The sequence below is a fragment of the Equus asinus genome, chromosome 16 (assembly GCF_041296235.1).
Source record: "Equus asinus isolate D_3611 breed Donkey chromosome 16, EquAss-T2T_v2, whole genome shotgun sequence".
NCBI lineage: Eukaryota > Metazoa > Chordata > Mammalia > Perissodactyla > Equidae > Equus > Equus asinus.
The window spans coordinates 36,013,776-36,302,133 of NC_091805.1; the positions used below are offsets into that span (position 1 = coordinate 36,013,776).

The 288,358-nt window shown below is 35.8% G+C and overlaps 1 protein-coding gene across 2 annotated transcripts; it reads right to left on the reverse strand.

The window, feature by feature from the left end:
• Positions 1 to 19,228: 19,228 nt before the first annotated feature.
• Positions 19,229 to 201,431, reverse strand: OLFM3 (olfactomedin 3). Of its 2 annotated transcripts, none has more exons than XM_014865266.3 (6): positions 200,946 to 201,431; positions 51,247 to 51,393; positions 44,714 to 44,869; positions 39,861 to 40,080; positions 21,882 to 21,988; positions 19,229 to 20,768 (listed from the first exon to the last, which is right to left on the reverse strand). In XM_014865266.3, the coding sequence occupies exons 1-6, from the start codon at positions 201,012 to 201,014 to the stop codon at positions 20,091 to 20,093; spliced, it is 1,377 nt and encodes a 458-aa protein (XP_014720752.1). In that variant the 5' UTR covers positions 201,015 to 201,431; the 3' UTR covers positions 19,229 to 20,090. The 2 variants fall into 2 exon arrangements, with proteins under 2 accessions (XP_014720752.1, XP_014720751.1); XM_014865265.3 differs by lacking the exon at positions 200,946 to 201,431 and adding an exon at positions 60,742 to 60,936.
• Between the last annotated feature and the right edge of the window lie 86,927 nt (positions 201,432 to 288,358).

Below are 288,358 nucleotides of genomic sequence, written 5' to 3' on the forward strand. Positions count from 1 at the left end.
GGAATATTTATTGGTTATATATACTATGTCCATATCACTATGTTAAGTGCTGCTGAAGATAGTAAACCAGATTATTAGCTCTTGAATATCTATGGTGATGTCTGACAAAGGGATACTTATGATGCAGAATAAACATTGGCAGTTTTCAAAGGATCTTTGCAATTTGTTTTAACTGAATCAGTCAAGGAAGCAAGCAAAACACGTATAGCAATTGATGCTATATTGAAGTCATCAGCAAGGCATTCGAAGGTCAAAGAAATAAATTAAGAGTGCCTTTGGGTTGACTGAAGCATGCTGAATTTTAGCGTCTCATCTCTGTGCATTTAGGTTTAACACGAGAACAGCACCTGGTCTGTAAGACAGTGTGTGACACACGGTAAATATTTGTTGAATAACTGTCCTTTTAATTTATGAAGCAGTTTCACATATGCCATCTCATCCAGTTTTCAAGCTCAGCACTGTTGACTATTTTGGTCAGACAATTGTTATGGAGGACTGTTCTGTGAATGCAGGGTGTTTAGCAGCATCCCTGATCTCTATCCACTAGGTCTACAACCCAGCCCCCCCACCCAGTTATGAGAGCCAAAAATGTCTGCAGACATTGTCAAACGTACTCTGGGGATCAAACTTATCTCCATTTGGGAACCACTGATTCTCATTTTATCCTCCGACTTCCTCACGGGCAGGATGACAATATCAGGTTTGCAACTGAGAGAACTAAATCTCAGTGACTAAGTGTCTTATGCAGTGTCCTCTGGCTAGTGACTGGTAGAACTAACATATAAACTTGGCAGGGCTTTTGACTGAATCCTATCGCCTACTGACTGAAATGACTGCAGATGGCATAAAGGTAAATGTGACGGAAGCGGGCAGAGTTTACACAGCTAAGTAGTGTGCAAGGGCAGCCTGGATGATTCAGCTGGGTTTGCTGGAGTCATGACCACACAGCAACTCTTCAGCTATGCTTCTGTTCTCGGGGTCACCTTTGGAAAGAATGAAAAATAGCCACAGTGATAGTTTCTGGGGATACTCCCAAAGGGAGCATGCTGTCTACTTTATTTATATAATAGGGCAACAAATTGTCTATCTTATTTAAAGAGATGAAAAGAGGAGCTTGCTTAAGTTTTCCTAGTGATAGGCACAGTGTCTTGATATGGAAGGACATTCTGATTTTGTTTATATTTGCGATAGTCTAATTTAATTTCCTTTTCTTTCTCTTAGTAAAATATTCAAATCTTTCCTAGAAGTGGGCTGTAAAGGTAAGGAAAAGAGTGCCTGATGTCTCGAGTCTGGTCTAAATCATTTGTACAGACCAGCCTGTGAAATGCAGTTGCTGCTGCTTCCAGGTGGTTTTCCAGATATACAAGACCTAAATTTCACGTAACTGTGAAAATAAATTAGGGCCTCCTCCAGATGATGCTCCCTCAACTGTAAATCTCCTTCGCAGTTTCAAATTCTATCTAAACAACTTGGCATTAAAATTCATTCACTAAGGTAAGCTGGGCTAGAGCAGGTGTAAGCAATGATCACGATTAATGTAAAGAAGCCAGAGAGAAAGAGAGAAAATGGAAACAACAGAAGCAGAATGAGGAAGCTGGAGAGAGTTAGAGGACAACATTGAAAATGATGCATGAGAATGATTTATATGAAGAATTTGGTCAAAAAAAAATGAGAACTCACGATTTTAAATCAGATCTCTTTATATGCATCACAGTGAGCATAAAGGCACCTAAAACATATTTTGGCTAAGAAAGTAGGCACTGACAGAAGAGAGTTTGACAGAAGGTTTAGCATTATTTCCAAAATTATTATTAACATCATCAGTAAACACTCATTTGGGCCAGCCCTGTGGCATAGTTCTTGAGTTTGGCACGCTCGGCTTCGGCAGCCCAGGTTCACAGTTTAGATCCTGGGCGTGGACCTACACCACTCGTCAGCCATGCTGTGGCAGTGACCCAAATGTAAAGTGGAGGAAGATTGGCACAGATGTTAGCTCAGGGCTAATCTTCCTCAGCGAAAAAAAAAAAAAAAGAAAGAAAGAAAGCAAGCAAACACGCACTTATTGCATCAAGACCAAAATCAAGGTGCTTGAAGTAAAGATGGGACACAAAGCATTGAAACCAAGGCTTTACCATCTAGCTCTCTGAGCTTAGACTAGTAGTTTTCAGAGTTTAGCCTAAATTGAATCATATGGAAGACTTTAGGAACACAGATTACCAGGCCTCAGCCTGGAGTTTCTGATTCAGTAGTTTGGGTGAGGGCATAGGATTTGCCTTCGTGACAAGTTCCCATATGATACTGAAGACTAGAGGCCATGCTTTGTGAACCATGGGCTTAGGTCATCGTTAGGACCTACGTGAACCTCATTTTTCTCAGGCATAGAATGTAACTGAAGACTACCTACCACCATAGTATTTATGTGTGAGAGGTCTTTTAAAAGTATAAATTTATTTTAAAATATTTCTTTCAGCTACAATCTAGGATAATTCCACTGATTTGGCCTACTTTATTGGGAACATAATCAGATTATTCTAGCACACCAAGACTGTCAGTGGTAAATTCTTGTGTCTTCCTTATATTTTGTATTATCAAAAAATGGACACAAATTTTATTTATTTTTTGAGGGCAGAATATTAGCTCTTATGCCTTTTCGGATGGTCCATCACTGGCTATGCTTTCCTCTTGCTTTCTGATAGTTTTGACAGTTAGGAAAATGGAAAACAGTAACTTTTGTAACAGACAAATTCTGGAAATCACACTTCCACAGATCATTGATAATATACTTTTCAACTTCTCAGAATTCCGGGTCACCAACGAGTAAGTACTACCTCTCTCTATAGTGTTATGTTTTATATTCAAATACTAATTTATAAGCCCAAGCACTTTACACATGACCCATGGAGACCCCTAATTTAGAGAGTGGCAAACCTGAATTATGTGGAGTGCTAAAGGGCAGAAATGTTATCGATTAAAAGTAGTGGCGATTTGATGATTTTATAACCCACTCCTCAGTCTTCTACGTAGTTACATAAATAAGAAGAGATACTTGAGACATCTGGGGAAACCAAATTATTATTTGCCATTTTGGAAGAATCTCCTACATGTTTAAACAAACATTTTGAGTCATACTATGTTCTAGGTACTACGCCAATTGCTGGGGAAACACATTTAAATGAAGAATTGATCCTAATTTTTTTAGGATCTTACAGTATGTGTGGAAGACAATTTACAAATAACTAATTTTGTATAACACACTATGAAATCTGCTGCAATGAGAGTATGTACAAAATATTATGACAACAGATAAAAGGAAATAAAAAATACAGTGTAGGGGCTGGCCCGGTGGCATAGTGGTTAAGTTTGTGCACTCTGCTTCGGCAGCTCAGGGTTTGCAGGTTCGAATCCCATGTGCAGACCTACACACTGCTCATTGAGTCATGCTGTGGTGGCATCCCATGTATTAAAAAACAGGGGAAGATTGGCACAGATGTTAGCTCAGGGACAATCCTCCTCAAGCGAAAAGAAGAAGCTTGGCAACAAATGTTAACTCAGGGCCAATCTTCCTCACAAAGAAAAAAAACCAATATAAATGGGAAATAATTTCTAGAAAGAAATACCTCACAAGTTACCAAATAAGCCTCTAAAATTATTTAGGCTATTCACAGCCATGAAGAGTATTAGCTTTGGTGGGGCTAACCAGCAGAAACAAGAAAACGTCAGAGGACGGCTCAGTGGTGCAGCGGTTAAGTGCACACGATCTGCTTCGGTGTCCCAGGGTTCCCCAGTTCGGATCCCAGGTGCGGACATGGCACCACTTGGCATGCCATGCTGTGGTAGGCATCCCACATATGAAGTAGAGGAAGATGGGCATGATGTTAGCTCAGGGCCAGTCTTCCTCAGCAAAAAGAGGAGGATTGGCAGCAGTTAGCTCAGAGCTGATCTTCCTCAAAAAAGAAAAAAGAAAATGTCAGAAATTTCTAAGGGATTCTTATTTTGCATATTATGGGGCCTAAATAAGGATACTCAGACTTTGATTACCGTGTCTTTCTATCCATCCTCCCATCCTTCTAAATAGTTCTAATGATTCACTGTATTTTAAATACATGCCCATTTGCTGACTAGTAAAAGAAGGATATCTCGATGTTGACTATAATTTACCATTATAATTTACCACTGCTCCTTAAATACATGTATCAAAGTGCTCATAATCTTTTAATCACAGATATTTTTGAACCTGGATTTAATAATAAAAGTTGAACCTCGAGAGGAAAGTGGCTAAATGTATTTCTTTACATTATATATAGTGTCATTGAATATCAGAGCTAAAAACTAAATTTCAAATCTTTTGATTATAGTAGGAATGAAATTTCTGCTACATGATATTGCTTCCTTTTGAAAGCTGAAACAGAGCTGTGTTTAGAACATAACTCAAAGAGGAGTGGACTTCAAATGAGGAGTTTCCAAGGCCTGGAGTGACACTGGTGTTGGTGAATGGGTCTGGGTGGGAGAGTAAATTGAAAAGTAGAACTTGAATTGAAGTTTAGCAGTGAGCCATGGGATTAGCCTCCTTTTAAGGAAATAAAGACATTTTTGATTTTAAATTTATATATATTTTTGGAATGTTATGTTATATATCCTTCCTGATCAGGGTCATTCTTGCGTGTGTGGGTTCCTGGACATAAAGACTGGATCCTTTTCTTCTACTTCATTGACTAAAATGGATATTACTTGTTATAGACCGAATCGTGTTTCCTTAAAATTCGTATGTTGAAACCTTAACCTCCAATGTGACTGTATTTGGTGATGAGGTCTTTAAGGTTAAATAAGGTCATAAGGGTGGGGCCTTAATCTGATAAGACTGGCATCCTCATAAGAAGAGGAAGAGACACCAGAAATCTCTCTCTTTCTGTGTGTGCACAGAGAAAAGATCACGTGAGGACACAGCAAGAAGGCAGCCACCTGCAAGCCAAGGACAGAGGCATCACCAGAAGCCAACCCTGCTGGTACCGTGATCTTGGACTTCTAGCTTCTAGAACTGTGAGAAAATAAATTTCTATTGTTTAAGCCCCCTAGCCTGTGGGATTCCATTTACGGCAGCCTGAGCTGCCTAACATTACTTAACAGTAAGAAATAGCGCAATCTTGATTCTATCCACTTGACCTTATTGGTCTCAACATTTATACATTACGTGATTAGATGAGACTGGAAGTTACTTTTTCTGAATGGATTTTTCTAAAAATATTATTTTTTTAAAGGATTTATAGGTCCCTTGTTTGAAAGATTAGAAGGCAATTATAAGAAACTGACTTATGGCAAACATAGGATGATTCTATATAGCAATTTAATATGTTAATGAACTTTTTGCCCTTGAAAATGTCTAAATAATCATCCTCTGGATAATGACTACTTCCTGGTATATTTTAACTTTGTTTGCTCAGTACACTTCTTAAATTCATGTGCGGCATGTACTGTGCCTAATGCAAACAGAGCAGCCATCAGATCCATTTCATTAAGAAAAGATTAAGTGGAGATTCTGAAAATTTCCCATGAAACTTTGATGCGCAATTCATTCCTTAATTAAAAGCAAACAGTCTTGCTTTCCGGGATTAGGCCACCTAATTATGTAAAAACAGAGAGAATATGTTGATAAAGAGTCTTTGAATAAAAAGGGAAGAAAATATCACCAGAATTTGCCCCAAATGAATGTCATCCCAGAAAGTAGGAGATAAGAATGAAAATCAGAAGCATTTTTGAATAATCTATACTTCAAATGACTCCAACTCATGAAGAATTAAAATCGCTGATGTTCCAGGGACGAGCAGGTGTGGAGCCGATGAGACTTTGGGAAAAAGTGCAGATACTGAGAGATTGTTGATCCAGACTATAGAGAACAATCTGCCTGAGATTTCAGAGTTTGTGCTGACCTCCGCTACTAACTCGATGTATAACTACAGGAAAGTGAGTTAATCTTTCTGTGACTCATTCATGCCTTTGTCAGATGGAAATAATAACACCTGCTTCATGAGAGTATTTGAAGGTTTAATTAAATTAGTGTGTTGAACTTCTTAGATGAAAGTTGCTACAATAATGCAAAGGGCAATTATTGAGCTCATTTTTCCTTTTCCTGTACAGAATATGATGATTGAAACACGTTTATTTTAATTGGAAAATTGACTAATTGCCTAAAGAAACCCTTCCTCATGGCATATGATACATGTGACAATAGGTCAAATCTCTTTATAATAAAGAGGATCATAATCTAATTCTTAATTTAACAACAGAAAATCTAATCTGTGGCAAAAGAGTTCTTTCAAGAATCATTCAATATGTAAAATTCTAATACCTTATGGTCATAGCAGTGGAATCTGGTTTATAGTCTCATCCAGAAATGTGGTGTCTCTCATACAACCATTTATAGGTTTGACTCAGTTCTTTTTCTGATGAATTGATTACTTTTTCTCTTTTTGGCAAAAAGGGCAGTGGTTTTTAAGTGAGGAAGATGCCAACTTTCTAAAGAGAGGAAGTTTCCATGAGGAAAACAGTTTGTGTATATATACTGTTGTCTGGGGTATGACCATGTGAGCAACTGGCTCAGGATAAGGTCACTGTTAGAAAGACCAAGGAATTGAGAGGCTCCAGTGTTGGAAGATCATCTAGAGTAGTAGTGTTGGAGAGAATGATAGTGAGCCGGGATGCAAAATTTTGAAAAAAAGGAGGGGGACCTGAGAATCTCTAGATGATTCCACAAAGAGTTGTAATGAGTTGAGAAACCTGATGACAACAGATTCAAAGCTGAGCTGTGGCACTATTAGGATGAATGGACAATAAGTGGCAACGAAGAGCAGAGATGACCCACACTGACCTCTACACCCAGATGTATGAGGGCTGTTGGGAGAGGAAATAGTACTCTTTTGAGAGGGGAAGTCATGTCCTTCAGGGAGAATAAGGTTTCCATTAGACTCAGCAGAGATTCTCAGCACTGACTGTACTAGGATCTCCTCAGAAACTTTCCAAGCAACACTGTTCGTGGGTCTCACTTCAGACCAATTAAATAAGGATCTGTGGCGGTGGATCCCAGAGAACAGAACGAAAAAGCAAACAAAAAACCAACAAATCTCTCTCCAAGAAATTGAGCTAGGTTTAAAAACTGGTATAAAGGCAGTTTTCAGAAGATAAGAAGGTGAAGGGAACATTGAAAACAGAGGTTAGAAAGGTAGATTTTGCTTCTGACAGATTGTGAGTTCTAGAGGATACTCTGAGTGGGAGTCAGAAGTCTGAAAGCGGATGTGCAACGCCATAATGGATTAGAGTGACCAATGGTTCTAGGCTTCTTGGATCATAAAGAGGCTTGACTTGATGACCTCAGGCTGTGAACTTTGGAGAGTGGGTTGGGGAGGCAGGGAGTTCTTGCTATGAGCACATAGAATTCTCTGGCTTCCCTTTTAGTCTTACCATTAGACTCAAGGAGAATAGGGGAGGGGAAAACTTTATTCTTAGCAAACAAGGCCCCCTTTTGACTCATGCTGATGGGAGTAGTGATCAGTATAAACCACAATCCAGATTACATTTTTTGTTCACTTTATTTCTCATTTTTTGGATAGATACCCAAACTATCAGCCTTGTTGTGTATCACTGTTTTTAAAAATATCATTGATTAATATACCTTATAAAGAATTGTGAGGGGCCATCCCGTGGACAAATGGTTAAGTTCGCACGCTCCACTTTGGGAGCCTGGGCTTCGTGTTCGGATCCTGGGTGCAGACCTACTCACTGCTCATCAAGCCAGGCTGTGGCAGCATCCCACATAGAAGAACTAGAATGCCCACAACTACAATATACAACTAAGTACTGGGGCTTTGGGGTGTAAAAAAAGGAGGAAGATTGGCAACAGATGTTAGCTTACAGCCCATCTTCAACAAAAGAACTCAAGAAGTGATTGTACACATAGAAAATCCAACAGAATCTGCACAAATGCTACTACAACCAAAAAAAAAAGAGAAAGAAAGAAAAAAGAATTGTGAATTCTTGTTTTGTGGTCATTTCTTATGCTTAGAAAATCTGTATCTCACGTGGGTGAACACTTTTGGATTTGACCAATGAGGATTCAGTAACAGCTAGTTTATAGATAGCATTCAATAAAAGTGAAATCATCTTGACCCAGCCTGCCTGTTTACAAAAGGAAAGGTAGAAGCAGTTCTCTCTGCTGGGGACTAAAACTCAGCATCATTCTTCTGAGGATTAAATTCTGCAGACTGGCCACTTGAATATCTGTAAGTTGCTGGTAAAATGAGACTTTACAACTCCTGTGGCTCTGAGAGTCTGCTATAGAAAAAAAAGGATCTGCAGCATCAGCATAAACTGAAGACTCTATGGTTTGATTTGAGAATTTGGAAGTCAATAAAGTGAAGATAGCATTTGTATGTAGAGGATAACTTTTTGAAACTTAGCTTGTCTTTTCTTATCCTCTTTTTATACTATAATACTCCTGTGGCGTTTAGAGAAAACAGAACTTACATGGAATGGAAACGTCGACAAATCGCCCAACACATCTAATTTAATCAGAATCAATGCTTATGTCGTTTACAGCACTGCAAGCTTGATGCCTTCTTTACTCAACTGTATTCTGTTCCTTAGAACATTACATCACTCTCACAGGCATTTATTCTGTTTTTCTGATCGAGGCAGTGGGTGTAGACAAAGTTCTGCAGGATGTTCCGGTGAGACTCTAAAGGCAGGTTCCTTATGACTGCAACAGATGTTGAGGATTTTTAGGGAAATGCTGACTTTATATTGTGAATCCCTCTCTCTTAGGGAAAAATAAGGTATTTCCAATTGCCTGCTAGCTATAAAAGCAGAAGGGCTAAATAGCCTAGCTATAAAAGTGGAACACTGAAATTCTTACGAGGTACAAAAATAATGAAGACTTCTCAGTTCTTATTAAGAAGCAAACTTCTCTCTCAATAGTTCATTATTTGGTTATGGCTCCACAGATATGATTAAAGGAAGAGATAAAAAATTTAACTGTAAATTCCAAAAATATTTGGCTCTGTAATCTGATTTAGGAAAAACAAAAGGCTAGACACACAAGTGCAAACAGATACTATTAATTCATCTTTCCTACCGTTAGCCTAGCATTGTTATTAGTAGTAGTAGTAGTTATAATAGATGTAGTTATAGAAAGTTTTATAATAAACATACTGTTCCACTGTTAGCTCTTGACAGGTAAAAAATTGAGATATTTAGCTTGTGTTATTTTAAGTAGACTCAAAACTTAAAATTTCCCTTAACCAGTTACTTAATCACTGTGTTTAAACAAATATTTAATGCTATTAGGAATATAAATGTAAAAAATTCCAAAGCAATTCAAAAGCTAATGAGGAAATAAGCAAGTAAACAACATTAGACATTGAGATGTATGATCTGCAGTTCCAACTGAGATGATTGTTGATTTTTTTAACAAGTGATTGCTTCCTTCATTGAAAAGTTATTTACTGGGATAGCACTATGTTCCAGGAACTAATTTAGGCACTGCAGATAAAATCATGAGTAAGACAACTGTGATCCCTGACATGATGGAGCTTACTTGCTGTTTTTCAGTTTATTAAAATTAGAGAAAATATGCAGAGTGCATGACATGAAATCGAATCTTTTGGCTGAGTCTGATCAAAAAGCATTTAACAACATGCGCAATGTCTGCCTCCTGCTCTCGTGCAACTCAAGGAACCGAGTCAAGTACTGTTGACTGTGAAGTTCATAAAAATAGTCCCTAAGTCTGTCTTTAATAAATTTGTGTCCACAGAAACTAGCGCCTAGTTTATTTAGTAGATAAACCTGGTATTTCATTAATACACCATAAATATTTGCTGAATGAAGGAATGGATTTTCTCAGAATCAACTTGTTTCTCAGAACCAAACTTCTTGTTTGCTTACTGAAATCTTTATCTTCTTGTATTGCCTGGTTTCTTTCCTTCCTTTCTTTATTACACATTCTGGTCCAAACTGGCTCCCTTGTTTTGGGGGAACTGAAATATTAGGGTTTCAAGAAGCTTTCGTTGGACATAAGAAGTTTCAAAATCAGGCTAAAGAAAGCCCCAGAGAGGTTAAAGGCCCCAAGGAGAAATTTTAGTGTAGTCCACACCTGTTTATACTATAATAAATACTCCAATTTCCTTTGGGTATTTATTAGAGGAGGTTCTTTTTCTTGGAACCACTAGAAAATGTATCATTCCTCCAGAGTAACATACCCAATGTGAATTGCAGTGAAATGTTGGTTCAAATATGGGGTTTATTTGAGGAGATTTTATAGCATTATTGGTCAGCTTCTGACAGAAGTTGGTCTAACAAAACAGCTCACACATGCTTGGGAAAGTAATTAGTTGGACTGTAGGGTCAAGGGCAAGATTTTATGTCTGTTGATTTTGTAAGTGTGTGACCTGGTCCTTCTCTGAAAATCATTTCACCAAAGTCACTATATACTCCTGTGGAGACAGACGACACGTTTCCTTGCAAATTTGTCTGACTCCTGTTGTCCCTTACTTTTGTCCCTTGATGGAATTATTTGGACTGAGTGGACTTTACTTTGGGCCCAGAAGCATAAGCAAAGATTCTGATAATAAGAGAGGAATGAGAACATTCAGAATGTGGATATAAGCTAGAGGAAGGAAGGCTTGTATTATGCATGTGGACTTTATGATTAGACTAAACGAATTGTGTTGGATAATAATGGAAAATAAAGTTGTAAATCTCGGGTGGGTTCAGTCAGAGAAGCCTGAAATTGATGTGTTGGGAAGCTATGGTTTGTTAATGAACAGGAAGTGTTATACTGCTTTATTGAGATGAACCTGATGGAGGAATGTAGGTTAGATTTTATGAGAAGATACTGGAGACAGAGATACCTACCAGCAGTATTTTGCAATACATTTTGCAAGTAGAAGATAGTGAGACCTGGTGTCACTTGTAGCAATAGGATAAGTCAGTAAGATTCAAGAAAAAAATCTTTTGAAAGAAGAAACAACAGATTTTTGGATTTTAGTGGGAGTCTGAATGTAGGGAATGAAGGTGATGGAAGAGTTAAATATATCTAGAAGAGCAGTGATATTATTGATGAAATACAGTGGTTTGGCTGATCAAGCCAGCAACATAGAGAACTTACAGTTTACCAGGGAACACTATGCTATCATAATGCCTCCAGGAGACTCATTGTCCAAAGTGGGACACAGACAAGTAAACAGATACTTACTTGTGGTAAAAGTAGTATGTTTGACACAAGTACAAGGTAGTATGACAGCCCAAAAAGCCGCAAATAGCGTAGCTGAGGGAATAGTTGGGAAATCTTTCCAGAAGTAAAATCTAAGCTCATCTTTGAAACTTGGACAAGAATTAACCAAATAAGAAGGATACTACAGATAGTGCTACAGGTAGAAAGAATAGCAGGGGGAGGATGATAAAGAGTGAAACCTAAGTATTTATTTCTTGCGGATGATGGAGAGTTGTGTATATCTTGTTAAGGAGATTTGACTTTATCCCCTAGGGAAGCTAATATAAGAAAGATCAGTTCATTTATGGATATGGTGCCTTTAAATTGATGGATCCTTCCTATATAGATATCGCTTGGATAGCTGGAAATTCTGAATTTGAAGACATGAAATGGATTTGAAAGCTGTACAGTAATAGTTGAAGCCATGTGAGAGGATGAGTTCTTAAAAGAGTGTAGAGAGAAAAGGACCATGGATTTTGAACTGAGCTGTTGGGGAGAGTATCCCTAGTTAGGTAGCAAATTTTAGTCAAGTAATAGAGAACAATATGAAATGTTTGTCTTAGTTTTAACATAATATAGGTAACTCTCTAGAAACTACTTGAAAACTTCTGGAAACTGAATTAGTAAGTTTCATTTTTATTTCCTTTCCTTCTGGTATTTTCCCTTTCAGTCTGAGCTATACAAGCATCTGAGTCCCAGTTGATGCACAGCCTCTATTGATCTTTTAGAACAACAGATTAGGAGAAGGTTAGAACGGAAAGAAACCTTGGGGACCATCTAGTTAACTGGTTTTTATACTTCCTTTTTTTTAAACAACAAAAGTTTTCTGACAATAAAAGCTTAACATAGAAGCATTTAATAAGTGGATGAAAGTGAGATTGCTCTTGTTGGCGGTGGTGGGGGAGAGTTCGTGATTCATTGTCCCACCTCTGTTAAGTTCCTCTATTCATTTTTAGTATTCTCTGAGGGATCCTGACAGAAACCTCAAGCTCTAAAGGGTGGTTTTTGAAAAGTACTGATAGAGCCCAATGCTTTCATTTTCAGAAACCAAGAAACTTGTTCAAAGACATATAGTTAGATCTAATTTTAGAACAAATATTCTGCCTCTGGAAGAGTTGCTTGCACTATATGAAGAAGTGATCTTCACTAATGTTACTTAGAAGCTGTTACCAGTTGCATTTACTTAGAATCACTGACGGATTAATGGACATCAGATTTCCTGTTGGTGCACCCCTTGAAAACAGAGGATAAGGAAGGAGAGTAACACGTGAGACGGGGAAAAATGGCTTCTTTATTTTTCCCTGGTCTGGTAGCACATGCCCCTTTGATAAAACCCTGTCTGTTCGGCCAAAGACAAAGTACATTTCTAAGAGAAGTCTTTACTTACAGCAGAAAAAATGCAAACTAGGGAACCAAAAGTTGAATGGGTTAAAATTTAAACGCTTTTTCCTTTTTAAAACATAGGCTTTAAGGAAGAAATAGAGCAAATTGCTATCGTAGCTCGTCAAATAAAATTTATTGTGGAATAATTCTGAAATAAAATTTACTCTGTCATAGAGAGACCAATTTACCCAAGAGAGCAAAGTAAGCCCAATTTTATCTGCTTGACATTTCCTATATTTAATATCTAACCTTAGTAAGAAATTTATTTACAATAAAATAAACTTGAAAATGTTAATTTCTCATGAAGTTTTCAGAATGGAACAGTTTTTAGTGTTTTTGGTATGGAAAGGTGCTTCCTTTTCCACTCAGTCTTACATTTCTTTGGTTATTAATGTTTACTGTGGGATTATTCTGTCTCAGACACTGTGCCAGGAAATATAAGGAAAATAACTTATTGCCCCTACTCTTGAGGAATCCACACTAACTTGGAGAAAACAAATGATTTTGACAATACAAGATCAATACTTTGGAGAACACAAAAGAACGACTTTTTTATAGGCTTCGGAAATAAGGTGATAATTTAAGTGAGCTTTGAATGATGAATAGGAATTTAATGAAAAAGAGTAAGAGGTCAATCTTGAATGTGAATTTTGAATCCCATCATTTAATCTGACTTGGAAAGCAGGGGGCTTCTTTGGTCAGGGAACGTTCCAGAAGCCCATAGCTGATGGAAGTGGCCCTTGGCCAAAGCAAAAGGCAAAGCTAATTATTTAGGAGACAAACCAGAGGTCAGTAAACAAAAAAAGCATTTCCAAATAAGACACCCAATTCTGACCATAGAGATGGAGATTAGAGGGTTGCTGGAATAAAGCAGGAAGCAGGGAGTGAACTGAACAAATTGGAAGATAATTGTTGAGAACAAATATCTGGACTAGGCGTCGATTTAGATGTTAGACATGATAAGATTTTATTTGTTATAGAAATCTGGTAATGGGTGAGGCTGGTACATTTAAAGAGCCAAAGCTGTGGCAGAAAGCAAGACTGAGGATGGGATGGTATTTTTGCTAACTGAGATAGGAAGGAAAAGTAGATTGGGGGACAGGTGAGGGAAAGATAAGGATTTTGCTTAGGGATGTACTGAGTGTAAGGTGCCTGTGGAATATCTATGGAGAAATATAAACAGTGAAACGTAAATGTTCTGTTTCCTTATTTATCAAACGGGGATGACAACATTTGCCCTCCCTATTCCATAGGACTGTTGAAAGGCCTTACATGAAAGAGCAGAAATGAAATAGGCTTGAAAAATAGAAAACAATGTACAATGAAAAGAGTTGTTTTAGTTATGTTTGTTTAGCGCACATTTTCTAAGGAAGAATGGCAAGAAAAGCTAACCATAAATTGATTATGCATCTTTTCCATTTTTCTGGACCAAACTTTACCAGAGGGGCAAGAATGTCGTTTGAATATAAGAACTTTTTACTCATATAAAGACATGTTCAACTTCTTTTTCAATGCATACTTCATCTTCCAAGAGTAGTTTCTAATGGAGTTTAATGAAGACACTGGAGAAAGAATGAAAATACTTATTTCTGTTTTTGTTTCACATTGGAGTGGAAGCTAATGAGTATCATCTCAAGTCCTTTGGGGAAAAAAAATCCAAGACAACATCACTGACAGAAGCAGCCTCAATTCTCTACTCAGCATGACGTTATCTGCATAAATGTGACCAGTTAATTTTTAACAAAAAATCTTTTTATTTATTTTCTGCAGCTATAGATTACAGGAATATCAACTAGAATAGGTTCTAAGCCAAGGCAAGTGTTATAACCTTCCTTTTTGCTATTTGTGTGTTGCCGCGGTAGCTAATTTCAGAAGAGGAGTTTGCAGTTAAATTTGATGGAGCACACCACATCTGCTCAATTCCAGTCAGATTCTAATGGTGCTGCCAAAAGGCTGTGTTAGAATTATAAGAGAATCTTCTCCAGACTCAAATAGATGGAGGACAGGCCTCGTAATAGAGACTCTTGGGTCACCGAATCTGGCAAGAACGTACCCTAAAGGTTGGATCACAGAAAAATAGTTGGACTTGGTACAAATAGAAAAAAAGTCCCTTTAGAGTTTTTTATAGGAAATAATTTAATCTTGAGTTCTTCTGAAGAAAAAAATTTCTGATAATACTAGGATGTTAATTTCCTTCCTCTCTGAAGCAAGCTGAAATTCTTGAAGATTTCAAGACAGAAGACAGATGTTCTGTGCTGGTCATAAAGATGTTTAATAAATTTGGGATTAAATTAGATTGCATTGACTTAGTGGTGATCTTTTGGGTCATGGCTTTCCTTAAAATGTGTTAAAAGCTGTAAATCCCCTACATGAAAGAACGTACAGCCATGTATACGCACTAAATTTAGCATATATTTTCAGGGAGTTCAGCCATCCTTGGAAGTGTATTCTTGAACTCCAAGTTAAAAAAAATATTTCTACAATACAGAAATATTGAGAGATATTTGACCCACGGATTTCTAGGAATAGAAAGTAAGAGGTCAAATTTTTTATGTGTATCAGATGGTGGCATTGCATTCCTTGACTGAATTTACCACGGCAGGCTACTTCTTAAAGAGACCTCCTTTGACTTCCTCTCTAAACATCACTTTTTACCCCACCCTACCCCTTGCAAACACCCAGTCACTCTTTATAAAGCTTGTTTATTTCCTTCACAACAATTAATACAATCAGAATTTATTTTTCATTAAAATTTTTGTTGCAGACTGTTCTCACTAGAATGTAAGCACATGAAAACCTTATTTATCTGTTGACAGCTATATCCTTAGCATCCAGAAATCATCTGGCACATAGTATTGCTCAGGGATTATGTTTTGAGTAAATGAATAAACAATGCATTATTATCTACTTTGGAAGCCCATACACTATCTGTTGGTAACACACATGAATTCATATGAAGTTAAGGATGGTATAGACAGAGTTGGCTGGATATGTATTACCAAGGTCAGCAGTATGATACATTTCTATAACATGCTTAACTTAAAATGGCTAATGCTTCTTCTAGTCAGCTTGTTTCTTGTGCCATTTTCAAGACCTTTGTCACATAATATTTATTTTCTAGAAATGTCTGCTGTTATGCAATATTTCCAAATCTGAATTGTAGTAGGGAATGATATATTACGGCAGTATTTTAGTTATTTTTTTAAAAAAATGGGTGCAAGCTCTCTGGGCAGACTATATAGCTTTGGTAGGGTCGCAACTTGGTACTACATATGTGTGTATAGTTTACCAGCAAACTTCTTGCAGCACTAAAATATTCCTGAGAACTCTTCCATATTCACCAGATTGTCTCACACCCCTAACTAGGAGTAATATTGTAAGATGTTTATAGTTATGAAAGGTACTCAAGGTACAACTTTTTGTCCTTTTTAATGTTATTTTTAAGTTATATTCAATAATAAATATTTGTAAACTTAGCAATCGATGACCCGAGCTGCAAAGCAGATAAGTATTCTGCCAACTAGTTTGACATTTGGAGACAAGGCAGGCTCCAAACAGGATTAAAATTCCACTAAGCCTGACAGAATAGTTCAACCAAAAGGGATAAACTATAACATAGTTTTAAGATGTGAGTCAGCTTTCTTTCTGATTGGGTAACAGTAGAGCAAACAGTTTTCTATTCTTTATTCAAGAGATTGTCATCAATTGAATTCATTATTTCATAGAAACATAATTAAAGAGTTTAGTGAAGTTGATTTTTCTTCCATAAGCTAATTTTTTCATTGTATTTATTCTAGTACAAGTTCAACAATTCAGAAGACATATTTTAAGTCCAAGATATTTTCTGAAGAGTCACTGATTATAATAAATTATTAGCTAAGAGATTTATACTGAGCTTACTTAGTTTTAGAAACAGGAAACCATTCCATGATCTTGATTTCGGTATGGATACAACCTACTGAACTGAATGATATTTAGTGCCACTGAGTCTTTCTAGAAGCAACTGTTTCTAGCTATGAGCAGAGACTAAGGCTTTGTATCCTCTTATAACATCTACATTTGAATTGATGCTCCCTGCCTATAGTGCTAATAGGCCGATTTACAGTAGTTCTTCTCATGGTCCACTTACTACGTGATGATGGAGAAAGCGGAGTACTCTTTGTCTATAATGCCCATTCTTTTATGATGTTGTAGGAACTCTTGTTGTACCTTTAGTAGAGGATATAATCATACCTACCTCATCAAGTCAGCAAGATGCTGTTATTGGTTTTGTTTCGGAAAGTATCCAGATTTCTAGAAGGCCTGGCTCTTAGACACTCTGCAAATTGTATAATTTTTCATGTTTGCTGTAACTTGAAGGGATCCTTTTAATTTTGCTGTCAATTGAATTCAAATTTAGCATTAGCAGAAAAAGTTTGGTAATCTTGAGTGGTAAGGAGAGCCAGATGGGTTTTTTTTTTTTGAAAATCTATTCTTTAAGGAGAATAAAACTAAAGGATCATTATATGTAAAACTTACCTTAGTAAGAAAACAACTGGTTTTATTTTTAGTTTGAACAGAAGTACAATTTTGTATAGTTACGTTTTAAAAGTAATTCTTCTCTGTGAAAAATTTGTACTTGTAAGTTTTGTAGTGATTTTCAGATATAAAGACCATTTTCTTATTAAGGCTAAGAATCAATTTTCTGAAGATAAGATTTTATCAGAGAGAATACTATGGTTTGTAAAGTTGAAATGACTTTATGAGTATAGTAATAGGAACCAAAGATTATTAGTTTATGGTAAATCTTATCTAATCACTTGTAATGTTTCATGTAGACATCTGCCATTATTTTCTCTCTTATCTCTATGTATTGGTAATGCGCTGAAATATTATCGTTTTATAAACTCACAGATATAAGTGTAAGTGTAAGTAATAAATATTGTGATTCAAGAGCCACAAATACAAATGTCACACAAACACAATCAGACTATGATCATACTATTATGTGAATGACATGGAAGTTTGTTAATGATCTGGTTAATTCTCAAAATACCAGTTATACAGTTCCACTTAGGATTAAGACTTTGTGAGTTTGGATTTCTTCACTGATTGGATTGCGTGGATGATTTTGAAATAGCTGTTGTTTCCCTCATAAAATTTATTTGTTTGAGATTTAAACAAAAACAGTTTTTAGACTAAGTTCTTATTTATTTCAGGCACAAAACTGATAATTTATTAAGAAAAATGCTTTTAAACTATAAATGCTTAATGCAAATCACATGTTTAAACTCATGTTACCCCCACTTCTAGTGACAATAATAAAATCTGTGCTTGCTCTAGCAGCACATACACTATAAATTAGATACGGTGATGAAACCTTACATAGAAAACAATGAAGTGCTTTACAGGCTGCATATCTCACAAAAAAGCTGTGACCATCCAGGTTTTGAATGTATGTGATGATACCACATTACATCATTTTTCTAAATAACAAGTAATGAAGATCCAGATATCCATTCGAGGCCATCTACTAAAAATTCGTTCATTTCTGAAATTGACTTTCTTTCTTCATAGAAACTCTTGATATACAAAGTGTTGGCCGATTATTTTTGTGGTGTGTGTGCAATGCCAAGTGAATCCCCTACATTTTCTAACCCTCAAAAGCAGAGGAGAACTTATACAAATGTGTTAAAAGGGAAGACAACATTGCAGAGGGACCCAGAGTGGTCATTAAATCATGCTAACTTTTTGTAGACAGACAAAGAAATCTTTGTTCAACTTTAACACTTTCAAGATTGGATTATTGAATTCTACAATTTTGACAGTGAGATATTTGAGAATGATGTTTTACTTGTGACTATTAGAAATGAATTACTCTGATGTATTAGTATTTCTTTACACAATGCTTTATCTGAGTTATTATATTCTTACTTTACAAAGGAAATTATGATATTATGTATGTGTGAAAGTCAACATTTATAACAATTTAAGTTGTATAATATTTATTATAGAATATACTTTTTAAATTGCAAAACCGACCCATTCTAGTTTCTGTAAAACTGCCTTAGGTAGGTATTTTTAATATATGGAAAGTACATCCAAACCCAATGATATGTTTGATATATATTGATTATATGGTTTTGGGTTTATTAACATAAAAAATTATTAAAGCTTTATTTTTTTCGTTACATTACTTCTGCACACACAATGAATCAGGGTATCAAGGGGTTGCCTTCCCATCTTGTTTTCTGAATTGGTTATTTGCCCATTTAAACCACATAGACAACTCCCAAGTTTTCCCATCATTTTCTTTAGCACAATTCTTGCCAATAACTCTCCAGAGTTTATAATATAAATCTAGATGACATTACGGAAATTTTCTTTTTAAGACTTTTTATATGTGTTTCCTGTACTTTTAGAGTCCTGACACAAGGAATTACATTACTGCAAGTTGTGTGTAAAATAAAAGCTAGAACACTAATATATTAAATTATGAAGAACAAAATTTGTTTGGTTCTGTAATAAATAAGTAGAGTGAATTGAAGTTCATTTTTTGTGACCCAGCTACATCTTTGCAAGCAACTATTTGGTTTTATTTTTTTTCAGTAGACTGAGCAGAGTAATGTATCCATATGAGTAAGTTTAAGTTTTAGCATTCAGTGTCAGTGGTCTAGTAAACTTGGGGTAAAATAAAGATTATACGTAAGGGATCTGGCTTGATTTTCTTTTTAGTTGTAATGCTTGTGTCAAGGGGTAAGCCTAGAAGATACTTCCTTCTTGATCACACTTGAAAATTGACTCGTAGTAATTACTGAGATTAAACTGCAGTGTATTTTATAAAAAATATTACTTACTTTCCCAGAAGTGAAGAGATACAATTGTACAATGGTGGTTACAATGGTAGAAATACATATTGCCAAGAAAATGTTAGCAAGAGATTTAAAAATGACTGTACAGCACCGCATCAGAGAATTGTATAACAGCAAAATGATTAATTTTATTGTTTTATATTAATAAAATCCTTAAATCTTTTTTAGAAATAAATGAGGGGAAAGTGCTTTTTTTCCCTCTAATTCCTACCAAAATATTTCCTGATGTGGAGCAGAAGACAGTAAAAAATGACAGATTAAAAAAAAAAAAAGACATTCATGCATTTAAGCCACCATTAGTCTCTGACTCTAATATAAGGCAGATCATTAATCTTTTGCAAAACTATGACTTTAGCCACTTAAGCTCTATTTAGTGCTTTTCATGACAAGGACATGATAGGCCTTGTAAATTTAGGAGTTAAGATGTGTTTCCAACAGGTTAATTTAGACAGGCTCAGCTGTTTTTTGAAACACCAACTTTATAATAAAAAATGCTTTGGAGAAATGATGAAAGTTATAATAAATAAAAACCAGAAAGGATTCTATAGAGTTTATCACAAATGACACTGTTTAGATCAATGAAAACAAATTACATTTGCTTATGTGTCATCCTCAGTCTTAATGATGTGGAAAAGGGTGACATTGAACAGGACCTGGTGACCATTGTTCCAGGCATAAAGTGCTCTATCTCTTGCATTGTAGTCAAGCATGGATATGTGAAAGTATTGATTATGAAAGGGAATGTCTGTGTACTCATATGTTGAGGTTTTGGTGGAATAGGAATAATACACCTTGGCTCCAGTTAAGTGAGAGTTGGTAACATACAGTGTCCCACAGATCATGAAAGATTCCCCTGCACTTCTCTTGGGATAGCCAGTGCTCCAGCTCTTCATCACCTCCAAGGTATCTTGGTTAAGTTGGCTGATGACTATGTTGCCTGCATTCTGGTTAGTTGCATACACAGCCCACAGCCCAATTTCATCAGCCATTAGGTCGATGTCGGAGAATCCACCCCAGGTGTAGGGGTAAACATTGTGAAAACCAGCATACTCCAGGCTTCGTTGGGCAAGCACTCTCCCCATATCAAAGCTGTATTTGATGATGATGTTACTCTGATATTTGTTAAAATAGAGTGAGCCATTGTAGACAACGTGGTTAGTTCCCGCCCATTTGAAAGGGAGGTTGTATGTCCTTGACTCAGCCCCACTGACGAAGTCTGCAATTGATTTGTATTCACGGACAATTTTGTTGTTAGTATAACTGTCCATGTACCAGACCTGGGAAGAAGGAAAAAAACATGGAGTGACAAAATGCTGTACCTTTCTGAGAATTCCAAAATAAAGACAATGAGACGCAGCACCTATTAATATCACCATTCTTGGGCTCTGGAAGCCACATTACTTACAGCTGACCTGCTGCAATGTGATAGCAATGCAGGCTTTTGCAAAAGTAGAATCATGGTCTATATAGAAGGGAAACAACTGAATTTACTGCTTTGAAGTTGATTCTCTTTTTGTCTTTTCTTTTTTAGTGTTATATTTTTGACCATTCAGTGCATATCACTGAGTGAACCAAACATGTATCAATGCAAATCACATCATTTTGTTTAGTTACCTGATAGACGCAATCAGTAATAACTGCGGAAAATATCACCTTCAGTAAATTTATTTATTCTATTCCTTGCTCTGAAAAATGTATGGTCTATTTTACACTTTCAACTTGTGGTATCCTTTATGGATACCACAGAACCTTTTAGTAACACTTATTCATTAGACCAGCTGAGAGGTACAACTACCTTTCCATGAAACCATTTTACTAATTTGGCTACTAATGTCATGTAGATTTAACCTTTGAGAATCTTAATGTGTACTGAATTCTGTAATAGAACATAGAGCTATGGTAAGTTTGCAGGATACTGACTTATATAATATAGGCATTACTAACTTATGAAAATACCTCCCCAAAATTTCAGTACTATTTCTTTTAAAATTACTTCTTGTCTCCAGTGATATTTTAGCTTGTTTAGTGAATTGGTTAGCTCTTAACTTTTTCACTTATTTGGTGTTGCTTTTTTTTTCACCCTAAGGAGCAAGTTTTAGAAGGAGTATACAGAGAATTTTGTACACCTGTAATAGCCCGTTTCAAGCATCAAACAACATTAAAACCACTAAAAACTAGACTCACTGGTAAATTATAGGATGGAACATTTTACTAAAATAAATTTGCCATATATCAGTAGATATGTTAATATTATCAAACAAAATATTTGCAAATGGTGTAACACCTTTCAAGTTGAGATTAATATTCCTGAAAAGAAATGAATAGCTCTGTAGACATAAAGTGTAAATAAAACATAATTCTAAATAAAGGCATTTATGGAAGGAACATACTCTGTTATTTTTTTCAGATGCTAAAGGGTCTGTCATCCAAGCGCCAAATCGGGTTCCAGATGTCTTGACTGTAATTGGACCTGTGATTTTCATCAATTTGCCACATGCTGAAATTAGAGAGACATAAACATGTTGGGTGGACATGGCCAGTGATTCCAGCATACATACTCATACCAAGAGCAAAGAAAGGTATCCTAAAACAAAGCAAATCCATGGGACTGATATCACATACTCCGAATGAATGATCATTCATGTTGGGTACCACATGTTGAACTATAATTTGAACCATGAATAGTTGCTTTTTCAGTACTCTAAATCTAAAGTGTAGAATTTTAAATTGGGAAGTGATTTGTACAATCTGGAAAGAAATAAGTGAGGAAAGTCATTATCATTATACCTATTCAGCACCTGCTTCTTCTAAGTAAAGGAGTCAAAAAAATCAAACAAATTGTCCATGGGCCTGTTTACCTGATCACCGGCTCCCCCTCCCCGCCCCTTCCCTGCCCCTATGCTTCGAGGCTGTGGACAACTTATGGAAGCCAGAAAGAGCTCTATAAGCTAATTTTCAGTTTGCATTTGTGAATGAGTAGCTCCTGTGAAAGATATCTTTATAGAATACAACAATAGGAGTAAAAACATATGTCCACAGAAATACTTAAATATATCTGATAGATTATTCATCAAAAGCATAAACATAAGCAAATTTCCAGCTATGAAGGGAAGGGTAATCAATCTTTTCTCCCTGGCCTTAGACCCGACGGCCACTGATTTGCATTCTGTTGCTTGAGTTTTGCCATTTTTAGATTTTCATATAAATGGAGTCATGCTATAAAAAAATGAATTTCAACACAGTCTACTTGAAAGAGGTAGAGTTTTGAATGGAAAATACTTTGTGCAGGTAGTAAGCCTGATACAGTAGCCATGAAGATGCGAAGGAAAGAAAGCCCAAAAGGTAAGCCCTTAGACCCCGTCGTCAAATGAAGTGAAAGATGTGGAGTAGCATGATGAAAAATTAATGACTTCCTTGAAAAATTGTAATATTTTTTATCACTTTAGCTGTGAATAAGATCTTAGGAAAAGCCTAGACGTCATAAATGCCAAAACCTAAACTAAAAGGAAACCCATCATTTTGTGAAATTCTTAAACAGCAAAATTTAAAAGCTATTTATAATACACATTGTGAAAGACAATATGAGTGCCTATAAATACTGACCTTTTGTCTAAACAAAGGAATTTTTTTTTCTTATCCATTTATCCTCTATTTTACTTTCTGTTCTTTTTTTACATTTTAAAAGAAATTTTGTCTTATGTGTTCCATGTTTCTTAGCTCCTCCTCTGACTATCCCTAGGATTGATACATTTCTATTTAGTTTCTATTGGTTCCTGTGTGTTTGTAAGAGAAAGAAGACATCCACAAAGCAAATGCAAAACTAATTCTAACTTGAAACTTATTTTGGCTCATTTTTATCTATAGATGTTCCTCATAAGAATAATTGGTAACTGGCAGAGTACTAAGCCGTGCCGTTAGGAAGATGATGAATGCTAATATTCTATTTTGTACTATTACTTTAGTGATAATTATGTGTTTAGTAATTTCTAGCATTTCATGAAACATGAATTGTATACATGTTTTTTCTCCTTTTGTGAAGGAAATTAGATGAGATGGCATCCTTATATACTTTAAATAAAAGAATTACCTTATAATTTCCTCAAGCCTGATAAACTGGGCATATAATTCAGAAGACTTTACGGCATTTTCTATATTGAATAGCAAGACCTTGGGTTAAACTTATTTAGAATGTATCAGCTCAACTTGTATAAACACATGAACAATATATGAGTAAAGTAATATCAACTTGAACTAGAAAAAGCAAATGTATTCTGAATGAATCTAGTTGAGTATATTCTCTGAATGTGCAAGTGAAAGTAATATAATCCTTAATTATGTCCTATGTAAGTATATCTACATTCACAGATGGTAAGTGCATGAAAATTTCAAGTCTAAGTATATTGAAATAAATAGAAAAACATCTCTCCCTCTGAAAAACACCACAAAACAAAATGATACTTTTTCTTAGGCGTGGATAATAAATTCTTTTTTGAACAAAATATAAATGGCAAAATTAGGTAAACTGTGAAAAGTAATTGGTGTAAGATGATGGACTAATATGTGCTTTTATCTTCTTTATTTCCCAAGATCTCATTGAAATGATAATCAAGGAGTAAAACATGAGGGAAAAAAAACCAAAGCAAAGAGAAAGGTATAAGAGTCATTAGTGGAGAAGAAACTAACAAATTTCTAGAAGGCAGAAGGTGATGGAGAGTGGTAATTAAAGATGTAGGAGGATATAAGATGCCTCAGTGTCTGTGTAGAGAAGGCAAGAGCTGAGGTGGGGGCTGCTCTGCCTTGAGAAAGAGAAGTAAGGGACTCAGGTATAAAGGATGTTGGGAAGGAGGTAGGTTGCTGAAAACAGGAAAACCACTGAAAACATGCCGTAAGAGCAATTGATCCCATCTTCACTCCTAGATTCAGGATCCTAGAAGTCACATAAAAAAAAAAATCTACGAAACTCTGTTAATTACCTGAAAAGACGTAGGGCAACTAATGTAGGCATTGGAGCTCTAGAACAAAGGCTCTTGCATTCTGCATTTGATAGTCTCTTTGCATACTCACCATGGAATGAAGTGTCATGCCCTGCCTAAATACACAGAGTTTCCAAGCAGATTGATTGTTAAATCTTTAAAAATGACTGGGTAACCAAGAATTAGCAGAGATTTTGAAAAAGTTTAGAATAAGAATGACCAAAGTAAATCTGCAGAAAAACCAGACTACCATAAAAAGAGAGAAAATTCAGAGAGCAGAGGGAATCTTAGTGTCTTTAGAGAGATTTGCATATTATAGTCTGTGTACTGTGAAAGGAAAACAAAAAGAGCTATTTGAAATTTAAAATATGATTACTTTTTTAAAATTAATAAATTGGAAGATAAAAAGAGTTATTCAGAAAATTAAAAAAGTAAAAATGAAAATAAGAGAAAATACATGGATCCATATAGGATCGATCCAGAAGCTCCAACATCTGAAGAGCAAGTCTCTAGAACGAGAGGAGAAAGAAAAAGAGTAGAGAAAATTATCAAAGAAATTATGCACAAAATTTTCCCAGTTACAAAACCTATATATTCAAATTAAAAGGGCACACATTATAATGAACAAAAACAGATTTACTCCTAAAGAAATTTACTGTGAAATTTCAGAAGATTAAGAATAAAGAGAAAAATTGGATCTTTGCAGAGAAAGTGTGAGGTGGTCACATGCAAACGGATAAGAATTAGACTGTCACTGGGTTTCTCATCATCAGTACTGGATGCTGGAAGACAATGATCAGTGTCTTTATATTTAGGAAGAAAAATCAGAGGAAGATAGAATAAGGATATTTTCTGACATGCAGACTTTCCAAAGTTTACCTACAATGCACCCTTTCTTAAGAGTTTACTCGAGGATAAATTGCAGCAAAATAAGCAAGTAAACCAAAACAAGGGAAGACGAGATCAGGAAAACTGACTTCTTGTCCCAGAATGACAACTGTGCAGTACGCCTTGAGAGCAGCTAGTCCAGAATGGACAGACATCTCCAGGAGGAAGGTGTCAGAAATAAGAGAAGTTGATCTATAGAAATACTGTATGAAGGGGCCGGCCTGGTGGCACAGCAGTTAAGTGGGCACGTTCTGCTTCGGTGGCCCCGGGTTCACCAGTTCGGATCCCACGTGTGGACATGGCACCGCTGGGCAAGCGATGCTGTGGTAGGCATCCCACATATAGAGTAGAGGAAGACAGGCATGGATGTGAGCTCAGGGCCAGTCTTCTTCAGAAAAAAGAGGAGGATTGGCAGATGTTAGCTCAGGGCTAATCTTCCTCCAAAAAAAAAAAAAAGAAATACTGTATGAGACCCTCTAGAAAAAACTGGGTATAGTGAAGTTGGTTTTTGAAATACATAAAAGGAGAATTCATTTGAACTTAACTCTAGTAATATTCTCCTTTGAATGGCACAGATGTTGTGACATTGGACTTACAGAGGAAAGGAATACATACTTAGCGCCCAAATAACAATATAAGCATTGTCATAATAACTTTTAATTTGTAGAATCAGCCCATGAACTAATTACAGAATACTTAAAAGACATTTTATCTGCTGTGTGATTATAGAAACGACAAAATGTTTCCAACTGTGATAAGATAGAAGAATAGATAAAGTTCACACTGTGAGAGAATTAAAAATTAGGAGAAGAGGTGAAAGAAAGATGAGGTTCAAACTGTCCTCATATTTAAAAACATGGTATTAAGAGAGTTTTCCTATAATTAATGAAAAAATCATAAAGATTTAAATATGGGGTTTGAAGTTACAAAGTTGGTAAGGGTCGAATTGTGAATAGTTGTAAAAGTGTATTATGAGGAGATGAGAAAGAAAGTGGCTTTAGCTAAATGATCTAAATCCTCCTTTTTGCAGAGCGGAAAGTCAGTAAAGTGTCCAAAATTGATAAACCAAATAAAAAATGGTGGAAAAACAAGCGTATTATTACAAAGATGGATTTAACCACCAGAAGCACTAAAATTAAACTTAAATGTGGTTGCCTCTGGAGAGCAGAACTACAGGAGGAGACATGCTTTTTATTCTAAGTCTTTTTATTCTAAACATATAATTTTCTAGCCATGTGCAGAACATATTTAAATTATAATTTTAAAATTAAAATACCTGCAAAACATTATGAGTCATTAAATTTAAAAAGCAAACATCACATTTATATATTGCCTATTGAAAAATCATTTCCAGGGTTTTTTATGCCATGCTTCCTTGCAGGTCTAGGAAGGAGGTGGAAATTGAAGCTGTAAATAGTCTCCAGCAATGAAAGTTGTGAATATTCTGCATTTTAATTTGGTTTCAGTCCTGGAAGGATGAGATTAAAATTATGTTCTTTATACTTCAAGATCTGTCTTAAAATTGACATGGCAATCTCTCTTTCTTTAATTCTTTCAACCTTAAAAGAATTAGAATTCTTACTATGAATGATGGCATTTATCATTACTTCATAGGGGTGTTAAGAAAAGCTAATAGGCGATTGCATCAGTTAGTACATGTGTAGGAGCTGTATTAAAGACATTGTGCATGTGATTCAAGTAGAAATGGCGTGCATTTTATTTCAAAGTAGCAAGTGATTATGACCTTGGAGAAATATGCTCCTGTTGAAGACCCGCTTTCCATAGAAGGAAAAATTAGTTTAAACTTTCTTGAAAAATATCTTTTAAAGATGAATGATATTTCTTGATTACTTGAAAAGAAAGCTGCGTGGAATTTTAGAAGTCACTTTAAATTTGTTCTAGGTATAGATCAATATCATGTCCCAAATATGAAACATAAACATAATGGAATTTTCATCCCCACTAAACTTTATACTCAGAGGAAAGTGCCAAATGGAAATACAGTCAGTAAGAAATTATGGCGACCTCAAGTTGTTTGGATGCTGAGAGTGAATAGAGATTTTGTAGTTGTGGAGTTTGACTTAACATTTTAGTTGGTTAAACTGTATAATTAAACCTCAAAATGAGTTTTTTAACCTGCCTCATCAGCACAATTGGCCCCTTTTGCCATAGGTAGCCTCTATTGCCTGAAGACCGAATCACAGTTTAGACACAAGAAGACGTAAAGCTCGTGCTTCCCTCAGACGTATGCGTATTTCAGATGTTGATTCATCTTCTGGGTCTAAAGGATCTTCTTGATTTGGTTCATGTAGACATAACTTCAATATGAATTGAGTTGGATGGATAAATTAAAACCTGCATAAGAACTATCTTTGGGACAAAGAATGACGCCATGAATCTTTTGTAAACAACATTGCCAAAAACTAACAGCACATCGTGGCTTGGGTGTGTTGGCTTTTGTGGTGTTTGGATCGAACTCATCATTGTATCCGTGTGGCAGAGGGATACTGCTGAGCCTTCGATTGTTTAGACCAGGAATTAAGACAGAAATAATACCAGGGCTTAAAAGCTTCTGATACCTAAACTAAAAATGATTTTGCTCTCTTCTTGTAGCAATGGGCATTTTCTCTGAAACAAATTAGAGGGCAAAACCAATAGTTACTATTTAAATATAAAATAATTAATTTACATATTCATTTAACAATGATTCACTGAGAACTTCTTATGTACCAGCACTATGTTAGGTGCTGGGAATATAAGGTGAACAGAGACAAAATAGGTCCATATGTTGTAGCTTCTCAAAATACCATTGCTTGTGCTTATCCTTTCCGTTTCTTTTTTTATTCTACTTCTTTTTCTTTTTTCGAATCAACTGACAAGAAAGTTAAATGAAGAAGTTATTTAGGACCAAATCTATATTGAGAATAAAAGGAGGTCGTACTGAGTGCACTGAATATCTGTTGATATTAAGTAAAAATTACAGAAATTTAGCCCTAGATACTGTAATATATAATAGCACCTCTTCCGTTAAGACAGCTTCCTTTGATAACCTGCAATTTATCTTATTTTAAGCCACATTTTACCTCTACTCTTCTACAAAACATATCCATAAACTGTCAAACATAGACAGAAACAAGCAAATTCAACTAATTTCCCATGTTTAGTTTTCTATAAAAAATGAATGTGATGATCTAGAAAGCACAAATTCATGCAGTTATATTTCTTATTAGGTCTCACTGATTTGGTCCTGCATATATATCTTAATGGTAGTCGCCCGTCTGTGTGAGGGAAACATATCTATAATCTAGTAAATCAATATAATTTTGCAAACTTTAACTCTGTGATATTTCAGTGAATGGGCTTTTAAGTTAGATGTAAACCATTTTCAAAATATGCACGTGAAACTATGTGAGTTCTGGTTGCAAATAAAAACATTTTCTATCTAGTCTCTGGCCAGAGAAGATCTTGTGAACATTTATGAACTTTGCGTTTTGCATTCTTTGATTCTCCTATGTGTATTCCTCTCTCCATTATTTTCCTCCATGTCTGTCACCCATCGGCTGTCTCCCAACTGCCCAGTGACTCACAATGTGCAATGCTAGCCTTTTTCTTAATGGCACCACTCTGGATTTGACCTCATTCCACCACTTTTCATCCCAGAGTAACATCCTTAGAATAAATCAATCTTTGTAGTAGTAATCTAAGAAGCACATTTGAAGTGAAGAACTAGTGACCCAAAGTATTGACAATTTAAATAATATCTATACCTGAAATGAATCCCTTGGTTTCTTAGTCTGAAATAGTGAGTGCATTGAGGATTTTGGACTCCATGGCAATAAACTTGATTAAAACTCAAAATAGCTCTATGATAATTGTGTATGGAAATGTCTTTTACTCTTCACTGAGTTGTGCATAAGTTGTTTTCCATAAAGCTCCTCCACATAGGCTGATCATGGTGGGGTGGTCTATGGACTAATGGACTCTTTTTACCATCTACTTTGTTTGATGGCAGTAATTGATTCTTATTCCAGTCAATTCTACCTCAGAAAACAGACACTTAGGTGCTAAAAGAAGGGCTTCTGGATCTGAGACAGGGGTATTTCATTCACTCATTCATTTGTTCATTCATCCAGCATCAATTTAGTTTAACGAGCATCAAACCCTGTTCTTGGTACTAGAATTACAATGGTGCGGAAGACACGACACTTCTGGTGAATCTTAATAGGAAGAGAGAAGGAAAAAATAAGCAAAAAAGCAAACAAGCTCAATATATCAGGTAAGAATAACTTTAATGCAGATATGTGAAGAGTGAAGTTTGATAAGTGACTCGGGAGCTGCATTAGATTGGGTGAGTAGGGAAGACCTCTCAGAGAGGATGATATTTAATCGAATTGACAAGGAGTCAGCCATGGACCCATAAATTGAAATGAAGGACATTCAGGCAGTGGATCAGCCAGGGGAAGGCAGCATTTTAAAGTCATTGAAGTCATGGGTTAAGGAGTCTGACTGCCTGGATTTGGATCCTGATTCTATCACTCACCCCCTGGGAGACTTGAACAATATTTAACTTTTCAGTATCTCATGGGTAACAACAGTAATAATACCTATATCACAGTGTTATTGGGAAGATTAAAAAAGAGATATATGCTAAGAGTGTAGAATAGTATGACATAGTTTGGTACACAGTTCAGTATTAATAAATGTTAGTTATCATTATTCTGGATGTGCTTGATGAGTTAATAGAAACAGACATAAAAATAAAGAAAGGCAGTGTGTCTAGAGCACACCTGGAAAAGTAGAAGATGAGGTTTGAGAAGTGAATGGTATAGATAAATGAAACTTTGTAAAATCAGAGCGAGTATTTGGATTTTATTCTAGGTATGACAGAAAGCTACCGGAGGATTTTAAGAAGATGGGGGAGTGCCAGCATGTAAGCTACAGTTTAAAAAGATTACTTTAGCTACTATGTGAAAGTTAATTGTAGAGGAGTAGGCAGAGAGAGACCAGCAGCAGACACCAGTTGAAAGGTCATGACATTGGTCCAGGTGAGAGAGGATGGAGCAGTGATAGAGATGGAGAAAAGCAGATGGATTTGGGTTATGTTTCTTTTTGGATAAAGTTGATAGGACTAGGCTTTAGATTAGATCTTAGGATGGAAAGTAAGAGGAATTAGAGGAATATTACCAGTTAAAAATAATCTAGGATAACATCCAGATTTTTAGCTTGCTCAGCTGGGCAGATTGTAGTGTCACATACTCAGATGAAATGATGAAGGAATAGGTTTGGGAAGAAAAATCAAGAATTCAGTCTGAGTTATTTTAAGTTGTTCATGACTATTGTACATGGCAGAGGAGATGTAGTGAAGATAGTATACAAATCTAGGTAGAAAACACCCTTTTGAGACAAAGCTTGGACAATCTTCAACACAATGATGATAGTGAAAGCCAGAGCCTAAATATTGCCTTAGAGAAGAGCATACCCAGAGAAGAGAAAGACATCTAGAAGAGAACTCTGGGACATCACAATGTTTACAGGATTCAGCAAAAGAACCCAGTAAGAAGCTATAAATGGGATAGAAAAATAGTGCAATATTAAGAAATTCAAAAGAAAAGGCATTTTAGGAAGGATGAAGTAATGACCTGTGGAGAATATTACTGAGCTGTCTAGATAAAACAGATAAAAGATAAATCAAATAAATGACCATGGAATTTAGAAGCAAGAAGCCATGATCACAAGAATCAAATGAAGAGAATGTTGAAATCAGAAGCTATATTGGAGCAGGTTTTGAGAATACTGTAGACCAAAGCAGCAGCTGTAGAAGATTCTTTCAAGGGAGAAGCAGCAGGGAGATGGGGGTGGAGAAACATGGGGTTACAGGAAATCTTTATTGTTGTGCTGATGTTATTGTTGTTTAAGAAAAGTTTGTTTGCCTTTAAGAGTAATCCAGTAGAGAGGGAGAAACTGATGATTTGAAAGAGAGAATAATTAAGCAAATGAACCCATGAGCAGATGGTAGTTTAATCTGTTTAGTAGCCATGACTCTGTCCTTTTATATGATTTTTGTCTCTCTATTCTTCCACAATTTCCCAGGAGTTGTTCTTTGTGTGGTATATTCCATCCAGGTTAGAATGCTGAGGTGGGTGTCAGGAGATCTGGTTTCCAAGCCACAATGTTAGATCATCATATAATATCAGATAATGTACTTACTCTCTGGGATGGAATTTCCTCACCTATAAAATGGAAGTTCTGAAGCTTGACACTTTGTTATTATAACTAAGAGAACATTGAGTGGATAGGGGATCAATAAACTTTTATATGGTGATGGAGAGAAAGTGGTGTTTGAGGTTGTGGTGAAACACACACACACCATCAGTGTGATCATGATCATGGTGATCATCACCATCTACTCTTATTCTTGGGAAGAAAAAACAGACAGAAAGGTCTCTCAATGTCAACTTCTTCTCACTAGAAATTTCTCTTACAAATTGTTATTGAATTCCAAAGCTAAAATTCATCTTGTCAAGTAAAATTAGTAAAATTAAAGTTGCAGGAATTTATAAAACTGACTGCTTTTTTAGTTACAATTTTGTGGATCTTAGTGTTCAGTAAACAAAGGCATTAGATTCTGATGGAGCACAAAAATTATAAAAATAAAGTAAAATAAAATAAGCAATAAAAGTTATTTCTATTTCTTGGCTCCCCAAAACTAGCTTTTTGTTCAAATAAATGATTATCTTTTTCACTTCACTCTCATTTTCCATGAGGACAAAGGAAGTCAGACAGAAAGGAAAATTTCCCCAAATGCCTGAAAGACAAATGTTCCTGCAAAAGTGGATGGCAAAGAAGGAAGTTGAGTCTTGCTTCACTGATTTTCTCCTGCTACGCTCTTCTGTCTGCAGGGAGACACATGAAAACATTAGCATTTTATAATATATTGTATGTGTATGGCTCTGTATATTCAGAAAATATACTGAGTAGGTCGTTGAGGAATGTAATCATTTTATTTCTCTGATGACTTTCAGACATTAAATTTTTTATGATTAGTTACAATCCATATTTATCAATCAATAGCTCAGGAAGATATCATTTGGAATTCAGTAGAAAGATCAGTTGTTTGGATCAACGAAGCATAAAAACCATCTGTCTTCTCTTTTGTTTATTTCTTTAATATATAATTGTACCTTGCAACATCCTGGAGAGACAGCTTCTAGATTTGAATCCTAAGGCCATGCCCATATAAGTAAATTAAATGGTATAGTGAATATGTTTATGACAGAATGTTATTTCTTTTTACCTAAGGGCGTTGGAGAACTCATGTAGCAAGAAGTAGATATAATTTGATCTTTAAAATCTATCTATTGAAGCTATTTAAAATAAGTTTGTCTCTACCATACATTTGATAGTAAAATCTGTTTCTGTTATTTAACCTTTTATTTGCAGGTCTAATCTTACCAACTATACTGCTGAGGGACAGGTGACAATAAGGATGGACATAATAGATGCCATATTCGATAGGCACAAGAATGAGTTTTCAGTGGATGTTTAGTAAATGAAATCATGAATAATATGTGTCTAAACACATGTATTTTCCAAAATTAATGCAACCTGACCCTTACATTATTTAAAAAACTGCCTCAACTTTTTATGGGATAAAGCTTACACATGAACATATTTTTAGGGAAAAACCTATTTAACATCCAAAGTGAATGGAGCAGAATTGTATTGTGAAATCTCAAATAATTTGGCAGTCCATACTTGCCTCTGAAAATTCAGGTTTTATATCCTTAAAAGGCTTATGACTTAGTTGTAATCTAGGAAAAGGTAGGACATAAAAGAAAGATAAATGATAAATTAATTTATGTTAAACTATACCAATTCCCAAAAATGTGATAAAATCACTAAGGTTCTAGGCTTCTGGAAGAATTAATCTTCGTGAAGTGCCTGGACACTGTAGAAATTAAATTTTCTATTACAATCTGGCATTTTAGGGAGAGTAGGACTGTCTTTGGTAAATGAAGATCTCCTCCATTTAGTTTGAGCGGGTGTTCTTAAAAGTCTCCCCTATTATATTTCCAAGTTAAATCTGACTCCTCTCCCTCCCAGGCACACAGTTTGACTTTTCTGCTAGTTCCTGCTTTCAATGAGATTTTCAGTGTCTCCCACTTTAAATGCTAAGTAGAGCCAAATATCAGGTGTTTTGGAATGAAATACTGCATTACCATTGAAGAAAGAACAGATGGCAACAAAAACAAAGGTGAAAAAAGAGTGTGCCGTTGTCTTTTTTCCCCAAAATATTTTAGGTTTTGTAAAAGATATAGATATTTTATATTTGACATACACTGATTCATTTCTTGAAAGCAACACAAAGCTTTTTATTTTAAAAATAAAGATTTTCTTTCAAAGGCTCTATAGACACTCATTTTTAACTATTATATTTCAGATGTTTTATGATAGTCTACAAAGATTCTACTGGAGCAAGACACAGTTGGTCCCTGACCTCTCAGAGCAAGGACAACTTGTCTATAACGGGGTAAAGATTAAAAAAGAAAAAAAAAGCAAATAGGCATTTTCTGTAAAATGTGCTAAGTGTCATGGGGGAGTGGGTGGGAGGCTATGGGAGAGCATGCCAGGAAAGTCCAACCATGTTTAGGAGGTCAGAGAAAGCTCATGAAGTAGTCAGTATCTGGTGTGTAAAATGAAAAATCATTGGAATTCGGATACATAAGGTGGGGAGGAAGACTGTTCCGTGAAACGGGAGAGGAAGCTCGGTGTCCAGGAGGAGAAGAAAGCAAGCGTGATTGAGGAAGTGAAAGATTAAAATGGCTAAAGCTCAGAGTGAGTGCATGGGGAGAACTTGAGAGAAAGGGCTATAGAATTAGGCAGAATCCATATCATCGAGGCAAATCATGCAAAGCTTTTGAGATCTAATTTTAAAGGAAAAATCGTTTAAACACAGATGTAATATAATTAGATTTGCATTTGGAAAAGACTACCCTGAATACCTAGTGTGGCGGAGAGGGAATGACTTCAGGAAAGGGGTCGTTGCAGTAATCCAGCTGAGAGATGATAATGATGCTCTGGATTTGGGTGGTGGAAGTAAGGATGCAGAAAGGAGGTCGTTTTGAGTGATCGGTTTGGAGTGGGGGGGAGATGTGGTTACAAGTGAGAGAGTTCAGGGAAGGATCAAAAATGACTCTGGCTTTTTTCTTTCTGCAGCAGTTGGGTTCTATTCACTGAATTAAACTTACTGAGGGATCCAGGTCATTTCTCTATTACTGTATGTACCCAACAAGAGACATCATGTGGGGGGAAGAAATCTCAGTCTTTGAACTCAGCACTTGAGTTTAAAGTTGTTACCTCCAACGTGTACCTTCGGCAAATGAATTTAAACTGTCTGAACTTCTGTTTACAATAAATTGCTGATAATGCCTAATCCAGAGTTGTTGCAGTAATTAGAACGAATGCATGTAAACAAGCTGGCACAGTGCCTCTCAAGCAGCGGCTCTCGGCATTGCTGTGGTTATATACTTAGAAGCTTGCTGGCCCCACTAAAGCGCAAGCTTCTTGACAATTAGAGGGAGACTGTCTGCTACTCAGCCTTATCCCAAATACCTGGCAAGTGCCAGCACATACTGGGGAGTCAATAAGTATTTGCTGAAGGTGCAAAAAAGACTATTACCACAGAGACAATTTGATTTCCCTTTTAAAACTTATTTGACACAAACCTGGTAAAAGCAATAACCTCAGTTTCACAACTTGTGACCTTAAGTTTCAAATGCTACTGATACTTTTGTTAAATATGAAGCCTCAAAACTGTGTTAATAAAAAGCTGCATCCTGTACTTCACTAGATGGCACCAAACCATTGCCCTAAAATAGAACTAACAAGAGGGAGTGAGGGGGGAAGGACCGGAAAGCTGGAAAGCGGGGTTATAATATACATTAAATATCTATGGGGGGGTCTCAGGGGGTGTGCAAGAGCTTTGACTGTGCTCTGTCAGTCAAATTCTCACATGCATATAATTATATTTTGCATATCTAGGAATGTGACATGATTTAATTAAGCACAGGGGACTTTGTTCAGTCTCTCACAGGAGAAAATTAAGCACTTAGGAAAGAGCATTATGTACCTCATTCGGGCCACTAGGGTGCATTGGTGTTGAAGCATTTCTTCTCATTTCTGTTTTATCCAAAACTTTAATTATCCAATAGAAATAAGCCAAATGGTGCCCTACTGGTCTCAATGACTTGTGGTTCCTTCAGTGCCTTATTTATTATTTGGGAGTAGATCTTGCAGGCAATGAAGCTACTTTGTTTTTTTGGTGTCTTGAACTTCATGTAATCTTCAACTATAGTTTTTTCTCTTAAAGCAAATCTACTGGAAATGTGAGGGGAAATGCATTCATCATTGTTATAATTGTGTTCTTTTTTCTCTATCCATTTCTATCCTCTGCTAATGGACTGTGTATGTTGAGAGGCTTTTGTGAAGAGTGAAGATGCCATTGATGGATGAGCCTTCTTGCTCCCACTACTACATTGTCGATACCATAATTATCTAATGTCACACTGTAGATCCGAGCAGCAGAGCAACTGGATTTTAGACTCCTTTGGAACACTGAACCCTTGATATGTTTTTTTCTCTACATTTCCTGTTAATGATCCTGATATTGATTAACATCTGTTTTCTGAGTCCATGTGTTCTGGTGTCTTGATATTCAGGACTTGCTTTTGAGATAATACTAGGTATGGAGTTAAAATCATTCAGAGAGAGAGTTTGGTCCAATATATACCAATTCTCAGAAAGTGTAAACACTAAGTAAGGTATTAATGAAGCTATAACTTAGTGCTACACTCAAATTTATATGTTTGCGTTTTCTTCTGCAAATATATATATCTTATCAGAGATCCTATTTTCAAATGGGAGTAATTCTTTTTTTAATAGAAAATATAAAGATTCATTTATCTATTTTTTGAGGGACCATGTGGCTTCATACTTTATGGTATTAAGGCTGTCTGTCTCTACCTGGACATGTTTTCTACATTGTAATTAAGGGTTGTGATCCAGTTGATAAATATCTTCTCTGCTCAGAAGGCTCTCAGTAAGTGGTTTTGATTAATTGACATAAACATGGTGTGATGGAGAAAAGTACTCAGTTCTTGGGACAAGAAGCATAAATGAGTTAAAGTCATTGTTTGTGTGGCACTCGTCACACACAGGGATGTACAAAAGTACATAGGGATCTGAAGGCCACTAACAATGTAAAAGGAGTTTATGACATGTGAAAACTATTTTCGGTATCTCATGAGGTCCTATCAACTCGAATAGCAGCCATCTCATTAAATAAGAAAGTTGAATACTAGTTTTATTGCTGTTTTATATCTGTATTGGTGCTAGATTTTATGTTGTTTTGCTTTTTGTTTTTTGAGGAAGACCGGCCCTGAGCTAACATCCATGCCCATCTTCTTCTACTTTCTATGTGGGACGCCTGCCACAGCACGGCTTGCTGAGCGGTGCCAGGTCCACACCCAGGATCCGAACTGGTGAACCCAGGGCCGCCCAAGCAGAACGCGTGCACTTAACCACTGCACCACCAGGCCAGCCCTTAGATTTTATGTTTTTGATTAGATAAAATAAAAATAAATCTTAACTAATTATTTCAGTTTTACAGTCACATTCTTTCAAACTTTGTGGTCCCTGGGGGGAAATTAATAAAAAGAGCCTTTGATAATATTGCAGATCATAGTCCTGAGGCTTAAGGACACCATAGAGATATTATCTGTGGTTCAGTAAGAAGGAATAAGATGAATTTGTGTCCACTGAGATTAACCCTCTTTGTCTCAAATATCATTTTCAATATTGGAGGAGATTGTGTGTGGGGAGTTACATGTGGATTAGAAAAAAAAAATAGGCAATCATGAAAGAGCTGAGAGGAGTGTAGAGTTGCCTAACTGCAGTAGACGTTATTTCCGGATTAGTAAACTCAGAGAGAATATATGTTGTAAGTGAAGTTCATTTCTAAAGTTGAGCAAATCCCGAGTTTTCCATGTTGACCCCTCAAAAACATACCTGGCACATTTTAAGCCTCCAGGTGTTTACAAGGCAGAACCTTTCTCTGGACTGCCCTTGCTTTCGTAGAGTCCATTTGTACCTAGTAGACACCTGGTCTCAGCATACAAAGCCTATGGCTTGGGTTTATTGCAAGATGCTAGGAGTGACAGAGTAAATTGATTCTCAGAGTCTGGAGTGGTTCAACTGTAACATACAGACGTCTTCCAATGCAAGTCAGAACCCTACACAAACCAGAGCCATGTACTGCCATTTACAGAAAATCTTTAACCAGATGTTTTATGGACTAATAAAATATTCATATAGATACTTCTTTGTAAGCCCCAAAGTAACTTAGATATTGAGGGTACTCAAACAATTCTTGACTTGAGATTTTCTTCTTAGCTTATTTGGTGGATACATCGTCTGGCAAGCTACGTAACTAACATGTGAACCAACTAAAGGTATCCCTTGATTAAAAAAGTGTAAAATATGGCAGCAAAATTGCTTTATGTTGGTAATGTTTACCTATTTTATATTGACAATAAGCTCCATAACTTGAATTATAAAAGCAAAAGGATATAAAGGAGTTATTTAACTGCTATATCAAATAAATAACTTTTCCCTTGCTTTGTCTTAATCAATCTTTTGCCGTCCTAACTCAAATATGTGGCTAAAAGAGATCTTTTTTTTTTAACAAGTAAAATAGATTGTTTTCTGACACTTGAAATAGCTAATATTTACTGTATTTAGTAAACAAAAATTAGTACTCTATTTCCAAAGTTTAGAAATTGTTCTTATGACTCCCTATAGAATCAATTTATTCAGGAAATATTCATTAAGTAATTTTTCCTTGTCAGACAATTTTCTAGGCATTGGGAGGTACAAGATTTAGAGTGAATATCATAGACATTCTTCTTGTTCTTATGAAATGAAAGTCTAGCAAGAAAGACATCCAATTACACATGCAGTGATAATGAAACAGGAAAAGTCCAATCAGTGGTAAAAGATCAGGGTTTGAGAGCACCTAGCAGGGACACACGGGACACATAGGGAGGGCAAGAAAGGATTTTGGCAAGACACAACGTTTAAACTGAGACCTGAAGAATGAATAGGAGTTTGTCACATGTGGCAGGTGAAAGTGTATTGGTAGAGAAGGAGTAAACAGGGGAAAGAGTGTTTCAGAAGGAACAAACAGCGTCTCACAGCATCCTGTGCTGGAGAGTGTAGAGCAATGTGACTGGGACATAGCTTGTAAGGGGAGAAGGGGCAGGACCTAAAACGGGAGATGTAGGGAGTGCCACGCATGAAGGGCCTCATAAGCCGTGGACTGTATCCTAGGACATAAAGGATTCTTAGGATACTTGAAGTAGAGTGAAATAATATTGGATTTATTGTATTTCAAAAAATCCCTTTGTCAATAATGTGGAAAATTGGTGGAGAGGAGCAAGAGTTGGAGGCATGGAATTTAAATTATATTTGTAAAACGAGTAATCTTTAAAATGTTCTTGTAAGCCATTCAAACTTTATTTTAAACATTGACATTTATTCTCTGAACTTTTCTTTACTGGGAATTGATTATTTTTTCCAAATTCTTTACTCCTTTTCCCAGTTTATTTCCTATTCCAGGGAAGCTTTTCTTTAGCTGAGAGAACAATTTTCTATGCTTATTGCATTGCCCTCCCTGTCGTGTCACATCATGTCAACAACTAAAATATTGTTACTAAATGGATGTACAACCCCTCTTATTCAATTCATGACCACTTATTTACTTCACGTTAAGTTACAGACTAGTCCCGTGATGACTTCAATTGAATAATTAGCTCCTGGATGCAATGGGAGAGTGTGCAAACTCAGACCAGGTTGAACTAGACATTTTATGACTCAAGAAATAGCGTCCTTAACCCATGTCACACATTTGACTCCTTGCAGAATAGAGAATATCTATTTGAGTAGGTGCCCTTTTTTATTTCTTCTTTGGATCAGAGCAGCTGACGGCAAGTCTGCATAATAGAGGAATTGTGTTGGTTTGCTTTAATCATTGTTGTTTCACATTTGGTCCCAGATAATCTTCCTTTTCCCCAGCCCTCTAACTTTCTCCACTAGCAGAAATGCCTCCCTGCTTCCTCTAGCCAAGCAGTGATTGACCATCACATATTATCTGTGTGTAATAAAACTTATTTCCATTAGTGTAGACAATAGAATTGACTGTATTTTCCAGACTACTTATTTCAAGCCATCAAATGGTAACAGGGTGCTCTGAAAATCAGGCAACTTTTAATAGAATAATGCTGAGTACCCAGGCATGCTTAAGCCATTAGGGAACACTTACGTTACACTTAGAAAGCAGTCACTCGTTTCCCTATAATTAGGTATTTACGGATATTTGCAAAATGTAAGAATGCAGTTTTCACTGAAACTACTTAAAAACACAGCTTAGACAAATGGAATTATTGTACTCACTTAGTTTTTTCATGCAGTCACGAAGTCTGGTTTCCAAGCTAAGCACCCTTTGATGTAATTCCTCGTAGTCATAGGCACCAATTTCCTCCTGAATCCCAGTGAGGACAGCAGACAGATTCCGGATTTCTTCCTTGAACTGGGTGATTAACTTGGCGTCTGTTTTGTACTGTTCCAGCACGGGGATCAAGGGCAGGAGCTCATCCATCTTCTCTTTCAACTCCTGTGGAAAGCAGCCAGTTGTTCGTGAGAGTCGTGTAAACAGATCAAGCAGCTACCTTCTTTTTAATATGATACTTAAAGGAGGTTATTAAAACAGATTCAAATTCCTTTTTAAAAAAACTTTTTAATTTATTTTTCATTGAGATGTAATTGACATATAACGTATTAGTTTCAGGTGTACAACATAATGATTTGATATTTGTGTATCAAAATTCCTTACTGATTTTTGGTTGAAATTAGGTATTTTGTGAAAATGTTGGTGGGCACATGATCATTAAGAGTAAATCTATTTGTCTCAGCCTTTCAAGCAAGAACCTCTCTTTAAATGCTTTTCTATAAAACAAATTGATCCTTGTCATAATTACAAAAACTTCCTATGATAGCAATTATTGTAGGAAAGGTTTGTGTATTATCTCACTTTCTGGTAGCATTTTATAAAGTGGGTAATGCATTATTTAGTTAGGAAATGGAAGCAGGGTCCATTTTCTAATTATGAATTATTGGAAATAGGTCAAATAGCTTATGCCTGTTAAGTCTAATTAACCCAGTTACTGATTATCTATGTTACTAAGTACTGAGGGTATTTACAGAAAACTTTGGATCCTGGAACAGCTATTCCCTAACACTTAGAATTTTTCTAATTATGGCCTAACATCACTCTGTCCTTCCATTGTGCTTGAGTATTCCTCTTTTTAATATCCATCTTAGCACAGCATCATTAGGAAGGTAAGTTCAGCAAGCATAATAAATCAAGCAAAGCCTCTCAAAGCTCAAAGAAATGTATGTTGCTGTTTACCACTTTGAATTATTACCCATCCTCTGACTCCACTTGCCTTAGCATAGATAATTTAGGGCTCTTTATGTAAAGCGGAGTAGCTCGCACATGTAGTGAATTAACTCTTTCAGGGACAAACATGCTCATAGCTTCTGTAACAAAAGAGCCAGTTGCACAGAGCTGTTCGGAACTGAAAAGTTGATTTTCATTTGGAGATCAAGAAGTGTATGTTGCCAACGTAATGTCCTTCACTCCAAGCGTCACAGAACTGAGCCACACGTGCAGTTTCACTTTCAATTTCTAGACATGCCACCTTTTCTTCTTTCCCTTCAACTTCGTGTTGATGGTCAATGAAAATATTTCATGAGTTTGATTCAGTTGGAGTTTATTGCAGATGATATAATTGTGGAAAGAGCTGTCACTGTTTTGATAGTTTGAGAATAATCCATAGGTGCTGTCAGAAACCATGCTGTACACTAATTTAAGGAGCCAAAAATTGCATTTTAAAATTACATTTAGAAGATGTTATTACTATAAATGCATTAAAATAGCAGGAACTCCCATTGCTACCCTGATTGATGGGTTTATGTTCCTTGTGGGGAAATTTCCACTTGCTGTGTAAGCTCAGTATTCTTTGAATTCGTCTATATGTCCATGTTGAACGGGAGGGTAAAGAGAGTCTTAATAATGAGAAGGATTCATAAATAACCCAGTCAAAAGGCAGAATTGCAGAGCTTTGCTCATTTTGGTGGCTAATTTTGAAATAAACTTATTAGTTTGAGCATCTCTTGGCATCCCTAAAGGAAGACACAATTGCTTCATTAGGATTTTAACGAGAAGAGTTCTATCGGTACTGTTCGTTGCATATTATAGCAACTGTTGTGCTGGAGAGTTTTACATTTTTGTACGTGAATATCAAAGAGCAGTAAATGTCACAATTCTGGTGGCATTTTTTCCCCATGAATTAAAAAAAATAGGTCTTTGTATTTTTGGATCTTTTCAAAAATTCATTGTTTGATTATTGGCAGTCAGTTTTGAAACTCCGGAAACTTGTCAAAGAACAGTGGGAAGTCCAGCCAATATATATATATATCAAATACTTAAAAGATTAAAGCAGAATAGCACAGATTTGTGCTTGCTAATCCCTTTTAGAATTTCGCTTTCTACAGTGTTGCTCTTACAGCAGAGGTTGTATTAGCATTTATGTATAGACTATCTTCCCCAATAATGGTCTCTTCATATAAAAATGATAGTCTCCACTATGATGACTAGAAAAGCTTTTCATCTTAAAGAATGGAGAAGACAAGAACTGCTTAGGGCTTTTTGTAAGTTGAAATGGTATGCCAGAGGAAGATTTTCTTCGGATTTAAAAGTAGCCTTCGATGTTAAACTTATTTTGGAATGCTCCATTTCTTCTCAAACATGGCTGCTCAACACCTAGCACAAAATCTGACTCGTGGTAGGACTCAGTGAATAAATAAATTCAGCAAATATATATTGAACATCTAATTTTTATTATTATTTTATATCAGAGAGCTGTAGTCTACTCAGAGAGACAACGTGTCATTGGTATTAGGGAGCTGGACTTTACGATTCTGATACATATTAGATATATGACCCTGAGAAAATTGCTTAACCCTTTTTGTGCATCAGTTTGCTCATCTGAATGATGGGGATAAAAATGGTGCCTACCTCATAGGATTGTTGTGAGGATGTTTAAAGTACTCAGAAGTGTGCTAAATAAGAGTAATTCTTCAGAAAAATAGTCATTATCATTACTGCTATTTGGATTTTGACATATAATTTCAGTATCTACTTGGCTTACATGAACTGGGAAAATCAAAATCATTAGATCCTATGATGCTGCCTGAAAATTAAGTTTTTTTATCGGTAGCCGGGCTACTGCTGGGCAAGCATGGAATAGGCAAATTACATCTTTGTGTTTCTCTCAGCTTTGTGTCTTTTTGTTTCTTTGTTTCCTGTCTTCTCCCAAGAGTTCCCATAGACGCATATTTGTTGTCATGTGTCCCTGGTCCTGCCAGCCTTGGCACCCTCAAGCTGTCCCTCAAGCTGTCCACCTGAGTTTGAGTGATTTTCCCTCCATGCCAGATGCCCTGAGCTCCTCTCCTTCTGTCCCTCTTCCTTTCTGGGAATGCTCCCCCTGTGCCCTAAGTGCCAGCTTACTATTGCCTATTTTGTTGATGGCTTCAGCATCAGGCTCAAGTATCACATTATTGCTCTACAGTTTATGCCCTAACTTTGAACATTGAAAACTGACATTGAAAACCTTTTGGTTTCTTTATCTCCTCTGTGATTTAATACTTTTTGGGGGGGGGGGTTGGGGGTAGGCACCAGTCCAAAAATGCTTTCTCGAATATTGCCAAATCTTGAAACTCTTCCCCTGATCTTCTCTAAACAAAATTTAACAAAATTAATCACTCTTCTCTTTGTGCTGTTAAGTAATGCTTATGCCTCTACTTACTATCAATTTTACCTGCCTGCTTGTTAGTTGTCTTTCATAGAAGAGAGATTATATATTATATATCTAGCAGTGGGCTCAACATTGCGCTGCACACAGTACATGCTCAATAAATATTGGTTAAAATTAATTCATTTATTCCTCAACCTTATATTCTTCTTTATTTACCATTGCCCCATAAATTCTCTATTGTCCAGTTCACTCATTCTCACATTTCCAATAATATTTAAATTAATTGTGTCTTCTAGGCCTTGCTCTAATTTGTTCTAATTTCTTAATCTTCTGGCTTTGTTTACGTCTCTCTTCAACTTAAACTTCCTGATTCATCACTTCAGCCCCTTCTATTATCCTTACCCTCAACTTTCTCACCCTCTGTTCCTTGTGTTGCGCCTTTTTTGGTAGAACTTTAACGTTGGTTAAGAACTGTTTTCTGCGCTTCTTTACTCAGGCTCTTGAGCACCATTGAAGAAAATTACAAAACTATGAAAATTTCTGCCACATTAAAATGAGCTGTGCAGAGATCCTGTTGCATGTTACTGACTAGCTCTCTGCCCTTCACCACTATGTGTGAAAAGCACTTCTAATGCTTGACCAAGAGCTTGAATTCAGACCCACTCCCTCATCATTAGCAGTCAATCTCACTAAGCGGCAGGGAAAACAGAGGCTATTATGTTTATAAAACCAGTGTGTCTTGTAAACTACATGATAAGCCTCTTTAAGGCAGGTTATTTGGCTTTAATAGAGGCTCAAATGGCATTGTCATAGTCAGGTTTTTTTTAAATCTATGACACTGTCATACATAGTTAACAAAAGTCCACACAGCAGGCTTAAAAGCACTATTTTCAGTGTTTCTAGATAATTGCCAATAAACAGCTTAAAGTCTACACACTTGATCTTAGCCAAAAGACCAAGAAGTGATAAACTTAAAAGTCTAAAAAAATGACTTCATTTGTGTCAAATTATGAAACAACTCTCTTTTCTACATGTTATTAATGATGGTATTATTGCTTCTTCTAATAATTTATATTCTCTATATTTCTCCTTATATTAGCAGACCATAAAATCATCAGAAAACGTTGAAAATTTTAATTATTAATTTTCCTTGAGATTTCCCCTTGTCATAGATGTCGAAGTGTCTGTAAATCTATCTAGAAACTCCACTAAATTCTAGGAGGATGAGGCTATTTTTGTAGCAAATCTTCTAGGCATTCCTACCAGCTAATGGTCAGTTTCAGTAGAGAGATGATTGACGTCCCCAGTGAGTCTTTAATCTTGCATGTATGGGCCAATGCACAGTTATTTCTAGCTGAGTGCCATGTTGGCTGTCCATCACACTCAGTATCTCATTTGGATTGACAAGACTGCAGAAGTCAAACCTACTTGAAAATGCTTGGTCATTAGTGTCTTCCGATCATCTTCAATCTGCCGAAACTTGGCCTTCAGCCCTTTCATTTGGGTTTCCATTTTAAGAACATATTGGAAATCTCTCTGAGTTCTCAAGTTTAAGACTTCAATAGACTGGGACATGTTCTGAACCTGTTAAAGAAGAACATTGGCTGTACATTATTGTCTGTTTACAGGTATATGCAATCACAACCAAAGTAGCAAAAATGACATTAACATAAAGAACTGGAAGTCCCAACTTCATAGTTGCATTTCCGCATAACATATTTTCAGAAGGACAATTCTTCATGGTAAACATTCAAAAAATTCAGCAAGAGAAAATTAAACCTAGGCAGGAAATAATAAAATGGACATTCTAGCATTAGAGATGACTAAATATAAATAAGAATTTAATATATCAGAAAAATAAATTTTAAAAATAGAATTTTCATTCCAGGGCTTTGTACGCTTATAATGCCTTAGTCTGTTAAATGTTAAAATGAGTTGTTTCTGTAAGTACTAACTCTGACTTCTTCAAGATCTGGGATACTTAGCAATTGTGGATGACAGTGAAGTGTCCAACAGACCTAGAATGCGTTCATTGCAGTACAGTTACTTCAAGCTGCATCTTAAGTACTCCCAGGGGTGAGACTGACTTGAGCAAGGTAAGTGGTTGTAGTGCTGGGGCACCTCCTCATTGGGAGCATACTGTTTAAGAGACCTGGAAAATGGCAACTTTTATCAACTGTTGGGTAGATAGGCAATGAGCGTGTGTTAAGCTCGTGGCACCATCCCAGGTTCATTGAGCCCCATGCTCTTTAGAAGTAGGAAAGAGGTGACTTATGAAACATGTAGAAATGAGGAAAGAAACGGTACTTCAATTTTTTTTGGCAGTAAAAACCTGAAAACAACATGAAGGAAAGCTGTTAAATGAATTGAGGAACGGAATACAAAGAAACTCGTTTAAAGAATAAGATAGATCTCTTATACTTTGGTGCTCAAAAGTATTGTCTACAGAGCGACAACCTTCGCATCTCCTGCAAGCTTGCCAGAAATGCAAAATCTTGGGGCCCATCCCAGAGCTACTGAGTTAGAATCTGCATTTTATCAAGGTCCCCAAGTGATTTCACTATTTATTAAATATAAATAGACCAGTGAGAAACACTGGTCAAAATAGAGGAATTTCCACAAGAAAAGCGAGTGAGAAAAGCAAATGTAAAGATCTTCATATGATTTGATTCTTTTATTTTAAATAAAATTCTCTCTGTCTTTTTCTCTCTCTTCTACCCACCCCCACACACATACATGCACACATATGTAAAAGAAAATGGAGTATATAAGCAAAAAATTGTGGAGAAAGGTATGGAAGGATTAGAAGAATACATATTAGAGTGTTAACATTACTTTTCTGTGAGAGGTGTGATGTGTGTAAGATGAGAAGTAACAAAATAAACATTGCAGAAAGGGGTCCCTGGTAAATACTATATATAGTTGTAAATCTATCTGCATATAATTATATTTTATTTGCATAAATGAATACATAAAAGCATAGCCACCAAAAAAAATGGTGATGGGATTTCAGGTGAATTTTACTTTGTTTCATATGTTTTTGTGCGTTATTTCATTTATTTTTTAATAAACATGTATTATTTATGTTATAAGTAAAAAGTTATTTTCATCGCAAAAATTGTGAGTTACGAATAAGAAAGGGATGATTTGTTCAGAGACAGATTTTTGTAATCAGGTAAAGTTACAAAGCTTAGTGGACCAGCTACTTACAAAGAGCCAGTTGCTGAGACATTCCTCAGGACTGGAGCACTCAGAAAGGGCAGTGAATTCGGCTGCCTTGGCTTGCCTCAGTTCCTCCACTTTTCTTGTCAGAGAAGGTCACATTTTCTTGTTCTTTTTCTGCTGTCTTGATCCATAGTCCTACCCTTTACAAATCCCGTGTGTTTTCAGGACATATTACAGTCAAACATATTTTAAAAGTAATTATGTAATATGTGTGTTGGAGGGAACAGAAAAGGGGCTATCCTTCTGCGAGCTCCATGAGGTTAGAAACTGTGTCTTATTCATATCTTTTATTTCCAAGGACTTACGTAGAACCAGTCACAGAATAATTGCTCAATAAATATCTGTTAGATGAAATTATCTTAGACTTCCAATAGTAGTAATAGGTAATTAGTATTTTAATCTTTTAAAGAAAGTTTCCTCCTCCTGTCACTAGTTAGGCTATAGCATTACATGACTCCGAAATAGTTCTTAATTTGCTATCATCCCTACATTCAGAAAGCTTCATTTTTTGTTTTAATCTTTAGTGCAGCATAAAATTACTAAGACAACATTGAAAGCATGGTAATTGCAACTTGGATAAATGCAATGCTTTCAAAACAATTTTCAACTCCATTATGGTTAAGCAAGAGTAAAGAAAAGCCATTAGTGTTTCTATGCATTTGAATATGACATTTGTCTATGAAGACACCCATCTCTGGTATGGCCAATATTCTTCTAGGAATTCTGTGTACCTAGGTAGAGTCTGTACAATTAGAAAATGATAGGCAAGTGAGATATTCTAAATAAAATTAAAAAGCCCCTCTTTATTTTGTCTCTAACTTACCCTATCAAGTTAATTTTCAGCTTTATTTGTGTTGTGGAAAAATGCACTGAGAGGATTTTTGCTGAGACTTGATTGTGACTTTCTATATTGAAGAATCATATATAATTATAAGAACTACCTTTAGGGTAATGGCTCAGGATAATGGGAACTAATTGGGAAGAATTTGGCTCTGGGCTCCCTTTTGCTTTTCCTGCTGGCTGTACCTAGGGCTGCTTAGTTTCCCACTGGTTACAGAGACCCACTGAACATCAGTGTCCTGATGATACCTGAGACTGGATCTCCGTGACTTCACTTGAAGGAAGGAGACACATCTATTGTGGTTCCTCTTTCAGTTTGCTTGTCTCTTATCTTCTGCGGTTCATCTTTCCATGCATGTCCCTGCACTTTAGATCCTCTCTACATAGCTTGGCAAGCTCATTGTCCCCCGTCATTGATAATTTTTTTGAACTCTTTATTTATCTTGGTTCTTTGTATAAGTGAAATGTCTGAGAACTTTTTGAATTTAAACACTAATTAACTTACATTTTCACTCTCATTCATAATTAGTGTGGAAGCTACTTGGAAACAAAATATCTTATGGTTCAATATCTTTGGACAGCCTTAGAGTTAACAAAAATAAAGATTTCTTTACTGTAGGTTTTCACAAAACCTTTAGTATTAAACCGTGTGATGGAAATCTTCAAGAGTGAAGTATGATGTATAGTGTTTCTTAAAATTATTTTATTGGGAGGATGTCACTGGCATGGTATTCCAAAAATAATGCTTTAGGAAATATTGACCTAGTCAATGCAGGACATCTTCAACTGTACAGAGAAGCTACATAGCTAACAAGCAAACTTTTTTTTAAGTCAACAATTTTAGTTTGGGCATACTGAGACCTGAAATATTGTGGAACCAATTGTAATCTTTCTAATGTTCAGTAATATAAACACTTGTTAAAAATTTTTGACAGAGCATTGCTGAAATAAGTGTGGCATTCTGGATGACACTGGCATGGTGTTGAGAAAATGCAAAACTGATCTGGAAAGGCTCCACACTCTACTGATTGGTGACATTGGTAGAGTTTTTAACCTCAAAAAGCACCAGTTGCCTTTTGTGTAAACTAAGGACAACTACCTCTGATGTGAGGATTGAATGGGCTGGATACAGACAGATGAGAACTATTGTTATTAATATTATTATTACTAAAATATTCCCTTTTTATATGACTAAATCAATCCTTTGGTTAATGGTGAATGAGCTGCTTAAAGGTCATGCTCTTATTTGCCATCTGGTACCTTGGACTTATGTGGAATTGTAGAGAAGTCAGAAAGGAACTGGCTCAGACTGCATAAGGAATGCTTGTTTTGGATGTCCTTTCTTTGGGTCAGGGCAGCAAATCAGTGCTGTTTTCTTCCTTTTGGCCACTCTACATCATGCACACAATTTACTATTCCTCTGTTGGCATAACAATACCAAGTGGTAAAACTAATAAATCTAACTTGTAGTGACTTTGATTTTGTCAATAAATTTTATTTCTTTTTTGTCATATAGGTATCAAAGAATTTTTAAAGATGTGATTTTCCAGAATTTCTTTAAAATATTAAGCAAACTGCATATTGGATAGAGTGATTGTATAAATGTCAATGATTGCTTTCTTTTATTTTTTAACGATCGGCCCTGAGCTAACATCCGTTGCCAATCTTTCATTTTTTTTCCTTCTTCTCCCCAAAGCCCCCCAGTACATAGTTGTATAATCTAGTTGTAGGTCCTTCTGGCTCTGCTATGTGGGATGCAGCCTCAGCATGGCTTGATGAGCAGCGCTAGGTCCAGGTCCAGGATCCAAACGGGCAAACCCCCGGGCCACCAAAGTGGGGCATAGAGGGCATGTGAACTTAACCACTCTGCCACAGGGCCAGCCCCTCAATGATTGTTTTCAATCAACCCCCTTGGTGGTACTTTTTTGCCTTATTCATCCTTCACTAAGTCCTGGTTTTATCATAGCTCTGGAACACGTTTTGCTTTGGACCTGTGGAGCATATTCTCTACTTCCTGGTATTCATAGTTTGTTTGAATTTTTTTTTTTTAATTTTTATTTCTTGGAGGAAGACCAGCCCTGAGCTAACATCTGCCCCATCCTCTTCTACTTTATACATGGGACACCTGCCACAGCATGGCTTGACAAGCAGTGTGTAGGTTCTCACCGGGATCCGAACAGGCGAACCCTGGGCCACCAAAACCAAACGTGCAAACTTAACTACTGTACCACCGGGCTGGCCCCCTTTGAATTTTTTCAACTGGCTTTTGAAGAAATGTCTGAGTCTATGTCTGGGTTCGTGTATGCAATGCTATACTGAAAAATAGTAACACAAATAAGGTTATGATGTCTACGAAACCGTTTTTCATCATAGTTGATGTAGAAAAAAAGATAGCTTTACATAGAAAAGAAGATTGGAGGAGAAAGTCAGTAATCTGAGGGGAAATACAATTCATTAGAAAAGGAAACTTGGATTTAAAAGATTGTCTTTTTGCCAATATAATTAATTTCCCTAGTAACCAAACAATATTAAACTATATATATGATTTTTTAATAAAAATAAAGACAATCAAGATTGGAAAACAATACCTAAGACTAATTAGAGTTCATATGCCTGATTTCTAACAGTTGAGGGGCACACTAGCTAGAGTCATTAACTTGATTGAAAATCACATTTGCTCTTGTCTGGGGAACAGGTATTGAAGGAGTGGGGAAGATGGGATCTTTAAAAGAAAAAAACTTAAGAAGAGAGAGCCAATAGATGATGGCAGCTCCACCGAGAGGAAGAGGAGAAACAGATTCATCTTTGTATAAAAACATGAAAATATCTTCCTAAAATCTTAGAACATCAATAGACTTCCAAATAATGTGCACAGAAGAACTTTATTTCTATTATATGGCAGTGGAAGAAAGTTATTGTGGTTAGGCTTGAAATTGCATAAACTATGAATGCCTGTTTTAACAAGTCTGATGCTTTCATTTTTCTGGTTTCTCTTAATTTTGTGTAAAAGTTCCTATTCAATGCCATAACTGTGTGGATGATCATGGAAATGATATTGCACAGAGTGAATTGTTGAGGCTGATATCATCTCAAAGCACATACTACCTAATTTATCTTATTATCCCTGAAGGTACTTAAAATTCAAACATGTTGTCATCCTTCCATCAGTCTGGCCATCCCAGCTGTCCTACTATATTCAGAGCTCAACACAGTGAAAGTCTGAATGAGAATAATTGAAAGAACCATTCATTGGTTTTTTTTCTCCCCAAACTAAACATAAATAACCTTTCATGAGCTGACTTTTATCTGTAAAAGAGAATAAATCAAGAACATTCTGCATTTGATTGTTATAGATCCGGCTTAAGTAAATTATATGGAGAGAATGCTATTGAATGAAATTGAAGAGCTTAATGTTCAAAGGAATGACTTAGAGAATGATGATAAATACATGGAATTATTCATTATCTGTTCAGATAGCTTGCATATTGCATGCCATTATTTTAATTTCCTTGCAAGGTTGTTAATGGGATCCAAAACCATGAGCTCAAAGAGCCTAGTGTGAATCTGAGAGTTGAGGCTAAATTTCTGGCATCGGAATAAGACGTCTTGCTTTTTTTTTTTTTTTCTTAAGGAGAGACCAACTAGATTTTACGATATAATATATAGTAGGGAGCCAGTCTTAAGAAGGCAAGGTTGGGAAAAGTAAAAAGTCATATAAATAGAACAATAGAGTAGGAAGATTGAGGTTCTCCTTTCAAGGAAGGGGAAAAAATTTATTTGAGGAGGGGAACAAAAATTGGAAGGCCCCTCCTCACCATTACCTACGTGCTTTCCCATATCTTTTATTCAAATGTAGTTTTCAACAAAACTATGGACAGGGGACACAGGATACCTACCTTCTCGAGAAGTTGGCGAAGCTGCCTGCTTTTGGCATCCCGGGAACACAGGTTTTGTTCTGGAGCAACCACTGTGCAGATGCATCGTCCATCAGGATCCTGAGCTGAGCTGTACACTTGCCACCCTTCTTTGGGACTAATCTGAGTCTGAGGAAGCCAACGGCAAACACACAAAACACAGACCCCCATTATAGGATAAAGAGAATTTGGGTTTGTAGTATTTTAAGCAAAACATCTTTTTTGATAAAGTTTGTGTTTTTATTCTTTAAAGTCAAAGAGAAAGAGATTAAACAATTTACATCGGCAGCACAGTTTCATTGTCATGCGTTCCTTATCAATGCCCAGAAGGAGAATCTTTCTCTTTCTTTAGGTTCCATATTATTAACAATGTATTGATCTTACAGCATTTTCTAGTGCCTTTTGTCATATTCGGACATTTTAATGCAACTTTAGAAGCATCTGATAACCATTTAGTCACATATCACCACTCTTTCTACATAAGATCTGTTAGATTGTCTTTCTCAACACTAAATAGTAATTAGTAGTATATTTTTTCTGATTATTATTCATGTGTGATATTTGGAAGCAAAGCCCTATCTCAAGAAACTTCCCATGTACTGAAGGGCTAATTATTAATAAAGCCGGAAAGGTATCATGTGAGAATATAGGGTAATAATAATTAGATCAGATTGTTCTGCAAAGGATGCAGAGTCCCAGAGGAGTTAAAGAAAGCATTTTGGCATAGTCTGCCAAATTGATCTTCCCAAATTACTTTTTTGCACTTGTCACCCTACCTCCCTAGAACCCTAGCTTAAAGGGGCATTCTGGTTCCACTGCCGTCTGCCTCCTATTTGTGTGTCTAATTTTACCTCCTGTGTCTTCCTACAGGAAACTTCTCTCCAGCCAAATTGGTCTATGTGTATCCTGAAAGCATGCTGCCTTGATTCACATCTTCGTATGTTACTCATTTTTCTTCTCCTGCTTGGAATACCTCCTTTATAAACCTTCCATTCATTCAGCCCTCATGGTTTCTACCTGTTCTTGAGGACTGTCTGTACTATTCATTAGTCATTTAATGTATATTCTCTAGTATTGTTGTCTTTCATATGTCTTATTTCAACACTTAGTTTATACGCAGCTACTAGATATATTGGATCTTTCCTATCTGCCATATTGAGTACATTCTATCAGGTACAAAGATAAGTATCCCCATTTTTCTGTCTACTTATTTTTCAGGAAGAACTGTACTTTGAACATGCACTCTCCATTGTACAAACAGAAGCTGTTGTGGATGCCATGCTGCGCTGCCCATAGAGACATTCATTCGTTTCTCCAGCTGCTGGGAGTGTCAGTAGCTTGACTCCCAGTTGAGCTTCTCTTTGGGGATTGCCTAGGCAAGAACACTGCCTGCTCGAAGTCTGGCTCTTTTCCAAGGGACAGCTCACATCCATTGAGTTGCTGATGCAAGAGTAGAAAGAAGCACTCTGAAGAAGCAGGAATTAGTATTATTCTCATTTTACAGAGGAGAAAATTAGTTAACTTGACTGAGAACACACAGCTTGTATGTAGTAGAGCTATGTATGAGGCCAGACAGTATGCTCCAGAGCAGAACTGCCCAGCAGAAATATAATGCAAGCCTCTCGTGTAACTTTAAATTTTCTAGAAGCTAAGTTTAAAAAAGTAAAAAGAAACAAGTGAAACTAATTTTAATAATACATTTGATTACATATTGTATATTTATTATAAAATATATTTTATTTCATTCAAGATGTCCAAAATATTATCATTTCAACATGTAATCACTATAGAAATTATTCGTGAGATACTTTACATTCTGTTTTTTTTCTCCTTTTTTTGGTACTGTCTTTGAAATTGAGTGCATTTTACACTTATGGCACACATCAACTTGGGCTAGCCCTATCTCAAGGGCTCAATGGCCTCACGTGGCCTCCTTGTTGGACAGTACAGCTCCAGAGTCCTACTTTTAATTCCAATTCTATAGCTATATCAATATGATGCTGAATATCTAGATAATTCTTTGTAAAGCTCAATCATATAAATATTGAAAAAACTACCTAACAGATTTACATAGACACACCTACAATTTGCATCTGAATTTGTTTTTCCTGTGGAAATATCACATAAATCGATGGGCTTCCTTCTAGCTAAGCTGTGGCTTACTTCTACAGCTGAAATCTGAAATACTTCGGCCTTCCTCTATCTTGCCTTCTATGGTTTCCAGGGATTCAGCAGAGGAGGAGGTATTTCTTGTATGATCAGAAGAGAGAGATGAATTTAGCCTAGAAAAGAAGGTATTTATTGAATCAGGCTGGAGAGGCTAGGCCAAGGAAGTAAATAAGAGAAGGGCTGAGGGTCAGAGATTGAGATGGGGTTAGGAACAAGGAGGTGACTGGAGGCCAGCAGAGAACGATCTTGCAAAATGCCTAGGTTACTGGGCTGGTCTGTTTGCCTGTGGACTGGAGTGCTTTGCCAGGCTGGAAGCAAATTATTAAAAGGACTAAACCAGCCTGACTTCTCTTTGCACGTGTCTGCCATATTCTGGAGGTTCTTCTGTCTCTGGAATTCACAACAGAACAGAGGTAATCTCCTCCTTATTCTGTCCCAGGCTCCTCATACCATGAACCAACACAGTTCTTTTTCTTTTAGGGCTTTAGCAATAATTATACAGAGTGCTGATAGGCATTCCAACAATCAAGAACCAATACTGGGGAAGCTATAAATTATAAACTCAAGAAACTCATAAAGAAATCATAGTCCTTATCCTTGATCTATAATGAAAGGTGAATGGTGCCAAACCTATCTTTCTAGTCTCCTTTTTCAGATAGTTCATGGAAGTGTCCTAGGCTGCTTTTATTTCTGGGGCATTGGATTCTTTATCATTCCTTTTGGTTTCATTCCCCTCACCCCTTCTTTCTAGCATTTATGCCTCAACACTTAGTTAGGATAGAAAGATGTACTTAGAATTATGTATTATTAGAATCAGATAGGCTCTTAAAGATTATTGTGTTATCTTTTTTGTATTAAAGAAGAAAAATGCAGAGATTATCTACAGAATGGAGATAGGAACAGTTTAGCACAGTAGTTTCAATGCTATAATTAAAAGTTTAAGCTGAGTAACAGTATGGGATGAATGTTGCTAGACAGAGGTTCTGAAGTTTCAGCTAGGCTTCTCCTCACCTTGGACACAAATCTCAGATCTGTCAGAAAATTAAGGCTTGTCACTAGAACAAATTTAGCTTTTGGATAAAGGAGCAGGGGCCACCCAATTATAATATGAAAATATCTTTAATAGCAGTGCAAACGCTGATTATTAAATCTGGCAGCATTAATATTGATGTTCACTTGTCGAGTGTTTGGCTATCTAGCGAGGAGCTTATCATGACAGGGCAAGGTGTCGGTTGCTCTCTGGAATGAGGGAAGTGGGAAAAGTGAATAAGGTTTGCTGTTCATTTAGCATTCTCCCTGAAGTGTCAGCTTAATAAAACTAGACTCCAGCCTTGTTTGTACTTCCAATTGTCTTCTTGGAAGAATCACTGAAAAGAGCCATGACCTTATCTACCACAGAGTTACTTTGAATGATCTCAACTATAACAAGTTACCTCTTTGGCAAGAAAAACGTAACTTGAATGGGAAAAAAGCCAATATAAAAGAAGAGAGCCTGACAGTCCAGAGGGTTTTGATAGAGACCTCTGTGTCAGGGTCAGTGATAAATAGAGGAAGCTTTATGAGTGTCTCTCGTGTTCTCTTTTAGGGCACCCATACTGGCATTGAAAAGAGAATCAAAATAAAACCAACCAAGATCTCAAATAGAAGGAAATATTTAGATGGTTTTTGGATACCAATGAAAAAAGGCTTGCTCCTACCTTAACCTATAAGAGCAATTATTCAGGTGTCAATAAACCTCATGTATTAGTAATAGGAAACACTTATGGAGCTCTAGCCATTACTTGGCAGTTCACATGTGTTATTGCCTTTGAATATCACAGTAACCCTATAGAGTAGGGGATGTTATTCTGCCCATTTTATAGGTGAGGAAACTAAGAGACAGTAAGGAACTTGCTCAAAGTCAGGCAGGGGGTAATGAGAGCTGGGATTTGTACTTGCACAGTCTGATTTCAGAGCCTGAGAGTTTAACCACCACACTGTACCATCAGTTGTCTGAAATTCCCTTTTATGTATGATGAAAATAACCCTGATAGCATTTTCTGAACTACTTTGAAGCCCAATAGCTGGACCTGGAGGGTGCACATGGTTTATTACTATCCGAAGCATTGTTAAATACAGGAGTTACAGATGCAGTTCTCGAACCTTTTGAGTTAATTAGAGCTAAATGAACTATTTAGCAGCTTTTAATATTACAAAACTTATGAAATATTTAAGAATGCTCTAAATAGAAAAATTAAAATGATAATTTTAACAATTGGATTTCAAGTCTGGATTCTTTGCTTATAATTTAATTACAAAGCTATGTTTTATAAATATAAAGCTACTGTGTGAGAATTCTCCCAGCACTGCAGAGGCTAGGTACCAGAAGAGAAAGATCCTGAGGACTGAGGTAAAAGTAAAAGTAAATAAAAATATCTTGCATTTCATTATGTTTTCTGTTTATAAAATCCCTTTTCTGTATTAGTCTCACTTCTTTTGAACCAACTACCCTTAGAAATAGATATTACCTTGTTTTATTTATGAGAAAGCTGAAACTCAAAGAACTTAAGCAATTTTTTCTAAGTCACCCATGCAGTAAATGTTATACATTAGACTTAGACCAATTTTCTCCAACTTTCAGTACAGAGCTCTTTACTATCATCCTCTGCAAATAAATGCCAATGGTCTATGTCCATTCACCAATAGCCAAAAATTGTGCTTCAGAGGAGATGCACCCAGGCAGGTGGAAGGCATTATCCAAACAGTATGGAAATAAGTAGCAATTGGCACCCCAGAGGGGTGGTTAGCAGTAAAAGTTTAGCAAGATACAACTGCGTATTTCTGAGGAAGGTCCTCCAATCATTTATCAGGGCCCAGGTGAAAGGGCAGGCAAGGGGACAAATTTCCGCTCCTTAGAAGAGAATAAAATCAGCTGGCTGAACATTGTCATGTCTTATGTTTTATGTTGGGTTTCTGGGCATTTCAAAAAAGTGCAGACTGAGGCAAAAAGGAATAAAGGATCTAGCTACTGAAAGTGGTATACAAGGTAAGAAAATAAAGCAGGAAAAACCCATTTATTAAAACCTATTGGATTTAGATTTGAGATCCCTAAGTGATGAAAACCCCTTACAAATTTTCTGAGGATAGGTTTTGTCTCAGAGAGTGAAATGTGGTTGAGCATGCTAATGGCTTCAGTTGTGAAGAGAGGAGAAATGTGAGGACAAGAGTTAGAGAGATGTTGACAGACCAGCTAAAAGAAGCTGTGTTCAGGAGATGTATTAATAAAGATGTCACTGCATAGCAGATTTCTTTCTGTTTCTTATGAGACTAGTTGGAACTGAAATAAGAAATGCATATTCTTCACTCAAGAAAACCTCAGTGCTCTAAAAAAAACAACTCTAAAAACAAGAAAACAAAGACATCATCAAATTTAGGTTGATTGGTCACCTCTGCTCATATTCTGGAAATCACAATGACTTAGAGTTGGCAAGGACTTCGAAGTCATATGGGTCCTATGTCTTCCGTTCAACGACACTTGTCCTATATGTTCTCCTTGTCTTTCCACTTGAACTGTGCATGATGGGAATTGCTTCATACGCTGCCCCTTCCATTGGTGGAAAGCTGAGGGGCTGGATCTGAACTTCTCTCTTTGTACTCTTCCCTCTTTGGTCCTACTTCTGCTTTAAATCTCCTCTCTTATTCATGTCACAATTCTACTTTAAAAAGCCAATTATCACATTCTCTGTGCCTCTCCAGATATGCCATTCTATTCTCTCATCCATCTCCCACTCCTTAATTTGTTTAGTTGCTATTCTATAAAATGGACATTGTCTAAGGATTTTTGGAAGAAAAAGTGTCATACAGAACAGAGAAGTCAGATATCTTCATCCAGGACTAAAAAAATTGGTGAGTTGAGGATAAGAAACTTAGAGAGTATTGAGAGTTTGTATCAGGGTATTCTCATTTTACAGAGCTTAAAACTGACTAACTCACTGAAGTAGTTATGAGGAGAAGCCAGTGAGATGTTTGAAAATGTAGCAAAACAAATCACTTATGCCCACAGGTCCCTTCAAGGCTTCTTCCCACCATTGCGGCAGCTGTTGGGCTGACTGAGAACAGCTGGTGTCTCCGGAATGTCCTCTGCTCGTTTAATGACTCTTTTCCAGGTTTTTCCTAGTGTAGAGTTCACAGCATGGGGGATTTCTCAGAAGCTCAGCCTCAAGGGGAAGCTACTCTGTGTCAGAGAGAAGTACCAGAGGCAGCCTGAGCTTTCTCAGAGCTGAGGCATCCCTCTGCTGACACCAGTTCCCCAGAGTCTTATGGGCCCAGTGATGGATTAGAAGGAAAAAAAAAAAAATGGAAAAAAAGACAGAAAACAGGGGCCAGAGAGGAGGATAAAGCAATGTTTCAAGATTCTAAGAAAAAGAAGAGAGAGATCATTCCTCCCATAAGGAGATGTATTTAACTACTGACTAACAAAAATATCCTAGAAATTTAAAAACCACTTGGAGCTTTTGAGATAATCAAATGCGCACTGCCTATTTCAGAGACCCTGCCATAAATAGATTTAATTACCATTTAATGATCAAAACCTTATCTTTCTTATTTTAGTTTTGTGTTTTTAGGTCATTTGAAACTACCCTTCTAAAGAGAGACTGTATTCATATTTGTGTAAATCTGCACTTTGGGTCTTTTGCATATCCTGCAATCAGTTATAAAACAAATTTTCAGAGCTAATTTTGTGGTGTGTGTGGTATCTACACAAGTGCAGGCTCATCCCACTCATGCTATCTACAGCGAGAATGTAGAGGGAGAAAACTGAGAAGGGCTGGACATCGTGACTGTACCTCCTGGGAAGGAAACTGTCAACCCTTTCATCCAAGGGAGTGGAGTCCAGGGTCATAGGAAACCACATGAGCAGGGCAGAGAGAACCAAGGGTGACACCAGGGGCCAGGAGGGGCAAGGACTAGCAAAGGTGGGTGACATGACTTCCCTGGTCAGGACTGCTGTCTGGTGACTCGCTTTGACCCTTGGCTCTGCCGTTAACCAGTTGAGGAAATCTGCTTAGTCACTTACACGTTTGGGGTCCGTCCTCCCACTTACAGAATGAGGAGGTTGGATTAGATCAGTCATATTTCCAGCTAAGCTCTTGAGAGCTCTGAGGTTTCTGTGGAGGTATCTTGAATAGGGCAAGGGGTTGATTGTGAGGGGAGGTAGCAAATGGTGGTGGCCCAGTAAATACTCCCCCCTCGTTTGTTTTTTGACCCATGACCTATTTTACATATTGGATTTCCACTTCAAGCTTCATTTAACAAATATTTATTCAACATACATTACATAAGATTTAATTTGAAAAAAAAAAAAAAGAAGGCATTGCTGCCAAGAGTAGTGTGAAAATAACTGGCCTGCATGGTTTCTAAGATGGTTTCTTTCCAGCGTTAACATTTTATTATCTTAATCCAGGAAATACAGATTCATTCATTTTTCACCATGGCAATCCTAAGGTATAAGCAATTATCTTGAATAATTAAGGTAGGGAAATGTTGTAGACATTGTTCTCCTATAAAGTGGGCCACTTCTGTAAAACATGCAAAAATAACAACAAAAAAGGCTTTTGCAACCTGGTTTATTCATTCCAGTGAATACTACAGGGTAAACGTTCCTATACTTTTTTTTGCCATTCAAAGGAAGATTTGGTTGTGTCAGAAGATTCGTAGACCATAGCAATGCTTTATATTTTTCAACCAACAGATTACCAATCAGACAGTAAAGAAAATAAATTTACTTTAAACTTAAAAGATAACTAGAAGTCCTAAAAGCATCGTGCATAATCATCAACAATAGGAAACAACCAAAGCAAAGTCTACACACCAAAAATATACATCTCAGAACCACCGTACCACGTTTGAAATATAATGCATTCATGACTTTCTTAGTTTAAACTCACCCTCTGAAAGAGTTGTTAATTCAACAACCAAGTTGTTAAAAATCATCAGGTACTTGAATATTGGGAAAATTTGGCTCAGTAAATATTAAATAATGTAAATTTCTTTGTTTTGTAATTATTTATTGCTGACATATTATGCTTTCTTTATAACTACAAATTTCTTTTACATCTCCCCTGACACACACATAATGCAGGTAAGGAGGGGGATCTCAATAACGGAGGCAGCGAGGGTACCAAAAGTGACTCAAGGGAGGTGAAAATGTAAAAACAGGCCAGAGTGTACCACATATGTGCCGTGCTTGTGCCCTAAGCACTGGAGGAATCTGGCAAATTATGTAATTAATTTGATCTGACTCTATTCAGTTAATTACATATTGATTGATGATGATTATTAGTAATTGCAAGCAAGTCTTGAAAATGGAAGGTTACTTTTCTCCTAGTATCTGACTTTTTCTGATCCACTGTAGTAATCCAATGGTAAAAACAGATAAAGATAAATAAAAGAGCTCTAAATACTAATTGTTTCTGTACCTTTGATTTGATAGCGGGGAAATTATTTTTCCAGGATATTCTTTCTATTTAAATTTGTAAACTTCTATTTAAGAAAACAGTAGTTTTCATTTTTATTTGAAAGGTATTAGAGTATTACCAACTAAACTATGCTTCAAACTTTCAGACTTTGTTATAATGTGGGAAGGGTTAAAAAACCATTAATTTTTGGAGAATTAAGACTACAGGAGTCAGACTTGTGGTAGGAAAAGTCTTTATAAAAAATGAAACAATACAGGGAAATGATTTTATCAAGTAAGTTTTCTATCGTTCATGTTTCTTAGCTCTCTTAAAGGTCTTTTTGGCAGGTTTTAAATTGCTGAAGTTTTTAATTCATTTATGTTTGCAAGAGATTGGTTTCTCTGACAGAATGCTTTGCAAACAGTCACAGGAACTGAATTTAAAGGAAGAATCTTCTATAGTAAAACTAGATAGATGGAATATACTCTAGCATATTCTGTAGGAAAAATTCTGTAGATTTTACAGACATTAAAAGAAGTAAAATAATGAGAAATAGAACATATTTCATATAACAATCCCTCCAAATCTCAGATTAAAATGGTTAAGTTAAAGCTTTTCATTCTTAAGAATTTAATGAGTCTAGTATTTCCTTTCACAGCTAATTTCTGAGGCAGTCCATTTATTTTTTGGTGTAACTTTAAAGTGTTTATAAAGAAATATCCATGACTAAAGTTACCACATAAATATTGTACCAATGCAGCAGAATTGTAAATAGAGACGCAAAATCTCAGCCTTTGCAATTTACAGAATCAAGCTCACTGGTTTAATGCACTTACTTGCCAAGATGGCCAAACCCCCGGGAGTGACTTACTGAAGTATCTGGCGTCGACAGCCTTGTGGTGTTCAGTCCTACCAAGGATGGGAGAATTTGGGACATCCAGTTTGAGATCATTGCCATGGTACTAAGCACAGCGCCAAGCTTCAGCAGTGGAGGACTCATTGCTGTGGAGCTAATGAGTTTTCATAGTGAATGATTAAGATCCTGGTGCTGGGCTGGCAGCGGGAGGCGTGACTGCAGCACGCCACATTTACAGCATGAAAAGAGATCAACTTCCCCAGCTCTAATCACACAGGAAAGCTAACTGAACCTCTTTCCCACACCCTCATGGAAAATGCCCTGCCCTTCCTTTTCTTCCCTTACTGGACACTTTCTGGATCATCAAAGAAAACATTCCTGATAGGGTTTGCTTGGTAATTATCAGAGCAAAGGTTGGAGGGAGGGAGAAACTTGAGCTTTTCCTGCTCCACTATAGTCATTTACCATCAACAGAGTCTATTTCCTCTGGGGTTCCTGTGAGTATTATCAGCTGCTCTTTATCCTTCATAAAAAATACACCTTTAAATGGAGGTCTGCCAAAGGGAACATTTCACACACCGAACTTAATGTCTACAGATTTCTCTGGGCATGGACAGAGTGCTTTTAGACAGAGCATGAAAATAAAGTCTGCAAAGAATTTCCAAGATGTTTACATAATGAGAGTAAGAGATTATTTTTTTAAACAGTAACTTAAAATTAGCACTGTTGCTTCTAAAAAAAATAGTCAAAGATTAATAGCTACTTCCCGTGGAGAACTAGCCACCTTACATGCGAACAAACAGAAAAGGTAGCCTTGAGGAAAAGCTTCTGTTGTAGAAATTTCATGTTTCCAGTTTTGCTTTTATGAACGAGTATTCGTAGTTGCTCAGGAACGTGGCAAACTCAGTTACTTCTCTTTTACCTTGTGAGGAATGACGGACTGATACCGGAAGTGGGTGTCATGAGAGAACATGTGGCTTATTAAAAAAGAGCACAGAACTCGGATTCAGGGCGTCTGAGGGTTTAGTTCTTATTCTCTTCTAGTTGCTTGACTGGCTAGTGACGATTCCTTGGCTTTGGGTTTTTTTCCTACAATATATGGGGGTTGAACTCCTTGTCTCCAAGGCGCCTTCCGGTTTTAAAATTCAATGTTCTGTTTATTGGAGATCTGTTGGCAAATGTGTATATTGAATTTGGGGCTTATGGGTAATTTTATTATATTCTTTTATAAATACTGCAAACTGCCCACATCCATATCTCAGGTCCCAAATGGAATAAATCAGAGACCATTGTCTTGTACAATGTATGTGGTTTAAAATAAAAGTATAGAGAGAAGACATGAAGAAAAATGGCTGAATAAAAATTAAATGAAACGGAATCTGGTGTAAAAAGGAAAAATATTGCTTTAATTCCTTAGGAGAATTCTACAATAGTTTGTATCTTGAATTTTCAGCCAAAGACATATATTTTTCTTAAGCAATTTTGGCAGGAGAAAAAAAGAAAATATCTTTAATACAATTGAAAGAGATACATATTTATAGAGACCTGTGTGCCCTTTATTCTCAAAAACAGCTTTAAACTGGGGCGCATACTGAGAGATTCCTCACGTCTTTTTTGCGTCTATTACCAGGCTTTATATTTTTTTCCTTCAAAATACATCCAAATGATTTCAATCAACTCTTATTTTTTATCCACAGTGCCCAGAAAACTAAATATCATTTATTTTTGTCTTTCAAAGATCGTATGATAAACCAATAAGGATGTAAGCACAGTAGTTTATATATTACACTTAGCATTAGACAACAGAGTATTCAAAGAAAGGATTGTGAAATTTTACATAGTATTTCTATGTGGCAATAACAAAAAGCAAAGTGAATTTACAAATCTGTTTATTTGAAAAATATACCTGGAATGCTACCTGACTTTAACAAAGGAGGGGAGTGTCTTTTCAAGAGCTTAATTTCCAAAACTGAAAACTAATATGCATGCAATTATTGAATAATTTAAGATGCAACATGGCAGATGGTAATTACACTTATTGATGAACTACCAGTCAACAAAATAATAGCATCTTTAGAAGAATATAGGATTGAATGTCAGGGGAAACCAGTGCTCTTATCTGCAAATTAAAAAGGAAAGAAGAAATAAAGAAAAATACAACACAAATGGAATGCTTCTTACAATTTCCCAGAGATGCAAATAATTACACTAAAAAACGGGGGGAACAATAGTGAAAGTTTATGAACAATATAACAGATTTAAATGGCACACATTGAAATAGAACAGCTCAAATTATAATGATTACTAGTTGTGGGAAATAAAAATAACTATGATTTCTGACAAGCTAAATAGTTTACAGTGCTCTCATAATCTAGTGAAGTGATTATCATTATAATTTCCATTTTAGAAGTTGAGTTCTAGTTTGCAGATGGGGGAGGTGATTATTCTGTGTAACAGTAGCAACCTGTGTTCAGGGCAAGAAACCCAGTGGTTACTTGCAGAAGCTCCACAAGGATAGTATAAACAGTGATGAAGTAAGCAGCAAGTGATGAGGCTGGAAATACTAGCAGTAACCAGCTCCCAGGGCTTCAGGGTCACCCAAAGTTGTCTGAACATTATCTTCTATGTAATTCAAGAATTTTAAGCAAAGCTGTGAAGTCATTAATTTTATGTCTCAAATTATTACTTGGCATTTTATGATGTAGGATAGACAGGTAGGGGTTACAGGAACAGTAAAGCATATCAGAGACAGGAAGGTCACTTAGGAGCATATACTTATAGTTTAGGCAAGAGATGATGAGGTCCTGAAATAAGAAACTGTCAATGGAGTTCAAAAGGGTGGATTCCATAAAGATTTGTGGTAGAATTAACAGCATTTAGTGATCGAATAGGTGTTAGAAGTGAGGGAGAGGAAGTTACCTGGGGGAATTTCCAGGTTTGGGGTTTGGATGGTGAATGTTGTTCATCAGGGTAAGAAGTACAAGCAGAAGTATGGCTTTAGGGATAACCGAGAGTTCATTGTCGCATGCTGGATGTGAGTTGCCTGTGGTAGAGAGAGTCCTGGGTGGTAATGTGCCCACATATGGTGTTTAGAAAGGAGTTCCTTTCACTAGATCACACAATCTTAATGACCTAGTAAAAATAACGTGTCCTACATAGATGGCAAAAATGGTCAATTTAGGAACATAGTCTTAAAACTACCACAATTTTATTTAGACTTTAATTCAATATAATCTCTAGATTTAATTACCTATAGTACATAATTACCTGTACATTTTTCTTTAAAAATAACAAAGAAAAACAACTTTTATCCCTAGTAAATAGTGAAAATTTACTAAATCTAGTGATCTCACAGAAAATGTGACCTGACTACACCGTTTCTTTTTGGAACCTCAATGTGGATCAAAAACTATAAAACCTACAACAGTGCTTTATTGCTCATGGAATGCAAAAAGATATTAATATATTCACTCATTAGATTTTTTATGGTAGTCTTTTTGTAACTCAGAGAGAATTTCATGAAAATCTGTAAAATAAATAATAAGCAAATAAATATTGACCAAGAGATACTTGTAGATGATCTTATGTAAGATTGGCGTGTTCCGTCATTGGAATTTTAGTTTTTTCTTGATTTGGAGAACAAAGGTTTAACATTGCCTTAATGCTCAATACACTTTCTAGTTTGGGGACTATTTGTATGGCAGGCGCGTGTGGGCTTTTGGGGAAGCCAGCTTAGACAGATATGAAAAAGTCAAATATATGAAAAGACCCAATGGCCAAGTAAAATATGCAAACAAAAATTTTAAAAGCCAAAAGTTTGTCTTTAGGCAAAATGATAAAAGAGACTGAGATTACTTCTTATTAAACAAAAGAAAATTTAAGAATGAATAGTCTACATGTTCTTTATTTTTATAATTTAAAACATGTAAACTTTGTGGATGGTTTGAGGTAAAAAAGGAAAACGGCATGTTAGATGTAGTCGTAAAGACACAACTGTAGGGGGTGAAGAAATTACTGATGAAGAAGAGGGAGCAGGAGGAGGAGGAGCAGGAGAAGAGATGGAAGAGGAGGAGGAGGGGAAGAAGAGGGTAGCAATGGGGTAGAATGCTGAAGATGAATTGCATCATTTGGCTAAAAGAACAGTTAAACCAGTGACCTCTAGGAAAACAAAGTAGACTCTTGTTAGCAAGTTAAGTAGGAAGAGAGGCATAAAATAGAGGAAGGTGAGAGAGTGCTTGTGTTGAACCCAGACTGTGGAAGTATGAACTGAGTCTTAACCACTAGACCACCAGGGCTGGCTATTGGTTCTAGCATAGGGCCAAGTAATTTGCATTTCTGACAATCTCCCAACTGATACTCATGCTGCCAGTGTTGGACCATCTTTTGAGTAGACTGTCTTTGAGTAAATCCATCTCACCTACTCAAAGACTATTCTCTTAATCATTTCCTCTCTTTCTGACATCCATAAATCTTCCCTCTTTAATGAATCATTCCATGCAGGATACAAACACTCCTTATATCTCTTATTTTAAATACAAACAAATAAACAGTACTTGATCCTACTTTCTCTCCATTTAGTCCCTATTTCTCACTGTTCCTTTGCAGCATACCTTCTTGATGGAGTTTTCTACACTCACAATCTTTAATTTCTTTCTTCCTAATTAAATTTTTGTTTACATTTCTCCACTACACCGATGCTACTTTTATTAAGCTTACCAGAGACCCCACATTGCTAAGTCTAATAGTCAATTCTCAGTCCTCAACATTCTTGACCTATGAGCAGCATTCATCAGACGTTACTTTCTCCTCGAAATAATTTCTTCTCCTGGCTTCTAGGATACCACATTCACCCAGTTTTCTCCAACTTTCTCATCTATCTTCCTCAATTTCTTTTGTTGATTTTTCATCTGTATGCTAATGATTCCCAAATTCATTTTTTCCTCGCAGACCTCTCTATCAATTCTGACCTGTGTATCCAATTACCTACTTGACATCTCCACTTGGGTATTTAATAGATATCTTAAATTGAACCTGTTAAAAAATGAGCTCCTGATATGCTTTCGCCATCTCCGGCAAACAGAACCAAACCAAAACAACTAAAAGAAATAAACAAAAAATCACATGCATGCAGCCATTCCTATAGTTTTACACATTTGAACTCCATGGTTCAGTTGGTCAGGCCAAAAAAGGTAGGTTTCAACCTTAAATTTTTCATGCATTTTCTCTTTTTTTCATGTCTCTTATCGATTCCATCAGCAGGGCTTCTAGTCTCTACTTTCAAAATACGTCCAGCATTCTGCCAGTTTACACAAGCCCCACTGCCACCACGCTGCTTCAAGTCACCATCACCTCTCATCTGGCTTATTACAAAAGCCACAAGTTATTGACTTTATACCACTGTACTCCACTTTTAACCCCTCAGCCAGAGTGATCCTGTTAAAATATGTCAGATTATGTTATTCCTCTCCTTAAAACTCTTTAATAATAGATCACCATCTCACTCACGGTAAAAGTCAAAATATTTAGCACAAACTGTATGGTTCTACATAATCTGGTCTCCTCTTATCTCTCTGATTTCATTTCTTATGACTCTTTCTTTTTGTTCACTTCACTAAAGCCACTCTGGTTCCTCAGAGATGCAAGATAATCTTCTACCTCAGGGCTTTTGGACTTGCTCTTTTCTGGTGGTATTCCAATCTCCCAAATATCTTCTCTCTTCCTTTTTGTTTTGATGCAAAGATCAAAGACCTTCTCATAAGGTCTTTGTTCACCACACTATTTCTGCTCTTTTCATCTAGTTGCTTAATATTTCTTTTATTACTTTACTTTTTCCTCCTTAGCACTTATAACAAGTTAGCATCCCATCTATCTTATTTATTCATTTTGGTTATTATTTGGTTTCTCCACTAGAAATAAAGCTCCATGAAGGCAGGAATGTTGCCTGTTTTGTTTGCTTGGGTATTCTCAATGCCTAAGAGAGTGCCTCGTATGTAGTAAGTACCCAATCAATGTTTATTAAGTAAATGAATCAATGAATATGTTACTGTTTTGTTCGTGACCTGCCCTAGTTTTAAAAAGAAGACGATTTTCAATGCAAAATTACCAACAAAGCCTATATTGCATTTTGTGTGTGTGTTTTCACGTGTGCATGATGAATGTATGATCGTCCTTGAGTACCCATGGGGGATTGGTTTCAGGAAGCTCTACAGATACCAAAATCCTTGGATTCTTGAGTCCCTTATATGATGACTACAGTCAGCCCTTTATATCTGTTGGTTTTGCATCTGCAGATTCAACCAACTGCAGAGGGCCAACTGTATATGTGAGTAAAAGGATAGTGTAAAATATTGAAACATTATGCTTATAGTTAAGAATATTTTTTCATTCCAAATTTCAGATTTAGAATGTAATCTTGGCTTTGGTCTAAGCCAAGAAGCACTCTCTGCAGCTCTTGTTTTATCTTCTCTTGATAAGACTCAAGTCATTGAAACCCTAAATAAATATGGAAGCAGTCTCCTCTTCCTCTTGCTTTTGGCTAATGAATTTTGTCTCTAATAACATAAGGAAGGTGGGAGAAACCTCAGGCTCTGGAAAAGGTGAGTTAAATAAAGTGAATTAGAGGAGATAGAGATTTGAGTGCCTATTCACCCTACGCCCCTTCATTTAGCTCTTCACAGTCAAGTAGGGGACACTTGTAGCTCCTAGAATTCAGTGTTTTGCCATTCTTGCCTTAAGGTTTCAGAGTTGTCTTAAAAGTGTTCACTAATAAAAGAATGAATTTAGAGTGAAAGACATTAGCAAAGTTCTTTAAAGGAGGGATTTCTGTGTTCTCATCTTTGCCTTCATCTGTGAAGCTGACTGAAGCTCTGTAAGCCCGGGGGATCCTCTGTTGGCAGCTGGTGTTGCTACTTCAAAGGAGAAAAAATGGATATGTGGGGGAGGAATATATTCCGGACAAATGTTTTGGTTCTTTTTTCCCCCCGGACTTTCTATTCAAAACTAAAGAAGTGGTAAAATATAAATCCAGGATTAAGCTAGAGGAAAGGAGGATGCAGAGTGTTGTGACAGAGAGACCCTCAGACTATAGAGCAAAAGACTTAGATTTTGCATGGGCTTAGTCACTGCCTTGCTCTAAATTCTTCTACTGGGAAATGAAGATATTAAACTGAATTTCCTGTATGGTCTATTCCATAATATAACGACACACTTAAGAGGTCAGCTTCTATCCTCGCAGTCACACAGACACTCCTCACTCTCTGCTCTGACACTACGAGACTACTAGCTATGTGACCTCCCAGAGCCTCGGTTTCCCTCTGTGTAAACTCGAGATAATAAGAGAACCTAATTCTGAAGTCATATGTGAAGATGAAATAAACTTCTACAGATAAAGCACTTGTCACAGGACCTGGCAAACAAGGGGCTCTCAGTCAGTTATTCATCATTATTCTAGTGCAAAAGATGTTGACATAACTTTTCCCATCTTTGTGGAAGAAAGAATAGAGATACAAATTATTAGTGATAAAGAAATGAAGATCATTAGACTTTGGGGTGAACTACTAATATAAAGGGTTATCTTTAAGAGTTTTAAAAGTGCAAAATATTCTTGATTCTAATAGGGTTGGTTCGTAGGTGTTGACTGCTGACAGTGTCCTAGAAATGGTTGAAAACATGCCTTGAGGAGCTGCCTATTTAAGACCATGTTCTAAGAACTTTGCTCATTTAATTCTCATACAAACCGTGTGAGATTGATACTGTTACTATAACCAGTTTACAGATAAGGAACTGAGGCACTGAGAAGTTAAATAAGCTAACTGAGGTCACACACCTAATAAATGGCAAGGCCAATATTTGAACTCCAAAAGCCACATTCTAAGTATGCTTTTACTACTATAGATATACACATACTCCATGAGCACAATAATATTATAGCAAATATTGATTCCAAACTTTGTCTTCTTTAAGTAATTGGAATGATTTGGGGGAAGCATTACAGTTTAGTCATTGGTATGCGCTCTATAAAAGAATGCTTAAAGCTAAGCACAGAAATTGAAAGTAACATATCTTTTTGTAGTGAGATTCTCTTTGAATGCGACAGAGCAGAGCTCTCACCAGGGAGACGCTGACTCAGGTAAGTGTTCAGCGCCTGCTTCATTTTCATTGGAATCTATTTTCAGACATTTCTAATTCACCCAACTCACCAGGGTAGACTGAAGTGTTGAATTATTACCAAAAGCTTTTCTGGAAGAAATTGTTTAGGAAGAGAAATCTCAGAGTTTGGAAAATTGCCGGTGATCAGAAAGAAGACTGTTTCAGTGGTAGTGTGAAAGAAGAAAATTGGATCTTCCAATGTGCAGTTTTCTGAAAAGTTGCTGTAAGTTCTTTCATAAAGCTTATTTCCCTCATGAAATTGGAAATGTATGTTCAACAGGAACCAAAAATCTGGTGGCAGTAAACAACTCCAAACATCAAAGTATGAAAGAAGATTACATTCATAGCATGCTTTTTGACAAATTCACGTAAATAGCAGATCTGCAGAATTAATTTTTATGTAGTAGCATTAGCGCTACTATTTGTCAGCACTGTCCCCTCATCAGTGTAATCAAGGTTATTTTGTGATTTGAAAGCTCCAGGCAGACAAACATAGTTAAGTATAAATGTGTGAAGATCTGGACTTGAGCAAATCAGGCATGTTTTGTCATTGAAAGTGTCACGCAACTTATGCAGTTTTATAAAAGGGGGTCAGAAAAACAGTTAAGGCCAAGTCATTAAAACAATCACCACATAGATGAAGCTGTACAAACTCATTACCTCATTCCTTTGTCCTTTTTTGTTTCAATGCAATTAAGAACTACTCACTTTATAAACATAAGGTTTATAAGGTGTATAACTTATAAAAACAGTTTTAGGAAACCATAAGTAACTTGACTTAGAAAAGCTCCCTTTGTCAATACTCATCTAACAGGGTCCAATGACATAGAAATATAAAAAAGTTTTGACGAAAGTTGTCTCTTGTTATTGAAATTAAATACATGATTTTTTCTCCTTAATATTTTTTGTTCTCTCCACATTTTCCGGCTTAATTATGTTTTGTTTTCTGTTGTTAAAAAAACATAAGTAGAAGTATGTTTATTAGTCTCTCATTGACCTTTTTATTTTTAAAGATTGGCACCTGAGCTAACAACTGTTGCCAATCTTTTTTTTTTTTTTAATTCTTCTCCCCAAAGCCCCCCGGTATATAGTTGTAGATTCTAGTTGTGAGTGCCTCTGGTTGTGCTATGTGGGACTCTGCCTCATCGTGGCCTGATGAGTGGTGCCATAGCCCATGTCCGTGCCCAGGATCGGAACTGGTGAAACCCTGGGCTGCTGAAGGGGAGCACGTGAACTTAACCATTTGGCCACGGGGTTGGCCCCTCTCACTGACCTTTAAAGGCATTGATTTATTAGACATTTCTTAAGTGCATTTTTTGGGCCAGAAACTGTACTATATTGAAAAATGCAAGATTAATGATACAGCCTCATCCTTTGAGTAATTATCAATCTGGGAATGCAATAGAATATAAACAGTTACGTACATTTCAGTTGAATGGTTCCAATCTTAGAAGTATAGAGATACAATGGAGGAGTAAAAGAAAGGGAGATTAGTACCATGTGGTTGAATGATCAGGAAAGACTTAATTGGAAGAAAAGATAGTGCTTGAGCTAGTTTTAACAGTCCACCTCTTAATTCTCTTAATTTTTCACTCACTCAAAGAAATGGACAGTGTAATTTACTATGGGCCCTAAAATAAGATAAAACTTAAGGCATAAAGAATTTGGTTGTGTGCTCCAAATCATAGAGATTTATCCCTTTGTCAATATGCATCTTTTGTCCTATACTTTATCTTTTGACCTCTCTTTCAATTAACAAAATAAAATCATGATATTTATCTAAACCATAATATAACGCCATTGAGTGTAAACAGACCGTGAAAAGGAAATGAACGTTATTATGAAAACAGCATTTTCCTTGAGAAGGAAGGGACACAAATAGAAATATCACACCTCTTGAAGAACCTTGCATTAACAAGAAAACAGTATTCAAAGTTATACACACATGTCAACAAAGATCAGTTTGAATTCTGATATTTATACATAATGTGAGTCCTAAAGTATATGGTTAGATATTTAATTCTAGTATAGAGGCTTCTTCTAAGGTCTCTGCAGAAAGGTATATAGATACATTATAACATGAGGAATGTTGAATACTTGCTGTTATTGAATTGTCTTTGCAATACATTCTTTCTCTCTCCCTCCCCCCTGCTTTTTCTTCTGCCTTCTCTCTCTGCCTTCCTTCTTTCTTTCCTACCACACTTCCTTCCATCCTTTCTTTCTCTTGTTCCTGTCTCTCTCCTTTCTGTTTTTAACCTCCTTTTCTCCCTTTTTCTCTTTCCCTTTCACTAAACTTGATCGAGCCTGTCTGGGTGTCCTGCAATGAAGTAGGATCTGAGTATACTTGCAAGGACTCCCCAGGTGATTCTGATGTATTGCCTATCTTTACTATTTCCTAGGCTAAATGGCTGCAATTTAAACGTGGATAATTCTAATATTTTGCACTCCAAATTTGTTTATGTTTTACCTCACTACTCATTCAAAACTATTTAAAACAAAACAAAATAAGCAAGAGTTCCCTTTTCTTAACATTTAACTATGCATGCTTGGGCTATAATGTACTTCTTACTGTAGTCCATAAAGTTTTCGAGAAGTTATTGAATTTAAGACTGGGAGCTGCTCATGACTACTGTTCAGCAATGGTGGTACAACATTCATGTGAACCTCATTAATAGCTTTTCTTCCAAGAGTGATAAATAAAGGTCAGTGATAAAAAATGTTTCCTCTCATATATATTTTCCCTTTCAATAATATATTTACTAATATCTATCAAAATACACATATAAGTTAGTCAATATTTTGCTACAAAAATTACATTTAGAACTACTTGAGGAGCAAAGTTTGTATTATGGTGAATCATTTATGCATTCAACAGGAATTTATTGATCATCTATATACTAGATACTAAATGCTAGAGATCAAAGATTAATAAAATTCACTCTCATTCAAGATCTCATATTCTAGTGGGCTACTGACAAGAACAAGGAAGAAATATGTTTGTAAAAATAATTTAAATGTAATGTGATATGTAGTGTGTACAAAATGCATGGAATATAAACATGTTAGCAATTAATTCTTTTAGGGTGGGATAGAAAAGGCTCCAGGGGCCAGTGGGTTTAGGTTGATTCAGTCGAATTTTCGAAGTGGATCAGGAAGGAAAGGCCATTCTGCCCCGGAGACGTAATGTTAAAATGTGCCACTGAGGTCTGAGAGATCGCATGTTATTTAGGAAGCTCTAAGTAGCTTGGAGTGGGGCCAGTGGAGAGTGCATGATAGGGTCAGTGGAGGGAGGAGACAGGGTTGGATAGGTCGCAGGAGCCAGCTGGCACTTGTGGCTCTCCAAGGAGATTAGCTCTTCTTACCATTAGACTTTCAGGAATTGCAGGAAGGGGAATTAACCCAGACTGTTCTGTTATTTAGAGGAAGATCACTCAGAAAAGATGCAATGAATGTCAGGGAGAGGAGTGAAGAGGAGAATGATGGCTGGGCGAGCAGTTAGGGGGCTCTTTCGGTACCCTGGAAAGAATCAAGGGAAGAACAGAGGAGTGATAAGACGTGGGCTAGTAGGCACTTTGTACAGAACTTTGTGAGTTATGCAACGCAGAGGCAAGAGAAAGAAAAATGACCTCTAGATCTCACAAAATTGAGAAAAAGGTACTTGAGAATCTTCTAGAACAGTGCTTCTTAAACATTAAAGTGCAAATGAATCACCTTAATGCCTGGTGATGTTGTTAAAGTGTAAATTTTCCTTGAGGGATTGGGGTCAGGGCCTGAGCTCCTGCACTTTTAACAAGCTCCCAGGTGATATAGACGTGGCTGGTCTCCAGACCACACTTTGAATAGAAGGAGCCATGGAAGCCAACTCAGAGATGATTGAACTAACGGAGGGACCAATGTGTATGGACAACATTAAGGCAGCACAACAGAGGAAAGGAAGAAAGTCCAGCTCAGGAAGGGAAGTGAGAGTGAGGACTCCCAGACACAAACCTGCTTCTCACCCAGAAAGGGATTCAGGTGTTCTCACCAACCGGACACAATCATTGATAGAAAATTTAATTTAAAATTAATTCACTTTAAATAGGCCCTAAAATTTCTTACAAGTGAAGAAAAGTTATAGTTGAAGTTTTAACTTGAAAAAATAGATGTACACACAATAAAATAAATTATCTTACCGTACAATTGTGAGGATATATTTCCAACTAAACATTCAATATGAGCAGAGAATAGATGAAGTGTTAAATTGTGTGTGTGTGCATGTATTTATGTGACTATTATTTAAAAATCTCATCATTTCATTTCACAGCACAATCAAAAAGAGATTTGTTTTGCAAAACTCTTCAAGGACTTCCTTACCGTATTCAGCACCTCTATTATCCCTTTGATATTCAAATCATTGTCTTTTGAAGAGCCAGGTCCCATAATTTCCCTCTTTGATTATTAAAGGATATAAATCTTCCAGATACTCTTTAATAATCCCTTTGCATTTGAACAGAGTGGTTGTCTCACAACATTCCATCAATTTCATGAAATCATGTATCTTTTGCGTGATTTTGATTACTTCCATTATATTTGTCTTTAATAGCATTACATAGTTGCAGTGTCCAAAAATCAGTGGCTCGAAAGTTTTGACAGCTGTTGCTGCCTTATACAGTTTCATATGGCAGGACTTAGGTAGCATATATTTGCATAATTGTAACTCAGGGTTGACCAGAGATTTAGACTAGGCATCACCCATGTACTCTGATTTTGGGATGGGGTGGAAAAGGAAGAAAAGGGTGATGCTTTCATATAAATTTACTCATTTTAGGGAAGTAGACTATTAGCTATATTTAGAAGGGTTGATGGATTGTGTTTCAGCAGCTATGGAAATTTTAAATGCATTGTTTTGATCTGGTTATACTCTCATCTCTCATCTCTCAGGGAGGGCATAAACAGGTAATATCTGGAGTTCTGGGAACTGCCTGAAGTTACCAGTGTGAGTCTTAGTGAAGGCTCTGAGTATCCTGAAAGATCCATGGACATCCTAGGTCCACAGAAGGTGCAAGCAAAAGGGAAAGCCTGAAAAGTTGCTGATTGGCAATTGAATAAGAACAAAACTACCTGTGTGGTAGATTCCTGGATGTCAATCCCAATTCTTCAATTATTGTTAGGAGCATGGCGTGCCTTAGTTTCCTTTTCAGCTCCAACATTCTCTGACTCTACATGCATAGTGTGCATAGGGTTTTTAAATTTTTTTTATTTTTTGAGGAAGATTAGCCCTGAGCTAACATTTGCTGCCAATCCTCCTCTTTTTTGCTTAGGGAGTCTGGCCCTGAGCTAACATCCATGCCCATCTTCCTCTACTTTATACGTGGGATGCCTGCCACAGCATGGCTTGACAAGCAGTATGCGGGTCTGCACCCGAGATCTGAACCAGCAACCCTGGGCCGCCAAAGCAAAATGTGCGAACTTAACTGCTGCACCACTGGGCTGGCCCCAAGAGCATAGGTTTTGAAATCATATAGAACTGGGTTGGAATCCCAGTTCTGTCACTCACTATGTGATCCTGAGTAAGTTCTTTTCTGAACTTATCTTACCCATCTTTAAATTAAGGATTATAATGTCTAATGATAGAACCCATCTGGTAAAGAACACCCAGGACATACCTATAGCCCAGTAAAGCTAGGCTTATTAACTTGTTGCATCAAGAGAGATTGCATACCAGAGGATCTATGGAGCATATCACCAAGCAAAGGAAGAAAAAGCATTAAAAATAGGACTTGGAGGGGCTGGCCCTGTGGCTTAGTGGTTAAGTTCATGCACTCTGCTTTGGTGGCCCAGAGGTTGCGGGTTTGGATCCCGGACTTGGACCTATACACCACTCATCAAGCCATGCTATGGTGGCATCCCTCACACAAAATAGAGGAAGATTGGCATAGATGTTAGCTCAGGGCCAATCTTCCTTACAAAAAAAAATTAGTACTTGGGGGAGAGTGACATGAGCATCATGATAGAGTGAGTTGTTCCCTTAGTCTCTCTCCCTTAAGTTACAACCAAATGGACATTCATTAACTGACAGTGGATTCCCTACAATGCACAATAGGACATCTGAGAGATCCATGCAGCCATACATCTGAAGGTAGGGGTACTAGATCCCTAGGAAGCAGTGGCAGGAGGTGAGCAGATCCCTTCCCACTCCCCAGTGGCAGTGATCTAGTTGCAGGTCCTCACACAGCAGCTGGTGTGAAGCTATAAGAGGAGGTGGGGGAGCAGACAGGACTGCATGCAAATGCTTTCACTTTTGGAGTTGCAGCCAGGCCTACAGGAATGCTCCACACAGAGCAGCATGGCCCAGCCTCTGTGTGGGCACCCCCCACCAAGTGCAGCAGCCCAGACAAACCACCCTTGAGTGCAGGGTGGAACCATGCATGTGAAAGAAAGTGCCCCTCTACACTCGCCTAGCTCACCAGCTCAGCCAGGCCCTGGCCAAGGCAGTGGTTCTATACGAGAGCACCTGCATGTGTGTGTGTGACCTGCTGAGAAGCTATGGCCAGCAGGCAAACACAGACAAACCCTCTTGCCACAACTTCTAGCAGACATAGTGAGTTCAGAAAACACAACTCCTACCCCCCACCCCAGAGGTAGCAGGTGGAATCTGTGACCTGATACAACTACAAATGCCTCGGCAAAAGACCAGTTCATCAAACACCATGAAAAGTTACAGTAACACTTCCGTGCAGAAGGGAAATGACAAGTCTCCAGAAACCAAACCTGAAGTCACAGAAATTTACAATCTAAATGACAGAGAATTCAAAATGGTTGTCATAAAGGAACTCAATAAGTTATAAGAAAACTCAAACAGTTCAATGAACTCAGGAATAAAATTAATGAGCGGAAGGAATATTTCACCAAAGATATTGAAACTCTAAAAAAAAAAAAACCAAACAGAAATACTGGAGATGAATAACAAAATGAATGAGATAAAAACAATCTAAAAACCTTAAAAAAACAGAGCTGGGATGTTATGGAGGATAGATGAAGTGATTTAGAGGGCAGAAATAGAGAAAAGCTTCAGGTGGTGGAGAAGAGAGAGGTAAGACAAAAAAAGAATGAAGAAATTCTTTAAGAAACATCAGACTCAATTAGGAAATGCAACATAAGGATTGTGGGGTATTCCAGAGGTAGACGAGAGGAAGAAAGGAGAAGAGAGCTTGTTTAAGGAGATAATAGCTGAGAACTTCCCAAACCTGGGGAAATAACTGGACTTACAATTACATTAAGCCAATAGAACTCCTAATCACATCAATGCAAAAAAAATCCCTTCTCCAAGGCATATAATAGTAAAATTGGCAAAAGTCAATGAGAAAGAAAAATTATTAAGGGCAGGAAGGCACAAGTGAATAATCTACAAAGGAACTCCTATGAGGCTTTCAGTGGATTTCTCAGCAGAAACTTTACAGGCTAGGAGAGATTGGATTGATATATTCAAGATATTGAAAGACAAAAACTTTCAGTCAAGAATACTCTATCCAGCCAAATATCCTCAGGATACAGTGGAGAAAAAAGCTTTCCAAGATAAACAAAAGCTGAGGGAGTTCATCATCACTAGACTTCCCTTACAAGAAATGATCAAGGATGCTCTCATACCTGAAACAAAAAGGCAAAGGTTTACAAAGCCTTGAGCAAGGTGAAAAATAGACAGACAAAATCAGAAAATTGCAGGTCTCTATCAGAACAGATTAGCAAACAGTTAATTATAACATAAAAGATAAAGGGAAGGAAAGGATCAAAAATAACTGTAAATGCTTCAATTTAGTCACAAACTCACAACACAAAACAGAATAATTTGTGACAACAATAACTTAGAAGAGGACAAGGAAAGGAATAGAATCTGCTTAGGCTAATGCAGATAAGAGGCTATCAGAAAATGGACTGTCTCACCTCCAAGAGCTTTTATACACACCTCATGGTAACCACCAAACAAAAAATAAGAGCAGAGACATAAATCATAAATAAAGAGAAAACCATCATAGAAAACCACCAAGCTGAAATGGCAGTCAGAAATACAATGGCAGAGAAACGATGGAAATGTAGATCAAGCAGAAAAAAAAAGAGATAAAATGGCAGTATTAAGCCGTCATATATCAATAATCACTCTAAATGTAAATGGATTGAATTCTCCAATCAAAAGGCACAGAGTGGCTAGATGGATGAAAAAACAAGACCCAACAAAATGCTGCCTCCAGAAAAAAAATCTCAGCTCTAAAGACAAACACAGACTCAGAGTGAAGGGATGAAAGACAATACTCCAAGCAAATGGCAAGCAAAACAAAACAGATGTTACCATACTTATATCAGACAAAGCAGACTTCAAGATAAAAAGGCAATGAGAGACAAAGAGGGGCATTATGTAATAAAAGGGACATTCCACCAAGAGGACATAACATTTATAAACATATATGCACCCAACACAGGAGCACCAAAGTATATAAAGCAACTATTAACAGATCTAAAGGGATAAATTAACAACAATACAGCAACAGTAGGAGACCTCAACCTCCACCCTTACATCAATGGATAGATCATCCAGACAGAAATCAACAAAGAAATAGTGGCCTTAATGAAATACTAGACCAGATGGACTTAATACATGTATAGAGAGCATTCTATCCAAAAAGAGCAGAATACACAGTCTTCTCAAGTGCCCATGGAACATTATCAAAGATAGACCATATGTTGGGAAACAAGGCAAGCCTCAATAAATTTAAGAAGATTGAAATCTTATCAAGTGTCTTTTCTGACCTCAATTTTATGAAACTAGAAATCAACTACAAGAAAAAAGCTGGGAAAGTCACCAATATATGGAGACTAAACAACATGCTACTGAGCAACCATTGAATCAATGAAGAAATCAAAGGAGAGATCAAAAAATAGCTGGAGACAAATGAAAATGAAAATACATCATACCAACTCTAATGGAATGCAGCAAAAGTGGTTATAAGAGGGAAATTGACAGCAATAGAGGCCTATCTCAACAAACAAGAAAGATCTCAAGTAAGCAATCTTAAACTGCAACTAATAGAACTAGAAAAAGAAGAATAAACAAAGTCCAAATTCAGCAGAAGGAGAGAAATAAAAATTTAGAGCAGAAATAAATGAAATAGAGACCAAAAAAAAGCCGGTAGAAAGGATTATGAAACTAAGAGGTGGTTCTTTGATAAGACAAACAAAATTGACAAACCCTTAGCCAGACTCACCACAAAAAGAGAAAGAAGCCTCAGATAAATAAAATTATAAATGAAAGAGGAGAAATTACAATGGATACTACACAAATACAAAGGTTTATAAGAGAATGCTGTGAAAAATCATATACCTTCAAACTGTATAACCCAAAAGAAATGGATAAATTCTTAGACTCATACAACCTCCCCAAAGTGAATCAAGAATAAATAGATAATTTGAATATAGAACAATCACAAGTAAAGAGATTGAAATAGTAATCAAAAACCTCCCAGAAAACAAAAGTCCGGGACCAGATGGCTTCTCTGGAGAATTCTACCTAACATTCGAAGAAGATTTAATATCAGTCCTTCTCAAACTATTCCAAAATTGTAAGAAGATGGAGTGCTTTCTAACTCATTCTTTGATGCCAACATCACCCTAATACCAAAACTAGACAAGGACAACACAAAGAAGGGAAACTACAGGCTCATAGCTCTGATGAACATAGATACAGAAATCTTTAACACAACATTGGGAAACTGAATACAGAAATACATTAAAAGGATCATACATCATGATCAATTGGGATTTAACCCAGGGATGCAGGGATGGCTCGACATCTGCAAGTCAAGCAATGTGATACACCACATTAACAAAATGAGAACTAAAAATCACATGATTATCTCAATAGATGTAGAGAAAGCATTTGACAGATTCAACATTCATTTATGATAAAAACTCTCAATGAAATGGGTATAGAAGGAAAATACCTCAACATAATATAGGTCAGATATGAAAAACCCACAGCCAACATCATACTTAATGGTGAAGAACTGAAAGTCATCCCTCTGAGAACAGGAACAAGACAAGTTTGCCCACTCTCACCATTCCTATTCAGCGTAATACTGGAGGGTTCAGCCAGAGAAATTAGGCAATAAAAAGAAATAAAAGGAATCTGAATTGGAAAGGAAGAAGTGAAACTCTCTCTGTTTGCAGAGGACATGATCCTATATAGAGAAAACTCTAAAGAATCCACCAGAAAAGCATTGGAAATAATCAACTAAAGCAAAGTTGCAGCATTCAAAATCAACTTACAAAATTCAGTTACATTTCTATATACTAATAATGAACTAACAGAAAGAGAACTCAGGAATACAATTCCATTTACAATCACAACAAAAAGCATAAAATATCTGGGAATAAATTTAACCAAGGAGGTGAAAGACCTATACATTGGAAACTATAAGAGATTATTGACAGAAATAGAAGATGACATAAAGAAATGGAAAGATATTACATGCTCATGGATTGGAAGAATAGACAGAGTTAAAATATCCATATTATGTAAAGGAATCTACAGATTCAATGCAATCCCAATCAGAATACCAATGACATTCTTCACAGAAATAGAACAAACAATCCTAAAATTTATATGGAGCAACAACAGACCCTGAATAGCCACAGTAATCCTGAGAAAAAAGAACAAAGCTGGAGACATCACAATCCCTGATTTCAAAATGTACTAAAAAGCTATCGTAATCAAAACAGCATGGTACTAGCAGAAAAACAGACACAGAGATCCATGGGTCAAAATCAAAAGCCAAGAAATAAAACCACACATCTTTGGACAGCTAATCTTTGACAAAGGAGCCAAGAGCATACAGTGGAGAAAGGAAAATCTCTTCAATAAATGGTGTTGGAAAAACTGTACAGTCACATGCAAAAGAATGAAAGTAGATCATTATCTTACAACATACATAAAAATTAACTCAAAATGGATCAAAGATTTGAATGTAAGACCTGAAACCTTAAAACTCCTAGAAGAAAATATAGGCAGTACACTCTTTGACATTGGTCTTAGCAACTTTTCGAATATCAGGTCTACTCAGGAAAGAGAAACAAAAGAAAAAATAAACAAATGGGACTACATCAGGCTAAAAAGCTTCTGCAAGTCAAAGGAACTCATCAACAAAATGAAAAGACAACTTATCAACTGGGAGAAAGTATTTGCAAATCATATATTCAACAACGGGTTAATTTCTAAAATATATAAAGATCTCATACAACTCAACAACAGCAAAAAACAAACAACTTGATCAAAAAATGGGCAGAGGATATGAACAGACATTTTTCCAAAGAAGATATACAGATGGCCAATAGGCGTATGAAAAGATGCTCGACATCACTAATTATTAGGGAAATGTAACTCAAAACTATAATGAAATATCACCTTGCACCTGTCAGAAAGGCTATAATTACCAAGACAAAAAATAACAAACGTTGGACAGGATGTGGAGAAAAGGGAACCCTCTACGCTGCTGGTGGGAATGCAAACTGGTGCAGCCACTATGGAAAACACTACAGAGAGTTCTCAAAAAACTAAAAATATAAATACTTCACGACATAGCTATCCCACCACTGGGTATTTATTCTTAAAGAACTTGAAATCAATAATTCAAAGAGATTTATGCACCCCTATGTTCATTGCAGCATAATTCACAATAGCCAAGACATGGAAGCAATGCAAGTGTCCAGCAACCGAGGAATGGATAAAGAAGACGAGGTATATATATGCAATGGAATAGTACTCAGACATAAAAAGACAAAATTGTCCCATTGGCAACAACAAGGATGGACCATGAGGGTATTACGTTGGGTGAAATAAGCCAGACAGAGAAAGACAAAGACTGCATAATTTTACATATATGTAGAAGATAAACACATGAATAAAGGGTTTACCCTTTATTTAAGTGGTTACCAGAGGAGAAGGTGGTTGTGGGGTGGCAAAAGGGGTAAAGGTGCACATATCTATGGTGACGGATAAAAATTAGACTATGGTGGTGAGCGCAATGCAATCTATACAGAAGCTGATAAAGAATAATGTACATCTGAAATTATTCACTGTTATAAACCATTATGACCTCAATAAAATATAATTGAATACAGAAGACAACAAAACAAAAATACGACTTGGGGGAAAGATGGAGTTTAGAGAGTATTTAAATAGAGCAAAATTTTGACAATGACAAAAAGGGAGCAAGGATCTAATGTAAGGGAGTTAACATCAGGCCTGAGATGAGAAGTGGACTCTGGATTCTGTTTCCTTGGAAACTACGACATTAAGACAAACGTTGAACATTGTGTCCAGAAACCCTTATCTGAAGTTTTGCACCTGGGTTGAAAATTGAGGCTGCTTTGCAGTGTCAAAGTGACTCAAATCCTCCAGGCAAGAGTGGGCTGTTCCGTTTTTACTCATCCAATTTCAAGCAACTCAGTTTCTGATAGTCTATGATTTCAGAGAACAAAATGTCTCAGCACTACATCCTCCAGGAAAGTAACAAAAGCAGCTTTTAGGTTTGTACTTATAAAATTAGACAATGCATATGAAGTGTTGAGAGCAGTGCTTGTCCTATAAGCCATTATTATTGTTATTAATGTCAGTAATAGTATTACCTAGCTGTCCTTTCATAAATAAACCCCATGATAAAATTAACTGTCGAGTTGAAGTGCCCAGTCTTTAGTCACTAAAAGGCACAAATCTGAAAACCTAACCAGCCAATAAAGGGACAGAATCTGTTGTCTTGACCTTAGGAGCCCCATGCTTTGAACGGTAACCTGGATGCAGCACAATCACCTGTTGCCTTTGAAAATACAGATTTCTTGCCCCTTCTTCACCAGAAATGGTAGTCAAGGGACTAGGAGTGGAATGTGTATTTGCACTTTTCAAAAGCTCCTGAATTTGGATATGCAGCCGAATTTCAGAAACATTCATATAACCAAATGAGCATGGAGAAGAATCATCACAGTGTATTGCTGTTCCCCAATGGTTAGGAGGAAAGGTTTAGAACATCCAAGAATATGGCTTAAAGGTCATCTAGTCCAGATTTCACTCACTATTGAAATGTACTGTGAAACATTCCTGATACATTGATTTTTCAACTTGGATACTTTCAGTGTTGGTAAAATCAATCCTGTGCAGCTATGATCTGATATTGGACGTTTCCAATCATGAGTAAGCCTGTGACGACTCATATTCCATTCACTGTCTTAGTTCTACCTTCTGATGTACCAACTGAGAAGTTTGTTTCTCTCTGCTACATAATGGCCCTTTAAAATATCAGGGTCTACACTTGTCTTTTTCCAAGAAGAATATGCCCGTATTTTTTTACCTTCTTTCTTATCACATACTTTCAGGGCCTGCACCTTTCTGGTTATTTTCATCTGAACACGCTCTTCTTGGTCAATATTACTATGCCCGCAACAAGGAAATACTCTGAAATACTCCAGATTGGTCTGATCAGCCTGGATCAGAGACAAGGGAAAAAGTCTTATTCATAAAAACAATGGTAACGTCTTTTCCTTCGCAGGATTAATGAACATTATTGTAATTTAAATATGTTATCCTTTCCTTAAGGAATTATGATTATAAATGACACAAAGAAAACATATTCCACTGTAACCCAACAAATGCTGTCTGTTAAAGTCAAATCCAGTTGCAGAGAACGTGATATTTTAATACTTAATATATATCTCAGTGATGAATTGGGTTAAAATGTTTCATCAGTATACAGGATGATTTAAGATACATTGTATTTTTAAACCCCATTAAAGAGTCACTATGCCAGGGTTTCCCAGATACCTGTTGGCATCTACAGAGAATTTCTGAGTCTTAAATTTTTGGATCTCAGGGCATTTTGCTGCTTCAGAAGTAGACTGAGACACAGTGGAGAGAAAAGCTTAGAGGTCACCGGTGCCTCTTCTCTTCTGTTTTCTGAGTTTGAACTTGAGGAAAATTCAACTCTCTTCCCCTTTTCCTTACTCCCCTAACAAACTCAAACATTACTGAATTAGCTCATACACAATGGGTTATATGGAATTGATGTCAATATAATGTGAACTTACATTGGTTCCTATGTATTTTTTCAAATCATTAACATTTTGCACCAAAAGTAACAGAAGCAAAGTATAGTAACACAGCTGAACATAGCAAGATGCAGTTATTTAGTTCTTTACACGATGATACTTCACCTAATGTCATTTTTCCTGACTTGATGTGGACATACGTTTTGTCTCTTTTGCTTGTGGTACTCCCAGGTTGAAACTTTTACACTTGTCTCTATACTTCGGCAGCCTCAGTCAATTCTTACATCCTCTTCCATCAGGTTGCTTCTTCTTGGAAGTTACAATCCTATATTTACTGAGGTATATCCTATTTACTAGAAACTAAGATAATTTTTAACTGTGTTAGCATGCTAACACAGTTACTGCTTTTGTTATCTAACCAAATTATGTAGGTTTGAGTTGTCTGACATAACCCATTATCTATAATCCTTCTTGTTTTTAATGTATGATTTTGGAAAGCATGTTTTTTTCAGGGATGTCTATTTGCATTTGATTTGCTAGGTGGTCAGGACTTTCCCAGTCAGAACTAGCTGAGGGACAGTATGGTTGAGGGGTTTTCTGGGGCTGGGGTCCTTTGAACCTCACCGAACTCAATGCCTGTATCTCCTCTAAATCAAACATTTTGGGTCACCTTCAAGATCAGTGATAATACACCTCACTAAATGTGAAAAATTAATGGGTGAATAGATGACACTTTTCTCTCCTACGAATTGTAAGCCACCTCATATCACCACACATAGAGGCTGACCCATAAAACCAATTTCTCAGGATTCCCACATTTTTATCCCCATCTCAGTGATCTCTAGCCCATTCCACTCGGTCTTCTCCAAAATGATTTTCCTTTGTCTTTACTCCTTGGCTCCAGTTTCTTCTCTCAGATCCCCAAAGTTCATCAGTCCTCTCCCTATGTGGAATTCACTTTTTTTTTCCTCAAGTGTTTGTTCTAAGAATTTTCTGAGTGGTTTCTTGTTTACTTTGTCTTCCCTGCTCTGGTTCTAGGCACTATGGAGCCCTCTCAACCAGGCTGATTTTTCAGCAGTGTCTCTGTTTGGAACAGCCCTGACCAATCCTTAAGAGGAAGTTGATTCAGAAGACGGTCATGGGAGCACATAATGACATTTTTGATAAGGCTATGCCTTTTCAACCTTTATATATCTGAAAAAGCATTCTATTTATTAGCATAAACCCAAAGTGGAAGTCAGTCTATACTGCAGACCCCTAAGCCTTTGTTTCTTCTTTTATACTGTTTTTAAATGTTATTTTATACTGTGGTAGATTCTTCAAGTATGTGGTATTATTCTATATGTGGGAGGATATTAGTATAGAAGGTAAAGTCACATTAATTCTTTCAGATCAGTGGTAGGTCATTCAAGAGTGTTTTGTGCCAATGCACCATATAACAACTTCTTACTTGAAAATCATTAGTACTTATCCTAGCATGTCTAACAGCCTCATAAAGTCACAGCCTGGACAAATCCTGGGAGACACTGGCTGTGGTGCCATCAGTCCAGGGCTGCTAGTGCTCATGGTGACTCAGAGTTCAGAAGTTCAAGGACTCCTAGGTCAAAACATGAAACTCTGAAAAATTTAATTCTTCTAGATTTGCTTTTAAACAGAAAATAAAGAGTTCTTAGTAAAGTCTTTAAGAATTCATATAACATTTCTAGTTGGTTGAATCTTTACGTGGTCAGAATCTTGAAAAGAAAGTTAGTTCACTGATTTGGCATTATACGTACCAAAGCTTTTTGCATTTCCAAATGCACACAAACAAGAAAAGAGCAATCATATTTCATCAGCTGAAGGAATCTATCAATATATAGAGCACTAATGACCATTCATTAGTGTATTTAAAATATGGCCAGATGAGATAAAATGTCTCTAATTCTGAGAAAATTGTTTCATCAGCCAAATATATTTAAGGAAGCACTATTTATGTTTGGTAAATATAAATGAATATGATACAGTTATTTCTACTTTAAAAATGTAATTACTCTTTTGAAAGTAGAAGCTCAGTACTTTTCCTTAGTCAATAGAATCATTGATTTGGATTAAAAAGTATTTTTCTGTTGCTATTAAATTGAATAAACTTCTTTATATATATTCTATTTCTATCTTACCAAAATTAACTACTTTCAATATCATTGTTCAAATACTGTGATTTGCTGATTGAACCAATAGATAATAAAATTGAAAAATACTTAATGCCGCATCTTTTTAGCTTACAATGATTAGTACTTAATTTAAATGCTTGGCTTCATAAAATCATAAGTAGTATGTTAAATGTCATAGCATATTGGGAATTCAATTTGTATTTTGAAATCTGGTTAATGTTAATTTAAAAAATAGCTATATTTAATAGTACTTAATGTAAACAGTAAATTATGCACATAAACATTCATCTATTCATATTAATGTTTTTATATATGCATTTTGCATAAAAAACTTTGCAAGTTAAATAATCATTGAAAGCTAATATATAATGATCACTTATTTACTCCAATATTTGAAGTTTTTTGAAATAAGTAATAAGCACGGCTCAGTATTGGACTATAGCTTCACTACTTTTAAGTGTTTTAGGAGGTGATTTGAAATATTTATTTGTTTTCGCCATTTGTTGTACCTGAGAGAAAAACGAGCAGGAATATTACATTTTTCTGATGTTAGAGGATGATACCATTCTTTAAAATTCAAGCACTTGGTTCTTTGCTGACATGGCCAGTGGTGACTTGCTGGTCTGCTCCGCTGCAGCCCTGGGGACAGCAGTGTGATCATACCTCAAAAGCAGCACTCTCATTTCCAAGCCCTTACCAGCGCTTGTATTGCTGACACTTTACAACAAGGTTTGCAGTTGGTTTGTATTGTATTAATAACTTAATAATTTAGTAATTATTTTAATAATGAACAATTGGAGGCCAAGACAGGTTGAAAACACTGTCAAACAGCAAGGTAGCAGAAAAATTCAAACCTCTGATTCTTCAAATCTGGAGATTATAGTTACTGGTAATTTTATTCATTGCAATCTTCTATGATTAAAGCATTTTTGCTATCAGAATTTCATCATGAACCTAAAAATGATACACTGCCATGCCAACATGACAGAGGGGATGATGTTCTTCACATCCACGGAGAGTGCTACTGAAGGATTGTTACAGCAGGCAGCTACACGATGCTTATAAAGGGAATAGACTAGAATACTATTCCCCAATCTGGTTGTTTTCACGTTAGGCAGTATTCTGTTCCTTGAGGAGAGGGAGGTTCAAAATTCTTTTCCACGCCATGTTGGTATAGCTCAGCGATAAAGAGCTTGTAGGTTAGAGTCAGCCAGACCCGGTTGTGAATTCTGTCTCTGCTACCTTGTTCTCTATAGAAGCTAACTTTCAAATACCTCAGTTACTTTACCATTGTAATAGAAATAAATGCTAGTACTTAGCTGATAAAGTTATTGAGAGGATTATTATGGAATAATTGACCAGTTAAAATGCTTAGTGTAGTGTTTGAAATATACTAATATTAAAAACTATTAGCTGTTACCAATATTAATATTCCTATCATATTTTTGGACAAATATTCTCAATAAATAGAATGTAGTCAGTCAATAATTGTGAAATTTTGCTTGGTCAATTACAAAACAATTACTTTACCTTCCTCACATAATGTGGATGTTATCTCTTTACACCTGGCTATCTAGAAGATCTCTGAGGGGCCAGCCCTGTGGCCTAGTGGTTACACTCAGTGCATGGGTTCAGTTACGGAGCATGGACCTGGACCACTCGTCAGCAGCCGTGCTGTGGCAGCATCCCACATACAAAATAAAGGAAGATTGGCACAGATGTTAGTTCAGGGCACATCTTCCTTAAGCAAAAGGAGGAAGATTGGGGGACTGCCCACTTGTTCTACTTCATCCTCACTCATCACAGCATAAGGATTGCCCCAGTTATTAAATTTCTGGTTCCTTTGTGCCCTCAGATACTGCGTCCTTCTTCTAGAATGCTAGTGGACTTCTTACCCATAAAAATTCAAAATTTCTTTCCTCTCTGAAGATTTTCTCAACTCCTGCCTTCCAGCAAACTTAGAGGAGAGCAGAGGGGTCTTTTCTTCTTCACAGTGTTTCCCAGTGGAGGTGGAAGTAGAAAAGTTCAGAATTACCTAGGGAACTTTTTTTTTTTTTTTTTTTATTCATAGGCTGGGGGCATTCCTTTCCCAAAATGCTATGGGAATGAGCACAAGAATGTGTAATATAAGTTTTCCCAAGTACTTCTAATAAAGCATCCACTACTCCCTCTTTCTATGCCCCACAGAGAAGCACTGATCTCTCATTTTATGCCTCTTATACTATCTGGATAGGGTGCAGTCACATTGCTTTATAATTGCTTATTTCTCTATTTGTCACTCCACCAAACTTTTCAAGGGCTTTTCACATTTTTAATCTGAAGAAAGTGTAGTGCTAAGCACCTGATGGAAGTTAATAAGTGCTTTTCTCCTCATGCATGAATGAATATATTTTAGGACCATATTACTTATCTCATTGTCATTTAACTAGATACCTCAAATAGAGTAAAGAGATGCAAATTAATTCTTTTTTTAGATCCAAACAGGGAAAAAATAGTCTAAGCATTAAAGTACAAACACTGTGCTTCATAAGAAAGCCCCAGGCCATCATTCACTTTTACTGTATACAGAATTATAATAAGGTTAGTTTGCTGGCGTTCTAGCTCACAGTAAATTGAAGAAAAAGTTTGAATGGATTTGGTTGAAATATTCTGTAGGAAGATGCACCATTAGCAGCAAGAATTGATAGTCTAACAGGCTATCAATAGACACAAACCATAAAATAGTTACCCTAAAATAGCTGAAAAGTTTAGTGTGTTTTAATTCAACCACAAACATCTCCACAAATATGTCACTCAGAAATAAAAACAAAACAAGGAAAATGCTTATGTATAATCATTCTAAGTTGTAGTATAATGCTAAATTATTTATAATACATTGAAAATAGAATATATATGAATGTGCATTGATACACATTGAATATACATTGAAATATAATACCTTGAAGATAGGATTCTCATTAAAATGAGAAAAAAAATACATATTTTAGCTCTCTATATGTTAGAACCTGAATAGCACACAGAGAAGTGAGATAGACATGTCTGCTTAACATAATGTGACAAATGTGGCCATCAAAGAATGAATTACTACTGTGAGATCACAAGGGAACCAATCACTTTGAGTTGAAGAGTTATGAAATGCATTAGAGAAATGATAATTAAGCTGGAGCTTAAAGAATGTGTGGCTTTCTGAGTAGCATTTTACGGGAGTAAAATCAGAAGCTCAAAAGGAAAACCTGGAGTGTTTGGAGGAGAAGGTAAGAAGTTCAACGTAGTTGAATCATAGAGAAGTGAGGATTAGCGATGAGTTGGGAGAAGTTGAAAAGAGATGGAAAGACTTGTAGGCCATCCTGAGGAGGTCTGACTCAACATTATTGGCAACAGGTAGTAGCAAAGGCTTATGGCAAGGTAGTGGCATGATTAAATATATTTGTTTGTTTATGCTTTTAAGATACAAGACTTGAAATATCAGACTAGAAAATTCCCTGAGCAGACAAAAACAATTAAGCCATGTAAGTGGAACCTAATTTAGTTTATCCTGTGACGGAAGCAAAACAACTTGGGTCATTTTCTGGACATGCCTCTGAAAATCTTAAACAATACCTAAATCGCTTTCCAAAAATGGCATAAGATAACCACTTTTAACCAATCCCCTGTCATTTGTAGAAACTCCAGTGCTATAACCAGTCATTATAAGGAGTAAACAATCCCTGTGTTCTTACTGTATAAGCTGTCCTATAACAACATGCCTCTGAGCTTCATTCCACTGTTGGTGGACTCTCAGTTTATTAACTGTTCTTCTATGAACCATAAACTCTTACTAAATGCAATTTTATTGATTGAGTTTCATTTTTGATAGTTTCTGAATTTTGACAGTTTGTGTTGGTCAGAGAAATCCGGTGAATGAATGGAGAGTGGATTCGGTAGAGTGACTGATTAGGCGGCCATGGCAAAGCACTTTTCAAAGTCTTGAAAAGGGCTAAAGAGATATGATATACTAAAGTCTTCTTCAGGACTGAATGGAGTGGAGAAAACTGAGAGATATGTGGCACTACTGTGGAAGACGCCGTAATGGAGATAGAGAAATCAAGATGAGCTGCAGGTTTAGGCAGAGAGAAATGTGTGCAGCTTTGAATGTGCTAAGCGCAAATGAAATTCCAGTGGGACATCTAAGTAGAAATGTTTCATAAGCAGAAATGTGAACTGGAGATTTGGAAATTTGTTGGAGCAGGAGATTCAGATTTGATCACTACCACTCCTAGGAACAGATGAACACCGCTGAGAAAGAACAGACAGAAAGAAAACAAAAAAGATGATTATGGACAGAACTCTGAGACAGCATCACTTTAGAGACAGGCAGAGAAAATAGGATGAGTCAGTGTCAAAAGAAGCAAGGTGGGGAAAGGTGAGAAGAGGAATAAGAGTTTTGTCCTTTGTGCCAAGGAGAGAATGTCACGGCGTCAACAGTGTCATATGTTGCAGAGAAATGGAATTGTAGAAAAAATGATTGTTCCATCAAACAGTATAGAAGCCACTCATTCCTTTGGTTTGATCTCCTTCAGTGGATTAGTAGAGCCAGTCATCTACGTGTGCAGACTGAGGAGCAGGTGGGAGCATCAGAATGTAAACAAAAACATCAAGTCCTTTTTGCAGAAGTTTGCCCTTGAAGGAGCTTAAGGGAAAAGTCAGATGAAGTTAAAATATATGTAGGAATATTCTTTTGATAAATACAGAGTTTTGGGTGATTCTGAAATTTGAGGTTCCTCAACAAAGTTTCCTATCCTGTAGTTCATTCAGCTAGAATAAAAATATGTCTACTTGAAGTAAGTGCTATACTTTTCCTTAGCAGGGACTTGTTTTTTTAAAATGAAAACCACAGCTTACTTTTCACCTTTTAAAAATAGTGTCTGCAAAAGCTATTTATCTCTCTTCCCTGGAAAGATCTCACTTGTTCTAGTTTAATCTCATTTTCCTCGGAAGTTAGGCTCTCCAAGTTAAATGATGATGGATGATAATTATTCTTAATGAAACCTCAACTTGGCATCAACAAGCTAGGCAGCAAGGAATGGGAATAAAAATATTGTATCTGATTACTATATTTTAGTAATTAAGATGAGCATTTTGATACTTTTCGTAATTCAAAAGCCTTGTTCTATTGTTTTTACTTTTGCATCAACTCTGTTGAAGAGTGTCTCTCAATCTATATCTTAATGGATACGTTGAGAAAAATCCCAGAAAATATGGAAATTGTAATGATTTTCAGAATCTTTTTTTCCCAATATGGGTAAGTTTAATGATCACAAAGCCGTAGGTTCTATAGCTCAATATGTATATCAGTTACATGGTTAGGGACATTCAAAAGCTGATAGCTGAAAAGTTATGCTTCAGTGAATACTAACAAGTTGTTTTTAGATTTTTCACAAACTAAGAGAATTGTGAAAATAAGATTGTCAAAATGTCCCTATAAAATAGAATTTTTTCAGTGCAAATAAACTTGAAATGGGACTGAATAATACAAATATGATAATACAAATATGAGCAAAGGAAGAGTTACGGTGTCCTTTTACATCTCCTGCAAGCTCCCTTTCAGTTGTTCTTCCTTCTGCAAATGTGTGTTCCTTTTCTGGCGTGTGAACGGGAAGCATCAGCCTCGGGGAAATCCCTGAAGTGACTTAGCATTGTATTCCTGTTGTTTTGTACATCACAAGTCAATCACAAGTGATTCAGAGGGTTGCAAGTTTTCCATGGTTATGAATAGTGTGTGCTAGGTCTTGATATTAAATTTAATTCTTCTGATTCCTAATGTATTTTCCTTCCCTAGTATGAAAGAATAGTTGAGTGCAGGATCTTTGTAACCAAATGTCTTGAGTTCAGATTCTGTTTCCACCATTTACTAGCTTAGTCAAGTTACTAGTAGATCTTTTCCAGTTTTCTCTAACGCAGAATGGAGAAAATAATGGTACCCACAGAGTTACTGTTTGGGTTAAATGATATATATATAATACTTGTTCAGCATTTTAATTTTGCCAGACCAATTAAACACCCACAAATATTAACTATTATTAATATTCTCCAATAATTTACATTTTATTTATTAAAGAAAGTTGTCTCCAAATTTATGATCTAACAGAGAAAATATCTTGACTTCTGAAACGTAGTGAGCCCTCTCCAATCTTTAGTTTTTCGTTTCTTCTTTAACCTACATTGATTAGTATGTGTAGGCTGTCCTGAAAGCAGGGATAATCACCACACCTCTCTAGTCTACTATTTCTATAAGCTGGAAAAAAAAGATTCAGAGCTCTTTACCATTATTTTTACAATCAATGTTTGTTTCTGAACACGCCTTCTTTTCTGACTGTTGACCATGTGGTTTTCAAAGACTAATTATATTTTGAACTATTCTATCATTATATATTAAATAGACACATGTCAGATTAACCCAGAAGGAAGCCAGGAGAAATTCCAATGAGTATTTCTTGAGTTTAATGCTGTCCGCACCACTAATATTCTGTCCTATGTTGGCTGTACAGCTAACACTGTCGTTATCTGGGATGGAAGGTCTGTTATACCTCATATTTCCCTGTACTCCAGGCAGTTGTTGCTATCGTTAATTTCTTTCTTGGATCTCCACTGTATAATAAAAATTCTAATAATGTAATAATAATGACAATGACAACGTGACAAATATTCATTGAGTATCTGTCAAATACCAGGTACTATATTAGGAATTTTGACGTATGCTAAGTAATTTGATCATTACAGAAATTAAGTGAAGCAACTGTCATTATGATATTTTACAAATAAGGGATTTGAGGCTCTGTAATATTATATACTTCACCCAGGGTCACACAGTGCAACTGGTAGTATTCTATCTCCAGAGTTAGAACTGTTATTCTAACTGTGTTGTGATATTGTATGAGGTAGGAATGGGAAGAGAAGGCAGATTCCATAAGGTTCACATTAAGAAGTAGAGACAGGGATCTGGTCTTACCTCCACAACTGCCTATGTAGTTTCCAACTGGCCAGCCAGCCTGTATATTTTTCTAAGTTGATTTAATTAATGAGCAGACATTGTACCGAAAGTCATTGCCGAGCTCTAAATCCCAACTTCTCTTATTTGTAGCTTAGACTTTCTGAGTCCCAATGACTGTGAATCCCCTCACGGCTAACAATTTCATTAAGTAGAATTATTTCTGATCTCATAGTCTTGGGTGAAAACCATTTAAAGAAATTAGTTTAGGAAACAAAGTAATTAAATTCAGTATTAATGAAGAAAAATGGAATGGCTCTGTATACACCAGAATTTTTAAACAGATAATCTCTCCTAGACTGGGAGGAAAACTACTGAGATGGACTTGGTGAGCAATCTGAAAAAGCATTGTATTCAGGCAGTGAAACTATTCTGTATGATACTGTAATAGTAGATACATGTCACTAGACATTTGTCAAAATCTGTAGAATGTACAACACAAGTAGTGAATTATAATGTAAACTATAGACTTTAGTTAATAATGTATCAATTCTGCCTCATCCATTGTAACAAGTGTACCACACTGTATCAGTCAGCTCTGGCTGTGATAACAAAATACCATGCTGACTGTGCGTCTAAACCAACAGAGATTTATTTTCTCACAGTGCTGGAGGCTGAAAGTCAGAGATCAGGGTCCCAGCACAGTTGGGTTCCATTGAGAGCTTTCTTCCTCAATTGTAGATGACTGCCTTCTCACTGTGTCCTCACCTGGCAAAGAAAGAGTTCTGGTACCTCTTCCTCTTTTTATAGGGGCATGAATCCCATCCAGAGGGCCCCACCCCTCAGGAATTTATCTAAACCTAATAATGTCCCAAAGGCCCCATCTCCAGATACCATCTCATCGGGGGTTAGGTCTTCAGCATGTGAAATTGAGGGGGACACAATTCAATCCATAACATATATTATGCAAGATATCAATAATAGGGGAAATTGTGCGTGTGTACATGGTGGGGAGGTGTATACGGGAGCACTCTATACTTTCTGCTCAATGTTTCTGTAAACCTAAAATTGCTCTAAAAAATAAAAAGTCTCAACTTAAAAATTTGAAATACATATTCTAGGACACAGAAAGAGTTAAATGAACAAATGTGAAGTGTATACAAGAAGTGGCAATTTATAATCCCTATACTGAGTTTTATAAAACAGTATTATTTCAAATGTTCTGTTTTTTTTCTGTCATTAGACCACTTGTCTCCACTTTGAAGCTATAACAAGACCCCCAAAAATGTTTCCATGGAAAGCAATTGGAAGATATCATCTATTCTTGTACCTAACTTCCAATAATCTAGTAAAAATGGCCTTGCCAATTTCAAAATAGCTACAAGGAAAGACTTCAACACCATCATTTAAGTGAGTGTCACAAACTAAATTTTAGTTGAGTACCAAAACGATTTAACTTTGCTTGAAAAACAATTTGCACAAAAATGAGGAAACTATTTACATAAATGACTGGCTTGTTCATGCTAAAGAGAATTTATCGGAATTCTCTGGCAGATTCAGTGTTGCTCTCCTAATTTATTTACTGTACTTCAGATTAAAGGATTTCAGAAGTAACACAAGGAGGTTGTAAATATTTAAAAGATGGTGCCTTAGATCAGCAATTCCTAAGTTTCTCTCTGTTTAAAATTTATTTTTCCCTTATACTTAAAATGAAGACTGGAATTGTTCATAAATATTCATTTCATGAATATCTTGCCACAACTCTCTTCCTACGGCGGAAGCCACCTGCTCTGAGCAGCCTTAGAGTGCAAAGCATATTAGAAGGAATTGGCAAATGCCAGAAAGCAGTGGTGCCAAGTGTTGGATGGCTTCTCAAGCTGTCTCCTCATACAGCGACTCCCAAGGTACCTGGGCAATGAACACTCTGAGAGAAATGATGGCTACTGGGTCACTATGTAATGGGTTACTCTCTAAAATGCTTCTACATACTTAGATTTACTAAAGCGTTTTCTCTGGAGTGAAGAGTGGCTGAGAAATAAAAGTTACCTTCACAAATTTAGGGCAGTCCATTACACAGCTCTAGATCTGTTGTTTTGATTGTATTTGTTTGTTTTAGAATGAAAACGAGCCTGGCCAAAGTAAGTGATCATTTTAACATTAAAATTTCGAATTGAATATTGTCATTTATCTAGTTTTTTAAGCTTTTTTTAAATTTTGATTATTCTTTTCTTTTTTCATAATAACCACCTACATTAATTCTGTATGCCAGAATCTTTTAGGAGACCAAATGGCTTGTCTAAGGATTTCAGTATAGGCTGTAGCAAATCATTGCATCACATAATTGCTTTTATATTGCCTTGTGAGTGGTAGTATCTTATAGTTGGATGGGCATGGGGTATATGATTACCATCTCTGGATTCCATACCTAGCCCTGTCACCCTGGTAGGTGTGTGACTGGGGTTAAAATTTCAGTTTCTCAATAAACCTAGCTATACAATATCTGAAACATATTTGTTGGTGAATGGATCCTTCACTGAGCTATTCTGAAGAACAGATGAGCTTACATGTGAAAGCTCTTTGTGAACAATAAAGTATGTATGTAAAGATTAGCTATTAAATATGTAGGTAATTGCAATATTTAACTAGCAGTCAATGGTATGAGCTGCATTTATTTTTAATTTGTTGATAATTTGAAGCAGTCTAAAGTTAAGGCAACCTTGAAAATATCGACCTTCCTATTTTATTTAAGATAAACACACAAGAGTGACACGATCAGAACTCTTTAGGGAAACACTAGATCTCTCTCTTTTCACCCATTTTCCTCCTCAGTCCTGAAGATTTCCTGACACCAGTTATGGTGCTTTGGCCTCTACTTAAAAAGCTGGAGATCAGCAGATCAAAATACAGAACATGCATTTTATTCTGGTTAATGATGTTCAGATTTTATTGACACCATTATCACATTTTAAAAACTAGTTTTTCAAAAAGTTATATTTCCAAAATAGCATTAATAAATAAAACAAAAAGCATAATTGGAAATTACCTTTCTATATTTTAATGTTTGTGAGAAACTGTATAATCATTTTGGAATATGACAAGAAGGAGGGAGCGATAAATAGGTAAAGCCTATTCAGGGCTTGTAGTTTTCAGTGCTACTTTTAATATCAACATAATTTTTTAAAATTAAATGCCAAAAATAAATTGTTGCATGCAAAAATTAAATGCCAAAAATAAATTGTTGCATGCAAAAATTAAATGCCAAAAAAAAACCCTGTTGCATGCAAAAATAAAATGTTGTATGCTAAAACATGATCTTAGTTTAAGTATTTTAAGGTAAATTAGTTGGTTACTTGGCAGTTAAATATTTAGACTTTAATAAAATACACCATTTTTCAGATTATATTTATACAACATATTTTTCATTGCATTTTCTCAATTTCTTATTCACAGAGTCAGCAGTAGCATGCTTTTTTAAGAGGCGAAAACTCCTTAAATATCAAGTTTCTTCTGAATTACATTCTTATTGTAAGGAAAAATAATATGTAGTAGATAAAAAAACTCCATTTTGGGGCATGGAATCTGGAATTATAAAAAGAGCAGTTGATACAACAAATATTCAGATCTTTCGCAGTTAGTAATCTCATCTGTTTTCTGTACTCTTGCCTAAATATTTAATATTATATCTAGCCTTCTGATGAAAACATGTAGAGATTATTAACTGTTTCTTTGCTGATTACAGCTTTAGTCATAAGCCATAGGAAAATTCAATTCACATAATATAATTTTATTAGTTTTATATACACTGTATGGGAAGTTAGTCATATGAAATATATATACATGTATATATAAATGATACCATTAAGTGGAAGATGCAACATTAAGATTAGTAGTATTTTTGAAGAAAACTATATTAAACAAATATTGATTGTAAAATAATCCAATTTTCAGAAATGTTATATCCAAAAATAAGTTTGTTAGGCTCAACAAAAATAGCACAATATTATTTCTATTCTTGATATTGGTACACATAGATATTTCTTTTAAGAGCATAGGAGCTGTGCCAGTTCTGATATTGTTATATAAGTATATATTCAACATCCATATATTGGATTAGAGTAACCCTGGAAAATACCAAGCAAACCTATAACCAAAATCCCTTTCATGTCTATGTGATCCCCAGTCAGTACAGCTTCCCAATCCTGCAACCACGGCTGTCTATATGATGGTACTGATCTGGCACCAAGAGAGCTCTTGGAACCTGGAGAACTGCTTTAGCATCAGGGACAACACTGAAGTAAGCCTGGCAGGGCATGAAGAGGTAAAGTAAGAGATGCTGGCTGTGAGTTTGACATCTGCTGCATTTTTATGCATCAGATGGCATTCCAGACCCTTTGGACAGGGCTGGATGACACTAACCAATTATAGTTGCCAGTAGTGAGCGACTTCATGAAGATCTGGCCAGTGTCAGTTAAGAAGGAACAGTTGCCAAGGATGGCAAAGTTCAGGAAAGTATCTGAAGATTTTATAAAGTCCAACCTCCTATGAAGGAGTCTGATCACCCCTTCTATGACACCAGTGAAGATCTTTCCTGCATAGATCACACTGAAGATCAGCTGCCCTTCAGTGAACATCTAAATAGTACTAATGCTTTGTCTTACTCTTTTAGTATGAGTAAATAGTTCACAACTCAAGAAGGTGAAGTGGGTACCAATTGTAGACTATGACAAGCATTTTTAGGAAGCTGTCAAATGTCTGGAATGTCTCTCTGTAGAAACCATGATGGGGCTGACCCTACCCTCTGGTATTCCAGTTGTCTATGAATTGGAGAAGAACTTGAAATACACCAAACCCATGTGTTTCCTGGAAAACCAAGAGACTTTGTGTACAATCTTGGAAGCTGTAGCTGCTTAGGACAAAATGAAAAAGTTACGAGATCAGGAAGAGCATCAGCACAAAGAAATTTCTTCCTATTCCCTGCCCCATCCCTATCCTGCCTCTCTCTTTGCTTGTCACATTGACCAAAATGACCACATCTGTTAGAATCTCAAGTTGTAGCTGCAGGAGAGAGTTTAGACTCCAATTCTCATTTCTTTCCTATTTTGACTATTTTGTTTTTTTATACCTACTTGCCTCAAAGAACCTGGTCAAAATGTCTTTGGGCATAGATTGTTCTTTAGTTTGAGGCTTCTGGTATTGATTATTTACTAAGGATCTGCTTGAGTGAAGATAGAGAAGAAATAAGGCATGATCAATGAGGATCAAGTGAGCCTAAGGTTATTCCCAGCAGCCAGCCCTATTCTTTAATAACTATCCCAGGGTCCATCAGCATTCTCAGGAAATAGAAGAATGTAACCTGTACTGCAACTAAAAAACACCCATGTTTCCAAGTTGACCTGAGAGGAGCCTGGTTGGAGTCAGACCTGAATGTTTACCTGCTGTATTGAATGTTTTGTATATAATTCAAAGAACAGGAATTCTTTCAGGATTTCTACTGCCAGTTAAAATAATGTAGTCATAAAAAATTTCAAGTCATTCCTTACTCCATTGTGATGTAAGCTTGCTGACTTCTAAGTGGTAGGCAGAGTACATCGTATTGTATATTCCAGAATCCCTTCCTCTCTTATTGTTGTGTGGCAGTGAAATATCCATAATACTTTTGATAATGCCTAATTATGTCTTTCACTATGTCACCTTTCCAAGTCATGTTCTAGTTACTTGGCATTTCCACTTGGATCCAATGCTAGTTTTAATATGACTGCCTGTCTTTTATTTTTCCAGAGCAGTATGATTAAGAAGTTATGTGCAATTATATATATGTGCATATTATGTATTATTTTTATATATTTATTGTATCTCTTCAATCTAAAGAATGCACACTTTTAGAGTTACAGGTACATGTGTGACAGACAAACATCTTCAGGGTTAAATACATTCACGACATTAATAATATTTAGAATAAGAAACATCAACAAAGAAAAGGGCAAGGGAAGAGATTTCCTTTAGCCTTAAAAGGGCAGTAAATCTCTTGCTATCATTCTTTTTCTCCCTGGTTTTATTGCCTCTCTTTATCTTGGAACTGCTATCACCAAAAACCTTACAAATAGGCTTTCTGCCTAGGTATATTTATTAACATTCATTCACAGCACCTTCAATGATATAAAAGAATTTGCACTCTCCTTGGTTTCTTCTTAAATCTTTTGTTTTCCATGTCTATCCATGGACTTTATGGAGCCCTAAACCACTCCCAATATTCTCTCATCTTTTGGGAGGGAGGGTCTCTCTGGGATTTCCCTCTTTACTTGTTACTTACTTTTTTTTTCGTGTTTCTCTGCCTGTACGTCAATGATGATCTTTTTGCTGTTTGTTTCTTGGGGAATTTTAAGAAGCACATCAGGTCCCCTTAATACATCTATAGACATCGGAGACAGGAAGAGCTTGAGCTATTGTCTAAACACTCAATTGATTTCTTGTAATAGGTAATATAAAATCTTCAGTTAATTTTGAATATTGAAAGTGAATATTCATAGTGGAGCTGAATCTGTGATGTGGGCAGGAGAGTATAAATGCAAAATTGGGAAAGTTTTTTCTCCCTCAGGTACATAAAAAAATATGAAGCACCCTCCCCCAGAGATTTGGAATGGGACAAAGAGGAGAGCTTAAGGGAGGAGAAAAGATGAAAGGCATGGAAAAGAAAGACAAAAGAAAAGCCAAAATATTTTTAAAATTAAGGATAATTAATAATCAATTTTAATTTGTCCGCTTTGTAGGATTGAATGACAACTTTTGGCTCAAACATTATGTAAAGACACATGAAAGTCTTGGGAAGGGGGAAGACTGGATGGTAATTCCTTTGGGGGGGTGATAATTTTTTTGTGTACATCAAATAAAGTCTTGGAGTTTCACATCTGGTTTAGTCTCAGGCAGAGAAAACAAATTAATTTAGATTGGAGAAGGAAGAAGCAGGATCAAGGGCTTGGAATGAGTCTTAGACAATATTTTCTGGATCTTACAGTGGAGGAAGACCTCAGCTGATATTTGGGGTCATTAGTTTTCAAGATAGCACCCCCTCCCTCAATGAACACACATCCCAATATTAACAATCTTGTATATTCCCCTACCAAATTGAATCTGTGCTTTCCCCATGTGGCAAATAAAATATGTTGGGAGTGTTGTGGAGAAGCCACCTGGGCTGACCTCAGCCACCATCTGACTCTAGCCACATGAGAGACTCCAAGGAAAAGCCACACAGACGAGGCCCATCAACCCACAGAGCCATGAGAGATGATAATAAATTGTCTCAATTAATTTAGACACTAAATTTATTATACAATAAATTTTGGGGTGATTAGTTAGACAGCAATAGACAATTGTAATATACTTAACAGTATACTAATAAGATCATTTGTTTTTCTTTCTGCTTTTTCTCCCCAAATCCCCCCAGTACATAGTTGTATATTCTAGTTGCGGGTCCTTCTAGTTGTGGCACGTGGGATACAGCTTCAACGTGGCCTGAGGAGTGGTGCCACATCTGAGCCAGGATCTGAATCAATGAAACCCTGGGCTGCCATAGCGGAACGCGAGAATGTAAACATTCGACCACGGGGAGGCCCCAAGACCATATTTTTTGTTTGTTGATCATTTCCAATTCATTCAGCAGACTTTTATTAAATATCATATACTCTCACAGGGTCTTGGTATAATAAGGTAAATAAAATATGGTATTTTCCTCCAGTGGATTACACAATGTACTCAATTATATAATTCCTTCTCTTAAGAAGTTAAAGAGGGAAATTAATGATTATATTAGTATTTGTTATTGGCACAATAAGCTACTCTTCTGAAATAAACTAATTTAGACCTTTTTTCAAATTATCTACAGAAAATTTTTTAAAAAGTAAACTATAATGCAGTAAAATGTAGATATAGATTGAATCTTTGTTTAACCTCCTGGTAGGAGATGGTTTAATAATCACAACACAAAACCATGAAACATGGATCAAAAGATTTAAATACTTGACTCCGTAAAATTAAAAAAATTATTGTGGTAAAACACACAATAACCATTGTAAAACAACAAGAGATGATATGTTGAGGGGAAGAGAATTGTATATAACATAGAAAATGTTAAAAACCTTTAATATTTAAGCAGCTCCTAAATTTTTATAATAAAATATCAAACATTCCAGTATAAAAAGAAGTAAGACATATGGAAATACAATTCATAGAGTAAGAAATGAAAATGGGAAATAAACATATGATAATACATTTAAACTCACTAATAGGAAAAAGAAAATTTGAAAAATATTCTTCTCACCTTATTAAAACTATAAAATCTAAAACATCTTTTAAATTAGTTTAATATGAGAAACTGGCAGTCTCTTACATAGCTTGACTTGCAAGGGTAGAGAGGGGAAGGCATATGAATTACTAAAATCTTTTATAAATTCAGCAGTGTCTATTAAAATTCTACCAATCCCACAGTTGAGATTATTACAGAGGGAAAAATCATCAGTAGATACATATATATGTGCCATGCTTACTGCTGTATTGTTTTAAATGACATGAATGTCAATTATTAAGATAGTAATTAAATAAATTATCATATATCTTACTGTATGCAGCTTACTGTATGCAGCTATTAACATGAATATGTTTTATTCATAATTATTGACTTGGAAAAATTCTTACATTATATTTTTAATGGGAGAAATCAAATAGCAGGGTAATTACAGTATTATACATTTTTATTGGTTAAAAATAAAGAGAAATAAAGAAAGAGGAAAATGTATATGTAATAAATTTGGATAAATCTTTGGATATATAATCTAGCACAGGAATTTTATGTAAATATATACATGCAATTATTAGCTTTAATTAATCAAGGGATAAAAGATTAGAAGGAGTGGAAAGGTGCTTTTTTCTTCTCAGTACACATATAAAATTTAAATGTATTATTTTTGTAATTTTAGATATCTTTTTATATCATTTAAACTAACAACTCCACATCTCAGAAGCCATCCTAAGAAAATAATTGAAAATCAAGGGAAAAAGTGTAAAGAAATATCTTCATCTATATTACAAATAACTATTACATTTGAAACATTCCAAAAATTCAATTAAAGGGGACTAAGTAAATCATGTTGCAGCCTTAAATATGATATTTATAGATATTAAAATTGTGCCTTTCAAAAGCTTTTAATGATCTTAGAGAATGGTCATGATATAATAAGTGGGAAAAGGAGGATAACCATTGCACACAAGGCATAATCTTAACAACGCTTAAAACACACACATCCTTACCACGCTCTTACACAAACCTGCATGCAGAAGAGGGGAAAACAACCTGGAAGAAAACTATTATGATGAACTATTTTGCTAAGATTAGGAGTGATATTATTTTCATTTCACTTTTTAAACTTTTTTGTAATTTCTGAAATTTTTATAATGAACATTTTATAATTCCTCAAAAGAAAATATCATAGCCAACATGAAAACATCAGAATGAGTCAGGAATTTTGTGCATTGTTTAAATGGGAGTTAGTTGATTATCCTTCCAATTAAGGTAAAACTCTGTTTCTGATATCTTATAAAAGAGTTAATTATTTCACATGCTTACATGCCATGCTTATTAGGCAGAAAACAGAATTAAAAACGCAAACAAAACCCCATAAGGTTTGTTTTCAGTTTGCTGAATATAGAGAAAATCCTCAATTCTAAAACTCAGTGAAGAAGGAACCACTGTATTCATCACTTTAACCATTATAAAAACACAATTGAAGGAATAATTTTGGAAAATAAAATTTCTATACAAACGAAAAGACATAGTGGTTCGGCAAATCCAAGACAACGGAAATAAATGAATCTTCAACAGCAAATATTTCTACATCCCAGCTGATGCATGAGTCTTTCAGACCTTATTTAATACAGCATAATTGTACTCTAACTAAATATTTGGATATTCTGAGAATTTGATTTAATAAAACAGCTTTTCTTCCAATATTTTATTAGTAATACATTAGTTTTCACAGTGATGTAGCAAATTTATCTTCCTAATTATTCTGGCTGAACTAATGTCAGAACCCTGCAGATAGTTTTTGGTGGGACAGTGTATTACTTCTGCCCAGCTCTCAGAGTTTAGAAGGATTTAGCTAGAGATTTAAAGTTTGCATGTAATCCACCCTATGAATCAGAAGCTTAGTATGTAAAATATGCAGTACCTTCTTGTTTGGGTTAGGCAGGGTAATTTAAATCTTTTGTGGAGATTCAAAGAAGAACTTTTAAAACGGTCATTAATTTTGAAAGAAATAATAACATACTTTATCAAGTATTCCATATATGGAAGATAGAGTATGGATAACATGCTACTTATTACTAGATGAATATATTAAGATAAAAGTGATAAAAATAAAATGTAAGCACCAAAAACATTGATGATCCACTGACCACTATTACTCAGAGGAAACAACGGGATTCTTAAAATATTTGGATCAGTTTTTTGTATCTTATTACCATTTTAAATGGATTTGTCTTTTTTCACTTAGATTCACAAGCCCATTCAATGCTTTTATGAAGTGAGAAGTAATAAAGACCAGTATTTATATGTAATAGATCATCTACGTTAATGCTGGTTTCATTTTTGTAAAGCCAAGCATGGTGCTTAGCTATTAAAGAAAATAATGTTAGTGCCAAAATTTCTGATGAGTACATGCAAAGCTATCTACATTTAATATTCGTTACTAGGGTTTAAGATTTCAGGTTTGGCATAGACATTATTTACTATGAAAATCATGAAATGTAGTGATATTTCACTATGTATTAGTTAGGGCTAAATGAAATTGCCATTCTTTAAAAGATGTAAATGGTGAATATGGTCAATTTCATATGGTTTAACTTAATCCTTATTTCTCTCCAATTCTCAAATTTGCCTTTACATGCAATGTGGATAGAAAAATTAGGCGCATTTAGGACAACACTTTTTATTTTTTCTAATGAGTGACTAATTTAGTCATAAAAGCTCACAGTCCTTGTTAGCTCAAGTTTTACGTTTTTCTATGGCACTGCTGGACAAGAATGAGACTCCACCTTGAATGAGACTCTATTATTTTCGTTAATAAATGACTCTGCAATATATTTGCCCTGCCTAAACTCTACAGGCGTGCCAAGCAAGAGATGAGCTGGGTCTGGCCTCAGTTCTGCACCAGAATGCCAGGAGAAGCCTGGGGAGGTGGCAAAGTTTTTGCATCCCCCAGCTCTTCTCATAACAGGTTGGTCAATATAAGAGAGGTGCAGCAGATGTTTGGTCAACTTTGTTTTCCTATTCAAAGACTTCATCCACAGAAGCTTATGAGCAGCAACAGCTGAACAACAGACTTTAAATTGAAAGTTACACATTTATCTAAGTCACTGTTTCTATGATTTCTTTTTCAAAATACAACCTTTTTAGACCTTTTAAGTTCACTTTTTACTCTAGAAAATTGAAAAATTTTATTTGAAAAAATTTGGTTTACATTATGTTCACATTATGGTTAAATTATGTTCCTCCTCCCTCTTTTTCTCCTGCCCTTTTCCCTCTGTGTTTCTTCTTTTCCTTTTAATGTCCAAGGCTATTGAAAGAAAACAAAAAATTTTGTCCACTCATGTTTTTAAAATGGTGAAAAATTTACATTGTATGCAAAGTGAAGCAACTATTTGACTGATGTCCAAATCTTCTTTTTTTCTTTTGAAGAAGATTAACCCTGAGCTAACATCTGCTGCCAGTCCTCCTCTTTTCACTGAGGAATGCTGGCCCTGAGCTAACATCCGTGCCCTCTTCCTCTACTTTATATGTGGGACGCCTACCACAGCATGGCTTTTGCCAAGCGGTGTCATGTCCACACCCGGGATCCGAACCAGCAAACCCAGGGCTACCGAGAAGTAGAATGTGCGAACTTAACTGCTGTGCCATCTAGCCAGCTTCCAAACCCTCTTTTCTAAGACCATGAGTTTCTCTGAGCATTATCATGGCCTCAGTTAAAGAAACCATAAGGGCTGATAGAACTCTACAGAAAAGTCTGTATGCAAATATTTGTCCTCCCTATTCAATTTCTAATTATTTAACAAATCAAAGGTAGTTACATTCATAATTTGCTATGATTTTCATTCTTAATATTTTTGGCAAAGGATAAAAGAGAAATAGGACTTGAGTTATTTGTCGTAGGTTGTATACATGCATGCAGGCATTCATTCATTCATTTATACTACTGATGAACTTCCATCCCTGAATGCTTGATCTCTCCTATAGGTGAAAGGATCTTTAAAGATCTGTTTGAGGCTATTTTTGGTCCTAAGGCTGTCAAACTGACAAGGGTGAGCATGGCCAACAATGCTCTCTTCATTTTTGCATCAGATAGTTTTAAATTTGGTTTCCAGAGTCAGTTAATAGAAGATATACCAGAGAGAGCCAGAAAGATAAGCTAAGTGCCCTACTAGTGAGGTGTCAGAAGGGAGATGATTATTTTCAATTATTATCTGATATTTTGTAAAAAAAAAAGTCTCTTTTGTGATATTAATTAATTAATTAGTCTCCTTTGTGATGTCTCTTTTGTGGTATATACTGAAACCTATAAAACGGTAAGCCTATAGATTATCTGGTTTGTTAAACCAGTGTTGATACTTAGTCCAGACAATTTGAACCCTTACAATAACTTTTCAGGTAGATCAACTTTTATTTATTCTAGCCTCTGTAAACTTAAAGAGAATCGCACTTTCTCAGAATGTGCCACGTAATATTTTCTATTTTAAAGAGAAATAGAGTTTATAGCATAATGAATGACTATTTCAATATTTGGCTTTGTGTCATATTTGAATTCTCCCTTTAACATTCATTCTAAATATATTTCACAGTCCGCTGAATGTAACAATAATACAAATTGTAGCTGTAATTCAACAACTTCAATTATTTGTTCCATAACAGTATAACTTCAAGTATCTTCAACACAAATCACTTGTATTAAAAAGACAGCTGCTTTCTTTAAGCTTGCCATAAGCATATTTGGAAATATTTTCCCCAAATGGAGCTGGAAATATTCCATATGATGTTGGAAGCACTTGAGAGATGTTTTTAATTCAGATCTCTCAGGATATAGAGGACATGACCCCAGTATTGAGCTGTTTACCTTTCAGAGAGAGAATACATATGAATACCAATAGACGTAAACACTGCTTACTTTCAGGTCAGCTAGGGGTGGAGTGACTGAATAAGATAAATGGGCTCAGGGTTTTAACATGTTTATCTGTAAACTCTTTTCTGGTAGTCATTATGCCGTTGCACATGCTGCTAACCTTTATTTTCAACATCAATTAATGGGATATATTTCTTTGTCATTTTTACCCAGCCCTGGATTAAACTCTTCTATTTGCTTATTTCTTTGCAATCTATTGTCTTGTTTATAGTGGATTCTGCTACAACCCCAAACCTTCAGTTTAGTTGCTAGAGACAAATTCTGCATATTGGTGCATGCTAACCAAGCTCTTTATTCAAGCTGGGATTTTGACCTCAGACTTGTATGCTATTCTACTTTGACAAACCTCAAGGAGATTTTGTTGGTGGTGTTGTCATTTACATGAAAGTAAACCTAAATTCCATGCTCCATTCATCATTTTCCAAGAGTCTTATACTCACCTCATGAATTAATGACAACTTTTAACAATTGTTTTCCTTCCGTTGAGAGCTCCATCCCCTCCTGTTGGGCCCCATTCTGGACCTTTAATCCACATCACAACACCTCCTGAAGGGTGTTAAACTATCTGGCAAGGTCCCTGGAGCAGTGGTTTACAAATTAGATGGCTTCACTATCACTGTTATTAAATTAATTTAATGGGTTGTGAATAGCTTTTGAAATTGAAATGGAATAAAATAGAATATCAGATTGAATTTAATAATTCTTACATTTGCAATGTAGATGGAAAAACTGTGAAATTTTCAGTGTGTGCCTGTGTGTGTGCATTTGCAGTTAATATATTACTTACTCTGGTTTATGTTTGAAAAATGTAAAGCCTAAAGCAGGGTTTCTCAGGCTAGAGTCATCAAATGGACCCATTTAAAAGGTAGATAATAATAATATTATTATTACAATAATAAAAAATTGTGGATAACATTGATTACTTAGATTGACTTTTGTAATATAACGTATATGTATAAACATATATGCAACAAATATGTATAAAGATTAAAATAAATTTATTATTTATTTTACTCATATAAGCAAACAGCCAAAAAATTACAAGTAAAATTTTAAACTAAATTAGTAAAATTTAAATTAATAACATTAATGTGGCATGCACAACTGCTTTCTTGAATTTAAACTGACCAGGTTGGGTTTAATAATATAAAGATATATTGGCATCTTTTAATTTTCATTCGCTGTTGATTTTATGTTTTGATTTTTGACAATGTTGTGTCATCTTTGAATAACCGTCCAGGTGATCGTGGTTGTGTTGCACACTTGCCATGACCCCACTAATGAACTACTGGAAGCATGTTCTAGAGAGAGTGACTGCAGTGTGTGCACTCCCGATTAGCACATGGTCCTCACTGCAGTTGTGCAGGTCTTTCGCTTCGGATTTAGCATGCTTATGCACTCCGCACCCATGCAATGTCTCCACGCTCTGTTAATTTCTTTCTGTTTGAACTCTTGAAAAACCTTTGTTTTGTATCACTCCTTGACTTCATTTGAGCAAATGCAGTGGAAAGCCACAAAAATTAAGGTAAATACAAGCAATAAAATTCTGAGTCAAGGATAAAAGTCTAGGTTAAAAGAGTCTGAGTCTAGGATAAAAGATGGTCACAAGATGATCCAGATCGTTATTGGTTTTAACTTCTTTTTAGCTTATCTTTGAAAGAAAAGACACAAAATTTAAAACGTGTCATATAACCCTCCAGGATATACTCACGGAGCTCAAGAAGTCAATAGGCCCGAACAGGGCAAACTTGTCCTAGAGAATTTCTCCAAATTTTTTGACTACAGATGCTTGTGTGTGTGTGTGTGTGTGTGTGTGTGTGTGGTGTCCCAATTACCTGTAATCTGTGATAACAAGAATATCGAAAGAACAAAATGGTAACAGTACATAAATTTACATGTTCAAAATTAACATTATTGGTTATCCTAAAAATATACAGATCACTATAAAAATATAAAAAAATAGATATCACTACCAACACAAGATAGCAATTATGATGTCCTTGTAACAAAGTGTTCTTTCTAAAATTTATTAGAATTCCAATAATTTGTATTTACATTTGTTCACAATGAACTTTATAAAATGGTTAAGTATTATATGGCAAGAGAACACTAAATTACAATGCTAAATAAACTTTACTCTCTAATTTTAATTTGTGAATGCCAAATTATAATAACCTCTATTAATTCTTTAAGCAAGTTACTAGTATAGCCCTCAAGTGAACATGAAAATGAAAACCAAATGGAAAGTGTAGGAAACTAAAGGTGTATTTTTAAAAATCAGTTTGCAGCCATACAAGTTCATGTGGGTAGTGAACTATATACTAGGAAACACTTCACTAAAGGTTTAAATGTAATATTAGAAAGAGTTATAAATTTACCAACTTTTAGAGAGGTGAAGAAGATTGCTCAACATTGTAACATAAAATTGACCTATAGCCGATTAGTTCTAGAATGTACAGCTAAAGCAATAGATTAACACAATCCGGGCAACCCATCTGATGTAAGCAGGAAAATTATTATTTCCAGAGTAAATACAACTTTTAAGAATATAGTTTGTAAGATCATAAAAGGAAAGACTCTTGTTTCTAAGGCAACTTTCTGAAATTCCTGTGTGAGACAGATCATAGTAACAATTAATATTTTTCAACTGAGTATCACCTCAGCTCGAAAAAACTATTATTATTTTCTTTTTTGCTTCTAGGCATGTATTTACATGTTAGGTTTCCTTCTTTTCTGTTTTTTTTCTGCTGAGGACAGTTAGCCCTGAGCTAACATCTGTTGCCAATCTTCCTCTTTTTTGGCTTGAGGAAGATTAGCCCTAAGCTAACATCTGTGCCAATTTTCCACTACTTTATATGTGGGTTGCTGCCACAGCATGGCTGACCAGTGATGTAGGTCCCTGCAAGGGATCTGAACTTGCAAACCTGGGCTGCCAAAGCAACGCACACTGAATTGAACCACTACGCCACAGGACTGGCCTCTATTTGTTAGTCTTTAGATAAGAAAAAAGTTTCCAAGGAAATGAGTCACCTTCCACTGATATTTATCCATATTGGAAATAACTAACAAAAAGCACTTTAGAGAAGTTGTTTGTATTTTGTTTTAGAAGGACAATTTCTTTTTTTTTTTGAAGATTGGTATCTGAGCTAACATCTGTTGCCAATCTTTTCTTTTTCTCCTTCTCCCTAAAGCCCCCCAGCACATAGTTGTATATTTCAGTTGTGAGTGCCTCTGGTTGTGCTATGTGGGACACCACCTCAGCATGGCCTGAGGAGCAGTACTAGGTCAGTGCCCAGATCCGACCCTGCGAAACCATGGACCATCGAAGCAGAGTGCACAAACTTAACCACTCAGCCACAGGTCCAGCCCCTAGAAGGATGATTTTTAAGTATTTAATATTTTTGAGCAAGTGTGATGTAGGAGATAATATCCGTGGAATATTTCATTTCCTTCTTTGTCAGAGATTTTAATATTGAGCCACATTGCATTGCTCCCTTCTTGGATTTTACTTGGAAAAGAGCGTATTTACTTCACAAGTAGTATTTTCTCCTTAGGTTTATAGCTTAGAAATGAAGGACTCTGTTCTAAAAGAAAAAACGTTTTTCACTATCTAATATGTTTTCAGACTATGTCAGGATAGAGGGGAAAATAACAGAAAAGTTACAACATAGTTGCTTTGCATTTTCAAGTTGCATCACAATTTCAAAATGATCCTTTAAGGAAAGAACCTGATGGATGAAGATATTCCAGTTGGGAAAAATTGCTGGTGATTCTGTGTATTTTGCATTTGTGCATGCTGGATGAAAACGAATCTGTTTTTCCATTTCTTAAAGCTTCAAGGATCATAAACAAATAAACAAATTATAACACTTAAAGGTGAATAATGTTAAAATATTTCATGATAGTTCAACCTCTAAGTTCCAACCTAAGTTAGAGAGTCTAAGTTCTAACCTAGATTTAGACTTAGAAATTCTTAGTTAGAGGCTCTTAGGTCATAATTTTTTTCTTCAAATGGAATTAATATAACCTGGGTCAAACATACTTCAGATAGCAGGATAAATTGGAACATTCAGTCTAGGTTTTAGGGTTTGACAAAAGGGATTTTTTTTTCCCCAAGATGTCATCTTGGAGCCTATTTACAATAGCTACATTTTTGCTAGCTATTGGTCAAGCACATTATTGAATTTAATCTTCATAAAAACCTTCTGAGGTGGGTAATATAATCTTCTGAGAGATTAAGAAGCTAAGGAACTTTAGTAAGGTTAAGCTACTCACTCAAGGTCATATAACTAGTTAAGTGACAGATCCAGAATTTGATCTTTGACTGATTCCAAACACATGCAATAGCAGCAGCTTTACTTGTAAATTGATTAGAAGTTTTGCAATTACAGTAGATGATTAAATGTAATTCTAAATGATGTTCAGATCTGACTTCATGATATTTAAGTGATTATATTTAATACTGAGTGATTTAGGGAACTAATTTATATCAGCAAGTATGCATTTCTAATAAAGCATTAAAAAAATGAATTGGATGATAAGAGCAGAAAATCCTGAACATTTACTCACTAAGCAGGTATTTACATGGCTGCCAGAGTGTACAAAAGGAAAAGGCAGTTATATTGGGTCTCTATTGCTGTGTAACAAAATACCCTCAAGCTTAGCTGCTTTAAACAACAACCACATATTATCTCACAGTTTCTGTGTGTCAGAAGTCTGGGTACAACTCAACTGGGTGCCTCTGCCTCAAGGTCTCTCAAAAGGCCTCAATCAAGGCTGGAGTTGTGATCACATCTGAAGGCTCAAATGGGGGAAGGTCTGCTTCTGAGCTCACTCGTGGTTGTCAGCCCTCCACAGATTGTTGAACTGATGTTGTCATTTCCTCACTGGCTATTGGCCTGAGGCTGCCCTCCATTCCTTGCTATAAAGGCTTATTCCTGGGGAAGGTCACAACATGATAGAGAGAAGAGAATTGCGAGGGAGAGAATAAAAACAGGTGAAAAAGAGAGACTTGAGGAGCAAGACTGCAAGCAAAGTCTTTTTCTAACTTCATAGTGAAAGTGTAATCCTATCACTTTTGTGTATTATGTTCATTAGAAGGGAGTCATTGGATGGGGCCCAAACTCAAGGAGACATGATTACATAAAGGCATGAATACAGGCAGGGACCTTTGGGGACAATGTGGAAACTTCCTACTAAAGCAATCAGTATTTGCTGGTTAACATTTGGCATATGAATTAATCAGTGTGTCTTTTATCTCATGAGTTTAATCTATAGGAATATCCCCAAAGGAAATAGTTCTTATCCAAAGATAATATTTAATTGTAAAAAAAAATATAAAAGCAATTTGAATTTTCAATAAAAATGAATTGAATAAATACATTTATATAACTTCAATGTATAAATAAATAGCTCAAACTTGCAAATTTATATATATGTATTATACTTAACATTAAACATGTACATGTTTTAATTATTGTACTTCCAGTCTTTGTTCTAATTTTAGCTCCCGGGAGAGGACTTCTCTACATATTATGGCCCTAGAATCTTAGGGTGGGTCACAGAAGTTGAATTGTCTATGAAATATTAAAATCGTCATTTGAAATAAGATATTCTCTTACTCTGATTTTTTGCTATTGCTTGTCATAGCCTGACATTATATTATACATGAATTTACTTATGTGTTTGATGTTTCTCTCACTAGAATATAAGTTTCAGGATGGCAGGAAGTTTATTGGCTTGCTTTATTCACTCCTGTGTACCAGTCATCTAGAGAAGTCCATGGATATAGACTTAAGAAATATTAACTGTAGAAATGAATGCAATGCATGCACAGATTATTATTGGAACATAGAAGAGAGATACCAGCATGCAAGCCCATGGCGTGTTTGATCAGGCAAATTTTCCCATAAGAAACAATGCTTCAGCTAAAACAAATTGAAGTTAGCAGAAGGACAAGGCCTGAACCCATAGTGATACCAGACTGTACATACATTTGATCTTGCCTAGAAGCTCATGGTCTGGGTGATGTGTAGAAGACATTCAATGCATTGCAGTTTGGCTGTGGCAGATAAAGATGATGATGCGAGCAAATTGAATGTAAATGCAAGAACATATTTGGTATGGAGAAATCATGGGGTCAAAGCTAGATAATTAAGGAAGTGAAACCAGGAAGGGGCCAATAATATGGAAGAAAATGGTAGAGTCAGTGGGTTGGAAAGTTCAAATGAGGTCAAAGACAGATAAGAGATAATTGAATTTTGGAGATTATGATTGAAATGGTGAGCATATTTTGTGGTGACAAATAGTGGGTCATGGATATGGGTGGCTACAGTGGGTTGGGTTTGAAGGTTAATGGAATCTATTTTGAGGACATGCTAAAATATTAACTTTATAGTTTTAGTGAAAATTTAGAAATTCCCTTCAGAGGTAGATTCCTATATTTAAACAAATCATTAAACATGTTTCAAAAATAAGGTGAAATGCAATGGTTGGTCATGACATTTTTAGGCTCTCCATGTCCTTTACTCCTATTTATTTTTGATCCATATTCCCATACTTAAGTCCACTTCAACAATTCAATTTATTACTACTTCTCAGAGCCTATTATATGATATGAGAGATGCAAACATAAATATGATGGAATACCTTCTTTTAATAAATTGGTTAAGGCTAATACTGGTTAAGGCAAGCAAACAATATTATAAGAGTTTTACATTATTTTGGACATGCAAAATAAACAGTTGTCACACTAGTTGGGAGAACCAGGGAAGACTTCAGGAAAATTATATTTGAGTGGCATCTTGAAGAATATATAGAATTTTATCAATCATATAGGATGAAATGGAATTTCAGAAGGATAAAAAACCTGACATGGAGCAGTGGAGACAATAAAATGTGTCAGGCGTTTGGAAAAATTGAGCAATCTACATGAAGCATGGGATGCCCTTATATGTGAGGTACAGAGACATAGAGTTGGAAATGTAAGATAAGCAGAGAATCATGCTATAGGAATTAGGGTTTGGATTTAAGTGAGTCTCTGAAGGTTTTCAAGATGGCCAGTGACATGATCAGAAAAATGTAAATGGATAAGGAAGAATATTAGAAGCAGGAAAACGAACAAGGCAATTCATTGCAACAGTTCCACAATGGACAATTAAAAGCCTGAACTAGAGTAATGGAAGTATGAGTGGAGGAAAGTGTGGGTGTGAGAAATATATGTTGATTTGCAGACCTGATAAATATTTAGTTGTGGGGGCAATTGGAGAGAAGGACACTAAAGATCATTCCTCAGTTTCAACTGGTAGATTAGTATTTTAACAGAAATAGGAAAGTCGGTGGAAAAGTAATAGGCAGAATGAGTTTGATTACTTCTGATTTACTTTAAAATGCTACAGGTAAATCAAATGGGAGGGACAATATACAGTTTAAATCTTGACCTGTGAACTGAGAGTGAAACTATAATTAGAGGTTCAGATTCAGAGATCTCTGCATAGAGAGGAGAGTAAAAAACTTCAGAATGAATAAAATCTTCAATTCATTGAGTGCAGAGAGGGCTAAAAATAGATCGCATTTTTGACAAGAGAGATTACTGTTGGAAGGTTGAAAGAGAAAGAGGAGCCAGTACTGGAGACAACCAATGAATGCTTGGAAAGAAGAGAGGTGAATGATAATGGTACTATGACCTGGAAGCCAAATGGGGAGAGACGTCAATAAGGAGGACATGCGTGGTGATTAGGAGGTCAGTATTAGTTTAGAGAGAATAATTTCAATACAATATTCAATATACCTATTCAAAAGAACAGGTCCACATTGAATCCTAATTACAAGGGATAAATTTGAGGGGTAAATGAATTCTGAGAAAGGAGAGGCAACAAGATATGCTCCATTTCCATAATTTTTGCAGCAAAGTAAGGGGACAGATGGTGTGGAAACTTGAATTGGTAACAACACAAAGAGGAAATGAAGAAATCGAGCATAGTTGTCACCTAAAGAGGAAGGAACTATGTAGTCTAGAGGAAAAGACTGAAGATGGAAATGAAACTAAAAGGAACTAGGAAGTTTAGACTAGACAGAGTCAAGAGTGCAGATTAAAAGAGAAATTGTTGCATGAAAGAAGATTACAGTCATCAGATATACAAAAAGAGAAGTAGAAATGCCAGAAATAATTATGTTAAGGAAACTTTAGTTGGTTTGTCCTAATTGCAGTAATCAACAAAAAAATCTATTTATTTAGGGATTACTGTTTTCCAGGAACTGTGCTAATGGTTTTCATGTGCTAACTTATTTAATCTTTCCAACAGCTCTGTGGAGTATGTACTGTAAGTACTCTCATTTTAAATGTATGAAACAGAATCTTTAGAGAACGTAACTTGTTCAGGGCTCTCAGTGAGAGGCAGGTCTATGAATCAAACCTAAGACTGGCTCCAAAGCCCAAACCCTTGCCCACCATGCTAGGTGGGTGAGTTGAGACTTGAGGCTACAAGGAATTTCCCAGCAACGGCAGTGATTCACTCAGACACCATTGATTTGTAAGGTATTTAGTCTGGTTCTGTGACTTCTTCTTGCAGAATTTGGCAGCCTTAGGACAGAGAAGATAGTAGAGAATTTCAGGAAATGCAAGACAACTTTTGTAAAAGGACAAAGGGGAAGACAGTTCTAAGGTGAGAGTTGACATATATTTGGAATGACTGACATTGGAGTCCAACCTTGGGCAGAAAAGAAGAGAAGCCCCAAAGAGAGTAGCTAGTAGGAAGCACAGAGAATAATCAAGGGCCTAGACTTCACATGAAGGACAAGGGCAGAGCTAATAGGTATGAAAGGATGAGAAACTATGTTAAGAGAGCAGTTTCTTGGGGCTGGCCTCATGGCCAAGTGGTTAAGTTTGCGCGCTCTGCTGCAGGTGGCCCAGTGTTTCCTTGGTTCGAATCCTTGGTTCCTTGGGCGCGGACATGGCACTGCTCATCAAACCACGCTGAGGCAGCGTCCCATATACCACAGCTAGAAGGACGCACAACAAAGAATATACAACTATGTACCGGGGGGCTTTGGGGAGAAAAAGGAAAAAAAATAAAATCTTAAAAAAAAAAAAGAGAGGAGTTTTGATACTTCAAAAATATTTAAGTATTTGGGGACAGCCCAGTGGTGTAGTGGTTAAGTTTGTGTGCTCCGTTTTGGTGTCCCAGGATTCACAGGTCGGATCCCAGGCGTGGACCTATACATCACGCATCAAGCCATCCTGTAGAGGCATCCTCCATGGAAAATAGAGGCAGACTGGCATAGAAGTTAGCTCAGGGACAATCTTACTCACCCAAAAAAAAAAAAAAAATTAAGTACCAAGTAGGTGCCATTGTGATAAGTCCTGGATATACAAAGGTGAATTACACATAGTTCTGCTTGAGAAAAAGATTTACTATGGCTGAAGCAGATTGGAAATGGGGTCGCTGCAGTCATGGAGCTAAGGCATGTGAGGCCAAGGATAGGCAGAGATCGTACTCAGTGCTTGATGTTAACTATTGAGTCGGTGAAGCTGATAACTGACTTTAGAAAGGTTCGATACAATATAATTTTCTTGCTTTTGCTATTTTATGTGTTATTATTAGTGATACTTAAGAACTCCTTGCTCACAGCTCCTGTTAAAATCTGAATTCTCTCATGTCCTATCAAAGAAAAACAATTCTTGAAACCATTTTGTGAACTTATAGTTTTATATATTTTGATACATGCCCTTCTTAAGGGCATTTAATATCTGAAAAACTCTTTGAAACAAAACACTATAATATTTTTAAATGGATATGTTTTTCACAATAACAACCCTTACGTGTCACGATAAATTATTTCTAGTTATTTTGAGATGATTCTCTGATCACAATAAAGAAATATGATTGTGTTTTATTTATAAATATGCTGCTGGACATATCTACGCTTTATTCCATTTTTCTGGATTTAAATTCCTTTGTTATTCAGAGGGCTCTGGATATAAGAACAAGATATCTTCTGTATTTCTATAAAATCAAAATTTTTAAAACCTTCCTCTTCCTCTAAAAAATAATAGTTGTTAGAGAATATGGGCAGTTGTGGAGTATCTTTTCTGCTGATTCAGTCATCATTGTAATTTGTTAGTTACAGTTGTTTATATTGTATAGTCCACCATCATGAACTTACTTGAAGAAACTACTTAAGATCACAAAAAATAAATGAAAGAAGTTAAAAAGAAATATTCTTGAGTGATTGAATACAGGAGAGGGTAGTGGGGAATAGAGCTTCAAAATTAATCATGTCAAGCAGGAGAAAAAAAGTCGACTTTATTTCAGGAACCAGTCAGAAGTTATTTGTAACAGTTAGCAGGATGAGAAAAGAAAGGGACATTCCATCCTTCATTTCTGAAGATGCAGCTGCTGGCTGCAAGTTCTAGCCTATTACATGGTCTACAATTCTCTAGAAAGAGCAGATGAGAATGAGTTTGTAAATTTCTAACTTTTAAGTAACTTGGAATATATTGTTCATCCTTTAATAAGCGGAAGGAATCTGTTTCAGCCCTTGAATAAATGATTGATACATACATGACAACTGCGCTACACTAAGCTGTGAACAGAACTGCCAAAAGCTGTTGGCTAGCGATACAATTCAGTGATGACAAATGACTCTTTCCCAAAGAGATTTCCTTTTTTTGAGAAATTGAAAATTGACGGCAAACAAATCGAGGAAGTAACTTTCTCCCTATCCCTGAAAATAACTTACAATTATGGAAATCAGCCATCTAGAAAAAAGTAAAACTGCTGACACCAATTCTCTTCTCACCTGTTTACCTTTACTCCCCACACTCTCCCCAGCCACCACCACTCCCACCCAGCCAATGTCTCAGATTACTCACTGTCAGTGTATGTGGCGGACACAAAACTTGTAGTCTTTGGACACAAAGGAATGTAAAAAATGAGGAGGTCTGAGGAAGTATTTGTTAAAAATCCTTGCACTATGGTAAGATAAAAGGAACCTTTCCAAAGATTTCCAAAAGGTTTGGGCAGTGAGGTTGTAGCAATGAGGCATTTGGAGCGTGCGCTCATCACAACATATACTTTGCATGTTTCAGAGTTTTTCTTTTCACTAATAAGTCTTCGTTCAGCTACTCTTCTTACGTACATTCTTCCACTCTCTGTGTCACGTCTCCTTCCATATGGCAAAACTCTAATGCAACTGTGGAGGAAAACACCTCCCCCAGTTTTTAAATGGTGAGAGTAATCCGAAGACAGCCAAACATTCACTGGATTGCCATTGACTGCGATTGACTCTACCTAAAGTTCCTGGAACATCAAAATCTCATTAAAACAAGCCATTCAGTGAGAATGTCATTTAAGATACACTCAACGATGGACTCAGGCCAAATATAGTATAATGCTCTGTATCCAGACTGGATGGGAAACTAACTCCTGCTGTTTTACTTCAGATCTGTTTACTTCTTGGGGGAAACCTACAATTTGCTCTGTTAGGGTTCCCCTGCAGATTTAAGAAAGTTGTAAAGTAAATTTCTCAGTGGGGAGTGATCATCAAGCTAACAGCCTGTTTCTAAGGAGTAAATAAAGCCTGGGAAAGCTGCAATTGACTCTATCACAAGGAGGAGGCACTATAAAAATTGTAATCACTGGCTTTCAGAATTGTGATTGGCCATTAATGCCTGAAATCACAGGTGCACTCAGTGTTTTCAAGACACAGTTACTGCAACACTCAGGATCTATGAGAACACACAACAATTGGCTAAAAGTTACCTTTAAGGTTTAATGAATAATTCAGAACCAAAAATAATCTGCCTCTGACTTGGAGCAGAGGACCACAATTCTCAGCTGTACAATCAGGGCATGATCTATTCTCGTCATATTAACTTTAAATGGGCTTCTATTCCCTTCACCATCTGGTTAGGTCAATAGTACCCAGTCAGGATCAACGGGAAACTCATACGCCCACATCTCTTCCATTTTCTAAGTACAGTGGGAATAAGACTGCATTTAGAATGCCTTATCCTTGAAAAGCCAGGGGAAGAATGGGTATCTTTCCCCCCATAACCTGGAGGTGTTTCCTTGACTGGGAAATCAATTCCACAGAAACTAGGCTCTAGCCTCTCTTGCAGAAATGACGTTTGTAGCCACAGTTGTTCTTAATACTTTGGTGTTAAATACACTTATAAGATACATCTGATTTCTTATATCATTGCTAAATTATTGAATTGAAACAAACATACGTTTAACAAATGACATGGTCCGAGTCTAATTCAAAGCCTAGTCATAGTGAGAAAATTCAAATATTTGAATACAAATGATAGGTTTCAATATTTCTAACGATGCATTGCCTAGTAAGTGTTCTCACATTTTATCTCACATGTTTTGTATTATCAAGGAGATCATCTTAGAGGTAATTTATTTTAGTGCCCTTGTTATACAAGTAAGAAAATTGAGGCCCAATGAAGTTAAATAGTTTTCCATGATGAAAAAGATATTAACTGGAAATCCGGGTCTAGTATGTAGGGTCCTTTGATTCTAGCCCAGTAATTTTTCCATAATTATCAGTGATTCCTGCCATATTTTAAAATAAAACGATAAAACCATGGAAAAATCTGACACTTTCTAGATCCCACAAAACTAGAGCAAGAATGAATCTCTTATCCTAAGCAAGGACAGCTTGCAGATGGAGATTACACAGTACTCTTGACAAAAGCTACACTTTTGACAGAAGAAACAATCGTTTGGAAAGCTGACAGCTAGACTCACTCAGTTGACTTCCAGTGATCTTCATCATCATCTGAGATAAGATTTGAAAATGACATACATATATATACATAAATTTAGAATATGAGATATATAAATACATGTAGGCACACATATATGCAAACATGCATGTATGTATATATATACACATGTATATATTGCTTTTAAACTAAACTAGCAGAGGTCTTTGGGATACTCATTTTTCATATTCACATTTCAGATTTTTCATATTTTAAGCTCTTCATTTTGAAATAAAAACGTTCAGTTTTCTAACCATTCTCTGTGACAAATAAAGGATTAAAATTGAGCTAAAAGAGAAATGTAACTCTCTGACACATAAGTTGGAACTAGGTTCCCATTATAATAGTAATCGAAGCTTTTTGTATTTTTTTAAATTTTGCCACGAGATCCAAATAAAATCATAAGCTGATTGAGATATGTAGACAATCAGTTAAATATGCTGAAAAGGGCAATGTCAAAGGAACTTGAAGTTTTTCATCTCTGCCAAGAATATAGTTAAAATAAACCTGCCCCCCCCCACATCAATCACACGTCAATTATTAGCACTATTTCTTTTTGTCCTAAATGCAAAATCATTGTGATGACAAATGCCATTCTCTGCCCACGTGATAGTAAATGCAGACAACAGAATGCTGGTTTCTAAATCTGCCTTACTGCTGCTCACCGCTGGACCTTACTTGATCTTATCTGTGCAGACTATAGAGGAAAATAATGCAGGTCACTCTGACTTTGATAGTTGTTTCTGTGGTTTTAATTAGCAGAATTTCAGAAATGACTCAGCTCATCCAGCAGGGCTGGCAAAGGAGGTCTCCAGGTGGGTTCCAAATAACACATTTGTAATATTCACTTTAAAGTTTTTCTTACCTCACGTATCATTGACATTACTGCAGTGTCAAAGCTTTTTTGGAAATTGTACCATTGTCTGCTCCAAGGCTAACTTCTAATGAAAAGGGGCAAAAGTCCCTGATCAATCTAGCACATTTTGTGGTCACCTATTTTGAGCTCAGAAGGCTCTTTTTGCAAAAAGAGGAAGACCCTTTGGATCTTTAGAAAGTTCCATTTCTCTCAAAAGAAACACTTGGAAGTTACACGAAATAATTCACCATATTTATCCGTGTCAAATGAAATATTCTATATACCTGTCAACTTCCACTCACATATTATTGCTTTATCTACATACAGCCCCAGAATATAATTGTGAAAAAAATTTAGAGATATAATATTTAATATTTGAAAAATTAATCTACTTAGAATTTATTTTCCTCACCAAATATGGAAATATGATTAAAAAATATAACGTTCAAATATCACTTATTTTTACATTGCATACTACATGTTAAAAATCAATTTGGGTAATTTCATTTGATCATCACACATGCCTGTAAGGGCAAACTTTTATTCTTATTTTACAGATGTGAAAAATGAGTCTTAGACAGTTTTAAGTGATTTGCCCAGGAGAGTGGTAGAATACCTAAACAGGCAGAATTAAGTCCTTTCTCAGTGCCCTTGCTATTCTTCATTGTGCCAAGTGTTGGCACCAGATAACAGCATCTGTAAATAAAATTTTGAGGGCAAATATTGTGAAGAACAGTTCAGATTAAATCAGTAAGTAGTGGAAGAGAGTAAATGATACGTGCACAGAGTTCTTGAATATCTTTGCACATTTTATTGGAAGAAGATATAGATAGAAAAACTAGCCAGCCTATGTGGTTCTCAATGGGGTAAAATTGCACACATCGATATATTTTGGATATTTGTAGAGATGCTTTGGTTGACACAAGGAGCATGACATAACCACAGCGTGGAAGGGAAGGAGATTGTAGTGAGTGGAATGGTGGCTTCCAAGAAGATATGTCTGTGTCTTAAACCCTGGAACCTGTTAATGCTACCTTATTTGGAAAATGGATTTTTGCAGATGTAATTAAGTTAAGGATCTTAGATGAGATCATCCTGGATTATCCAGGTGGACCCTAAGTCCAATGACAAGTGTCCCTATAAGAGACACACAGAAGAAGACCGACACACAGAGAAGAGGGGGAGGCCATGTGACCACAGAAGCAGAGACTGGAGTGATGCAGCCACAAGCCAACGCCTGGAGCCACTAGAAGCTGGAAGAGCCAAAACTGGAATTGCCCGAAGAGACTTCAGAGGTAGTGTGGCCCTGCTCATACCTTGATTTCCGACTTTCGGCTTTCAGAACTGTGAGAGAATACATTTCTGTTATTTTAAACCACCAGGTTTGTGGTAATGTGTGTAGCCACCAGAAACTCATATAGGGGTGTGTCAGACAATTTTTGTGTCCCATTTCCACTTTGCCTACTTTCTTCAGGTGTCGCTGTAGTTTTACTGCCTCCCTATTCAGTGTTACACTCTCTCGCTAAGTCTGTCCCATAAGCCTTCTCTACTGCCATTTGTGGGACATCTATGGGAACCCACTCAGCAATTCTGATGGCTTTAAGTGGCTAACCAGCAGATAGGCCAGACATCTTGTAGATTGAAGGATAGTCTCAGATAATTAAGAAAAAGCATTTCCTGGATCACTCAAGACATTGAAACCCTTTAATAGACAGCGATGTAGGCAAAACTCCTGTTTGTAACTCTTTGTTTCTAGAAATAGCACTATTTTTTGTATAAATGGAAAATGTCTTGGCATGCTTTTAATATAAACTGAATTTTCCAGGAATATATTCACCATGTAAATTGAGAGAAGAATGTACTTTGGTTTGGAACTTTACCAAGACTATTTCATCATTTTTTAAATTGCCCACTAACTAGTCTAACGTGTTTTGTTGGCAACAATATGTGAGTTGTCCATACCACACACTTGATTAATCTTCACTTGTAACTGTCACACTTATGATGATTATACATAGAGGTGCAAGCACCTGATTACTATTTAATTACATCTTTTAATATTGAAAGAGTTTATTTCATTACTATTACTTGTCTTACATATCTCAATTATATCACAGTTAGGTCATGAGTTTTTAAATTTGAATACTGGTAGGTTTTGTTATTTTGTATGTAGGCTGATAGGTTATTTTTTTCAAAGAATTGCTTTGGGGGCATTAAAAATGTTTGTAATAAAAAGAGTGTATGTTGGTTTGGAAAATATTAAGATTCCCTGAGCTACCTAGATGTCTTAAAAGTCAGACTTGATGTCCAGGTAAAATATAGAGTCATCCAATGAGGTTCTTTGCTCCATATAAGCATAACATTTTTTGAGGAAGACCAGACCATGTCTGATCTTGAAGCATAACAACAAGGTTTTCTTCTTTTCTTCTTATTCCTTGTCCCAAAGAAGCTTTAACTCTACAGTTAAAGAAATCTTTATCATGACTAGACGTTTATTGAGTACGCATCATGTAAAAACACACTTTGAATAGACTATAAACTATATAAGTTTAGGCTTTTGTCTTCAAAAGCTTATCAGCAACATGAACTGTAAAACATATACGCATGAGCTAGCCTTAAAATCATGGTCAATGGTGTCACTTTCCTGGCTTTCTTCCCTGGTTAGTATTTTACATCTTTTTATGATTTTCTTGCCAGTGTTTTCTGAGGTTGTGAAGTCCTGAGAGTTTGGGACCATGTTTAAATAATTCTCTTTGTACAAACCCTGAAATAGCACAATGGAGAATTATACTTTAAAATTCTTTTTGATGAGGGAGTGAAGTTATGCCTAAATCCCTGATAGAAATCACTGCTATTTCCAAATTATATAACTGCTATATTTAAAGCTTCTGATATGGAGCAATTAGTAAGAACTAAGATTCAGTGATGCCTTTGGGGAACTTAGAATTCTAGTGAGCAATCTTTTTTAGTCACAAACCAGAAAGGATATGCACAATATAGAGTTATTGGCATCATAGTGTTAAAATATTGAAATGAAAACAGCACAATGGCGTACCAACTCATAATGGTAATATTTTACGAATCTCGTTATTATTTCATGTGTAGCCCTGTGACTAGAGGCATTGTAAATCTAGTCAGTGATTTACTAGGGTACTCAGTGGGTATCCTTTGAACAAAGTGGAAGCAAATATATAGCAGGGCATAGGCATAATCTCCTGCAACTTGACATAAATAAGGTTATATTTGGTAAATGGCAGTAGAAGATAAGGGAAAGGGTAGTAGAATATTAGAATGGGATTTCTAATTTAAATGGAGGAAATTAATTAAAAAATAAAAGCCCAGGAGAGTCAATCCCAGAAGACCAATACTCAAATCTGGAACTATGAGTTGAGGCCTCGTGGGAAAGTCAGGCTCTGTGATAAAGCAGATGAATGAGTGGAATTGCTTGGATGCCTTACTTGCCCTTGGTAAGGAGAAAAAGGATTTACTTTAAGGCCTCTGACGACATGTCTGCCTACTTAACTATAATACACTAGAGGAAGAGAAATGGAGTTTACATGCTCTGAGTTTTTACTTTTATACTTGTTACCCAATTTTAACCTCACAGTAGTCCTCCAGAATTGTCAACTGGGCACCAAATACTAATTGAGTGCTCATTGTAAAAAGACAGCCATGAGCTACACAGACAAAATTACTGTTTTGAGGAGCTAACGCAAAAAAAAAAAAAAAAAAAAAAAAAAAGCACCCTGTAATTGCCCAATTCATAGAGAGGAGGAAATCCAGGCTAAGTCAGATTAAGGAGCCAGCACAAAACCAGTGGTCTGAATTGCCAAGGGAGGATTTTAATTTGAGTCTAGAGATTTATTTGAATCTTCACACTATTCTAAAGTTGTAAGATTTCGAATTACTTCCTTGAACTCTCTCCCATATTTTGAATCTCTCACCTTACTTAACGAGATCATTTCAAAAGATGTTTTATTTAAAAGTTCAGGTTGTATTGTTATTTTCATATTGAACACATAAGTTAGTAATATTAAAAATATCACAAATAGTGAAGCTTTGGCAATGAGGTATGACAGACCCTCAGCCAGGAGGGGAAGGGGGTTTATTGAACACCTCATGGTTCGGCCTGACATTCTCTAGGCCCACATTCTTATTCTAATTATTGCTCTGCCAATGAGCTGTGCAGGTATAACCTGACAGCGCCTTTGCTTAGCTGCATTGCATGACCTTTAAGCTTTCTCTGCCTTGGGGCATCTCTACTGCTGTCTTTTGGAATGCCTGTGGAAACCCACTCAGACATTTAGATTTCTATATGTGCAAATCTGGAAGTGCAAAGAGTTTAACACTGCAAATCTTAACCAATGGGAGACCTACTCACAGGATGAATATCACCTCTCTATCCCTGTGCAAGCAGTTTCAGGTGCATTCAACATGGCTTCTCAGAGGCTCTTCAGTAAGATTGAGCCCCAGTTGCCATCCATTTAATCTTTACAACCACCCTATGAAACAAGTTTTATTTTTATCCCTACTTTAAAGATGAGGAAACTGAAGTTTGGAGATGTAAAGCAGAATACCCAAAGTCACACAGTTTCTTAATGGAAGACTTGGGGTTTGAACCCCTATCTATCTGATTTCACAGTCTACACCCTTATTTACTGAAGAAATGTAGTAAGTCTGAGTCTTTTGGCTAAAAAGATTTAGGACAGCAGTTGAGAAAGCCATGGGATGCCTACAGGGCGTGAGAGAGAACTGTACAATCGAGGTATGTCAAACCTGTATTTTTCAATTTGGTATACGTTGAAAAAACTCAGATGCTGCCTTTTACTACAGTCTCTTACCTGCCACCTTCCACGATAACCCAAACTTCCTCCATTAGATATTTTTAGATCTTCAGGATCTGTTAAAATGCAAGTACCTTTTGGAAATTCATTATGAATTAAACTCTTAAAGGGGCTAGTTGTCAGCTATGTGGGAGCATTAGCTTTGAAACCTAGTACCAGGGTACCAAAAACTTAGGGAAGGAACTGAAACTAAAAGAAGTAAAGGGGCTACAAAAACAAATTTCACTTTCAATTATTTTCTTTAAGTTTTTTCATACCAGTAAGTATAAGGAGTATGAAATTTCAAAGCAAAGATTCCACTGAAAACGCTGCCTTCACCCTGCTAACACATTATAATGCCAATCTGAAGATTAATTAGTAAGAAGTCTTTCTGATTTGAACAGTCTTGAAAGTGTTTAAGGAGCAAAGCAATTTCTAAAGCAGTGCTCCAAGTTTAGCTCTCTAACTTTAGTTAGGATAGAAAGAAATAATTATATATCTGGCTTAGGCGTAATTGCACCATCTTCCCTCTCATGAAAGGCTAGAGATTATGTAACTGCAGCTATTGATTTTTCCACATCAGACACTTTAATTGAAAGGTTAAGAGGAAGCTGGATCAGCAAAGTTTGAGGTTACTAATTCTGCATTAAATAATTTGGGACTTAAACCCCCTCAACTGACAAGATGCCAAGAACTTTATAAGAAAATTTCACTTCTTAGAAAAGGAATATTACAATTACCGATCAACAGAAGATATTTAAAGCCTGGACTAAAATAAAAGACATCAACTTTATATAACTTTATCTTATGAATGTGGTGATCTGGCATTATTTATTTCTTTGCTGTTTGTGGTGTAGATTACAAAAGACTCTACTGCCACCTTACTACCTTACAGCTGACATTGTTTTTCATTGACATTGACATTTGGGGTACGCAGGTGAAGAAGCTGATGTCAGGACCATCATACAGTAGCTATTGGCTTCCGGAGTTTACAAGTTCAGTCCTTAATTCTAAAAGTCATACAGAAAAAAAGATCAATATTCACTAGTCAGTTGTCAAAAATATGATACCCCAAGACTATTAAGTAGCAATAGAAAGCAATGGCTTCCATCACCGTTTGGACTGGAGATCATCTGAAAATTTAGCATCAGAGTAAAATGGTGTAAATGCTTCAGGAGAAGAAATAAATTGGATAAATAAATATAAAATAAAAGAGACTAGGAAATATCAAAGCATTACTAAATCTAAATATTGCTCACAAGACTTGTTGCGAAGCCCCAAACATATTCTCTGTATATTGAGTTAATGCTCTACTTAGGGAACAAAACTGAAAATCAAACATATAAAACTAAATATTTACAGTGAGACCCTGATAAAAAATTCCAATTATTTTTTCAATATTTTCCAAGTTAGCTGTATATTACATTTCCTTTTCATAAAAAATTGGTATACACATGAATAATTAATTAAATTGCTTATTACACATCGTGGTGAACCAACATCTAATAGTTCTTGGCCATCCTGCAAGTCAGCCCAACTGATGCAGCATCATGAAGCCATTCTTGATGCCTTTGTCTGAATTGGGTTTTCCATCTCTTGTTCCCATAGCATGCTGTCACACCCAGTTTCCTAGGATTTACCACATTATTTTTGAAATTGTCAATTTAAATTTTAGTCTCTTCCAGTACACTGGATGCATGATTGAGGGTAATTACCATGTTCTATACAACTTGGTAATACATTGCTGTCCCAGTATTGCTTGTTGGATGGCAGTGTCTAGCATCCAATAATAGGTGTTAAACTGGACTGAGTCACAAATTCACGATTTAACCGGATTGATTCTTCATCCCCGACTACTCAGTGTTTAGAACACCATTTCAATAGAATTGGGTTAGCTCCTCGCTTTGGGGTGATATTCTGGTGAACTGTACCACCAAAGGTATCACTTTGAATAATGCTGTGATGCCACAAATCACTTGGGGGTGAGACTATGCTGGTCAGTGTCAAGACTTAATGCTGTTCAGATACAGCTAAAGGGTGAATGCCAGCGTGGGGCTTATGCCAGCCTTTATTCTATTGTAGTGGTCGAAGCAATAAAAGAGTTTTCAAATGGTCTGAAGCAAAAGCATTGAAGTTACAAATGCATATACTCATGCAGTCCACATTTAAAAACACATTTGACAGAAAGAAGAGATTAAGAAATTTCTTCGTAGAATAGTAATTTAAATGTTTGACAGTTTGGCTAATATTTTCTTTATTCATCACTATGTACTCAACGAGGACACTTCTTTTTTATTTTGATTTTGTTACTCAGTTGGCCTACTAAAGTATATATATTTCAAGTAAAGTCAGCAAACATTAACAACTTTAAGAGCTCCAATAATTATGCACATAACCACATTACATAAACTAGGTTCATAATACGTGGTAGACTGTGTGCATTCTTATGTACACAATACTTGTTGATGAATTAATAGAAGGTTAGAAGACAAAGTGCAAAGTTGCATAAAAGAAAGTCAGTTTGATTTTTAAATGGCAAGAAATGTAAGAGAATATCAGTAATTTATGTGGAATTCGGCCAGCATGCTATACTTGAATTTTTTTTGCTGTCCTTCATATAACCAGCTGGAATTATTATTTTTAAAATGATATCTAGTGTATCCCTTTGAAAATTTGCCTTGAATAATTTTTACAGTGTAATTCTCTTAGGATTTGAAATAATCTTTAAAACAAGTAAAAGTCACCGATAAAGAAGAATCTGTTATTTTGAGGTAAATGATGAAGTGTGCCATTGAAACAGTGAAACGCTTTATCTTAGAACTCATGCTTATTTTATAAAGTTTGGTTCTCTACTCTTGAAGAACTTAAAGGTAATAATCATAATCATTTGATAGAGCTAAAAATACAATAACCCTTTTATCTTAGAAATAGCTCAAAACTGCTCCTAGAAAATAAGTTGGCAAATGTTCAGACATGGAGAAATTGATGAATGTTAATGTAAGGTAATAATCATCTCTGAAAGGTAGAATAGTTTCACATCCTATAGCTGGAAACTGCACAGAGTTGAGGATATTCCAGTTTTGGCATCTTTTCAGAAGTCTATTTCTGTACACTTGCCAATTCACTGGAAACTTTCTATCCTGAAAATAGATCATTGTAATGTCCTTAGTATGATGACCCATTGTTGTGAATTAATGCCAGATTTATCTGTGCTATTAAAATTATTATGAGTATTAGCACAGCTATTAATAAGCCACTTTGTAGTTTTTAAAGAACTTTCATTTGTATTGCCTCATTTGATTCTTTCCGAAACTCTGAGAGGAACAAAGGACTGCTTTCTTATCATTGTCATTGTGTATGTGGGAAACTGAGTCATAAAGACTAAATTGACTTAGGCACTTACACAACTGGAAACTGTGATTCATAAATCAAGAATCTTTCTAATTAAAAAAGTAGTGGAAATATTTATTAAGCATTTGTTCTGGGCAGTCATTCTCACCTCCTAATAATATTTATTGTGTACTGTATATTTACTTTGTGTCAGACACTTTGACAGACCTTATCTTTAGAAGTCCAAAGAAATTTCAAAGATAGATATTGTCATCCTCCTATTCCAGGTGAGGATGCAGACGCCCAGAGAGGTGACATAATGGATTTTAAATTCAGGTCTATCTGACTTCCAAGTTCAAGCTCTTCCCTAGGAGGATATTACTTCATTTAATTCTCACACTATCCCTCTGAGATACGTATAATGTCCCCTCCCTTTTTATAATTCTGGAGATGATCTCAGAGAGTTGATGTCACAAGAGAGACTTGTTGGGAAATTGACATTCTGGTTGGCTGAATTTTCAATTTTCATGATTGTTGACAATACTTCTGAAATGTATGGTTAAATTTCCTGCCATACTAAATATAATATATTGAGAGCAATTGGAGTTTTTCTTAATGATTGTTACCTTTCAATTCCTAAAGACTGCTTTTTTTATTCTTACTTGGCATTATTTTCGTGCAGATATTGAAGGTGGCAGATTGACTCAAATCTGTACCGACATATAAGACTGAATGTTGTTTTTAAAAATCATTCATTAATGTTGAGGAGTTTTTATGACTATTGGAGAGATCTAGGTAATTGCTTTATCATTAAGCATCTACTATAAGCTAGATATTAAGCTGTATACTCAGTATACATATCTGTAGCAAAGGAGATCGACATAGGAGAAAACTAAACACATAAATTAGGTTTTACAGTAGCAGAATTCTGAAAAAGATCAAATGAAATCTTTAATAGCTTTTAAGTTTAGTATGAGGAAAAATGCTTCTATGAACTTAAGAATAGTTTAGTGTTAATATGTCTAAAGGAATCACAAACAGGAAAGCAGTTCAATAGATTTACATTCTTGGTTAAACAGAAAATTATCAGCCTGACAATTTTATTTTCAGCTATTTATGTTATTTATGATTTGATAGTACAATATTCTGTAATGTGGGCTGAGAGGTTAGTATGTTTCAGAGTTAAATCAAAAGTTAAGATCTCAATGATTTTAATACTATCCTTAAGTTGTAGTAACATCTGCTGTCGTGACAATATTGCAATGAAGGATTGAAATGGAGCACAGCATTGTTTATGAAGATAGGCACATATTTTGGTTTGTGTAATAGGGAAGTCATTTTCAGAAAATACAATTTTTTAAAAAGATAAATTATTACTCTTTTTTTGGACATCATGTCAAAAACAAAAAAAAGCAATAAATGTAGTTTACAAATCACGACAATTGCTAAAATTTTAAAGAACTACTAAATTACCTTATTATTTCACCCATAATTTAAAATATACAAATCTTGGAATGCAATTACATTAAAAAATTTGTGGAAAAATAGTATATTTCTTCTAATGTTCAGAAATTATAATAGCATTCTCTTGAGTAGGAAAAAGTCACATAATTTATAATTACCCAAGGTGCTTTCATTTATGTTGTTAAATTCATTTTTTCTTGAAATAAAGTTAAAGACAAATACCACATTTTATCATTCTTCTCTTTAGGAATTCCTTCTGCACAGACATTTTTATAATTACTGGTCTAGTTTTGATACAATACTTAAAAACTAACTTTCCAAAGAAATTCAACAACTTTTATTGAGTGATTGCTATAGGCAAGGCACTATAGAGATCTATATAAGAAATGAAGAGATGATCAAAACCAGAGCCTGACTTCAAGGAGTTCACAGTTTACTGAGGGCTCTAGACAGATAGAGATCCCTAATGGTATAGTACTTTTCTGTTGCTACTATAACAAATTACCCCGAATTTAGTGACTTATGACAACAGAAATTTATCTTACACTTCCATAGGTCAGAGGTCTGAAATCTTTGCCAGCTAAAATTAAGGTTTTCACAAGGCTGTGTACCTTCTAGAGGCACTAGGAATGAAATTGCTTCCCTGCCTTTTCCACCTTCGAGAGGCTGCCTGCATTCCTTGGCTTGTGGCTCCCTTCTGTCTTCAAAGCTAGCAACACATCACTTCAACCTCACTTCCAGCATCACATTTTCTTCTCTGACTCTAACTCTCCTGCCTCCTTCTCTCACTTACAAGGACCCTTGTGATTGTAGTCAGCCCACCTGGATAATCCAGGATAATCTCTCCATCTCAAAATCCTTAACTTAATCACGTCTGCAAAATCCCTTTTCCCATGTGAGGTAACATATGAACACGTTCTGGGGATGTGAAAGCTTTTTTGGTGGTGAGGGGCAATTATTCTGCCTTCCATACATAGCTAAATATGGTAAATAGATTAATACCTATATCTTACATTTTAGGTGTAGACATTGATGCGCTCAAAAATTTGCTATTTAGGTTGTCTTTGTTCATATTAAAAATGTTTAAGTATTAACAGAGAAGATTATAAGGCCAAAAGTTTAACTTATTCAATTAAATAGTCAAGGAAGCTATCCAATCTTATGTTTCAAAAGAAGGAAGCAAATTGTTGATAATGTATAGACTTAGTTATATATGTATTCAGATCTCTGTCACATGTCAGCTACCTAAATTTACCTTTACCTTACTTACAAAGTCTTGCAATTAGAGAGCAAACACAACCAGACAATGGAACTTAATTTAGTTCTTATCTAATTCCTTGCAATGAATTCTAAAAGAGTGAAATATTAGATTTGAATGAAATTTTAATATATTAAGTTATCATAAATCTTTAACTTTATAAAGATCTTTTGATTCCACATATGCCTCTTTACCACCCCATTTCTCTGCTCCTCTTAAAAGTAAATGCCTTGAAAGAATTTTTGGAACTTTCTATCTCCAATTCCTCTCTTCCCATTCTACTTTTAACATATTCCAGTCATGTTTTGCCCCCACTAGTGCACAGAAACTGTTTTGGTTAGTCATCAATGATCACCACACTGATAAATCAGAGGTCGAATCTCAGTCCTCATTTTATTTGATCTCTCAGTTTGATGCATATGATCATTCCCTTATTCTTACAATGTCTTCTTCATTTGACATGCAGAACCCCGTCTTTCTTGCTTTTCTTACTGTTTCACCATCCTGTCCTTCTCAGCCTCCTTCGCTTCTCCTCTTCAGTCCCCTGACCTCTGATGGTAGATTGTCTCAAGAATCAGTCTTTGGATTTTTGCTCTTCTGTATCTCTTCTACTCATACCTAAGTGAGACTGATTACCCAGTCTCAGGGATTTAACTATTATCTACCTGCTGTCTACCCCTAAAATTTTATTTCCAGTCCAGATCTCTTTCCTGAGCTCCAAATTCATTTACGTAAATTCCCTAGTTAATATCTCCAGTTGGATCTTCACAACCATCAGCAGCAGCCCATCCTTAACTGGTTTCTTATCAATGTCCCCTCCTCTCACAAAAAGGAAACAAAACTGCTCTAGTAAGCCCTCAGGAAGCCCTCAGGAAGCCCTCATTTACCTCAGTAAACGACAACTCTGTTCTTGCAGACGTGCATGCCAAAACATTGCAATCAACCTTGACTTGCAAATTCTGCTGACTCTACCTAAGCCGTAGCTCCAGGATATGAGTGCTTCTCACCACATTCATTACCACCATTTATCTCTCACTTAGATTATCTCCATGGTTTCCTAACTTGTCTCCATGTTTGTACACTTGCTTCTCTACACTCTATTTTCAACCCAACAGAGTGATCCTTTACAATGTAAGTCAGGTAAGTTAATTCATCTCCACACAAACTTACAAAATTTTCCCAACTCATTTAGAGTAAATTCCAACGTCATTACAGTGGCCTATAAGCTCTTTCATGCTCTGGCTCCACTACCTGCCTGAGTGCAACTCCTACCACTCTTGCTTAACCCTACTTGAGTCTCACTGGACTTACTGAATTGCTAACTCACAGATTTTCGCATCCTCTTTTTTCTTTCAGAATGTTCTTCCCCTAGATATCTTCATGGCTTGCTTCCTAACATTTTTAAGGCCCTTTCTCAAATGTCAGTCTCAACATAAGATCTTTCTTGACTATTCTGTTTAAAATGGTGATGTTTCCCCATTAATGCAAGATTTCCTATTCTTCTTCTCTGCTTTTATTTTCTTCATAATAAGTAACATAGTACAGTATTATACATCTATTGCACGTATTTATTTTTTCAGTTGTCTCTCTCCTTTCTTTAGAAGATAAACTTCTTGAGGTCAGGGATATTTGTCTGTTTTATATTTCTAATTTTAAGAATAGACTCTTGCATAGTGAAGGCATTTAGCGAATGTTTATTAAATGGATTAATATATCTACTCCAAAACTTAATGTGAAGTAAGATATGTTTACTACTCATTCTTTCACTTAGAAAATATAATGAAAGCAAATATGCAGACAGTTTATTTTTTCTGCTTGTGTTTAGCACCTGATTTCAAAGGAATTTACATGCTAGGCATTGGTAGGTAGTAACTGACTTGCTTGTATGTTTCCCATCGGGGCCCACTTGACAGGTGACGGAGGTATGGGGTTAAGCGCATTTCTGCTTCTGTCGGGGCTTTTGCATCAGTGAACCTCAGAGCTGCCTGTGGTGCTTTAATAAACAATAGTCACCCTTTACCAGTCCCTTCCTCCCTGTCAGTTGGTCTGGCTGTTGCTTACAGCAACCAGATGGGCCCTGCTTTGTCTTTTTTTGTTTTATGTTTGTATTTAATTTCTCAAATATTCAAAGACCGTGATAATTTCTTTGTGAGTTTTTACCAAGATTTTCTCTTCTTTGTGTTTCTAATACTTCTACTGCTATTTGTACAATGTTCTGTAATCGGGTTGTTCATACTATTCACCTTCTCTGGTCCTTGTTAAAAATTCTCCATATGCCCAAATATAAATGCTGTTACTATTTTTCTTATTCTCGACATGGACGCTTAGTATTTTAGAGATGCTCACTGTTGAGTGGAAAGTACGAGATAATAACTGATAAAATATAACAATAAAATGGCAAACTTTTAAATTAGATATATAGTAATTAAAAATCAGATAAGGATTGATAATGTATTTTAGTAACAAAAGTTTTATGTATACTAATATTTCTTTTATTCCATCAGCCTGTCCTAAGGCTGGTGGGCCTGACGATCCCATGATTCAGACCAGCAAAATGAGACTAAAGGAGTCAGATGTTTGACTTTGAGATACAAAATCTAAGGTCTAGATGCAAAGCAAACATATTTGGGAGAACATAGGGTGCTGCAATGCTTTTGTCTGCTTCCAATATAAAGCTTCACCAGGCTGGAGAGAGAGGAATTGCTGCAGGGAAAGTAGTTAAAACTGGTGTCTCTGAGAAGAGGCTCACATTTGGCTCCTTGTGGAAAGGGGTGATGCTAGAATCCTGAGAGGTTTGGGGAATCTTGAGCAGAGGGCACCGGGGCTTATTTCCTATTTGGACAAGTGAGTCAACAGCCTTAGAGTTCTGCCATCTAACCACAGCGGGGTGAATCCTTCAGAAGGGATAACAATAACACTGTTTGTTGAGCGTGATAAATGCATTAAAGATGTTATCTAATTTATCTCTGCAACAAGTCTGTATGAACTGATCAGAAAACTGACATTCAGAGAGTTTAAGAAACCACCTAAAATCCTACTGCAAGAAAGGGCATGGTCTCTACAGTCAGACTGGCTGGGTGTGAATCCAGGCTCCGCTTCCTAGCAGTTGTGTTCCTTGGGAAAGTTACTTAATGCCTCCATACTTCATTTCTTCATCTGAATGCTAATCATCATTTCTGTTTTATATAGTTCTTATTGGATTGACCTTCAAGAACAGCATCTCCCTGATTCCAGCTAAGGGGAGTTAGTTGAGGTCTAAGCTGACAAGTCAGGCTTTTCTTTAATAAGGACTTTTCTCTGCTTGACTTTACCTCTTCATTTCTTCATCCTTTCTGTGGGTAGTCCTGGAGCCATTTAGAACCACTTATCATCATGAATATCTGTCAGGGATCTCTTGTATTTGTCTTCTATTGAGCAAGAGGTGTTAAAATTCCTATAGCAAAAGCCCCATCCCACCCTAAAAATGTGTTGTTTCCTGAGATATTTTCCCCCAGAGATAGAAATGTGCCTGTGGATGTGTAAACTGTTCTTTTAAGTCATGACCTGAGAAGAGTAATTTGTGAAATGAAATAAAAACAATAGTGAAACCGGCTTAACACAAGGTTGACATAAGGGAAGCCATATTGTAGAAAGGAGACCACGTTGTAACTTTGAACGACCTCTGACTAACTAACCCAGCTGGATTTGCACCCTCCAGGAGATGCACCTGTTCTACAGATTTTATGACCCCTGCTAGTGCATATACCTCCCAGCTTCGATAAGACAATAACTTCATTCTTTTGAGTTCCTAAGGAATGAGATGACCCCTCAAACAGAGAGTCTATGCTGATAGCCATCATCAGTGAAACTGAAAGATCTGGTGTGGCAACTCCCAGTCTGTAACACCAGAAGGTCAACATTCCTAATCCCCTCCTCTATAACCCACTGGCTTATATAAATGCTTCAAGATTCTGTACCCTCCTTAGGATGGTTCTTTTGGACATTAGTCAACCATCTTCCCTCTTGCTAGCAAACTGTAATAAAATGCCCTTTCTCTGCCACCATCTTGCCTCTTGACAACTGGCTTTTGTCTTATGGCGAGCAGATTGTACCCTTTGTGCAGTAACAATAACTTTAAATATTTAGAGCTTATGGTTTGGGAGGCACTGTTCCAAGGAGCTGACATTCGATAACTCATTTCGTCCTCACAGAAACCCTATAAAGTAGTGGCTATAATTTCTTCCAATTTACAGATGATAAAACTGCAGCTCAGAAAGTAACTAACCCAAACTAGTAAAGTTATAAGCCTGAATATTATCCAGGCAGTCTGACTACAGGGCTCCAGGGCTTAACCATGAACCTCAGAGGATTTTGTCGGGCATTTTCTGGATGCCAGGGAATATTATGCAGAAGACAGTGCCCTTTATTTCTTAGGCATGTTTCTGTAGAAGGACTGACTTTAACCTGATTGCCTCAATGAATTCTAATTTTAAAATTTACACAAGGATATATTCCTTCCTGTGTGACGATTCCTCCACTTTTTGAATATTTGCTCCTGAATATAATATAAGGAAACTTGGTAGAATTTATAAATATTTTAAGATTCTCCTGTGGCCATGTCCTTTTAAATCTGTTTATTTATAATCTCAGTCCAATTACTTATTTTTAACTTGTAGTTTTGCACTAAATTCTACAGGGAAATTTCAAAACACTTCAACTTTTCTGAATTCTGAACAACCTGGAAATAGGGATGTCTGAAATATGTTCTTAGCCTTATCTGTGAGTGGAGTAATTAAAGCATGGGTAAAATCTGTTTAAAGTTTATGGAATTAGCAAGCTTTAGTCCTATTTAAATTTAACTAATGAAATGTATACATCTTTTAGTTGAGCACAAAAAGTAAAAAGAAAAATTGTCAATTATCAGAAAGATCTAAGACTCTAAAAGTCCTTTACTTAATTATCTGGATCTTCTCCACTTATAATTTTCTGGATAGTTTCTTTGATTTTATAATTCAGTTTATGTACATGAGTACAGCACTTAGGCAGCTACAGTTACAGTGGTTTCCCTTCGAAGTAAGTTGGGATTGTGTTATCTGACGGTTGTTTTCTAAAATATTTTATCTCAACATTTTCATGCATATTTTTAAAAAAATCTATACATTTTTTCTTTCTTTTTCTCCAGATAAAAGATAAAACTGTAATGATAGAAATTTTGAAAAATAATGGTTGAGCTTAATTTACTGAGAATCAAAATTACCACTTATCTCTTTAATGTTAACACTACCTGTGAGGCCTGAGTATGGTCCCAAGTGAAGTAATCCAATGTTCAGAACTGAAAATTATTTCCATTACCTAAGAAACAATACCAGAGGCAAATCATCTTCCATCCACAATCTTTGATGAGAATGTTTCATGGTATATATTGCCCATAACTTAAAAAGTCAACCAGCTTTGTTAAATTTAAACATGAAAGGACATGAATCTATCAATTTTGCATTGAGTATCAAAATGTTTACATTGAAATCTTTGCACAATAGTGGATATTGAGTACTTTCATTAGCTTTTCAGTAGACATGAAGGGATGCAAAAGTCTACTATCAAAACCAAAGAAGAATTCACAATTCTACTAGCTTTTCTTTCTACAAATAAGAAATCAGTTTTATTACTTTGTTTCAACATTCAATCCATAGCAACAGAAATAATGAAGCAAGAGTGACATGAAGCTTAATATAAATCTAAGCTATGTTATGCATGTTCAATATATTCAGTAATGAAGTTTGCATCCTGGAAGATTACCTGCATTGTGTCAGATCCCATTTATGATGCAATTTTGTATATCTTTGCAAAGTAGACTTGCTTTTCTCATTAACTCTTACTTGTTATACTGACAATTCTGTGTAGCACTGTCATTCACAGTAAATCTAGTGAAGTAGTTCTACTCGCACACTACAAGTCACATTCAGGAGGCTACTTGTTGGGCCCCTAAATTTTATTGCCATGATGGTTTATTTTAAACTCTTGTATTTATTTATTTCAGCACTACAGTTCTATAATGTAGTATCTCTGATGATATCAAAGCTCTTCAGGAACGGGAGTCAATTATTCCAAATTCAATGAATAATTATTTCTTATCTGGTATAGGTCAAATAATTTAGTCGGGAGCTGGGAATTCACAAATTCATAAGATACTCAATAAATGCAAAGTTAAATTGTGTACTGCATGTGAGAAGCACTGTGATATGGATGTATACAGAGTGCTAAGGGATCACAGGGGACTAAATAAACATCCTGGGATGGAAAGAAATTAAGAGATGTGAACTAGAATATGAAATGTTCAGTTTTTGCTTCAATGGATTAGTAGATACATTGCTACTGAATAAGGGGGAGGAGATAGGGAGTAAGACCACGTTATGGGTTATCGTAGAACATAGCCTGCTTGGGAAGAAGATTAGAATAGTAGTAAGTGGTTATGGGGTGCAGGACAGGGAAAGGTGCGAGATAATGTTAGATAGATTGAATGCACTCAGATTGCGAAGGGCCTAAATATTTGTCTTTACTTTTTCTTACATATTTGTATTTATCTTGTAGGAAATGGACAGGCATTGATCTTTATCACACAGGAGTGTTTAAAACTAAATATCACTTTCTATAAGAAGCCTTATCATATTCTCTACCTCTTCTTATATATTTCCATACCCCATAATATGCTGTACTTATTTCTACCATAGTACTTGTAACAGAGGGGCTTTTTTTTAGTTCACTTTTTTGTCTTTTAAAGACTTTTTTTAAGAGCAGTTTTAGGTTCACAGCAAAATTGATAGGAAGGTACAGAGACTTCCCATATGCCCCCGTCCTCATACGTATATAACTTCCCTCATTATCAACATTTCCCACCAGAATGGTACATTTGCTACAATTGATGAACCCATATTGTCATATTATCACCCAAAGTCCATAGTTTACATTAGGGTATATTTTATGAATTTGGACAATTGTACATATACCCACTATTATAGCATTATACAGAGTACTTTCACTGCACTAACGATCCTCTGTTCTTCCGCTATTCATCCTCCCTCTCCTTATCACAGAGTTTTGTAGTATGTATATGTCTGTTTTCTATACTAAACTGTAAGCTCCTGGAGGACTCTGACAAATCTTAGTCTTTCTTATACTCTCAGTACATAGAACTTGGCTTAGACCATGGCAGATGCTTAGTATTTATTATATTTGGTGAACATATTTAATCACATTTTTTAGGATAACTTTGACTCAAGTGTCAAGGATGCAGAGAAGTGAGATGAGATAGTAGTCAAGGAAGTGGCAAAGTCTGGATTTGACTCTGAGTGGTTACTTTAAAATATAGGGTAGTGAATTTGCTATACTCTTGCTCATAATAAATAGCTCAATATTTAAACTAGATAAAAATATTAAAATTTTCTAGCTATAGGCTTAAGCTAATTAAACCATATATTCAAACACATTGAACTATTTGGTCATAAACCTTCTTTCTATGGCAACAGAGAAGGTACTAAAATAGGGATGATACGTAATCTGTATCTAGTAGACTAGTCTATATCACGGACAAAATCATGTTTATAGTATCTAGTCTTAAATCTCTTATCTTTGACTGTGTGATTCAGTTCCCAAACTGTTTCTATTCAAGCTGTCACTATATTTATGTAGGCCTTTGATTAGTCAGTGGTATAACGTAGCCTAGTGTAGCAGAAGAGCTGTGTATCAAGATAGAGGTCCCCCGCAAAAGTCTCAGTTCGACAATTAAATCACCCTGCGACTTTGGATGTAAACTGGGCTGGACAACTCTGATTTCAAGTTGGTTATCAGCTTTAAATGAAGTAAAGTAGATAAGGCGCCTAGTGGAGTAACTGGCACATTGTGGGTATTGGTCTCCTCGCTGGTCACCTCCCTGAATTTCTTCATTTATTCAAATAGGAGGATGGTTGCAACCATTTCCGAGTGTTCATGAGTCTAAAAGTTTGTAAAGATGGGTATTAAAGCTAGCTTTTTACATTTCAGGTGTGGTAGACATTTGTCTTTCACGTATGATAGAACATAGAAAATAAAAACTGAACAAAGTTTTCTAATTTTGGATTAAAAGAAAGTGTATTGTTTTTATTGTATTTTTCAAGGAAGTTCTTTAATTCTAGCCTTGCCATCTAAAAAAATGACAACAATAATAAGAGAATTGGAAAAGTAATGTAATCACTTCTGCCAAGTGATAAGTGAAGACCACGGCACTGCTTGGGATTTAAAAGCATTCGAGAGCCATGCTTAACTTGAAAGATTTTTAAAATTATTTAGTCTTATTTCAAAGGAAGGATGGCTTTCATTTTTTACATATAACCACTTTCGTTTTCTATAAAAAGAGATAGAAAGACTGAAAATGGCAGTCCTCTATAACCCTCTGCTGTAAAGGCCTAGAGAGGAATTGTGAGAAAAGAAGTAAAAACTGCCTGAAATAGTTTGATATAAAGTGGCATTTTTTTCTAAAATGATTTTGACTTGTCTTTCAAATTTTTTTGAATGAAACAGAAAAGAACCAGCTTCCTATTAATCTAGAAGGGGTTTTAAAAAAATTTTTCTTTGAAAAGTAAGCCATTCAAACATTTCTTGATAATATGAAGGAAGACATCACATCACTAGAGATTTTCTTTAAGAAGACTTGTCTGATAAATTCAGTCCATCTTTTAAGATTTGGGGAATAATGACCGTCTGGTAAGAGGATAATCAGGTTAAAGCTGTCAGCTCTGCGGAAAATTTCCTTTCATGATTCCACAAGTACCGTTTGGCTGTTTTAAAGCTAAAGTCTTCTTCGCAACCCCCTTTGTTTTAAATTCAAGTTAATACAGAACCTGCAAACTTTATTAAAAGGAAATACATTGTGTAACTACTGTGACTTAGTCATTATGCTCAATATTAAAGATTGCATGATATAATATCATTTTATAGTATAAGTATATATACCCTCATGTAATATAATACCAAAATGTAATGATATGTTGATACATTTAGAGAGAGAGATTAGAAAAACGTGGAAAAACATACCAGACTATTGATGGGGGTGATTTTTCAGAGAATGGGATGATAAGGTTTTCTTTCTATGCTGTATATTTTGAATTTTGTATGAGAATATGAATGTCTTCAGTAATTAGAGAAAGATGTCATTAAAAAATTAGTAGTAGGCCAACATAAGAGAGTGAGATGTGAAGAAGGTGTAACCGTCATGATTGCGTTTTACAGCGCCTGCCTCACAGAAGGTGCTTAATAAATATTTCTTGAATGAATGCAGGAAAGCATTAAAGGAAACTGCCACAACTAATTTTGAGGTCGTCGTTAGAGACCACATGAAATCTTTGCTCATATGGGAACATTTGCATTATTAGACTAGAATAACACATCTTTCGCCATTGCCATGGGAAATAAACATAGTCAGAATACTAACAAGTGCAAGTCTTTGGAAATATAGTCGTTCAGCAGGGAAAACCAAACCAACAAAAAGCATGTTCATTATGTTTGCTAGAATGGCTCTTTTCGCAGGATTATAGAGGTTTATTGTGTATGACTCAACACACTGAATTGTGGCAAGATCTATAGAATGAGACAAATAGATCATGACGATTCCTCATCTACTTGTGTCTTTCTTCTCAGGGAGAATGTTTTACTGGCAAATCTACCCAGTATCATTTGCACAAGATATGTGCTTCCTTTTACTTACATTCATAAGCACTTTTCCACTTTCTAACAGAGGAAACTTGAGAAAATCCATTGAGTCTTAGAATTTCACAGTCATTCCTGGTGTTTTCTTCTGGCACGACAATTCTAAGAGTGTGATAAGGGGTAACTCTGCTTTGGTACATGGGCAACTACAGAAGCAACAGCAAATCACCAAATTCTGAAGTCCTATTATAAGCTTGGGGCTATATTAATTTTCTAATTCAGTTCTTCTAAAAACCCCTAAAGATAAGTATTATTGTATCCACTTTTAGATGGCAAAACGGAGGCTCAGAGATACTTAAATTTAGTCTCACAAGGCCTGTATGGAAAGGATTAACCTGAGAGTCACATTCTAGCAGGTCTGGATCTAAGCATGATTGCTTTTGTTGCTGTTGTCATTTTGTTTTGCATTTTAACTATAATCCAATGCCCTTATGTCTTCACTTGCCAGCTGCCCCTTCTCTGTAAAGATCATGCACAACCTGAGAAATTTTGATGAAAATTAGAGTACGATCCTGAAATGCCAGGACTTGGATTATACTCCAACTGTCACATGCTTTCTAGCTGTGATACATGGGCCTGAACTCATTAGTGATGGATTCCTAGTAGCAGCAACTGTGCAGGTAAAACTTCTTAACTAAGCAGATATTCCATCATCCTGGCACTGTAAAATGTCATAAGCACTTCCAGTGTAATCGTCTTTTCGTTTCTTTGCTACATTTGGATGAGCAAAATCAAGAAGCATTAGAGTAATGCCAAGCTCTACCAAAAGTATAGTCCAAGCACAGAGGTATCTTGGGAAACCTACCTCTTGCATTCCCTTAAGCTTTCTTGGATCCTAATTGTTTAGTGCCAAAAATACTAGTTGAATTGCATTCTTGTTCATTTGAATGCAGAAGAGTAAGTAGGCTTGGCTCTTGGTAGAGGTTTACCTTTATTTATCATTTCCCTCATCTCTCTCTACCCCTCAGGCTCCATGAGTTTGGCACTTTGCCAGCAGTCAGCTCCTGAGACAGCCTAATAAAAGTTAATGGACCTCCAATGCAGGTAATTCGCATGAATTAAAAATAACTTAGGAAACCATTTAGGGCTCTATAAAATAAAATTTAAAATACTACATGCAGAGGTCATAATAGTACAGTTCAAACTTTCTGCCAGAAAAAATAAAGTTTATTTAAAATTTGTCTGAAATATCCAAAAATTATCAGAAAGTTGGAGAGAATAGAATTTTTCTATGTCTTTCAAAAAATAATCCCAATAATGCTTTCTTGCTTGGTTTGTTCTAAATATTCTAGGATCTTATTTCAAGATTGCTTACAAATTGTAAGGCACATGTAGAAAAGCTCTTTAGCAGAGGATAAACATGAGAATTATTTTATAGTTTCTAATAATTCTGTAAAAATTAGACAATATACAGACTATGGAGGATAAAAGATGGTATTTGTGCAGAAAATTCTACGAGGGTGTAAGAGAATGGGGCGGACCTTGAATTTGCTGTAAAAGAGGCATAATAATCTTACTGCTGAAAACCGTTTAATCCTCTCCTTTGCCACAGATAGAGCCACAGTTAAACCAACCCAGAGGGATTGCTGGAATGTCTTTAGAAAGCTAAATTTCTCTGTTCCACAAATATTTATTAAACTAGGCATCATGAATTCAAATACAAAGATCAGTAATGTGTGATTTTCTCCTTAAGGAATCTTGAATTCAGTTAAAGGATAAGGCAAGTATTGGCACCTCACAGTGCAAGAAAAAAAATGTAATAGTGGCCACAGGCAAAGCACAAAATGCTCTGTGAGCTTTCTGAAGCGAAGCTACATCATGCTGAAGTCTGCATGCTACAGTGAGAAGATAAAACACTGAGGTTTAAATTCTGGGGTTTCCACCTTCTAGTTCTGGTTCCTAAGCAAGCTGTTTAACGTTTAGGAGCCTCTGGTTCATTTTCTATAAAATAGTAGTAATAGAATGCACTTCATAAATGTTTTGCACAGGATTTTTTCTCATTCATTCATTCCTCCATTCATACACAAGTATTTACTGAGTGTCCACTGTTGGCCAGGTTATACAACAATACAGTGTATGGGAGGTTGGGGGAGCAGAAAGTATGGTAGGTGCTCTGATAAAAAGGACTTGTAAGTCACAGCAGGGCTTTAAAGAAAAGTGTGGTCAGTTCCTCAAAAGGGAGATGCAGAATCTCTTCATAGAGAGGCTGCCATTCCAATCCTTACTTTACAGATGAGAAAAATGGAAGCTTAGGACATCTGAATAATTGTCCCAAGATCATACAATTAGTAAATGGCTGCTAGGAGACAGGGCTTCTGCATTTTTACACGAAGCAATCAATCCTGTGTTAGTTTTGACAGGGATTATCAAAATACTGAGACCTAAAGGAATCGTTTTTGTCAATGGGATTGTGTGTATTGCAATATCTCAGAGGATTTCAGACACATTGATGTTTTGTTTTGTAATTCCTTTTCATAATTAACGGCAAAACTTACTGACTCAAATACTTGCCATGCAAAGCAGGCTTTTAAATGGAAACATTTAAGAGGTCTAGTTTCATGTAACTTTCAAGGAGTTTTTGTCTCTAAACCATATCAGCAAAATTGAAATCAACTGTCTCTGTATTTCAATAATAAGCTCTTCATAACCTGCACCAAACTCATATTTTTATCCCACTCTAGGGCATTGGGCTTTTATAAAGATGCATAAGGCCAAAAAAGTTATTTTTTTCCCCTCTATTGCTCAGAAGCTTCATACAAATCAACCCTCCCAATGGGGGGATATCTACTCTCTTGTATCTTCCTCTGCCTGTTCTCTTTCCCATTGCTCTCACACAGGCTTGAAAAGTATCCCTTAGTGAGTGCCTCTGTCCTTGTCTCCCTCCCCTTGCCTCCACTGTCAATGCAATGATGGTTCATGTATTGCTGCCTTAGCAATCACAAACAGAATACACAATAGAGTCGCAGTTAGAGTTCACAGAGAAAATGAGATAAGGGTGCCCATAACCATATTGAGCAGATGTCTGGTTCTTAATGAGAAGTGGAAAAAGATCGAAGGCTGCTCATGCATGCCAGAATCCAGAGGTGTTTTGACTTGTGCCCCTAATATAGCTTGTGGGGAACTCATCAATAGCATCTCCTAATAATAACTGGCAATCCACTGGGGTTACCTGAGTTCGGCCTGTCTCTCTAAAGCAGGCACAGGAAACTTTCTGTAGCTCTGTGGGCAGCCAAATAGACAGATTCAAAATACCTGTGGCTATTTATTCTTGCCAAAAAACAACAGGCCAGCCTGTCACCTGGGGACAAGCTCATCATCTTGTTTTCACATGACCAACTAAGGGCAGCCCATGATGATAGAACAGTTGTTTTACACAAGACATGAATGTATTAAAGTCCTTGGGGATTTCATGGCAAACTCTTCATGGCATGATTTTTTTTTTTACCTATGTGAAAGGTGCAAAGAGTGATTTTTTTTTTTCCTGCTGTAAAGCTTTCAAAAAGAAAAACTCATTTTTAAGTTTTCTTTTGTGGAAATCTTATATTCTCTATATTGAGTAATTGCAGTGGTTTTCAAACTTTCCTGTGCATAAGAACCTCCTAGAATGATGTTTAAATTAGATTAGCGGGCCCATCTTGACATTCCAATTCAGTAAATCTGTTGTGAGATCCAGGAGTGAACATTTTAAAACAGGGTCTGGAGTCACAAGACTCATTTGATTTCCAGCTTTGCTGCCTGTTAGCTGCATATCCCTGGGCAAAACATTCAATTTCCTTGAACTTCAATTTCTTGCCTATAAAGTTGGACTAATATTCGCACTTAATTTCACAGTATTTTTGAGCAAATCAAAGAATAATATATAATGTAAGCTAACCATCAGTGAGTTAATAAGAGCTTATTGTATCCAGACACGTTGTGAGGCCTTTACATGTTATATCTCCTTATCTTCATCACAAGCCTCTGAAGTCGGCACGATTATTATCCCCCTTACATAGACGAAGAAGCAAACACACTACAGAAGTTAATTAATTCTTCTAAGGTCACACGACTAGTGCACGGCAAATTAGATTCCAAACCCACATAGTCAGACTCCCAGTTTGGAGCTTGTATTTACTGTATTGCATTCCTTTAAACGAGAAGATAGATGTGGCTCTTGTCAGCTCTATGTAAATACTATCTAATAAAAATTGTATATAGTTTGAAAATATACTGACCACATGTACCTGGATTTCTTGGTTAGTCCTAATTGTAAATATTTAAATATATTGCTCCGGTTACTCTAATTACGTGATAAATTACCCTAGAACATGATGGCTTAAAACCCTCATATGGTATATTATCTTTCGTGGTTGCTATAGGTCAGGCATTGAGCCAGGTTATCGGAGGATGCATTGTGTCTGCTCCATGATGTCTGGGATCTCAACTCGAAGGCTCAAAGACTGGGGGATGGAGTCATCTGAAGGCTCTTTTACTCATGTGACAGAGTGCAAGAGAAATTCTCTTTCAATTTGGCACAGAAATAATTTAGAAATAACATAATCCAATGCTCCCAGGCACGTTGCTTTCCAAATATTTTTTTATGCAACCTATATTTACCAAGTTCTACTAATAGTAAACTTGTATTCTAATTTTCCCACAAAACAAATAGGAATCATGTGTTGTGATAAGCTGTTTATATAAAGCATAGCCTACAAAATAGATTATGGTCTCTTGTTTCTAGGTCTATGTTCATGTTATTTACGTGGTATAAATACACTGTTTTCCCCAGAGTAATTCCTACCTACCTCCCAAAATATTTCAAATGTCATTGTGTCTTAGGACACATTCCCTGAATCTCACCCTCACTGCTCCAAAGTTAAGAACATTTACTCTGTATGCTCACCTCCATATGAGAACTTATAAAAATGTCCACTGGATACTCATGAATGTCCCTTTGTCCCTGGTCTTCCAGCTATAGGGGGAGATCCTATCCTTTAATTAGTAATAAAATGGCTGAACTGCACTACTCAGAGAGCAGCAATGCCAATAGCTTCGCAGAAGTTCTGCAGATTATCTAAGATGTGCAGCGTTCACTCCAATTTTCCATTACTACTCAAATCTGAAGGTCCTTGTGTTTTGTCTCCAGCCTTGCATTCTCCTCTCTGCGTCATATTGATCCAAACAGGGAACAGATATCTATCTCCCTCAATTCCCCTGAGCAGCAGTAACACAAAGCTGTGTTCATTAGAGGTGAGGATGAAGGTTGTGGAGTAAGCACTCTGCAAAACACAAAACAAGAAATAAAACTGAGGAGCTGGCCCCGTGGCCGAGTGGTTAAGTTCGCGCGCTCCGCTGCAGGTGGCCCAGTGTTTCGTTGGTTCGAATCCTGGGCGCGGACATGGCACTGCTCATCAGACCACGCTGAGGCAGAGTCCCACATGCCACAACTAGAAGAACCCACAAGGAAGAATACACAACTATGTACCAGGGGGCGTTGGGGAGAAAAAGGAAAAAATTAAAAAATCTTTAAAAAAAAAAAAGAAAGAAAACTGAATATTAGATAATTACCCATTATTGTCTAAACTTTCATCGACCGTATTCTCTCCTGGAAGAATTTCTTGTATTTCATGTTCTTGCTTTGGTTTTAGCTTGCTGTTATCTTCTTGGATCTCACTCTTTGGGACCATCACTCTTCATACTCTCAGTTTCTCCAGCCTCTCTCACTTGCTACTTGGATTCAGGTGACAACGCTCAGATATATGTTATCTTCCTAGATAGAGAAATATCTTTCTGCTTTACTTTCATTCTATACTAAGTCATGCTTTAGTCTAGGAAGATGGGAGACTTAGAGAGAAAAATCTAGTTTTCCTTTATTTAAAGAAAACTATGACAAATTTTTATGCAGTATTTTATATATAACAGCTATTCAAATGTAAAATACAGGTGAATAGATGGATGGATGGATGGACATTTCTCCATTTTCTATTATATGTATAATTTTAATGGCTGTCTATTATTACAATGGATTTTTTTCCCATTTTTACTCAGCTTAGCCCCTGTAATGGAAGATTTGGACTGTTTTTACATTATGATAATAATATTAACGATAGATAATGTTTATTGTGTGCCTGCTATATGCCACACTTTAAACAAATTTACGTAGTACTCACAACAAAACTATGATATAGCTACTATTATTACCCCAATTTACACATAAGGAAAGTGAAGAGCAGAGGTAAAGGTCTTATTCAGTGTTACTCAGCTAGTAAGAAGTAGATGGTTTGAAATCTGATTCTGGACTCCATATTTATAATTTCATATACTTTTTTATACACACATTTTCATTTTGATTGTCTTTGCTCTATTTCCTGGTGGCATGCTTTGTGACTCAGTCTTTACCTGACCAGTAAGTGGTGACTTGACTGTTGTCAGTCCCTCAAGATCATCAGCACAAGAATTCCTAATGTTCCACACATCACAGGACATGCTGCTTTTGCTAAAGAAGGACAGAAGCTTTGGCTGACTTGTGTTAAAAGTTATTGGGGTCCTTGCTGAGTTTTCCTATTCACTCAGTTTCTTATATTGCTCCCTGGAATATACTAGAGGATCTTATTAGCCCACTCTTTCAGTTTCTTTCAGCTGCCTCTCTCAAGGTATAGGTAACAAGTTCCTCTGAGGCTGGAGAGAGTTGGAATGTCTCTATCAAGTATTCACTCAAATCATCCTGCTATGCTGAGAATCAACATATTTGCCCGCATAAATCCTAGATGCCTTGTCTCTCTCTATCTAGGGTAAATTTCCCACCCATCTGAGTCCTTGTTGAGAGACTGGCACTGGAGAGAGGGGTGGCTCTTTCTGTCCTTGTTTTGTTCTATGGTCCTAATTTTAGTATTTCCTGTACATTATAATGCTGAGGTAGTCTTCATTTTGTAAAACCCCTGCAGTTCTTTAAAAGAACAAACAAAAACCTTCCTTTGGATAAAAAGCAGTTTACAACTGGCACCAACACCATTCAGTACAATAGCCAGGTAAAGAGAAAGACTGCAGCTCACATGCTAAATCTCTTGGACTTTTTATTCCCAAGAAACTAATTCACTTGCTTGTTTATTTGTTTGTTTATAGGCTTCTTTGGAAACTAAAATTGGATGAAGAAATCATATTATATAGGGAAGTAAACAGTTAAAGGTAATTTATATTAGGATATTTCAAAAGTAGTTTTTTTTCATTCATTTATTCATCCAACAAATGAGTTCATTGTTCATTATTGGTCAGATACCATTGGGCCTGTTGTGATGGTTATCCACTCTCCATGCCCTCTGGGACTCACAATTGTAGTTATAAATCTATATCACACACTTTAAGAACCTTATTGACAGACTCCAATATGTCTTCATGAAGGCAATGATACTGGTAAGGCTCTTTGGAACATTTGAGAGAGAAGATAAAACTCAGGAGGCACAGGATATTTGTCTTCAAGTATTTGAAATGCTATCTTTGGATGAAGGAGTGGACTGAATGTATATTGTTTCAGAAAACAAAGTTAAAGTGAGACAGACTTGGGACCATTGTAAAGATATTTACATAGAGTGGACTGTTAAGAAAAGATGGACAAAAGTATAAAGACAATAAAAAGATCAGTGTTTACCAGGGGTTGAGGTGGGAGAGAAATAAATAGGTAGAGCGCAGGTGATTTTTAAGGTAGTGAAAATACTCCGTAGGGTATTATAATGATGAATATATGTCATTATACATTTGTCCAAACCCACAAAATGTACAAGATTGAACTCTAAGGTAAACTCTGGACTTTGGGTGACTATGATGTGTCAATGTAGGTTCATCCCTGGTAAAAAATGTACCATTCTGGTGAACGATTTTGATAATGGGGGAGGCTATGCATGTGTGGTGGCAGGGAGATATGGGAAATCTCTATACCCTCCTTTTCAATCTTGTTGTAAACCTAAAACTGCTCTAAAAAAATAAAATCTTTAAAAAAAAAAGAAAACTGATGGGCTTCCTTAAGAAGAGAGCTCTCAGTAGTGGAAGTTTTCATCCAATGTTGTAATAGAAGTCTTTTTTTTGTTACTTTTGTTTTGTTTTGTATTTAAATTACTTTTAGGATATTTTGGATGATAGAACTTTACAATAACCAGGTGTTATCATAGCCTCTAGCCACTAGCGGTTGTTCCTTTTGTTATATAATTTCATCTAATTCTTAATAAATCAGTCATAAAAGAACATTAACTTGTAATCTATAAAAATATGGTAAAATTAGTAAGAATCAGGCAACTGAATCAGTGAAAAGTATATAATCTGCCTTACCTTGCTATCTCAATTTGATTTAAATTTCATAAGCGTATGCACATGGGTATGGGAATTTATATGGGCCAAAAGGAATGTAGTAGAAATACTCTGAGTGTATTTGTGATAGACAAATGCATGTATTCTCCTAATGTTCTGAATCAAGAAGATATAGAAAGATATTTCCAGCCAATAATATAGAACAGTGAGACCAGGACATAAAAAAGATCAGATGAACAACAAAACATGGGACTTTGGAGTTTGCTTTTATTTCTTAGGTTTTACTCATTTTTCAGAACTACAATAGAACTGTGCTATTTTCAGGATCCATACTATGTGAATGTGTCTTTCAGGAGAACATTATTCTTTAGCTTTGCACTCAGCTCACTCTCACATTCCCCTCTTTATGAGCTTTGAAAAAATCTGAGTCTTAATTTAAAAGATTTTTCATCTATCTATCTTTGTATCATTTTTGTGAGGGAGCAAGTCTCAGCTAAGTTGGAGGTAAATGCAAATATGTTTGGGGGCACACGTCCCTTGACATTCCCCCAACACCAGTAAGTACCAAGATATGTATATGTGTGTGTATTTGTGCTATGTACAACTCTATCTCCATCTCTATATCTGTATCACTATAGCCATATCTATACTTATATCTAATCTACTTTATATCTATCCAGCTATCCAAGCCTAGGAAACTGGCCATCAAAAGTGGTGGTTACAACGTAGGGTGTATGTTCTGAATCTGTGCCAGTGGACACATCTGTACCCTGGGCAGCAAGAGGCTATAGGAAAACTCAATGAAGTTGACTCATTAAATTCTGCAACACTGTGGAGCCCAGGGAGCTCTTTTGTGGGACCACCATAATAGAAGGAAGTATGCTGTTTCTCATTTCACTTCACAGAAAATTATAAAGGCAGGGTGAGGGCAGCAGCAGAATGAAAGCCCAGATCCCATGAGTTTGACAGGAGTCTGCCTCTGCAGTGGAGATCAACCAAAGCAAGAGTAGAGTTATTGGCAGAATGGTGGCGGTGGATGTCTGAGGCAGAGCCTGACCCACAGCGTCATAGCAGGGAGTGTGGGAGTGTGAAAAGTGGCGGCCTGCCAGTGGCAAATGGTGGCCCAAGCTGTGGCTCAGCAGGGAGTGATGGGGTAGTTGGTTGTCCAGATGAACTCTGAGTGTGAGAATCTCATTGGAGTCTCCTGGAAATACGCCAGAAGAGAATTTTAAAGGTAGGGCTGAAAGGTCATAGTTATATTGTTTGGGGATAACAAGTTCATGAATATGACCTCATTCATGCCCACGAATGAGGCTGGGGAGGCCAGTGTGATCTTCAGTTATCTCTGTTACCCTACTTATTTATTCTATTACCTAATGATGAGGTTGACGTGGTTCAGGACACACTATCTAAGATATGGCACCTCAGCATATTGAATATTTTGCTGAAGAAATTTGAAAAATGGCTTGTGCAGGAAGGGCTTTCTGACCTTCACCTGAAACAGGTCATAAACCTTTCATTTGAGAGATGCCGTCTGTACACCTACGGGAAAGGAGCATCCTTCCTTATCTCCGAAGACGGAGGAACACAGAGAAGAATCTGAAGGAACAGGTCTTGTTAGGTTTCCCCTAGTTTGCTGCACTTAGTTCATACTTTTTGTCCTATCCCATTTTCCCATGACTTTTGCTGTTCATGGAAACTAGCATAAAAATGCTCAGGTTTAACTGTTTCTCTGGGTCTTCATTTCCTAATGAAGGTTCCTGTGCCGTGTAAAACTTACATTAGATAAATTCGTGCTTTTCTCTTGTTAATCTATCCTTTGTTATAGGGATCCAAGCAAAGAACTTGGAAGAGTAGGGGCAAAAGCTATTTTTCTTCTCCTACAACGTTATAAAAGGAAGAAAAAATCCAGAAACAATGAAAAATTAAAATGCTAGGAACATTTTAAAAACTTTAAAAATGTATATGATATTTTAAAAGTGATAAGGGGTAAAAAAATTACCTAAGTTAAAACATAAGCAACATTTGCTAAAGCTGAAGGATGGCTTTGGTTCAAACAAATGGGGCATTTATATCAGATGCTTCTTCAAAGCAGCTAAGTAATATTTCCAGGCTGTTAGAGAGAGCTCTCAAAGTAGAAGACCAGAACTATAGTCCTTTACCCTTCAAAAGATACCAATAAAACTAATTTATGTAAAACACCTTATAATCTACCACATTTGCATTCATCATCTCATTTATTAGTCACTTTAGCACTCTCAAGAAAATATTTTCATTTAATTTTGTAGATGAGGAAATCAAAGATGAGAGATGAAATCACACCTGAGGTCACAGGGATTTTGAACTTAAGTAGGGAGTCCAGTCACAACTGTCTAGCCATGAATATGGGCTAATGCCCAGAGTGCATCTTAGTCATTTTAGGGTAATAGAATATTCAGGAGGCTGAAGAAAGTAGTAAGGCCTCTCCTCAGAAAACTACACAGACATATACATGTAGAAAATTACAATATTTTTGCAGAAACACTTCTGAAACATATTCAGAGATACTTTACATATCTACAGACTCCAGGATGAGAAACTCAGGCTAAGGGTTAGTGGTATATTGAGGTTCTGTAACAATTAAGTTTAACAAGTGGAGAGTTTATGTGAAAAAGCAAAATAAAACAACAACAAAAAGGATTTAAACCCTTCCCTGCTTCTCACTCCTCCCCTACATCTTGATTAAAATCAGGACATTTAATTTTGCAATTGAAGCTCATATCTTGAGTTCCAGGAAGATGTTACTTAGTGTTTCCTCCTAATGTGATTTACATGTTCACACTGAGGCAGGGTTTTTTTTTTTATAAAGTTCTTATTTCCCTTCTATGTATCCCCATGACACATCTTTCATCTTTCTCTGCTTCAATAGCAGTAATCCACATGATCACTATATGAAACAATCCTTTATAGTTCCATTATTTTATGGACCTGCTATGATTTTTTTCAATCACTCCTAGACAATTGCCTGTCATAATTGGTAGCCATAGGGTGAACTGTTCTTTGATGCGTGTGGTACAATATGAGGACTCTTAAATTATTTTCCTCCCACAGTTAATGAATAAATTACTGGAGAGTGATTTTTGAATAATAACATTGCATTAGAAGAAGCCATACTTCCATTCTTGCTTTGTTCTTAGAAAAACAGAGGGAAAATAAATCAAGAATGACCTTTAGTCTTTTAGCAATTGGACCATAATTTCCTCTTTGATTAGTAACAGTGATGGCTGCAAGCAACTCTTTACAACTCTGACTCTTATATAGCAGCTTAGGATAGAAATTATCTATGGATATCTGAACTCAGAGACATACAGGACTAGCAAAACTCTAAGCTTTTTAGTCCCACGTCCCCTAACAGAACACTGGAGCATTGTGATGGTCTGTGGATGTGTCAGCTCCGCTAGGCAGCAGTCCCCAGTTATTCAGTCAGACACGAATTTAGCTGTAGCTGTGTAGGTATTTTGTAGGTGTGATTATAGTTCATAATCAATTGACTTCGAATAAGGGAGGTGATCCCAAATAATCTGGGTGGATCTGAACAATTAGTTGAAAGACCTTAAAAATAGAGCTGAGGCATAACTGAAAGAGGAAGAAATTCCATCCCTGGATAGCAATATCAGCCCATTATGTGAGTTTGAACCTGTTCTTCCTGACAGCCTGTCCTATAGATTTTGGACTTGCTTAGTCAGCCCCGTGATTGTGTAAGACAACTCTTTTCAATAAATCTCTTATATACCTCCTATGGGTTCTGCTTCTCTGGTTGAACATTGACTGACACTGGAACATACACATAAATATCAATTAAGGTAAAGCAATAACTTCAGTTATATTCTTAGTTCTCAGGAAATATACAAACTCAACATAAGGTGTGACTTGTAGTTAGAGACAAATGATGATTCCCTTGTAGTTTTCAAAATATTGAGCAGGTCTGGATCAGAAAGCTGCCATTGTAGATATACCATTTTCTATTGTTCTTTCTTAATTTGCAAATATATTATTTGTCTTAGTTATAATATTTTCTTAAGTAAAAAAATATAGATGTATGTATCTACATCTCTACATCTGTATATCACCTATTGCATGTCTGTCTCTCTGTGTAGAATACTCCTCCACATGTATCCGCGTAGGGTATCCAAAGAAGAATCACTGCTATTGTGTATTGGTGTATTTAATAACGTAGTTTCTGGTTAAATTAGTAAAACTCTAGAAACAAAATTCATTTGCATCATATTACTACCTTAAGCTTCTGATTAAGATAAAAATTGTGCCTCTTGCAGCATTGCCTAATAATTTATGGTAAAATATACACAATATTTCATTGAAAGTTATGTTCCCATTATTCTTATTCTCTTATTCATAAAAGAGTGGCTAGATTTCTGATGTGTCAATGTCTTTAAAGAATTTATAGCTACTTCTATTTTATATATCATTGTTGTACATTTAATTATATTTAATTTATATCTATAAATTATATAATATACATAAAATATCTATTTATAAATTAAATATGAACATTATATTTAATTACTTCCAATACCTAGGAAAATAAGCTCTGAGAATGAAACATTAATGTCAACTTATACTGGTTCAGAACATACATACAGAAATTCACACATGAAGGCTTTTAATTCTGCAAGAATTGCCTATAAGTTTATTGTATTAATAATCTAAAGAAAGATGCAGAAACTAAAAGGGTTGGGTAATGAAGGTTGGTCACAAGAGATAAAGGAAAGAGTCAGAGACAAACTCAGACAGTGCCTGCTCAAGCACTGTTTAAAGAAGAAGGAGGCCCCACCCATTGAGAAAACCATTTCTGATCTAGAAACGTATGAATCTAACTCTTCTTTTGATTCCACATGTGTGCCTCTGCCCACCTTTCTCCATCCCTCATTCTGAGACACTCTGACTTACCATTAATAGTACCTGGGGAATATGTTGTTGATGATCATTTATTGAAATATATGATAATTGGTTGTTCACTACGTTCCAGTCACTATGCAAAGCACATATATGCATTATCAAATTTAAAGCTCACTCCACCATAAGAGTGGTTAACTTAATAATATGATATTATTTATAGCATATGTAATAATAAATATGATTATCTTAATCTCATAATTAAAAAATAGAGATTCATAGAAGTAAAGTTACTTGCCTAGGATCACATAGCTGATAGAATACATGGTATTACACCTTTATCTGAATTCAGCGTTCATAATGAAAAGACACAAATACGCACAATAAGGCAAGTCTGGTTGTGATAGAGGATCTAACAGGTATATGACAGTGGACCATAGGAGCAAACAGGGGAATTTCAGTATCTGATTAAGTTGGAGTCACATAGAGTAGATTTACTCTCCCTAATGATAAATTTTAAAATTGGACAAAATATGTGAAACAATGATTTTAAACACATTGGACACTAAACAACAAAGGATAATGACTCCAGAGTCAGGAAACAAGCAGAATGAAGACTAAAATTACCCCAGCTAATTGCCATGAGAGTTTCCAGATTAAAGAGCATGGGAAACCCAGAAGGAATCCAGGGGACTTCTTGAGCTGAGTAGAGGAAACAGAGAGCCTTAGAAGACTAGAGCTTCCAAGGCCGAGTTCCATAGAGAAGAGAGTTGCACAGACAGAGAAGTCTATAGATTTGCAAAGTGTGCTCCTTAAGTATTTGGCAGATATTGATCATCACATACATGTGAGGAAACTATCAGAGGCCAGAGAAGATGCTCAGCATCATTAGTCATTGAGAAATGCAAATTAAAATCACAATGAGATACTACTACATACTTAGTAGAATGGCTACCATTATAAAAGTTGGCCATACCAAGCAGTGGTAAGAATGTGGAAGAACTAGAACTCTCATACATGGCTGATGAAAATCTAAAATAGCAAACCACTTTGAAAAAAAATAATCACACACATAACATATTATCTAGTCATTCCACTCCTAGGTATTTATTCAAGAGGAATGAAAGCATACGTCCAATACAAAGACTTGTACATGAATGTTCATAACAACTTCATTTGCAATGGGAAATAACTGGAAACAACCCAAATGTTCATCAAAAGGTGAATGGATAAAGAAATTGTAGTATGTCCTTACAATGGAGTACTACCTAGCAATAAGAAAGAATGAACTATTGTTATACACAATAACGTGAATGAATCAAAAAATAATAATGCTCAGTGAAAAAAGCCAGACAAAAGAGTACACACAGTATGATTCCATTTAGAAAATAAAAACTAATCTCTAGTTACAGGAAGCAGATCAGTTTTTTTCTGGCGGGGGAGGTGAGGAAGGGATAGGAAAGAGGGATTGCTAGGGGCTCAAAGAAATTTTGTGAGGTGATAGATATATTCTTTGCCTTGATTGTGGTGATAGTTTTATGGGTGAATATACATGTCAAAACTTTTATACAACTGCTAAAACTCTACACTTAAAATATGTCATTGTATTTCAAGCTTATCCCACTAAAGTTATTTAAAAAACAAAAACAACAAACATAACAGAAAAGCAACAAACAAAACATTTTTAAAAAAATGAACGGCATAAAGGAAGGTTGATCATAATTACAATGGAATGTGTAGGGGAGGAAGACATTTCCTCTACCCACTCTGGGTCCTTCTTCCTGGACAATGAATTAAATTCACATGAGACAGAATAACAGGAGAAAATTAAACAAAGCTTTATAACACGTATACATGGGAGAGGCTCAGGAAAACTGAGCAATTCAGCCAACGGGCCGAGACTGCCTGTTTAAGTATGTTCAGCTATGGACAAGGAGGACGTTTGGGGTAGTGGTTTGGTTCTTCAAAGGGGAGAAAGGCAACCCACATGGAAATGGAAAAGCAAATGTTTGGTAAATAGAACTTTGATTAAGAGTGGGCTTAGCAAGGATCCTCCCAGTCTACTGGAACCCAAAAATTATCTATGGTGATGACCTGTCCTGGGGACAGGCCTTTATTTTAAATTTCTTTTAGGCAGTTAGGGAGTAAAGACCCAGTGTTCTTGCTGAGTCTGAGCCTTTATTGTCTTCAGCTCGAAATGATCCATATACCAGAGTGGGACTTCTTGGGGTGGTCTGCCCTGAACCCCATCAAGTGGATTATAATGGAACGTGCTTCTTATTGATATCATTGAGTCAGGGCCATGGAGAGAGTCTGAAATTATTAAAAATGGAATGTGCCAAAAATTTAGTGTTATGGGAGTGATGCTTCTGATACTCTCCTTCTTTCAGAAAGTGCCTGAGGCTAGTGTATTCCTGACACTATCGTTCAACCTCAATTTGGTGCCTTGGTCAACACACGATTCTTAAGCTTTGCGGACCACCAAAGTAGTGCAGAAAGTAGAAGAGAAAAACAGTGCATGAGTGTCAGCAAGAATCCAATTTGATTTCATATTTATCAAATGTCTAGCATGTGAAAAACAGTGAATTCATTCCCTTTGCAACAGTGAAGATGACTGTGGCACAAATAATACTATTTTGTTGGGTACTGTTTTAATTGCTTAACGTATATTAAGCTATTTGATTCTCACAACAATCCTTTGAGATAAATACTACTAATATCATTTCAAGTTTACAGATGAGGAAACTAAGGGGCAAAAATGTTAGGTAACTTGTCCGTGGTCCCAGAGCTAATAATGGCTGGGAATCAAACTTAAGCAGTTGATGTCCAAATTCATTGTTTTTAATTACCAAAGTTTTTTTTTTTTTTTTCTGGTACATAGAAGTTAATCAATTTGGTATTGTTATTTTGAGCATCCAGTACTCTTCCTAAAAAAGTGAGAAGAAGAAGAAAAAGAAAAAGAAAAATGGGATGAGAGGATGTGATTCCTTCTTGAAATAAGTGTGTGTTGCAGAGGGAATTTGGTGAATGTGGTAAAGAGTAAATAAATAAATGTATATAAACATAAAAATTCTCTTTTGAAATTACTTGATTCACTCAACCTCTATTGTTAGAGTAGCTATAATTTGAAAGGAAAAGTTATAAAATTTATAAGCGGCAATCCTCTACTCAGTTAGTTATATATTCTTAGTTATGATGTTGGCTCTACTTTCAAAATATTTCCAAAATTAGAACTTTTCTCACACTGACTGCTATCCCTCTAGACAAATCTATATTAACACACGTTTCTACTTTTTTTGATCCCTACATCCTCCTTCATATTCTATTCTACAAAGTAGAAAGAGTAATCTTTTTAGAATAAAAGTTTAGATCAAATCACTCCTCTATTAAAATTCTCTGTTGGCCGCAGTTTTATTGAAGATTCAATCTAAAATCTGCTAACTGTATTTAAGATCCTTTGGATTTTGTCCCAGTGACCTTCCTAATATCATCTCTGATTACTCTCCAGTCCTCTCCAAGCATGCTGGTCTTTTGGTATTCCTTGAACACACCAACACGATTCACAATCAAACCCCTTTATCCTTCTGTGTCTTGGGACACGCACTTTCTTGCTTCCTTCAATCATTTGGGCTCCAATGTAATTTTAACAGAAAGGCCCTGCATGACCTCAGTATATAAAATCACAGACCAACTCAAACTTTTTACCCTTTTTCCTCACCTAGATGGATTTATCACCTTACGACCCCCCATTGCTAGTGATAATATTTAATTTTATTTCTTTGAAACTATCTCTGTCACTAGAGTATCCTCTGTGAGAACAAGTACTTTGCCTGGTTTGTTCATTGCTATATCCCTTAGAACAGGGCCAAGAGCAGAAAAGCAACTCAATAAATATTTAATGATTGAACAAATAAGTGAATTCCAGATCTGTCACTTACTGAAACTTTGGCAAGTTATGTAAAAGCTCTATGATCCAGTTTTTTTATTTACCTGGCAAAAAACGTAGAAAAATCTAATTTGCAGGGTCATTTTCAGATCAAATAACAGTACATAGTATGGGGATACTTTAGCACATAGTGAGCCTAAATAAATGGGTTATATTACTATGAGAGTGTAGCCAAGAATTTTTTGGATTAACATAGCTTTTTAGCACCTGGGTTTTCCTATTTTAAGTTGCTTAAGAGTAAATTTCACCTGATAAAAATCAATTACAGCCACCACAGACGTATATTTTGGAAGATCAAATGAGAAACTGGATAAATTTTGAATTAGTAATTGTGAATACTCTATGAGAATTTATGAGTTATTTTTCATTTAAGTTTGTTTATCGATGCAGTAGGATACACAAGGAAAGCTGAAGTGTTAGTCTACATTTTTTGGCAAAATATTATTTTAAATGAAGCACAGTGGTTTCTTTCCTATCTCAGTATTCCAGGTATAGGCAACTTGGACCTCATAATAAACTAGAGACTGACTTAATGAATCATTCATGATTAGTTTGAACTAATCATCAGAAGGATCAGACGTTGGCAGGGGTTCTTGCAGTGAAAGGAAATGATCTACTGTCCATAAGTGCCTCAGAATTCTGAAGGTTCTTAGCTTCTCCACCCTGCTCCCCCTCCCCCAACACTTAGTCATTCTCTGCAGCCATTTATCTTCAATAAGCCAAAAGAAGGAAAGGTCAGCGAGATTCAAGACTTCAAAGGTGCCATTTCTTTAGCAAACATGCTCTATTCTTGATGGATTTTGAAATATTCTGCATCTCTAATGGGTTCATTGAGAATTGTAAATTGCAAGATCTTCCAATCTTTAAAATAAGGGCATGTTTTGACTTTGAGTCAGCAAAACCATTCAGGCTCAACTTTCTTTGTCCCAAATAGTAAAAGGATTGTGTTTGCTGAAACAGATGCCTAAATTTTATGAGGACAATAGTTTTTTATTTTTGTCCTTATAGAGAGGACAGATTGTAATTTGAAAGAAATTGATTGGGATAATTGTTTCTTTGCAATAAAATTAAAACATGTGCATATTTAATTTATTTAAAGGACCATAAAAGATTTTAAATACCCTGCATTTAGCTAGTAATTGTTATCTATCTTTTATTGTTATTATTTTTAACTTTCTCTTTGGTTCTCTTAATTATAAAGCATTGCTTAAACAATCCCTTGGCTGTGCTATTTGCCACCATAAACAGCTGATCCCCCTGAGACAGCTGCCCAGCTTTTAGGACTTAGCTCAGGAAAGACTGCCTCTCTGATCTTAGTCCTTTCTTCTTGCTTTACTGGACTGACCTGTTTACATACATATTGGTACTTCTTGGCTGATTTATAGAATCCTTGAATTATTTCATCTTTCTTCTCATAGTTACTACTACTTAGCACAGTTCTTTATTAGGGCTCGAGAATTTATTTTAAAGCAACATCAACTTTTTTGTGAGTAGATGGTAAATATAATGACTATCACATTTAATACTTACTCAAAAAACAGTTAGTGAGCCTCTCTATGGAATGAAATAAGAAAAAGAGTATAGGAGAGCCGCTGAATCACAACTATATGCAGGAAAATCCCCCTTTCTCAAAAAATTTGCAGTCTGCAAAATAAGAAAAACACAAAGCTGAATAAAATATATATAGGAGGGGATGATCGGGAGCTTCACAATTGCTCTCATTCCATTATTCGTTTATTCCTTTGTCTATTCACACTTTAAGTTAGGCTCTTTGGGCTGTCAGTAACAAGATCTTCCCAGTTTATCTTTAGAAACATACTGCACTGAAAGTCATAAGACTCTGGGCATCACAGGAAACTGGCCACTCCCATAAGCTCTTTCATAGTCCACAGCTACATAGCGCAATATGACAGCCACTAGTCAGTGGTGGCTATTCAGCCCTTGAAGTGTGTCTAGTTTAAATCAAGAGGTTCTGTTGTTCTAGTTAAAACACCTAGTCTAAATAGAGAGGTACTTTAAGAGAAAAATGCACACCACGTTTCCAAGACTTAGTCTTAACAAGGAATGTAAAATTTCTCAATAAATGTTTTCTTATTAATAACATGTTGAAATAATAGTATTTTGGACACACTGGGTGTAATAAAATTAATTTTACTTGTTTATTTTCACTTTTTAATGTGGCTACTAGAAAAAGTCAAATTACATATGTAATTGAAATATAAGCACATTATATTTCTATTGGACAACAGTATTCTAGAACAGGGATTGGCAAGCTATGGCTTGTGGGCCAAATTCAGCACATCATCTGTTTTTATAAATAAAATTTTATTGGAACACAGTCACATTCATTTGTTCACATATTTGTTCATGCTTGCTTTCTTGGTACAGTGACAGAGTCAACTAGTTGCAGCAGATACCATATGGCCTGCAAAACCTAAAATCTTTACTATCTGCCCCTTTTCAGAAAAAATTTGCAGATCCCTGCTCTAGACAATTGCTCTTTCATAATCTTTGCTTATCCCTATGTGTCTCTTCTGCCTGTCCTTCCTATCAATTAGTTAAACCCTCTGTACCCTCTAGACTAAATTCTAGAAGAAAACAGGCTTTTTGGTTTATCCAATTCAGTTGATCCTATTTGCTCAGAGAATCTTTGGCCAGGGCATTTCATCCAACCTATAGATTAGATGCTAAGTTCAGTCCATTGCATAGCTAACCCTGGGCAAAGACTCAGCCTAATACTGTTACTCTTTACAGAATTCTGTGAAAAGGCAGAATGGGATGCTGGGCCCAAAAGGCACTTGTCCGGTGTGTTCAGTACATTTAGCCCAGTATTAGTCCCTGGTAAGAAGGATAAGCAAGAGAGTGATGAATATAGACACATATAACAGGAAACAATTAGCTCAGATTCTAGGTCCTGGGGGAGAGTCTTTAATTGAAGGCTTTGAGGAGAGAGGAAGGATTGGTTGACTGATAAGAAAGTAGGGAAATGTTCTAGCTTTCTTTCTTTTTTTGAGGAAGATTAGCCCTGAGCTCACTACTGCCAGTCCTCCTCTTTTTTGTTGAGGAAGACCGGCCCTGAGCTAACATCCGTGCCCATCTTCCTCCACTTTATATGTGGGACGCCTACCACAGCATGGATTTTGCCAAGCAGTGCCACGTCCCCAACCGGGATCCAAACCGGCAAACCCCTGGCTGCCAAGAAGCGGGACATGGAAAGTTAACCGCTGCGCCACCCGGCCAGCCCATGTTTCAGCTTTCTGGCTACTTCCTACTTTGGTATTCATGAATTATAGTGTTAATGTTTTATTTAATATGGGATTTATTCCTAGGATATGTTCATATTTGAGTATAATATTAAAATGTATAATCTAACATAAATTTGAAATGACCTTAGGATTATCCATTTAAAATTATTTTAATGATACCACCATTTCTTTTGTAATTGCGAACTGACCAAATTACCTGCCCATGTGAATAGAATTGTAGCCAAAAAGCAAATTGCTTTTTCTATGTTACAGATTTAAGTGAATTAACTTGTCAACTTTCATTGTAGAAAGATTTACTACAAATTTAGATGTAGGAATGTGTAATTTCTTCTACCCGTAATTTTTATTTTAGAAATAACATGAATAAGTGTGCAAAATTTGATAGTATAGATAGATAGATATGAGCATTGTGAAATCAAAGTAAATTTCATTCCATTTCTGGAGGCATGAAATGCTATTTCTTGCTTGTAAAGAACTCGCACCCTAAAATGTTTTGATTTAAGTTTAAAACATCCCTTAATAATTCTATAGTTGAGTTTGAATTCTAAGATGAATTTTTACCTTGAGTGTCAGTAATGACTTTTACCTAAAAGCAACAATTCACTTTAAACATTTCAAATCAGATGTGTCACCTAACGTGAAGATAAACTAAATGAAAGGCAAATAATACAATTTCTAAAGTTTAGACAGTAGGTAATAAATGACTTCTTCTCAGTGAGGAAGTCATTTATTTCCCCCTAGAGGAGGAGGAGTGGTAATTTAGATAAGTTGAAATTTAAAACATTTTATTGGGTACTGTGCTCATAAGTGACATTTTCAGATAATCTCAACAGCTCAGTATGACTATTTTCAAGGTTGTTCCCTTATAGGAGTTGCCCTCCCCCCGTCATGTTTTGGATCAGAACACACTATGACCTATGAACTTTCTGCATACCAAATTTCATTTGAATGCTGGATGTAGGGGAGAGGTAAAGAAGGCTAGGCCAGCTATATGACCTGCTTCATTATGAGGCAGTTTCAGTAGAGAAAATATCATATAAAGTAAGTTTTCTGTACGGTTCCTTTTGGTATGCTGAAATTCTAAACTTCTAAGATTGAAATCTTAGCTTACAAGAAAAATGTTAAATTGTTTTGCTGCTTTAGTACCTATCTCTCCATTGGCGATTCAAAGGGAAAAAGAAGTGGCTGGATCAAGGCAGGAATCATGCATCCCTTGGTTTACTGAACATTGTCATGATGTCACCTCAGCTTTTCTGGAATTAAGAAATGCGGATTAACTCACTGTATAAAAAATAGTCTTTCATCCAAAGCACTATCACCCTGGGCAATTTCTTACTCAAGTTCTGGTACAATATCTCTCGTTCCTTGTACAAGTAAAAGAATCTAATGAATTGTCATACCAACTTGACATCCTTTTTTAATTTAACCAGACTCTGCTGCTTTATGGAAATACTAAAGTTTCTGACAAACTTATCATCACCATCTTTGATAACTTGTTTTTAGTATTACGTGATGTCTTTTTACAGTTTTTACCACAATTGACCACCCCGTACTTCTCAAAATTCTTTTCACTCTTGGTTTCTAAGACAATTCTCCCTTCTAACTTTTTCATATATCTCTGATCATTAGTGTTCTATGCCCTTTCTGGAGGCTTCTACTTACCCATTGGAGTTCCACAGGTTTTGGTCCTTCATGTTTCACTTCCAACCATATATAGTTGTCAGGATGATCTCATTTACCCAAAGCTTTCAACAACGTTTAATGTGTTGATGTCTCTCAAATCTATATCTCCAGTCTTGAACTTTCTATACTTACATCTAATTGCTTCTTGAATATACCTCAGATTCCTCAAACACTACAAGTACCAAATTGAACTGTCATGATTTCCCATTACCACCACCTCCAAAGTCTATTCTTATTCTTGTATTCTTTATCTGTGCTAAGGGTATCATCATCCACCATCAAGCTACAAATCACAGAGTTATTAAGCTTTTATATTCCTCCGTTTACACAGTACAAGTCACCAAATTCTGTCAAGTTTATTTCATGGTTATTTCTTACATCTGTTATTTCTCAATCCAATACAATCACAGTTTTACAAAACACCTTTTCAGGACTTTTCTTGGAATTTTCTCTGTTACTGGTCTTTTTCCTTTCCAGTCTAAACTCTACAGTGCTGTCATTGTAATCTTACTAAAACAAAATCTGCTTAAAATCCTCTTTTAGATCTTTGATTACCAGATGAAGTTAAAATTCTCTAACATGCCGTATAAAGCTTTACAGTCTGGTCCTGAGTTACTGAGTTAGTCTAATCTCGTCTCTCATTACTTACTCCAATCTGTAGAACCATTTGTCTTTAGTTCCAGCTAGACCACACTTTCCACTGGGTCCTCAAACATCAGTTTTAAAAAAACTCCTGGCTTTTTTCATATTGTTCTCTTGCTGGTAATACTGTACCCTTGCCTTCTCATCTTAGAACATTTATTTGCCTTCCAATATTTCAATATTCTCTTTTTTTTTTTTTTTGTCACCCCTGCCAGAGATCTATCTTTTTTGGAATAGTGAACCCACTCAACATTAAATATAAATTTTGCTTTGGAAATTTTGAGTCTGCAGGTGGTAGCTTATTTTTTCTACCTAGACTAACTAATATCAGAGTAAGGCCCTGATAGTTTGAATAGCTCTTTATAATTCTTCAAATGTCTCTTTTGGTCATTTAGCAAAAAGAGCATGTAGGTTATTGCAATTGGACAGATTTCATCAAACACAGTCCATATACTTTATGGGAAATAGAGGGAAGAGAGAAGGCATTTTTTTTTTTTTTTGCATCTTTTTGGTCATTGACTATCTTAAGCCATTGCCCATACATGATCCCATCATGTTGTACTATAGTGAATGCTTTATACTTCTCTCATCCCCATTAGATGGTGAGCTTCTGCAAGACAGAGATTATCCATCCTGGGACTTCTGGCTAATGAAGACAAATGTGGTTACAGTTCAAACTGCAGGTAGGAGAAGTTGATAACGTCAAAGGAGATTCGTTAGAGGAAATACTCAGAAATGCTAAAATTTCAAAACCTCTCCTGCTGTGATGCATACAGGAATCCTTCTCTCCCTCTAACCAACAGTCTATCCCACAATTGGTGTTCAGGGTTCATTGATAGACCAAATAAAGCCAGTTGCACAGCTAGCCTTCTAAAGACATTCTTTGGGAGGGACTATCGTGAAGGATATACTTTCAGAGGCCAGTCTCATATCTTTATAGATTAATCCTAATGAGTGGGGATTCTATGATTAATATCTTGCCCTTTTTTTAAATTCTTTTTTCACCATCAAAAACCCTACAAATCTATTCATATTTTACTTATCATTTTTTTAATTTGTTTTTTGGCAGAAGATTAGCCCTGAACTAACATCTGTGCCCATCTTGCTCTACTTTCTATGTGGGACGCCTACCACAGCATGGCACCCAGGATCCAAACCGGCGAACCTCAGGTTGCCAAAACAGAACATGTGCACTTAGCTGCTGTGCCACCTGGCTGGCCCTTTACTTACTTTTTAATTACTGCCTTTAGCTCATTTCTCCTAAACCCACTTGTGGTATACTGGTGTTTTGGATTAGGGTTGGGGGGTTGAAATGGCAAAAAGCTAGAAAGACTCAAAAATATTTAGTGGGAAAAATCAAGAGGATTGGGAATGGAATAGAAATGGAGATGGTAACAGAAAATGTGTCAAGAGTGACTTCCAGGTTTCTGGCTTGCACAGTTGGATGAATGCTAACATTCTCTAGGGCAGAAAATATTAGGGCAAGTCCATGTTCAAGACTGGAAGTCCATGAATTTATTTTTGGATATAGTAAATTTGAAGTACTTTTGAGACATCTACCAAGAGATGTCTAGTAGCTGTTGTAAATATCAGCTTAGAGCTCAGAGAAAGGTCAGTAAGTATAACTAATTAATTAGCTAGCTAACTAGCTAATTAAAAATAGCATTATGACATTTGAATTCATTTATTGATAAATGGTTAATATTGATAATTTATAAGACCTTACCAGTATTGAGGGTGCAAGATGGCTAAAACAATTCTATCCTTCTAAGAACTCACCATCTTTTTAGACAGACAGGCATATATGTGCAAAATACACAAGTACTCACTTAGCCATCTCATAAGTGTCATACTAGAGGTATAAACCAAATGTTATGAGGCCATTACAAGGAAGCAAATAATTCTGTTGAGCGGATGAGTCCAGAGTATAAGGATGAGAAAATGTAACAAACTATGAAATTTTAGCTGTGTCTTGAAAGAATATTGAGCAATGTCATTCTTCATTGAGTGAATAAAATGAGTAAATTTTTAGAGGCATTAAACTTCATGGCATACTTGAGGACAAGCAAAAGTTCCTTTGGGGAGGAATATAGTCAGGTGAGTGACGTTTTTTCTGCATCTCTAACGGCTGGGAAAAGGATCCTCTGAAAGCATTACTTATAATCTTTTCTCTCTCTGAGAATCTTACCGTTTATAATTCAACCACTTCTCTCATAATAACAAAATTACGTTGCTAAACTTCTAGACTAAATTATTTCCTTTTGTGTCTGCCCTTATGTCTTTGTAAATATCCTTTGTTTTTAGGCAGTGTGATTGCATTCGATATAAAAGGCCATGCCGTGCTTTGGGAGGCTCGTTATCATAATGCATGATTTCCTGTAGGGGAATCCATGCACTCCTGAGAATATAAAACATGTAGGTGTGCATTCAAAAGACAGTTCCACAACTAGCTACTGCTTGATAAGAGCAAGGTAATTTTATAGCCATTGTGTCGCACTTGTGGTTTCTACCTAAAGGTAGTGAGTAAAACCTTTTACTTGGTGTTTTGACTGCTGAAAAGTGAGAGACGTTTGAAGAACGCTTAGACAGACTGCTCATATAACGTCCCCCATCAGAGTGCCAGAGACAATGAAGATCAGAAGGTGAGTAGATTAAGAAACACCAAAGGGACAGTACAAATGCTGCATAGCCAACTCTGAATGTGAATGAAAAGCATCTTCACCTTCACAGTAAACCACACAGAGGCATTTATAGATAAAAAATTTAAAAATCCAGTCCAACCTTCTGTTAAAATATGACCTAACAATCTGATTTTTACTAATTTTACTGTCAAGTATGGCTGAAGTGATATGTATAACTAGCTATTGTAGCAAAGGCTGGCTACAGAAATTAAATAATAGTTAACACTTAAGTTATATATAATTTTTCTTTCTTCCTTTGAAATTTAAGAAAATTATGAAGTGTTAGATATTACATAAATGAGTTCTCTCTGGGAAGAAGCTGAATAATTAGGAAGTGAAAGGATAACATTGTGGGTTCTTAAAAGGCTAGAGACTATTAAAATTGACAAATCACTGGTTCCAAGCATCATCTATCAAGGAATGGTAAGGAAGGGAGAATGGAAATTAGAGAAACTTAAGACAACACTTTCTTCTTTAGGGTGTTTGATTCAGGAAACATCCCAGGGGAGAGGAAAGATGGTAAGTTAATGTTGGCATTTAACCAACAACCAGAGCAAAATGTGAGTGCACAGCAGGAAGGGCTGCAGCAACTGTGAGATTAAATGATGATTTATGTGGCTAAGTGGATGAACTTTGGAGATGCCATTGCACCCAGGAGATGACCGTGGTGGGTGAACAGCTTAGATGAACGGTTCTGCCTCCAACTTTGAGCCTGCAGTAGCCGACCCTATTTCACCGAAACACTGAAACTTTTAAAAGTGTGGTGGGAAAAACAAACTTTATAGTTAACTTAATACTGACCATTTGAATTACATGTTAATTGTATCTACTGTTTTTATAGCTTGGAATTTTTTATTGAATTTAACGATTTAAAAATCGTTGCAATTTTAGTATGATGATACACGCTTTCATTTGTATAGCCTTTCATAATGGATTAAATTTTTCATAGTGGTTTGTTTACTACACCATGAGTTAAAAAGCATGACTGGCATTGTTGATCCCATTTTACTCAGAGAAAATAGGCTCAGATAGGTCAAATGGTTTTCCCAATTCAGACAGTTTATAAGTGTTAAAGTCACTAATTCAGATTACTTTTTATAATACTATAATACATTGTAGATTTGGGGGTTGAAAGAGCATAAGGACTAGATGCATCGTAAGTTTTCCTCAGGATGTCTTAGCTTTTTAATATCATAATTTTAGAATGTGGCCATGTTTGCTCTCTCTGAGCAGGCAGTGAAGATCGAATTTGGAGAAGACATAGGAAGAATTTCCTGGCTAAAATATATGAACATGAGAGGGATTCTTAAGGTAAAGTGATTTTTTTTCCCTCAAATAAAGAATGCATAATCTTTTAATGGAACTGCGAATGCAATTTTAGATAAGGTAGTTATAAAGCTTTCTACCAATAAGATGGCCACAGGAGGTACCCTAGATCCCCTAAGACCTGCATCTGTCTGAGGCTGCAACGTATATAAGCATGTTACTGATACTGTGCTCCTCTTCAGCAATAAGACAGAAATAAATTTTCTTTACTGTTAAATATGTTGAGGTTGCAGATACAAAGGTGAACTTGATAAGTCTCAGACCTCAAAAAACACTTACTTCCTAGTTCTCAAATGCATTCGTCCTTCTCTCCACCATTTTTTTTCCCTTTTACTTTTTAAAGCTCTGTTGATTTTGGAGGCACAATTGTGGGAAAGGACTGGCACAAATGGGGTTCATTGCTTACCATGATAATAATAATAAATAAATAATAATAAAAATGGCTATACTTCATCAAGTACTTATACATGCCAAGCACCGTGCTAGGCTTATGAAACATTCACAGCAAGCGTATGCAATAAGTATATAAATATTGTATCTTAGTGTAAAAAATTAGGCTTAGAGAGCTTAACTGATTTATCCAAAGTTGGTGATTGAATCGTGGTGTTTCAATACAGAAATTAGACATTTAAAAAAGTTGCACAGAAAGAAAGGCAGATCAATCTCGGATGATGAGGCTAGATGGCTGCTGAGTCAAGACCTTACACAACGGCATTAATCTCTGTTAGTTTCTTGGAGTTCAGAATCTGGTCTTCAGTTTTTTAAGCTCAGAAACTGGATCTTGTTAGTGCTTAGACTTGACTGAACTGCTGTTTGGTGAATATGTCAGCCAAATACACAAGATTGACATATGTAAAAAAAAATGCAAATTTATAATTTCCCATGAGAAATATGACAAGTGATTGGATATTTGCATTGGACTAACCACTAATTATCAGAAGTTGCTTCAAGCAAAGGAAATCGTAGTGTGAAGACTTAGTCATAGAATTCAAATAGCACCAGTGCCTGATACACTTACGTCTCTCCACGAAGGGTGACACGTGCAGGTGTTTCTGTTGTAACATGATACGTGGAGTCTTGAAAAAGCCTGTATTCTGCAAAACTGTGCGCAAAAATAACAGGGCTTATGGGGAAAGTTGGGTTGGAACGAACCACCTGAAACCTATGTAATTGTGTATCCAGAGCTCTAAAAAACAATAATTACTACTTTGAGAGATTACTTGGATAACTTGGGGAGGCAGCTCTACAATAGCTGGAATTTGCGCCATGAGAGGATACATGTGCCAAAAGCAATTGAGTGTAAATGCCGGCTTGCGGGCCTGGGGCAATGCAGATGGAAGCATAACTCACTCAGAGTCATTGTGGCTGCTCTTTAGCCGGGTACAGCAGTAAATGCAACCTGCCACGAGCCCAGAGCAAGGCTGGGGGTGCATCTTACTAGGGAAGGTGACCTGGGTACAGGGGCTCATTATCATTCTACTCTCATGATTCCAGCTGCACGTATCTAGAAAAACTTTGTTTGTAAAGCAGCACAACATTTCTCTTATATTAATATTTCTCCTGTGTTTTCCAATCATATAAGAGCTACTTGGTGTTACAGAAGATGTGTTTTAGCAGAACAGTCTGCCTGTGTATGCACCCTTCCCCCTGGGTAGTTCTTGGGTGGGCATTGTCAAATTGCCTCAGTGACTCTCCTTTTATATTTATATATGACTGGTCAATGCCCTATTTTTATTGACACATTCTTAAGCTGTGTAATATCTTCTGTTAGGGTACCTAGGGTATTATCATCTTTTACAAATGGAAGAGGATTAGAATTATCTAGAACCCTAGAGCTCTGCTAGTCCAACTGAGGCAATCCCATCACAGCATCCATAGCCCATGTTAGCCAGTCTTTGCTTGAATTCTTACAGTGATGAGAGGTTCACTCACTCCTAAGATGGTTCACCCTTTCATTTACTTATAAAAACCACATATGCTCATGATAGCTATAAATTTTTGACCTGTAAATACAATACATTTACTTGAATCTTTATTTTAGGAATAAATTGAGTGGAAAGAACATTCTGATTCTAATTATTGGGATACTATGATGAGATTTATTTGAGTAATATTTGTAGAATGTTCAATGGCTCCAGGAGACATCTTTTTGGATATGACAGTTTATCATAGGAAGGATCATCTATAGAACTGGCAAAGAGGATGATGGGGGCAATGAAAACTTCTCTGAAGTGTATTTTTACAAGACTAATGACTTTTTTGTAAACTTCTCAAGCAGTTAATGAAAATTTTTTTTGTGAAGAAATTAAGAGAAGCTAATTTTTTATTAGATGTAATTATACATTAAATGTATATAGAGGGATTTAAGTTAACTAAACCAAATGATCTAAGTCTTTTGTAAATTACAGTAATATATTTAAGATGGATACTATCTTTAGTAATCTATTAAATTTTGCCTTCCATGCTTGATTCCTTGACTATTATATACCACACATCAAGCCTTCTTTGTTAGTCAAAAGGAGCAGATCCATAAGTAATAATTTTTTTTAACATTAGACGTCTTTGCTGAAAAAGAAATCCTTATAAAATATTTGAGTCTAGTAAATAAAATGAAGTTAGAGATAGAAGAAAACACCTACAGAAATGCTTTTCCTAATGACAGTGGTCCCTGACAGACTAAAGGACTATACAATAAAAAGTCGTTAATGTTGTTGTTATGATTTATAATTTTGCAGTGTTTTACAAAAGAGGAGATAAAGCTTTACTGCAGACAGTGTGGAGAAACGATGTCAGTAAAAACCACATTTCCATAGTAGGCTGGAAGGTAAAATAACCAACATATTTTCATGACTGAAAGATGTAACTACTTAGCTTCCTTTCACCTGTTCTTGGCTTCTTTTTTTAACACTCATAAGAACCTCACTTTCAGCCATTAATTAATGCCTCAGTCAATTTTTTCATTTATTCTCCCAGGTCATTAAATTATCCACTTTTTGTTTGTTTTTAGCACTATTTCTGCCTTCTACGTAACAGATGTAGAAGTGTTTTCTGGAGTTAAAGAAAATGTTTACTGTTAGTCACTTCTCATCAGTAATCAGCATATTCTTTTTTTTTCTGAGGCATCCCTGTTAGAAGGGGAAGGGGTAGTGGTTAGAACTCAGGGATTGCGAAGTTTTCTGAGATTCACAATTCAATGCCGTAGCATACATGGAATTTTGGCTACATGTTATGGAACTCTCTTCCTTACCCTTTTTTTGATCTGTGCTACTTAGCAAAGGCATCTTCCTTCTAGCAAGAACTTTGACAAATGATTAATGCAAATCTTAATTGATAAAGTTGGCTGTGTTGTTTTCTTTCTTTTTTTAAGATACAGAAACACCAAATTAAAGAAAAAAATTAAATAACCTACAATGATTTGGGGAGAATAAATTGTACTTCATTCTCTAACTGATCTATTGAGCATAAATGATATATGGATTATGGTCAAAATGCAGCTTTCTTCTTGACTTTTATTGATCCTCAATACTTTAATCAATGGGGGTAAGCTTTTCTTCCAGAAAAAACTTTCTAGCAGGTTCTAGGGCTTTTACATTTTGACAAAAGTAACAGACATCTCTAAAGTTACTGCAAGTAACAAACACAGTCTTAATTCAGAAATTAACATGTCCTTCGTAATGATCAAAGAGCAGAAGCTTCTCTGAGTTAAATCTTCTCTTGCCCATCTCAAGATGGCTTCAAACTGGAAGACTATAGCATAGTTAGTCGCTCTTCTTTATTCTTTCAGTCTGTTTTTCTCAACCATTTCTAGATGGTTAACTCTCAGCCAAAGTCAAAGTCTGGGGTTGGTGCGTAGAGAGGGAGCAGCAGTAGGGTAAAAGCCAGTTTTTACTTAGCTGGAATCTTTGTGCTCATTGGGCTTCTAGTTAAATTTGGTACCTCTGTGTGGGGATTCGGTTGATTAAAGCTGACTGTCTCATTGTGTGATTCAGCGGGATCTTCACAAGTTCTTTGGTGGGCTGTCATTCTTGCAGTTTGGTTGACATTAGCAGATGTACCACGTGCAGGGTAGAAATCCTTTTTCTACCTTGGACAGGTGGCGGTACAACTTCAGACTCTCTGTTGGAGTCCCGCCGTGCTTCTGGGCTACCCAATTAGGCAAGACCCAAAAGTCTCATAATGCAAGTCTTCCCCATTGCCACACAGTGCATTGAAAATTTCATGTATTCTTTTTCCTCACAGACTTTAGGGGTACGAACAATTTCTATTACCGCTCTCCTTGGTCTGCTTCCAAAGCAAGTAGTTAACTTTCTCTTATCCTCTAGATTCTTTTCAGGTAGGAGGCTAATCCCAGCCCACAGTAGGCTTCAGCTGTGTCTGATGCTAGGTTTTTGTGCCTAACTGCAGAAAATCTATCTCAAATTCTGAAAGTGGTCCTTTTGAAGCCCCCTTTACCGGATTTGTGTTAGAAGGGAACAACACTTGTACCTGGAGAAGGAGGCATGAGTCTCTCAGAAGAAATATCCCCATTAGTTTTGGTTTTTGTTGTTGTTTTTTTCATTTCCTCTCTCAGACAGGTTTTCTAGAGACAGGAAGAGATTTTAATTCACCCCTTTTGCAAATTCCTCATGGGGGGTTGGCAGTCTACCCAGTCATCTCTCTTACTGGTTCTTCAGTTGAAATTGAGGAAAGGAAAATATTCATTCTAGAATCCTTTTGCACTGTCAACATAGCAGTTATTAAATGTGTTGTAAATATTAATTTACAAATAAGCTTATTTCACCAAAGATAACCATGTCCTAGAGGATGACAAATAAAAATGGCGAGCAATAGGATATATGGGAGTATATGAGGAAGCCATTTGGTGTAAAACTAATTCAGCCTGACTTTGTTTTTCCAAAAGGGGCCATTGAGCATGGATTGTATATCTACTTTAAGCATTTGCTATGTCCCAAAGACAAGAACAAATGGCCTTAAGATAAAAGTGCAACTTCCCCCACACTGGTATTTCCTTAAGGATAAGCATCTTTCCCTAGGCTAGGAATTGACTGCTGCACTCACCTGTGACCAGACAGCTCGAGACAACAGACCTACCAAGACAATGGAACAGCTACCTGCTGGGTCCATCAATGGCTGTGCTGACAGAGCAGTCTCATGACTATTGTAAAAGGGACATTTCAATCATATGTGAAGCCTACTCTTTGAGGGTATATAACCACTCTGTACACCCCACTCCTTTGGTGTCCTTCCTTCCTTGGGGATGGAAGGCCCTGGGCTATATTGTCCTCACATTTAGTTCAGACTAAACTCACTCCAATTTTCATGTATAGATTTTTTATATATTATTTTTGTCAACAAGGGTATGGGCTCTTCCTACTCATGCTTATATTGCTAGTAACTAGTACAGTGCCTGGGGCATATGAATATTAAAAATAATAGTAAGAACGAAATTACGTCCACATTGCATGGCTTTCACTTTCAATGCTATAAGTCTGATCATTGATTGTTTTCTCTTCTCAATTCAGCTAACATTGAGCAAGGCTTTATAGAAGAGATTTCTAAGTTAGTCTTGAAGCAGCTTGTAGGCGACGGTGGTGGTGGTTAATGTATGTGGAAACAGATTTTGGAGGAGCATGGTGTGCATTTCAGGCCAAGAGAACAGCAAGTCCCAATACATGGGGGTGTGAGGAAGAGCATGTCAGGCCCCTTGGATATAGATGCAGTGGGTGGCAGAATGAGAGAGGCAAGGGTGAGATCCGACAACAGTGTAGGGGTTTTATATGCCACATTGAAGAGTTTGCACTTTATCTTTAGGATAATAGGAAACTTTTGAAGAATTATAGGTGGAAAACATGTTAATTGAGAGTAGAATGTATTTTCATCAATTTATAAATGAAGGACTTAAAGTAGAAAATTCATTAATTGAAAGTGCAATATGTCTTGAAACATTCATCATTAGAGCCTCGTGTTTCTGTTGGTTCCATAAGAAAACTTTGAACGGACCTTCACCATTTCAAGCAGTTGTAACTTTCTGACCTTCGGTTTTAGGGGAAAAAAAGTGAAATGCTTGTTTAAATATGGAAGTATTTACTATATTCACCTCATGGTCATGAAGGAAGGGAATTGGGAATTTTACTCTTCATTCCTTGAAAGCTGATCCTTTCCAAAAGCAGTGATTTACTTCTGAGTAAAAGGAAATAAACTTCAATACAGGAACACCAACCTGCCAGTACGCAGGAGAAACGCATTTTTATTTTAAACAATTTAGTAGAAGCCAAGGGAGGAAAATAAAAACTGGATGAGATGAAAGGCAAAAGTGCAGGGAGACTGGTGTTTTGCCACATCTCCCTGTCCTTTATACGATGAGTGTGGCCTGTCATATGGATAAAGTATAAAGCAGCATTTCTGAGACAGCAAATTAGATGGTACAAGAAACTCAAATATATGTTCTGGCTCAAAGGGGGAAGATCATTCGAAACCTGTTTAAATTGTGATGAAGTTTAAAAGCTGAGAAAATTGCATAGACAGCAACTCTTTTAGGGGGAATGCAGCATTTGCTTAAAGGCCATTAAAGGACCTCAGGAAAATACAGAAGTAGTAATTGGAATTTCTCAGTACTCAGGAAACTGTGCTTTTGTTATTTGTGGCAAAAAAGTATCTTCAAATCTTCTGAGTAAATGCACAATAGTATATATATGCCCAGGCTAATGGGAAATACCACTTAGGGGCAGAAAAGGATCAAGAGAAGGTGAAGTTTGTAAAATTAAATGTGAGCTGCTGAACAGGGCAAAGATTTGAAGGAAGGCCAAAAAAAAAAGTGATGTTTCTGGAGAATTAGCTATTAAATCATGCACATTTACTATAGCCGGACTTGGCAGTCCAATTGCTGGTAAAAGCGTGTCAGAGGTTTCAATATAAAACTCCTATTAGAAGCAGTTATTGTGTAAAATTAGCTATCCAGATCTTTGAGCGTCCCACACCATCTGGCAGACATGTAAAAGCCCAGATGTCCTGTGTCTTTATGCAGAGTTTAGAGTCACTAGGTATCACACCAAAACCCATAAATATCTCACTCTGGGAAAAAGCTAAGATATTGTTCATAGCTTCAATTTACTCTATTCTATCATTGGTTCAAATAGCACAACATATTTTTTTGTAATACCTGCTCTGCTATAACCAAAGTCTTCATATACTGAAGAGGCACCTATTTCCAGTTTACGCCTCCAGATCCACTCTCTACCCGTCTCCTCCTGCAATGTGTTTGGGAGGAGGGGTCTGATGATTGCCTTCTGGTTGGATTTGGACTCCAATAGGATTTACTGGTAGGACATCAGAAGACAGGAGGGAGGAAGTCATATGTGTAGTCCTCTGACTTGCTGCCTTTACCCTAAGTCCTAGTTTATTTTGGGTGAACCTCTCCTACAAGCGTATATCTCTCCAGGTCAGGTAACTGCTAACTCCCCTTCTCACTTTAGTCTTGGGGTAGTAGTTGCTCACTTCTGCTGCTAGCCCCAAGGCACTGCGTTATCTCTTAACCTTCTTATCCTTTGGTAAATGAATCTTTCATTAAAGTTCCCTGTTTGAATTTGCTCCATTTCCTTCCGGGACTCTGATTGATAGGTATCCACTTGCAAAAGGTAAAAGGCTTAGCTTGTGAGAAAATATTTTCATGTGGCACACTGATCTGTGTAGGGAAAATGTAAAAGATGACAGAAAATCAATTAGAGCAAGGGAATAGCGAGTAAGCCCGACGTTGTATTTTACACTTAATAAAGCATCTGGAGTGCTGTACTGCGATGTTGTCTTGGCATTCTCATATTTCTAGTTAATACACTGATACTAGAGCTTAATTTTGGAAGGTGAGCTTTTGAAATTTGAGGGATCTATGTGTATTTCAAATGCTTTTTGTTTTGTTCATCTCTTTTCAATGAAATACATCTGGTAATTGGATGAAATTAAAATATAAAAATAAATAAAATATAAGTTCCCAAAGAGAAAATATTCTGAATGTTTACTGTGGAAATTAGGGCAGATATGGTTGTTCCATTAGCATTTTATTTCTCCACTTCTCTGGCTGTTCCTTCTCTGTCCTGTTTTGTTTATTAACCTCCAGCATGTGCTGTTCATATTGGAGCTCCTCTGATATGAATTGACCTGTACCTTTTCGTCTTCTATGCCACCTCTTTTGGGATCTAATACACATTCAGGATATAAATAACAACCTACATTCAGATTACTCACTAATTTGTATTTCTTGTTTGTGTATCTGAGTTCTAGTCCAACTGTCTACTGATGTCCAGGCTTAGATATCTTCTCCATTTAAAACTCCCTAACAATTTCCCATTTCACTTTGACTAATACCCAAATACCATGGCCTTTATAGCTGTATTGGATTTGCTTTTTACTTTCCTCTGTTAGAGTACAGTCTAAGCTGCTGTATTAAAAAGACCAAAAAAAAATGGCTTACGGAATGTAGTTTATTTGTGCCTTAAGTAGCAATCAAAAGATCAGTTGTCCAGGGCTAATGATGGAAATTTCTGCTAACCACTTACATGCAGCTTCCACCTTTGAAACCAAGGCAATTGCTCAAGGTCCTGCCTTCTGATTTGTATCATAGTCAATGGAAAAAGGAAAATGACAAGAGGACCAGAGAAGTACACACCATCGTTTTAAGGACATGGCCTCAAAGTGAGATAATTTAGCAGCAGCAAAAGAAGATGTCTTGGGAATCCTATTATAATCATTACATTAATGGAGGTACAGATACACCCCCAGCCTCCCGCCCAGACTGTGTTTCTCTAAGCTGATATATCCTCAGTAACAGGGATGATAGAAGCCTAACTCCTTCCCCTTTAGAGGAGTTTGGGTGGATGCCATGAGGTAGTCGTTCTTCACAGCATCCTTCTTCTTCAGCTCCCAGGATCTTCTCTCATTTCTTTTCCCTTTTATCACAGATCTTTTCATTAAAGTTTAGTTGCTTGTTGCTTTTGGATCAAGCATGTCAACAAGGCCCTTAACTTCTCCTTTTGTGTGTTTCAAGTTTCAGGAAGGCAACAAGCTAGTTGATTTATTTTTTTACTTAACAGTAGTTCCATGATGCCTTGATTTCAACAAGGTGGCAAAGACAACAAAACAAGTGGCCAGCCATCCTGTCTAATTATTATGAGCCTACATACTGGAAAGGATGATGTATAACTTTGTGTGATTCCATGTATTTAAGAACCTCTTATTCCTATGAGTTTAAACGTTCTCTATTTACGTTATACTTTTGGCACCAGCTTAAATGGTCTTATGACGTTCTTTTTACAATTACTTTACTTATAGAGGAAAACTCCACATCATAAAGAATTATGTTTCAAGAGATTTCCATGTCAGTTGCTTGGAACTCAGAGAACATAGCTTACATAGAAATAATGATCCAAAGGGAATTTAGCTTTTCTGATTAACACATGGAATAATATTAAATCCACAGCGCAGCCAATGTATGGCAGTGACCTCAATTATGGATCTCAGGAGTAGAGTGTCATTGAGTAATGAGATGAAAGAGGACTTCCTCTCTTATCATTCAGGAAAAATAAATGGTTTTAGAACTCCTTCGCCATCTTCACATATATCCCACAGGTATTCCATATACTCCTGCTATCTTAAGGCTACTATATGGAAAAGGCAAAAGTAAAACTAACTCATACTCCACTACTGAGAGCCACATTCACCTCATTCCGTTCAAATTAGCTACTCCTCTTATATCAAATTGGGCCAGTCTCTGAATGACTTCAGTGTGATGGAAAGAAGGTTTTATGACTTAATAAACTCCTCTGATGTGAGAGCAAAAAGCAATAGATCTTTAACATTTTTGTAGATAATTGTAGTTTTTAAAGGATTTTATCATGAATTTTCTTGATTAATAGAATTTTAGTAAGGATAACAAGGAATTCAAGTGAAATCGGGAAGCATAGAGACCAGAAATTAAGAATGGGAACACTCCTGCTTGTGTTAGCTCTACTGAGCATTTCCTACCTTTTATTGCTTCTCCTGTCTCTACTTCAAAGTTGACAGATTCTCTTAGGTTTTCAGTTGCTCTGTTGGCAATGGTATTAGTGGGCAAGACTGAGCAGCCTCTGTGTGGCAGAACTATTCGTATTGTTATTGCACTTACCTGGACTGTAAATTAGCTAAGCCATGTCTTACATTTCTCATAAAGAGCCAAGTACAATGACCTATATAAGGAGGTACTTAACAAGGGTTTACAGAATGATTGGGTCAAAGTACACAGGCTGTTTTCTTCATTTGGATGATCCATTTCCTTCCTGCCTTATTCAGACTTCAATAATATGCAGCCAATCCTGACATCTTAAATGGCATTTTCTGTTTCTAGGTCCAGTAATCCATAATGTCATTTTTGAACATAAATCCTTTTTGGATTTACCTTTTTATTGACTTTTTCCCTTTGGGCTGTTTTTTAATCTGTACGATCACTAGAATATGTCTGTGTAGAATTCAGGGAAAGGGGTGTCAGTCTCAGAATGATGGTGAAAATAAGTGAGCCAGAGTTATAAGAAAGTACTGAGACTAGCGTAAAGGAAATGGTATTTCTAGATGGAGAATTAAGTAAAAACGGGAACTTCTTATCCCTACTAGCAAGTCAGTGAGGGGGGTCTGGAGGATTAGCTGACACCCGGGTTCTCTCTGGGTCCCCTCACACACCCTTCAGGCTGCAGGTTGCCATTTTGTCATAATAGACTGTTCATATATATATATTTTTTAATTTTAAGGTTGTTCTTGGTATTTATTTACTTCAGGTATCAGTATGAAAAATCATTTGGGCTAAGGGGTTGTGGAAAAGTGGAGAGAAGATGAAGACAAAGTCCTTTGTTTAATCACTACTCCTTGCTAAAGAATTTCTTCTTTCCTTCCTCTCTTCCATCTATCCCTGCTTTCTTTCCTTCCTTCCTCCTTTAACAAACATTTACTGAGTACCTACTTCCTGTCAGGCCTTCTGCAACTCTCTAAAGGTGTAAGTAATGACGACAGAGCACGGAGTAACATCTTTAAGATTCTCACATTTTATGAGGGAGACAAGCACAAATATAGTTAGGAAAATTGTAATGGAAGAGAAAATTCCCATCAGAAGGAATAGTTTACGCATGTAAGTATACAGTGGCATGACATAAACTCATGTTTTGAATTCTAAAGTACGTTACTGCTGGGCATAATATGCTGGCTGCTGAGTGATGGGAGATGAACAATGTATTGCCAGATTATGAAGGCTTTGTATGCCTGTAAAGGAGGTTAGATTTGGTTCTGAGATAATGCAAATGTTTTGAAGACTTCTGGGTAAGACTCTGAAATAATTACATTTTTAGCCATTGTAGGAAAGATTATGCTGAAAACAGTGTTGAGGACCTACTAAGAAAATAGAGTATGGGAGACAATTAGGCATCAATTGTTCTGGCCCAAGTGAGAGGAAATGAGTTCCTGAGCTAGAGCAGTCACAAAAAAATTGGAGTGGAAAGGCAGATTAAGTCAGATTAATGGTGCAGATATGACAGAGATTGGTGATCACTAGAATGTGGGATTAGAAAGAGAGGAGGATTTGGAATAACTCCTGCATTAGGATTTAGGATGGCTCTAGGCTTCTCTTTCAACTGTATTCTGCCCAATGTAAAATGGCAATTTATACAGAAAAAGGTTGTGAAGACTTCAGAATGCCAGAACCGCATTGTCAATTCTTTTTTTTACCTCCTTTTGGTAAAATTATTTCCCTGTTGTTAATTAGTGAATAGGTACAAGTGTTGACAGAACTTTGATGGCCAGACTGCATTCTTAATAGTTTACCAAGATACAAAAATTCCAAAATGAAGTTCAAAAACTTCGTTCAAGTAAAGCAAAACTTCTTCTGAATTCAATTTAAATTCTTGTTGAATTGCATAGGTGATTTAATTGGAGTATATGGTATTGCTTTCAATATTAAAGTTATTTTTGAGGCCCAATCAGACAGCAGCCTTTAGTGTGACCTGGACATGTCTAAGTTTATACTATAGTTCAAGAACTAGAGCTGACAGAAAATCTCAATTTGGTCAGACCATTTGTTATTTGTATTTTTTCATTTATCGTAAAGCAACTTGTTAGCAGTATGTATGGAGAGCAGTCCAAAGAAAAATAAAGGAATATCTTTCTTTTTTGTAGTTTATATGCTGGTAGGTTGATAATCTAATTTAGTTTTGCTTAAAGTATTTTAGAGCGTGCGTGTGCCTGTTTGCATGTAGTGTGTATATTCCTAAACTTCAAGAATTATTTAAAAGTCAACTTTTGAGTTCATAGTTCAGTAAATATCTTCTAAATTGAATTTTTCTCTCTTTGCAGATCTATAACAATGTGGCATAACTAGTATTTTTTAAAGTTTATTATTCAATTTGTTTCAAGTCCCTGACATTTGATTTCACTGCTTTCGTATTTCTTTGAGAAAGTAATGGTGATATGGAACCTCCTGTTCCTTGGGCAGATCGAGTGTTTCCATCCCATTAGAGGACAGTCCTATGACATTTCCAGGAGGATATTAAAAACCTGAGTGTATGTTGGAAATTATGCGTCTTTGAATACCAAATATCTTTATGCTAATACTCTAGGCTCTGCTATTCTTCATGCATTTCCGTAGTAAGAACGGAAAATTAGTGCATTGATTTTTAATATTAAAAATGTGTTCTTTTTGCTACTTGGTGAATAATATTTTCCAGGTGGGTTATCTTTTCTGGTTGAAATGTTTATTATCTTGCATTGGCTTCTTCTTGAGATTAGACTTTAGGATGTTGGTCTGAAAACATTTCAGAGATGACTGAGTCCAACCTCTTCAATTTCAGATGAAGTCATTGAGGTCCAGAGAGCTCAGTGAGGGCACGTCTTAGTCCACATTGTCCACCCAGGGCTAGAAGTTCAATGCTCTGGAGCACAATCAGTACTTTTGCCAGGTTGTGTCCTTGATATAAAAGATCCACAACTATTAGAAATAGGAAGGTCTACATTCTGTTTTATAAACTTTATTTTCTGAAATCATCTCTGTGCTGAAAAGATTAGGCCTCTTACGTGTGGAGCTAGTTGCATAGTTTGTTGGATTTAGACCACATGTACCATAAAATGTGACTTTACAGATCTATCAGTCTGTGTTTCTTTAACAACCACTTATTGAGAGGTTACTTTGTGCCTCCTCTCAGGCAGCTGCAAAAGTAAAGAAGATTGAATTTCCAGTTTTGAGCGGTTCATGAAGGAATCTGACACAAACACAAGTGACTCTAAAAGAGATTAGGTTGTTTCAATGTTATAGCAAAAATAAGAGCAAAATGCTATGGGCCTGTGGAAGAAAAAGCTGATTCTGTCTGGGCAGAGTGAAACCATGAAGGATGAGTAGGTTTTGAGAGTTAAAGAGTAGAAATATTGGTCTTCTAAGCAAAATAAATATCATAAAGTAAAAGAATAGAGATTCCAAAAGGTATAGAAGTTTTTGGAATAGTGCATCTTTTGATGGGGCTGTAGCAAAAAGTGTCAGGGGACTAGAAAGAGAGATGAGGGGACTGTGTGAAGGATTTTACATGGAATGTTACATTCTTTATGAAGAAGATTTTAGATTTTTAAAGGTTTTGATTCGAGGAGCAGAAGGAAAATAAACTTGCTTTGATTAATGTTTTCCCAGAGCTTTTGAAATTATGCAGCCTAAACTACTTACCCTTATAAAAGATCACTACAGTCCCAGGACATTTGTTCATTTGCCAATTCCTTTCTGCTCAGCTTCAAGACTCAGTTTATCTCACAAGTATACAATGTTTTTCTTGACCTTCTGATAGTCAGCTTTTCCCATTTCCATAACTTGTAGAGGTTCTATACCACTAACAAAGAATTTAGTGGCTGTAACATAATAGGTCTCAAAAAAAATTTGACAAAATCAGCAATTATTGCCCAGATATTTTTACTCACTTCTGGGTCTATGTTTAATGCTTCTTGTCAATGACTAGCATCTTCTTACTCATTAATGATTTGTGAAATAAATTAGTGCCTGAATGCATGATTGAATAAGTGGATAAATGGGTCTTCTCGGATTTTGAGTGTTTCCATACAAAGTATATTGTTCAAAATCAGCCTGCTCATTGCTAACTATTTTTAGGAGGTGTAACTAGACTGTAAATATTTTGGTATTATCGCCCAGCTCTGTATTTTCAGAGTCACAGAGGTGACTTGAGTCAGGGGTTCACACACCTCGGTTGCACCAGTGGTGTGCTTACTTTCTTTAGTTTCGGACTTTGCAACAGTAGTTCCCCTTCCATGATTTTATCTTTATGCCACTTTAGAGATGGTATACAGCTGATAAGGACCTATAATGTCCTGCCAATTTATTGTCGTGCTTCTGTTGGGTTTTTTGATGCAAGGTGCCGCTTTAATCTAATCCTAACAGCCTGACTAATGCCACGTAACCCTACCATCTGCTCATGCTTGTGCTCTGAATCAGTCTCTTGACAGATAATTTGCAAATGCTACGTTGTTTTGCTATTTATTTGTCTACTTTTTGATTCCATCTGTGTCCACAATTAGATTGTAAACCCCATGAAACATGTTCTCTGGAACAAGGTAAGGGTAAATAGGAAATGAGAAACAACTCTATTTGTTCTTCAGGGTCCCTCATTCTCCTACTGACAAAAGAGAAAATCCAATAATAGAACTTGTTCATGTTTTTGTTGTTGTTTATGTGATTGATGCCACTGTTGATGATGACATTAGAAAAGCTCTTGCTCAGTCACCTTTACCATGGACCTTGTCTAGTGAGTTGATTATAACTTGAGCTCAACCAATGAGAAGCCACTATGAGGTTATTGATATACAGTCCATGAGGATGAAAATAAAGCATGTAATTCTCCCTGCAGAACAGGAAGCAAATTATTTCAATTATCTAAATTAACTCCATAAGCAGGCTTCTCCCAGGCAAATACTTGGGGATGGTGGTATGGATATTGTCAGATAACATTTAGATTAACATTTAAATTGGCACAGCAACACATCCAGATAGTCCCATAGCTAGAAAGTAATTATCAGGCTAAATCACACATATACTTTTGATTTTTAAATGAATTTAAACTTATTATCTTGCACTAATGCTTTCGCCTGCATGGAACGACGAGCAATATCTTTTGAACATTAAGGAATTAATAGTAAAAATATTTTTAAAAGGTTTTCTGTTTTTGAAATATGCCATTTTTGCAGTAGGAAGAGGAATTTGTAAAACATCTGAGATAATTTGTTTTTTTTCCTAAGGGAATTTTTTCTGGTGGGTTTCTGACTTACAACCAGTATTTTTTTCCAAAAATATCAGTGTTTCTAAAGGGTAAAAATAGTCACATTTTAGCCAGAAAAATGTCATTTGGAACTGAAAATGACCACTGCCACAGAAAATGTAAACCACTTATTATTAATACTTACAACACAACAAGTATGTCAATGATTTCATAAGAGATTGCTATATCCAGACAGACGTAAGTTATCTAAAAGAGACAGCAAAAGTAGGAGGGAGGCAGCAAAATGTAGCTCATTGCATAGAGGGCACGATCTTCAGGAAAAAATATTTAGGAGAACACAAGAAGCAGTGCAACATACATATACAGAGAGTTGAAAAAAGAGGGAAAACAATATATAAACATGGCAGAAAGAGCGTAAAAGAAAGCAGTGCTTTCTCATTCCTATGAGAAAGGAATGTATAGGAGGAATGAGAGCCAAGTTTTAAGGATTTTGCTACAAGATAACAAAAGCATAGCTGTAGTTTAGTGGACATTGTTAAATTCCAATGGAGCATTTTAAGCTTTATGAAGAATTAGTAAGGAGAGAACAGAAAAGTACAGAAGTCCCCAAAAACACTAGGACTCAATACAGTCAATTTGCGATTAGTGATTTGTGTTTGTTTAGGTTTTCATTGGCCTTTTATTTTTTAGTGAGGAAGACTGACGCTGAGCTAACATCTATTGCCAATCTTCCTCTTTTTGCTTGAGGAAGATTGTTGCTGAGCTAACATCTATGCCAATCTTCCTCTATTTCCTATGTAGGATGCCACCACAGCACGGCTTGATGAGCAGTGTGTAGGTCTGTGTCCAGCATCAAAACCCATGAACCCTGGGTCATCAAAGTGCAGTGCAGAAACTTAACCCCTACACCACCAGGCCAGCCTCTTCATTTGCCTTTTAAAATAATTTTTCCTAATATATAATTAGATAATTTCAAATTACTCCATTTTTTGGTTAAATCCCAGTTAAGGAACTCTGATCTGGTATTATTTGCAGGAGAATTACACGTATCCAGGTGGACCTTAGTGACCATCTGGTCACTGGATGGATGCCCAGGACTGGACAGACTATTGTTGATTTCTAGCTGCACCCATGCCTTTTCTACCTTGTAAAAAGCATAAAAGGAGAGGGCTTACGTAATTGGTAACCTAAAAAGAGACAGTTACACACAGACAAAAATACTCATACCAATAATAGAATTAGCTATCAGGCTGTAATTGGAATTAGTGGCTATCATCCCTGTCTTTCTATAGTCCAGATACTCCCAGAAAATATTATCTCATATACTTCCCACGATAATCTTATGAGATACGTTTCATTTTACTCCGAATTTATATATAAGTAAACTAAAGCTTTACAAGTTAAATAATTTCTCAAGGTTCCACAGCTAATAAGTAGAAAGTCTTGATCAAATTCAATTCTATATCGTGAGTTTTTAACCACTATGTTATATTCCCTAAGTTAAAAAATTTTTTTGAAGTCTTTATCATACACTAGACTCCAAGAAAGATACCTTTTCCATCCTTTCTCTCTTTATTGAGGATTTCAAAATTCTCTAGACACTCATTAACAGATTTACTTGGCATGACATAAAATATACTTTAGTAGGAACAATACAATGAGGAAGATGGAGCTACTGCAGCATACATCTCTAGCTCACGGGCAATCTGATTTGACATATTAGGATATTCAAACAACCTTCCCTGAATTGTTTGCTGTTGGCAATGCTTTCAATAAAAATTGGGCAATAGTAACCTGGAAATTTTACTCTCTGGAAATCTCAATGGTAGTTATACAAACTATGCATATTAACAATTGTGCTAGAGTAGAATTAATGTCTTTTATTAAAGTGGAAGAATCCAAAAGGATTTGTAATTAAATAATATTCATTTGGGGGTTTCAATCAACCATCACTCCCAACATTTTCACTGTAACAGTTGGGAAAAGTTCTCAGTTGGTCTAGTAACTAATTTGATTCTATTCTGGCGTCTTTAATTAATCTTTGAGATATTCTGTGTTGTTAAAGAGCTGGATCACAGTCAAGTGAAATTTAGATTTGTTTGTATTTCTCTTTTCCTTGAACATTTACAGTGATTCTGGATAAACACCAAATGGGGCATGAGTATAAAAAGAACATAGAGAATTGGAGCGAACTAAAATCATAGCATTGGGGGACCTGAATTAAACATGTACTTAGCAAAGATTGTTGAACTGAAATGTATCTCAGAATTGGAGGAGACTTTAGGAGTCATTTGTTGGTCCAAGTCTATCCTACTTTATGCAAAAGAATTTTCAACACCAAGCCATATTCAAGAGCTCATAGATAATCTCTGAGTAAAGATAGAACATACAAAATTGCCTCCTTCCACCCCTCATTTGTCAACCTCTATGGGAAATCATTAGTTGTCATCTTTTTTTGACAAATAATTGTGCTTTTGATTTATTCTCACAGACACAGCCTTTTCTGTTTTGAAGGGTTCTTCTTGCTTTCTTTATTCACCTTTGGTCCCCTAAATATACATAATTAAAAATTACATAATTTTTAAGTAGAAAAATTATGTAAAAAATTTTCCGTACAAAAATTTTTATGTAAAAAATACACAATTAATAATTAAAAATAAATATACATTAATAAATAAACATTCACACCACTGTTTCAAAAGATAATCTAAAAACATTAAACTTTATGAGAATGGGGCCAGGAACAGGTAGAGAGTTTCTGAAAGGAGTATATGTCTTTTCTTTTTTCATAAGATATACTGGGAATCATGTAAAATTGGGTAAGATGAACTGAATGAGTATTGTCAGGTTGCAGATTTAGTGCATTAGTTAAGAAGTAGGACATATAGCACAAGTAATATTTTTTGAACACTAATTTACTGAAAAATAAGCTGCCATTTATTTAGCACTTACTAAATGCCAGGCAGTGGACTTGGTGCTTCAAAATGTTGTCTTATTTAACCTTCATATAGTCCCATGAGCGCAGTATTATGTTACTGAGAAATGTATGATTTAGAGAGAGGTAACATGCTTCAAGCAAGACAAGTAATTTATTATAATTTCAATCAAGAAACATTATTTATTGCAACTTCCCATCTTTTGGACCAAATAATAATCGTAACAGAGGTTAAAGATGATGTTTTCTTTGCATAACAGGAAAAAAGGAATAAAAGAAGCAAGGAAAGAAGGAAATAAACTTGCTTAGTGTAAACAGAATTTTCACGGTGAATTTATATCACCCACGTTCATTTAATTGATAGGATAATTTGAAAGTCATCTCATCTATTTTTACAATGAGTTCTAAAGATCTCTATTAGGCAACAGTTCAAATAAAATTTGTAGGACTAACTTAGATTATTATGTGATTTAGAAATAATCAAGCTGCTTTTAAAAATATTTCGTAAATCATGCTGTTCACTTACTTCTATAATTAACGTAATTAGTTTCGATTGTTGAGGTTTTACTCTAGTAGTTGCCAGATGAAACTTTCCCTCTTTCACACACAAACACACATATGCACACATACGCAAGCACATCCCTTTATTATTCCATTTCCAGATTCTTAGTTCAACATCAAAATTACGTTCCCTCACACATTCCTTTTACTCTATTATACTGTCACCCCACAGCAAGGGAAATGAAAAGAATGTCATTTCTTTTGATCTACGTCAAAGAACGTAGATCTTTTCCTTTTCTTGCTTTAGTCACATGAAACTAAATTTAACATTATTATTCTTTTATGTTTGTGGATAATTAGAAAGGCATCGTATAATAGATTAAGAGCCATATGTGAGCCATGTCTCCTTAAGCATATGCTACAGCAGAAACAAATTGCTAAATATAACAAACTACAAGTTTCTTTCCATTAATACAGTAATTGAAATAAGATTTTATTTTGGTCTCAGAATTTACAGAGAAACAATTGTGAACCCAGTTTTCCTGTATGTGTTTGGCGGGGCTGAAACAGTATGTTCTCTTGGACATGGGATAATTGCTATTTGGAACCAATAGCCCCCACACCACATACAGTTTCCTTATACTGCTTTAAGAATGTTCCAAGGAAATTTTCAGAGTAGAGTTTTGATCCAATATGGTTAAAATAAATAATCCCACTTGTGTTCAGCTCGGCCCTTCTTTCCTGGTTATATCATATCAACTTCTAAGTGTCAGTGGATGAGTCTTCCCTTGAATGCGATGTGACATCTAAGATAAATCTGGCCCAGGGAGAGGGGGAAAGGAGTGGTCTCCTTTTTTTAATAATCTGTGTTGAATGCCCTCCAACTAGTTCATGACTTTGTACATTTTCCGCATCAAGAGAGATTTGGGCTGGCTAAACCTGTTCATAGTGTCAGTGAAAAAGTAACTACTTCCTGGGGAAAACTCAGACTTGTCTTCCAATGTACTTGAAGGATTCATTATCGATTTAATGCAGACAGCAACACGTGAGAATCCCACAATCAATCATTCCCTCATGTCTACTCACTTCTCTGAAAATTTCTTTCACCTTTTTACTTTTATTGAAATCTAGTTCTCTCCTGAGTGCACAGCCGCCTCTAGGGCACTCTCAAGGCCTTTGCCACACCCCTCTATCACTAAGCCTGGCGGTGGAAACGTGGTCTTCTTTGCTTCTAATTGCAGTTTTCGGGACACCACTCTTTTCTTCTCTCTACCAATGACCCATCCTCACTCTCAGCTGATCACCATGCTTCCTAGTTCACTGAGAAGATGCAAGCAATTACAAAACAGATCCCATGTGCTAGCACACCTTTATCTAAACTACCCACAGCATTTGTACACATATACTCTAGTCATTTTGCTATCTTTGTTGCAACATGGCAACACATTTTACACAGTTTGAACTATTAGGCTCTAATTTTAACAGTATTATGGGGTTTTATTGTAGTTTTTGAATGAATAGAAGAAAGAAAGAAAAGTGAAGGAAGGAAGGCAAAGGAAAATAAGAAAGACAGAAAGAAACTCCTCTTAGTCTGAGATGAATAAACTTTAAATCACGAAAAAATGTTGGCAAATAGAATTTGAAATTCTAAATTCTGACTACAAGTTTTAGGTGATGCCAAATTTCAGGCCAATTTAACCAAGCCAAAATCATCTTGTAACCAGACAAAAATATAGAAGATCATTTATTTGAGGAAAACTATCCTGACAAAAGACTTGTTACCAAAGGATTTATAATTATTTTCCTAACTGAGTAATAATAATAATTTTCATGTACGATGGTGGTGATGCAATCCACAATGCAAAGACTCTTCAATTCCAGTTCTCGTGGGAGCCCAATCAGCATGATACGGACAAGGCAGGGGCAGACAATCACAATGAAATCATAGAGAACTTGGGGTAAGACATGTGTTGGGATTCTTCTCAATAATATATCTTTTGATGATTAAAATGGGTAGATGGTTACAAAGCTGGCTAGCTTGGTAGATAGAGATGAGATTCAATAGATAGGTAGATAGATAATATAAAGACACTTAGACATTGCGATATAATTTTTTTTATATTACTACTGTGATGGTATTGTATATGTCAACTTGACTGGACCATGGGATGCCCAGATATTTAGTCAAACATTACTTTGGGGGTGTGTGTGTGTCTGTTTCTGGAGGACATTAAGAATTGAATTGGTAGACTGAATAAAGCAGATTGCTCTTCCTCGTGTAGGTGAGCCTCATCCAATCAGTTGAAGCTCTGAATAGAACAAAAAAACTTAGTGAGAGAAAATTCCTTCTGCCTAACTGCCTTTGAGCTGGGACATCGATTGTTTTCATGCCTTTGGAGTCAAACTAAAACATCTGAAACATCAGCTCTTTCTAGGTCTTGAGCCTGCAGGCTTTTGGAGTAGAACTACATCATCAGGTCTCCTGTTTCTCAGGCCTTCAGGCTCAGACTGGAACTACAATATTGATTCTCCTGGGTCTCCAGCTTCTCCAATGCAGAACTTGGGAATTATCGGCCTCCATAACCACATGAGCCAATTCCTTACAATAAATCTTTTTACCTATGACATACATACACATATACATATATATTTATTATATGTTAAATATGTACATATATATATATACACACACATATATACATGCACACACACGCACACATCCTATTGGTTTTTTTCCCTCTGGAGAACTCTGACTAGTATAATTACATTTTGTTTTTTTGTTTGTTTTGGGTTAAGGTAATTAAAATGCAGAAATATTTTAAAATCTAGTACAGGTCAAGTTCTTCAACCTTTAGGTAATCATTTTTCTACCACTTCAAAGCCACCAATAACGCTGTTTGTTCTTCACCTGCAGCAACTTCTACTACTTTTTAGGAGTAAAAGAATTCAAGTCAACTAAAAGGCTCTTCAGTGCTTCACACGCTCCTTTACACACCTGTGACTTCCTATAGGCGGTTGCCTTTTAATGGATTACCCCTTTTTCCCTTTACTGTCTAGCTGATCTTCCTTTAAGCATGGCCTCCCCCAGGAAATTTTCTCTTATGCCGCAGTCTGCGTGTCCATTCTCTATCCCCTACTTGGGTCTTATACAAGTCTCTGTTATGGAGCATATCATTCAGTACTACAATTCTTAGTATACCTGCGTGAGTTCTCCAGTAGAAAATATTAAGGATTTTTTAAGAGTAGTAGTTATACCTTTTAAAAAATTCTTTTATATCCAACTCCTAAAATAGTGTCACACAGAGTATTTGCTGAAAAAATTATTACAATATGAATGCCAATGGACTACTCTATCATGTATGAAAATTTAGATCATTCAAAATCATTCATTTCTGGAATAATTATTTTCTTCACATTACACATTTTTTTAAAGCTAGAAACAAATCTAAATTACTTAAAATTAAATAAGCAAACTAAACACAATTGTTTTTCTAGACTGTACATGAAACAGGTAGACCCTGCTTATATGTTGTTGAATATCACTAAGCAATCATCATGCTTCACTGTGTTTTATTGTGCAACATGCATGCTTTCTCTAAACAACATTTCTTTCTACTAAATACATGTTAGTGCCTTTGGTAGATCAAATTTGACTGATGAAATGAGGAGCCATCATCATCATTTTACTAAATCATGGGTAGCCGGTTTATTTGTATTTTCACTGTGGATTACAAATCCAGTATAAAGAATCTGGCATCAAATGCTTTTAAAAGTCCTATGCTGCAAAGAAATGAAATGACAACCCCTTAATTCTTAGACTGAGGGTGAGATTCTATAGGCAGATTTTACCTAACAGGAACAACAAGACTCACTTTGTATCATCTTATAAATGTCAACTAGGAAACAGAATAATCTATCATGTGATTCAGTTAGAGTATGTCTAATCTAAATGGTCCTCTTTAATAGGCAATTTTTCATTTCTATATTATCTAATTTAATATATACTTTTTAGTGCTCACTGTAATTTCACATCTATGGTCTCTCTAATCTTAATATCTACAAGTATAGACTATAGCATTATTTGGCGGACATACATTTTGTGTTTACATATTAATTATTATCATCTAGAGTAATATATTAGTTTCCTATTGCTGCTATAACAAACTACCATAAACTTAGTGGTTTAAGACATAAGTTTGGTATTTTACAGTTCTGGAGAGCGGAAGTCTGAAATAAGTGTTACGAGGTTAAAATCAAAGTGTCAGCAAGGCTGTATTCCTTTCCAGAGCTCTAAATAATTCATTTTCCTGGCTTTCCAGCTTCTAGAGGTGACTTATCTTCCTTTGCTTTTGGCCCCTTGCTCCATCTTTAAAGTACTTCTCTTCAGTCTCTGCTTCTGTCATCCTCTCTTATTTTTCTGACTCTAAGCATCCAGCCTTCCTATTATAAGGGCCTTTTTTATTACTTTGGGCCCACCAGAAATTCCAGGATAATCTTCCCATCTCAAGAACCTTAACTTAGTAACATCTATAAATTCCCTTTGGCCATGCAAGGTAACATATCCACAGGTTCTGAAGATTAGGATGTGAATATCTTTGGGAACACATTATTCTGTCTACTATCGTCCATGCGCTTTTTTTCTTATTAGATTTAGCCAAACAAAGAATCATAATTTAGTAGTAGAAAATATCTTTGGAAGTCATAACTCAATTTGAAAAGAAACATTCTAATAATTATTTTTGATTAAAAATAATCCAAACTTTTGACTACTATAGCCAACTCCCCAATATTAGAAACATATGGACAGAAGCTAGCTACCTATCCATCAATTATTTTATAGAGGAGATTCTTGCTTTTATTCAGAATTAAAATAGATGGCGTCTCTATTTCTTGTAACTATGAGTCTCTTTTATTTTAACTTGTTTGATAAAGACAGTAGAAACATGATGTCTTTCCCTCACTTATTTTTCATTTAATCTTCAAAAGCTAATGAAAGGAAAAGATACAGAATAAATGTTAAATATGCTGCAATTCTGGGGATAGTAAATGAGCTTATATATTTTTAAATTTATTTCTTGTATTGCTATATGTACATGACTGAATTGCTATGATTTTCTCAATGACATTAACTTTGATTTTCAACCGTAAAGTAAAAGAAGCCTAGATTTTGCTTTTAGTTTTAACAATTTGAGAGTCTATGAGAAGAAGGATGGAGGATGAAAGAGTGATGAACTACATTTATAAAAGATGAATGTGCCTCATTTTAGGATGACCTACAAATAAGAACAGAGCGTTTGGTTCAACAGCCTCATTTTATGTATGATGAAATGGGAACCAAAAAAATTTAATGAGTTGCCCAAAGTAATACAACTAGTTGGTTGCAAAGCTGATAATAGGTCCTTGCTTTATTTAAATTCAAATTTAGTACTCTGTCCACAACACCAGGAATTTTCCAATTTCCTAATTATTATGTAATTTTTTCTGATTTGGTATGTTTTCTCTCTTCCTTTGTCTTAATTTTGTCTATTAAATTAATATTAATTAGTTTGAGTTCCTTGAGAGGTATCTTTTCCAAAAGAAATGAGTATGTCCAAATGGACAAAATGCAATCATGTTTCTATTGCCTCTCTTGCAAAGTTAAGATGCAATTAAAGAAAGAAAAAGGAACTTAAGGATGTTTTCATGCCTTTCCTTCCTTTTATTTCTTCTTGCTATGAGATATTAAAGATTACTTGAACTAAATTGTAAACTTTGTTCTAAAAGCAAATGCCAACAATTAGTAATAGAAGCCTCAGATTAATGAACACAATGATTTTGTGTGTGTGCGTATGTGATGTTGGTTGGGGGCAATAAACTTCACTTGAAATGCTTTAAAACACATTGACAAATGTATACATCATCTGTAAAAGCTTCAATAATCCCTGATGTGTAAACGAATTCTTATCCCTCCTCAACCTTTCTTTTCCTTCTAACTAAATATGAATGTGTTCATCTCCATGCTACACGTAAGCTCATTTGTAATTTCATTGCTTCTTAAAGTCTTATTCCATTTTTATTTTAGGACAAATATTTAGATTTGGAGCCTTTTCTTGCTTTGACTGACAGGGAAGTCTTCATGCTTTGACACCAATGGAGGGCACCATGAGTAAATTATTGATTCGTTCCATCCACTTGATTCCTTACCCACCAATACCTTAGGCTCAGCTTTGAGTCATTATATTACAACAGCTACTTCTTAGGTGTGAGCTTGATAACTCTCTATACATTTCCTCCTGCTTATCCCTAGAGTGCTTTAAGGTGTATGGCAACCAAACTAGAGTCATTTTATTCTCCCACTTTGTCTAGCACTCAACTTGTTGTAAAGAGTAGAATATATCTGTAGCACAATATAAATAATAAATGATAAGTGTAATAAAAAGTCTTTAGTGGGTCTTGAGCCAGATAATATTTTAGTTTGTTTAGTACTACAAAGATATGTACTAAGATATAGTCATCATGCCACAAAACATATGTGGGTGTAAAAATATTCACCCTTGGTACTAATTTCAGATAAACAATTCCCTAAGCAGTCATAGACACAGATCATTCCCAGAAGTGATGGTGTCTTTTGTAAGGCAATATGTCATCACTGACATTTTGGTGCCAGTGAATCAACAATTCCAATACCGATTCTCTATTTGAAGAAATCCTGCCATCTGGAATTGGTCCCTCTAGTAGTGCTATTTAAATCACCATGGGATAATGCTTCTTAATCACCTTCAACTTCGTTGAAAAAATAACAAGGATGATCTATTCAATTTATGCCCTCCCTTTGGAGTTATCTAGATATCTGTTCATGTGTGATGTTGAAACAATTTTATCACTGACATTTCCTTTTAGATCATTGTAACCTACAAAGTTAGTTATGAAAATTTTGAATTTCTGATTATATTAAGAAGTTACAGTTCAAATAAACCTAATTCCACTTACCTATATTTGCTTTTAATCATTTAACATTATTCTTTATGGTGGTGGGGTGCTCATATAACAATGTAGTACAAATATGGAGCCAATATTAGTTTTCTTTATATGGTACTATTATAAGAATATATAGTAAGAGAATGATTTGAACAGAATATTTTAGATCCTAAAAAAAATCTCGATCCTTAAAAAGAGATGGAGAAACATAGATAATACACTAATTTATCAAATAAGGCTAAGACATTATATAAAATAAAGGTAGTGGAAACAATAAGTACACATTAATAAAATGCTCAGACTTATAGACCTATGCAAATAAAATGGACACTTGTACATGCATCAAAGAGTAAAAGGATATACTAACTTTGCCACCGAGCGTCATGAAACCCAGCAAGTAATTTACAAGAGTAGTACTGTTGCAGCATTCCAGAAAGCTACCAAAAGTCAAAAATGGTACTAAGGATGGTGAGGTAGGACAGGAAATTAATCAAAAACTTAAAAAGACATAATCTTGCAGCATTCTTCAAGATAAATGACCTGATACAGGAGTTCTGAGCCCTTGAAAACAAGGTTCTTGAAATCCATCTTACTTCCATGCCCCTAATATCTTGCCTGATGGGAGCATGGGCCAAAAACACAGATTATATTCAAGAATCATTTAATCTAAGATTTTAAGTCTTTTAGGTGCTTTTTGAGGTATTTTTTTCTTCATCTATTTATGTTTTCATTTAACAAATACTTGTCAAATATCTGAATAGGCCCTGTGCTAGTTGCTACATAGGAAAGGATAAGATAATGACCAAGACACAGCGCCTGCCCTCAGCTACATTACAAATTAGGGGAGACACAAGACAATAAATATCCAATGGAAAAGAAAAAAAGAAAGTGGTAAGTGTAATAAAAGTGATTGGAAATAGAATGTTTTGCAAATTTGAGGGAGAAATCCAGTTCAATCTATGTTCATTGAAGACTTATTCTGTGTCAGACACAGTGCCAGTGGCTGTAGATGCAAAGATAAATAAAACATGATTCTTTTTTTATAGGAGTTCTTAGTTTCTCTGGATTACCTCCTGCTGGGGTGCAAGAAGTATCAAGGAAGGATTTATGGAAAAAGTGACATTTAGGTTGCCTCTTAAAATATAGGTAAAATTTTAACATATGGGGAAGAGAGAAAGAGCTTTCCAGGGAGAGGCGAAAGCATGAACACAACAGCATCTGTGATCCTCTTTTTGAACTTATTTTTATTCTTCTGAAGGCTTGGTATGAGTATGGCAGAAGGCATAAAAGATAAATGTTCTTAGAAAACTCTATTTTTTATTGTTTCAGCAACATTTTTTAGTTTTTTTTTATTAGTATCATTGAAATTATTGGCACTATTGATAGAGATGGTCTTATGCTGTTCCTGTATCTTGAACCCCCATCTCCCCAAAAGGATTTGAAACCTCTTGTATAAAGTAATGGAAATAAGTTACACCTCACTATGTTATGGTGTGCAAGTATTTTTGAAATAAATCCTTTCTTAAATATTAGTTGTTCATTGGTAGGGTCTATCCTAGATATTATATAGTTACTTTCATCTATTTTCACCCTTCATATTATCTACGTGGGTTGAACTGAGGAAAGAAAGAATCAGTTCATGAGTTACTCAGGTGGACTTGCTTTTATATGAGCAACATCAGAAGGAATGTTATTGAGTGGCTAATTAAGGGTCTGGTTTTCTCGAGCACTTTGTGGAAGTTGCTATTGAGTTGAGCAGGAAAACCAGTATAAACCGAGGGACTGAGAAAGCAACCCAAGAGAAAAGAGCAGAGAAATTCTACTCGCAAAAGTGGTCATTTCTCCCTGACTGCTATGTTCTGAATGTTTGTGTCCCCTCTGCAAATTCATATGTTGATATCCTAATGTTCAATGTGATGGAATTAGGAGGTGGGGCCTTTGGGAGATGAGGTCATGAAAGCGAAGACCCCATGAATGGGATTAGTTTCATTATTGAAAGAGATTCCACAGAGCTCCCCAGCCCCTACCACCAGGTGAGGACACAGCAAGAAGGCACCAGCCATGAACCAGAGGAGGGTCCTCCCTGAAACTTGCCCATGGGGGTGACTTGATCTCTTGGACTTCTCAGCTTCTAGAACAGGGAGCAATAAATTTCCATTGTTAATAAACTGCTCAGTCTGTGGTATTTTGTTATAGCAACCTGAAAGGACTAAGAAGACAACCCTCTGCTGTGATCATTTTTAGATTTATTAACTTGAGAAAATCTCTTTTTAAACTTTCTTTCTTTAATATTTTTAAATCTTAGAGAGAATTTAAACTACTTTATCATTGGTATGCTTTGCAAAGACAGAAGCCTGCACTTTGCATGCTGGTCAAAAGGGCAGTTTTGTCTGTTGGATAGATTCCTCGTTTAAGTATATCCATGCTCTCTGTGAGCCTCTCTTCATTATTAGTTTGAAAGCTCTTTTCTTGACATGGTTTCGCTCTGATATGAAGCCACTCTTGATGTCTTGTATTTTTTTCCTAGCAAACTTGTAAGAGGTGCCTTTTTGGATATAAATATGATGTAAATTTTTAAAGTGAAATGTTGAAATTGGAGCTCCGACCAAAATTATGGTTCTGAAAAGCCCTGCTGATAATTCTACGTGGTATTCACTTTTCTGAAAGCTGAGAGGAAGAAACAGTAAGGTAGAAGGAGTGTGAGAGGCCCTTGGATATTATTATGACCCCAAGAGACGGTACACAACTGATTTTAGATTTGGTTATAGATTGATTGATGTTAGTGGAATATTTGCACAAACCTTTATGGTTTAAAATAGATTTTCACGTATATTATATTAGTATCATCAATAACTTGATAAATTCTATTGCCTTCATGTCTATTCTATGGTTATGAAAACTGATCATCAGAGAGGGTGAGTCTTAGCGAAAAGTTGCAGTTAGGACTTAAAACTAGTTCTTATGATTTCATGCCCACCTCTCCCTTTTACATGACCATTAGTTTGGAATACAGTTTTAAAAATTATAATCGAAAATTATCATGACAATGTTAGCTTCGTACAAAAAATCCTTCAAGGTTTTTAGGTGATAAGTGGCGTAGACTGAGTAGATGGATGACCAGTTTCAAGAGGATATTTTAGATTTAAACGTGGGCTCTAGGTAGTGAGTTTGAAGTAGCTTTGGATGTTCCCCGAATAGTTGATGCCGCTGCGAAATAATTTGTTCACATACATGCACATCTACACATCCACGGAAATGCGCAGATGATCCCGCAGACTCACTGTAACGTCACCTAACCTACAAGACGACTCTCTGGTTTGTATCTCCTTTCTTAACCTCACTATTGCCAATTAATTTTTTTTTAAGTAAAATGATAGCTAATTGATACTTCAGTAAATAAAATGCCAAGTCTTATCTTCTAAGCTGTAACTTTATCCAGTCTCATACCTTTTCCTTTATATATTTTCTAGTACAAAAATTGAGGTTTTTCTAATAACTGCCAGTTCAAAATCCTTATGGATGTTTCTGCTGGGGAACAGTCAGCAATGAATATGCAGGACGTCCCAAATACCTCCCACATCTCTTCAGTACACCAGAAATTCCTTTCACGAGGGAAGTAAGTTTTCACTTTACTTTTCACTAGAGAATTTTTCATTAAATAAAACTTACTCCTGAAGCAGGAAACATGTTGGCTTTCAAATCCTCTAGAATGATAAGCAGTCTTGTCAGGGGAGCAAAGTTTGATGAGTGAATGGCTAGAAGCCTGAACATATGGATCACAAATGTGGAGACAGGAGGGAAGGAGAAGGCAGTGCATGAAGAAGTAGAAAATTGCGGGCTCTGAATGTCAAACACAGAAGATGAAAACTTCATGATGTTACCTAGGCGCGCTGATCCCTGTCTCACAAAGTCTATGGTCTTCCAAGCTGTACCCTATGAAAGAATTTGCTAATTTTTAACGAATGATCAAATATTATTAAACGGAGTATCTTACTCCATTCATGCTGCTATAACAAAATACCCCAGACTGGGTGGTTTATAAACAGACGCTTGTTTTTCACAACTCTGGAGGCTGGAAGTTCAAGATCAGGGTGGCACCATGGTCATGTAAAGGCCCTTTTCCAAGTCACATGCTTCTCCTTGTCTCCTCATGTGGGGGAAAGAGTGAGCTTTCTCTCTGGGGCCTCTTATAATAGGGGCACTAATCCCATTCACGATGACCTAATCACCTGCCAAAAGCCCCATATCTTAATACCATCACGTTGAGCATTAGTTTTCCACATATGAATGGGAGGGTGCACAAATATGCAGACCATGCCACAGAGTCATTCTAGACTTTAACAAAGAAGTCTTAAGAACGTGTAAGCCCCTCATTTTACAAGTGAGGACACTGGGTCACAGCTTCCCCAAAATCATTCGTATATATATTTATTTATGTATAATCAGTGGCAGAGTAGGGATGAGAAATGAGGGACCCTGAATCCTACCCCTTGTTTCTCACTCTTGTGTTGCTGTCTCTTCCAAAAGAGCATTGATCAATTCTCACAATAGTCATGTTTTAAAGAGTATAGTTGCAAAATTACAGGGAATAAGAATCTTAAAAGAAAAATAAAGGAAAGCAGTACCATTTTAACCTTTTCAAGTTGCCAAGAAAAAGAGTGGGAAAGGATATTTACTTTCTCCAAGGTAAAAATTTAATTGGGTTAAGGAGGATGGGATAAAATGAGAGTAAGAAAGTCACTTGTTCTTTCAAAACATGGATGGGCTACATTGAACTTTTCACTTTTTATCGTATCAGGGTTTATTGGTGCATAATTACAGGTTCTCACCAAATGCCATCGATCCATATTTTCTCTTCTGATTTGAGTCGATCTTGTTGTATAGAGGATGTCTCTGGCACACAGGAGGTAGGTTTTTAAGGTGAATTTTAAAGCAAATTGATACTGATCTCAGTTTATTTCTCTTGTTGTTTTTGCTTTTTATCAATTTCATTTAAAGGTTGTGAAAACAATAACTTTAAATAGATTCATGTACAAATGCCACTTCTAGCCAATTTAGGTCTTTGATGATTTTCTTTAGCAATACCAAAACACAAAATCACTTTTGCATGGTATACTACATTATGAAGCATTTGCCAATATAATTGTCGAAATTCTCTTAGTTCCCATTATGTTTATATGGCTTTAAAGCAACTGTCTTGTTTAAGGCAAGAGTTCTAATTGGCTGAGTTGTTTGGACAGAAAGAACAGTTTGGTGTGGAAGATTATTGCTGAATCATTGTTACATTTGATGTCTGTAATGTGGGCAAGTACCGTGGTGGTATGTTCTTTAATATATTTCTAGGTCAGAAGATAGTGAATGTTTTCTCAATCTAAGCATGCTGGGGTGTTTTGCACGTATTTATCACATAAGTATGACTGCTTTAAGGTTCAGCAGTCACTGCAATGTGTGGCTATGCCCACGTCACCTCTTTTTAACTGTTCCCCAAGTGTCTGACTCCAGTGTATATGTTCTGTTTGAAACCTGCACAGCCACATTTATGTCCTCCTTTCTTCATAGCTCAGCATCGCAGAGCAGACAAATGGATGGTTCTGATTCGCAGGGATCACTGTTTTCTTATAACGTTCAAATAATGGTCTGCTAAAAATCTTGTGTAAGAAAAAGAGGTTCACTCTCGTACTATCAAGGTCGTTACGGAACTCAATGCTTTCAGTTTAAAGGCACAGAGATGCCATCTAGCAGCTGCCCTCAGGAATTTCCTACACCAGAAAATAATCCTTTCTCTAAAACTCAGCAATAGTAAGTTCCTAAAAGCTTTCAGTTTTTAAAAATTTACTTATTGAATGAATGATGAAACGGTATATTGCCTATAATTCAGACACTCCATTAAAAATGAAATTAATTAATATCTCTTAAAATAAGCAAAGTGATATACCCAGGAGTTTTTCTAAATGGAACTGGAAACTTGTTCATAAGATTTTAATTAAGAAAACATAATTCTAATAATTTTCCTGAGGGGAAAATTGATGATCTGTCTATATAAAAATGCAAATATTAATTAGCAGTAAATTTCTTCCCTTTGCCTAAAGAAAATACTAATCTTGCCAATTTTCTGATATATTAAATGACAGAAAAGAAAGTAAGCGGATGCTGAAAGGAAGTTCATCCTGTGAATATGGAAGTTTGGGCTTTTTTTTTTTAATTTGCAAATAAAATTGACTTTCAAGTAACTTATCTTACCATAAGATGGCGATACTTAAGCATTTTATAAAATGTCATATAAGATCTGTAAGTTTCAATCTCAGGAAAAATGATCATAAACATAAATATTATATAAGCTTCCATGAAGAACTGATACTGTTGTTAGAAAGCCTTTTTGTATTCAGATAAATTAATATACAGTATACGCTCTATAAGATTTAGATTTCCAATATTTGATATATGTGGCAATCCTATACTTGAAAAAACCTATTCAAATTTAGGAGCTCTCCTATTTTGTCAGTTTGTGTGTAACCTTGTGTGATTATACATATGTTTACTATAAACGTAAAGTGTAATAACCTGAAAGAATACTTAAATGAATTTGTTTAAAAATGTGACTATGAAATATATCAGTCTTACCATATTAGTATGTAAAAAAATTCCACTCTTTAGAATTTCTGTATATTTAAATTTCATTACTTATTATTTATTTGACCAAAAACTGTGGTCTTGTGTGGTACTATATTATTGAATTTTTAATTTCAATTTCACCAAACATAATTTGCTTTGTGAATGCTAATTTTATTATCTAAACCCTTAAGAAGTTAGTACAATAATAAACAAAATTAGAGAAAATTCCTAGTTCATAATCTAATTGACAATTATTTTGAGAATTTAATGGTAGCATTTGTGATTTTGGGGGGGTGCAGTATAGTTTGGTGATCAATAGTAGTTTGATAAAATATACAAATTAGCTTTTATTCACTTCTTTAAAGCGATATTTTGTCTTGCAGTCCAAAAAGTTTTTACGACATTAAAATCACTCACTATGAACATTTTAATATTCTCTATAATGTCATATATGGTGTAGAACAAAATACGATCTTCTGTTCTTTGCACACTGTATTGCTGTATCTAGAAGCTGAAAAGGACAGTTTGAAAAGTTCATGTATTCCTTTCCTTTCCTGGATTTGTCAGCTCAGTTGTACTAAAGAGCCACAGTCAAGTCTGAAGAAAAGTTTTATATTGTTGAATACACAGAAATAAACTTATCAATACTGGAAAAGATCAGTACTAGAAAATGGGTCATTTATATGGGGGATTTATCTCAATATGTGACAGAAGCCTTTCTTTGTTTATATATTTAATTTGGGAAAGAATGGGGTGCAAGAAGTGAAGATATTTATGGATTGAAAATATCAGATCAATCAAATCACACATCCAGTTGTTAGTAAAGCTCAACATTTCTGACTTTATTTTGAAGAATGACAAAACTCATTTTAAGTCAAGTGATCTTTTTTTCTACAGTAATTAGCTTTGCTTTTTAAAAATGTTTTACCAAGAATATTCCAAATGAGACATAGAATGGAATGTGTTCCAAAGTTGTAACCAACATAAGATAATGAGCATGGCAATGGAATGTGTCACTATAGATTCAGAGGCATAAAAGACTTAAAAAATATCAAAATAAAATCGTTACTTTTTACCTAGATGTAAAATGCTTTAAAACTACCCCTGAGTGTGTAAAATATTCCATTAAAATCATTAAGATGACATTCACACTCTGTGTGAAGATTTCACAATGACAATATCAGCACAACCATAGCTTTAAAATAAAATTATTTTATTCTCATCAGAATATGGAAAATGTGAAAAATACAAAGAAATAATTACAAGCATATATGACACGATTCTAAGTTTTCACCGTATACTGTATTAGGCCTAGAAATATTCAGTTAACCAAAGTGTTAGATTATGCTTGGTTACATCCTAGATCTATTCAACTGTGAAAACAAACTTAATTTCTCTATACTACACAGATGATACAAAGCTTTAAAAGAACTTTACAGTATTCCAAAATACAGCTGTAAATGTTTTTGTAACATGGCATCATTTTTCCTGTTGTGTCAAGTTGCACTTGACCAGTTAAACAAGTAAAATAATTTTAAAAATTTTATCTCTTACTCTTTTACCAGATGCCTTATGTCTTATTCCAGATAATTATTATTTTCTTAGAATGCTAAAGCTCTCAAATTCTCTCTCTTTATCATCAAGACTTCTCATACACTGCTGAAAATATTTCTCCATGTTTTTCTGACTTTTTATGAAAAAAAAAAAAAGCTTAGTGTTCACTTTAGTTGCCCATACCGGATAATTTTTAGAGTTCAACAGCTATGAGACAATTCATCCTTCCGACTGCCCTCCTTAGTTTGATAGGGTTCTCACTTCCTGTTTCTTAACACTAGTAATCAGAACTTCCTCAGTGCCCCCTAATTTCCTTAATGAAAGGAAAGAAACAAATAAACACAAGCCCTTTTCACTAACGCCTCTCAGCCACGGCAGGGAGCACAGCTCTGCTGCTCTGCCGTGTGTTACAGGCAGCATTTAAATGTTTTGGACACAAACCGCAGCACGTCTGCGATGGGAGTGTTATTGACCAGGATCAGCTGGAAAACGCGTCTCTGCTTTCAACAAAGAAACAGTTCACATCTCCTAATACATGTTTACAAATTGTGTTGTTTCAACTACTAACTCCTTTGCATTACCCGTCCGATTTCAGAAGAGAGCATTAAGCACTTGGTTACGGAATAAGCTAAATCCCCCGAGAGCCGCATTGCCCGCTGCCCATACACATTATATTCGCTCCTGGTCCCTCCCCACCTCTCACCAAGATTCTACCTTGAGGAGCTATTCCTCCGGTAGTTCACCTTGTTATCTTCCAAGCAGTGGGGATACGCCAGGTACCACAAAATAGCTAGAAGAGCTGTCTTTCGTGTCCCTTTTGCAGGCATATTTATTTGCATTTTTGGTCGATTTATTACATATTGCACATTTATTTCAAAGAAGATTCAAAATATTGTCCATACCTTGGAAGGATCTAATCCAGCAAGCAAAGAGAGCAGCAGGAGATTGAGTAGATTGGACGTCGCCTGCATCCTGATCTGGGTTTTTGCCCCCTCTTTACTCTCTTGTTATGTAGCCACTCCACTCTCACTGCAGAGACCTTTCCCTCGTCAGTTGCACTTTCTGCCTGCCAGTCAGAGCTGAGTGGAGACAGAGGCGGTGGCAGGAGCAGGAGCAGTAGCAGCAGCAGCGGTAGCAGTAGCGGCAGCAGCGGCAGCCGCCCTGGGGGGCGATCATTCCGCAGGCATTCTCAGAACTGGGAGTCCGCGAGCTCAGGAGGGTGGGTTGAGCTGCAGTGGGCGCTGACCGAGGTGCTGAAGTGCCTCCAACCCGCGGGCCCCAATTTACCCCTTCTCCTGCTGCTATCTAGACAGCCCACCTCAAAAGTTTTGACCCAAGAAAAAGATAAAGGGAGTAACTGCTCAGAGAGATGTGGAGACCTGAAGAACGGATATGACATCACTACAGCTCTTGGGGGCTTGGGGGGATATTTTGCGGGGAATTTGTTAACCAAACAAGGATTGACGCTCATGCTCCAGTTCAGCATTTGCTGGCAACTTGAGCCGCAGAGAAGTAAAGAGTCAGCTAGATACAGGATTATGAAACAAATAGTGCCTGGAACCTTCTGCTGTCATTGACAGAGGACTTGATATCCTATTTAGTGCTTTAAACAAAGTTTGCAGTGCAGACTTTCAATGTTTATTTTCTGTTCAAGGCATACAGTCTGTAGCCATTATATATGCGTATGTGCAATGTCATTGAAATAATCTATTAGGCTAGGTGTTAACGTATATTTGTCTCTCTAAGGCTTTTGGTCATCTGAAAATACTATGCATAAATAAATGAAAGGGCTTTCTTTTCTTCTTATAAGTGGAATATTCCATTAGTGACCCCCACAGCTGAAATCTCTCCCCTTCACACAAAGTCATACTCAGAAATGTAATTTCCCTGTCAGTCTTACTTGTGTTTATGCCTGAGGAAGAATTCTGTGATGGTTGGACAGTGGGATGGGGATGATTATTTCTAAGCTTCCAAATACTTCTGTTTTCTAGAATTCAAGAAGAGGAGGCAGAATAGCTGTTTCACAAGAGCAAAGAAAGGGTAAATGACAAACTAACTCTCTCATGCTCTTTGCATCATTTAACTATACACAAGCAACTTTGTTTCTTTGAAGCTGGAAAGAGTAAGTGTTCTCCATAAGATAAGATGAGGAAGAGTTGGCAGCTACTCTGAAACCTACCTCTCATAAAATTATGCCTTTGGTATTCCTTGAGTTATGTCTTCTGTTTGTTTTTCTAGAAATGATATTTCCTAAGAATTAAAATAAGTGAACTGCAGATATGGACATTGCTTCCACATTAAAAAGAGGATAAATTGTTTGAGACATCAGACACACTGTGTACAAAATACCTGTCATACTTTTACTGAAAACTCTATATTTTTTATACAAGAAATCACCCCAAATTAGGATTCAAATATTTTTGAAAGTTATAATACCAAGGATTTGCATCGTATTGCGTCTATTTTTTTCCTGATATTGTGAATATGTGTACATGTGTTCGTGATTATCTGAGGTCTTTCTTCTGTGAAACATAAATAGTAAGAAGAAAAATAAATTTGAAAATTCCTTTTGAAGAGATGGATCTTGCATAGAAAAGAGATTGCAGATAACAGAAAGAAGGTGGAATTATTTGTGAGTTATTAGCTTAATGATAACCCTAGTCATCATAACCACTCTCGGAAATTCCCATAATTCCCTAGCAGAAACGGAAATTTTCTTTTGAAGTAATAAATAAAATTGCAGAGTTATGTCTGACACCCTTTGGGATAACTTTCTAGAGCATATTTGAGACTAACACTTTTTACATTTGTTTATTAACCTTGTATCTATCTTTTTTTCCTATCTATCTATTTGGGATTAATCAGCATAGAATATGTTTTTCAATGATTCATATCTGAAAATTGTTGGAAATTTTATTCTGTACCCATTTTCAAACCTTTCAAATCATTGCACAACTTGAAAATGAATTTGCACAGGTGCAGTAGCTGAGTGGTTATAATAATGCCTTTTTTATTACCTATACAAAATACAGCATAATTGTTTGATTATTTGCTTTTACACATGCTTTTCTCTCTTCTCAGAATGTCTTCTACCATCTTTTCCCAACTCCACCTCTCAGCAGGCAGTGCAGCATGCTTATTTGAGTAGGAGAAGCTGTGCTTAACAGACACAAAAAAAAGTAATATGAAAACATTACCATATCAATTTTATATCCTCAAGATCAATAGCTGTTATTTTAATCACAATATTTTTTTATTCTCAGTATAAAAATTATTCTGATCTCATACATGATTCACAGTATTAATGATTGGACCAAATCTCCTATATGGGCACTTTTTTTTTCCCTTTAACTCTCAATTTCCCTGTATTTCATGGCACTAGAAGATCATTTGTAATAAGAAGTTAATAAGAAGATAAATTCTATGAAACATTGCCAGAAAAATGCAGTAGAAGATTAATACTTAAACATCCAAAGTAAGCAGTGTATGGTAATTTTGTTACAAATGAAAATAGATGATCTTAGCATACCTACAACATACTTGCCATAAGAAACTTTGTCATTTGTAGAGAACAATCAAGTTTAGTAATAAACCAAAAACTCTATTGAACATGCCACTGAAAAGCAAAGGCTGTTACTAAATGGCACAAATTCACCAATACCTTATTCTTCTATTTCTCTTGAAAAAAAATAAATAAAATTGCATAGTTTTTCTTACACATAGTTCTGACTGTTACTATGTTTGTTTTTAGTCACCTGTTTATAGTAAAGCTCACTTATAGTACATTTCCATACAACCAACTTCGTGACATTGTGGGCCACATCATATCTGTACGTCACAATTCATGCAGCATTTCTCCTCGTAAGAAAGAAGTCTATGAAACTCCATCTTGTGTCCTACATGAACTATTCAAAAGAGTTCCACTATAGAAAGAAAATAGTGTAGCTACTTTTGTTTTCCATCGTTTCAGATATTTACCAAAACTTAAATTGGTAATGGGAACTTATAACAAAAAGATAAAATGTGATGCATAGCACAAATTTAGAAATATTGCATTTTTCAATACTTGCATGAGAAAATATTTGATATTTATCTATCTAATTAAAGGTAGTCTTCTATGCCTACAATGGATACAAGATTGCTTTGAAATTTATAAAGCACTACACAAATCTTATCCAGTAGTATCTACAGAGGCCTGCATAAAAATAAGCTTATATGAAATTGTGTACATATACAGCACCTAGAAAAAGGAATATAACTTTGTAAACATTTATTCCCAGTAATAAAATAGTAAGTTTTTGTTTTTCTGTGGGGTTTTTTTGTGAGGAAGATTGGCCCTGAGCTAATATCTGTTGCCAATCTTCCTCTTTTTGCTTGAGGAAGACAGTCTCTGAGCTAACTTCCATGCCAATCTTCCTCTACTTTGTATATGGGACACTACCAAAGCATGGCTTGATGAGCAGTGTGTAGGTCCATGCCCAGGATGCGGACCTGTGAACCCCAGGACTGCCAAAGCAGAGCATGTGAACTTAACCGCTACACCACTGGGCCAGCCCCTACAATGGTACGTTTTCAATTATATAAAGGATTATATTGTTAGCCGACTGTTATACGTGTGTTAGTCTTCTTTTGATAAGAGATTATATGAGATAATTCTTTTGTGTTATACTGCTTCAGCATTCCAGAGATGTTCCATTATGTTAAAAAGTGCTGCTACCTATTTTGATTTTCACCTATCACTTAACATTGATGGACTTAGTTATTTTAGAAAAATTAGAAGAGGATTATCAGCAGGTTATATAAACCCTTGAGACATTTTCACCTTTTTTTATACAAATGAGGATAGTCTGTGATTCGTTTTCTAATGTCCTTGACCTATCAGAGTACTGCTACACTTACTTTTGTGTTCTTTTTCTCTTGAGATGACTTCTTCCCTCACTTACTTTTAAGTCATTTCCATCTGGATCCCCTACCTCTCCTAATTACCCTATCTAAAATAACACCCAGAATCATCCTCTATTTGTTTATCATTTTTGTTAGGTTGACCCCTTACTATCTGTATCCTTTATTAGTATATATTCTCCACGAGGAAAGGTCCTTGTCTGTTTGGTGTTCTGCTCTAATCCAATCACCTAGAGTAGTGCGTGGCACTCCATAGTCACTTAATCAATAATTATTTAATGAATGAGTGAATTTTCAACCCTAATTCCTTCATGCATAATATTTATAGACCCAAGATTTGCCAGATGAGATTAACTTAATTTCTTACAGGCGAGTCAAACTCAATATTTCAAATCAATATTTTTCCTCAATCATATTAGTGTGTAGCACAGTTTTCTCTCTATTGCAAAGCAAGAACCATGGAAGTCACACTGGATTTCTCCCTCATCTTTATCCCTGTATTCAATCCACTGAAAATTCTGTTAATTTTTTCTTCATAACATCTCTAAATCCATCTCACTTCTCCGTGTATACCTAGGTAAGCACCTCATTTTATGTTATCTGAATTATTATAAGAGTTTCTTTCTCTTGCCTTACCACCAGTTTTTCTTTTACTTCTACTTTCAACCTGCAGTTTTTCATCCACACAGGACCTGATATAGTTGATTTAAAGACTAATTTGGCCATGTTACTTCTCAGATTAAAGGCCTTCAATGTCTCCTGATCTTCTACATGATCGAGTGTGGACCCCTTAAAATGGCTTATCCAGAGGCTTGCCTTCCTCTCCAGTCTCATTTCTAACCATTGTCTCCCAATAATTGGAATCCAGTAAAATTTAAATACTTGTAGTTCCATTAACACCATTCTCCTCTGTCCTTAATAGCTTTTCTTTTGCCAGAACAATTCTTATTCTGTCTTTAAGTTTCATTTAAATGTCATCTTGTCTAGAAATCCTTTCCTGGGTCCCCAGTATCCCCTCTCAAGGCTTCTCTTCTCAGTTTTTTTCATAATATCTTGTGCACACTTTCATCATTGTGTTTACTATACTTGATTATTAGAATCTACTTTTGTGTGTTTCTTCTTCACATGATTGCAATGTTCTTGAGGATGTTTAGGTTATCAATTGCTGCATAAGTAACTTTTCCAAAATTTAGTAATTTAGAAAAAAAATATATCATTACCTCTCATTGTTCTGTGATAATTCTTACTTGATTTCTTATGCAGTCTCAGTCAGATGTAAGCTAGATTCATCTCATAGCTAGACTTGGCTAGATACCCAAAATGGCTCACTCACATGGCTGCAGTTGATGCTGGCTGTCAGGTATTTGCTCAGGTGGAGCTGTTGACCAGTTCACCTTCATTTCATCACTCTGTGTGGCTTGTGTTTCTTACAGCATGACACTTGAGTTCTGAGGGAGCATCCCAAGAGCTAGTATTCTAAAATACCTAGGCAGAAACTGCAAAGATTATGATGACCTAGACTTGGAAGTCTCAAGAGTCACATTAGCTGCATTGTTGGTTTGAGTAAGTAACTAAAATCAGCTCAGAATTAAAGGGAAAATAATTAGCCTCCATCTCTCAGTGTAAGGAACAGTGTGTGCATAGAGGGAGGGAAGAAATTGCTGGCAGCCCTATTTGAAAATATATAAGAAAAGGGATTATTTTGCACACTCACTTAAAATCACTATGGGTACTCTTACCAATCACTAATATATCTGAGCTGGATTTCGAAGATGGATTTTGATTTGGATATAACTTAGCAAGGGTAAAGAATATTTTCTTTTTTGTCTTTAATTTAGCAGGGGTAAAGAAGAATTGCATATTTACAAATAAACACCAATGTTAGAAAGGACTTCCGTTTCTAGTAATACAAGAGTGGGTAATTTGGATGAGCTCTCTCACTGAGAATGACTGGAAGAGCAAGGGAAATATAAATACAACTATATGAAGGCATTGGAGTTTTACAATGGCAATGACAAAGTATGGGACCAAGATCTGGGAGAGAAAAGAAATGGAGAGAAGAAAGCCTGGCATTTACGGCCCCTTTTCTATTAAGAGCATCTGCCACTTTCAGAAGAGGCTACCTGGAGACTGAGAAATGCAGCAGAGCTTCTGGCAGCCTCACAGGGCTAGGGGAACACAAATGGGAATTCCAGGTTCTACGACCAAGGTGCCACCCTGCAATCCCTTCCTCTGCACCACCCCTACCCCCAGCCCCTGTCCTTACTTTGGGTTGAAACAGTGAAGTACTAAAACCCCTTCAAGTAAGGATGAACCCAAAATTGAACAGTCTTCATGTGGCTCCTTTGCCTGGGACCAATGACTCCTTCAGGCAAAAGCCTAGTTAGGAAGATAAGAAGGGGAACGAGGTAGATGTCTAGTAGACTGAGGCGGCAGAAAATATGATAGTGATATCTTCTGTTGATGTGAATTGCTAATTAGTTATTTTCCTACTCATCACTTTTTTTTGATGAGCTCCGGAAATTTGGCTTGTGGCATTCCACTATAATGAACAATTGCACCTAGTTAAGAGTTTCCCTTTCAATGGCATTGATTAGGGGAAAAAACTGATTTCCAGAGGGAATATTCCAAAAGTGTAGCATGTGGTACAGACCTGCCGAACGTTTAGTTGCTGGTGCCCACAGATATCCTGGGGGTTTCAGGGAAGGGCAGAAGTCCAAGTGAAGCTACTGCCGCAGCCCTATCTGCAGAGCGGCCTGCAGGAAAATCCAGGTATTTTTGTCATTATATACAATTATTACTTATGACTTTGTACATGTAGTATTTACATTAGTAAATACTAATTACTTTATATACGCCATTATTATGTCTTTATATACTGTATACCATCAGTTGGTCAGCTAATGACCAATTGGTAGGCAAGTGTAGTAAAACCCAGCCAAGTTGCATCAAGCAGGGCTCCAAAATTTCAAGTGCCAAAGATGCAAGTTTGCATCATTTCAAGGTTTAGAAAATAGCAGATATAAGCCCGCTGTAGAGGGCGTACGCAAAGGGCCAGTTAAATTACATCCCAATTTGCATTTCATGTCAATATTTCAACAACTGAGGGGCCATACCAGTGTATTTGCAGCTATTTCCAAGATGAATATTGACCAATCCTGCTCATTCGCATCTCCTTGCATTTCCAGGAGGAAGGATTTTACTAGAGAAACATGTCTGTTGTTTCTGCCTCCCCGTATTCACTTATCTCTGTGGGAAGAGGAGTGAAATATTTGAATACTAAGTTGAGGATATCTCACTGGTCATGATTATTTAAACTCCTTTCTCTCCTTTTTTTTTAGTATCTGCCTCACACACACACACACACACACACATATATATATATATATATGTATGTATCTTATTTGATTCAAAATTTAGGTGCTTTAAAGACTTAAGCATGAAAAGGATCAACTGAGGTGCAATATACAGTCTATACATCTGCCTATAGAGTGTGCCAATATAATTATAGGCTTTTAGTAATGGAGCCGTGTAATAGTGTTGCATGACTCAGCTTAATGAAGAAAACGCTTTTAGCCCTGACTCTAGTGAGAAGACAATCTTCTTACCCCATTGCCACATCCTTGGCAGAATAGAAGGATCAGTGAGAGCCACAAGGAGATGCACAGATAGGCAATTAAATAAGGACAACTTTCCTACGTAATTGTTAACCAGGGATATCTATTTAAAAGAGTGTGCTGGAAGAAAGCAATAGTCAAGGTCTCTGCCTCTTAAAATCCAAACTGAATAAATATAGAAGAGATTGAGAATTATTTGGAATTAGCTCTAACAACCATGATACAAGGACATCTTACAATGTTTTCATACGAGATTAGAACTTCAGGGACCACAGTAAAGGTGACCTGCAGAACCTTTGGGGGAAGGAAAGAAGAAAACCCATATGAATCAACCACTCTAAGCGCTTTCTACACCCTTAGAAGGCATCATTTCACATCACCCTCAAAAAACCCATTGAAAGAGCGTTCCAGTTTCCATTTTACAGATGAAGGGTCTGAGGCATAGAGAATGTTTTTGGCTTAACCAAAATCTCACGTTTAGTAAGTGAAGGAGTCAATGTTGAAGTCAAGAAATCTAACTCCATAAACTACATGTTTCTACCTTCATTAGATTGCCTGTGATTCACATTGCACTAGAATAGTGACAGGTCTTTTTTTTTCAATATTTCTTAAAGTTTAGTCCTCAGTGCACCACCATCAGAATTATCCAAGACACTATTTTTGGTGAGGAAGATTGGCCCTGAGCTAACATCTGTTGCAAATCTTCCTCTTTTTGCTTGAGGAAGATTGTTGCTGAGCTAACATCTGTGCCAATCTTCCTCTACTTTGTATGTGGGATGCTTCCACAGCATGGCTTGATGAGTGGTGCTAGGTTCGCACCTGGGATCCAAACCTGAGAATCCCAGGCCACTGAAGCAGAGTGTGAGAACTTAACTGCTATGCCACTGGGCCAGCCTCTATCCAAGACAGTTTTTAAAAGAGCAGATTCCTCAGCTCCAACCGAGTCCTAACTTGAAACTCTAGTTTTTAACAAATTTCCCGCATATTGATCATGCATACTAATGACTGAGAAAGACTTAAGTGAATTCTGACTTAGGATTCCAATATATCTAATGAAGCTACTGGATAATTCTAATGCATATTATTAATATTTTGAGAAATGATTATGTTTAAGTATGCCAAACAGAATAGCACCATCATGAAATTGAGTTCAGCAACTTAGTATAAGAAAAGAGATGAGAGGTCTTGAGAGAGGAAATCATAAGAAGCATCAGCTAATAGGAAATCAAGAGAAAGGAGAAGAAAGGAAAAAATTCCTCTACCACTATAGTTGGCTACCAGCCACATTTTAGTGCCCATTCATATGCAAATGAAGTAAATTGGGACAAAAATTTAGGGAACACCTCTAGTTACTTTTCCAGCTCTTTCAGGGATCAGTATGGTGGTACCTATGCTACAGTTGAAAGAATATTTGGGATCCACTAACATGTTCAATCAATGAGACATTTAAATTAATATAAATAAGTGTATGGAATCAGACATTGGAACTTGATGAATGTATGGTACAAAGTTTGAGAGTAGACAGTTCCCTCTTTGCTGGGTAGTGCCTGATGGTAAAAATGACATGCAAGCTAAATGTGTGCAAAAGGATCTCAATAATGAATGGGGAAAATTACTATTATTCTGTGACTCTCAAATATTTTTGTCAAAACATTAAAACTTTCTTACTGCTGGCTGCAAATGTATAAGGCAACAAAAATATAGTAAATCTAATACGTATTCGGTACACTGTAATTTAAAAAATGAGAATTAAGGGGTTTTATGTCTGTAAAAACTTATCAAGAGTACTTTGAACAGTCCTTCCTTCTTCTCCCGGTAAACATGATAGAGAGTGAGCATCTTGTCTATTGTTTGGAGGATTGTCTTACTCCATTCTAAGTCTGGAACAGCTACCAAAATCTTGGGGGGACTTCACACATTCAGTGTCCTGAAATCTCTCCCAGAGTTGCTTAAAAGTGAAATTTTTTGGTGTGGCCACTTCCTCAGAAAGTCTTTTCCTTTTCATCACAATTGCTTCCTTCCTTTATGTCCCTAAATTCACGTCCAGTAGGTTCTCCTGGCTGCTTTTCTAGAGCCTCTTGAACTGTGATGGTGTCAACATTCCCCACAGTCAGATATTTCTTCTGTCACTCCATTTACTTTGGATTTAAATTTCACTTTCGGCATTACCACTTTTTCATTTCTTTGCTGCACTTTCATCTTTACTGGCCACTTCCCTCTTTGGATTATTCATTTTGTAAAATGTCTTATGCATTTATCACTGGGAAAAGGAGGCAACACAACCATATCTTTTGCTGTGAACTGAGTAACAGATGCACACTGACCAGTCACTGATAGACGTGGAAAGAAGAGATGTGATTGATCACTAATCACGATGTGCATCTATTATTTACTTAGTGATTTATGGACTGAAGACCCAGGTTTGAATTGTGCTTTATGTAATTGCTCAGAGCTGTTACAACGTAGTAAATGAAATTTGAACCACATTGTTGGGGGACTGGTGCTATTTAATTAAACCATTGTAATTGAAATTTGTACACATAGAACTAGGCAAAAATAGGGCTGTCTGTACTGTGCATGTTTCTTGAGAATGGAAATTCATGAATAAATAACTCATTTAGAAATATTTAAATATATAAATGCTTAAAAATATATAGTGAGGGAATAAAAATGACAATGCTAAAGGACAATATTTTTTCCTCTTTATTCTCTTTCTACCCCACTTTTACCTCTAACAGGTTGGGGTGAAGGTCTTTCATAAATAAGACAAAGCAGAGAGGGCTTTGTTAGCATAATAACGTGTCTCATTGAAGCCATATGATAAAGGTTTGTTGTCTTCATATACACTCTCATTTTTAAAACAGTTAAGGCCACTTTCTGGTATTGGAACTTCCGGCAACCTTGAAAAACATATTTAGCATGCATTCTCAATGGAGGTGATATTGCCCACGAGGGTGTAAAACTTGGCTTTGGAGGGAAGAAAAATATTTTATATATTACAATACATTGTGGCCCTTCAAAGCTCAGTCTTACATGATAAAATCTTATGCCTTAGTACTTAATTACACTCATTAATGAGAATTTAAATTAAGTTAAATCTTTCTCTTAGGGAGGAAAGATGAAAAGGTTGAGAAACATTGAACTATAGTCAAGTTTAGAACCTGAGGGTCTCATAGGCTTCATAGGGATGGAGCTGCAGGAAGGGCAAAAGTGAATTTTAAAGATTAAGCCAGATTAAGGAAAAACAAGTCAAGAAGGCATCCTTGGACATCTGTTGAGGTCCACTCCATATAAACTTGATGGGGTTAGTACTATTTTTTGAAGCCTAGTTGTTCCTGTCATTAATTTAACAGAAAGATTGTTGGTTTTTCTGATAATGAACTGTACCTGTAAGCTTTATCAGACATTGTGGGAATTAATTAAATCAGCAAATCAAATCAAATATTTAAATTCCTGTTCTGTATAAAGCCTTACCTTGTGAGTGATACAACAAAGTCTCAATATTTAAGAACTGTAGAATTACTCTGAGAAAACAGACATTCATATATAAAAAATTAAATAGTTTACAAAGACAAACATGTCCCAGTGTTGTGCAAGATCAATTAGTGAATAAATCTTCGGTTCATAAGGGCTCTGAGTTCAGAGAAATGAAACATTTTTAAATTGATCTCGAATAGACTTAACCTGGGCTTTAAAAGACGTATAGTATGTGGATATGAATTAAAAAATGGTACAGAAAAAAAATTAAAGCAAGTTGATTTTTAAAGAATATATTTACTTCTTTACAAAAATCACTTTGAGTATTTTTTTCAAAATAAGTGTTATAAGGACTATTACATAATAATTTATAAATGTTCAAAATCATAGCTCCTATAGAAATGTAAAATAAATATTTGTTAAAGATTTTTATTTAACTCATTAATTAATAAGGGAACCAGAAAAATGTTATAACTGGTTTGAAGGAGAATCCATAGACAGACACATTCACAGGCAGATTTACAGATTTCTATTAGAAATCCTGAAATGAATTTACTTAATAGATGCAAACTGGCCTTTTTACGCTGGGGAAAGAAAGTCAATTGAACCTCCACCAGAGATTTTTGTGTTTCTATGGACAAAAATTATTTGCATAGCTTTCAATTTTTCTACAAATTAATTTCTGTCTCTCCAGGATTGTAAAATAGCCTAGTCAAAACAGTGAAAGGCAAAGATTACCTGGAAGGTTGACGAGAAATATTTCCCGAGATTTCTTTACAAGGCAGTTGGGAAGACGCCTTTTAAGTTTATAAAGCTTAATCTAAATGCTAAGTGACTTGCAGTGTACAAACTGATTTTTAAAACTTTTTAAATTAGATGCTGAAATGTCTTTTAGAATGAATACTCCCAGATATGCCCTGTGGGAGGCAAGGCCTAACAACTCCTCGAGAGTACTTCTAGCTACCTGCTGGATGAACTAGACGTGGCATCTCAGATGCCAAGTCCCAAGAGTAATTGAACAACAATCAATAACTGCAAACAGTTTATTTACAGCTTTTAAAGTGTACAAGAATTCCAATAAGCTGAATTTATTCCACTCCTCTGACAGTATGTGGTTGTACAAGGCCACCAGGTGTTTTTCTTTAAACAGAACTATTTGGGGAATGACGCTAGAAGCACAAGCAACAAAAACAAAAAAATTGATAAATTGAACTTTACCAAAATTTAAAACATTTGTTCTTCAAAGTACGCAATCAAGAAGGTGAAAAAACAAACCACAGAATGGGAGAAAATATTTGCAAGTCATTTAGCTGACAAGAGATTAATATCCAGAATGTACAAAGAACTCCTACAACTTAACAAGAACCAAAACAACATAAACCAAGCTGATTAAAAAATTGGCAAAGGATCTGAATAGACGTTTCTCCAAAGAAGATAGACAAATGGTCAATAAACATGAAAATATGCTCAACATTACTAATCATTAGGGACACAAAAATCAACCGCTATGAAATACCACTTCACACACATTAGGATGGCTATTAACAAAAATTGCAAATATTACTAAGATGTGGAGAAATGGGAAGCCTGGTGCATTGCTGATAGGAATGTGAAATGATGCAGCCACTGTGGAAAACATTATGACAGCTCATCAAAAAGTTAAACCTAGAATTACCATATTATCCAGAGTTCCACTTCTAGGTGTGTACACCAAAGAATTGAAATCAGGGATGCAAGCAGACACTTGCACACCAATGTTCTTAACAGCATTATTTATGATAGCCAAAGGATGAAAACAACCCCAAATGTCTATCAACAGGTGAGTAGATAAATAAAATGCAGTAGATACATACAGTGGAATATTTTTCAGCCTTAAAAAAGAATGAAATTCTGATAAATGCTATATCTATGAACCTTGAAGACGTCATGCTAAGTGAAATAAGGCAGACACAAAAGGACAAATACTGTATGAGTCCACTTATATGAGGTAACTGGAACAGGCAAATTTATAGAGACAGAAATAGTAATAGCAGTTACTAAGACTGGGGGAAAGAGGAGTGGAGAATGGTTGTTTAAAGGGTACAGAGTTTCTATTTGGGACGTTGGAAAAGTTTTGGAAAAGGACAGTGCCGATGGTTGGATAACATTAATGCCACTGAATTGTACACTTAAAATGGTTAAAATGGTATGTTTTATGTTAAGTATATTTTACTATAATTTAAAAAAAAACCCTAAAAGCCTGGTGAATATTCTTTCCTTTAACATAACATTCTTAAATATTGACAGACCATATAGTCCAGCTATCCCACTACTGGGTATTTACCCAAAAAACTTAAAATCAATGATCCACAGAGATTTATGCACCCCTATGTTCATCGCAGCATTATTCACAATAGCCAAGATGTGGGGAAGCAACCCAAGTGCCCTTCTACAGATGAATGGACAAAGAATATATGGACAAAGAATATATATATACACCATATATATATATTCCATATGGAATACTACTCAGCCATTAAAAGACAAAATCTTCCCATTTGCAACAACATGGATGGAACTTCTTGAGGGTATGATCTTAATCAAAATAAGCTAGACAGAGAAAGACAAACACTGTGTGATTTCACTCATATGTGGAGGGTAACAAATACGTGGATAAAAGAGAACAGATTAGTGGTTACCAGAGGGGAATGGGGCTGGGGGGTGACAAAAGGGATGAAGGGGCATATATGTATGGTGAGAGATAAAAATGAGGCTACTGGGAGTGAGCACAATTAAGTGTATTCAGAAATTGACAAACAATAATGTACACACAAAGTTACACAATGTTATAAACCATTATAATCCCAATAAAGTTACTTGGGGAAAAAAAAGAAAAAATATTGACACACTGTCAACTAAACTAGAGAGGTTTTTTCAAGAGAGGGTATATTGACCACTCTAAAATGCAAAAAAAAAAAAAAAAAAAAAAGGCTATTTCTTTCCCTATCATTTAGACAAGGTTACAGAAGTTTTTAAGTTTTTCTTTGCAGTGTTCTACTTATCCTTTGTAAGTGCTGCCCTCAGGCTTTGGAATGAAATCAAGTGAATTTTCATATTCAGTGCTGCAAATTTATATTTGGGGCCCTCAGACAAGGGCAAGCCGGTATATTCTGTTAATCGTAAGACTAATATTTCTGTGGAGAAGTTAGAAGAAGTCTTTTCCTTTTATGGACTCTTCTTGCCAGCTTAGAGGTATTTGCAAATCACATCCACTACTTAGAGTTTGTGTTCTCTTAAACGAGTTTGAGCTTGGAAAGGGAGAAGTAGAAAGTTTGATCCCCATGAGCAACAGCTTAATGTATTAGTTTTCTTACACAAAAATAAAATGGAAAAAATAAAAAGAGAGAAGGCAGTTTCTGTACTTTAATTAAATGCTGTTTTCTAATGGTAGAAAAGATCGATAGTGCATTTTTTTAAATGGTGATACATAGCATTTCGTATCTGCTTTCTAATAGCCTTGGCATGTTGGTTTGAAACTGTCTTCCATGTTTGGTTGTTATATACTGTGACTCATAGGCATATATCATTTTATTAAACCTGGACATTTGTTTTTTAGAACAAAGGCTTTTCTGTGACCAAAACATTTAACCCAAAACAAATGCACAAAGAAAACAGAATGGCAAACAGTTAGTTTTGTGAAAGTTTTTAAAAATGTGTCTTTTAATAAATAAGAATAAAATAATTTGAGATGGGGAGATGGTTGATGAAAAAACTGACATCGGAAGATACTCAAAACTAGAGCTATTAATACTTTACTTATAAAACTTCATTTTAGCAAATAAAGTTCAACTGGAATTAGACAGCCAGATCAGAGCCAGTCTGTAATTAAAGGCATCTAGTCTTAATAGAGAAACTTCTCCTTCTTCTAAAATTATCTGAATCCTTTCATTTATAGGAAGCTTAATCTCACACATTTCAAGATTCTTAAATTCCTTAGCTATTACCTCTGAGCGTTAATTGAAGATTACTACAACACAGCCCTACCCCCAAGTAAGGAAGCAGCAACAGTAATGCATGATTTTTTTTTTCTTTCTGTAAATTAACTTCTTAAAATTTTTGAGGTTGCAAAACTGTCATTTTTAACTCAATACCTGGAAAAATACTAGAACAAGCCATGAATTAATTTTGACAAGACCTTGATGATCATGAGACAGGAACAAGCCTCACAAGACAGGGCCATCTGCAAGGCCCCCAGCCTAAGAAGATAAAACCCCTAACCAATCGGCAAACTAGGAGAATCAGATAGAGGCCACCAAGATCCACATTCCTCAGCCTCTGGACTTTCCTGGGCTTTCGCATATGCCCTAGCACTGGAGTCCACTGAAGTTGACCCTAGCTCCATTAAAATAGTAAAAATCACACCCAGGGGTGGAGAGTTAGCATGCTAATGATACAGGCAAGCACACCCCCCATCTACACGCCATGACAAGGTACTCCTCCCCAGTCTTTGCCTGGTAAAAGTCCCACAATCCTGTTCCCTAACGAGCCGGTCACCTGCCTCTTTGCTTTCTGCGCCGGCTCCCTTGGGTCTCTCCTGTGCAAAAGTTAATAAAGTTTTACTTTTCTACTCCCATTTGTTGTCTCTCTTGATCTTTATCCTGGAGGACAGTGAGAACTCAATGTGCCAGTATCAATCACAGGTACCAGATAATAATCAACATTGTTGTGTGCAGCACAAAACTTACAAAACCAGTACAATTTTGTCTTAAGGCAAGATACTGGACCTGGTGAAGGAAGTAAAAAAAATCCTGATTTAGCAGGGATTTTGATTGGGCTTGGGTGACAAAGCCATCACCATAGAAAAAATAGTCTAGATTAGGCCCATTGTAGAAAAATAATCTATGGACCCACCACATGACTTCCTATTTACCCACTTACTTTGATCCATCCAACATCTGTGTCTTCCTCAAGCCCGTAGGAGCCCCTTAAAACAGATTTTTGTGAAGAAACTAACAGCTTGATATTTTGGAAGTATTTGAAGAATATAAAATGTGCTGAAGCTTGGCATATAGATGGCATGAAAATTCCTTGATTTTTTATGGTTTGTAGAGATTAATGTGCAGTCCCTTAGTAGTTAGTCATACATGACAGATATGTGACTAGTAAATTTTTAGGCTATTGAGGCTATGCCATGGGTCCATTCTCTAATTAACTTTAATCTTCTGCAAATCCATAAATTCAGGTTCAGGGAAGAAATTATCATTTATGCAATCATGATTCAGCATTTAAGAAGATTGCGGAGATCTTTCAAAAATGCAAATCTGATCCTTCCGAAAATCCTTCAGTGGCTCCCCGTTGACTCCATGACACTATAAATCCTTTAGCGTGGCACACAAGAGTTTTAGCATTTGGACCCAACTGTCCTCTCTAGAATCAAGTCTCCTAATTGGTAGGTGAAAATAATCTAGTTATTTACTTTTATCTTTCCTGAAATGCCATGCACTCTCTCACAACAGTCCTTTACACAAACAGCTCCTTCTAACTTGAACATCTTTTCCCAACTTCTGTATTTGGTTTCACATCTCGATTTACTTCTGTCTTATCTCCTCCAGGCTGCATCTAGCCCTTCCCCTGATTTCTATTACATCCTAAGCTTGATTCTGCCATGGTGTTTATCACATCGAATTATAATCACGTATCTGCATTTCTATTTTCCTCATTAGTCAGTTAACACTTTCAGACATGGAAATGTAACTTTTACATCATTTTCCCACAACACTCAACATAGTGCCTAAAGTCGGTACTAAATGAAAGATGAATGATTGGATGTCTTTGCAATCATACCTCATAACAACCCTGCAGAGTAGGTAGTTTTATCTTTATTTTACATTTAAAGGAAAAGATTCAAAAAGAACTAGTAAGTACTCTCTTTTTGTTACCTATGGTGACACAGCCAATGGGTGGCAAAATCAAAACTCAGCACAAGCCCTCTGACTTTAGATAATGCACCATCCAAAAAATTTCTTCAACTATGTGCCCAAGAAAAATAGATGTCTGTAAATTTCTCATTATCCAGTTTTCGCCATTCAAAGAGCATTGGCTATTGAAAGAAAATTAATATCATTTTTCTTATTTGGTGAGTAAAAGCTATTATTTGAAAAAATATGGTTTATCCTTTATAAATATCACCAAACATCAACCATATCTCAGGCAGAGGCTTCACAATTGTATATTAATTGCTCTTCTTTGCACTAATATGCAGGTATCTCAAAAAATGCTATTTTATATAGTGGCTTCCATTTGACCTTGTCCAAGGAAAACAACAGGAGAAAAATCTGTTGTTTTCTTTGGGATAATATTGAGCCTTTTGACTAAGAAAGAGAGGGTCCAGGTTAGCCTGTGATGGTTGAGGCTACATTATTTATCATAAATAAGTAAGAGAAATTTTTGGCTTTTACCTAGTTGCTCAGAAAAAGGATGTTAGTTGGGTGTGGGGGGTTGGTTTGGAAAGACAAACTTAAGAATGAAAGAAGATGGAAAAACTTTTCTTCGGAGAGAGTGAAGGATATTCCAGTAATGTCATAAGGACAAGATTTAAGAGATTACCAGCATAGGGCGAGATTATACGGGAAGAGCATGAATAGATTGAATTAAGCATGAGATATAACATTAAATTTTAAGATAATTATATAGATATTTATGAAGTTAAATGTTGTAATTTCGCTTTATTATACCTGAAACATCAGTAAACTGTTACACTACACAGCATTTGTTAGTAAGGCTTTGGTGTTGAAAAATTGTTTTTTGTATTTTGTAATTTTAATGTTTTAGGCAAATGTCAACCAGAGAAAACAGCAGGCAAGATCATGGGAAGCAAACAACAGAAGATAGAAATTGAGCTATGAGTGTAGGAAATTAGACGAGATTATAAGTAGACACAGGAGAATCAAAGCAACACTCTTCCGCCTTACCCCACATTGCATCCCGCATCCACGGACCTGTAGAAATACTGGGAAGGTTGCTGGACCTATTGGAATTTTGTTGGAGTGGAGTTTGTGTGATTATCTTTTCATATTAAGGAACAGTTTTCACGTAGGATGATATTATTCGTAGCAGAAAAATATTCTCACTGAGAAAACTTAGAAAGGCTTGATAAAATACAAAAAAAAATCTGTTTAAATATATCTCGGAGTTGTATTTAAAGACTAGTTGATAACCTTTAACTCTTTTTCCTTGGAGGTATTTGCCAATTGTGAGAATTAAGAATCTGGGCTTAGACAGATGTGCTGCTAGAACAGAGAAATCAGCTGAGTTCTTGGCAGTTGCATGAAACTGGAGTGACAAAAATAGGAGATTTGAGTAGAATCAATGAACAGCTGGCTCCCTTGGCAGACATTTCCCCAGTTCTGAAGCTATGCAAGGTGGTAGGATAATCAGATAAGCTGAAGACTTCTGAAAAGCAGGATGGAATTGCTTCAAGTCTACTGGTGTCAGGAGACAAAGATCTTCCAGGATCCAGGAACCTGCTTGAAAACATGAGTTGAAAACAGGAAGGACATCATCTAAGAAGAGGGGAAAGTTAGGAGTACACTTAGTTTTTGCAAAGTTGTAGCCTGGACTTAACAGCTCAGTCTCAGTCGTGGTTAAGATGCAAGCAACCCATCAATTTATCTGCCTAGGAGAAGAAAAGCTGAATCCACTCTGATGGAAGATATCATCATATAGATTCTCCAGAGTCTATATACACTATTCCTGTCATTCGACCAAAATTATTAGGCATACCAAGAGAAAAAATAGACAGTAGAAACAAATGCATATGATTAAGATATTAAAAAAAAGCAGATGGGACTTTAACTTTTGTAGATATATTAAATAGAGGCCGGGCTGGTGGCGCAGTGGTTAAGTTCACAAGTTTTGCTTCTCGGAGGCCCGGGGTTCGCCAGTTCGGATCCTGGGTGCTGACGTGGCACCACTTGGCAAAAGCCATGCTGTGGTAGGCATCCCACGTATAAAGTAGAGAAAGATGGGCATGGATGTTAGCTCAGGGCCAGGCTTCCTCAGCAAAAAGAGGAGGATTGGCAGTAGTTAGCGCAGGGCTAATCTTCCTCAAAAAAAAAAAAAGGTAAATATATTAAACAAAATAGAGAAAAAAGATGACAAAATAAATTAAAAGATACAGAATTTCAACAATAAATTGGAATCCGTAAAAAAGTCAAATTAACATTCACATTCTTGAAAATTACAATGTCTGAAATTGTGATCTTACTAAATGAGATTAATAGCAGACTGGAAATAGCAGAAATCATGTCAGTAAATTCAAAGTCAGTTCAATAGGAAATATACCTTCTGCAGTAAAAAAAACAAAACTATCATGAATGGAAAAAAAAAAGAAGAAATCATAAGACACAGGTGGGATAGAGTCAGCCATACATGTATTTGGAATTCCTAACACATATGAAAATTAAAAAAAACATTTTGAACCTAATGGCAATGAAGATACATGTCCAAGATGTCACACACGGCTAAAATATTTACATGAAGGAAATGAAACATATTAGGGGATAAAAAAGTTTAAAAACTCATGATAAATTTCTATGCCCCAAAGCTAGAAAAAATATAGGAAATCAAATGCAAAGGAAGTAGAATAAAAAATAATAAAAATGGAGCAGAAATCAGTGGCTTAGAGAATGAATGTCTAATACAGAATATACCCAAGCCCAAATTATGTTCTTTGAAACGATTAATAAATTTATAAACTCTTGTAAGACTGATCAAGAAAAAATGAAAAGTACAAATCTACAAAATTAGAAATGAAGGGGTAACCTCAACACAGTTTCCACAGTCATTAATAGACTAATTAGGAGGTAATACGAATAACTCTATGCCAATAAATTTTACAATTTAAGTAAAATGGACAAATTCTTCAAAAACGAAAGTTTTCTGAAACTGATACAAGAAATGAAAAATATGATTAGTTTCATATTTATTAAAGAAGTTGAAAGTCTTATTAAAAACATTCATTCAAAGGAAATTCCAGGCCCACATGTCTTCTGCAGAGAATTCTTCCAAATATTTAAGAAAGAAATAGCACCAATCTTACACAAACTCTTCCTTCTGTTATAAAATAAAGAAGAAAATTCTTAACTCATTATGAAATCCAACAGTATATAGAAAGCATAGTACATCATGAACAAGCAGATTTCATTTCAGTAATGCAAGAGTGGTTGTCTATTTGAAAAATCAGTCAAAGCAATTGAGAATAATAAAGAAATGATGACCTCATAAATTTTACTAATTTAGAGTTACTCAGATTATTCATAGAAAATACACAGAATTTGCCCTCAAGGGTAGCTCATGGTTATTTATGCAGATAAATTATCATCAATATAATGGTGAACACTATTAAGAAGTGACATGAACAAAGAGCTGTGGGGGCTCATATTTCCTAGAGGAATCACAGAAAACATTATCAGAGAACAGCATTTAAATCACAATTACATTCCCTTATTCTGTCAGTAGTTATTTATTGAGCACTTTCTGAATCAAAATGAATTGAGCAATAGGGAAACAAAGATGAATAAGAAGTAGTTATATTATAAATCTCTTCAATTGTAATTATTACACATTTAGTATTTGTGCTTATCCATAGAAGATAAGCTTTGTGAGAACCGACGTTCTTTCCACCTTGTTCACTACGGCATCCCCACTACCTATTTTAGTGTCTAGCTCATCAAAGAAAATGCTTGTAATAACGTTGTGCTACCTGAGATAGATGTGTGCCCATAGTATGGTGGACCACATAACTGTGGATGGGGGATGTACTATATGAAATATTTCATATATAATATAATGACTCACAATTCCAAAGTAGGGTTAGAGGTACAGAAGTGGTGGGAAAAAAAGAAAGCAGCAGGAAAGTTCATTCCAGGTAGAAGGAATTTAGCAAACAAAATGAAGGGGATAAGAAATACTCCTTTTGTTGATTTATTACCTATACTTCTTTGTTTTATGATTTAATAGATTCCCATTGTCTTTTATGCTATTATTATTATCAAGCATTTTTCTTCTATATAAGTTATAAACCTGTCAATATAATGTTATTAATTTTGCTTTAGACAGTAAACTATCATTATGATAGTATGTGGAATAGAAGTATTCTATTATTCTGTAAATTATAGAATACAATTATTCATCCACATATTTACCATTTTGGAAACTCTTCATTCAGCTTGAAAGATTTCCTTTAGCATCTCATGTAGTGCCGGCCAGCTTTTGCTTATCTGACAATGCAAATATTTTTTGTCTTTCATGAATGCTTTGTTGAATACAGCGCTTAGGTTGACAATCTTTTTTTTTTTTTCCAGCACTCAAAAGATGCTACGTTGTCTTCTGAATTGGTTTTTAATAATAAATGTGTATTTCTTGTCTTTGTTCCCCATCCTACTGCTTTCCTCTTTGTCTTTTACCTCCAATTACACGTGTGTTGGATGGCTTGATAATACCCCACAGGACACTCGGCATCTCTTTATTTTTTCCAGCCTGTTTTCTCTCTGCTTTAGCTTTGGTAGTTCTGTTTCTTGTCTTCAACTTCACTAATACTTTTTTATCCCTGTCTAATTTTCTGAAAAGCCTATCCAATGATATTTCATTCCAATTACTCTATATTTTTGGCCCTGGAAGTTCCATATCTTAGAGTCTGCATGTCTCTTTTCATTTTGTTTATGCTTTTCTTAAAGTACTTGAATATGTTAAAATAGCTCTTTTAAAGTCCTTGACTACTAATTACATCTTCGTTACCATTTTTGAGTCTGTTTATATTGATTGGTTTTTCTCCTAGTTATGGAGTGACATTATCTTGCTTCCTCATATGAGGTTTGTTATTAGATGTTGGACATTGTGCATGTTATGTTGTTGAGTGTATGATCTTGTTTGCCTTCCTATAAACAGTGTTGAATTTTGTTCAGGAAAGAATTGATGATTTACGTGTACATCAGCTTGTACCTTTTGAGGAGACTTCAAAGACTTTGTCAATTTTTAATTATTGCTTCTTTTGTCTAGATGATTATTTTTCTCTTATCCGTATGGTGGCTGCCAAACCTAAAGATATAACTTCATTTCAGCAGGATGCATATAAGCGAGATATTTTCAGGCAAAGAATTAACTTTAAGTTCCAGATATTCTTGGTGCTGGTGCCTCACAACTGTATGTATATTTGTCTGATTTGTTTTAATCCTTCCTGGCTCCTTCCTCCCACTCTGTGTCTTTCGCCATCTGCCTTGCTTTCCTCCTTGATAGTTGAGTACTTCTGGATTTTGGTAGCCTTCAAAATATTCTATTATTTTGACCTATGTGATCCCTATGCATTCTAGACTTTTGGTTTCTTAATGGCTTCATGATTTGATGTCTCTTTTGAGTGTAAACTTCCAGGGTTCTATCAGGAACCTAATGGCAGATTAGTGTTGAATCTCCTCATTATCCTCCTGCAAACCAGGCAAAGCAATGAGAACAACAGTCTCTCCTCCCATTTTTTTTCCAAATAGCATTAACATTTTGGAAAATCAGAAACAGATTTCATATATAAATCTCTCCACTTAAAGCAATTTGGGATCTTTGAAGTAATCACTGCTTCTAGGTCTTGGGCAGAGAATACACAAAGGGAGCCAAGAAGATCTTATGCCAGAAAGAAGAACCTTTGTAAAGACTAATAGGGTCATGTCAAAGGATATAGGAGCCGATATAAAGAGGATCTCACTGCCAAATTTGGAGCAATTAGAGGAATTTAAATAATAATGACTGTAATTTAATGAAACATGTTGAATAAATAAAAATAAATTTGTCCATAAGACTACTTAAAGAAGATAAATTCAAAAAGAAGAGAAAAAGCAAAATAAAACGCATGTCGACTGATGCCATTACAATATCCACAGAAATGGAAATGTTACTGATGCCTTCTTTTCCTATATACATTCTTATTGTTTGTTATCCCAAATCATATACTTTTAGAGTTTTTTTTCCTGATGTCTTCAAGGGCCTTAATATGAGACTCTTAATTAACATCTGTAGTTTTTTAAAGGTTATCTTTCACGTTATAACAACATAAAACTAACACTTGAAAAAAAGAACTTGGGGCTGGCCAAGTGGTTCAGTTTGCGAGCTTTGCTTCAGCAGCCCAGGGTTCGCAGGTTCAGATCCGGAGTGTGGACCTGGCACTACTCGTCAAGCCATGCTGTAGTGGCATCCCACATAAAGTAGAGGAAGATTGGCAACAGATGTTAGCTCAGGGCCAATCTTCCTCACAAAAAAAGGGAATAATTTAAAAAAAAAATCCACAAACTTAGCCAATGTGTTTATTGGAGTAAACGTGTATCTACTGACAAATTATGTATGTAGTCTGTTAGTACAGATAATAAATATGAATATAAAATCATTATGATACTTTGCTATTTGAAATGTGTTAACATTTTAATAGGCTTATCAGAGATAGGCAGTAAAATGAGTGCTGATATTGCCTCAGAAATAATTTTGTTCAAGTAGATAGTTTATTCTTTGCTTTACCTTTTAAATTAGCGTTTGTTTTTTGTAACTGAAAAGCCATAGTGGCAAGCAATATTTATAGGAGCTTTCATCTGACATTATGAATACTAGTTTATTACAGACAATCTTTCAAAACTTCAGTTGGTTTGTCTAATTGTCACTGTTAAAACACTGTGACTAGATAACCTTCTCATCCTTTGTAGCTGTTTATCCCTAAAATTCTGCTCCCAAATTAATAAACTATTTAGTGACTGTATCAGCTTATTCTGCAAATTCTTGAAGGCAAACAGATGTTTCTCTTTATGTCTAACCAAAGTTCTGTAGGAATACAACATCTTACTTACACTTCTCATTTTTTTATTCTGCTATATTTGCTAGTCTTTAAACAAATTACAGATTTACTCTTTCTCATTTCAATAAAACTTTCACATTATGAAATACCTCACAGGAAAAATGGCTAGTATGCAATCTGGTAGTTACATTAAAAGCCTTTGTTACACGGAAGAGACAAATGTTTGAAGAGACAAATGTTTCAATTCTTCAGATATTTAATAAAGCTAGAACTAAAAAAAAAAAAAACACAACATGGACCATAAACCGCTTACAAAACACATTTTTATTCCCTGGAAGACTATTTTGAATTTTTCATTGTATTTGTGTTTTATTAACAAATTCCAGAATGCATTATATATTCATATTTCCAGAATTAAACAAATAATGTGACATCTTTACCTTAAAGTGTTCTTTGCCATGGTTACATTGAAAACTGGTGCTTTTGTTCTGTAGAATTACAAAGACACAACAGAGAACTATCTATTCCTGTTATAATTTTACTTAATTTGTAACATAAGATCAAATTCAGTAATATTGCAATTTCAAATTTTAATTAAATTATAATGTCTGTTTAATAAATAAGCCCACAAAATTTTATTGCAGATAATGATATAGTGGTGAATATGCAGAAGCTGAAAATATTTTCTGCAAGAAGCCATTGAAAGTAATGCAATATACATTTGTCAAGTGAGTCACAGACAGAAGTGTTTGAGCCACGCAGAGGTGATAAAACCTGTGTTATTGATAGAATAGGAAACTTTCAGGGTGGGGACAATTGAAAAATTGAGGGAATTTAATCCATGGTGGCAGTGGAGGTAATGAAAAAAGAAAAGAGACATTTTAAGGAAATTTTGTGGTGAAAAATAAACCTGTTTGTTGCAAAAAAGTCACGTCAGTAGAGAGATATATATGTGTGGGGAGAAATTGATGAAAAGAATGAAATGTTAGGTTTGAAAAACAGGGTGAGATAAAAGTATGAAAGATCATGAATGGCGCACACAGAGGTCTGGAGCTTATCCTATAGGTAATGGGAAGATTGAGGATATTATAAAAAATATATACGCTTATCCCAAGGAGAACCTAAAATCATAAAAAGCCACAAATGCTTCATATGCATATAATTCTTCTCTATGTACAGTGTAGTCACAACACTTTTGTGAAGAAATCATCTCTGTTTCTACTAGTATTGTCAACTGAGTGGATTTTTGGACACCTCATTGTGCATCATCTGTAGAAACATTTTAATATTCTTAATGTTAAGTGATCTCCTCTCAACCCCCTATCAAATGAATTATGCCCCTGGTATAAGGCTTTATTTTCAGATCTAAAAGTCTCAAGACAAAATAAATAAATAATAGGTTTTTACTTTTCTTCGTTACTTTTGAAAATGACGGGTTACTAATTATCCATCTTTTTCACTCAATGCAGTACATACTACCCTAGTACTTAAGTCACCAAGGAGCAAAAAGGATGGTATTTGTCTTCCATTGACCCCTCCGCAATTAAAATAGTATTAGCAAATTCCTACCAATCGTTAATAAGAGAGGGGATGGTGGTTACTGTGAACATTCCTCTGAAGAACTCACGCCTCTGTCAGAGAAATGTCTCAACTTGGCAACTATTCATGCCCTCCCCTGCTTATACTGAAGCCAAATGTCACAAACTTCTTAAAGTTTCATTTCACAATTACTGATTTCTCTACTTCTTCTTTATATGTTTTACCTCATACTTTATACTTCCTCCCTCTCCCATTTGCTTTCCACTTTTCTTCTTTTCTCTCACTATTCTCCTTGATGCTCCCTGCCACATCCTGCTGCTGCTTCTCTTTTCCCCTATTACGACTACTTGCTTCACGTCCCTGGGAGCCTACTCTTTTAAAATTCATCAAGTGGAAAATCAAACACCGTAATTTGTCTGTGGAAATGGGTAATGATGTACATGCTGTTATTTTGGAGAAATATTCATATTCAAATGGACAGATATGGATGTCCTACTCAGTAATTATTCTCCTTTCCTCTGGGTTCTGCTACACCCCATCTACACTGACACTCTCACACACATAGTTCTAAATGATCAATGAGTTTGTACTCTGAGGTCCCATCCTCAGGTCATAGTTGTTTGGTCCCAGTTTGGACATCTCTCCCAAGCTAGGTGAATCACATTCATCTTCCAATTTTTTTTTTTTCTTTAAAGATTGGCTCCGTAGCTAACATCTGGTGCCGATCTATTTTTTTTCTTCTCCCCAAATTCTCCCAAGTACATAGTGGTATAGTCTAGTTGCAAGTCCTTCTGGCTGTGCTATGTGGGGTGCTGCCTCAGCACGGCCTGATGAGCAGTGCCACGTCCACGCCCAGGATTCCAACCAGCGAAACCCTGGGCCGCTGAAGCGGAGGGCGCGAACTTAACCACTCGGCCCGGGAACCAGTCAGCGTCTTCTAATATTTTTGTTTTAGAACCTAGAGAATTTAGCCATGCTTTGTCCAGATGGCTAAAGCAGTAAAGGTTTAGATTTTCAAAATTCTTATTGACCATGTTTCTTTGTCATGTGGAGAAAGGTGTACTACAAAGAAGGAGAAGAACAAAGCCTGAATGTAGAACCACAGATAGCTGGTGGAGTGAGAGTCCAATGTGTTCTAGTCTCTGGCTCATCGTTATTCAGCCCCAATCTTAACTGTGAATTCAATGAAAGTACCTGATACACTTAAATAATTCTTCGGATTTGAGTCATGTCTAACTAAAACTCTCAATAATTTCCTGACTATGGTAGCTCATTTTATATTTGTAATGTTCTCTAAAATAAATTGTTTATCTGCTTAACATTACCACTTCTCAAGCCTTTATCTAGTTATTGAAAAATCAGCTGAAATGTAAGTCATATTTACATAGTTGTAGAGGTTAGTCCCTATATTAGTATTCTAATTCTTTGACACGTGGTAATCTATCACTGGTAAGTGTAAGATATTTCTGCAAACCAGATTATTCGATTATACGATACACTTCATTGAATAACCAAGCCAAAAGCGAGTTGCTGTATATTCAAAAGGTTATTGATCACATAATCCTGTCAAATTAGATGCTAATTTTCTGTAATTTATGCATTTTATATGTAAAGAAACTGAGGCATAGGGAGATTAAATAGTGTATCCAAGGTCACAGAGCTCATAAATGGTAGAGCCGGACTTTGGACGAGGCTGTGGTTCTCCCAAGGCGTTTCTCTTAACCAAGATGCTATGTTGCTACTATTTGAGCAATTAGCACAAAATATGTAAAGCACAAAGATCAATCGCTTAGCAATATTTTGTTAAACAAAGAAAAGAGTAAGCACATGAGGAGAAAATTAATGACTTAATGACTGCTCTTAGTGACTTGACCAGTTAGTGCTGGACTTATCACAGAGGTGAATTCCTGGCTCCAGGTTCAATATGTTAGTAATCAGTCCTTCTACAGATGGTACTTTATTTGTCCCTGTATTCATAGCTGTCCTCTGTTCCCTATAATAAGGGAATGAATTGATTATGATTCAGCTTATTTTAGAGACAGATGTAAGTAATCTAATATATAACACCAAATATGAAACTTTTTACTCCATGTAGACACTGAGGACCACATTCAGAATTTCACTTGCGAAAATATGGAGGTTCCGCTATTTAATCTTTACTCTTGACAGAGGTGAATTTTTATATGATATGGGAGATATTTCATAAAGAAGAAAAGCAATCGAGTGCCTTGAAATTTTATTTACCTCATTTGGAAGTCATTCTCAAATGTCTGACTAATCCATGCAAATCATGGACCTCTTTTTGCAAATGTAATCTGGAGGAGCAGTAAAATCGTTTGAAATTTTACCGACCAAGTCACAAGGTATTAATTGCTTAATGATTTCAGATTTGATTTTACTACCTGTCGTCACAATCCTATGGAACTTGACCTCCTGTGGCATAAAGAAGTAATTAACAGAAGAATTAAAGTGGCAGAAAGCAGTCTTTCTTTTCTTCTTTGAGGGAAAACTAGTTGACATATAGTTTGAAAATGGAAATAAAGTCTAAGCCATCTTTTGATTTCTACCGGAGTTTGACCCAGTTCATATTAACCAAGTAATTGGAATTAAATCATCCAGAATGTAATGAAAGAGTTAAAAAGGGAGATTACAAAAAGAACAGTCTATATACACGTTATATTGAAAAGTTTTAATATATCTCAAGACTAGCAGAATTATATTGACTAGTATTTCAAAGTTGCCATATTTCAAATTTTCTTAGAACATATATGTTTTTTAAAATCAGAGTATATAAAAGTGTTTATATGAATCTTTTATAGGATATTAAAAATCTCTTTTATATTTTCCTGTCTTCTAAATGGTCACTTATCCATTAAGTTGTCTTATCTTTGGCTCACGTAAGCTATAATCTTTACCTACTCGTGTTAAATGCCTGTAAATATGTTATGACATATGGTAAAAGGGGCTTTGCAGATGGAATTAAGGTTCTAATAAACTGACTTTAAAATAAGGACATTATCCTGGATTATTATGTAGGCCTTTAAAAACGAAAGAAGGCAGAAGAGTGAGTCAGAGAGAGATGTGGTAGAAGAATGGAGGACAGGAGAGAAGAGGTAGGAGAAAGACTCGACCTATGCTTGCTGCTGGCTATGAAGATTAAGGGGGCCACAAACCAAGGAATGCAGACAGTCTCTAGAAACTGAGAACGACCCCAGCCTACAGCCAGCAAGGAAACAGGGATCACAGTCTTACAGCTGCCTGGAACTCAATTCTGCCAACAACCTGGATGAATCCGGAAATGGGTTCTTTCCCAGACCCTGCAGTAAGGAATGCAGCCCAATAAGAAACTTTGGAACTTTTGACCTAAAGAACTGTGAGATAATAAATTCATGTTGTTTAAAATTATTTGGTTCGTGCTAATTTGTTATCATATTAATAGAAAAGTAATGCAATCGTCGACTTCACTGCAGGCATTGTTTGGACTTCTATAAGTATCTTCAGGAGAGTATATATGGGAACATGATTATATTTTCTGGAATTAATTCATAAAATGTAGAGGTTATTAAGATTATAAGGAGGCCTTAAAGATAAATTAATCTACTAGTTATTATTATTATTTGGTTGTGGTGAGAGTGGAGAACAAATATTGAGGACACTTGGTAGATGCAGAAAAATTGCAAAAGAACAAGGAGCTCAAATGCACTTAGAAGTGCTGTATAAGCTTTAAAGTATTGGAGAATTACCAAGAAATACTATGGTGCATCATAATTTTATTAGTTACTATATGATTAAGCAACCTTCATATAATACAAACAACCCAGGATTTTCCATTAGAATGAGCATTTATCAAACAATATTTTATATTACACATATAACATTTATAAAGTTTGCACAGTACTTTTCTACATGTCTAATTTGATCCTCACAACCACCCAAGTAAGTAGGTATTCTCTTATGGAACTATTGTATTGGTGATGAAATTAAGATAGAGAGTTCAAGTGACTTCTCATTGTGACATAGCTATAAAAGTGAACTCAACCTGTAACTCAACCTGAGTTGACAACTTGAATTTGAATCAGGTTTTAGATCTCAAAGTTGAATTCAGAACTTGAATTCAGGTCTTATATCTCAAATTATACAGTTTAATAAATACCATGGCATTGGGCCATTCTGTTGCCACTCCTCTTAAAGAAACTCTTGGACTGGGCGTTGGCAGGACTACGTACAAAATTATTATTTTAATTTGAATTCAAAAATTAAAAAGGAAGATGCTTGTATTATTGGTCATACAATTTCCAGGGAAAAAAATTGTTTGATTAGACCCAGATATGAATAACCTGGGTATCTAAGGCCTCAACTTCGTATAGGAACATGCCTTAATGAAACGTTTAAATTAATTCCAAAAATAAAGAGAACTACATCCTAATTCAACATCATCCGCACTACAACATGTTTATACTTTTCTGAGCGTGTAGTGCCCATCTAAGTCTTGCTTTGGCATAACTTCTTTAGCTGTGAGATTTGCCGAGTGCCAGATCCAAAGCAGCTCAGCCAAAATGTAGCTACTTCCCTGAAAATGCATATAGAATGTCATCTGTTTGTCAGCTGGGACTTGTTCTGGTCATTTAGAAATCTTAAGCTATTAATTGTTTTTGTAAACTTGGTTTATATATTTTCTCACTCTCCCTCAGTTGGTAAAGATCAAGTTTTTCTCACATGCTGTCTGTAGTCAGCCTGATACTCTTCATACAAAACCAAGAAATAAATGATTTGAATCATCTATCTAAGAAACAGAAAAAGCTGTTCTTAGTGTCTCTTATTTTAGGGTAAGCTACATAGTAGAAAGCAATCACTAAAATTGGCTGATTTATATGGCCAATTCTCCACTAGTCTAGCAAAGAGAAAAATGAAATACTTCAAAACAGTTAATTATTCAAAACATCATGTCAATTTGGATTGGTATTTTTTCCTTGTGTGTGTGTGCTAACATTGGAAAATAATTATAGAAATCTAGTTAAAGATGGCAGACTGAACATATGTGTTAATTGCTTCTCCCTATAGTGATCCTCTTAAATATATAGGGGGTGATTTTTTTAATGATGCTGTATAAAGTAGGAGGAGCAGAGATATTAAAGGAAATGAGGGTTCAATAAAATTGTACATGATAAGAGGTAGATAAAAGAGCATTAGTGGTGGAAAACAGGAGAGAAAACCACAGCCTTCAAGAGAGGAACCAGAAATATCCTCATGTTGACTGAGGGAACGTTTCTGCCTGTTGGAACTCCAGCAGTGGGTGAATACAAGGGGATTAATTAAAGATCAGTGTAGAGGATAGCCTGCTTCCTATTCCTAACACATAACCATGACCCATGGAGCAAAGGAGCCTGATGATTACCCTCAGGAAAAAAATAAATGAAAAAGTATGTTCTCTTAAATATCCAAGAAGCACCTTGGGAGAACAAAGGAAGTTAATGTGAGTGTTGGCTGAGTAATTAAAGCCTCTGTGGCTTAGCCTTTGACATCCCCCACTCCTCCCCATACCCCAGAACACAACTACCCACATTCTCACTCTAGGGGCTGTTGCTCACACACAGAAAACTTCCAGGTTTCCTATTTCCTTATTCCTTCTCAAAATGATTCTATTTCAATGCAATATTTGATACGTACCAAATAATAAATACAATGCAGACAAATAAGGTACAACAAATAATAACAGAAGCTAAATACACACAATTACATACAACATTACCCTCTGTGTTTTTTCTCACTTACATCCTACTCCTCTCTACTCCGAGGGTAATCTCAATTCTGAGTTTTGACTTTTTATATTTCTGTTTTTCACAATTGTTTTGCTACTTTAATAGTAAAACAAATGTATCAGGAATTTTTCTTAACTTTCTATAACTGGAATCACATTCTCTTGGTACTGCCTTCTTCACTCAGAAATTTTATATTTTTGAGATTCACCGTACTGCTGTTTGGTTCCGTAACGATTCCTTTAATTTGAATTATAGCATTGCATTGTATGACTATGTTGTCAAGTTGTCCTTTACCTATGATAGACATTCGGATCCTTTGAAGTCTTTGTTATTACAATGCTGCTAATGAATGCTTTTGTACGTGTCTCGATGTATTTGTGCAAATACAAGATACATGTAATTACTGGTTTATGTGAAATGAATACTGTCAACTATATGATATAATGTCAAAATGTACTGATATATGCTCCTTTTGGTTATTCAAGTGTTAAATTAATATTTATTAAGCGTAAATTGTGTGCCAGGCAATATTCTAGACCTAGGAATAAATCAGTGAACAAAACAAACAAAAAAATCCATGCCCTTATTGGAGCTTACATTCTATTGCTCAACAGTAGTATATGAAAGTTTCTATCGTTATGGAATTGTCTATATTTTCATTTTTTGTCAATGTGGTTGGTATAAAATAGTATTATATTATGTGTTTTGAAAATAATTTTTAAAAATAGCTTCATAGAAACAAGTAACATGCATTAAACTGCACATATGCACATATCTCAGAGAGATTGCAGGATCGGTTCCAGACCACAACAATAAAGTGAATATCGCAATAAAGAAAGTCACATGAATTTTTTGGTTTTCAGTGCATATAAAAGTTATGTTTACACTATACCATAGTCTATTAAATGTGCAATAGCGTTATGTCTAAAAAAACTGTGTACATACCTTAATTAAAAAATACTTTATTGTTAGAAAGTGCTAACCATCACCTGAGCCTTCAGCAAGTTGTAATCTTTTTGCTAGTGGAGGGTCTTGCCTTGATGTTGATGGCTGCTGACTGATCAGGGTGGTAGTGACTGAAGGCTGGAGTGGCTGTGGCCATTTCCTACAATAAGACAACAGTGAAGTTTGCAGCGTCGATTGACTCTTCCTTTCATGAATGATTTCTCTGTAGCATGAGACGTTGTTTGATAGCATTTTACCCACAGAACTTTCAAAACTGGAGTCAGTAATTTCAAACTCTGCCACTGCTTCATCAACTAAGTTTGTGTAATATTTAAAATCATTTGTTGTCATTTCAGCAATCCTCACAGCGTGTTCACCAGGAGTAGGTTGCATCTCAAGAAACCACTCTATTTGCTCATCCATAACGAGCAACTCCTGGGACCCGCCCAGTGGCGCAGTGGTTAAAGTGCTCACGTTCTGCTTCGGTGGCCTGGGGTTCGCCAGTTCAGATCCCAGTTGTGGACATGGCACTGCTTGGCAAGCCATGCTGTGGTAGGCGTCCCACATACAAAGGAAAGGAAGATGGGCACAGATGTTAGCTCAGGGCCAGTATTCCTCAGCAAAAAGAGGAGGATTGGTAGCAGTTAGCTCAGGGCTAATCTTCCTCAAGAAAAAAAAAAGAAGCAACTCCTCATTCATTACAGTTTATCATGAGATTGTAGCAATTCAATCACATCTTCAGGCTTCAATTTCAATTCTAGTTCTCTTGCTATTTCTACTATGTCTGCAGTTACTTCCTCCATTGAAGTCTTTGACCCCTCAAAGTCATGCATGAGGATTAGAATCAACTTCTTCTAAATTCTTGTTAATGGTGATGTTTTGACCTCTTCCCATGAATCACAAATGTTCTTAATGGCATCTGGAATGGTGAATCCTTTCCAGAACATTTTCAATTGACTTTGCCCAAATCCAGGAGAGGAATCACTGTCGATGGTAGCTGTAGCCTCATGAAATGTATTCCTTAAATAATAAGACTTGAAAGTTGAAATTACTCCTTGATCCATGCAGAATGGATGTTGTGTTAGCAGGCATGAAAACAACATTAATCTCATTGTACATCTCCATCAGAGCTCTTGGGTGACCAAGTGCATTGTCAATGAGCAGTAATATTTTGAAAGGAATCTTTTCTTCTGAGCAGTAGGTTTCAACAGTGGGCTTTAAATACTCAGTAAATCATGCTGTAAACCAATGGAGTGTCATTTAAGCTTTGTTCTTCCATTTATAGAGCACAGACAGAATAGATTTAGCATAATGCTTAATGGCCCTAGGATTTTCAGAATGGCAAATGACCATTGGCTTCAACTTAAAGTCACCCGCTGTTTTAGCACCTAACAAGAGAGTCAGCCTGTCCTTTGAAGCTTTGAAGCCAGGCATTGACTTTTCCTCTCTAGCTTTCAAAGTCCTAGATGGCATCTTCTTCCAATAGAAGGCTGTTTCATCTGCACTGAAAATCTGTTGTTTGGTGTAGCCCCTTCATGAATTATCTTAGCTAGAGCTTCTGGAGAACTTGCTGCAGCTTCTGCATCAGCACTTGCTGCTTCACCTTGTACTTTTATGTCATGGAGACGTCTTCTTTCCTTAACATTCATGAACCAACCTCTCCTAGCTTCAAACTTTTCTTCTGCAGCTTCCTCACCTCTCTCAGCATTCACAGAATAGAATAGAGTTAGGGCCTTGCTCTGGATTAGGCTTTGGTTTAAGGGAATATTGTGGCTCGTTTAACTGTCTATTCAGACTGTAAAAACTTTCTCTATATCAGCAAAAAGGCTATTTCGCTTTCTTATCATTTGTGTGTTCGCTAGAGTAGCACTTTGAATTTTCTTCAAGAACTTTTCCTTTGCATTCACAACTTGGCTGTTAGGTGCAAGAGGCCCAGTTTTTGGCCTGTCTCAGCTTTCAGCCTGCCTTCTTCACTAAGCTTAATCATTCTTAGCTTTTGATTTAAAGAGAGATGTGCAACTCTTCTTTTCACTTGAACACTTAGAGACCATTGTAGGATTACTAATTGGCCTAATTTCCATATTGTTGCATCTCAGGGAATAGGGAGGCTGAGGAGAGGCAAAGATAGGGCATAGTGGGTCGGTGGAGTAGACAAAACATACACAACTTTTACCGATCAAGTTCGCTGTCTTAAATGCATATGGTTCATGGCACCCCAAAACAATTACAATAGTGACATCAAAGATCACTGATCACAGGTCACTATAACAAATACAATAACTCAGGGTTGCCACAAACCTTAAATTTGTAAAAACACAATATCTGTGAAGCTCAATATAGCAAATCACAATAAAATGAGGTATGCCTGTATTTGAAGTGTACTATTTAATAAATTTGACATAAATGTATATCCACAACACCAACACCACAAACAAGACAATGAATGTATCCATCACCCCCCAAACTTTTGTCATGCACCATTGTAATCCCTTCAGGTCACCTCTTCTATCCCTTACTTTCACATACAACCACTGATAAGCTTCACTGTACATGAATGCATATATCCTGGTATGTTATATAATATACTGTGTACTCTTTTCTGTGTATGTTCTTTCACTCGGCATAATTATTTTGAAATTTATACATGTTGTAGCATGTTTCAGTAGTTTATTCCTTATTATTGCTGGATAGTATTCCATTGCATGGATGTAACACTTTGTTCATCCATTCACTTGTCCATGGACATTTAAGTCATTACCCAGATTTTGTCTGTTACCAGTAAAGCTGTTGTTAACATTTGTGTACAAGTCTTTGGATGGACATGTACTTTTATTTCTTTTATAAAATGTATTGGAGTGGGATGACTAGATAACATGATGCTTATGTTTAATTTTTAAGAAACTGTCAAACTGTTTTCCAAAATGGTTGTATCATTTTCCATTTCCATCAGTACTGATAAAACTTCTAGTTCCTCCACATTCTCAGAAACACTTGGTGTGGTCATATATTTGAAATTTTACATATTCTACCAAATGTGTAGTGATAGGTCATTGTGGTTTTACATTGTATTTCCCTAATGCCTAATAATGTTGAGAATCTCTTTATGTACTTATTTACAACTGTATATATTCTTTGGTGAAGTTTCCAAATCTTTTGCCAAAATTTTAATTGAGCCAGCTATTATTTTATTATTAAGTTTTCAGTATTCTTTATTATTATTATCTTTTTTTTTTTTTTGGTGAGGAAGATTGGCTCTGAGCTAACATCTGTTGCCAATCTTCCTCTTTTTTGCTTGAGGAAGATTGTCGCTGAGTTAATATCTGTGACAATCCTCCAACTTTTTGTATGTGAGACACTTCCACAGCATGGCTTGCTGAGAGGTGTGTAGGTCTGTGTCCAGAATCTGAACCTGCAGACCCCAGGCCAAAGCAGAGCACGTGAACTTAACCACTACACCACTCTGCCAGGCCCTGGGTATTCTTTATATATTCCACGTTTTTTAAAATCTAGATATAAGTTTTACAAACATTTCATTCTGATCTTTAGCTTGTCTTTTAATTTATTTAACAGTGTTCTTAACAGAGCCGGTATTTGATAAAATTTAATTTGTAAATTTGTTCTTTTAAGGACCATTCCTTTGGTATTGTGTTTAAGAAATCTTTACCTAACTTAGATTTTCTCCTACATTTTCTTTTAGGGATTTTATCATTTTATGTTTATCTCTGTGAACCATTTTTTTTTTAAAGATTTTATTTTTTCCTTTTTCTCCCCAAAGCCCCCCAGTACATAGTTGTATATTTCTCATTGTGGGTTCTTCTAGTTGTGGTATGTGGGACGCTGCCTCAGCGTGGTTTGATGAGCAGTGCCATGTCCGCGCCCAGGATTCGAACCAACGAAACACTGGGACGCCTGCGGCGGAGCACGCGAACTTAACCACTCGGCCACGGGGCAAGCCCCTCCGTGAATCATTCTGAATTAATTTTTCAATATAGTATGTGGTATGAATCACAGTTCTTTCTTAACTTTCTCTCTGTGTGTTTGTGTGTATAAATGTGTAGCAATCCAATCATCATTTGTTTAAAAGACTTTATTCTTTCTCCACAGAAGTACTTTTCTCAAAAATCAGTTGTCCATATAGGCATGAGTCTATTTCTAGCCATTCTTTTCTGTTCTATTGGTTTGTTTTCACCCATATACCACACCATCTTGATTACTGAAGCTTTAAAATAAGTCTTGAAAGCAGGCAGTATTAGTCCTTCAACTTTGTTTTTGTTTGTCAAAGATCTTTCCTTGTCTATTCTAAGTACTTTATATTTCCATATAAATTTTAGAACTATCTTGTAAAGTTTTACTAAATAGACTGCTGTCATTTTGATTAGGGTGCATTACATATTTAGATAAATTTGGGAAGAAATGAAATCTTAATATTATTGAATCTTTAGACACAATGAATGATGTATTTCTTTCCATTTATTTAGATCTTTAAATGTCTCAGCAACATTTTGTAAATGCCAGTGTACAGTTCTTTTACACCATGTCAGATATATTTCTAAGTACTTCATATTTGTGGTGGTATTATAAATGTTCATTACTAGGATATTGATATGCAATGGATGTTTCTTCATTGACGTCTTATCAAGCAACTTTGCTAAATTCAGTTATTAGTTCTAGTAGGTTTTTTTTTTTGAAGATTCCATTAAATTTTTTTACATAGACAATCATGTCACTTGGGAGTAATGACAATTTGGATTCTTCCTTTCCAGTCTGGATGCCTTTGTTCTTTTTCTTTCCTGGTTGCCCTGGCTGAAACCTTGAGTACAGTGTTGCATCGGAGAGTAGACAGATATTGTTGACTTTCTCTTGATCACAGGAAGAAAGAATTCAGTCTTTCACCATTAAATATGATGCTAGCTCTAGGATATCCCTAGATGCTCTTTATCAGATTGAGGGTTTTCTTCCCTTCCTGTATATATATATATTTTTAATCAGGAATGGATGTTGAATTTTCTGGAATGCTTTTTCTGGATCTATGGAAATAATCATACTGTTTTCTTTAAGTTTGTTAATAGAATGAGTTACATTGATTTTCAAATGTTCAACCAACCAAACCAATTTCTGGGATAAATACCATTTAGGATATATTATCTTTTTACTATATTGTTTGATTCCATTTGTTAAAATTATATTTATAATTTTTTTGCATCAATGTTCCTGAAAGTTATTACTCTGTACTTTTTTCTTTTAATGTCTTTGGTTTTAATATCTGGCCTCAAGAAATTAATTGGGAGGTATTCTCTCTTTTTCAGTTTTCTAGAAATGCTTGTGTACATTTGGTATAGCGTCTGTCTTAAAAATTTGACAGAATTCATCAGTGGAGCCATATGAGCCTAGTGTTTTCTTAATGGGAAGGTTTTTGACTCTAAGTTTAATTTATTTAATAGACACAGGGCTATCCATGTTGTCTGTTTCATCTTGAGTTAGTGTGATGGACAGAATTTTAAAATGCCTGCCCTAAGATTCCCAGGCTGACACCCGACACTGTGAAAATGATGAGGTATCATGCCCGTGATTATCCTATGTTACCTGGCAAAAGAGATTTTGCAGATATAATTAAGGTTATTTAATTAAGGTTACTTAAGACTTTTAGTTAATTAAAAGAGAGCACAGCCTTCCTCCAACTACATAATTCTTTTAAAGGCAGAGAGTTTCCTCCAGCTGGCATAGAAGGAAAAATCAGACAGATTGAAACATGAATAGGATTCAAAGTACCACTGCTGGATCGAAAATGCAGGGGGCCACATACAAGGACCAGAGAGCAATCTCGAGCTGAGAGCTGTCACTGACCAACAGTCAGAAGGGAAATGGGAACCTCAGTCTTACGACCACAAGAAACTGTTACACCAACAATATAAATGAACTTGAAAGTAGGTCCTTCCCCAGAATCTCCATATAAGGTCTCAGCCAGGCTGGCACCTTGATTTTGGCCTTGTGAGTGCCTAATCAGAGAACCTAGCTGAGCCTGCCTAGATTTCTGACCTACAAGACTGCGAGCTAATAAACGGTAAGTAGCTAAATTTGTGGTAAACTGCTATGCAACAACAGAAAACTAATGACAGGGAGCTCTGGTAGTTTGTGTCTTTCAAGGAATTTGTTGTTAAATGTATTGGCATACAATTCTTCATTATATTCTCTTATTATCATTTTATATCTATAGAAATGACAGTTTCTCATTCCTGGTATTGGTAATTCTGTCTCTTCTCACTTTTCCTGGTCTAGTTAGATGTGAGAGATGGCCACATTGATCTCCACCTCCTGGTATACACAGCTTTGTGTAATTTTCTCCCATTGAGTATGGGCTAGGCCTAATGACTTCTTTCTAATGAATAGGGTACAACAAATGTGATTAGATGTCACTTCTAAGTTTAGATTATAAAATGACTCTAGTTTATATCTTGCTCTCCCTTTCTTTCTTTTTCTTGTTCTCTGTCTCTGTCTCTTTCTCTCTCACTTTCTCTTGCTCTCTCTCTCTATTAGGTCTCATTCTGGGAGAAACAAGATTCCATATTCGAGTAGCCCTGTGGAGAAGCCCACATGGCAAGGAACTGATGTCTCTGGCCAACAGCCAGTGAGGATCTGAGGCTTGCCAACAGCTGTGTGGGTGACTATAGAAGCACATTCTACACACAAGTCAAAACTTGAGAAGGCTGCAGCTCCAGCCAAAACCTAAGCTGTGACCTTACGAAAAACCCTGAGTCAGAGGACATGTGTTAAGCTGTGGTTGGATTCCTGACTCACAGAAGCTATGAGATAAAAAAAAGTTTGTTGTTTCAAGCCATTACGTTTTGGAGTAATTTGTTTAGATAACCGATACAGATTTTGGTAGTGAGAGGAGAGTGATGCTCCAACAAATACCTAAATATGTGAGGCAGCTTAGGAAGCTGGTAGTGGGTACAGGCTGGAATGAGTTTCAGGGTAGTGTTAGAGAAATCCTAAATTGTCTTTATTAAAAGACTGTTAGTAAAACTCTGGAGGTTGATTATCTTCCTAGGGAGGACTCAAAATGAAATGAGGAACATGTTATTAGAAACGTGAGAAACGGACATACTTGTTACGGAGTGGTAGAAAGTTTAACAAGAGTATCTACTTTGATAATGGAACATGAAAAGTAGGAAATATGTCTAATGAATTGGGTGATATAGCTAAGGAGATTTGCAAGCAGTGTTTCAGAGTGGGTGTTGAGGGTCCCCAAGGTTATCCTCAGGTTCTATAATTCACTGAAAGGACTCATAGGACTTAGAGAAAGCTGTTATACTCCCAGCTGCAGTTTATTATAGTGAAAGGATACAGATTAAAATCAGCAAAGAGAAAGACATATGAGCAAAGAAAAGGCAGGCTCCAGGAGAAGCCATGCACAAACTTCCATGTATCATCTCCCAATGGCGTGAGGACTACACCTGAGGGCTTAAGAATAACACGTAAGGAGCCTATCTACAATTGAATCTAATTTAGATGATGAAATTAGGGACTTGGAGCTGATGCTCTAATGGGATGAGATTTAGGGGACTTATGGAATGTGAGTGTATTTTGTATGAAGGAAGAATTGAATCATCAAAGGAGAGAGAGAAGGCTGTAGTGGACAACCGATAAAATGGCCCCCAATGATCTTAACTTGCTGGTATTCACAGCCTTGTGAAATCCCCTTCTCACATGTGTGAGCTGGGCCTAGTAACTTTATTCTAATAAATAGAAAATGGTAAAAGTGATGGGGTGTTGTTTCAGAGACCCAGGTCCAAAAAATATTTCGGCTCCTTTCTTGCGCTCTTGCTATCACTCTCTCTCTTTCTCTCTCTAAGCCCTTGTTGAAAGAAACAACAGTCTAATATATATGATTCAGATGAAATAGGTGCTAAGTGAGCACAAACTAGACGCCACAAATTCTGTAATACAGGGTTTCTCAAACTCAGCACTATTGATATTTGACATGGGATAATTCTTTGTACTCTGGGGCTGTCCTGTGCACTGTGGGGTGTTAAGCAGCATATTTGATCTTTACCTCCTATACACCAGTAGTAACCTTCCAGTAGTGACAATCAAAAATGACTTCAGATTTTCCCAAATGTCCCCAGGAGGACAAAATACCCTTAGTTGAAAACCACGGTTTATTTGAACATGCAAAACAGATTAAAAATAAAAAACCCCAACAGCATAGCCAGATTATCTTAGGAAAAAAGTATTAAGTTCCAAGGGTAAGAATTCCTCTATTTTATGTCAAGATCTATCAGAAAGCAGAAGAAATTAAGACAATGTGGTATTAACACGGGAATAAAGAAATTGATCAACAGAATAAAATGTAGTACCAAGAAACAAATCCACACATTCAGAGAAAGCTCATTTGTGGCAGAAATGACTTTGAAGGTCAGTGACAAAATATGAGCTTTTTAACAAATATAGATAAAGTCAATTGGCAATTCATATACAGAACCAAAAAAGAAGGAACCAGATCACTATAATATATCATCATAAGAAGGCTAAAACTAAATAAAAAGTAAAATTTTGTGGTTGTTAGAAAGCCATGTCTTACTGCTTAAATTATTTAAGTAAGAATGTTCTCTGATTTTAATATTAATAAAACAACTATCATTTATAAAGCATTTGTTATGTACCAAGTATTTTATGTATTATCTCCAGCCTTCCAATATTATATGAGGTAGAAATTCTTATACTCCTTTGGTGATCAGAAAAGCGAGTTCTGGTGAAATGGATGTTCCCATGGCCACCCTGATAGCAAAATGTCTAACAGGGATTGATTTCATCAGTGTTTGTCTAGGAAGACCATATTCTTGAATAATACACATGTGGACCACAATCTAACCAGACTTGATATCATTTCTTTAGTGTGTTCAATTTTTACTTCTACCTTCAGACCGTTAATCGTCTACACTTTGGGATTACTTCTTACTCCAGCAGATATTGTATTAGAAAATCATTGGTTGAGTTAAAAGCTTGACCAGGAGACAAATTATTCTTGCCTCCTAATAGCCACGATGGATATTTAGATTACTTTCCTGAGTTCCTTATCCTCTAAACATAAGATTCTCAGTTTAAGTTTCCAACATTATTACCCTACCTTCTTGCTCCTGGTTATTGTACCCCTACAATTTTTGTTATTTTTATTTAAACTTTAAATATTCTTTTTTAATTTTCTTAATTTCCTACAGCCTGTGGTATTCTGGTTGCCATCCAGCCAGGTGTCTCTGGCTCCTGGTAAGCTGCTTTACCAGTGTACCCCTGCTGTATAAATGCTCCTCTTTTGTGTTCACCAGGTTTAGGGCCGTCTTCTCTGTAGACTGGCACTTCCACATACCCGTTGGAATTCCAATCGATTACCCCAGATTTGCCTTGACTTTTCACTTGGTTTTATTCCATAGCTATCTTCTGTCAGTGTCCTTGTTATTGGACTCATAGAAATTTCTCTCCCAAAATATGACAAGAATTTGCTTTAACAATGGTGATAGTCATACACAAAAGAGAGGTAAATAAGGATCTTTAGAAACAAAAATCAAAGTGGCTAATCATCTCAGAACAGGTCCACATTCGGAAGCAGGGAACATAAAAGAGTAAACTATGCAATATTTTAATCAAAATAGATGGTCCTCAATTTTGAAAGATGTTCTGTCAGGTGAGTAAAATGTTATTTAGTGCAACAGGAGTTGTGGTGCGCTTACAGAGACTGCAGGCCCGTGAAAGTGAATGCATCTCATGATATTACACAAGCTTTACCAACATCAGTATCACTTCTAGGATCTTATGACTTCCACTAATTTGAATTCCTAGCATCATTATGCTTTTGTGTGTGTGTGTGTGTGTGTGTGTGTACTTGTGTGTGTGTTTTCAGGGTGGAATCGAGAATCATTACATCAGTTGAACCCTGTTAATACCACATACACTGAGCAAGAGTAAAATAAAATAACCTATTACATAATACACAATACATGCTATTGCTTTCTCTCTGTGAAACCACTATTTTACAACTCAGCATTCTGAAAATTAAGTACTATTGTAAACGTTTTGGCTCGTACCTATTAAAGTTGCTGTTGATGCTGAAATTATAATGATGACTTATTGACACTGGCTAGGGTATTTGCAGTGAACAGTCTTGCTGTGGGCCAGTGAAGCTGGATTAGCTCTAGATACAGTGCAGGTTAAGACTTTCAGAAATGACTCTAGAATTAGATACACAATGACAAAGACCAAGAAAGACAAAATTTACTGATAAGTAGAGTAGTAAAGGGCATGTTATAATATAGAAATATTCAATATAACAAGCCATTTAATTCTTGCATTTCTCCTCCATTTATGCTGATTAGTTTGGAAATGTAATCTTTGAACAATGACACATAGAATATCATATGACTAGCCATGTAGGCACTGTACATTTTTAGTTGAGAGAGAGAAAGAGAGATCTGTTGAACAATTAAGAAGATCTTCTAATTGAGAAGATCGGAGAATATTAAATTGTGTCTCTGCCATTTCCCTTGAAATTATACTAGCAACTCACAATTTATGATTGATACAACCTATAGCTCCAATTCGTTATTGAGCAATGCAGTTGACACTTTCCCAGTGACACAGCTGCTGATTTAGAAGTAGAGGTTGTCTACAAAAATTTTCAGAGACATTTATTTTTTATTTAATCTTAAATGATAATTAAAAGTTAACTTTGTTCTCAGTAAAAAAAAAAAGAGCAGTAAATGCAGAAAAGTATAGAAAATCTAGCAAGTCATACCAAAACAGAACATGATCCTAACTCACCATTAAAAGATTAGTACTTTTAACATATTAGTGCAATTTATATTTCTTGTTTCTAAGTACTTTTCACATCATACACAGATTTAAGTATCCTAATTTTACACAAATAGTGGTGAGAGCTAATATTATTGAGAGATTTCTGTGTCAGGCATGTTGTAACCATTTTGTATGCAATATTGCATTTGTTGTTTACAATAATCTGATGAGGTAAATCATATGATTTTCCTCACTTTCCAGAGCCTGAGGTACAGAAAAGTTAAGTAACCCACCCACCCAACATCACGGAGCTAACTAGTGGTTACTTGGGATTGGGATCCCATGCCAGAGCCAAAGAGTGGAGCTACCATTTAAGTTATAGTATATTATGTCCTATTTAAACAACATTTAAAATCCTTAATAATATGTTTTCATGTATTTGGTGTAATATGATATATTACTGTAAGTATACCACAACTTACTTAACTATAACTTTATTATTGAATAGGCTATTTTCTTTTCTTTCTTCTCCTTCTTCTCCCCAAAGCCCCCAGTACATAGTTGTATAATCTAGTTGCAGGTCCTTCTGGCTCTGCTATGTGGGTTCCACCTCAGCAAGGCTTGATGAGTGGTGCCATTAAAAGTAGATTTAATACGTCAAGGGTATAAACATATTTAGAGTTTTAAGAACATATCTCCGAATTGCTTTCCCAACATATTTGATTGATTTAGGCTCCCACCAGCGAGCATGTGGTTGCCCATTCTCAGCAGCTTTACCAACACTTCAGGGCTATTTGAAGAAAGCTAGAGAACTTTCTGTTTCTGCTTTGCAATGAGAGGGTGTGGGGTTTTTTCTGTTTCATAAATCTTCAATTGTCTACAAAAAGCTTAGAAAAGAAAAGACATACAAAGCACTCAATTCGGAGTACTTTCTATTTAGGGAAATATCAACTAGATGAAAAAAATGTCTTGTATAAATTCTGATTTTCAGAAAATAGAGGTTCATGTTAATTGGTACTGATCCCAGAACATTCATTGCTCTTTGATATATAGTGTGAGATTAGCAAGGAAAATTAGTAATTAGTGATGAAGAGCCATATTGCTTTACGAAGCTGACTGTGTTTCCGACACGCCTATCCCCATGGAAATGGTGACTGAAGGGTGGAGAAAGTAGTAATGCTGAAGGATTATAATGAGACAATCACAATGGGTAACTTTTGTGTTTCTTCAGAAGTTAGGAATTGCTTGTCTGCAATAAACCGGGTTTGATCTTCTGTGGCTCCCAGACTATTAGGTTTAGAAGACTGAACAGATTTTGACCCCCGCGTCCCCAACTTCCCCCTCATTGCCCCTTCCCCCAGTGAGGATTACTCAGGAATTATAGAGCAGGGATTGGAACACACTGACTCTTGGCACATTGATTGGTGTTTGCAGCTATGAACATATCATAAAGATTCAGTACGTTTTTGAGGATGTTACAAATTGTTATATTGTTTTCTCTTGCACAGTTGTCTCATTTTAAAACCCTCACAACTAACATTGTCTTTTGGAATACAGTTGGACTAAACATAGAATCCAGAAAAGAGGAAAAGGTAATGAAAATAAATTATGAAATAATATTTCCTGGAAATGATTGCCACAAGTGGTAACCAGCCACAACTTTTTATTGTGGACTAGTTAGTGCTAATCATCACACCAAGTGCCTTATGAATGTCATCTCATGTAATCATTTTAGCAAGCTGGTATATATTACGTATATTACACATCTAGAAACAGATTCAGAATGTGCATGACTGACACTGGGTCTCGTGGGTAGCAAGTGTGGATTCAAGCCTATTTTCTTAAAATTTTCAATATCTCGATATTCAAACTTCTGTGAAAGAAGTCATCTTTTACAAAATTGCTATCTATATTTGACTTTTAAGAACTCATATATTTTGAAATTGCATTGGGTATGGAATAAATGTGTTTTGTTATCTACATTTTTTTGAGAAATAGCTTGAATGATGCCATGAGCTGGCATAAAAGCCCAGTAGTTAAACTCCCAAAGACTCAAAAGAGAAAGAAAATCAATTATCTTTTCCAGTATATTTTTTCTCTCTTTAAATAATGTATATGTCCTCTTTATTTTATGTGCAAAATTTTATAACTTAGGCACCTTATTTCAAGCAGGTTTCATTTTTATTGTCTTTGAAAAAATCATTTTCAATCCAAAGCAAATCATGCTTTGCTTAACATCCATTTTATGCATGGAAGACTTGTGGTTGTATTAATAGTATTGTTTATTTACATCTCCCTAAACCAACAATCAAAGATTGCACATACTTATTTGTTTTCCTATTCTTCTTCTTCAAAATGACTTCGACTGAAGTTGTCATCTTTTACTGAAAATAGCAAAACATGAGGATGTGAACTTTGTATTTTTAATTTTCTTATGATTTCTCTTGGTAGTCCTTTTTCTAATACATCAGTTCATCACTGTATTCACTTGATCATTTTGCATTTTTATTTAAGTTATTTAAAAGTTTATCTAAATATAACTATGTCTACACACCAAACCAATGATGGAAATTAGACTTTTAACTATTTACATGGTTAGTTTTAACTGTCTACATTGGTTAGTACATGGTCTATTCTATTCTATTCTATAGACTATTCTATTCCAAAGACTCTATTCTATAGAGCCAAACTCAAAAATTCAAGAAACCCCAGAATGTGATTATTTTTGTAACATACACTCATAAATTTTAGTTTTTATTAATATTCAATAAAATTGCCTTTATTGTCTTGAAAAGTAATATATTTAAGAAGTACATTTAAGATACCAAGTGTCATAAAGTATACAGAAAGTTCCTGTCTTTAAGAGTCATCGTTTATTTTTATTTTTTTAGTGAGGAAGATTGGCCCTGAGCTATCATCTGTTATCAATCTCCCTCCTTTTTTTTTTCTGCTTTTTCTCCCCCAAATCCTCCCAGTACATAGTTGTATACTTTAGTTGTGGGTCCCTCTAGTTGTGGCATTTTTCCTCCTTTTGATTGAGGAAGATTGTCCTTGAGCTAACATCTGTGATGATTTTTCTCCATTTGTTTGTATGTGGGGTGCTGTCACAGCATGGCCTGATGAGTGGTGTGTAGGTCCACGCCTAGAATGCAAATCCATGAACCCTTTGATGACCAAACAGGACACGCAAACTTAACCACTATGCCACTGGGCAGGCCTCCTCTTTTATTTTCGCTTTTGAAAAATAGTCATTATATTTGGAGATTTTATTGTTGATAATGATTTAATTAAGCTAACTAGTAAATGTTCTATTAAAGTTTATAAAATTGAATGTAGTCAATGGACAAAACAGCATTTATGGCACTCCATGTCCTGTATGAATTTAAAGGGATACCTCATAGGGTGTGTTTAAGGGAATTGCTGCTAGCTTATATACTTGCGTGAAAATCAAACGCAAAGTACTATGGGGAGAAGCAAAATAAATTCTTTTGAAATTCAGTTTGTGCCTAATTAACTTAACTGGTCATCATAGCATAGGGCTCTTGGCAAAATGTCCTGATCTTGAATCACTGTGGAACTGCTGATTTCACTCTGTCTCTATCCATGCAGATTCCTTTTATTAATGAGGGAATACTGAATAAGCAGTGCACATCAGTACACCATCATATCTAGAAAAAAATGCAGGCTGCTTGGAATTATTTGGAATTTAGGTAAAGCAACATGTGAGTACAATAACCCTGACAGAATGATTGTAAACTGATTTTTCTGTAATATCCATATATTTTCATGTATTTATATATTATACACATAATATAATGAAATATCTATTATATATTTATGTGAAGCATTATTATAATATTTATATTTATATCATATCAAAATTTTTAGACATAACAGAAAATGAAAGAAAGAAGGCAATTCCATTTACAATTACATCACAAAGAATAAAATACCTAGGCAAAGGAACTGTATACTCGAAACTACAAGGTGTTAATGAAAAAAGATGAAGACACAAATAAATGGAAAGATATTCCATGCTCATGGATTGGAAGAATTAATATTGTTAAAATGTCCATACCTAAAGCAGTCTACAGATTCAATGCAATCTCTCTCATAATTCCAAAAGCATTTTTCAAAGAAATACAACAAATAATCCTAAAACTTGTATAGAACCACAAATAAACTCAAATAGCCAAAGCAATCTTGAGAAAGGAGGACAAAGCTGGAGGCATCATGCTCCCTGATTTCAAACTATATTACAAAGCTATGGTAACTAAAACAGTATAGTATTGGCATAAAAACAGACACACAGATCAATGGAAGAGAATAGAGAGCCCAGAAATAAACCTGTGCATCTATGGTCAATTTATGACAAATAAGTCAAGAACATACAATGGGAAAAGGACAGTCTCTTCAATAAGTGGTGTTGGGAAACCTGGTCAACCACATTCAAAAAAAAAGAAACTTGACCACTATCCTACACTGTATGCAAAAATTAACTCAAAATGGATTGAAGACTTGAGCATAAGACCTGAAACCATAAAACTCCTAGAAGAAAACATAGGTGATAATCTCCTTTACATTAGTCTTGGTGATGAGTTTTTGAATTTGACACCAAAGCAAAAGCAACAAAAGTAAAAATAAATAAGTAGGGCTACATCATACTAAAAAGCTTCTGCACAGCAAAGGAAACCATCAACAAAATGGAAAGGCAAGCTACTAAATGGGAGAAAATATTTTCAAATCATGTATGTGATAAGGAGCTAATACCAAAAAAATATAAAAAACTGATACGACTCAAGAGCAAAGAAACAATCCAATTAAAAAGTGGGTGGAAGATCTGAATGGACATTTTTCCAAAGAAGACATATGGATGGTCAACAGGTACATGAAAAGATGCTCAACGTTGTTAATCATCAGGGAAATGCAAATCAAAACCACAATGAGATATCACCTCACACTTGTTAGAATGCCTATTATCAAAAAGACAAGTGATAACAAGTGCTGGCCATGATGTGGAGAAAAAGGAATCTTGGTGCATTGTTGGTGAGAATGTAAATTGGTGCATTCACTATGGAAAACAGTATGGAGATTTGTCAAAAAATTAAAGAACTACCATATGATCCAGTAATTCCACTTCTGGGTATTTATCCAAAGAAAATAAAAACACTAACTCAAAAAGACATATGCACCCCCATGTTCATTGCAGCATTGTTTATAATAGCCAAGATATGGAAACAACCTAAGTGCCCATCAACGGATGAATTGTTAAAGAAATTATTTTATATATAATGAAATATTATTTAGCCCTAAAAATGAGTGAAATCTTGCCATTTGCTACAATGTGGATGGACCTCAAGGGCATTCTTCTAAGAGAAATAAGTGAGACAGAGAAAGACAAACACCATATGATCTCCCTTATATGTGGAATATAAAAAACAATGACAACAAGCTCACAGATACAGAGGACAGATTGTTGGCTACCAGAGCTGGGGATGGGGGGTGGGAGAAATGGGTAAAGAGGGCCAAAAAGTAAAAATAAAAAGTAAAATTTGAAAAAACTCAAAAATATTAAAAAACCCAAGCAATCAAAACAGAGATCCCCAAATCTGTGCACGAAAAGTCCTTAATTTTATCTTATATACCTTTTGAACAAGTTGGCTAGCTGGTTTCCTAACCCATAAAAAATTACTAGTTAAAAAAGTTTGTCACGCATAAATCTTATTTTTTGATTGAATAACAGCACCTATGAATATGTGGTCATCTGTCTTTATTGCTCTAGTCTACTTTGAGATTGAACTGTATTCAAATATGGTGACATGTCTCACTATGTATAGTGAGAACAGCAGTTTGTGGTATTCCAGTGCCATTTCTAAAATATTCCTTATTCACTAGTTTTATTTCTATATTGTGATGTTTGAGGTTTTGAAAGAGATATAGAGCTGTGGTTGGGATTTGACAAGTTATAGAGCTGTAGTCTAGAGAATTTAGCCAGAAAGAAAAATACTCATAAATTATAAACTAGAGTAGAAAGAACACAGTCAGCATCTTCTTTGACTTTGCTTTGTTCACTGTTCATTTTGGCAGACTCATAAGTGTTGTATCTAAAGCGTTTAAAACCTCAAAACCCCAAAACCCCAAAACCATATGCCCAACCTTTTAATTTCTTATGACAGTCAGTGGAAAAATGAAACTTACTCCAGGTATTCTTTGTTAACTCCAATAAATCAGGCTTCTTTCTTTTCCTTTTTTTTTTTTAAGGCACTAACAAAGCAATGCAGATGCATAGGGCATTGTGTGAACTGGTAAACTTTAAGATCTATCAGAACGTTTTCTTTTTGACTCACTTCCAAACATACGTCTCTCTAGCATCTCTGCCTATCTCCATGTCCAGTTTTCCTTTCAGGTGGTCTTGCATCTGTCTCCCACAGGAAATTTAAGCCAAAGAACTTAGCTTCATGAAGGGTAAGATAATGCCAAATCAAGAACTCAAACATTCAAGTAGTCATGTTTTCACCACCGATTATTTAAGTAAAATAATATCACAAATATTTCTTAGTATTATTTTATATAAAACACTGCAATAAGAATTTCTGCTTTAAACCATGATGGGTTATGAAAAACTTAGTTTACCCTTCCACTTACTAGAATATTACACAACAGCAAAATATATGAAACAAGAGTTCTCAGACATTGGGCAGCAGGCAGCTCAGGACTGCACTCAGGGAGAGAAGGGAACCATACATGATAAGCCTACAACTACTCCAACTTACCTCCTAGAGGTAGTTTCCAGTCAGTGGTGCAGGGAGGGGGAATCTAAACAGTCTTGGGGCCTCGCTGAGTGGAGGAGACAGAATCAGAGTTTGGGGAGATCCATTTGTAGAGTAGAGCACCATAGAAAGAATTGCTCAGAAAGAAAGAGAGAGTTTGAGAATGAAAGAGAGTGAGCAAGCTCTGGAGATCTGCAGAAGAATCCATTGTACTCTTGAGCTGAGTACTCTCTGTGTGAGTAGACACTAACCAAGGATGGGTAAAGAACCACCAGAAAGCAGTAGGCCAAAAAATGTCCAGATATCTCATAAAACTAGGGATACTTTGCTTTCTTACCAGCCGGTGTTGTAAACACTTTGTAATGCCAGGACCTCGTGTAGAATCCTCAGAAGAATATTGCCCTTGTAGTGGGGCTAAATAAGCCCCAGAATAAGCTTTCTCTGGACATACCCTATTAAAGCTTCACATCAAGCCTGAAAAGGACCAAAATAATTTCAAGTAACATAATTGTGGTCCAAAAGAAAACCCAGCAGTATATAAAAGAATTCAACATTGAGTGCCCAACAACGTTAAATTTGCAACATCTGGTGTGGGGGCCTAGAATTGGCCACCCCAAGATATGTCTCTTTAGCATGAGGATTATTTTGGGCTGCTTACTTTTGAAAACTGCAGACAGGAAAGAGACTCTGAAAAGTGGAATTTACTTACCCTTTGTTAAGAGACATTTACATTGTAAGGGAAATCTCCGTCTGTAAAGGTGTCTCCCTCTCTGTACCAGGAAGAAGGGGGAATGATCTTGTCTCTAGAAACTCTCAATCAATGCCAAAGGCAAGGACTTAAATCTGCATCTTTTTTACTGTACTTGTCTGATAACCTCCTATAACTTGCTCCCCCCACCCCCAACATCTTCCTTTGTGTTTAGCTGAAGATGATGTTTAAAGTGGCAGCTTCAGCCATTTTGGCAGGTTGCTCAGGTTGCCTGAGCCTCTCCCATGTATACATATTATAAAGCTTTGTTTAATTTTCTCCTGTTATCCTGTTTCATGTGAATTTAATTCATTTTCCGGCCAAAAGAACCCACAGGGGGTAAAGAAAATATCTTCCTCCCCTACACTGGAAAGCAAATAAAACATTATTAGGCATGGAAAAAAGTAGCAAATATGACCCACACATTTCTATTGCTATGTCTTCAAATTCACTGATCTTTTTTCCTGTCATGTCTAATCTTCTTTAACCCCATCCAGTGTAATTTTAATTTTAGGTATATAATTCATTCATCTCTAGAAATTCCATTTGCATCTCTTTTTCATTTCCATTTTTTCCTCATTGCATTCATGTGTTCCTTCACATTTCAGAACACATGGAGCATATTCATATATATAGGATAAAAATCAATCAATAGAAATGAACCCAGAAAAGAGCAAGGCAATGGAAGTAGCAAACAAAGGTGTAGAAACGTATACGAATTCTTCTTCTGGCAGGATGTGAAAGAGGAGTCCTCTTTCATAGTCTTCCATTCTTTCCTCTTTCAAAGCAGCCTGTGGGTCTTCTTTCCTTGGATTGTCAAACTCAATGGACCAGGTTATGCTCCTGTGGGGAATGACTACAGTTGTCTAGCTGCCTATGTAGTGTCTGCGTGGGTAAGAAAATCACTCCAAGAGAGTTCAGGGAGATTATTCAAGGCACCTATCTGAAGGTTATCATCCTCCTTAAGCTCCTATTTTGTTTATATACAATTCACTACTGCATTTTCTGTAAAGTGTGGAGAACACTGTTCATCATATCATTCAACTAAATCTCCTAGATTAAGCTCTTCTTGAAAGTGGCTTAGAATTCCACAGTGAAAAATTAAATGTTTCTCAGGAGCAAAGAGTGTGCTGCTGTATTCTGTTTTATAAATAAAACAGTATAACAAATTCTGTTTCTCTTGTTGCTCCCCAAAAAGCATAGATCCAGATTTGAAACTCACCACAGCAACTATGTTGATATGTGGGTTAGCACTGTAGCAGCCTCCTTTTCCATGGTTCTGTTTTTACATTTCTATTTTGTCATTTCATTGTTTGTACTTTTGCTGTAAGTCACCTCATATCCTTTGTGGAAAGAGGCAGGATGAGTACAGACATGGTTACATTTTAAGTTCTATCAAATGAGAGCCTATTTGGTGTTTGCCATTGTTGTAGCCCCTGGCAAATCAACATACAGAAAATGTTGACACTGATTTTACAGAACTCATAGTTGGTTAAGAAGGTAGGCATGGGAAATTAGTAATTGCAATGCATTACTATAAAGTTATGTACAAAGTTCTATGGGAAAACAAAAGTAACTTATTGATTAAGAACTTGGTAAAGTTTTCCTAGGAATAAAGATGTTTTATCTGAGTAGCATAGGAGGAGTAGGAGTTTTGCATGTACAGAAAGTGGAGAATTGTATTTCTTAAAGAAAGACCTGTATAAAGAAGGAGATATTTGTTTATTGAACACATGGGATGTTTTGAGATGACACACATAATTTTAAATCTCTGTATTATAGGATGGGGTAAGGAGGGATTGCAAACTACAGCCCACAAACCAAATCTGTCCTGCAAGCTATTTTTATAGGGCCATGAGCTAAAAATGATTTAAAGGTTGTTAGATAAATAAATGTGACAGAGACCATATCTGACCCCAAAATCCTAAAATATTTATTATTTAATATTTAATATTTGCAGGAAAACTGTGAGCCCCTGGTGTAGGATATAGTTTGGTAGGGGTATAACAGTGGTAGAAAGTGAGGCTAGAGAATTTTGAAAAAGTCTCATGTAACAGGCTAAAGAGTTTGAACTTTAGCCTAAGAAAATGGTGCATGATATGTAGTGGCTTTGCAATAGGTCAGCTTGGCTAGGCTGAAATACATACCCCAGAATTTCCTTCTCTATTTGTTTCCAGTTAGGGTGGCCTATAAGTGAGAATTCTGTGTGAAATTTGGAGGGCGGAAGTGAAGCAAGAGGCATTTTCTCCCTCACACGTGTTGTCTCCAGTCTGTGGACTCACCTCATTAGTGTGAAGTAATGGCCAGTTTGGTGCCTATTCAGCCTTACCCTGAATCCTCTTTCAACTTCTCCAACTCCTCAGACAGGAGGGTGTGTAGCTCCATGAGGAAGGACTTGTGTTAAAAGTCAAAACTAAGGGATTAATATTAGCTAGTATCAGGTATAGAGAAATGTCTTCCTCTCATGATGAAAAATATAGATTTTGGGTCATGCTTCCCTTAAGAAGATTTACCACAGATTCTTAAAATGGTGAGTTACCACTTCTTCATAATCATAGTGTGACGTGTCTCAAGTGGCCTAGAATGATGAGTGCGAGCTCGTAAGACGGAGCTTGTTTTCCACATGTGATGAATAAGACTGATGCTATTTTGAAAGGTGCTAAAGAGTTAAAGAACATTTGAGAAAGCCATTTGGAGAAAGATGGCTTTGGCTTTTGATTCTCCAATTAAACCTATAAATACACACACAAAAAAACTATGCTACAAAACTTCCAAATTCATGCAATTACACATCCTTCAATCAACACTTTGAAGACAGATATTACGAAAAAAAGAAAAGATAGGTTGACATCTTTTTTAAGAAATCAAGTTCTAGTTTCCATTTTAGTTACTATACTTTTAACCTCATGTACAGTACCATTTTCAACTGAACCATTGTATAATGCTCTGCTGGAGTGCACAAGAATAACTAGCAACTGTAAGGAAGACACTGAATCCTAAAGTAAAAGCTATAGTATGTTATTTGGACTCCTTTTAGGAAAGAAAGGAAATGTTTAGTGGATTGTACCACGATTTCTCCTCAGCGTCCAAAGTGAGTCATTTATGAAAGATTTTGCATTGCCAAGATTTTACTTTATATTTTACTTAATTACTTAATTCACTTTTAGTCACTGGATACCAAGTCATTAGCTTTAGATTGGTGTCTATCCTTTTCATAGCTGGAAGTAGAATCTCCTCTGAAATCCTTTAGTATTTTATCTACATTTCTTCAATGACACGTCAATTTAGTCCTAGAATTTTAATTATTTATGTACATGTCTTTATTTTAAACCATCAGATACTTAAGGAAAAGATTCTTTTGTGTTTCATTTGTGTATTTATATAGTCCTTTGTTAATATATTACACACATTATGTTAAAGAAAAAAATTTGCGAATTACTTTTTCCTGTATAACTCATATTACCATTATTGTAAATTATTTTATAACTTTATGTTGTCTTATAAATTGTCTATGTACACCATATATAAGTGTATATTAAATTCACAGACTTAAAAATCTAATTTTGCGCAATTACAACAGTCTATTTAGCCACATTTTAATATAATTAATAATCTCCTTTTTCTCAAGTATAAGTGAGGCTAAGTGATACTATTGTAGATTTAGACTCAAAATTCTATCAAAGATTGAAACTTTCAACATGCATTCGAATTAAGCTTTTAGCTTAACACATATCTAACACCACAGGATTTATTTTAATAGACGAAGACATTTGCTTGTGTTTTAATGAGTCAGTGGCGTTAAATCTGCAAATCAATTACTAATCATTGTGATACAAGTTTTCTATGCAAAATTCACTCATCAAAGTGCCCCTTCAACTCCTAAAGGAGTTCAATTTAAGGTGACATTATTTCACCAAATTTGATATCAGTCATTATTTTATTTTCATATTTACATATGATTGATCCAATCTGTGGAATTCTTAAGGTAACTGAGAATTATAAATAAAATAAAATAAAGGCATTTACCATTTTATAAATCTACAGATTCTCAATGTGGTAGAGATAAACAGTTTTCCCTGTAATTCTTCATCCTTAGGGATGTCAATCTAAGGTTACAGTTCCTTTGGAGGTTAGTAGGAATTCTGTGTCTAGATAAATTTTATGAAAAAAGGCAGACTGTACAATGTGTAGAGATCTATTTTTTAGACAATGGGATTGCTTCTTTCCTATCCTCCTGCCAAACCAACAAATTGACTGTTGGTACTCCCAGAGTAGGTCTTCTTTCCTTCAAGATGATTGCTCATTAAGATGTCATCTTTCATTAAAGGATAGCTTCTATTGGTTAAAGTATGAAGCATGAGGCATTCTCGTCTTCTGTTGATGGATCAATGTGACTACCAGAATCAAGGACTTGACAACTACACAATTTCTCCAGGGCTCTAATAGCCATGGAGCTGCTCATTGGTTTGGACAATTTGGAATGTGAAGATGGTGATTTAATTCACAATTCCTAGAGTTTCATGCTTCAATTTTCATAACTTCAAAATAATTGTAAGACTTCCCTACTCCCACCACAAGTGAGGTCACTTAATCCATGCTTCGCGATTCAATGTCCTCCCAAATCCTGTAATTAAGCAGGAGGGATGTAAGGGGTAATTTAATGCTATAAAACTCAGAATAGTCATTTTTGTCACATTTCCAGAAATGATTTTTGAAAAGGAAATATAATGTAAGAGAGAAGAGCATCTGGCTTGGAGACAAGCAGACATTCTCAAAAGCCAGCTCTTCTCCTTCTTAATTGGCCTTGGACACTCCACTTACCTCCTCTTGAACCTATTTTCTCATTGAGAAAATGGTGGTGATAATATCAACTGTTCAGGAAGTAAATTAAAAATAATAAATATAATACATCTTCTTTCCCATTTCAATCCTTTGAATTGTTCAAGTCCATGATCTTAGGCCCCACATAAAAACCGTGAGCAAATCATGCTGGATCTACCTTCCAAATACATCCATTAGTTGATCACTTCTTACTCCCTCCACCAATACTATCTTTGTCTGAGACTTTATCTTCTCTCACTAGATTACTGTGATAGCCTCAATATATTTCCCTGCTTCAGCTCTTTCCCTATGTGTTGGCTATTCTCCAGACAGCAGACACAGCTACATTTAAAAAACATAAGTTGGAACATGGCACATCTCTCGAAATCCTCCAAAGGCTTCTTATCTCACTTAAAGCCACATTCCTTAAAATCCACCTCAAAACGTTACGTGCTTTGGCCACATTTTACCTCTCTGACCCACCCTGATCATTCTGTTTAACATAGACTCACCCTTCTCTGATCTCTCTATCCCCCTTTCTTACTTTGTGTTTGTTTCATAGCACTTATCACAGTCTACCAAACTGTGTATTTTATTTTCTTTATTGTTTACCTTTTCCCTGTATCAACTACTGTCATGCACCATTTCAGATTTGCTCAACTGTTTTGCTTTACTCCCCTGACTCTTCACTTCTGCTTCCTGAGTTATACTCCCCAATAAATTACTTATATTTAAACTTCCATTTTAGGCTTTGTTTTATTGGGAAACCCAGGCTAAGACAGTGGTACCCAGAGTTGCCTAGAAAGCTGAAATATTGGATGTGGATCACTGATCAGTCATATGGCAATAAGAAACTTGCTGGGGTTAAGTGGAGTGCTGAAAAACCCTGGGATGCACGCCAGCTTCACAATTCCTATAATTCTCGCCTTTGATGGATTGGACTGGAGGAAAAATAGAACATAAGGTATTATGTTATATTGTGACTGTGGTACTTGGGAAATATAGAGGCAATAAATATTTCAAGGATTACAGAGAGGCTGGCAAGGATTACAGAGAAAATTATAGGCTAAATCATATCACCATCACCTGAAGACTAGCATGTCTCTATGGCAGTTTAAGGAGAGTTTCATTTCCTATAGTCTCAAGATAGACTGTGTGGAAAATCAGGCCAGGATCCAAGTATAAGGGAGGCAGAATTGCAAAGAAAATGAATCCATGGCCTTGATAGATGTTCTTTCTTCTTTTGCTTCTTATTCTTGTTCAAGACCTTGATAGGAAGAGTAAGATCCTGACAACAGGAGAGGGCTGTTTTGGTGGGTGATTCTGTGGAACTTGGACTGCTAAGTTTCCATCTGCTTTTTACGTGTTGATAAAAGTCCCCTGCTCCTTCAGAGGAGAGAAATCTCCCTTTTTCTAGAGACCCCTTAATACCTCACCTGAAGCAGTGCCTTGCAAAAACAATGCTTGAATTCCTCAACCTTCACCCCTGCCACCCCTCATTATTCTAAGCTAGTCACCAGAAATATATTTTAGCACAGTGGTGGGGAAATAGAGTTTGTGTTCCATGATTAAAATGATTACATGTCAAATGAATTATAGGCTCTGGCTATTATGCATCAGCTGGAGATGGAAAAATGTGTGGGAGTGATTCTTACAGTGTTAGACCAAGAAGGTGGGGCAGAACATTGACCCCTATTGTGGATAATTACTTTTGAGCTGGTGGCATTCACTCATGTCTCAGGATTCAATGTTCTGGTGAGGACATCTGGAACTTGTCTTAACACCTGTGGGATGTTTCTTTCAAGGTTGATTATGTCTTTGAGTAAACAAAGATGCTGGAATTTCTGTATCATTTAATAAGAGTAGAATATGTAGAAAGCCAAACATTTAGATTAGATTGATTACAGAAGACTAGAGAACCATCACCTGGCTATATTCCCTAGGAGGATTCTTGTAACCCTACCTTCTCTAAAGCGGAAAGTGATAAATTGATGAGATAGGCCATAGTATCTTTAACTAGCTCAGTAGTAACTGTAGCTGTAAGCTGGTATTGACTATGGGAGACGCTATCATGCTACTGAGCTCCCTAATATAAATGGGAATGATGGAATTTTGGAAGGACAGAGACTAAATGGCAGCACTTAGCTTCAGAGGTAATGTGACCTGATTACTGCAATAAGTAGCAAGGCAGGTGTGACAATCAGGTTAACTTGTCCTACAGGAATCTGAGGTGATGGAGAATCGTGGTGTTCTTAGTGGCAAGACAGGGTATTGAGAGTTAACAAGCAGAAATGTAATGTCTGCCATTGAAATGGGAAATCACAGTTGCCTCCCTGTTTTTGTGATATGATTATTTTATAAACCTAGAGCTGAATGATTGAAGGAGAAGGGAGACCCAGCAATAAAGTTGTAAGCATGTGTGATACATGTTTCTTCAATCCTACCCCAAAGGAATTTGCACATGGGCAAAAGGAAATTCTGAAACTTTATGAGAACTGTTGGATATGGGATCTTAGTTCAACCTAATACCAGAGAACACAAAAATGTCATCAAGGTCTTCTGGTAGGAGCGAGGATTAATGGAAGACAGGTGATAAATGTGTTTCTGGCCTAAGTCCTTCTCACAGTGAATACTATGGGAGTATGAAACAACTGTGTAGTGACTTCCACAGTTTCCAAACGTATAATTGGGATAAATATACTAAGCAGTTGGCAAAAATCTCACATAGGTTTCCTGACCTTCTCTAATAAGAACAATTAAGCAGGGAGGTTCAAGTGGAAGTCATTGCTTCTCAACAAGCCAAGACTGTAAATCAGAAGCCATAGCACAACTTCCCACCATCAAGAAACTAAAGTATTGTGGAAGGTGGCCATCATGTCTCCATGCCTACCTGTTGGGTCCCTGTAAAAATAAATGGATTGTGTTGGGCTACTGGAAATTTAATTAGATGGTAGCTCCCATGCTCACTTTACTATTTTTACTGCAGTAGGTGGACACAATTTGTGGCACTTTTTGCCAATATTTATTTTTTCAATGCATTTTTACTAATCTCTCCCAGTAAGAAGAAGCTAAAGCTATTTGGATTTACATGGAAAGGACAGTAGTGCACATTCATTCTCTTGCCTCAGGGCTCACTACACAGAGATGTCCACAGGGACCTTGATTATCTTGACATTCCAGAGATCATAATGCTGGTTCATCATCATGCTAATTGGACCTGACTTAAAAAAAAAAACAAAAAACGCAATTAGCCCATTAGCTTATGAGCCTTAGGAAGGCATGTATACAAGAGCATGAGATCTATTGTTCACTAAATTTGTGAAGTTTATAGAAATCCAATGGTCTGGAACATCTCTAGAATAAAGTGAAAATTGTTGCACTTGAGAAAAAGGCATAGAATTCGGTGGGCCTCTTTGGATTTTGAAGTTAACATACTACATGTGTATATATACACATATATACATACATATATATAACATATAACATACGTTATTACCGTTCAACCTATTGTTGGTGACTCTGAAGACTGCCAGTTTGAAGTGGGGACCAGAGAAAGAGAGAGCACTGCAGGAGATCCAAGCTACAGTGACAGGTAATCTGGCATTGCTGGAGATCTTCTTAGTGAATAAAATTCTTAGTGCATAAAAAATAGGAGAAACACACAGACCTTGTGAGTTCTGCAGGAAAGTTAAAATTTCTGTAGCAGTATCACTTGAAAAATTAGCTCATGTCGTGTTACTGGATACTATAAAGACTAAATACCTAGCCATGTATTACAAAGTTAGTATTTGACAAGATTTGGTATTTTTAGATCCCCTATTTCATAAGATCAGACAGATATAACAATAATCCATTTTGCAATAGAAATGGTGCATTCAAGATTAGGCCCAAAAAGATCCAGAAGCAACAAATGAATTAGGGGCAGTGACCTAGATTCCCACTAAAGACCTTTTCCAGATCATGTTTAGGGCCCTATGAGACATTTTCTGTGACCAACAGTAGACAGCTCAATCTAGTTCCTAGATGAGAAGGCATGATATATACATGCTCTATTACAGCCCCTCTCTTGGTGGCCTAAAAGATAGAGCTTGGGGCGTCAAAAGGGTAGAGTAAAGTGTAGGGTAAATAATGAGCTTGGACATCATATTTTGTCCTTCACTTTGTATGGAGGAAAAAAGTTTCTGAAGTATGAATGCATCTGCAGAGACTTCTGGGCAGAGGTGAATATTTGGCAGATTATTCAGAGGTCTGGAAAGAATTAGACTAAGAGATCGGGGAAAAGAAATTCTAGAAAAAAAACACATGGATAGTCCTATGGGGTTTGGCACAAACTGCTCATATCTTTGTGTCTCAAGTTAATGCCCACAAATGACAATCATATACTACTGTGAAGACTCTTAACAATTAGATAGAGAGGCCGAAGTATCCTAAGGATGGCAATCAGCCTCTCTCCTCAGTCACCAAAGTGTTGATGTGAGTGGTCATAGTAGCAGCGTTGTACCTCCCTCTCTCCAAGGCTGAGGAAACTACTGCCATGCTAAATGCCCATATTTTATATCAAAAGGCCAATGATGAGCCCTTGCGGCACTAGTCTTCAAGGAGACGTGCCTGCCATTAAATGGCAGGTTGATTACATCAGACACGTTTCACCCTAACAGGGATAGCAATCACAAATTTAACATCTACTCCACATTTGGGTTTACTTTCCTTTTACAGTACCTCCTGCATTGTGACCAGCTGAGGGCTTGCAGAATGCCTAATCTCTTAGTAAGATATCCCACACAATATTGCCTAGCAATACAATGCCTATTTTACAGCAAAGGATGTCTAACCATGAGTTTATGGCCATGGGATTTTCAGGTGTTCACATGTATTTCATCAATTACAAGTAGATAATTTAATATAATACGGAATAGCCTGCTAAATACTTAGCTAATGTGTCTGAAAGGGAATAACGTCCTGTGAAGTTGGGGGTTGGTATTCAGAATGTGGTACATATGCTGAAATAACCACTGATAGATAGTGTTCTGTCTCCAAATGCTAGAATATGTAGGTCCAGGAACCAAGAAATGGAAGTACTGTCAGTGATCCACTTTCAGACCTTGTAGTTTCTTTCTGTCTCTACCACTTTAGGTTCTGTTAGAGTCAACCTCTTTATTTCTTGCAATGGAGAGAAGGCTTCTGCCTAGGGAAACACTCTTTGTTCCATAGAACATTAACACTATTATCTGTTCATTTTGGTCTTTTTATTCTAGCAGACTAGTAAGCAAGGAAAGAAATAATTGTACTGTCAGGAGTAATTGACTCCAATTAAAATGAGGAACTAAAATTGCTGTTAAACAATGGAAGATGAATTGCTGGAATACAAGATATTCTCTTCAAAGTCTCTTGAGGCTTTTGGGACTAGTGATAAATTCAAATATACATTACAGCAACCACTGGCTGACAAGGGCAAAACAATGAAGAATTCATCCCTCTTTTGAGTTTAGGTCTCAGAGCAGCAAAAATGATAGCTGAGGGTGAGAGGAATGTAGAAGGACGCTGAAAAATGTATTTAGTGGACATTAAGGATTTAATATTAAAATGTTAAAGCTAAGGATTAGTGACTGTATTATTGTTTATGGCTTATTTTCATAACCTGTTGCCTCAAGACTTTGCAGAGATTTCTGTGGACCATCACCTTGATAATAATCTGTGTTGGATTGGATTTAAAGGAGAAAACAAGTGGAACAGTGCGATGCAAGAGGTGATCTGTATCAGATAACTCTTGTGCACACTTCATGTCTGGTTGTCTTCATTTGTTTATTACTCAAGCCATGGCTGTTGTGGATCAGTTCCATATGTGCTCTGAGAGTCTCACGCCAGCCCTATGCTGTACTTATTAGTTTCCTGCCCTTTACTGCTGTCATACTCAAGGATGACTCGTCAGTGGCTGCCACAGTGTGGATGCTACAAGAAACTTCTTCGTATAAACATGGACATTTTGGCAGTGTGGTGGAGTTAACACCTTGTGGAGTAAACTTTTGGTCAATGGGGTATGGAGCCCATGGAGAAATGCCTCCCTCATTTTTCATCCTCTATTAGATGGTTCTACTGTGAATTTCATAGGGCTTCTCAAGAGGACCTATGGGATTGATGAACCCCTTCTAACAGTAGCCGACTCATTTACACATAGTGGTATAGGCTCTCCCTTGTCCGTGATTTGCTTCCAATGCTTCTTATATAGCTCACCCCAATGAAAACCCTTTATTTAAGTCTTGGTTTTCGAGTCTGCTTCATTGCAAAAATTGTGTAACCCTTTAGAATATAAGCTCTATAAGGAGAGTGGTTTTTGTCTGTTTTTTTCACTGCTGTATCTCCAGTATCTAGAGTGGCGAGCCTGACACAGTACACGCCTTCAATAAATGTTTGTTAAATCGATGTAGACACCATTAGTGCTCGTCCCAGACACCTTTCAAATCACTTATTGGTACTGCCCAACTATCTCTCAGTTTCTGTGTGTCTTGCTTCTGACAATGTGCAATTGCAAGTGTCCTTGGACTTTTGAAGCCCTTATACCCATATGCCGAAGAGAGCTGGAAGGTGCCTGGGATTTTACATTCTCTCCCCTACATCCAGCTGGGACTGACTAGTGTAGGAATATGAAAGCCCAACTCACTTACCTCAAGGCAGGAAAAACTCTGAAGTATAATATATGCTCCAGAACTTTCTGCATAATCACGCATAGATTGCGATTGTAATATTACTCATGTTTGTCTTCCAATCTCTGTCTTACTTCCCTCACACTCTATTGGTTTCTTTTGGGGGCACCGCCTTAAAAACCACAAAATCCCAACATGAACCAATGAAAGAAAATGCCAAGGATGTAACAAGAGCTCGATAATAGGCAACATGTTTTAAAAATAACAAGTATTATTATTTACTATCATTATTATTTTCTATAAAATTATTAATATATCCCCTTTTTGAAAATAACATGCTTTATTTTATTCTTGAGACTCAAATTTTGAGACACAGAACTGTCCAATTCTGAAAACTCAGTTTCCATGTTATTCGTTGTGACTGAGGTTCTGTTTTAATAACATGGAATTCAGCAGACATATAGGAACATAAATATAGCGCCGGGTATTTCCCACACTTGCATGATCATGTGAATCAACAGAGAGCTATAAAAAAATACAAAATTTTCAAGCCCCTCCTTTCAGAGATTCTGATTTATTAGGTCTTTGTTCTTTAGGACACTGTATTTTTAAAATTTTGCCTAGGTGATTTTAATGATCTTTCAAGTGTGGAACCATAGAGTTGAACCTCTTGAAATTGTAGTCCTCTTTTGTTCTTTGAAATCATTGTGACCGATTTCATGAATAGGTCTTATTCTATTGTCCTGTATTGTCTGTTGCTGAGCCCTTCACAGACCTGGTTGGGTAGACCAGTTAGGATCAACTTCCAGCCCCAATAACCAATGAGTGGGCCTATTACTAAGGTTATACAACCTTCTAACTAGTTGAAGCTAGTTACAACTAACAGTAAGCTATTTTATATATACATGACGTATGTGACATAATATATATTTTAAATTATGATTCTTTAAAAAACAGGATTTTAACCATTGCAAATAATTTTTTAAATGTCAAAAATGATCACACCTGTGTAGCCAATACTTCTTTGTACATATATAGGTTTTTTTTACTGTAGATTACATATAGTTACTTCATTACCTGACCAGAATGTTGCACAGAGAATTCAAAGAAAGTCTTACATTAGTAAAATTATCTTAGAAAAAAATGTACTTACGTAAGTGAGATAATCCAATAGAGAGAGTATATATCTATACCTAACTATATTTGTAGATATAGATAAAGAAATTGTGATTATTATTTAATAACGTATCTAATTTTATTTTTATGTTTGGTATATGTGTATTTGAGTATATATGTATCACATGTATACTTACATAATTTTTTATTATTTCCTATTACTGCTCAAAATAATTATATTAATCACGTAAAGAATAAGAAAATAATAACCATATTAATAACACATTGTTTTAGCACTATATAATTTATTGTGTGCTCCTAAACTTAATCTCATTTTATCTTTGTAACAAGAATTTGATATTACTAATAACTAATCAAAAGGGATGATACAGGAATGCACAACAGGTTACTGACTTTGAAATCCTTTACAGTAGGCCAAATATCTTATTTTCCACTTATTATATGATGATCGTACTTTTTGCATGCTTCTAAGTTGATATAATGCTTTCAAATACATTCTCTCATTTGATCTTACAATAATCTTAGGGGATATGTAAAGTTAACTACGTTTTTTAAATTGAAGAGATGTAAGCTCAGAGAAAATTGACTTGAACAATGTCAGTTGGGAAAAGACTAACAGCTGTGTAAAGCAGTTTATTTTTAAATTTCGAAGCTTGTACACATTCACTCTACCACACAGCTCTTCTTTTCCCTGATAATAGTCAGTTGTTCACATGTAAACATTAATTTACTTATTATATTTAAGCATCCTTCTCAACATTATCAGATAGGTAGAACTGACTAGCCCAATTAAGCAGAGACATTTATGTGCATGTAGCAAATTTAGTAAAACATGCTGTATTTCAGTAACATAGACAAATATTTTTCTTCGGGGTTACCATACTTTTCATTCTTGTAAAGTTTTTACTTTTTCATCTTTTTATTATGAAAATTTTAAACTTACATAAAAGTTGAAAGAATTTTGAAGTGAACATAATCTTGACTTTCTAGTTAGCAGTTTTCCCGCAGCTGTTTATTGCGTATCTATCCATTTTGCTATTCCACCTATGTATTTTGCCATTCCTCCATTAATCTATCAGTTCATCTCCTTTGAGCAGCTATAATTGTGTTTTCAAATTTTTTTCTCTATAATTCTAATATTTGTTTCATTTGGTGTTGGTCTCTATTGCATTCATTTTTTCCTCTCTTAAAAATGGGTCATATTTCCTTGTTTCTTTCTACAATATATAATTTTGGATTTTTCTCATGGATGTTGTGAATTCTATGTTGAAGAAAATTTGAATTAAATTAGGTTCTGCCAAAAAGTAAATTTTAAAGCAGCATTTAACTTTGAGCAACTAAACTATAATCTCTGAATTAGTGTCTGTTTGGAGTCTGCCTGTGCATGTGCGGTTCAAGGGTCAATCAGATATTTGGCTTTTACCCTACTCTCAGCTTCCCTTTTCTGGCATCCTCTTTTCAAGGATTTGCATCTTCACTTTCTAGTGGCTGTGGTACCTTGAACACTGCCCTCTAAATCTGCCAGCCAATATGACCTTGTGTTTTGCAGCAAATTTTAGTCAACCTGCATGCGGCAGACTGAGGGGCCTACCATTTGGCTCAATGTGATAAAAGTATGAAATTCTCAAGCTCTATTCTCTTTATCCAAGTCTTAATTTCTCTCTATTTCTTCCTATATTTGTTCACCCTCTAGTGCATTTAGGTAGCTGTTGTGCTTTTTGAGTTTTTCCTAAATATTTTTTCCAGATTTTATAGTTATTATCTGCAAGTGGTTTTCTTGTAGGAGTTATTTGGCCATACGAGAAGAACTCCCATGGTCACCTTTTAACTTAGTGCATTTCTGTGATTGAAAACCTTTTTGTTTTTATGATATTTGTAATAATAGATATTAAAGATCTATTTAAGTCATGTAGCTTATTACACATGAAAATTTTAACTGTTTATATTCCAGGTTAAGGTGGATCCCTTCTAATAAAAAAAATTGGTCCAGATTTATGATAATCTAAAGGTACTATCAACAGCTATTCTCATATTTATCTGCAGTCTCTGGGAAATGCCAAAGTATTCATAGGAGCATAGGCAAAGAAAGCTTACATATGCTCTTGCCAGAGTAAATCTTGCACAATTGGACTGAGTGTTTGAGAATTCAAGGAAGATCATTCAGTGGATGTCTGCAGTTGTATCAGAAAACAGGATTCTCAAGCTTAACCGAATGGCTTTGCCTATGCCACACTCTTTCTTGATGAAATAAATGACATGAACTTCTCAACAGTCATGAAATCTTTAATCAAGTTGGTCATTTAAAACATTACAGTCAATTAGGTCAAAGAGGTCATTTACTGATTTGTTGGCCTATCATTCAGATAACCTCACTTATTGCTGTGAAACCTACTGACACTGTCGTTCTTAATTTGATTATAGCCTTCTCTCCCACATTCAAAACACAGCTAAACTATAGGACATTAGGAGTAATTGGTTAGACTGTCTCTGTTTGTTATCCTTTATGCTAATATTTTCCAGCCAGAATAATAAAACTACTTTGACATTTTTCTTTAAAGTTAAGCAAATTATTCACTAAATCATACAGAGAGAGTGTGTTTTAATCATTTCAATGCAACTTATTTATTGCCCCTCAGAATACTTTATTTATATAACAGAAGTCCAATATTCTAACATAAAATATTTGAGGAATTATAAAACAGTGAAAAAGGTCTGTGCTGGCACATCAGGTGAAAGTATTTATAGAGATTTTGTTTGTGAACAGAAATAATCTTTGCAGTAGAGCATTTCAGAACTGTCTCGTGATGGCGGTTTAAAAACTAGTTCACAGACATGTTTTCTAATAATTCCAAATCCTGGGCATAGGTTTATTTCAGCATATTCCAATCGGCAACAGCTATACTTCAGAAAACAATTTTTGTCCTGTCACCAGTTCACTAATCAAATGTCAGTCCCTTCTCGAGATCTCATGTCTGATCAACAAATTACAGCTTCAAATGCCCATAATAGTGAGCATCTGCTTATCTCAGTTCTATGACTGTCTAGCTTGGAGCAGAGCATGCCACTTACGATAAAAATCCAAGAGACACGAAACTTCTGAAAAAATAATCACTTATGGCGACCCATATGAGAAAAATGATCTGCATATCCACATTTTAACAAAAACAATGCTTGTAGTTTGTTATTCAGATCTAATGATACTATTGAATGTTGCCATATAGGGTCATATTATCCTCTGGGAAAAATGTGTACTATGGGCCAAGATTCCTTTTCTTTAAAATATGATTTGCCCTCTGACCTTAGAAATAGAAATACCTTTAAACTTGGTTCATGCTTTGTGCATAAGGATATTATGGCAAGAAGTAAAGTTTTGTTTATTAATGACTTTTAACTCTTTTCTACACTTACATAAATTTTAGGCTCAATTTTACTAAAAACCACCCATCTTACTATATGCAATAAGATATTTATCTAAAATTTTTAAACATCTTACATTTTTGGAAGACATTTTCAAATAATGAATTTTTATTGAACACTTAAAATGTACATAGACATGGATGGGCATTTTTTCCCTGCATTGAGAGAATTTCTGGATGAAGCAAATGAAATAATGATTTTGAAAGATGCTTATCTTTGTATCAAACACAAAGTTATTGTATATTTCCTTGAATTGCTTAAAAATCTAAAATGCTCTCCTTGAATATACAGAAAACTTGTAGGTAGAACAGAAACAACTCTGTGCAAAATACATTGTATCATTTAAACATTACGGTTAAAGTGTTACAAAATAGTACCTGGGATCCATTATTCGTTTTTTGTGTAAGCTAATTAACCACTTGGAAGTGGGTACATCTTTTCCTCTCAAATTCCCTGTTATTAACATCTGAGAAAATACAGAAAACGCATTTCTATTTTGGTTAAAAGAAACAGAGGCAAGGAACTCAGAAGCTAGGTCATGCTGTGTTGATGTCAAGCAGTGTCAGTTGTCTGAATTAATATATATTCTATTTAGAAGCATTGTGGGTATAACAGTACATAATAATAGATGTCTCTACTTTTGTATTTCATGGTTGATGTGGAATTTGCTGCAAACCATAGTAATTCTGTAGAGAAGGTGTTGTGCTCTTAAATCATACAAAATTTTCATTGCTTGTCTTGGCTAATATTTCTTTTACTCTCAAACACTTTCAGCTTAAAAACAAGAAAAGAACTCTCTGCACATTTCTGCCACAGTTGAAATTGAACACAGTCTCAGCTAAGGGTCCTAATCTTCCTTCTCCCGGTATAATCCCTTAGGTAACTGTAATTGAAAGAAGTGAAATATGCAAAGAAAATCATTAAAAGGAAACATCTTTCAGAACTGCAATTAAATAGATTGGTTGTGTGGAATAAATTAAGAGCACAGAAAATTAAAATCAGTATAATATAGGGGAGACACAACAGAATGTCAACCATGCAATCAAAAAGGTAAATATTCTTGACCCTTTTGTTATATTAATAAATATGTGTTTTTCCTAGTGATTTGCCCTTGGAACATTTTGACACAACGGAGGTTGGCTAGCTACCTTGGTCACATTCTACACAGAAGGCGGTTGAAGAATCTCTACGTGTTTAAGGAACACACCTATGCCAGTTTCCTCATTATAGAATGGCTGCAGAGATGGCAACACAGGAGCACTGAGTTATTGTAAATGCTTCCTTTAGGCTAGAAATTGGTTTATCCTTGCTGTGGCAAGCTTCTTTCTTTATTGAGCACCCTCCCCGATAGCCTAACCTACGCTAAGGATGGAGACAGGAGCAGAAAACAATGTCTTAAAGACATTCCCACATGAGCATAACTTTCTGCAACCTCACTCAAGGGTTTTGTTTTGTAAATAAAAGCATTCTGTTTTAGATTGATAGTCTATCCAGTCTTATATTTTATCTTTTGCAGTAAATCCCACGTTTTCTGCATGGGAATATTTATTAATTTTTTTCCCCTTGTGTTGTCAACCTTAGAAGCAGTACTTGTAAACTTTCTAACTTCACTTGGTGTATGCTGGGACTTTAATTTATAAATTGACCTAAGCCCTACTCCCTTTTTGTGTAACACAATAAATTCTGACAATAGTATTATCTTTATTAATTATTTTAGGAAGCTATTTTATTAAAGTACATCAACAACTATATGACAAGTGTTTGTCTTGTCTGCCAATAATTTGTCATAAAGAATTTATATTGTACTTTTTTACACTATCATAAAGAGACATTTCTGGGTGATTGAATTTTGGAACTGATTTACAAATCTGTGTTGTTTTTTCCTTTCTATACCATAAATTTATATATATGCATAATAGAAGTATGTTATAACTCTCTCTGGCACGATTGTAAATGATATTGTATTGGATAGCTTTAGAAATGTCATAGAGTGGTTCTGAAATTATGTGATACGAGGCACACAAAAATGTTAGAAATTATGGAACCAATTTCAGCTTCATTATTTGGATATATATGAATTTAGGTAATGTAGACATATTTTGGGAAAGAATCTTTTCTAATTCTAGTAACATCAAGTCCATTAATTGTATTTGTTGGAGAGTATTTATTTATGTACACCAATACATGACTCATTATTTTTTGTTATCCAGTGTCACGAAATTTCCATTGATCAAGTACACTAAGGACCTTAAAAGTCCCTTTAAAGGTGTTGATTCTGTTGCCTGATATCATGAAGACGGTTTTATCTTTCCATGCAACATATGTCTCGTTGTATGAAGTTTTATAATTTTTAGCCCAAAGGAAAATTAGCCACCTATCTTCAAAGGAGCGCACAGCTGTATGATCATGCTGTCAAACTGCAACAGCTCAAATTTGGATGTATGCTTTTAGACTAAACTGGTGTATTTGTTATAGGAAGATAGTTGACATGAACCTGGTTATTAGGTGTGTCCACCTAGAGCCTCAGAAGACTGAGCCTCTTAGATTGAAATCATTTACAATGGCTATAAAAAACTCAATTAATTTATATTCATGTGATGAATAACAGTCAACACACAACTGTGTTATTTATATGAAAGGCATGCCGCCACAAAAAATATAAAGCTATTTTGGTATTTATTGTTTCTCTCTCTACTGAGGTTCTTTAGTTTTAAAATACTGTAGAGACTACCCGAGGAGAGTTCTCCTTGCTCTCTTTAAAGACATTCAATGAAATATGCATATGACCCACATAAGGATACCTAAGAGGAAAAGCTCTGGAATACTGCATTCTGGTATCGTTAAAAATCCCTTCCTCATTAATTCAATTTTCTTTTGTAAAAATGTTCCCACTACTGCTAGAGTAATCAGACTTTCGGATTTATGAGCTATTTTTATGTGAGTATTGTCTTAAAAGATAAAGCACCTTGATCAATAGCCAGGTAACTCTTCCAGTATCCTTTCAACACCCCATTAATCCAGTACATGAAATTATTTTTAATTATCATATTACCATGAATCTTTTTTTATGAAATGAAGAAAAAACTCTGATATCTTCTAAATGGACAGACAGGAGAGAAGTATAGAAGTAGGAGAAACTGCTTCTATCAATTTAGAACATCAACAACAAAATAGACAGGAAGAATGGGCTAATCTCTTACTCTAGAAGCACGGCCTCCAATTTCTAAGGAAGTTCCACGTGGTCTTTTACTAATGACTGCAAACGTTATTCTGTTGGGTTCAACCCAAGCAGAAAGTTTTTTTAAGAATTCTGTTAGAAGTTCAGCTCCAAAGAGAAGGAATAAGATATATTTTCTAATTTTGATTGGTATGTTATTGCTCTCTGGTTAAAAAAGCAAAGTAGATTAAACCAGATCAAGCAATCAAACACCAACCTCTTGGCTTGATGATGTGTGATCAATAAGACAATCTTTTCTGCTGTGAAATTACCACAGAAAAACTTTAGAATAAGAAAGTAAAATAAATGATTGGGATTCTTGAAGTAGAAAAATGTTCCAGGTTAAGTTCTGAAATTAAGAAAAAAGAAAAGAAAAATGGCAATTTTGCTTTGTTCATTGTTTGGAGCAATCCCTGTTCTTTGAGAAAATGAGAGAGTGATAATAACAATGTGGGAGGGAAAAAAATGAAAATGGCATCAACTTGTCAATAAAACTGTAAATTTTGCAACTGCCTTAGGCACTAAAAGAGTTATCAGTGTAAAAAAATATCTACAGCTTGGAAATAAGGCAGAAAAGCTGGGCAGCATGCTTTCAATATCATGTCGGGGCAAAGGCTGTCTAAAGATTGTCTGGAGAAAGTACTAAATTAATTTCTTTGTCATTATTGATCAAAAGTCTCATATAGAGTGGAGTTACTTGTTCACTTGTAGCTTTTGGTCCAGTAGAGATGCAAATGATTTCTGTGAAGCGTCACAGATAACTCCAAATATGTATGGCCTGTTGTACATTAAACAGTTTTAGACGTAATTCAGCAATCTTATCCTAACATTTCCCTTTTACATTGCCTGTGCTGTGAATACTCTGCCTTCTTAAATGCTTTGAACCAGTCACAACATTTTCTTGGTTCCCTCATTAATTGAGTTAAATCAAATCTAAGAGAGTAAGAGGAAACCGGAAAAGTAAAGGCATTTTCCTTATCAAATAGAGAATATTCCGAATAAGAATATTGACGTAGCCAACTTAATTTCATGAAACATCATCTTCCAAATCTAGGCTGATTCCGTATGGCTCAGTTGACAAAAAAAGACAAAAGAAAAGAGAAAACAAAATGAAACAAAAAATTAAACGTTTCATTCAAGATATTTCAAATAAAAATGCTACAAGTTTTTTATATTGCTCATCTTTTTCCCTGCAACAGTTATGTTCTAAGAATTCTTTCGGTAAGCATTAATGTATTTATAAAAGGACAGATCTCCAGGAAAAGAATGTCTAAAATCCAAAACAATTCAGGGAAGTAATTCATTGCACTTAAGGGTATTTGAACATGAACTTCATCTCAACATATATGGTGGGTTATCTTTTTAATGTATAGAATGAAGGTGAGTACGTTAATAATTTAATAGAAATTTTAAAAACACATTTTATGATACATTGGAATTAATAACTTTACAAATTATTATGGCGGATTTTAGATGATTTCTAATGTTATCAAATGTACTGGCTTCAAAGAAGTGAAAACCTGCTGTATTCTAAGGGGAAACATTTTAGGTGTAGAAAACAGCAGTTACAAATTAATATGCTGGGACCACACGAATGAACATGGGTAAATTGTACAATCGTAAAGTGAGCTAAGTAAGGCTAGGTGCACATTTAATCATCACAATAACCCTTATCAGCCTCATTTTACAGATGAGACCATTGAGGCTCAGAATAAGTGGTTTTTTATAAGGTTATTCCAGTTTTTAAATGGTGGAGTATTAAAACACAGACAAAAATATAGGAAAATATCTTTATTATCTTCTGGAGAATATGTTTATTATATTGGAGTTAGATAAGAATTCCTTTAAAAATATAAATGTACAACAGGAGAAATGAAAAGAAATACAAAGATTTTTAAAAGCTATTCAGTTTTCCTAAGAATCAATGGCATACATGTTAAACTAACAAGACATTATTTCCCAGTCATCAGATTTGTGGAAATTATTAAATCTGATGATATCTAGTGTTGGCTTGCAAGTGAGAACAGGAACCTCAGTGCAGTGCTAGACTGAGAATCAAGAGGCACAACCACTTTAGAAATTAATTGGACCACATCTAGTAAAATTGAAGTTTATATACCCTGTGACACAGAAAGTCTGTTTATAAGAGACAGACTCTTTCATTTATGGTCAAGCTGATGAGTAAAATCAGGTAACTTCTATCACTCTTTGTCCAAGACTAGAAAAAATAGAGACATGTAAATGCCTCTTTATAGGGAAAATAGATAAGTAACATGATTTAATTATTCAGTTTTGGTATTCAGTTGCATAATCCATATCAAAGCAGAAGTTTAAATAAACAAAATTCATCTACATGTATCACTATAAAGCATTCCAAACATATAACACTAAAAATCAACTTTCAAATGTTTATATACAATATTACATAGTTCATTAAAAATTTATAATTTTAAGTAAAAGTTCAAAAATTGCATTGATCAAAACTTTCAGTACAAAGTTAAATGATGGTAATACAAAGGAAAACTTTCATTTATTTAATTTTTCAAATTTTTTTCCTAATGATCCTTCTCTGAGAATAATATTGATTCCTGATTTATATATTTTTCTTGGTGTTAATCCTTGTTCTATTCATCTTACCATATTAATTGTTGAATATTATCTGCTTTTTAATAATATATATTGACAGTTATTTGCGTCTATTGATTAAGTGAAATAGTGATAGCAGAATAGTGAGAAATTGTCAACTTTGAGTAGTCAAATTTGGACGAGATAGGAGGACTTTCTAATTGATTGGAAGAGAGTATGAAAGAGAAAGAGGAGTCAATGATGATTCCAAGTTTTCTGCTTAAGCAATTTATGTTAAAGATGGCACTATTTACTAAAATTAGAAACACTCTCAGGTAGGAACAGGTTTCTGAGGGAAAATCTCTATTTTGCTTTTGCATGTCATAAGTGGGATGCCTACCAGATATCCAAGTGGAGTTGTCCTGTAGTAGACTGTCGGATAAACATGTGTGGAATCGAGGGTGAGGGTCTCATGTGGATATAGATCTGGAAGTCATTATTATTTAGTTACTATTTAAAGTCATGAGATGGACTTATTCACTTACCAAATGATTGTAGTTGTAGAACGGAAAAAGTTCCAAGAGGGGAGCACTCTGGTAGTAAGAAAAGGAGAAAGGTTTAATACCTTAGAAGTCAAGTGAAGGAAATGTTTCTAACAGGAGGCAGTGATTATGTTTAATTTATTCAAATGATGCCAAGAAGATGAATAATTGAATATCAGATTTGTAATGTGGAGGTTATTTGTGACATTGAGTAGTCAGAACAGTATAGATAAAGTCTTGATTAAAAGTGGAAAGTGCCTCTGGCAAACTCCTTTGAAATTTCTTCCTCTCAGAAAACAATGTCATAACTTTAAATGGGCAAAAGTCAGTTGATCCCCTTTGATTTTTCCTTGATAGATGTCTTTGTGGATTTTCAGGAGGAGTTTTCTGCTGTTCTCTCCAATCCTAGCATTCTATCTACTTGCTTTCTCCAGAGGATCTTTCATTTTTTAAAGATAGAATTTGTGGCATTGTTAGGTTGGGGAAATGCTCCCCTTGGCAGCTATTTGGTATCATTCTTGGGGTGGCAGAGGCCTCACAAGCACAGTTCTTCTGATCACACTTCTTGACTTCCTTACACATACAATCTCGTGGCCTCCTTGCACTCCTGGTATTTATTGGATCTGAGTTTGTGTTATTTCTGGAACTCCTTTTGCCTTTGTAGCAATTTGCTTTTATGTATATTTTGGGCTCTAGATTTCTCTGCGTTTGTGTCTCCATCAATTCCATCCATTCTACTTTCTGTATTCATGGAACTTATAAAAGTAGAATTCACTGAAGCCATACTTTCTTGCTATTCTGTACTGTTACTAATTTATTTTTACTTATATTTTCTGACCTTTTGGGGAATTTGGTTGCAGGGAAGGAAATACCAAAATTCTCCTTTAAAAATAGTTTTTAAAACAAACATGGTGTTTAAAAATCTTGGCTTATAAAAATATATACAACACAATAATTTTAAATGATGAATAGATTATACCTGAAGCTTCAATTCTAATGAAAAGCAATGTAAGGGAAATAGGTGAATTCACTTAAGCTGAAAAAATACTCTTACTGATGCCAAACCATAGATTTTATTTAGATTGTTATTGAGAAGTCAATGGGCTCTGAATAGAATTATTGCATTGAATATGAGAAGCAATATTATAAGATGCAATTCTGATTATACAAATCATAATTAACATTGATGATGAATAAAAAGGGAAATTTTTGTTAGCTCTCTAATCAGGTCAATGTTCAATTAAAGCACGTGTCCAAAAGATCGGCCACAAAGTATCAGAAAAGTGTCTAGAATTATTTCAACTATTTTATAATAACACCTGTTATTTGTGTGGGAAATAAACGCATAACACAACCTTGTTTTATTATATATATTACTAAATGTGTAAAAGGAAGTTTAAAAACTGCATTTGAGTGAAAATGAAATGGAAAAATGATTTGGGGTAAAGTTTATAATATTAATATGAAACGACAATAGTGTTTTATATAAGGCATCATATTACATCCTTCAATTCTCACAATAACACTTTAAGGCGTGTCATATTACTATTCTCATTAAGTAACTGGTCTAAAGCCACATAGCTTATTGGTGGCAGAAATAACGTTTGGAGCATGTAAGTCTGGCTCCAGAGTCCACATTCTTCTTTCAGAGAACGTAGGAAGATCCTTTACATACTTTTTTCTTTTAAATTTCTAAGCAACAGGATTCATCTTCAAAACAGAAAAAATGCAGTAATTAAGGCTTAATTAAGTGATAAGTAATGGGAGAAAGTATGGTCACTTACAATTTATTTATGTGTTGAAATACAGATGAATCAAATGCCTGAGTACTGAAAGAGCTTTTCAGTGCTACTATGGAACCAGCAGGGTTTTTCTTTCAGAAATTGAAAAATGGGAGAACTGTTGAGAGACTGGAGAGAAGTCAACGCCGCTCTTCTTTTAAAGAAGAAACAACAAAACTAAAAACTGTAAACTAAGAGCATAAGACAAATCTTTGATCAAACTCTAGGCTTGTTATAGAAACTTTGAGCACTTAGGAAAGAACATAGCATGGATGAGGTGTCACTATAAATTTGCTAAGAAAATAATGCCACTCAAAGAGAATTATTTTAATATCATCGATTTCGTATTTAGTACTTTGGAAAGCGAACAAGAGGAGCATGTCACCTCATTAGTTATATATCTTGAATTTTACAAATTATTTAACTAAAAAATTTATGGTTATTTTTCTGGTCATGGTAAAAGTTGTGATAGCATTGAGAATTGTTTAACATATTTGCATTACATAACCAAAATATATGATGGGTAAATAAAGGAAGTTCGTAGTGAACTTTCACTTTTCAATGTTTTTTATAAATATCTTTGAGGAAAAAGATTCCCATGTATGCTTAATTTCCATCTGACAATTTTTTTTAATTAAGAATCAGTGCTTTTAGGGAAGTGTGTGAAAATGGAGTTGGGAGAGGCGTCCCAAATTCAACCCTATTCACAACACATCTGTCCTCCTCAATGGTTTAGGATGGAGGAGCGACCTGGCTTAAGGGTTGATGCTATTGAGGGACCCTTCTGTATACAGTGTGAGGAAATGTAGGCAAACATATGAAGCTCGTCATCCAGGGAACCGGGTGACCATTGAGTCCAAGTACATGGGACATGTCAAAGAGAAAGTGGTAGTTTTTTAGTAGCCAGGTTGAAATCTCATTTCAATAACTGAAAATCTGGAGTGGATGGTAGCGTGAAAATAAAGATGGCAGGTGTTCTTTATCCAAGAGGTCTGGCAGCAGGTAGCAAGATCTGAGCTCCTGGATCAATTTCTTGCACCTAAGATGATTTCTTCATAAGTCTGATTTGTCATAGAGATAGAACTTGCTGTGGTCTCCTTTCTAGGATAGAAAGAGTCCATTTTTCCCTCCTGGGTTTCTGTCTGCTCAACTATGAAGTCACATATATTTTCTTAGTAGTTTCTTTTATTAAAATCTAGAAATTTAGAACATGAGCTGGTCCTTCTTTCAAATATTTTATCGCTGAATAGTATTATCCTGGCTCTAACACTAACTGCATGACCTTAGACAAGTTACTTAACCACATTTTGCCTTGGTTTCCTTTTCTTTGAAATAGACCGTGGGACAATATGAACCTCTTATTTCTGTGGCATAGACTAAGTAACTTGATTCATGTTAGCTGCTTGAAACAATGTGTGTAACCTGGCTGACACGTGGATTTTAGCCCAGTGTCAAATTTCTGACCTACCTAATTATAAGACAATAAATTTGTGTGTTTTAAGCCACTAAATTTGTGGTAATTTATTGCAGCCGCAATAGAAAACTACTATAGCTATGTTCCCTGTTATTACTTTGGAAAAGATTTACAAAAATAGCAAACATTAAAGGTGTTAAAAATTTTAAAATTTTCTCATACTTGTCCCTTGACTACTGCCACAGAGTGATCCTGGAGTGATTTGAGCATGGGATTTGAAGCAAGATTAGCGTTTAAGTTCTGGTCGTGTCTCTTATGCAGCATGTGGCTTTGAGCAAGTCCAATCTCTTTGAGCCTCATTTTCCTCATCTTTAAAATGATAATAAAATATTTACTTGTACTAAAGGAAATATTTGAAAAAAATATTTCACATTTACCAACATATAATAGGCAAACAATATATTATAGTTATTGTTTTCTTAGTTCTTTTTATTACTCCTAGAAATTCTAGAACAGACCTTGTTTACGCGATCTTTTGTTTCCGTACTACACATTAGGTCTCTGACAGCTAGGATACTCTGTTGTAGTTGGGGAAATTGTGGTTAGTATAGTTTTTATTTTATTTTTTTTAGGAAGATTAACCCTGAGCTAACTGCTGCAAATCCTCCTATTTTTGCTGAGGAAGACTGGCCCTGAGCTAACATCGGTGCCCATCTTCCTTTACTTTATATGTGGGATGCCTGCCACAGCATGGCTTGCCAAGCGGTGCCATGTCCACACCCGGGATCCGAACCCACAAACCCTGGGCCGCCAAAGCGGAATGTGCAAACTTAACCAATGCGCCACCTGGCCGGCCCCCAGTTTTTATTTTTAAAACCTTTTTTTTCCTTTGTTGATATTGACTAATATGGGTACATTTTGCTATTAATTATTTATTCCTAAAGCCGTGCAGATGCTGCTCAGTCCTCCTCTCTCTTCTAAAAAGTCCTCATTGCTGGCTAATATATTTCCATTCCAGAGAATAATCTGTGGAGGGCAGCCATTTGTGACATAGTGTGTCCAACATGTTCTCTCAGGCAAAGGACAAGTTAGTAATTCAGAGCAACTCCAGATTGATTATTCTTCCTCAAATTCTTTTTTCTTTACAACGAATGGATATGCTAAGTCATTTCCTTACATCTCACATTCCTTTTTACCTCAGATTCTCTATTAAAGGGGAAAAGGTGGAGCAATGAATTTCCCAGTTTCAACTCTGTCCTGGGTAGCTCCTGTGAATGTATGCTTAATGAGCAGGCCATGGAATTAATTAGTCATTACTTGATTTTTCATTCTCCTAAAAAAAATCAATCTCGGAATCTCTTTAGATTTTTTTATCAGGTAAAATTAGTTCCTTTCTTGTAGAAATTCTAGATATAATTAAGATGAAATGCTTAAATAATGCAGATCATTTTTGTGTATGTGTTTCATTTCAACCTCAATTACTTTTGCTCATTTTTTAAATTTCAAATAAATTATTCACATTTTTGCTGCATGCAGACTTTTCTCATTTAAGTATAATACTTTGTACCAATATTCCTCTATAATAATTACGTATTTCTGCTTAAAAATTTTAGATGTCTCCTTCATTTCAGTTCTTAGTTAACACAGAGATGCTTAGTGAATTACTAAAAAAGGATCATTAAGGCAACCGAAAGAAAATTGGAATCAACTCGACAATCAGAGACCATTTCCTACTGCTCCATATTTCAAGATTTATAGGAATACATATATGTGTGTATGTGTGTATGTATGTGTATTAACAGGAATACATATATATTTGTGTGATTTCATCAGTATACACACACATTCAAGCTGACATTCTACATCATTGTTAATTACCATGGCTGATCCAATTGATAATGCAGAAAAGATTTTTACCACAAAATTGATTTAATTACCAAACAGTTGCTTTTTATTAATCCTGATAATATTCTCCTAAAATTCTTTCATTGTCTCAAGCACAAATTGGCAGACAATTTGACTCTAAAAACTAGATTTATCAAGCAACCCAAGGATATACTAATGTGCTTTTTATTAGTCACCCAATTAGAATTTATTGAATGCCTACTTTGAACCAGGACATGTGAGGTGTCTCTGAAATAATAGAAGTCAATACTTAAGTACCAATTTCAAATTTACTTAAATCATATAAAGAGGCAACATTATTTCTATAACTATATCTATAGTAAGGTTGCTCAGATAGCAAGTGAAAGGGTGGACCTACGCTTGGAGTTTATCCGTTAAAGGTGTGTCACACATTTGAAAAACATTCATCATGCGTGTAGCACTAGGGAAAACATCGTGAGAATCTTCACTACAGCACACGAAATTTACAAGAGAGCTTCATAGTAGGTGAATAGGAAAGTGTGGAATTCAGTTGTTAAATAACAACAATCAAACAAAAATTCATAAATGAATGAAACAAAAATCGGGCAAAACTTCATAGAACTGGACTCCTATGGGCTTACATTTCAATGAAGAATTCCAGCTCCAAACCATCTTTAGTCACTGGATCTCTTCTTTTCCCTTGCCCATATTGCTTCTAGGAATGTAAGGCCTATCCCTGAACACCAACATGAGGGACACGTGGTTGCTGTGTTGGGATGGAATGGCCAGTGCTTTGAAGCTACATTGACTTTGGTTACATCCCATTTACCACTTAACACTGGTAGGATGTTAAGTTAGTTACTCATCCTCTCTGAGGTTGCTTCCTTTATCTGAAAGTTGATATAATAATATCTATTTCACATTGTTGTTATATCTTTAAAGAACATAGCATAGTGTCTGGTATACAATATGTGCTCATAAATATAGGGTCCCTTATTTTGCTTCCTGCCATTTATGGACAGACTTTCCATACACATGTGCCTGACTTGATTTCTCAGTATCTCCTCACATCATTGTAACTATGCTCTCATCTATTGGAGCATTTCCAGAAAGAATTTAAGAAAACCAATCTTGTGTTTCACCTATTTTTCTTCACTTTGGCCATTCTGCCTGCTGCTTCCAGGAAGCGTATTTCCAGGTTCCCTAGCAAGAACCTGGTGTCCAAAGTCTCCTCAAAGGAAAAAGAACACATTCCTAAATGGGAAAGTGGATTTTCAGACCCTGGGGGCTCTGAATCTCTAGGTAATTACTGAACAATAAGAACAATCTATGAAAGTCTATCCATGGTGCTGATGTATATGGAAAAGTTTGAACAATTGTGTTTTTACTGCTTTTTGATTACAAAATGTAGCTCAGCTATCAAATTCTAAGCTGTTGCACAGGTTAGACTTGATTACCTTCTCTGAAAACAATCATTGACTGTAACCAAAAAGGTCAGGAAGCATATTTCAAATAAGTAATTGGTGTTGGCCAAAGAAATATAAAGAGAACTTTGATTTGTGAATTTCCTCATTGAAATCTCCTTTTGGGAGAACTTATACCTGCATCATATACTCTAAGTTCTACAAGTGAAAATATTTGACACAGCAGAGACAGATGAATGAATGAACATGACAAACTTGACTCTAAACAATTGTAGATGTTGACACAGGGAATAAACTTTTCAGGGATCTCAGATAATTAAGTATATTATTTAATCTATTAGATTTTAAAAGATAAATATGTAATTGTTTAAAAAGTAACATAATTAGTATTTTAGAACAAATTTATGTCACTGCATTTGGCACTCATGGGCCATTTTAAAATTGTCGTCGTCTTAATAGTTGTCTACATTTCTTTATACTGAGAAGTATCTACTATATTCATAAGACCCTACCAGGTGTTATGTGTATTATTAAAAGTATAATATACAGTCAGTGTTTTAAAAAACATAGAATGTGAATAACACAATGCCACAAATAAAGAACTATCACAAGTTCAACAAAGGATTCAGTGAAGAGGTAAAGCTTGAATTGAATTTAAAAGATGGATAAGATTTATAAGTGGAGCAGGGAGAGTATTCCTTTCGGGGCGATAGGGTGCATAAATGTAGAAATGAATATTGTTCCTTCAAGAGTTCAGCATTTTTTAGCTTAAATGGCAGGTTTTTTGAATCAGAGGTAGTAGTTTTACTTTCAGAAAAGATATAGAATTATCAAGCAATATGTCCAAAGTCAGATAGCTAAAATGATTGATTTTTAAACGTTGTCTGTCTTCCCCAACATGGTTAAGTTCCGTGGATGCAGGAATGTTCATCTATTTGATATTTAAAAAATAAATATGCCAGAATTATAATAGGCTTTTCAAATGGGGCAAGAATTGGAGGTTAGGACAAAAGTTAGCTATGATGTTAATCAAGGTCTGGATTTGAGTGGCTCTTAACATGCTTAAAAGCCTTTAACTGTTTATTCAGTTACTGATAAAATTGACTTTGGTAAAAATGATGCCAAATCTCAATAAATCATAAGCAAATTAGAACACAATGCACTGTTAAAATAAGCCCGTCCTTTCTGTCATTTCTATTTGACATGAAGCTTTTATTTATTTTTGGACGATCAACATATATTTATTTTAAGAAGTTCCACATTCTTTTTTTTAAAGGCAAAGTCTTTCCACATTGGTTCTTTTTTGAAGTGGTTGGGGGTTGAGGAAGACAGGCCCTGAGCTAACATCTGTGACAACCTTCCTCTAGTTTGTCTGTGGGATGCTGCCATAGCACGGCTTGATGAGCAGTGTGTGGGTCCACACCCAGGACAGGAACCTGCGAACCCCGGGCCACTGAAGCAGAGAGCATTAACTTAACCACTACCCCACTGGGTCAGCCTACAACATTCTTAAAATAGCATTGGATTAAATATAGTTACAATAAAGATATTCATTAAATTATAGCTAATCAGACTTTTATGTGCTATCCCAGATTTTGCAGTTAGAAAGGATCATATATAATATTTTTATATAAATGCCATATCCAAGTAGTTTAGAGAAAATTGACTTAATCTTTTATATATATTAAAAGTATTCTCAAGGTAAAATCTCTAACTCTCCCTCCCCTATATTGTAATTCATTGTTTAAGGACACTCACTTTAATGTAAGACAAATCTGAGCTTGAGTCCCAATCATGAATTTACTAGCTATGTGACATTGGATCTATTATTTAGTGTTTCTTTCTTTTTTATTTTTTGAGGAAGACTAGCCCTGAGCTAACTACTGCCAGTCCTCCTCTTTTTGCTGAGGAAGCCTGGCTCTGAGCTAACATCCATGCCCATCTTCCTCTACTTTCTATGTAGGACGCCTACCACAGCATGTCTTGCCAAGCGGTGCCACCTCCGTACCTGGGATCTGAACCGGCGGACCCCAGACTGCTGAGAAGCATAACGTGCGCACTTAACCTCTGTGCCTTTGGGCCGGCCCTAAGTTTCTTTTTCTTTGGTTTTTTTTTTTTTGGTAAATGAGGATAATAATCATATTTCCTTCATTGGAAGCATTGAGAGGATTAATGGAGATAAATAATGATGTAAATTAAGTTATTTAACACAGCGCTCTTACAGATAGTAAACATTTAAAAAATATTAGATACTTTTATTGTTTCCCACAGACATTGGGTAATATTTGGAGGAAATCTGTAAGAATTCTGATTTTTAAATAAATATCTGAATATATAAATTTTAAAAATCTAACAAAATAATAACGATCATAAATAACTCCTCAGTAACTCTGGGATTTGGGAATGCTCTTGAGACTCTTACAAACCCATAGAACATGGGATCATTGGAACTACTGTAATCTGATACTTCCGTTTTACACTTGGAAGACCAGAGTCAGAAAAGTTACTTTGTTTGCACAGGCCAGGTAACATGAAGTTAAATATTCTTTTCTGTAACAGCCACTGTTTAAAAATACTGAAATACTGCAATATGAGCTCAAGTCAAATATTTAAAGATAAACACATCTGAAAATGGCTGACTGAGTAGTTGAAGATTACCAGAGATTTATAGCATATTGCATTTATGCACATATATTCCATCAAAGAAGTTTGGCCAAAATGTGATACTACAGAATATATTTGAAATGTCACAGTTACTATAACTTGGGTCATTATTATATAATTTGTATACTGTACACCAAATCTTGGTCCTAGAATTTAGTTATAAGGGATTAAATTATGGTATTGTATATTATGTCATATACGTAACCTGGAAATTCCAGGACATACTAATGTCCATAAACTTTATTTTTTTTTAGTAAAGGTGATATTTTATACATAAAGTCAAGTAGGACTTAAAAATTTTAAATCTTCCTATAAATAAACTCAAAAAAACAAAAATGCTTTGTCAAGAGTCAAAGATTACAAAGGACAATCTATTCATATGGTATTAATTTTGATCTTCAACTCAGATTTGAAAATTTTTCATTCCATTAGAAATATCAGAAAGATTGTGTCTGATATCAAATATATTAAAACATTAGATATAAAATAACATTCAGATAAAACATTCTGGTATTTCTTTTCTTTTCGTGATTTAAGTAAAGAAATTATAATGTCAGTATCTTGCTTAAATTCCTGATTTATCGTCATGTAATAGCATACAATTTTTTCTGCGTGAATGGAGCTCAGAGTGAACATTAAGATATAATTAGAGGTGTTTGTGTTCAAAATTCGCATTTTAAAACCTAGGAGATGTGTAGGAAGATTATTATAGTCTTAATCTATCCACTCTATTATTTGAAATAAATGTTGGGGATAGTTACAATGAAATTGCTGGAGCAGATTCTGATATCTCAAGTAAATTAAACCTCTTTCATCTAAACATTGTTTGTTGTTCCATTGTTCTGAACCACACGTAAAAGTGTCTAAATATTTTTAAATATATAATCCAGTTTATAAACCAATATCATGGTGTTTCTGAATTCAGATCTGTCAAAAGGACAACCAGGAATGTACAAAACTCCTGACTTAGATCATTTTTAATGTGAGCTTTTACTGCTTGCTGGCTCTGTTCCTTAGGACAGGTCACTGGACATATACTATGCTTAGTGATATCAGGTGAATTACTCAGAATTCTTTTCAGTGGTAAAAATGAGTTTGCATTGAGACCTGATAAGAGTTTACAATCTCTACAAGAACTTGCTATGCCTTGCAAAAATATACAAGACGCAGAAAATTTAAGGAGTAGAGTTTCACACTGTAGAATATGTTTAAAAGTCATTTTTGAAGTTGTTTTTTTTTTTTTACTTAGCATATTAAATGTTCCTATAACTGTAGATAACAGTTATAACATTGTAATGTCAATGCTACTATGTCACAATAATATTTCTAGTTTAGCATAGGACAAAACTTTTGATACAGAAAAGAATGGATGGGGGCAAGCTGTATAATTTATCCTCCAAATTTTGAGAGTGGAGGGTAGCTATAAATAACAACGCTAGGACAAGAGTAAGATGGAGCCATCCTAGAAAAAATGTATTCCAATTTTCTTTTTTTAGACGATTCAAGAGTTCAAAGGAATTTATATGATTTGTCATTAGGGGTAGAACTAAAAGGAAAACCCACAGCTGAGTTTCTGGGAATCTTAGTAGCCACTTTGAAGTGCTGAGGATTCAAACAGGTCATATCAAAGAATTCTCAAAATATTTGTATCTACTTAAAAATTTATTTTTATCAAAGAGTATTTTTTCCTATTAACATCACAGAGGAAAGTGCAGGCAGTCTTTGCTTTGTATGGTTCTGATATGCACAAATTTCAGTTACAGAGCTTCAGTTAAATACCAGTCCTCTGATGAGTTTCAAATTTCCATACCACAGTATAATGACAGTGACTAAAAGCATAAAGTACAAATTTCTCTGCTAGCTCTTTTTCTTTTGAGGAAGACTAGCCCTGAGCTAACTACTGCCAAACCTCCTCTTTTTGCTGAGGAAGACTGGCCCTGAGCTAACATCCATGCCCACCTTCCTCCACTTTATACGTGGGACGCCTACCACAGCATGGCTTGCCAAGTGGTGCCATATCCGCACCCAGGATCCGAACCTGCGAACCCCAGGCCACTGAGAAGCATAACGTGCGAACTTAACTGCTGCGCCACCCGGCTGGCACCCTCTGCTAACTCTTAAGTCCACAGTTTATAACAGATGCACATCATGATCAGTAAACAATCATAACTTTATTCAAAGTCTGTCAGTGGTTGGTCACTGTGCATCTCTTATTTAGTTCACGTACAGAGAGCAAAACACGCGTAGTTGTGTTGCCTCCTTGCTTCCCAGTGATAAACCCAGTTGACATTCTATAAAAATTAATAATTGAAATAGAGAATTGGCCAATAAATATGAAAGTGCAGCAAGGAAACAAAATAACAGTGGAAGTGAAATTTGAATTGGATGGAAATGAAGTTATAGTAGAAATAGCTGAGTGTGGGAATGTTGACACTGCCACTGTTCCAAAGACTAGATACGCAGCCAGCGGAACTTAATGAAGGTGAAATTGTCAACATAAATGAGGAAAGTGATCTTGATGAAACGATGAAGATGTCCCAGAGGAAATGACACCAGCAAAAAGCTTCACATTAAGAAACATTTGGAGGTATTTCATGGCATGAAAATGCAAAGAATATAATATTGGAGCTGATTCAAACTTAAAAAAAGATTAAGTCAGTTTGCCAAGAATAGGAAGACAAACACTCTTCAAACTACTCTTGTGAAGTTTTTTACCAAGAAAACACTTTAATTCTTGATTATAATGTTTTAAATTACAGTGTACAAAATAAACATTAGTTTTCCACTTCCCTATGCATTTATAACTGACGTTGACAGTTTTTAACATTTTGACAAAAATTTTTAAAGGTCATTGAAGTCACAACTTTTCCTATTTTTTAGGATCTCTCAGCATGTTTTCAGTCTGCACAATTATTTTATGCTCCCACAATACCATGGAAAGTGAGGACTGCTTTTAATACATAATATATTTAACCAGATTTCTTTTTTGTTATGGTTTGTTTCTATTATGTTGACAATTTTCGTAATTTTTAATTTTGATATAATTTTGGATTTACAGAAAAGTTGCAACAGTAAAAGGAACTCCCAAATACCGTTTACCCATATTCAGCAGTTGTTTACATTTTACTTCATTTACCATTCTTTGTGTCCTCCTCCTCTTCACCTCTTTTATCCTTCTTGATCTTGCCAATTTGAACCTTGTAGGCTATTTGGTTTTATAGAATATCCCTCGATATGGGTTGGTCTGATGTTTCCTCATGGTTATATCAGGGTATGTGTATGTTTTGGCAGGAACACCATGGAAGTGAGGCTGTGTTCTTTCTGGTGAATCTTCTTGTTTTGTTTGGTTTTGTTTTTGCTGGGGAAGATTGGTCCAGAGCTAACATCTGTGTCAATCTTCCTCTATTTTGTATGTGAGTTGCTGCCACAGTATGGTCACTGATGAGTGGTGTAGGTTTGCACCTGGGAACGGAACCCAGGCTGCCCAAGTGGAGCACCCTGAACTTAACCACTAGGCCACTGGGCCAGCCCCCCAGATCTTGTAGTTTTATCCCAGACTGATGATGTTAACTTCAATTACTTGGTTGAAGTGGTATTTGCCAGACTTTTCTATGATAAAATCACTATTTTTGGCTTAAACTATAAATTTGCAGGGAGGATTTGTAAATATCCTCTTTCTCATTAAAGGTTAACCCACATGCTTTAGCATCCATCAATGATACAATTTTTGGTTTTTAAATACAGGTAAGACTAAAGGATAAAGATAATTGGACTATAAATTGCCATCATCTTTCTGTGGAGTAACTTGACAGCAAGTACCAGAAGTTTAACAACTTAAATATCTAGTAATCCTTTTTGTGGAAATCTGACCTAAAAAAATAATCATTGATTTATTCATCTCAGCTATATTTAAAATAGTGAACATTTTGAAAAAAACTAACCTATAAGCAGGAATTATTACATCAATACAATGGAATATTAGGCAGGCATTTAAAACTATACTTTTTGGAAATATTTAATGGTCTATAAAATTATTTAGCATACAAGGTTAAATAAAAAATAAGTCAAATTATGAAACAGTATGTGGATTATAAAAATTTTTTTACATACATGAAGTATTTTATTTGTGATGAAAACTGGAAGTTTATTACATGAAGTTAGTAAAGAGATTACCCTAGATTAGTGACATTTTATGTAATATTTTGCTTTTTCTAAAATTTATTGTTTAATTCTATAATACTGTCTAAATTAAAACAGAATTTAAATATTTTTGTGAGATAAATTTTCTATTTTGAGCAAGGAAAATATTATGAGTGTTTTCAGTAATATTTTCATTAACATTGCACAATATAAATTTGATTTTATCTGTGCTAAATAATCAGTTATTTGCAATGTTTAATTCACTTCTTTGGCCAACTCCTTCTTTTGGGGGAGTAGGTGGAAAGAATGCCAACTCCTGAATAAGAGAGGCCAGTTGAAAATAAAGACAAAAGAATTTGATCAAAATTTATTTGCTTATAAAATTATGCATTTGGAAATAGCATAAAAATTTAGCATTAAATTAATAACCAATTAATAACTTTTCATCCTTCCTTCTAGGAAAAAAAGTCCTATTCTCCTCAAATTTCAATTAGTATATTTTTAGAATTTATCATTAATTATTATTCTTTAAATGGGAATTCATTCATTTTTGATGTAGGTATTTCACATACAAGAAAAATTCAACTACTATTTTTATTTTTCAATTGTATGACTTACCATTGTTTTATTGTAAAATATCATCATATTTGTATATTTTCCAAGGTTCTTCGTAACACGTTCCCTGCTTTCTCATCTCTCTGCAATTCTCATTTATATTGCCATAATTTGTACTTCTGTCTTGTGCTTAATGTCTTTTCATTCTTGGCACTCTCTCTGATTTGTTCCCTGAACTTGCTACTTTTCTTTTTACATTGTCATAACTTTGCATATGCTCACAACTCCTACTTTTCCTTCCAACTTCCATTCAAAAGCAGCCTCTCCTGAGAAGCCCTCAGTTGATAGTTTTGGCTTCGCTTGGCTGATTTATACCCTCACAGTGTACTGTAGCGTATGTATACCTTTATATAGCAGTTTCCACACTGCAGTGCAATTATTTGTTTGCACGGTTATCTCTAACTCTATTGGGAGTTTCCCAAAACAAATACAGTACGCTTTCTTTCCATCTCCAACAAATTCCACAGAGACTGATACACCAAATATTTAACAAAATGCTGGAAATATTAACTAATTGGCAAAATTATGATGAAATTTCTTTACAAAGCTTATTTTTTGAGCTCACCAAAATTTATATAGCATCTATTTTCAAAATTAAATATGATTTAATTCTACTATTCATTGTTAGTGTAATAGATTCCCGATTGACAGGTGTTAGGAAGTTATCTATTTATTTTTTATCCTGATTCTAGCCTATGTTTATACTGAACTGTTAAATTGTTAT

What these genes read in the sequence shown, in the direction of transcription:
- OLFM3 (XM_014865265.3), bottom strand. Translation starts at nt 60,870, where the DNA reads ATGAGTCCTCCACTGCTGAAGCTTGGCGCTGTGCTTAGTACCATGGCA. An exon ending in TGTCGACGCCAGATACTTCA is followed by an intron (nt 51,394 to 60,741) that starts GTAAGTCACTCC and finishes TGGCTTCCTCAG; the next exon opens with ACTCAGATTAGTCCCAAAGA. An exon ending in TAATGACCAAGCATTTTCAA is followed by an intron (nt 40,081 to 44,713) that starts GTAGGTTTGACT and finishes TGCTTTCCACAG; the next exon opens with GAGTTGAAAGAGAAGATGGA.